Consider the following 243,793-nt stretch of genomic DNA (forward strand, 5'->3'; position numbering starts at 1 on the left):
TTGAAGAATTAATAATGCTCAATATAAATAGTAAACTAATAAAAATTATTCATTTTTAAGATATTTAACAAACTGATAAGAATTTAATACTGCTTAACACTTTCATTTCATACTTGGTCAATTTTACTAACCACATAGCCATTTTGGACTCATTTAAGGTCTTTATAGATTTGATAGTACTAACTTTTAACATAGCGTGTATTTTTTCTTATTTCTTTCAGGCTTTCCATGGTTAGGCAGCTAGGGAGTTAACTTGTAACCTGGGATTAGTGGATTCAGCGCCTCTTCCTACCAAACATGCTTGCTCCTTCAATTTAAGTGTTTTATAATCTTACTGTCAGTCCCACTATTCGTTGGTAAAAGAGTAATCCAAGAGTGGGTTGCCTTCCCTTTAGTCTATCACTGCTAAATTAGGTATGGCTAGCTCTAATATCGTTTATGTATCTTGGCGCTAAATTTTTTAGCAATTAATTGTTTCTTTGTAATTCTACACAAAGTTACAGAATGGGCTATCTTTGCTCTGCCTATCACAGGTATAGAAACTCGGTTTCTGGCGTTGTAAGTCCTCAGACATTCCGCTGTGCAACTGGGATACTATAGTTTGTATATCTTTAGAAGATTTAGCACTCTTTCAATAAACATTATAAGTCTTTCACACACAAAAAGTCATACTTATAGTGAAGTATTTTAATAAACCAAAAAGAAATTTATCCGTGAAATTTATAAAATATTTGTTTTGAATAATCCGTGTACAAATTGACTTTCATGCTAAGTTCAAAAAATACTTTTTTCACCTCAAAAATCCCAAATTTCATTTGACTAATCTCTAAATCCTCCTAAATAGATTTTAAATGTTTACTTTCAATATTTGACTACTATTATTGCCAATATAAATTGTAAATCACTTATAAAACGTGCATCTCACATTACACCAACATGTTCATGCCTTGTGAAACATATTTATTATATTATTTTGTTTTAACTAACCCAAAGAGTACTCTATTTTTATATTTTAGTTACCTTTATAAATGAGTAAGGAATAAATATGAAAAACAAAAAATAAAGTACTTACCCTTGTCTTCTTTCTTCTGTTGTTGTTGACTGTCGATAACATTTATCCCTACTTTTAATAATAATTATTGTGATGCAAAAGTAATTTATATTTGATGAATAATGCAGCAACGAACATACAATAATAATATACAAAAAGCAGATAATTTTCTTTAACTATCACAGTTATTCTGGCTTTCTAACAGTGCAGTAAGAGCCGAGATAAATTCATCCAAGCTAGTTGTTATCATTCCTGTGGGAACGAATCTTGTATTAAAATAAAAATTTAGAAATCTTTGTTCAAAATATTTGATCGATAAAAACCTGGACTTTCTATATGGTTATAAATGATATAAAAAATGAAAAATAACAGAGAACTATTAACAAGACCTGAAAGAGTGGTTTTGACAGGTGGGTGTAGCAAGAGAAGAATGATGCTGGGTGGGTGTAGCAAGAAAAGAATGATTTTCTATTTGTTGTCTCTGCAACAAAACAAAATTAAAAGCTATAAAAATTATAAAGTTATGGTTTGTATGAGCAATAAAGTTTTTATAATGAGTAATTTACTTTAAATTTTATACTTATTGGAAGGGTGTTGAATAAAATAGAAAAAGATGAGATGCTTACAGTGTATGTGTTTTTCTTATAGCAAAACCACATAGAGCTCTCTGTTGTATCCATCGAGGGGAATCGAAACCCTGATTCTAGCGTTGTTAATCCGTAGACTTACCGCTTTCCCAGCGGATGAGAGATGCTTATAGAAAATGTGTCATCTTTCTCACATTAGGGGAAATTGAAGATTTTAAAAATATTTCTTTATGAAATTAATAACTTAAAACTTTATACTCTTAAAATGTAGTTTATTTGCTATGATTTTGTACTATACTAATTGTTATAACATACACAAAAAGCAGTATAACAGTTTTGAATATAAGCCACTAAATATTTATGACATGTGCAGTAAATGATTCCTGAGCATAACTAATAAAATGATGAGGATTTAATAATTCTGTCTCCCAGTGGTATAGCGGTATGTCTGCGGACTTCTACCACTATAAACTGGTTTCAATACCCGTGGTGGGCAGAACACAAATAGTCATAGTGTAGCTTTGTGCATAATCCACAACAACAAAAAAGTAATAATGCTTAATATAAATAATAAACTGATATTAATATAATAATACTTAATATAAATAATAAACTAATATAATAATACTTAATAAAAGTAACAAACTGCTGATAATAATAATAATAATATAATTAATAAACTGACAAGTATGGTAGTATTTAGCAGTAGGGCCTGGATGGCCCAGCGCGTAAGGCGTGCGATTCGTAATCCGAGGGTCGCGGGTTTGCGCCCGCGTCGCGCCAAACATGCTCGCCCTCCCAGCAGTGGGGCGTTATAATGTGACGGTCAATCCCACTATTCGTTCGTAAAAGAGTAGCCCAAGAGTTGGCGGTGGGTGGTGATGACTAGCTGCCTTCCCTCTAGTCTTACACTGCCAAATTAGGGACGGCTGGCACAGATAGCCCTCGAGTAGCTTTGTGCGAAATTCCAAAACAAACAAACATTTAACAGTAGGTATCGTGAAGAAACGCAAGTAACTCCCGTGCCGAAAAACTACACTATCGAATTCTAAGCAAAAACTGATCTTATAAAGTATTGATATATGTGCGTAACATATATGTATAACATAAAAATATTACTAACATTTCCAGTATAACAATTTAAATGTTATACAAATAACAAAGTTATAACACTTTAAGCAAAAAACTTATTAGAACAGCAACTTTTTAATCTATCTACCTGATCATATCAGAGGGGATAGCGCCTAAGGAGTTTGAATTATCACTACAAGATTTCTCTAGCCTACTTTACTGGCCTTTGGGTATCTGCTTTTGATATTCTGAAAATAATCCATATGTCTTCATGCATAATATAATTGATAAATATACCATGCAGGTATTTAAATATCTTTTCAGTCCAATAGATGGTCAGATTAAGATCAAAGATAAGCCCTAAGATATTTGCCTCAGGGACTACGGGAAGCACAACTTCACCAACACGGAGTTCAGTAGTAGGGTAAATACTCAGTTAGCGGCAAAAGTACATGCAAACGGTTTTAGAGAGAGAAAAGTTAAAACTGCTTGCTGTGGTTTACTTCAGTAAACGATTGAGAGCAGTCTGGAGCTACCATTAAATAAACCTCACATTCGACGATTGACACGAGATGTGGAAGTCGTCGACATAGAGTCCATTTGCAACAGTAGGAGTGAGTTTTCCAGTAATGGCATTTATCTTTGTACTGAAAAGTGTGACATTCAAGACATAGCCCTGAGGCAATCCAATATTCTGTGGGAAAGAACGAGAAAGTGTCGAACTCATACTTCTTGAAATCGTCTGTTCATAAAATATTTTTAAATTTAAATGGGCAAATGGCTACGCAACCCGTATGAGTGGAGGTCTCGTAAAATGGAATACCTTCACGTAGTATCGTAAGCCTTCTCAAGGTCAAATAATACTGACACAAATGTTGTTGCTTGAGAAACATTTCTCTGATCGACGTTTTAAGTCGAATCAGGTGGTCCATAGTGAAGTGCTGTTGTAGGAACCCACATCGAATGGAAGAAAGGGGGTTGTTTGATTCGAGAAACTAAACAAGATGAACATTAACAATTCTCTCTGAGATCTTATGGAGACAGCTCATCAAAGCAGTTAGACAGTAGTTTGAAGGAATCTTGGGATCTTTCCCAGGTCTAGGGAAAGATAGGGTAATAGCATGGTGACACTCATCAGGACAAATATTCTCCTGCTAGATCTGCTTAAAAACAAGCAGAAGAATAGCAAGAGAAACAGGAGAGAGATGATGCAGCATCTCGTAGTGAATATCATCAGGTCCAACTGATGTATTGCCAGACCGATGAAGAGCCAGCTTGAGTTCCACCACTGTAAAGAGACGATAATCCTGAGAGGAATGAGGCGATTGCTCTGCTTGAGTCTTGATGGCTAAGAAGGTGGAAGATGAAGCAAAAGTGCTAGATGCCCGGGAAAAGCTTTCGCCGAGAATATCGGCGATGCTCTGTGCATCAGCAACATCCTGACCATTGGAAAGCAAGATCGAAATGGGGCAAAAGTATACTGTTCATTGACCTTCCAAATATTGTCCCATATAACTTTGGGACTGGTGGTAGAAGAGATGCTGGTTCTGAATTTAATTCAAGATTTCTTCTGGCTTTGACATCTTACCTGCCGAGCATATGCACGGGCTCGCTGTAAAGTAATGTGGTTCGAAAGTGTGGGATATCAATGAAAAGTATCCCAGGCCCGTTTCTGAACCTACCATGCCACTATGGACGAGAATACCATGGAAAACTGGTGAGGTTTCTGGTATAGATTGAGCAGCTGATTGGACAATGCAGTCAGTTACTGCTGCCACACACTCGTCTGTTGATGACTTACAGACAATGGCAGGATCAAGTTCTGAGAGAACAGTGAAAGAGGTCCAGTTGGCTTGATCCAAGTTTCACCGGAGCACGTGGGTCGGGTGGCATCGACCACGACCAGTCTTTCTTAAAATGACAGGAAAATGATCACTGCCTCGTGGGTTACTGTCAACTTTCCATGTAAAGAGGGAGAATAGTGAAGGGGAGCAAATTGAGAGATCAACAGCAGTAAAGGACACATTAGATACATGAATATAAGTATAAGAGCCAGTACTGAAAAGAGAAATGTTGTGATCCAAGAGCATACGCTCTATGAAACGACCTCTCTCATCCATATCAGCACCTCCCTAAAGGGGATTATATCCATTAAAGTCCCCCAGAATTAAGAATGGAGATAGCGATTGTTCAAGGAGAGCCTCAAGGTCTGATTGATCATAGGTTTTTCCAGGAGACAGATAGAGAGAACAAACAGTAATGGTACGATCAAAGGAAACAGATATGGCTACGCTTCCAAAGATGTGTCGAGTTGCAAAGCCAGGGCATACATATGCTGATGAACCAGCTGTGTAACCCTTCCATGCACTCCATCACACAACCCGTCATTTTTGTACAAAGAAAACTGCCGAAAGGTGATTGTATCGGCAGGTTTCAGAAATATTTCCTCGAGGAAAAACACACAGGATGGTAGAACTCAATCAGTGCTTTGGTGTCATTCAGATTAGAAAGTAAACCTCAATAGTTTCAGTGTATCAAAGTAACCATATTTACTTATGTGTAGGCGAATTGAGTGGAGAGCATTGCTGTTTTCAACTACGTCTTTTTCTTTATTCTCTTTATTAGAAGAGGTCTATAGATATAATTGGATCCTACCCTGGGTCAATTGGACAGGTCTCTGTCGTTGGAAGAAGATTCCCTTGACTGAGGGCGTGAATAAGAAGATGGACCCGAGGAAACGTCAGAACTTAGATCCAAAGGAAGTGGACCCGGGGAGCTACTGGAAAAAGTGATCAGGACAGAGAGTAGATGTTGACTCGTCGACTCTCTTAGTCATGGAGGGCAAAAGCCTCTTGAGGTGATTTTAAATTGATTCTGTTGGAGGCACAGAGAGACCCTCTGTATGCACTTCTACTGTAGCAGTATATGTACGAGATAGAGTAGGGGCATTAATTTTTGAGCTTCTAGATAAGAGATATTATTTACAGTCTTTAAACATTGTACCTTTTTCTCCTCCACTCACTTTGGGCAAGAAAGAAAGTACATTCGTAGGCATTGTGGTGTTTTAACACCACAACAACCACACATTAAAGATCCACAACAATAGGTCTTTGAATGTCTGAACCTCTTGCAATGAAAACATCGGAAAGGGTTTTGAATATATGGCTTAATTTTACAATCTAAGTATCTTGCTTTGATAGTGGCAGGTGGACGTGGCAATGTGAACATCAAAATAATTACATTTTTAGGTACCATAATTCCGTCTTTGGAGTGGAGATTTGGCACACCACAGAAACGCATTGACTGTAGGCACCAGTCAGAATTTCCGACTCTGGAATATTCTTTAAGCCCCTCTCAACTATAACTTCTCTGGAAGAATTCGAAGTAGCATGGGGAGTAACCTCAATGGGTTTATCCCCGATGCTCCTCGAATTCAGGAGGAGTTTAGTATGTTTTAGTGTAGCTGTTTCCTCAAAAATGTCTCCAGATCGTAATTTTCTTACTACCTTAGGGGAGCAAGCAAGCCCCTCTAATCCCTTTTGAATAAAAAAATGGGAGAAATTTGCCTTAAGGATTTTTTTAGATAAGAAGTGCATGATTAGAAATTGAGGTACAGAATCTGACTGAGACAGTGACTGTACAACAGGCTCGTCCATTCGTGGTCGTTTTCCGATAATCTATTTCTTTTTCATTTTTATTTTTTCAAGCATGGGGGTATCCATTATAAAGGGAATACATTTCAGTGCCTATTGACCCCACTTACCATAAAGCCCTATAAGGGGACGAGCTAAAATGTCAATCAAGGACGTTGCAGCAACGCCAGGGTCTCATGAGCACTATACCCAAACACCAGCATCAAACACAATGTCCACAACACCTGTTGAGATCATCTAACACTGGTCCTTGGTTGACTCTAGACCAAGTGAATCAGTCGACTGACCCTTGGGGGCTACCCCAAGGCCAAAGTGGTGTGTTAGGGTTGGACCCCTAAACCACCAGGATCCTCTCCTCCTCTTCACAAGTCGCCACGCATGGCAAACACGTGGGTGGATGTTTAGATCCCAGAGGAGGTAGATTGAAAGAACAGAACCTTCTCTGGGAGATCCCTTCACCACGTACAAAAATCCACACCGAGAGATAATCTATTTTATTCGTTATCATAATAATGAGTTTTTGCACAATCAATGATTAATGAGTTTCTATTGCTAACAGCATAAATTCTTCACACAGACATGAAATTTTGCTCCAGTCATCGCAAAAACTTAAAAGTGTCCATAATCCATACTGTTCACATTTTGCATTAAAATCTATCCTTCATATGATATAAAATAAATATAGTAAACCTATTTCTAAGCCTTTATAAAATGATATGGACATAAGGTAGTTCTTTATTTATTAAAAGTAGACGGGTAAACTTAGTTTTGAGGAATTCACACACGCGCACACATATATATATATTATAGTCAGAAAGCAAATGGGAATGTGTAAAGAGTACTCATGTTCACTCTAATAAAAACACAGAACATTGTAAGTATACTATCAACATAACTGAGAAAAAGCTCCTCATATTACACTGGTAAAAAGAACGATGGCTCTGATAAAATTGGTGTTTATAGCATTAGTATTTAATACATACATATAATATGTATAGAAAGCTGAGCTGCATCAAAGAGAACAGTTGGTAATTTTAACTTTTACAGATATTTTCTAAGTGAATAAAAGCTATGAAGTAGAAATATATAAATTTATTTACTATGATGTCATATCTTTGAACAACAAATACGTTGTTGAAAAGACTTAGGTAATCAGACTTGTATTTAAATAAAATCAATAAATTTTCAGCTGTACCCTTGCTTTCTGTGTGTTGGAGCTTACAAATATATTTATGCATGATTGTGCCCTTTTCTAACTTCTTTTTGGTTGGTAAATTCCAACTGCTTCATTTAGCTACAGGTGATAGTCAAACCATGTGTCTTCTATTAAAATGTTGCTAATTTGTTATATTTTTTATTAGATAACAGAAAATATGTAAAACTACATTTTTTGAACACACTGGACGAGATCTGTTAAAATATGATCTTAAATCCTAATTTTAACACCGAATTTCGTAAATACCTGAACCTTTCACGATTTTAGTTACATTTTCTCATAAAAGTTGTTGTGCACCTGCTGTAGTTTCTAAGATCTTCTTGTTCCAATTAAGCTACAAAATGATCAAACAAGTTTCTTTTCAATTGTGAAGTCTTTAAAAGATGTCCTAAAACTAAGAGAATTGATGTTATGGAATGGCCAGGTTAGTTACTTAGTATCAATCCGATTGAAAAGTTATAGGGTGAATTAAACCGATTAACGAAAGATCGCAAGCCAGACATGGAAGATGAACTTTTTTTAAAGTACTCAAAGAAGGATGGCAGTCAATCACTGAGAAATATCTGCACAAACTTAACGAAAGTATGCCACATTGATATGAAGCAGTACTGAAATACAAGGGAATGCTAAATAAATATTAATTTGTGAAACTGGTTTGTGTTATTTTGAGCTTAATTTTTACGTCAAATTATTGCACAGAAACTTCTTTGGTCATTTTGTAGACTAATTCGAATAAGAAAATCTAAGAAACTACAGCAGGTACGCAACACTTTTTATGTAACTAAAATCATGAAAAGTTCAGGTATTTCCAAAAGTCAATGTTAAAATTAGGATTTAAGATCATATTTGAACAAATATTGTCTAGTAATTTAAAACAAACGTAGTTTTACATATTGTTTTGTTATATATAGTAAAAGATACAACAAATTAACAACATTTTCAACAGGGACCACTTTTTTCATCTCCAGTATATGAATGGCAATGCCAACCAAAGTAGTTTTCATTTCTGCTTCATTGCTTTGTTTTACAGGATCCAACTTAGTTTTAAAAATAATATTTTTAATGCTCTTGTTTATTTACTTTTATGTCATACTTGTATAGATTGTATATTTTACCTTTAGAAAATGTCTCGTGTCTATCCATTGATATACAGTGTTACTCTATGGGTTGAAAATGTATTTAAATACGTGCAGCATATGTTTACCATTTGTATTACACCTGAAGACATATGAATTTTTTTCGGAATATAAAATATACAGACCAGTCACGTAACCTGAAAAATCTTGCAGCAATAGTCCAAGTCGTCTAGATACTAGCCCTACTAATGTGATCTGATAGCTAGGTTGTAGAATTGTTTGTTTGTTTGTTTTTTGGAATTTCGCGCAAAGCTACACGAGGGCTATCTGTGCTAGCCGTCCCTAATTTAGCAGTGTAAGACTAGAGGGAAGGCAGCTAGTCATCACCACCCACCGCCAACTCTTGGGCTACTCTTTTATCAACGAATAGTGGGATTGACCCTCACATTATAACGCCCCCACGGCTGAAATGGCGAGCATGTTTGGCGCAACTGGGATGCGAACCTGCGACCCTCAGATTACGAGTCGCACACCTTAACACGCTTGGCCATGCCGGGCCAGGTTGTAGAAGGAAAAGTTGCTGTTTTAAAATTTCTATTAGTCCTTGGCATACATTAAATATAAAAAAAGGAAAAACAATAGAGAATTCTGAATAGCCGCGGCTGTAATTAGATGCAAAGAAATGGAACTATGAGCTAAAAGTTTGTAATAAAAAAAAAGGAAAAGAAAACAACTCAGAGTCATTCTATGAGCCGCTATGCGGTGGGTAAAAACACTAGATGTTATGTTTTGCACTGAATATACTGTGGCCGGCTCTAAATGTTGCGCCCTAATTAACACAGCAAGATGTTTGCGGACTTATACCGCTAGAAACCGGGTTTCGATACCCGTTGTAGGCAGAGTACAGATAGCCCATTGTGTAGCTTTGTATTCAATTCCAGTCAATCAGCCAATCTAATCTAAATGTGGCACTTCGAAAAATCGTTCGTAGGTAATTATTTTTAACTTTTTTAAAATGCAGCTGGTGAATACCGATGGCGAATAATGTTTTTTTGTTTATAGATTTTAGCACTGTCGTATCTTTACTTAGTTTCTCAGTGTTGAACGAAAGTAAACAACCAACTCTACCTACATAAACGCTCATTAAAATTCTTTTCCTATAAGCTGTTTTTATGCGTTTTTAGGCAACAACATATTATTTTATTCTTTAAGATTAATTGCATTAACATTGACACCCTCAGGAAGGGACAAGAAGGGGCACTTGTCTCTTTACATTTCACGAAAAAATTGCACATATTATGAAGTTAAATCGTAGTTAAACCGAATTTTTTAGTAATTTTTATTAAGACTGTAAATCTGTGCTTACGTTTAAGTACACATAAAACATATCATTTTAGTCTGTTGACTTACACTCCAAAAGCTGATCCCCTACATACATGTTTTGTTCCCCTTGAAAACATTTCTGTGGGTGCCCATGTACATTAATTATAAAGTTTAACGTTCTTTTCAATATTATTGTACTTTGTTGTTCTCTATATTTCATATGCCAGCTTTACGACTATGAAACGTATTTTGAGTATGAATTGAGGAATTTAGATCTAGTCTAAACCTGTTATGTTGGCAGAATTTAACAAAGACGTTATTCAGAATAACAGCAAAATAATCGTTTAGTGAATGTATCCAACTGATTATTAATATATTTAAATTATTATGAACTTCTGTGTTGATTTGTGATGCTGTATACTTCTTATTAGTTTGTTCATAGAATTAGCCTCATGAATTCATCTTTTATTCTTCATTCTGTTCTATACATTAAGCCTTATTTTAATCAGAATTTGTATTAATAGGTTTGACAAAGGCTACTGCTTTGGGTGTTCGACTCGCTAATCTGTAGGTCGAGGGATCAAAATCCGTTGTCTTTCCAGGCGTAAATGTGATATGAGCATCAATAAACAACGAATATTAGTAGCGCATTTGTTAGCAGTGGGCGGTGTTAAATAGCTGCCTTCTTTCTAGTCTATCATTTTAAAACTTGAACTAGCTAGTGCAGATAGCGCTTTAGTAGCTTTTCGCAAAATTCAACGTAGAAATAAGCCTTGTTAATAAGCCTGAATGTAATTTGGTGGTGTGATAGAGGTAAAACTTGGGCATTTTAATAAAGTAATATATAACACTATAATTTCAAGCTACTCTTCTGTCCAGTCTATAGATATACAAAAAGAGTAACAAGTGTATGACTTAGAAAGTCATTTCTGAACCATTCGTTTTGACTTTTTGTATCACAACTTAATTAGTGGTAAATTAGCTTTTTGACTGCGAACTTTCAAGCTACTTGTGTTCTTTATTTCTTTAAATATAAAATTCCATGGCACCTTGTACAAAAAATAAAGTCCTTCCACACTCCTGGAGGTGGATTCTTGGTGATTTATCCTCAGCAGACACAGTACAAGTATGCGATAAAATAAAACAAACAAGTAAATCCTTATCTTTTTGACAGGTGTAGGAATATTGCAACAGCTGAAAAATTAAACAAATTGCACCAATATTTTCAAGCGTGTAATATTTTTCATATTAAAAACTGACTACCCGAGAACGTCATTTTTAAACGGTAATGTTTGTTCTCTAGCGACGACATAAAAAGCAAATGAAAGTTGTTACTTAAAAGTGCAATTCATATTGGGTCATGGAATGGGTTTCACATCTCCATATGAGTTTATATGTTTTCAGTTCAAGTTTAGAGCTGTACAGTTTCAAAAGCTTTTCTTTCACAAAGAAGGGAGTATAAAGCTTTCAATATAAGCAAGAAAAACATTAAACCAAGCTAAAAACTGACAGCTGTTTGTCCTAAAAAGGTCACACAACTTGCGCAAGTGAAAGTCGCCTACTTTGTTTACAGGCTATAGTGTTTCTCTTTTAGGTTTTAGTGAGATATTCAGTTCTTATGCAACATGGAAATTTTATTACGATCCAACAAAAAGGTTCGTTCCAGGACGATTTGAAGAAAAGGGGCAGATTTTCTAACGTTTCTTGTTCCTCACTGAATAAAATTACATGAAATAACAAATCTGGATCGTATGAGCATGAACCTCTAAACATCATCAAGTTAAATCGTTCAGCGCACTAACCAGATTGATAAAGTTTTTTGTTTTGTTTTTATGTAAGTTACAAAGACATTAGTGTAATTTAGAAAACAGTTTAGCATACAAACAGTTTTGGTTGTATAGCTGTAAGAGTAAGAAAATGCATTTTGCACTATGATGTTTAAGAAACAAAAAACGAATAAAATGTTGCTTTATTTTTGTGAGAAGGGGGGTAAGTTTCAGGAAATCGCTCTGCGTCAGCCAAAACCATAACCTAAATCTGACAAAGGGCAATTATCTGTAAATTAACCAAAACATAAAATAATATTTAATTAACTGTTTTGTTTTTAAACAGGCTTCTATCATCGACGCGATTTTTCCTTTTTATTTATACAACGAAGATAAGCATTATTGGTGTAAAAGAAACACTAAATATATGTAAATTCACTATCGTTTATCTCCACATTACTTAAACAAGCGAATCATGGGGATAAATTTAAATGATTTGTGTCTCTGGCAAGAAGCTCTTCATCTCAGACAATCTGTTAACTTAAAGCAAAATGAAAGTGCAGTTTTTTATCACTAAGTTGTTTCACACACAAAAATATGCATATAACAAACATATCACAAGTATCTTTTCATAAATCTACCACACTACTGACATTTAATAAAATTAACACAATCCTTGCTTATTCTCTTCTAATGTTTGTTGGTTTCTGACCTCTACAGACCTATATAGATTAAATTTTATGTTTCTAGTTGAAAGGAATCATGATTAATGAGAGTTAAGTCTGTAGAAAATACAAAGATGGCGACTGCGCGGGTAATTGAACAGTCACAGGCTGGTGGTTAATTGAGTTGACAAATACGGTAAAAGTTACTATTAAAAGTTTCTTTCAAGAGAATGGAATGAAAAGAAACCGTCAGAAAGTCGTGTTTACAAAATACTTCTAGGGGTATCACTGGTAATCTGATATGCCGCAACACTTAACTTTGCGTTAAAGCTGGAGAATTGGCTCTGAACTCAACTCTCCTGATGTTGAGAGGTTCTGTAAAGATATTTTTTGTGAAGGTCTTTCATATATTGTGTGTGATAAAGGGGTGTATGTGAATTCACAAGCTAGAGCCAAACTCTTTAGTTGAATTTGATTTAAAAACAAGAAAATTTACATTGTTCTTACAACTTGAAGTAAATTGTATAGTTTAAGTTGAAATATTTCTTTCTAGGTTTAACATATTTTGTTTCAAGTGATAGCTAGATTATATCTTCACAAGCTAGCATTAAGGAAACTGTAGACATATTTCGACAAAATTAGTTAATGAAACCAAAATGATCATCAAATACATCAAGCCACATACACTCAACTAGTACATTAGTTTGTATATTAAAAGATACCTTATTAATTAGCAATAGGAACCAGCCTATCAGCTCAGTTGGTAGAGCACTCGCCTAGTGTGCGAGAGGTCTCGTGTTTAGAAAGAGATGAGAGCTTATGTAGTGAAAAAAAGAAAGAAAATGCTACATGAGCGGCCAAGTTCGGAGCAGATAGCAATCTCCCACCACTGAAGGATAGAAATGTAGATCTTTCAGTCTGTTTTCCCTTCATCACTTTAGCGGAGAAACGATGAAAGTGTCAAAGAGAGCTCGACTTTTAAAAGGTAACGTGGGAGAGTTATGAAAACTCGTCTAAAAAAAAGGTCATATGTCAAAGATCAAATTCAGAAACTCACAACAATGAAAGAAGTTTCATCTTTTTTCAGAAAGATCTTAGAAACAATTAACATGATGAAACTCAAAATTGCTGACATCACATTCAACAACATCTGATAAAATATAAGCACAAGAAAATTAAGATTTTTATTAAAAAGATAAGGAATCAGCTGGTTGGAGAGGAGTTTTATAACACTTTAACACGAGTCCCCTGCGCAAAGTAGCTTCTAATAAAGTTTCCATTCCATCAGAGCATAATGTTTTATTAACAGTCTAAACGATGTGAACATTTGTTGGTTATGAAATTCGGGCAAAGTTACACGAGCGCTATCTGCGCTAGCCGTCACTAATTTAGCACAGAGAAAACTAAAGAAAGGCAGCTAGTCATCACAACCCACCGCCAACTGTCGGACTATTCTTTTACCAACAAATACTGGGATTGGCCGTCACAGTATAATGTACTCCCACGGCTGAAAAAAGCGAGTACGCTTTGTGGGATGGGGATTCGAATCCGCAACCCTCAGATTACAAGTAGAGTGCCCTAACCACCTGGTCATTCCGGGCCGTACGATGTTATCTTTGTTGTTCTCTCAGTACAGACGATTAAGGACCGAGACAAATAAAGTTCTAGATGTTTACTAATTAAACTATAAAGTGTAGTATCATGTTCATGGAATTTTCGAAAGATTTGACTAAGAACGCTTGCATAAGGCGAGTGCTCTTCTAATTGAGCTAAAGGGGCTACTTCTTCTCTCCACAGTTATCTAGTAATGCCATTTTTAACTACTCAAAATATTATATTGTTTTGAAAAAATATATGTAAAAACGGCTCGTTTGGGTTGAGATATTTTTTTTTTTGTGGATGAAGGTCTGTAAAGTATTGTTTTATTAAATTGTCATTTTTTAAAATCGGTATCTATGTTCCTAGTATACCTTTTGTTGTTTGGGATAAACTCCTATAAAGATACATTTTGTACATAAGAGTCATTATAAGAAGCTGTCTTACTGGGTGTCTAATTCCGTCTACTTCTCAGTTAGAATTACGAACAAAGTTTTGACTTCAGAAAATGATTTGTAGTACTCATAAAAATAGTGTACTTTTACTAAAGTAATTGAATATTTCCAAAGTTCTTAAATCACATGCATGTCACATCCTGTACCACATGCATTACTCATAATCAGTTCATGTTTTCACCTTGTTATTTACAATAACTTCATTTCGCATTTTTTCGCATTCAGATTTTGTGTATGTTTTAAATATATCAGTCCTTATTCCATGAATCGCATCCTCCCGTGGGCTAGTGATAAGTTTACAGACTTCAGTGCTAAAACCCGTGGTTCGAATCCGGTGGCGTATACAGCAAATAGCTCAAGTAGCTTTGTTCTAAAATAAACAACTAATGAAACGTTCAATCCACGAACCTCTAACTATAATATAGGCGCTTCTAAACCCACCTAATTGACGATATTGTTATTTTTCCTGATGATCCTCAGGATAATTACAGTAGTGTCAGAGTTCAAATATTTCCTTTCCATTGCAAAGTATTTTGCAACCTTCTATGTTAGCTTTTGAAATAGCTGTGGCTTACTACCTGTTTGAATGGTTACAAATCCAAATTTTGCTCGTTTTCTCCCCAATCGCTCAAGGTAACATTCTTCTGGTCCTCTATTCTAACTTTATATTGCATTTTCCAAACTAATACAATTATCTAAAAACATATAAATAGTACAAACATGCTTACGTGTAGACTAGTTCCCATAAAACAAAGAGAGAAATTAACAAAATTATTATGCGTCAGTAGCTGTCCGTGGTGGTATAGTCTTTTTCGTAATAACGTAGCTACAGCCGTTTCTTGCTGGTTTGAAACTTTCATGTCCGTTCCAAAGAATTCTAATCAGCTTGAACTCAGGATTACTTTGAACAATATAATATTTCACCGTTATCACTGTTGCTTTCTTGTCAATATTATAGGGTTCTGAGCTTGTTCAGCGACAGTATAGCAATTGAAAAGATTGAACATTTTAACTAAAACCATTTAACTTAACCAAGAGATATGTGCTATACTCAAATGTTTTATTCAAAACTTTTAAATTATTTATTTCAATGTATCACAATTGTTCGAAAATATACATCACCACATTATGAGCGGATACATTTTACTAGATCTTTAACTTTCTTTATTCTGCTTAATTAGTAGAGCCTCCACCTACACGCCACTACCTTTTACAAAACCATTACATCACTCAGTATTTGTTACTTCTCACGATTAGGAGTTATGTTACTCATTCGTTTTCACTCAATTGGAAGAAATGGTCTAGATTGATATATGTATCCGTGACAATGAATTTAATATATTAAAGGAACTCACCAATGCATACTGCTAATTATCTCTTCCAAAATTTTTAATATGTATAAACATGTCCAAAGTGTAGCTTGAACAAAGCAGTTATCACAGCAGTTTTCTGTTTGCAAATAATTTTCGTACTGATGTTACAATTGTTGTTGAATAGTTTTAGTGAAGTAAGCAATACTCCTATATTTAATAAAGAAACGAATATTAATGTTAAACTGTGTTTGTGAAAGCACAGTTTCTAAACATAGAGTATATATGATAGTCAGTGAATTAACTCCTCAGTTCAGCTTGCACGAAAGTGTTTTTGTTACCTCGTTGGTTGCAGTGTCAAATCTCCAGATATTTATTTAGGGGTTCGAATAACATATATAAATATTTGTATCTCAGAACGGCTGGGATGAGTAGTAACATTTATTGATAAGCAGAGAACAACGTTTCGACTATCCTAGGAAGGCCGAGACGTTGTTCTATACTTTATTTTAAATAAAGTTTTCATACCCATAATAACCGTCTCGAGAATTCATATACGAGATTCAATCCTCGACAGCTCGCATACGAAGCATGTGCCGTGTATGTTTTTTTGTTTTTGAATTTCGCACAAAGCTACTCGAGGGCTATCTGTGCTAGCCGTTCCTAATTTAGTAGTGTAAGGCTAGAAGGAAGGCAGCTGGTCATCACCACCCACCGCCAACTCTTGGGCTACTCTTTTACGAACGAATAGTGGGATTGACCGTCACATTATAACGCCCCCACGGTTGAAAGGGTGAGCATGTTTGGCGCGACGGGGATGCGAACCCACGACCCTCGGATTACGAGTCGCACGCCTTAACGCGCTTGGCCATGCCGGGCCGGGCCGTGTCATATGAGCCAAAGCTTAAATTTTTGTTTTCGCATTTGTAGAATTAAGTGAAACACTGTATGTGAGAAGGGTATGTGTTATCAGTAGACAAGTCCTTTAACCAGTACTGTTGTTGTAGTATGTACTTGGACATGAATGAAACAAAAACCTAAGAATAATGTGAAATAATATTGAAATTTAAAGCAACAAAGTGTAAAACATAGAAAGAACACAAATATATATTTGTATGTATTTTTTGTATAAACATTGTCTATATGGATAATCGTCATATTTTACAAATATATTATGATTTACTTCATTGGATTTTATATATATAAAGCAACGTTGAAAAATAGCGAATTTTTAAATGTATGACATCAGGGAGTGGAAACATTAACAATTTTCGTATTTCTCTTATTTGCACTACATTAGTTTTAGTCCTCCCCCACCGAGTGGTACAGCAATATATTTGCGAACTTACAGCACTAGAAACCTGTTTTCGATACCCATGGTGGGCAGAGTACTATTGTGTAGCTTTGTGCTTAGCCTCCAACAAATCGTATAATTGTATCAATTCGTTTTTCATTCTTTTCTAAATTACTAGCAAAGTATCAGGTCCACTGCCATCAATATATTTAAACTTAAATGTCAGTTTTTAGGTACCTTTATAGAGATGATTGAATGAAGCCTTAACACATGTGCGCCAGAACAGGTCCATCAGACCCGGCAACAGCTAGATAACATCTTTTAAGTAACTTTAGAATTTTAAGCTTTAACTTACCCTTCAAATATTATTTCTAGATTAACAGAAAGACTTACACTAGAATGTATGAAACGATACAACAAAGCATAATAAATTACAAGTGTAATATGAAAAGAAAGTGCACAAAATTCAGTTTTAGAGCACCTGTTTATAGTTAAATATATATAGAATATTAACACTGAAGAGTCATATAAAATAGAATAAAACAAATTCAAAAGAAAGTACTTTGTTAAAAGAACAACAAATTCAAAACTTTAACCAAAAACTAAACAAAACTAAATTCCCTGCACTAATCGAAAGCATTCCCCCGGTACAAGCTATGATGTGTAATTTAAGATATACCTTATGTTTTTTGGAAGTGACTGCGGAAGTTAGGCCCACATTGCTGGCCAATTTTTCATATTTTCTTTTATGAAAAATATTTTGTTTGATTCATAGAAATTCGTTAACGAATTTCTTTGTATACTTAAATTCAATCTGCGCTTCCAAATTTGAGGTTACAGTAAATTTTTATAAATTGTATTTCTTAGATTCATACATTTCATAAAATGTTTCAGTCGTTTAATTTTCAGATAAATATAAATACCTTGCATAAGTACAATGCAACTGAGCTTAAGCTTACTCATTATATATGTTAAGGGTTTTCAAAAACTTCGAATGCCTCAAATCTTCATCAATCAACATATTTATTCTCAATGCTAACCAATGGCTTTGCCAGAATTTAGCACGTGTTAAATATTAGACACGATAACAGTAAAAACGATAACCGCGTATGACAATTGTGCATGCCAAATAGTTATCTTATTTTATCTAAGATTCGAATATAGTATACATATTATATTATCTGTCGCTTTCTGTCAAGTCAGTTAGCCACTGCCCCTTTAGTACACATCATTTTATTACGACCTACGACCACGTTTTAAGAATGATAACTAGTAATGGCTATAGTATATGTGAAATTCACGTTTTTAAGAATGATAACTAGTTTTATACCAGGAATGTTTATTCTACAAATGGCTATAGTATATGTGAAATTCACGTTTTTAAGAATGATAACTAGTTTTATACCAGGAATGTTTATTCTGCAAATATATCTTTTCTATAAAAAACACATATCTTAGTTGTTCAATGTGATAAAACTAAATATTCATAATCTATATAATACGAGGATGTTTTTAAGCATTTCTGTACAGTATAAAGTACTAAGGGAATATATTTATCAGTTACTACCATGCTTTGATGATGTTTGATAAAGCTTGGAGCAAACCATCTCCTTAGACAAATTATTGATTAGGATGGTAAGATTATTCATGAAAGAAAGACGGAAGATCAGTAGTATCGAGCTATCGTCTTGATATCAACATGACTTTCCAGAAATGGAGAACCAGACGGAGCGCTTTTTAATAGCATCAATTACGGTACATATTCCATGTTTTACACCACGTCTTGTGAGGTTCTGTGTTCCGCTCTGAGAGAATTTGAAGTGTTTAAGTGCTCAGGATTCCACTGGGCAGTGTATAGTCCTTATAAAGGTATAAATGACATCGTTCCACAACTATAAACGTTGTTGTTAGAGGCGAGGTCAGAGGTTAGAGTTATTGTTTACTACCGACACGGATGTGGTCGCGGAAGTCGGTGCACGCAGGGTGGCACCAACCCTTGACCTACAACCTTTCTTGGAAAATTTTCTGAAGAACATAATGCTCAATATTCGATGAAGCCATTACACAGCTTTGTTATATAGGATTTTTTTATCCTTTATAGTTACAAGATAGTTTATTTCCTATTACTCTTGTCGCGCCTTTGAGATGTTGGAGTCCTTCATCTTGGAATATTATCTTACTAGATGAAATACCATATCAGGCAAGTAAACAAGTACAAAAACGAGCTGGTGTTTTACAGAACAATGTCATTAAGGTCTTATAAAAAAATTGAGTATGTTTAACGTGTAATGTCCCCACGCACACTCACACACACACATGAAAAACAGTTTTTCTTTGATAAAAATGATTGCAGATATTTGGTAACTCATAACCAAAGCAATAGGCTATAAAAATAATTATTGAAATAGCATTAATGAGGTTTTTTCAGATACGATAAACGCTTAACTATCATGAATAAAATATTCTTTTCTTACAGTAAACTAATGCAAGTACAACTTGTTATTTCTCTTCAAAATGCCGACAAGTATACAAACTGTTCTTTACTTAAGCTCTAAATGTACAACACTTCATCTCAAGTATACAAAAGTAAATTCTCTTATATTCACTTGGTCTGTTTCTAGGAACTAAAACTATGTACTGTTAGAACACCATAGGTTTCACCATTCATCTTCCTCTTCTACGGTGACACTATAACGCTAACATTCTAGGTGCAATCTTTGCGGTGGGGACAAAATAGGTAGTCCATAGTGCAGTTGTACGCTTAAATAACAAACAAACAAGCAAAATTTCGTCATTCTTGACCAAATTTTAATATTACAAATACGTGTTTCGTGATCTTATTTTAATTAAAAAATAAATTGTATCACTAAACATATTATTTAATAATTAATCGAATGTGATATGTATTCAGTTGAGTTTTCATAAAAGTGCTTTTAAAATATTATGTTGTTTCTGACATCAGTAGTTTTAATTTAAGCTGATAACAGTAGGCCTCAAGAGTTAAAAAATAATGTAGTTTTTGTACTGTAATCGTGGTTTTAAGTATCTGTTGAGCTTTGTTATAAATAAGGCACAGTCCGAGAAAGACTTTACATGTGTCGGCAGCGCTCTACGCCGTCATCCTGAAAAGAGTAAGATACTCACTTAAATACTTGCATAATAATAAATTTACAGAAACATACTATTACACCTACAGTACCATCTCGACCAAGAACATAGATAATGCACTGAATACTCTAGAATAGCTTGCAAAATCGATTTACTGTACTAATTAATCAATTTAACATTTTTCCAGTCTATAACGTGAGATATGTTTGATTCAGTCTCCTAAATTCGTTTTATTCACTTTAAATTTGTGTACTCCATTTTTATGTTTCGTAATTCTAAATTTCAAGTTTCTGTACGTTTGACCAATATATACTGAATAATAAAAACAAGGAATTTTATAAACTCATATTTATCAACATGACACAACCGTTTAAGTCACAACACGGAAAGTTTCCCCGCAATCTATGTATTTTTTATTGTGGTATTTATTCTTGTTGAACATATAGTAAGCGGGTTTTACGTCGTTAACTTACTTTCTTTCCTTTCTTTTTTTTTTTTTATGAATGGCCTCAGGGTGAAATCTTTGACCCTTGCTATATACTTTAGAAAATTAACTTCAATTTTAAGGCACGACTACAAGTACAGAGTTTGAGTGTTCCAGCTACAAACGTGAAAAATAGTTGTTTTGTGTGGCCATTGTTTGTGTGCTTCTGAACTTATAACAAGGCATAATTATTTTCTCTGTCAAGCTTCTGATGTCAGTAGTTTCTTATGTACTACTCATTTTCAAAAGTACTAATTTTAGCAATAATTATTTGTTGTTCGTAGTTTTCAGTACCAATAACTTTAATTATCAGCATTACTTATTTCGGTAAATAATAACTCTATCAGATTAAATTTCTTTTTTCTAATACTTAAATTGTGTTGCAGATTTTATACATGTGCTCCCTGCTAGTACAGCAGTAAATCTACGGATTTGCAACATTAAAATCAGGGGTTCAATTCCCTCGGTGGGCTCAGCAGATAACCCATTGTGGCTTTACAGTATAAAAAAAACAAACTTATACGCATTGTAAAGTACCTTTAACGCAGTTTTGCAGTCCTTTATTGTAATATCATTGTAAGAAAGCCAAAAAACATCATAATGTAATAATAGCTTTGAAAAAAAGAGGAGGAGTGAGTTCACCCTTCTCATAACGGATGGATGTTTTTTTAGACCAGTAAATATTATATTTATTACATTCAATCTCTTGGTAAAGTGTATAAAGTCAACTTCAATGTAAATATCATTATATGTATACTCTGCAGTGCTGCTCTAAGTTTCATTTTTGTGTGATGCAAATTTTTTTGTAAATGTTTGACCTTATATTTAGATAAGTTTAAATTTTGACCTGAATATTTAGGATTAAAGATCAAGAGTCTGTAGAATAACGCATTTAAAAACAGAAGAACCATTCAATTACAAATAGTAATATCTCAATAGATTTCATACAACGTCTAAAATGTCAGTGCATAAAAAAAATATATACCATTAAGAATCTTTCTCCATACATCCAACTTTTTTATGTATTTTTATTAAAAACGTTCTCCCGAAATACTGAAAAATATTTATGGTAAAACCAGAAATAGCTCTTGTAATGTTTTTGTTCTTATGATAAACTTTTCAGGTATTTAAAAAAATAAAACAGAATTTGTAATTTCATAGCATCGTTATAAAAGTTATACTATCCTAAACACTTTTTTATCTTAAAGGTTTTATTAGATTTCAACATTATTAGAAATAATTCACAGAAAATTCCGTTTTCCAAATAGCTATACCTAAACCTTGTGAACATTTTTTTTTGTTTGTTTGTTTTGAAATTTCGCACAAAGCTACTCGAAGGCTATCTGTGCTAGCCGTCCCTAATTTAGCAGTGTAAGACTAGAGGGAAGGCAGCTAGTCATCACCACCCACCGCCAACTCTTGGGCAACTCTTTTACCAACGAAAAGTGGAATTGACCGTAACATTATAACGCCCCCAAGGCTGAGAGGGCGAGCATGTTTAGCGCGACGCGGGCGCGAACCCGCGACCCTCGGATTACGAGTCGCGCGCCTTACGCGCTTGGCCATGCCAGGCCCCCTTGTGAACAAAGATATGTTATTACGAAGCACAGACCTAACGTCGCAGTAGAAGTTGGCCGGAAAATGTAAAACAAAAAATGGCGTTCGTTGACTCCTTCATTATTAAAAATGACGAAAATTTCCATAAATAAGAGTAACCAATAGTACTATATACGAGTTATAATTAATACTGTAGATGAAAATTCCATTTATACTTCTTTTCTTTTCTATTTTACGCTACTGCTGATAAGACTTTTCTATATCTTAGTATTATTACAACACACAAGATAGTGAGAACCTTGGTAAAGAACACCAAACTTAAACGGACAAGATTTAAAGATTAACTTGGTTTTAGTTATATGAAAATCAAATCTGCTATTGTAATGCACAAGAAGCATCATATATTTAAGTAAAAAAGTTAATGAAACAGTTTCACAGGCAATAGATCACTAGAGCATTTCATAGAGTATATATTGCCTCGGGAATTAAGTAATCAGAAGTAGGGATTAACTAAATACTTCTGTTACAGACTTTTGTGTTCTCACAAGAAGTAAACTAAATTTTGAATCTATGAAACAAATAGTTTATTTTTAGAAAAACATGTCTTTTTAATTGGGCAGAGTGAAAGCACATCTCTTTAAAAAGTTGTTATATATTTTGAATTTGTGTTTCTGTTGGATTTATCAAAAGGTATCAATGGAAGTGAACGTAACGTGTCGTAGCAGTCGAATGGAATTAGGGTTATTGTAAGTTAAAACCTGAAAAAATATATAATATCAACTGTTTTATCAAGAAAACGGATAAATAATTAGCATTCTAATTGTTAGTTGACTACAGCAGCACATTACTACTACGAAGACATTGAAAGCGAGTAGTTTCACACATTTGTAAACGCATATTCTTTAGTTCATAAGTACACACAACAATTATTGATGAACTAGAACTTTTATAAGGAAATACTATACAAAAAGTTTTCCGATGAAATATTATGTAGATAAGTAGATTCTTCATCTCTAATAATACTTATTTTGTGCTTGTGTTTCCATTTTGTCCATTTAGTTTTTCATTTAATACCGCATCATAAAGAAAACATTTTTACAGCATACTGGAAAGACAGCTGAATTTAACTAAAATACCTTGCCTAAAAAATGACAATCAGTTACTGTGTGTTGTTACATCAATCAATTAAATTTAATCAATGAATTGTCTACGATTTCATGTAATATTTAGATTGAAATGTTATTTTATATTCTAATTACATTTAGTATGAATACAAAATTTTTAATAAGGTTAATATTTTGGATTTTATAATATCTTATTGTTTAATAGCCGTCTACTATATGTCTTTGATTTTTTTTTCTATGATGTTTTGAGTTCTCAGCATTAAGCCAACTAAGTTACTAACTTAATTAACTATTACACTTTAAATTTCAGTACTTGTGTTTGTTTGTTTGTTTTTGAATTTCGCCCAAAGCTACTCGAGGGCTATCTGTGCTAGCCGTCTCTAATTTAGCAGTGTAAGACTAGAGGGAAGGCAGCTAGTCATCATCACCCACCGCCAACTCTTGGGCTACTCTTTTACCAACGAATAGTGGGATTCACCGTAACATCATAACGCCCCCACGGCTGAAAGGGCGAGCATGTTTAGCGCGACGGGGATGCGAACCCACGACCCTCAGATTACGAGTCGCACGCTTTAACACGATTGGCCATGCCGGGCCGTAAGTAGTACTTGTGTGAAAATGTTTAAGACATTGAGCTCATACATAATCTGCTTTCAATTGAATAATTCTTCGTAAACAAATCTATTTGTTGTTGTTTTTTGCATTTTGTACGAAAAAATGTGTCAGACTTAACACCGGCATATAAAATCTATTGATGCCCTGTATAACCTGAAGCTCCATTGTTCCATGGAAGGAGAAAGCACCCCAGATTATGATGGAACCTCCTCCACTGTGTCGTGTAAAAAATGTCTCCGGTGGGATATCCTTATCGTGCTAGTAACGTCGGAAGCCATCTGGACCATCCAGGTTAAATTTTTTTCTCATCAGAGAACAAAACTTTCTTCCACTTTTCTATGTCCCATGTTTGGTGCTTCTCAGCAAAGTTTAATCAAGCTGTTTCGTGGTGTGGAAGGAGACGTTGCCTTTGAAGACGCTTACGGTTTATGAAGCCTTTTCCTCGTAGATGCCGTCTTATTGTTCTTGAGCTGCATTCTGCGTATGTAAGGGCAATAATCTGGTTCCACGATCGGCTGATGTCTTGCTAAACAACCCGTCGAATCCTCTTGCTCAACACCGGCGAAATTTTCTTGGGCCGACCACTTGAAATTCTCGTTCCGTTTCCCTCAGAGTCTGTTAAGACATTTGCAACAGCAGTTTTACTACGCCCCATCTTTCCAGTGATGGCATGTTGAGAGAGACCTTGCTTTTGCAACTCGACAATTCTGCTACGTTCAAACTCTGTCAACTTTTTAGCCTTTGCCATGTTTTTACCCAATGTAACACAGGGGATGTCAGTGGGAGATGTTGACAACGCTAATGCTAGAACACAAATGACTAAATTTCGTTACGTGTTTACCGATTTACGCTTCGTTTCAGTATGGTCTTAAACTTTTGACCAGCTAGTATTTAGGCTAATTTCATAGTGTTTACATTTTCTCTATTAAATGCTAAAAATGTTGTTGTTTTTTTCATTTCCTCTTTTCTTATTTTCATCTTTCGAAGTTCTACTCAAATAAGTGATTGAGTCTATTAACGCAAAATGCATATTTTTTCTTTATGTTCATTGGTCTTAAGATTTTGGGTACCAGTGTATATGCACATAATTTGTAATTTAGTTCATATCGTACTTTTTCCACTTATGGGCTTCTCTGGTTATTGTTACATTCTAAGGAAAGTTTCAACACCGTCCAAAGCACTGACTCTCCTATCTCTACTGTTGAAGTTCTATTACAGTATATTTGTTATTGCCTATTACAGATAGAAAAATAAATTATCTGTACTGCCTTAAGTTTCTTCTTTTTTCTCTGCTGTTAATTTTCTACAGTTACAATCTATCTAGTGAGCCAAATTATGAATAATTAGCCAATATCTAATGGGTTTGAGTTAGTTGTCTGAGACCAGAAAAATATTAGCTAGTTTGACTTCTAGATAACCAAAGTTATTGTATGTTTCACATCTGATTACATCAATGCTGTTCATGTTTATCTACGTTTTTGTCTCTTTTTCGGAAATTATCCCATTATTATTAAACATTTTAAATGCATGTTATATTTCATGATTTGTTCAAACATATTTCTAGAATTAATCTACGGAGATTTAAAGGAGGGAAAGCTCAGATTTCGAATTGGTAAGATTAAGTAGAATAAAGAAGGTCTAATTCTACAAATAAGACCTGCTAATCTTTATCTAGAGCCACCTGAGATACAAAACCTACATAGTGAACTGGTTAGCAACCTGAAAATGTAGTTCTTCCATTTTTGTTTCTTTTTGTTACTGATATTGTTTTTTATATTATAGAAAACAAAAACTCTTTTCAGAGTAATTTGACTAAAATAAGGGTTTCAGACATATTACGTAGAAATCGTGTTTTATAGCATTAAAACTCTCGGTCATTACTTCACGAAAGAATTAGATGTTACTTTTTAGTTGATATTTTGGAAGTTTTCTCTTTTGTTACTGAATTTTCAACAGGCACGATGATTGAATAAAATATTTATAGAATATTTAAAAACGAGACGGCATTTTATAACATTACACTTAAAGTATATATATTTTTTTTCAACCATGTGTTTTCACATGCATTATGTCAAAAAACAAATTTGTTTCAAATATAAACTGATAATATAAGAACTGATAAATTATTCATTTATCCATTGGTAAATAACAGACAGGCATCTCCTTGTTTATAAAATTCCACTTATACCTATAATTACAGTGCTCTGTAATGGCAGCTTTATACTAAGCATGTTTTCAAAGGTTCATTAAGTACGACGAAGAAACCTTGTAAATAATTCAACATTCCTTGAGTCAGGATTCGTATTAACTTGATTTTTACAGGTATGAACTCTAATTCAGCCTAGAAAACTGTTCATTTGTGGGAATACATTCTATTTTCATACATACTTTCATTTGACATTTTACACCTGTATCAAATGTAGAATTTTGGTTATGAAGTTTAGTTGTTGTTTTCCTCAAAGAATCATTAACAAATCGCTAAGCTTCTGTACAATGTTATACAACTTTTCAAGACGATCCGAAGGCCAGTTAGAACATATTTTTACATACTCAGAATGATAACGTCTTGTTTTTATAAATATTGTGTGTGAACACCCATTACTTCTCTTTAAACGAGAGAGACGAGAGTCTTGGTTCATCAGACTAAATAATTAATAGCTTGCTTTTATTATGATGAATTGTAGGCATTTGTTTAGAGATACAAAAAAATCATAATAAAATTACTTATGACAAAATACTAGACAAGAACACCAAAGTAACTGTGATAAAAGTGTTCAGTTACAGGGAAAATGATCAAAATAGGTATATATAGATATAAACTAGTAAATGTTTGGCAATAAAAATGGTTAATTTTAAGACTCAATTATACACAATGCCACAAGTATTAACTAAAAATAGGGCAGTAAAATTGTATTTATACAAGAAAAAAATAATATAAGAGCACACTAACTATAAGCTAATAAATTCAAAAAACAGAAAAACGAGAAAAAAATTTTACTTTTAAAAATATTACATAAAACAAATTTATCTTACATATTCAATACTTTAAAACAACGAATTAACGAACACAGAATACCCTATTTTTAACCCCCACTCCAGTGGCACAACTGAATGTCTGCGGATTCACATCGCTAAACACCGGGTTTCGATACCCGTAGTGGGCAGAGAGCAGCTAGCCTATTGTGCAGCTTTGCGCTTATTTCTAAAAAACCATATCCTATATTTAAGGTATTCATCAGTTCACGGTACAAATGTATTACACATTTAATTTCGTAAACACAGTTTTATTCTAGTTCGTGATTATATTTGAGAAATAGCACCCACGGAGATTGTGAGAATGTGCTGAGAAAATGTATATAACTTTATCTACTCAGACAGTACGCTTTCATCTCGTGTAATGTATACATAAGCTTGTATAACATTAAAAAAGTTGACAGCTGTCAGTAGACGCACAGAAGAATATTGAGATCTCGCCAAAGGTGCCGATTTATCTTTTTTTTTAAAGTTCAGATTACGTTATTGTATTCTGATGTCAGGAATTTCGTCAGATGTATTAATTCTGGCACTTAAAAGTGTACACTTAAAAGTGTACAAATTTACCAAGAACTTCATACTCTGACTTAATTCTCTTTCCAACACCTTGAAATTCTAATGTAACTAGATTTGTCGGGTCAGCGTCCAACTTTCACGTCTAGTAACGACCTTGTGTACGACCAACTACGCGTTTCAGGTTGATTTGATATACGTATAGTAATGCCACTTGTGTGTCAGGCCAGCTGGAATATTTCACATCTCTAAGGGAATATGACACCTCCTCGCCTCCTCTAACGGACATCTAAATAACTACAGAAGGTTACAAGGACGGAAAAGGGCCGTCCAGTCTCAAACAGCACAGGATTTTATGTTTACAGGCACATTTTGTTTGTCGAAAGGCGGTCGAACACAACTGGATGTTTGATTCTTTTATTGCTGTCTTCTCGACTGACGAGGACCTCGAATGTGATTCGTCGTCAGACTGTCAAGTGGGTGGTTTAAATCAAACTACAAAATAGCAGAACAAGGGAGAAAATATCTAGGAATCACTTTTATCAAATCTATTATTTCGCGGGACATTCCATCTTTTTGAGAGTTGTGATCCAATTAGTAACTACTGTAACAACATCTCTCACTGACTTGAAGAGAACAGTCCGTTGTTGAGAGATATTTTCCCAGGAATATTTTTTGGAACACAGTATGAATATCTTCTGGTACTTAGTAGGGCTGTTGTTTGTGGCAGCTGGTCTGTCACAGGCTACAAGCTCCGGTGGATACAGACATACCAGAGACAGAGAATACGAAATGTTTTTTAACTCCGGAGCAAAGCCCAGCCTCACTTCTAATGAAGGATTGCCAAACCAGTTAAAAAAGAACAAAGTGGAAGAGTTGGGTAGTATATTAAAACATCATGTGGCTGCTTTGCGTAGAACGCCTAATAAGCAAGTAGAACTGGTGTTTTTGGTGGACAGTTCGGCTTCCGTAGGGTCAGAAAATTTTTTTAATGAACTGAAATTTGTCAAGAAGTTGCTGGCAGACTTCACTGTTTCCTATGAAGCCACACGTGTAGCGGTAATCACCTTCAGCTCACGAGAACGAGTAGTTAAACACGTGGATCATCTGAGTAATCCATCAGAAGACAATCACAAGTGTGCTCTATTACGGGACCAGTTACCAAGCATCAACTATACAGGAGGGGGAACCTACACCCTGGGAGCTATTCTAAAAGCACAAGTAAGAAAAATGATTCAAATTAAAAATATTTATTTCAGAACTTTTATAAATATCATAATATAAAATTAACAAGAAAAAGCATTAGTGAGAGAAAGAGAAAGATATAATCTGACACATGTAGTCCTAATAGAGACATCTTAGTAGATCTACAGCAGTAAAAAGATGCATAAATACGTAGCATACTTTAGAATTTCGCAAAGGAAAGCGCTACAGGTTGAATCTTATCTAATGATCATGATACATACCAAAGCTATAGGAAAGAATACTTGACTGAATACCTATAATATGCACATCCAATTGTCTATATACATTATACACAACTTCCAGAAAACGCCCAAATCACTTACAACATGTTGGATTATTATAATTTTACCGCTCATCGCCAATTACGTGAACCTGTCTAAAGAGATCTTGCGCTAAGAGAAAACTTTAAAATAGAATCATTTGGTTTTCATTTTCGTTATTCTTGTAGCTTACTTATAAACTAAAGATATTTAAACGAAACAAATAATGCAAGAATTTACAGTTCAGCTACTAGAACTTTACTCAATCATTTTTGTTTGTATCAAAACATTAGAAATTTCACCAATAATTAACGATGAACTCTTTTAGCGATAAGATTTATCACGCTTATTAAGTTGAAATTCAGTTTTAAGTATCTATTACACAAAAATTTCCTGACAGTTTTCTACTACTTTCACCATTTTCAGTCCCCAACTGAACCGAAATTTTAAGAACCTAATATTAGCAAACCAGCTGAATGGTTTTTTTTTTTGTTATCTTCCCATCTAAACTAAAATTTAAATTCGGTAACTAGAGCAAACCATTCAAATTGTAGGTATCTCTCATTTTCTCAGCTAAACGTAATTTTAAAAGACAATATGAGTAAACAAACATTTCTCACTTTTCTTGCTAAACTAGAATGTTAGATAACTAATCTCAGTAAAGAAACCCAAAGTGTTTTTATCAGTGCTTAGTACATATTGTTGTCAAATTTTTAATATATGTAAACTCGATAATTCCTCTTATACGTGAGCTTAAGTCAAAGTGTGGAGTACCATCACTGTTTCATAGAAAGCTGGACAAATATTTTTATTGTTAATATTAGATACTAAAATCATGATGATGCCCAATCCCTGAACAATTTGATTGACATAATGAGCTTTAACATAAGAATCTGATTTATGTTCGAATTTTATGCTGTGTTTCTATATATATAAAAGTATTTCCGAATAATCCGTGGATAAAATGAATTATTCTGTGAGAATTATAGTTTATTACACAGATTGTAACAAAAATGAAGAAATGATGTCTTTTATTTAGTATTATAAATAGTGTATCAAAATTTCAGTTATTAACATGTAATCATGTAATTATATTAATTAGTTATCACCATTAGATTCCATCTAGGAACATAGGGCCGCAATCGCTTGCGGATTCTTCAACAGGTATTTAAGTGAGTAGGTTGTTAGCCCGCCGCACCGAGCTGTCCCTGATTTAGTAGTGTAAGACTAGAGGGAAGGCAGCTAGTCATCACCACTCATCGCCAACTCTTGGGCTACTCTTTTACCAACGAATAGTGGGATTGAGCATCACATTATAACGCCCCCCACGGCTGGGAGGGCGAGCATGTTTGGCGCGACGCTCGGATTACGAGTCGCACGCCTTACGCGCTTGGCCATGCCAGGCCTGTATTTAGGTCCAATGAATTATTTTTTCATAGTTCTTATTTGTTTCAGCATGAAACAGATTTTTCTGCTGGGCCTAAACCTTTTTTTTTACATATATCGTCATTACAACGAGGTGATAATTAAGCAGAGGATTTCTAAGCAGGATAATAATTAAGCGAAGGATTTTTGAAAACTAAAGTTTGCTTGAAAAAATAAGAATTATCGTTTTTATCTCTGGTGAACTATTACTATAAATATATCAAATGTTTTAATTTTTTCTGTCTTTCGTAAGTAATAAACTATTTCATTTTTCTAAATTATTTCTATGTTATTGGTTGTAATATTTATAATAAATTTAGTACTTTCTTGGATTAAGCTTTTAAAACTAAAAAATTATTTTATATTATTAACTTTACATAGGTTTGAAACTAACTTTAACCTCTTTAGCTAGCTGAACCTCTTGATATATTATTGAAACCACAGCTGAAAATACTGTTAATAGCGATGATACTTGTCTGATGATTCAAGGTATTTTAATCAGTACATATTCAAATTTTCTTGCGACACTAAGTGTTTCTAGTCAGCTTGTTAAATTAAATTATCTTCATAACTTTATAAATTATATTTTAAGAGTAGTCTGGGGCTCGGCATGGCCAAGCGTGTTAAGGCGTGCGACTCGTAATCCGAGGGTCGCAGATTCGCATCCCGGTCGCACCAAACATGTTTGCCCTTTCAGCCGTGGAGGCATTATAATGTAACAGTCAATCCCACTATTCGTTATCGTTGATACAAGAGTTGGCGGTGGGTGGTGATGACTGGCTGCTTTCCTTCTAGTCTTACATTACTAAATTAGGAACGGCTAGTGCAGGTAACTCTCGAGTAGCTTTGTGCGAAATTCAGAACAAACAAAGTACTTGTAGTCTGTATATTTTATTTCTTTTATTTTTTTATGTTATTAGAAGGTATTAATAATGAACACAAACTACTAACTGTAAGTTACCTGCAATAGGGTTTTATTACAGGGACAGTAATGCTATAAATGCCATTCACAGACATAACTTAGCGCTTTTTGTTTCAAAGTGTGTGAAGGCACACCGCACTGTAGAATTACAGTTTTGTGACAAATACGTGATACCAGTCTCAGTTTTCAGTTTTTCAGACAAAATGTAAAACGTCTTTACAAACTAAAAGAAGAAGAAAAAAGGGTTATCTATCACTATTTTTCCAGAAAGTAATTAACATTATCTGTTGTAGAATATCACCATAATACTAATTAATATTATTGATAATTACATTTCCGTTAGAGATCCAGCGATAATAGTTACCTGTTATAAAGTTTCACTAGCTGATCGGCATTATCTATCATAGAATTTCACTATAAAAATTAGCATTGTTGGTAAGTATGATTTCACTACGAAAATAGTGATAAGTTGTCTGCTATAAATTTTTTATTAGGTAATCAATATTACCTATTATGTAACTTTGTTACTGGGATAATAATTACAGTTATTGGTATTACAATTTCTCTAAGAAACATATACAGTCATGTGAAAAAGTTAGGACACCCTATGAAAGCCTGTGTATTTTTGTAACATTTTTCGATATATAGATATTTAATCTCAATTTTAACAATACTGAGAGATTATAGGAATATAACTAAACAAGTAAAACTGAAGAAAAGACTTTTCAAGATCTTCTGTAAATGTAATTCTACAAAAACTGAGGAAAAGGTTAGGACACCCTACCCCCTTTGGCTGAAATAACTGCAGTGAGACGCTTCTTGTAGCCATCTACCAGTCTCTGACATCGGTCTGAAGAAAGTTTGCCCCACTCCTCAATGCAGAATTCTTTCAGCTGTGAGATGCTTGAGGGGTTTCTTGCATATACTGCCCATTTCAAGTCATCCCACAGCATCTCAATGGGATTAAGAGCTGGGCTATGACTTGGCCATTCCAGGACTCTCCATTTCTTAGTTTTCAGCCAGTCCTTGGTGGATTTACTGGTATGGTTTGGGTCATTGCCGTGTTGCAGGGTCCAGTTCCGCTTCAGCTTTAATTTTCTTACAGATGGTCTCACAGGATCCTCAAGCACCCTCTGATACACAGTAGAATTCATGGTGGATTCTATGATTGTGAGCTGTCCAGGTCCTACTGCAGCAAAGCAGCCCCAAACCATGACACTTCCACCTCCATGCTTCACAGTTGGTATGAGGTTCTTTCCTGGAATGCTGTATTTGGTTTACGCCAAACATGTCCTCTGTTCTGGTGTACAAATAATTCAATTTTGGACTCATCTGTCCAAAGAACATTATTCCAGAAGTCCTGGTCTTTGTCTACTTTCTCTCTGGCAAACTTCAGTCTGGTCTTGATGTTTCGCTTAGAGAGCAAAGGTTTTCTCCTTGCACACCTTCCATGCAAGTTAAACTTGTGCAGTCTCTTTCTGATTGTAGAGGCATGCACTTTCACATCAACAGTAGCCAGAGCCTGCTGTAGGTCTCGTGATGACACGTTAGGGAATTTGGAAACCTCTTTTAGCATCTTGCGGTCTGCTCTGGGGGTGAACTTGCTTGGACGACCAGACCTGGGCATGTTGACAGTTGTTTTGAAAGCCCTCCACTTGTTGGCTATTTTCCGGATAGTGGAATGGCTGATTTCAAAATATTTTGGAATCTTTTTAAATCCCTTACCAGACTCATAAGCTGCTCCAATTTTCTTTCTGAAGGCCTCAGACAGCTCTTTTGTTCTCATCATGGTGCTCATTCTCACTTCAACAGTCAGGAGCATACAAATTAAATGTCTGAAGTTTAAATAGGGCAAGCCTCATTCAAAATGCTAAGTAACGATCTTCTAATCATGTGCACCTGGTGTAATACACCTGTGTGTGAGTTGAGCCATTTCAAGTGGGAATAAATGTGGGGGTGTCCTAACTTTTTCCTCAGTTAGAATATGCATTTTTGTAGAAGTACATTTACAGAAGATCTTAAAGTCTTTTCTTCAGTTTTAATTGTTTAGTTATATTCCTATAATATCTCAGTATTGTTAAAATTGAGATTAAATATCTATATATCTGAAAATCTTACAAAAATACACAGGCTTTCATAGGGTGTCCTAACTTTTTTTACATGACTGTATGAGTGTTATTTGTTATGGAATTCCACTACAGAGATAATGTTGGAAGTTAGCTGTTGCAAAATATTTCTAAATAAACAGTAATGAGCTTAGCTGTTGTTCAAACATGAAGTATCAGTAAGAAAACGAAACTGTAGTACTAAATATTTGATGTAGTAACGTTATACAAAATGGTTACTTTTCACTAAAATTTACAGCCATTATATTTTTTTGAATGTATTATATACTAAGTAGGCGATATTGTTGGTATTTTGTGCATTGAATATACAATGTAACACAATAATTTATTTCATTAGATTATGATTTTGTTATCACATAACTGGTAATTATATCATATGTTGCGGCTTTCTTAAACAGAAGTAATGGCTAATATTCACTGATCCACTTGAATTTTGCTGAAGCAATATTCATTATGCAACGACTGAAGTTCATATTCTTTTTCTTCTTTACATTTTCACAATTGAAATGTAGTGGTAGTGCGCTTATATTATGAGTAAAAATGATTTCCTTAGTATAATAGTAAGAGATTCTAGCATTCCAATTAGGAATTCTTCCCGGGAACTGAGAAGACATGGGAAGAAGTGGATGTAACGACATGTTACATTCGTTTGGATAGTGTTTGGTAACACTACTATAGTAGTAGGTTTTAATTACAGGTTTTTTTTATTCGACTTCAGATTCTTCTAGTACCTTATTTAATATATATATATATGCAGTTGCATTTTGTGAAGGCCTGACACGGTCTGGTAGTTAGAGCGTTCAACTTACAATATGCGGGTCACGGGTTTAAAACCCCTTACCAAACATGCTCGCCTTTTCAGCCATGTAGGCGTTTAGCGTCATCTTACGTGTGTGAAAGAGTAGCCAAAGGGTTTGAGATGGGCGTGATTAACTAGCTTTCATGTTTTGCAACGAAATTATCTCCTTTTATGTTTTACGGTACCACCATGAAAAAGTTTGGTCAAACTACTGGACTTAAAATATTAAACTTGAGTAACTCATGAAATATGCCTATGACACTTTTTTGGTGTATAGAAACTGATTTAGTTAACGAATATCTTCAGTTTTTAAATGGTAAACATATTAATATAAAGTTCACTTTTGAAAATCAGTTAGAATATGCTTGCCACTGAAGTGTACCATAAGTTACTAGATCCGCATTTTGAAAGTTTTACTCTTTTAATCTTCAAAGAAAACTTGGTTAACACCCGACTATAAACAGTTTAAAAATATGGGAATCAAAACCTTTTATTTTTGGAGCAGGAGCTGAGGATATTAAAGAGTGCTTAGAAGAAGTTGTTTTCCGTTGTTTTATCTAAATATAATAATTAACACAAAAAATGGAAAGCTAATGACCGTCATTTCCTGTTATATTACTTAGTTTTACTTTCGTAATGCTATACTATATCCACAGGTTCAGTTAACATGTGTTTTCAAAACAAAATCTAGGTGAAAAGGTCTCGTTAATTTAAGGACACATAATATCCATTGAATACCTTGATAATGGTATATGAGTTCACGTTCCCGGGGTGCAATCAGGGTTATATTAGATAAAACACTGGAATAGAAGGCTTTGTAGTCGAATAAAAGAACACTGTAACACTAAACCTGCAACACTAGTAGTATTACCACCCACTATCTAAACTCTAAACCATGGGTAGGGGTGGCCAACCTTTTGTTTCCTATGCACCAATTATTTTTCACTTCTAATTCAGATGCGCCACACAAACTTTAACAGCCTTTCAATCCTTTAAGTATGGTAATTTGGAGATATTTGGCAGTTATACATATAATCATTTGTTATATATATATATATATATGTTAATGTGGAGTGTGGACACATGTAGAAGTTGTAAAAAGAATTCAACATGAATACAAGGTAAACTTTATTTACTTTATTGACACTTTCTTTGCATTTGCATTGATATATTTCATTAGTTATTTATGAAAGAATATCTAATAAAAATTTATCAACACAATTAGCAGTTTTAATGAAAAATAATTTTACATGGAGGAAAAATAAACATAACTAGGTTTAATGAGACTTTTGACTTTGCTTCGCTTTCACCAAATCTGTAATATTAGGAGTTAAATTAGTAACTGACAGCAACAGACAGTTTTTCAGACTTGAATCGGATAGTCGCGACCTCAGTTTGTTCTTGATCATTTTCATGGATGAAAATGCTTGCTCGCATCTGTATGTTGTTCCGAAGCGACAGGCATAACTTTGGGCAAATTTTCTCAGTTCTGGAAAATGATCACATGGTAATGATCGCCAAAAATTAAGCATTCCAGATTCACTTGGGAGTGAGGGAAGTTCATTAAATTTACTCTTCAGTACTGAATTTGCTTTTAGATCAATAAGTTCCATCTGTATATTACTAGGCATCTTCAGAATGTTTTGTTCAGTAAGTGAAAATGGATTTATAAATGCAAGCATGCAATCTTCTTCTTTAGCAAAATCACTAAAACGACTATCAAAGACCTCTTGTAGTAGTATGATTTTTTCAATGTATTTTGTAAATTTGGTATTATCTTGAACACATTCACTTTGTTCCTTTAAATGTGGAAATTGGCTCAAATCCTTGTTTTCTAGCTAAGAGATGAACAGTTTTAACTTCATTTTGAATGCACTGATATCATTTACTAAACTAGGAAACAATTTGTCCTTGCCCTGCAGTTTTGAATTTAGGCTAAATCAAACATCATTGAGATGGCTGGTAATATCAATCAAACATCCACCATTGAGATGGCTGGTAATATCAACTAAAAAAGTTGAATCAAACATCCACTTTTCATTACACAAAAGGATCCTTTCCTCAGGCAGCTCTTCTTTTTCTTCCAGAAAACCATGTACAATATTTTTCAGTTTCCAAAATCTTTTGAGAACTTGTCCTCTAGAAAGCCAATGCACTTCGCAATGAAGGATGAGATCACCATATTCCATATCTAACACTTCACAATATTCTCTGAATTCTCTCCTATTTAATCCTTTAGCTCTAATTTTATTCACACATTTTACAACTGGTATCATAACATGCTGCAAATTCAAAATTGTTACACACAGAGACTCTTGGTGTATTATGCAATGATATTTTAGAAGAGGACGACCGAAAAACTTTTCGAGCAAGGCTACAGTTCCAGCAACTCTACCAATCATTGACGGTGCTCCATCAGTACAGACACTTAAGAGTTTACTAAAGTTTAAATGTTGATTTTCTAAACATGACTTTACTTTCTCAAATATGTCTGACCCTCTAGTTTTTCCATGGAGTGATTCAAGGCCAATAAGTTCTTCAAATATGTTAAAATTATCATCAATTCCTCTTATAAAAATACTTAACTGGGCTACATCACATATGTCAGCAGATTCGTCCAAAGCTAATGAAAAGAAAGAGCACGCATGGACACGTTCCTTCAGTTGCTCAAATACATCATGAGAAAGTTCCTCAATGCGTCTTGTAATTGTCTGCTTTGAAAGAGCGATTTCGTTTACCTTTCTTTCAATACTTTTATCACCAAGACATTTTGCAAATTTTTGGAGGCAGGGTTTAACAATATATTCACCGTCAGAGAAAGGCATATGCTTTTTAGCCAACACAAAGGCGATTTCGTAGGATGCTTCGAGCATTGCCAAACTTTCACAACTTCTCTTTACAAAGAGATTTCGCCTCTTTTTCATATCCTCTTTTTTCTTGACCACATATTCTTTCCGTAACTCAGAGCCAGGCATTAACTTTTGTTTTTCTTCTACTTCAACTTGGTGTTTCTTATAGTGTCTGCTAAGATCATGTCTTCTGTTTTCTGAGAGGGTGCTTTCACAAACAATACACATTGGTTTTCATGAAGGACTCGCAATAAATAAGAACTCATTTTCCCACAGTTCATTAAACTGACGTTTGCTATCGCTTTCTGCTTTTCTTTTGCTCATGTTCTTTTTCACTGTAATGGGACTATAAAAAATCGAAAAAAATATTATTATTATTATTATTACTAGTACATCCCACAGGATCATTGATCCTGTTTAATCCATGAGAGTATTGAAATTTTTTTAGATTTCATTTAATCGTAATCAGCTTGAAAAACTGCAACAGATGATGTATAAAACTTTATCGTTTTCAAACATTTGAACTTATACAAAATGTTTGAAAAAACTAAACATATTAAATTAAAAAAACATTATTTATTACTTTTTATCTAGAAAATTTATATAAAAATGATTATAAGCAGTCTTTTTTGTGATACTATTCTCTAACAATGATTATAGGAAATCCTCATGTCCTTTCAGCCTTCTATTACACCAAGTCATAATAACTAAAAAAATTAAAAATTAAAAAAACTGAAAAAAAATTTTTTGATTTAACTTATATATTCGTAATCAGAGTGAAATTCTGCAAAACAAACTGCATCAAATGATGTATAAAACATTGAGATTTTGAGATATTTGAACTTTTACAAAATATTGTATAAAAATTTCAATATTAATACAAAAATTACTATTTAATTTTAAAAGAATTAACTCAATTCAATTTAAAAAAAGAATAAATACTTGCTTATTATGAATATGTTTTCATTTATGTATGCGTGCATATGTGTAAGGAGGAAAACTTTTACTCACGTCAATGCGAAAAATGAAATACTTCTACTGAGCTGCACTTTTTGTTACAATATTTAACATCCGGTTTGCAACGTACAGTTAATCTGACCCTTAAATTTATGTTTGTTTCAATGTATCTATATTTTCTTATGTATTCACGTATGCGTTTTAGGTTTCTGTTTCTGTATCTAAGTTTCTCTTTCTCTTCTTTCTATTATGTCTTGATATAAAGATATATACTGAATTACATAATAAATCATTGCACCAAACGTCTTCATACACAAACACAAATGACAAACACACACACATCAACTTCAAACTCCTAATAAATGGACTCACACTCATATACCCGCAAACGTACATTCTTATCTCTGGGGTATAGTGCGGCACTTGTAATCGTGCAATGCGCCACGGTTGGCGCATGCGCCATAGGTTGGCCACCCCTGCTCTAAATGAATATGACGCTGCCTCTATCTTCTGTTACTTTCGAGTCTTCTTAGTTCCCGAAAAGAATGCCAACTTAGAATCCTTGAGTCATTTACTAGTAACATAAGAAAATCATCACGCTGCCACAACACATTCAGTTACAAAAATGAAAAAAAAGGAAAAGAATAGGACACGTAGTTCAGACGTTCATTATAAGGTAGACTAAAAAATCAATAATCATTGTAGTTATCACTAACAGAATTACAATATCTTTACATTGAATAGTATTTTGTGTAATAATACATCTCAGGACGACTGGTATGGGTTTTAACACGTTTACTTTTCAGGTTAACCTGAAGACGACCTAAGAAGATCGAAATTTTGTTCTTTGCTTTGAAAACATCTGCAGTACCCTAAAATTACAGGTTTAACTATAGTATTATTTTTATTTAAGGCAGTATATTAGATATGAGTTTACTGAATTGTTTGTTTCATGGGATTTAGAACAAAGTTATACAAGGGTTATGTGCCGTATTTGGAAGTGACAGATTAGAGAAAGTCAGTCAACGGCATCCACCTTATGAAACAACTATATATAGAATAATAGGATTTGACCGCCATTCTTAAAACTACGAACACAGCTTTGGAGGGGGGGGATTTTTTGTTTGTTTGTTTTTGAATTTCGCGCAAAGCTACTCGAGGGCTATCTGCACTAGCCGTCCCTAATTTAGCAGTGTAAGACTAGAGGGAAGGCTGCTAGTCATCACCATCTACCGCCAACTCTTGGGCTACTCTTTTACGAACGAATAGTGGGATTGACTGTTACATTATAATGCCCCCACGGCTTAAAGGACGAGCATGTTTGGCGCGACGGGGATGCGAACCCGCGACCCTCAGATTACGAGTCGCACGCCTTAACCCACCTGGCCATGCCGGGCCTAGGGGGGATTATTAATGGACGCGAACAACAGAACTTTAACTAAACAAATCGGCAAGTTAATCAAATGAGTCGCACTCTTCCCAAATTGATCGGACTACCTTTATTTGTAAATAGACTTTACAACACAGATTTCATGCAATGCATTTTACAAATTTCTGCAACAGACGTATTGAAATATTGTAATTAATAAAGGTATACTGCAACGTTACTGACTAGAGTTCACACTACAAACGTTTTATTACAGTAAGTTTAATAACCGGCTAACTCTCTCATGAGACAAAGTCTAATTAACAACGTGCTAGCTAGCATTGTTAACAGCAATGTTTCAGTAAAAAGCTTTAACTACAGTCAAACTTTAACGGCATGTCAAAGTCATGCGACTAAATTACTAACTATCGTTTTTATGACTAAAGTTTTAATAAAAAGGTTCTAATTAGAGTAGCATATGACAAAATTATGCGACTGGGTTAACTACTATCGATATTATGACCAAAGGCTTTGTAAATAAGGCTCTAACTTCTATTTCAATAAGTAACATGCACTAATTATGGTAGTGATATAATAAAAATAGCAAAGAGCTTAGTAATTAGTAAATTTTACTAAAAAGTATTCAAACTATCTCTACTGTCAGTAAAGTTTTACTAAAAAGGACTTCTAGTAGTCAGCAGACTTAATGAATGGGTGGTGGTTGTGACTGTGCCATCAATTAATGTCTTTCTTCCATATTGAGGGCTAGAATGCTAACTTCAAGAGGTATGTTTTTAACTCACTTATCCCCAATGGTAGTACCTTATTTTCTTATTCTTATTTTAATTAATTTTTTCTTTACTTTGGAGAGCAGTCATCTTCCCACAACTATCTGCAGGCAGTAAAGGGTGATATATATGTGGGACATTATAGGCTTGAGCACCCACATCTCTCTCTCCTAATTTCTATTTCTATATCTATTGCTACTCTTATTTCATATGTGAGACTGGCGAATAGACATTAAGACTGAGACACGATGTATCCCCACTGCAACGTGGGTCCTACTTCGGCAATCACCTCCAAAACCTAAGGTAAACATTGTAGCGTGTACCCTGGGATATCTTCAATTAGTGCAGCGTTTTTTGTTTAATTTATTTTTGTTTCAGCTTATTTTTTTAAGTTATAACAAACTAATATAATTAGTCAGAGGTTTGAAATTGCTGTTTCTAACGCAGTCCTTTCTTGTGATTTTGTTTACTTAATTTTATCAAAATGTATTAATTTTCACTAAACTATATATATATATGCATACACAAACATACATCTTATTTGATGAACACGCTTTCAAATGTATTCTGTTGGCCAATTATATCTTTCAAGCAAAAGCGCCAGTCATTTCGCTCATTTTAAGAGTTAAGTAAGAGAGTAATGACATAATGGAAACTTTTATTATTCAGCGTACCAGGGTTTATTAAAGTGTATTTAAATGTATACAACTAAATGACTTCCCTCATAAAGAAATAAAAAATCACAAAAACATATCATGTTGATTATTAAAAATTACCAATTAAATGCCGTCTGAGACTTATTTCTTTGAGGCCTTCAACTAGATACATATAAATCCTCAGTACATTTTTTTTCTTGCCAGGAGAAATAAATGGCATTTAGTAATGGTGTTAATTCTTGGCGAGAGGTGAAGTCAGAAAAAAAAATCATATGATCCACCCATGTGATCATTACGAACGTTCAGAGAGTTTCATTATTGGCTATAATAAAATAATTCAGTAAACGCATTTTGCCTCTTTTTGAAATTAACTTTATATCAATTGATAATTGTTTAGATAAATTGCTAGGTGGACTGTTAACTTTTTTCTACAATAGCTGTCTAGAACGATTGTAAACTTATAGTTTGATCCCTTCTCTGACTCTTCTTAAACTCAAACAGTAAACTATTCGAAAAACCTTTGAATAAAAGACAATACAGAAAAGCATACAGAAAAATTAATGTCTTATTTATATCGGAAGTGCCTACAATTAGCTGTTATAGTGAATGGGTTGTTTAGAAATTGCTTCTGTGTAAGACAGTTAAACCAAAAATAAAACAGTGTTTTGTAAATTATCTGCCATAATGCTAAATTGAACGATGTCTGATAACATGTGGCCCCGAGAACATGATCTCCTTGATCGCCTCCCAAAGGGAGCGCGTGCTTCTTCATCATCCATGTCATCTTTTCTCTTTTCTTTTCTTTTTATTTTATAAATAAAACCATCAGCAGGCGTCGACAAATTAGAAGTGATAAGGCTAAAGATAAGAGGTGATGCTGGCTATTAACAACAGCAACCTACATGGTTAAATATTTGTATTAACTTTGTCATTATCTAGATCGTTTTGCATAAGAGAAATAGCGTAATTACTTTACGAATAACAAATGTGTTAGATAAACATGCTTTTTGCTAAAGTTACTGCACAGACGTAGCTATCGTTAGCTCAAATAGGCACGGCATAGCCAGGTGGTTAGCGCACTCGACTCGTAATCTGAGAGCAGGTTTGAATTCCTGTCACACCTAATATGCTTGCCATTTCGGCCTTGCCAGCATTATAATGTGACGATCAATCCCACTAATCGTTGGTAAAGGGGTAGCTCAAGAGTTGGCGGTGCGTGCCATCTCTCTAGTCTTATACTGCTACATTAGGGACGGCTAGCGCAAAACTCTTGTAGTTTTGTGCGAAGATTCAAAACAAACAAAGGTTAAGCCAAACACATTCCAGATAGAACCATATTTCAGACAACTATTATCAAGCCAAACACGCTTCAGCTAATTCCAGTTCATACATACCTACTGTAAAGCCAGTTGCACTCTAGCTACAGCCACATATCAAACATTCATATTGTAAAGCCAAGCACACTCCAGTTAGGATTTCAGTTCAGGCATAGTTATCGTAAAGATAAACATACTCCAATAAAAGTGTTGCATTATTAAAACAGTTATCGTAAAGATAAACATTCTCTGAGCTACCTTTAACAAAAACGAAATGAATAACTAAATCTACTTCTTACGAAGTAAAGGAAAATCAGTTAAATACTTTTCCACTATCAGATGCGTTTTGCTAATATTCGTCAGTCATTTTGACTCTCTAAAGAGAACAGCTTGATACTGTAGGGACTGGAATAAAGACAATATCTTATATGCTAGTTTTCAAGAGACCAATTATGCATTTTGTCGTCAGCTCATTTCACGTTCATGTAAATGACGGCTCGAATAAATTTTTATTTGAAACCCAATTCTTCAAAACCAAGTTAGATTAGTTTCAGTTTTTTTAGTGTTAATATTTTATTACTCAACACATTTAACGAAAATCAAGAGAATGAATGAGATGTTCTGTATGGCTGACAACATATCAGATACAGATTTGTATTCATAATTCATCATTGAAAAGATAACTAAATACATTATAAATTTTATAATAAGTTATCAATGAAGAGCACAACTATTTCAATAAATGTGTTGCATATTATTCATGACAGGACACAAATTTATTTCAGAAATTTAGAAATATGATTAACTACTTGAAGCATCTTTCTGTCGTCTCAACCAATATAAATACAACAACACATTTAGTTTATATCTAATTAACACACCATCAAACTCCAACACATATATTTCAGAACTTATAGCTAACTCGCTCATTATCAGGCTTACTAACGTATATTATAGAGCGTTTAGCAAACTCACACATTAGTAAACTCCCTCACATTTATTCATAGGTTAATGAAAGATAATTCACGTTCCATAAAACTTCTTAACGGATGTTTCAGAGTTTATAGCTAACTCATAAACTACCAAACTCCATCATAAATAGTTAAGGGATTGTAACTACAAACAAACAAACTCCTCTCGCATATGTTTCAGAGATAATGGGGATCTCACACACAGTCAAACTCCCTTATGTATATTTCAGGTTTATAGCAGAATCACACTCCATTTAACCTCCTCGAGTACATTTCAGAGTTTAGAGTTAACTCACGCATCATCAAAAGATTGTACGGATTATGATAAGGTTAAAACCGCTATTTTTTAAGCATACAAGTTAGTAACAGAGGTTTATTGTAAAAAATTTCGAGGTTATCGTAAACACGAAAGCCAAACTTATATGGAATTTGCTTACGAAAAAGAGGTTTATTTCGATCTATGGTGTAATTCTAAGCCTATTGGCAAGAGTTTGAGCAAATTAAAAAAATTATGTCTAATTGAGGAATTTAAACGCTGTAAAAGTGACAACCTTCAAACTTACTTAGATTAAAATAAAGTTGAAACACTACAGGAAGCAGCTGTTCTTTCTGATGATTACACTTTAACACATAAAACTACTTTTTATAAAAAGAAATTCTATCCATCTCAACAAAATCCTGTATCTGTCCAATCCACTAAGGTTGAGGATTCTTAAAAATTCAGCTCTTCTATTTCGAAATCTTCTTACAGACGGTATAAACCTTCATCAATACCACTATACCATTGATCTAAAAACCCGGTTATCACCGACTGTTGATGTTTGAAAAAGAAATAAGTAAGGAGGCAACACCCTGTTCGCGTCCACATATGACCCTGGTTTCACCAGATCAACCGAAGTTGTTGATTTGGCTTCTGATAATAACACTGCTAATCCCATTCCCATACATATTCTTCGTGATATTAGGGTGATTCAATCATTATTGTTAGAAAGTACATTGCCTTCAAATTCGATTTCTGCCACTGGTGAGTCTGTAATTGTTCAGGGTATTGAGAGCGACTTTGTTGACGTTCCTTTTCGTAAGATATATTTAACATCAGACCTAGTTTCGGGACCAGTTGTGGTTTGAGCAAGACCTACTTTGCCAAGTAAAGGAGTATCATTATTGTTGAGAAACAATTTGTCTGGGGAAAAGTTGTTGCCAAACCCATAAGGGTTTGCGAGCTGACTGCTTCATCTAAGGATGATGTTATTGGTGAGGAGAATCCGGATGTGTTTCTTTCGCGCTCTTGCGCACTATCCAATTCCCTCATTAGCATTTTAAAATTTATAGCTAACTAATCTTCCTCACATATATTTCATAATTTGTAGCTAACGCAAGCGCTATTAAATTCCTTCAAGAATATTGTAGCGTTTATAACTAGTTCGCACAGAGTAAAACACCACCTTATTTCGATATTTATAGATAACTAATCTGACTCCCTCATGTATATTTCAGAATTTACGGTAATTCATGCACTATCAATCTCCCTTCAGTATATTTCACCCTTTATATTTAACTCACGCTCAATCAAAGTTTCTCGGGAATATTTCAGAGTTGAAAGCTAAATGAAGCTCCATGAATCTCACCCACATATATTTCACTACTTGTATCTCGCTCACGCAGCTCGAAACTCCCTCTCGTTTATTTCAGACTTTGTAACTAATTCATATATTATCAAGCTTTCTAAGTTATATTTCAAAGTAATTACTCAATCACTCATCATAAATATACCTCGCGAATATTTCTGAGTTTATAGCAGCTCACACACTATCAAATTTCCTCACTTATATTTCAGTTTATAGCTATTTCACGTACTATCAAATTTCTTCACGCGGATTTCAAACCTCATACTTCGCGATACATCAAACTTCCTAACAAATATTTAGAAGCAACCCGAGATTAAGGTGTTGGCTTACCGGGCTGAAGCCCAGGGCCGCAAGCTGTGACTCTAAATGTATTGCACGTAAAGGTTCTGTTTCGAGGGGGCCAATAAAACCCTTAATCCGACCTCGTTCCGAGGATTATATCTAAACATCATAAAAACTCCCTTACGTATATTTCCGAGTTTTTGTCTAATTAATGCATTATCAATATTCCTCAAGCATATTTCAGACCTTTTAACTAGTTTAGTCAAACTTTCTAACATGTAGTTCAAACTTTATAGCTCACTCCTGAACTATCAAAATCAGTTACATACATTTTAGAGTTCATAGTGAACTAACTCATTACCAAACTCTCTCGCATAGGTTTCACTGTTTATAGGTAACTTACGCACCAGCAAACTCTCTAAATTACATTTCATAGTTTATAGCTAATTAACACTCAATAAAACTCCCACATGTATATTTCCAAGCTTGTAGCTTACTCATGATTCATCAAATTCCCTTTCAACAGTGGCGTATTTAGGTAGTGGCTAGAGTGGGCTCAGTTCCAGTACCCATGGTCTTAATGAAGTCCCATTGATAATTTTACTTTGTAAAATTAGATGAAATGTAGAGCCCACAAAAATTATTAGCCCCTGGGCCCGAACAACCTTAAATCTGCCTTTCAAGTATTTCAGAGTGTTGAGTTGTATCAAACTTTCACATGTAAATTTCAGGTTCTATAGGCAACTCAGAGACTATCAAACTCTCTCACATATCTTTCACAGTTTATAGCTAATAAAACTCCATCATTTCTATTTATTGCTAAATTACGCACTATCCAAACCTCTCACCCACCTTTTAATGTTTATAGATGGCTAACGCATTAACAAACTCCCTCACGTATTGATTATTTTACAACTGACTCACACTTTAAAATTCCATCACATATTTTTCTGTATTTATGGCTAACTCCTGTATAACCAATCTTGAAAATACACTTTTCAGTGTTTGTAGCTAATTGAAGCACAATAAAACTTCCTAAAATATATTAGGCATTCGACTCGCAATCTGAGGGTCGAGGGTTTGAATCATCGCCACACCAAACATACTCGCCCTTTCTGTCATTAGAGTGTTATAACGTGTAGGTCAATACAACTATTTGTTGATAAAACAGTAGCTCAAGAGTTGGCGATGGATGACGATTATTAGCTGTCTTGCCTCTAGTCTTACACTGCTAAATTAGGAACGGCTAGCGCAGATAGCCCTCGTGTAGCTTCATGCGAAATTAAAAAAAAAATGTCGATAAGCATTATGAAATTCACTCATATATATTTCAGATTTTATAACTATCTCACACACCATCAAACTCGTTCATATTTCATACATAACTCACTCTTACGTATACTTTAAACTTCACAGCTTCTTACATACTATGAAACTCACATGAATGGGGAAGGATTTATAGCTAACTCATGATCCATCAAAATCTTTCTCATATATTTCAGAGTGTTTGCTAACTCACAACACATACTATCACTCTCCTTTGCATACATTTTGGGGTTTATAGTCAACTCACACACCGTCAGCCTACCTCACTTTTTTTTTTCAGAATTTTTAGCTAACTAATGCACTAAGAACACATCGTTTGCTAGTTTCTGATAAATAGTGATATTTGTTTATAAATGTCTCGACTCACACTTCTGGCGTAATCAAGGACAAATTTCCAAGCACTATAGTGATAAGGATATAGTCCACTAATACATTACGCTTGAGTTTAGGGGGATTTGAAACACTTGTTAGCTCCAAAAGCTTTTTGTTTAAGTTAAATCTCAAGTAGGTAAGTCTGTCATTTTAAGCAAATAAATTAATTTGTTCGCCATGAATCTGGGCCATCCATTAAATACTCAGTTCTAGAACAGATAAAATACTTAATATACTTTGTAAATTTATAAAACTCTTGTATATAAACCATCATATGTAATAGAAATTAGTAATAACCGTTATTATAAATTATATTGTCTTTTATGTATAAATTTGATACACGTTAACATTTTATTAACTTCTAAATTAAAATTAAAATTTCCGATTATTTGAAACAGTGATACGTTAACATACAGATAAAACAAATCGGAGACTCATCTGAAATGAATGATAATATGTAATATAATAAACTGGAGGTTCGTGTCCGAAATCTGAATCAGAGAAAAAATTCGAAATAAATTAAATTTCAAATCATAACATGATTTATATTTATCGGTACCAACAAAATTTTACCATGTCTGATTATCAAGATTTTTTTTAATCACTCTCCCTTAAACAACTTGACAAATATAACAAACGTTAATTGCTTGAAATTGCCAAAATTTTAGAATCAAAGGTTAAAAAAATCAATGAGAAAAATGAGCTAAAAAAGCGTATTGTCGAAATGATAGTCGATGATGACTTGTTGTCTCATAAAGCATCAGAAGAATACTCTAGTGCATCCACTAGCCAATCAGAATTTAGTGATAAAGATAAGTTAGAAATCCAGTTAAAATTGAAACAAATTGAGCTTGAACAAGCCCGTAGCGAAGTCCAAGAAGAACAAAATAGCCAAACATATATGGAATTCGCTCATGAAAAAGAGGATTGTTTCGATTGATGGTGTAATTCTATACATATCGGTATCAGTTTCGACAAACTGAGACAGTTTTGTCTAATTGAGGAATTTAAACGCTGTATAAGTGATGACATCAAAACTTATTTGGATGAAGAGAAATTTGAAACACTACAGAAAGCAGCTTCTCTTTCTGATGACTACACTTTAACACATAAAATAACTTTCCATAAAAAGAAATTCTTGCCATATCAGCAAAAACCTGTACCTTTTCAACCCCCTAAAGTTGAGGATTCTGCTATAAAGTCCAGCTCTCTAGTATGAAATCTTCTCAGAATCAGGATAAAACTTCATCAAAACCATCAGGGTCTGTTTGTAATTTTTATGAAAAAAAACCTCATTATGTTATATCCAATTATTGGTGTTTGAAAAAGGAAACATCTAGAGCATTTGTGTCCACATATGGACGTAGATTCACCATATCACCCGATGTTTGACCACTGATAGAAAGATTGATGTAGCTAGGGATAAATTTAAACGTTTTGTGTTTATTTGTTCTGTGTCTTTGACAAATGACACTGCTAATCCCATACCCATACATATTTACGTCATACTGAGGCAGCTCAATCATTTTTGCTTTAAGGTATACTGCCTCTAAATTCGAGTTCTATCACCGGTGAGTCTGTTATTATTCGGGGTATTGAGGGAAGTTTTGTTAATGTTCCTCTTCATTACACTTATCTAACATTATATCTAGTTTCGGATTTGGTTGTGGTTGAAGTAAGATCTACTCTGCCAATTCAGGTGTATCAGTATTGTTGGGAAACGATTTGGCTGGATGGAAAGTTCTTTGATAGATTGTTCAGACAGAGTATTCATGATTAAACTTTGTAGAATGTACGGCAACTGCCGGGAGGTCTTTTAAGTGTGAACAAGACATATGACAAAATTATGAGGCGTTTGTGTTGGCCAAAAATCAAGCAAGATATTTCTCACTTTCGCAAAATTTGTAATATATGTCAATTGGCTGGAAAACATAACCACAAAATTTTCATTACTCGTAAACCCTATTCCAACTTTCAAAGAACACCTCAGTAGTGTCATTATTGATTTGGTTAAGCCAAAAAAAACAACAAAAAAACGTATATTTAAGCACTTTCATGTGGTATGTAACGTTATTGTGACAAGATCATTTGTATTAGTTGTGTTATGTATTGTCATGATTTTTGAAATTGCATAATCTTTTTACAATTTATTGTATTGTTATCAGAGTATGTATATATATATGTAATAGCTTAGTTAAAGATTGTCTAACGCCAATTTTAATTCTCTAAAGAGGAAGGTATAATAGATTTACCGTTATACGTTTATTATAATACCTACGCTATTTTAAAGTTTTATTTTTATGCTTGTGACGTATATTCTTGGTTGTATATTGCACAATTCCCGCCTGTTCTTGGATTTGTAGAAAAGTATTGGAAGTAAGAATCAACAATATTTACGTATGTAAAACGTGCTACAACATTGTAGAAAGTTCTACAAACTCGCGTGGTTCGTATAAAAGCCGAGAGACAGTAATAGAAGATAATTACTGGTCAGCTATAGTTAGTGTGCTATAGACTACGGAAGCTATAATTGTGATTAACGCCTATTAGTTGGAAAAACTACAAAACTGGACCAGAGACGTATGTAGGTTTTGAAAATTACAAACAGTTCCATTTCAGTGAATTACTTCAGACGTTATTATTTCTACGATGACACTTAATATCTCCCTTGGGAGATAGTGAACTTGTAACTGCTGTGAGGCCAACTGAACCAACTAGTTTAAGCGAGGTGTGACAGTATGAACCCAGAACTGGTTTGCTTGTATTGGACTTGGATCGTCGATTAAATATTCAATTTTAGACCAGATAGAACATTCATTACAGTTTGTAAAACTCTTGTATATAAACCATCATTTGTAATAACTATTAGTAATAACCGCTATTATAATTTGTATTGACTTTATTTTTTTATATATAAATGTTTGTTGTGTTAAAAAAAAGGAAATAGTGTGTGTAAATTTTGTTGGCAAATAACATAAATTTTATACATATTAATATTTTACTAACATTTAGATTAAAATTTAAATTTCCGGTTATTTGAAATAGTAATAGGTGAACATACCTAACATAGTATGGAGACTCATTTGAAATAAATTATAATGCGTAACAACTTATTCGCCCAAAACAAAGAAGAGTGAATTGTCTCGCCTGTTTTTGAAGTCAGCACTAGTATCCCATGTCTAATAGTGACTCGGTATGGCCATGTGGTTCCTTCGCTCGACTCGTAATCTTATGGTTGCGGAATCAAATCACCATCACATCAAACATGGTCGCCCTTTTAGACGTTTTAATGTTATGGTAAATCCTATTATTCGTTAGTGAAAGGGTAGCACAAGAGTTAGCGGTGAGTGGGGTTGACCTGTTGCATTCTCTCTAGTCCTACACTTTTAAATTAGGGAAGGGTAGCACAGATGGCCCTCGTGAAGCTTTGCGCGAAACTAAAAAAAAACAAGATACGCCTAATAGTTCTTTTAAAGCGAATAGTAATTTTTTTACAGTTTTTGGTAAGTATGTATAGTTTACTGATACCACACAATCACATTTATCTTGAACATTATGTGCATTTATTTCTACTCGTTTGTTAAATTTTGTTCAAAACTACTCGATGGCTATTTGTGCAAGTTACTCATAATTCTGAAGTGAGAGAATACACACCCAGTAAATACCATTCACCACCAAATGGCATTGACACTCAAGTTATAAAGCTCCCATAGTTGAATTGACGAGCATGTCCAGTAACGGTATTCAAATCCCGCAACCTGAAGATTATGAGTCGAGTGTTATCAACTTTAAGCCATACGAGGTCTCGCTATCTACTTCGATACCAATGTTTATCAGAATTATATACCCTGTACATCTATTACACTAATGGTATAAATACATACGTGATTAGTCTGGTTATCAAAGTATAACCAAAGTATGTACAGAGAATATATTATTAACTTTAAATAATCATATTATGCACATATTTCACAAATTTAGAGTATGCATATGTAACGCACGTTTCTGGTTTTGAAGAATTAGGATAATGCTTGTCTGACAGTCAATAAATGCTGTTTGTTTGTTATATGCCTATATATATGTATACGTCTGCCGTCAATGCATACATACCAAAACTGTTACCGTAAGTTCACCCACTTGAGTCGATCGTTGCTTTTGTTGTTAACATATTTTAGTACTATTAAGCTGAATTCGTAACGACTAGCTAACTAAAGAGTTACTTCTCAAACTAGAGTTCTTACTACAGCCAAACAGTACATTTAGCTGTTAATCTGTCTTTTGTAGGTTGAGGTTGACCAAGAAAGTCGCTGTGAATATAGGTACTTGTGCTGTTTTTAACATTTTACGTCTTTAAAACTGAACATATTATAGATATCATCGCTCGGTCGTCTTTCTTAGAGTGTAACAATTAATTGAAGTTTAAAAATAAATTAATTCAGTTCACATTTCACCGTAATTCTATAAACAAAAATATAAATGTTTCACTATTTTATTACTTATCTGAAACTTGAAACCACTAAACTTCCTTCATGGTGATACAAAATGTAAATGTTCTACGGCAATTTTCTAGATCATGACTTTGAAGATGTATTTTTCGTTTGACATTCAGAAGTGTTTCTTATAGCAAAGCCACATCAGGCTACTTGTTGTGTCCATCGAGGGAGAATCGCACCCCTGATTTTAGCGTTGTACAACCGTATACTTACTGCTGTAAGAGTGGGTACTGAAATTCATATGCAAACGTGATGCATTGTCAGTAGTTTTTTACATTCTCCTGTTTGTAGTTCTTGTTTTCTGTTTTTCTTTGAGCTGTAATCTTTACACGTTTAATATTTATTAGTTGTGTAATTTCAATCAATATTTTTAGAAACTCATTGTGTTTAAAACAGAACGCGATTCAAAATTAACTGTTTTGTTATTGTACTTCTGTAATCATCAGCTTCTTTTTTTCTCCGTTTTTATAAATGGCCTGGCATGGCCTAGCGCGTAAGGCGTGCGACTCGTAATCCGAGGGTCGCGGGTTCGCGTCCGCGTCGCGCTAAACATGCTCGCCCTCCCAGCCGTGGGGACGTTATAATGTGACGGTCAATCCCACTATTCGTTGGTAAAAGAGTAGCCTAAGAGTTTGCGGTGGGTGGTGATGACTAGCTGCCTTCCCTCTAGTCTTACACTGTTAAATTAGGGACGGCTAGCACAGATAGCCTTGAGTAGCTTTGTGCGAAATTCCAAAACAAACAAACAAATCGTTTTTATAAATCTCAATTAATTGAAGATTGAATGAGAAACTTTTCTTGTTAACCGAAAAGTAAGTATAACTATTATTCATATTGATTGATATTGACAAATGGAAACTAAGGTAGCAATGAAACTAAGAATGCTGTAACAGGATCTTTATTCTCTCAACGTTTCGACCATAAGTCATTTTTAGAAGAGTGTGATATCGTGAAAAAAACGTGACAGTAACTTAGTTTGAAGAGTTTGGTTTGTTTTGAATTTCGCCAAAGCTATACAAGGGCTATCTGCGCAGTTTGAAGAGAAAGCAAGAATTTTATTTTCCTGCTCTTCTCAACTGGGATGGTCGAGAACTATTGTTCCCCTTCAGTTCTGCACGTGAACTGCATTATATTTAGTGATTTTAATTTTACGTTTGACTTGTTGAATTAGACCAAAGATTGGTAAATAATAAGCATAGGAAAGCCGTGAGGAAAGTCGGAGGAAGTAGGATGAGTGTCTGCCTGTCCATCCATCGTTGAGTCGATGAAATGAGGCAAGGAGATCCAAACATTCATTCTATTTCTTACGTTTTTTATTTCGTAAATTGAATGCGTTTTATAATTTTATAATTGATTTAATTATAAATTTAATACTATTTGATTTAAGAAAATATTAATGTGATTTTGATTTCTAAGTAATTTGAATTCATTTTGTTTGAATGGGCTAACAGCTCTTTTCGGGGAGGGGGGCAAGGGTTGAGGATCCAATCGATGAGAGTTTGAGTTTTGTTGTGGGGAGGAGGAGGTAACGAACCGAAGTGCCCGAAGAAAAGTCACTTTCGCAGGGCAGATGCCCAGTAGTCTATCTGTCCTGCGCCCTGGCTGTAAGGTAATGCATGATATTATGGAATATAACATGATAATCAAGAAAAATTGTATGAAATATTTTCTGTTGGTGTGTTTTCTAAACACGGAGAACCTTGGTCCCTCGTCACTTCTCCAAATCAAAGTGCAAATATGCAAATAGACATATAATTGCTTGCTAATCAACAATTTTATTTTAATGTACTTTCACTGGAGAAACAGTGCGATCATGATGCATTGTAATGTTTTTTTTTATATCCGCCTGTGCAATTCTCATTTGCTTTCTTTATTTTAGTTACTATATTTAAAGTTATTGTATCTGCGATGCAGTTCATACATTTTACCACCTTCTAATATGGTTCGCTGCTGTCTATATCACTAATGTCGAAGATGCTTTTTGAAGAATATTTATTTAAAACTTTTAATATATAACTAATTAATAAAAATATAGCTAAGTTTCCACTTATAGTGCCACCACAATAATGATATTTCGTTGTGCACATTTTATTCTTTAAGTTGTTTGATTTATATTTATTTTGTTTCTTTTAGTTACAAAGAATTGATTATAAACATACTTAAAAAGTACATCCTTGTTTTAAGAGAGTATCTGTGGTATATGGCAGTGAAATGAATTAAAGTGTCAATTGATATCATTGTTATTTCTTTCGTTCTCCTAAGAAAATGATGTTTAAAAATTTACTCTATCTTATATAAGGATTACTGTATATAATCCTAGAATTAAACTAGGTGTTATAAAAATCAAACATGAAATAATTTACATCCATACTTAGGAAGTGTTAAAACATGCCCGACCTGAATCGACAAAAGCGATTTTCTTGGTCACTGATGGGTATTCCAATGGTGGTGATCCTCGTCCAGCAACAAAAGACCTCAGAGACCAAGGTGTCCAGATTTTTACGTTTGGCATCAGAAATGGCAATGTTCGAGAGCTGCACGACATGGCTTCAGAACCTTCGAAGGAACATTGCTACATCTTGGATAGTTTTGAAGAATTTGAAGCTTTAGCACGAAGAGCCCTCCATGAAGGTAAATTCCAATGTCGAATTTTGGTTTCAAGATGCCTATAAATGGTTTGTTCTATACTTATAGTCTTCTTAATATATTATTTTACGATTATCTAAACCAGCGTGGATTATGAATGTGTATGTTTTCTTATAGCAAAGCCACATCGGGCTATCTACTGAGTCAACCGAAGGGAATCGAACCCCTGATTTTAAAGTTGTAAATCTGAAGACTTACCGCTGTACCAGCGGGGTACGACCATGAAAGGAAACGTGTGTACAGGTTATTTCATCTTCTATGTTATATTACACTGCATACGAGGAATTTCACCAAGTATCAGGGGTCATGCTGTCTGAGCTACAACAAATATATTCTTAATACTTTCAAGAGTCACTGTAGGGTGCTACATGTATGTCATTGGTAATCTCTCTCAATACGGCCGTATCGAACTGATATACCACCTGACCACTTTGTAATTGTTCTAGTTTTGACTTTTAGTAAACGTTATATCTCTTTTACAAACAAAAAAAATCTGATTTCTTGATAAGTATTGATTTGTCAGTAAATAAATCGAGTGTTTGCTTTTGCTAGTCCAAGAATAAAGTGATTGTCATTAAAATTTAAATATTTTTCTTCATCTCAAGAATCTCGAACATTTCAAACGTTTAAATCAATTTGACCAACCGCGTAAACATTAAGTAAAGATCGAAATAAACCGAAATTATCCATTTTATTCTTTCTAGAATTATTTGAAATTCTGATACGAAACTTTTAACAGTATACAGCTATTTATACATTACTTTTATTCATTTATTATCCATTGAACGGAATCTAGCTATTATTCGCGTCATTACAAGTTGTAAATTAGTTGAGGAACGTGCAGCTCACGTTATGTTACTAAATAAATTACCCATAAGCCACTCGAGCTATTCGAGTACCTGCCTCATGAAAAATTTCTATATATTATTTATTTTACCTAATATAACTTTAACCAAATTAATGAGTTCCCTACTTTTGATACTATAGTTACTCTAATAATAAATAAAAAAGACTTAAAAACATAGAGAAGTATTTATTTAGGCCTTTTTCTGGCGTCGACTCTCAATGACATTTTAGTCTTTTTTTATACTAATGATAGTGGTGTACTAAATATTTTTATCTAATTCATAATACATCAAAGAGCATAGAATAACAACATGCAAAAAAACATAATGTCCCATAGTTATCACAATTTTATGGTTTTCTAGCTATGAACAATTAATTAAGATCCATTACAAATTCTTCCAAGTTTTTTGTTTTTGGAATTTCACGCAAAGCTACACGAGCATAATCTGCGTTAGCCGTCCATAATTTAATAGTGTAAAACAGGAAAGAAGGCAGCTAGTCATCACCACCCACCGCTAACTCTTGGGCTACTCTTTTATCAACGAATAGTGGGATTAATCGTTCTTCCAAGTTGGTCGATGTGTTTAATGTGGGAACAAAGCTTGTACTGAGAACAATGTAATATAATACATCACTTGATAAATGAACCCTTGACTTTCTATTTGTTCTAGATAATATGGTGTTAAACGTAAGAGATAATTATTAACAAATTGTGAATGAGAGGACATGACAGGTTGGATTTATTTTCTATTTGATGGTTCTATAACCAAACAAGATTGAAGACTGAAAATTATGTTTTGCCCGAACAATGAAATTATTACAAAGAGTAATTTACTTTACATTTCGTACTTACTGGAGGAGTGGTAAATAAATTAGGAAGGGGGATGCCTAGAGAAAGGAATTACATTTCTCACATTAGGATACATTTAGGATTTTTTTAAATATTTCTTTATGAAATTAAGAAATTAAAACTATACTAATTAATCTAATATGAACTAAAAGTAATTCAATTAAATTTTGAATGTAACTCGCTACAAATATTGAAACACACACATTAAAGGATGCCCGCCCCCCCGCTAGTACAGCACTATGTCTATGAATTTACAACGCTAAAATGAGGGGTTCGATTCCCCTTGATGGGCTCAGCAGATAGCCCGATGTGGCTTTGCTATAAGAAAAAATAAACAAACAAACAAACAAAGGATTACCGTGGAGAGAGGGCTTTTGAGGTCTACCGTGCATCACTCCAAATTTCAACAAAAACATGTTTCTTAACGAGCCGTTTTTACACATATAGAAAGCTGATTTTATTCTTCACTATAAAATATGCTTTTATATATACACACTGCTGGCCAAAATCTTAAGGTCAATGAACATAACAAAAAAATATGCATTTTGCGTTGTTAGACTCAACCACATATTTGAGTAGAGCTTCGAAAGATGAAAATAAAAAAAAGAGAAATAAAAATAATTTTTTTAGCATTTAATAGAAAAAAATGTTATCACTATGAAATTAGCTTAAATACTAGCTGGACAAAAGTTTAAGACCATACCAAAAATAAGTCCTAAATAGGGTAGGAAATGTCCAACAAGATGTCTCAGTAGTGATTTGCACAGCCATCATTGCGAATAACTGCAAACATTCACTTTGGCATGGTCGATATAAGTGTTTGCAGAAGGCTGGCTGGAATGTTACTCCAAGTGGTGAAGATGGCTTCATGAAGATCATGCACTGTTAGGAATTGATCTGATTTGTAACATACTTTCTATATAATCACCTTGCACTAAATTTTGCAGGATAATAAATCATTAGAAAAACTGCATTATTATTTATTGTAAATTTGTTGGTAAACTGTTCAAGATTATTTCACCAATTACAATTTTATCCTTACAAATTAACACAAATTCATGTTACGATTGGTTATTAATGAATAGAAACATAATTACAAAACAAATCAAATATGTCACAGTAAATGACCACGACTCTCATGTTTACATTCTAAGGATAAAATAATGCAGTAATATGAAGTATTTTCCATTTCATACCTCACAATATCATTCATAAAAAATAACAACACATATGGTGAAGTTATGATTTTACCCAGACACATATTTATAAAAATACACTTATATACATGTCACCATTGGTAATATAGTAACACCAAAAACCAAACCACTGGTCAGTATTGCTAATATGATAGTCTCTCAACATACTAAAGCTTCAAGTATAAGCAAGTTTAACTATTCTAATCTATAAACAAAAAAATTGTTCATTATGCATCACTCTGTTATTTAACAAGCTTCTTCAATATTACAGCAAGACGGACATCATGGTACTTGGTATGCTCAGTGTAAACATACTGAGATCTCTTAGGTGTTTTTAGTACACATCTTAGTTAGGAATCAGTTTTTAAGCATCCCAGAAATGCCAGTACCACCATATGGCTTGGCATGTTGCAAGATAGTCTCTTGCATTGTTTTGTCAACAGCATGTCAGTTGCCAGGAATAAACCAACAGGGTACATCCTCCCTGATCAACTCTGTTTTTCCTGAACGTGCAATCTCAATATTGGCAATAGTTCTCACTGCCAAAGCTAAAGATTAAGTCAGTCATAATATGCAGATTATATGTTTCACTGACTGTATTAACGTAAAGCACTAACCATAAATGAACCTATAGGAAATCAACAGTTCACTTGTTTTCCTAAAGACTCCTTCTCACACAGTCCAAAAGTGCAACCAGTCCTGAATATAGTTTGTCAATGATACATCTGCCAACACTGCATTAAATGAATCAGCAGAGGAAAATTGCAACAAGTCTTTCAGCATCCTTTTTGAACATTCTGGCATTGACAAGAATAATTGATTGTAACCATAACTTGAAAGAAATTCTTCCAAAATTAATCTCTCAAAATATTACAGTATCAATTATGAAATTTACCCTGTCATAGTACTTACCAAAGATGAAACTAGCCAAAGAACCTGAAGCAATTAAGCCAGCCTCCAGTAATGTGTCAGAAAAACTTGATGCATTAGGTTTTCCTGATCATTTTTTGATAACATGTCAAGTGAAATGTTCTAATCAACTTAATGTGCTTTTAAAACTTGTTCAGGTCTTTCCAAGCAAAAGGACATGCTTTCAGATATATTCCTAAATAATATTTGATGAAATGTATTTCTGTTTGACCCCACGTATTGTTTCTTCTATATATCCCAGACACTTGCATAGTTTTATAATCTGTGATTGCTTTTTCAATGACTGAATAATAGTCAAGTGTTGTAAGGTATCTTACCAGTAAGAGAATGAATCCTGCCCAATTAGATACCTATTATCATGATTCACTCCTGAGTATCTCACTCAAAATTCAAGTTAAATAGTGCACGTTTTTCATCTTTTACTGCATTTTCGCTATCACTACTTGTCAACTCTAAACTATGGGACTTTAACATCGTGTAATGTAATATTCTGGTAATAAATCCTGACTGAGTCAATTTTAGGGAATGTTGTCTACTCTTGAGAACTGGTGATATTTATGCACATGTACCACCACAATCCTCTGGACTACCATTAGTATCTTGCATCATGATTTGATGGACTATGTGCACCACAAATATTCCAGTTAAATCATTCAAAAGCTACTCAAAATTGTCAATTCCTGAATGGAAGATTGGAGGCACATGTGAAACACAAATAATCTTATTGGCTAAAACACTTGATTTTTCTTCAATGGCTGTCTCCAACTCAAAATAATATGAACAACTCTCACACTGTTCCATTCTATTCAATAAGATGATACAGGTGATAGGGTCACACAGATCAGTATGTACTTTGGGATCTTCTACTCATTATTAGTTGCTATCCTGCAAATGTTCTGTCCTATTGAATTTACTAAATGATATACTTTTTATGCTTGGATTTGGTTTTACATCTCTGATGTAACTGAGGAATTTCACTAGTTGGGAAGGTAATACACCCTCAATGTTCTCCAGATCGTCAGCTGTTAGTGACCATTTCAGTTTAACTGAGGTTTGTAAGCCATCAAGCATTTCCTGATGTAGATACATCCCTGTATCTTTAACCATGAACATGAAGCCAAATACATATACATATTTTATTGCTGTATTAATGTCAACATGAGAATTATATACAATATAAAATTGGAATTTTCCTATATTAACAAGTGTACAGAAAGATGGACTGTCCTTTGTTTTGTATCCTTTTCAAACTTACTTTTCAGCTTTTGTCCTTGACAAATTGTATTTTGTTCACACACACTAAAATGTAAAATTAAAATATACAAGATCAACAAGTTTGATTATCATGTGCTGTTTTCAGCTTGGCATGATCAGGGAACATCTTAAAGTGGGCTTCTTCTAATTATGTTAAATTTAATCTTCCTTCATCATTAGAGCTTTTTCATCTTTCTGGTTTTTGTAAGAACTTATTCCGACATGACTTTTAACATGTAGTCTCAGAGACAAAGAGACCATATCCTCTTACTGTTATGAGGAGTTCCTCGTCCCCTACTTTCTCAGCTGTTTCCAAAACAGTTCGCCACCCATTAAATTCAAAGTGAGATATCCTTTCTATCACCCATGATCCTTTGACATTCAGCTTCCTTTATTATTCTTAATTGGAAAAACAAATGCAATTTGGTTTGAAATGTATTTTTAATCAAAAAGTTGAATTTTTTTACTAGTTCTTGGCACTCATGATGATTGAGGTGGATCTGATAGTTCTACCAAGCGATATTCATGGTAAATTGCTAGTAGCTTCTCTGTGATATCTGTGATGTTCTTCAACAACATGTGTCTGCCATTCTATGAACTGAAGTTAATAATTGGGAAAGAATTTTACACCGAATGGCTTAGGCTTTGTAAAGTCTATTTTCACAATCCTTAGAATTAGACAGGATTTCTTGTGGTCAATATTGCAAGTCTGGGACATGGACTATGCATATTGTCCGTGTCAGTGAACCTTCAATGACACCAACTCATTCTCCCTTCTGGGATGGGCCTGAATCTCCACTAGGTATTGCTTACTGGCTTGACTGAGACATCATTTGTAAAAAAAAACAACTCTGAACACGATATATATCTAACACAACTTGACTATGCTATGCATCTGCAGAGAGAAAATACAAGAATTAGAAATTATATCTATTTTAAAATAAACAGGAATAAAATGAACCTGCAAAAGACAAAATAACCAGATAAACAAATAAAACTTTAAAACAAATCTTATTTTCATTGGATCCCTTTCCTGTTTGAAGTGCGATCGCTTTGTTGTTAGGTGCGATATTAATGTGATTCTCATGTCAAATGAAAGCTGTCTGTCAATTAAATACCATTTCATATACTTTTCACAGAGTATTCCATACATATTTATTCTTGAGATAACAACAATCAAAATAAGACTCATCTTCATGTCATCAATACGAAAGACTATGATATGACCTCCTTGAAGTTCTACAATTCATGCACTGATAAAAATGCAAATAATTTTAAGCATACGTGATGGTAATAATGAATGATACATTTGATATATTATTTATGCCTTTTATAGGCAACTTCTCTGATTGACAAAGTATTATGGTTATCAAATTATGCATCCCACCAAACATGTTTGCTCTTTCAGTTGCAAAAGAGTAACTCAAGAGTTGGCGGTGGGTTGTGATGACTAGCCGCCTTCCTCTAGTCTTACACTACTAAATTAGGGACAACTAGCGCAAATAGCCTTGGCATAACTTTGCACAAAATTCCAAAACAAACAAACAATCAATCAAATGGCACTTGAGATCAAGTAGCATAAGATGCACACAAGGGTATCTCTATCTGTTCATAACAGGCTGTACATCCCAGAATTTTCAATATTAACGTTCTATTTCATGCTTTGGACATCTTAAAACTTCTAAAGGGTGTAAACTTGTTGGGATGTCCAGGAAGAGATGCACTGTGGACCCCACAAACCCATAGCCTATAATGTCCTAAAATATTTCCAAATCATTTATTGCTTTTTATTCACTCTAGGCCCAATGTGTTCATTTGTGATGGTTAGCCTTTTGTGATGCTTGTTAAACATGCAAATAAAGAATGTTATCTAATGTTTAAAATACTGGAACAAACATTTATTACAGAATATTTTTGTCATATTTGTAAATGCAGTCACAGTTTCTAAGAAATATATCATAACAGTGAAACTTCCTTTGAAACTTGCACAAATCATCTTTTTCAGATCTTCAAATAGGAAATTACCTCCCTCAGAAACCTGAAGCCTGTTTTCGGTTGTGTCAGGAAGGATCCAAATCATGTTGAGACACAAAAGCACAATGCACATGTGGGACTCACACAGGACATTATGCTTGTCTCTGTCAACCAGGATATTATGGAACAGGACTTCAAGGCAACTGTAAACGTAAGATATTTAAACATTTATACGTATTACCTTCAGACAACGTTCTGAGAAAATACTAAATTTAACTCGAGAACTGTGTTACTAACATATGACTTTACTGCAATGTCAGATATTGAGGATTATTTTGCTATAATGGAATGGCCAATACTGGTTAATCTGGCTTTTTCTATTGAACATTTGAGATTCAAAGCTTACTCATCCTAGTCAGCAAAGAACAAATACTCTTACACCCAGTTAGTAAAAATAAAAAGTTATCTGGAAGTTATAACAATGTGACAATGTCATATATTTATGAAAATCAACAACTAAATGTATATTCATTGTATTTTTGAAAATTGGTTTTAATGGCAAATAAACCTCTACCATGAAAACTCTTGCTTTCAGGTTTACAGTCTTTTTCCATTTCAAATAGATCAAATGATAAGGAGTGTTATTTGAAAGAAAGTTATAAACCATTAGGTTCTGGGCAGGTCCTATAAGGTCAAGGGATGTACACAAAAGATACAAATATATAAAACATCCTCAGTTTTTCACAAAAATTTCTAAAGCAGCACTTGTAACTATTCTACCAGTGGACCAACTTTACTTTTCTGCTCAACATGTGGAATAATTATTGTAGATGGTGATTTCAGAGCTTCAGAAAGTTTCACATTCTGTAGGTCTAATATATCACCTATTCAGTGTATATTTATGTATTGGCTCTATTGCCATAAAAGTAAAATTTGCCCCTGGAGTGGTCAGCAAAATAAAATTCCATCATAATCCTGAAACCATCAATGATAACTCTTTCACAATAATTATCTTCTATTTTCTTGCAGTGTTTAAGGCTCCAAAAACACAATGTCAGAATGCTGCTCACAACTGGCTGGCTGAAAACAGAGATAGTCAGAAGTGTTGAGACTTTGATCTTAAATACAGTAAGTCAGGATTAAAAATGCATGGCCAAATGAACTTTTGACTAATCAGAACAAATTCTGTTGAGAGTGTGGGTTAAAACTATAATTTCCCAATTGTAGAAGTGCTGTGCCGTAAAACTGACTAATGGATTAAGCACTGTTTCTACAAACTTATTTGTACTCCAATGTATTCTGTCTGCAGGACATCATTACTATGACCTGTGGACAGCTTAGCGTATTGTGGCATCCTTGGGCCTTGTGCTTAATCTATACCTTACATGTACTCTCACAGGTGGGCCACAGCAGTAACAATGGTCCACAGTAATTCTAGAGCCCCTTCACATTTGTTCCACTACCAACTGTTTGTTAAACAAAGCACATCCAATTTCCACTTGGAAAAAATAATGAAGCAAGACTGTAGAGTTAAGTACCCATACTTGTGACCAAACTAAGTTGAACACTCAACCTAATTTTCTAAATATGGTATACATTAACCTCAACATATTGGATTTCTTTATATACAAATTTAGTACTGAAAAGATCAACTACAAAACTATGCCATTAAAGAGTTACTTCTCTCCTCTGGCACAACATACTGAAATAATGTTTCAAAAATATTAAGAAAGCTACGTACTTTTGAAATATTTCAATCTACATGATCATAAAAGATTCAACCATATCTAACAGAACATTGGTTACCAAAGTTTAAATGTGTTATGTCACATCCAACTGTGAATTCTACTTTCTACAGAAAGTGCTACTTACTCAAGAACACTTCACTTCAAGCAACAGAAATATTCCAGGTGAACATCTACAAAATAAATCAGAACATGTTTTTATGCAGAAATGGCCAGAGACTATTCATTACTATTATCTCTTTCCATAAACTTTATTACCTTTCAAATGTTTCGATTTTGAAACAATTTCACATTGACATTAATAAAAACAGCAAACACACTGTGATTTCAAAAAAGCACTTCACAAGTCAGTAACCACAGACAACTTCATAAGATGGGGTCAAAACACACAGATAAAATTCCTGAATTTTCATTTAAAATTTGCCTATTAGTAGTGTTCTCATTAAGTGACTTATTCTGTTTAATACAGCAATCAATACCTGAGATTTAGGTGTTGGGGAAAATGGGAGCACCCCCAGAAATCCCACTTTCATGGCCAGGGCACTGAATAACCTACCCAAACTGTGCTTGGAAGTAGCTGGAAAGAAAATCAAGGTTATTAATACATACTGGAATAGAACACATGTGGCTTAAGGCAAGGACATAGAGGTAGCTAAGTGGATGGTGACTTGGAAAATTACTTGCTATGGTTTGGTAAAGCTGAGAGGAACTTCAGATTGAAATTGCATTCCCATCTGATGCCTAGAGGTGATGGAAAAAAATATGAGTGGAGGTGAGTCAATTGGCTGTTCTTTGGCAAATTGGTTTTCAGCAGTCTGGGATGATTTGTTTCTTCTTGCAATTTTACTTTGTGACTTCTGAATGTTTATGGACTGGTTGTCTGTTTGAACTGATGTGTTGGTAGTTGTAATTTGAATGGTCTGAGTCTGGCTGGTGGTTGTATTATGTAGAGCTAGAACTGAGGTCTGGCAGGAGCTATCGCATGTTTTTTTGGGATTAGTGAGTCTTGGGATGTTGCTGGCAGTGAAAGTTGGCAGCATCAATGTTGAGTTGCATGAATCTGCTTTCGTGTTCTTCCTGGCTGGTTCTAGATTTAGTGGGTACTTCGTTGGTTGACCATTGGAAGTCATCCATTAATTGTCTCCATTGTCTGGAAGGTTTGTATGACCATGAGTTGGTGGAACGGCGACACGGGAGTTCGGCACTGAAGAGAAATATGTGATAGTAGCACCTGTTACGTAAAATGCAGTCAGCACTATACTTCGAGGTTGTCACTAACTTGATAAAATAAGTGGGCAGATTGGTTTGTTTGGAGAATATGCAATGTACGGCATGCATCTTGATCTTGATTTGACATTCAGCAGCTTAATTTCTTAAGGTTGAATGGTTGGGTCAATGCCTCTGAGGAACACAGAGAAAAGGCTGACAGGACTTTTAGTGGGGGAATAACTGATGTTAATTTCAGTATTCCATAGTTGGCATAGATATAACTGACCTGCAGGTGTAGAGGGTTGGACAAGAATTCCACCTTGGCTAAGGATTCGGGTCCTGAAAAGGTCAATGGTTGTGTCTAGCTTGGCTTGTGCAATGAAAGTGGCGACTAGTAATGGCGTAAGGTGCAGCATTAGACTGTGGACTATTACTGGCAAGACTTGCTAACTTGGCATTCAAACAAGGAATCCCCCTGGAAGACAAGAAATGAAACGAACTTGGCAGGGGTTTAATTTAGAGAAGTCTGATGAATTCTCTCCCCAACAGGGGTGGTCAAGAACATTGTAGTTCCTCTTCGTCTCTTCACATGAAAGATTATTCAATTGAAACTTTGTAATACAAGAAAAATCAAAGAATCATTTTATATTAGCACTATTAAACCTTCACTAAACAGAGATTCTGGATTACAGGTGAGTAACCTGTGGCTGCCATTGGTTGAATCTACAGGAAATCTCTTCTCCAATCAGAAACAGTGATTATCTAACCAATCATGACATGCTCTCCACAATCCACCAGGACACTATAAAAGACATAAAACACCTACACACACAATGACTTGAAGAAGAAAGGCGGAAGACTTTTGAAATATTGTCCTCTACACTTGTGTCTCTACAACAGGCAGTTGACATCCATTCTACAAAGTTTCAATTACTTCCTTTTAAAACTTCATATATGTGCACAACACTTTATATATATATATTGGATGGAATTGTAGCAGTTGACTCAGACATTCAATCAAATATTAGCACATCATCCACATACTTCAAGTATTTCTCCTTTAGCAGCCCTTTCAATATAAGCGCTCCAGCAGTAGTTGGTGTCATAGAGTCGAATGACCTGACTTCTCTTGAGTGTAAAAAAAATGAGTATTGGCTACACTACTATCAACCTTCTAGTTTGGCTTGTCATTATCCAGATCCCATCTTTAGTTTTGACAATCATCAATGAAGATTAACACACTCTCTCTGAAGGTTGTATGATTTTGTATTTTAACATCTGCTGTTCCACTCTGCTTGACATATCCTTAATGCACCAGGAAGCCTGAACAGCAATTGTTTAACTAAATGTATCTAATCTGTATTTATTTCGTGGTATGTGATTATAGTCCTATATACCCAACAAGCCGAAGCCGCAAATACATTAGCATATTTGTAATGAATTTAATATTATTTATTCATTTCAATATCCATGTTTATTTCAGTTTAATATATATTTAGAAGTGCATGTAACTTATATTGTTAGATGTTTATCGCAAAAGTCACACTTCTTCCCTAAATTTGTAGATTCTTGAGTATAAGAATCAACAATATGTTTTATATTGTTACCAACTGAACTTTTGAGAACTCCGCCTTAAGTTTATAAATCTACGTGCCAAGAGACAATTTTCAGAATATTGTTGGTTTGCTACAGTTAGTATGCTATGTACCTCAGAAGCTGTAACTATGATAAATGATTATTAATCAGTAAACTAAGAATAATTGACCAGGAAAGTTTGTAGATTTTGAACATTACAAACCATTCAACTTCAGAGAATTAACATCGGATGTAGTATTTTTATAATGATATTAAATATCTTCCTCGGTGAAACGTTAGCTTGTAAATCACGTGAGGCTAGCTAGGAACAGAACTACCATTATTAGAAATTATGTTATTGCTTGCATATTAAAATATATGCGTTAAGAAAAAAATTTTGTGTATCTTGTTGACAAATATAATAAATTTGATATATACACCAACATTCCATTATCTCCTAAATTAAAATTTCAGGCTTTGAAACTGTAATACATAAGATACTAAATCAAGAACACATCCATGATAAATTATATGTAATATATTAAACAGCCAAATGACTGAAAATTTGCTATTATGTTGAGTGTAGATTACAGGTTCTATTCACAGCTAATGATCTCAGACATACTAGCATCTATGTACTTGTTTTGTGATGCAAAGTGACAAAAGCAACACTACTTCTACTTTAGTTTCCCTCTGACAACTACTTTAATAAGAAAGTAGCCTGATGACTAACCATAACTGCAGAACAGCAATGAAACTTCATCCTTCAACAAACAGGGCACCATTCATGTTAATCTTGTTTGCTTTTCGAACAGAAAATGAAGTAATTCACACATTTGTTCAACAGCTGCACTCCATGGTGCCTATGTACTAGACTAGATAGGGCAGTAACATTATTCATTCTGCAAGATACAAGGTGCATTCCACTGTCATTGAGTTCATTATAAGTGACACTGAATGGTATTCCCACTGAAAATCAGTTCACCCCTCCAACAAGTGAAACTGGCAAAAAGTTTATGTAGTACATCCATTTTGAGGATGTACAAAAAAAAAAGGTAAGGTAAAAAAGAACTATCTTAATTCAATGCCTCAAGTGACATAGATGTAGTCAAATATATGGTTCTATACTCAGATTTAGCATACTGCATTTTGTTATAACAAAGTGGGTGTTCAGTGACTGAAGTGGTCGCATCACTCAGAGTATCAAATATATCCACCAGAATTCTGACTGCTTCTGTATTCATCAGGAACTTTATTACTCAAACGTATATCTTTACAGATACATACCAAGCACGAAATGAGCTGAACCAACCATCATATACTTCACCACGAACTGTCTACTGTACTTCCTAAGTTAGTGGCCTGATCTTATGCAGATTACATTGGTTTTCAGAAATAAAAGTGACAGCAGCTACAACTTGTTTCTAGCACTCCTGTATTTGAATATTTGGGTAATTTTCAGAAAAATTATCCTACAGCCACCAACCAAAACAGCTATTCTGATCCTCACTTTTGGAGTAAAACCATGCTGTAGGGATCATTTGCACTGGTTGCAGAATAAATATTAGTATAAAGCCTGTATAGTTCTGCCCATTTATTGGTAACCAGTTTGTTAGTACTGCAGTGTTTTGATGTGTAAACTGTGGTTTTGTTCTTGGCAAAGATAGAATTCAATAAGAGGCAATAGTTTGAGACGGGTCACCCATGTTAGAAAGTTGCTACAATAGCTGATATTAGTAACTTTCTCCTCTCTTTTAATTCATACCATGGATACTGCTTTTGTTAGAATGTGAACAGCCCCAAATCTTACTTCATGATTTTGTTTTCCAGTTGATCTACAAATTTATCTGCAGATGTCATTGTGAAGTAGACTTTATACTACAATGAATGCAAATAACCAATGAAGCTGCCAGCGTTCTGTAAAAGATCCCTACATTGAGCCTTAAACTCAGTTCTATTTTTCACTTAGTCAAAATGTCATAACAACTTTTCCATGGCTTATCCTAGTCATGAAACTTGCATCTCCACCAGATGATCTACAGTGATAAGAGTATCAGACCATCCAAACTCAGAACAAAGTGTTACATTACCTCTTCATGAATCAATCTCTTCAAAGTAATGAGTTGTTGAAAAGCCTTAAAAATAGTCTATGATCATATTTTGCTGCCCCCTGAAAATTAAAAGAGAGATCTGCTTTACTCTTACACTGCTACCTGTGATATTAACTTAAACTCTTTTCCTATGGATTAGAAATTTCTGTATTATCTGCCCTCCCGAGTGGAACAGTGACATGTCTCCAGACTTTTACTGATAGAAACTAGGTTTCAATTCCAGTGGTGGGCAGAGCACAAATGGTCTTTGTGTAGCTTTGTGAATAATAACAGGACAAAGAAAGAAACAAACTATACGATCTTCATGTCGCAGGATAGCATATCATAGAGGGTAGCTCACCCAGTAGTATGGCAACACCTTGAGTCATTTTCTGACCAGTGGATTCCTTGGTTGTCAAGGATGAGATCTCTACATATCATAATTCACATTAGTGAATGTTCACTGTCTTGCATGCAACAAATTATCTCTTGTTGGATGCCTTTCTACCACCAACTTCTTACTTGTGACTCTTACTTAGACACTATACTTCTCTTCAAGGAGAGACTCCCTACTTCTCTACTAATCATCATCCTGAGCTGCAACTGTACAGTGTCTACACTCCTACCTGCCTGTAAAACAGCTAATGTTGAGAAAGTCCACCCACCAATGGCATTTCAATTCCTTTATTGGCTGAGTGTAGTAATAACCAGAACCAGGGTTTCTTTTCTCTAACTTTAAAATGCCTTGATGTCCTACAGAGACCACTTTACTCAGTATTGGACACCCTAGGCTGTACAACACTCAACTGATTCTCAATATTCTGAGTTCTATCTGTGCTAATGTTCCATTCCCCCTAAGATGGGAAATTTGTTCAGTCTTTCTGAGTGCATCATGTGATATCCATTCTCTTTTCTCCTTTCTGTGCTTCTGGCTATAGGGTGTTGACCATTAGAAACCTTTATAGCACTGGCAAAGTTCAAATATTCATCACAGGCCCTGATCACCCTCCCTACTGGCTGAACTTTTTTGGTACTTATCTCTTCTTCTAAGTTATACATCCTCTTATTAATGAAAACACCATCTTCACTTATTCAAAGCCTTGATGTATTCACTAGAGGTATGGAAGAGACCAGCCACACATCCCTCAAAGAAAATAAACTTTCACAACAATGGTACCTTAGTGATGGAACAAAAATTTCTCCTTTCTTTCTACTAACTGATATTTTCCAGTGGACAATAGGGCCTGCTAAACAGAAGATTTGAACATTGCATTGTTACAGAATACAGCTCTGCTTCTTTAAAAACTCTAACTGGCTTTGTCACAAGCAAAAACGAATCTGTACATTAAAATGCATGGCACAAAAATTTAGCAAAAACAGATCTCAAAATGATAGTAAATGCTTGCTATGTGAGTGTGGAACTTGTAAAGATATAAAAAGAAAAGCTTTTAACACTTTTTTCTTCTGTTTAGTGTGAGCCTTTTATTAGTTGAAAGGAAAAATAAAAAAGTAACTCAAAATCCACAATGCTGAACATCAAGTCTGTGAAATCAAATATAAATCAAAATAACATATCCCGAAAAGTTTAGTATGATAAAAAATTGCCGATTCCTTCACTATACAGTCTAACCAATAAGTTTATTATATTTTATAACAATTTGCATTCTTTGTTAAATATTTCCCTTGCAATGCAGAGAATGTATGCATTAAATGCCTAATATTATATTCCAAATTACTATTATTCAGTAATGATAACAGTAATTTGTTATTGGAGAATGTGCTAGCACTCATTATGTAGGAATGGCAAGACAGTCGTGTTAAAGAAAAGCAAAAGAATACCTGGTGAGCTACTAGCATAGTCTCTCTATCCCCTTTGTATATATGTCACAAAAAAACCCAACAAAAAACTGACAAATGGCCCAAACCTGGATTTCTTATTTTTGTTAACATCATTTTTCTGCAATAGACCTCCTAGCTCTTACTGAGTTATAGCAGTAACTATAATTTTATCATAATTTGTTAGATAACAGTCTTCACAATCTTTTACCATTTGTTATATTATTATTTAAGGCAAAACTTTTTCTAAAGCATAATTCTAGCTTAAACAATGTTATTACCCCTTGATCTTAGCTTTCTTACAAAATCTGGCATTTCATTAAAAAGCTCAAGTACAAAGTGAAAGAGGAATTACCAGCAAATTACATAAGAACATTAGATAACTGCAACATGTTTTGTACACTACATGCCTGGTGTATTTAGATAGCCAATCCCCAGTGATGCAAAAGAGTAAAAATAAATCAATACACATAAGGAGTGTTACATATTATTATTTATTTCGGACAACTCTCCAATTTATTATATTACATATGTTCACTTATTACTATTTCAAATAACTGGAAATTTGAAAATTAATTAAAAATTAATAAAATGTTAATATGTATCAAAGTTATGTTATTTGCCAACAGGACTGATACATGCAACTTACTTTTTTTAAAACAATAAAAATGTATATATAAAAACAATTTATAATAATGGTTATTACTAACAGTTATTACAAATGATGGTTTATATACAAGTTTTACAAACTTACAGCTGTAATGAGTCTTCTATCTGGTCTAAATCTGAATATTTAATCGACGATCCAAGTCCAATACGAGCAAATCAGTTCTGGGTTCATACTGTCACACCTCGCTTAAACTAGTTGGTTCAGTTGGCCTCACAGCAGTTACAAGTTCACTATCTCCCAAGGGAGATATTAAGTGTCATCGTGGAAATAATAACGTCTGAAGTAATTCACTGAAATGGAACCGTTTGTAATTTTCAAAACCTACATATGTCTCTGGTCCAGTTTTGTAGTTTTTCCAACTAATAGGTGTTAATCACAATTATAGCTTCCGTAGTCTATAGCACACTAACTATAGCTGACCAGTAATTATCTTCTATTACTGTCTCTCGGCTTTTATACAAATCACACAAGTTTGTACAACTTTCTACAATGTTGTAGCACATTCTTCACAAACAAATATTGTTAATTCTTACTTTAAAAAATTTTCTACAAATTACGAGAACAGGTGGGACTTGTGCAATATACAGTCAACAATATATGTCACATGCAAAAAGGAAAACTCTAATGAAACAAGCGTAGGTATTAAAATAAATGTACAACAGTAAATCTGTTACAGAAGTTTAATGTGAAGAGCTACCTGGCATAGTTGCTCTATTTCCAATGCTTAGATAGTTTTTTAGCTATCCAGAGCAACCCAAAATCGAAATTTCTTATTTTCATTCATCTTTTTCAAGAGGCCTTGTGCCCACTTACTTTTAGCAGTAAACATAATTTTATCATAATTTAATAGAGCAACACAATCTTCACAATCATTGGTAACCTATTTTATTATTATTCTATGTAAAATTTATAAAGCTTTAAAATACACTCTGTAACCTGTTAACTCAAGTACTCCATCACACAAGTTGTCTTGACTTGACAAGGATAATAAAATTCCTACAATGTTTGCTTCCTCACTAGCAAAACAACTAGATACAGAATTTCCTATTGCAAACTAGTAACACAAGTAGTATTCTAAAGCTAACCAAAGGAGAAGTATAATGATGAAAGTTAATATTCTATTGAAACACTTGGCTCTAGACATAGAAAGTGGAGAATCCAGTAATATGAAGATTTTACTTTCTATGTAAAGTTGAAATGACTTTCCCCCCCCTGTGGCACAGTGGTAGGTCTGTGGGCATATATTGCTAGAAACCAGGTTTTGATAGTTGTGGTGGGCAGAGCACAGATAGCCTTGTGTAGCTTTGTGCTTAATAACAAACAAACAAATAATCGAAACGGCTTAGTCTATTACATAATAATCAGATGGATCAAGTATCTTCTTTGGTTCCTTTTATCAGGTTCAGTAGCCAGCCTTACACAGCTTTTTATTTAGCATTAATTTCCCCACCCCCACCCCAAAATGTGTAAAAAACATAATAATAGTACTAAGCATACTAATTAATGTTACTGAGTGTGCTGCTATAAGTTTCCATGTAATAAAAGGCATTATTAAAGCAGAAAAAGTGTGTATATATCAAAACTTTATTTACAAAGTGTACAGTTAAGGGTAAATGAATGATAGCCTTATACTGTTACAACCTTTATTAAATTTTCAACCTGAATGGAGCCAGTATGTTAAGAATAGGCCTTGTTCTAAACCAGAAAAGAGCCAAAAGCATTTGCTCAGTCTATCTTCACAAACGTTCCAAAACTGATTGTATAAAAAAAATGCCTTAATTAACATTAAGTATCCTTAACATTTTCTGAAAGGTTTAAAAAACAGGTTTCTAACAAAAAAAATAACATTAAGTGTGTTTTTTATATCAAAGCTACATTGGATTATCAATTGTTTCCAACAAAGAGAATCAAACCTCTGAATTTAGCATTATAAATCCATAAACGTATTACTATTCCACAAGGAGACACAAGAAATCAGACTGTTATGTTTTTATTACTTAGCTTATCTTACCTTAGCTATTATTTTAATGATACAATTAATTCTGAACTCTTCCTTCAAAATTCACAACTTGTTTCCAAAGAAAAGACTTGCTACCTTTTCCTTTACATTCATGGATCTTTAGAAATACACCTCCAGTAACTAAATCCACTGGTTTTGGTAAAGCTAAATGCAAGTTGAAAGTCTGCACCTAGGAACATATGGAAGTATCAAGCAAAATTGAAATTTAAGCCTTGTGTTCATCTACACAGACATGAATATATTCACCCTATACATATTAATAATTTTCCCATCACTGCATCCAGATCTTCTGAATATAAACTATGCAAAGTAACCTTTACTTCAGGACCAGATTAAAGGCAACTGATGCCCTAAGCCCAGCCCAACAATGGTGCCCCCCTTGGTCCCTCCACTGCTTAACTGACAAGACATTAAGACTCAGTAAGTGCTGAAAGTGAAATAAAAGTTTGAAAATTTATAATGCTTCTTCAGTTTTCTTCCAGGCCAGACCCCACAACTATATTAAATAAAAACTTTATTTTATTTATTTAACAGATTGGGCATGGATCAAAATCAAGCAATGACTAAGGCCTTTTATTTAGAAATGATAAGGAAAGTCACTTTTTTGATTAATGACAATTAAAAGGAATTATTTTTACTGTATATATGTTTTCACTTTGATGTTAACAAAAATGAAAAATTTATTCAAAACCCTTTTGTTAAGAAAATTCTCACTTTGATGTTAAACCCTATAAGCAAATTATTTACTTATACCTTAATATTTATATAAATTTTAAAAAGTCTTCTCATAGATTTTTTAATTGCAAAGTCTTTGGTAAAGTCCTCAAAACTAATTTGGCATAACAAATTTGCTACTATACTCATCAGAAACAAGGTATCCAGCCTGTCTTGTCGCATAGTTGTTCTGTTGGGATATTTAATATGCCTGAGTTGAGAAAATGAATGTTCAGCTGTGCAATTTGTGACCATTAATGTTAAAAATATATGCAATGCAATGTCTACGTTTAGAAAAGCAGACTCAATTTTGTTTTCTGAAATTATTTTATAAAGTTCAGCATGACTGAATCTGGTTTTTACAGTTTTTGTTGCACTGAACTTATGGTGCACAAATGAGTGAAACTGCTGAAGTTCAGCAGAAGGATTAGTGTCCAAGTCCTCTGGGTAAGCATCAATTAGCTTTTGGGAACACTGAGAGTAACTTTCAGTTTCAGCAGATGAAGTGACATCATTTGTCACATCACTTAGGAAAGAAAATCTGTTTGCTATTTCTTTGTACACCTCTCCTCTTCTTCTCATCTGGGTTTCTAGTTTATCAACAATTGTGTAGAAAGTGGTGATACAAAAGTTATCTCTGGCATTCAGATCTACTTGTCTATCTCCATCATTGAGCATCTTTCAGACACGTTTGTAAGTTTGAGCTGCATTGTAATCATCTGGTAGTATTTCCATTGCAAATGCTTCAAATGTTGTAAAGTCTTAAACTGCGTAGTCAGTCAGCTAATGACCGATCTGTACAAATCTGCACAGGTTTAAAGTTCACATCCTCATTTTGCAGAACGTGACTTGCTTTATGAAACTTTTGCAAAATCTCATCCCACATGATCAACATAAAAACAAATTATAGCTCTTGCATTTTATTTTCAGTATTGTCTGCTTCTCTTCTAGTGTCTCTCTTTTGTGACTGGTCTTTAACTAGACATTCTAACACTTCTAAAATCTTAAAGAAAAATTTCCAAATTGCTGTTGCTGCCATAAAATGTGCCTCCCATCTGGTATCAGAGAGGGATTTTAACACACTTTCATTTCCAAGACAACCTTTAAGAATTTTCCACCAGTTGATTGAGGCTGAAAAAAGTGTAAAGAGCAAATGCATTGTAAAGAAAAAATTAACTGCCACTTGACGGCAGTCAACAGCACTTCGGCCTACCAGATTTAGTGAATGGTCTGCACAGGGCACATATATGGCACTCTTATTTTCTTCTAAAATATTTTGCTGCATCCCCTTGTAACTCCCAGACATTTTAGCAGCATTGTTGTAAGAGTGGCCCCTACATTTTAAAAAATTAAGTTTGCAAACTTCATCTAATTACTGCAATACCTGATTTGCCATTTCAGTTGTAGAAAGGTTAAAAAGCATTTAATAGGCTGTCCATCTTTTAAGTGTCGAAGTACAACACTTAATTGATCTATATGTGATAGATCTGGCATCGAGTTAACTGACAAGCTAAAATAACCAGAAGAATTTACTTCATCCACAACAAACATGTGAACCTTCTGAGCCATTGATTCAATGAATTCTTCACAGAATTTCCATATTTCAAAATGTGCCCTGCTAAAAATGGATCAAACTGACTTATGAGCTCAAAGAGTCCTAAAAAATTCCCATTCTGCAGTAATCCAAATATTTCATCTGTTCCTTGAAGAGCCAGGCCATGTTCAGCTAATGTATGAATAACAGCTATTACACGCTTCAAAACATGTTCCCAGTAATTGCACTCTTCTTTAATTTGTTTTTCCAACTTTCGTCACAAGCCTGCCTAAACCTTGTCTGCGAGTTAAGAATGTTAGCATAGAGTATCGGTGAGTAGTGCTTCTTTCGTGATGATCAATTACAACAGTATTTCACCAGTCACTGAACTCTTCTCTTTCAACAAAATGCGAGGAAAATTTAGGGGCAAAAATTTTACAAGCAAAGCAGTAAACTGACCCTGTTGATGGTGAATACAATAATCACTCTCTCTTATATTGCTCACCATTGGCTTTTACCCCAAAGAAAAGTTTTTGTGAAGAGTATCTCGTAGGTTTGCCACTATTGAAAGTTCGGCAAAATTTGCCAAATAACCCATTGGAGTGTTGATAGTCAGTGGGTCCACAAGCAATCCAATAAGCCACATCATCAGTTGAGAAATTGAGCCACAACCCTGGATCTTTTGCTTTAGTCTTTTTCATCTTTTGTAGACTGAAGCATTTTACCATAGTCCAGAAGATTTTCATTTTCAGTAATTATTTCAATTTTAGACTATCCTGTACAGCAACTTGCATCAACATTAACACTAGAGATATCGGGAGAATTTACAGGCAAAGTGAGATCCGTTGTGACGCTTATTCCAGTTTTTAGACAAAGATTGTCAGAAAGTTATCCGAGGAGCAAGGTCCATCAGCACATAAACATGAATTCATAAATAACTTTATTGATTTTCTGCATTCTGATTAGTTGAAAACCATTAGAGAGTGGCTTCAATTCATTTTTGGAGAATTAGTTCTCAGTCATTGCAAAAGTGTCATTAAGGTTGTTACTATGGTAGGTGTATGCGAGAAGTATTGTCAATGGTAATATGCACATCCATTGTGGGCCAAAAACACATACTGTAGTAGCCTATATAAACAGTGATCATTCTGTACTGGTACACATACATGACATATAATCAATTGTAAACTGTACTGCACATTGAACTATCACATACTGAATTAAGCCTAGGCTAGAGTACCTTAATCCTAATCAAACTTCTGAAGAATGAGTTGTAACCTCAACTTTCAGCTCAGTTTGGACCTGAGGAATTTAAACGAGCCAACAAACCATACATCAACGAAATAGGCATATATCTGAAACGTTATCTGCATGCCTGGATGCGAAGACAAATTCAAAACAACGGCCTCAAAATGGGAATAGTCCACTTCATTATTCTACCTACAGTAACGTTTCCAGCGTACTTAAACTAGTTACAATATTTAGGCCTAACGTTATTGTCACTCGGTTCTCAGTTAACAACACTAACGTAAGGTCTAATACTAATACATTGCAACTGAGGTCACTAATGTTAAGCTTAGTACTGACCTTGCTTACGTGAACTTGTTCAATTCATGCACTTTTTCAGACAATCCTAAATTGATTTTGTTTATTTGTCGATTCTTTACAGTATTTTTTTACTACCACTGTGCCACAGTACTGTACTACTACTAATAGTAGTGTATACATAACAACATTAAGATTCACGTTGTCGTACATGTCGAAGTCTTACGCAATTTGACCTGAAAGGTAGGATTATCGCATTTAAACTGTTCCGAGTAGTCAGTTGTTTTCCCAGCGTTTCAGAAATGTAATATAACACATACTGATCTGAATTATAGTGCAAAATAGTTGAATTACACCTAAACGTTTGTAGTCGCCGTCTCTGTAGATTATTCGTTCGTCTCATAAAAAATATCACCAGAGGGCCGGGTCGGAACATTATAATATCAGAATAGGTCCAAAGAAGAAGTAAGGTGAATATAATTGTGATCTCCATTTTTGGGTCTAAAAATGACATTTGACAAAAGTTTGTTGGCTATTTAACCTTTAAGTAAATCTCAGCTTCAAATTTGTAGCTACATAATTACAAGGGAATACATACATACCCAAATACTCTTATAGGTTACATGTGATGTATAAACAGTGGCATTGCTACAGTTGCATTCCTTTCTAATTTTCTTTTTCGTATGATAAATTTCAAAACATGTATTCATACATAAAGGGTATTTTTTACCGCAAGTTGTTTGAAGCAAAAATAATTACGGCTCAGAAAAGCTTCAGTGAGACACACTTATAAAAGTATTACAAAACACACGAGTAATGCAATACTAACACAAATAAAACTAAAACAAACGAGATCATAACCCAAATATAACGAACGAAAACAGAAGCCGAAAAATATAAAACTAGCCACGTCTCTGTACACATCTGTCACCATTTCGCTTGACTTATGTTTCTGTGGTATTCTACTCTTATTTTACTGTAGATGTGACTGAATAAAACAGTAAAAGGTGAAACAAAACAGTTCCACTGCCTATTATTTCTTACGAACAGCCACAACAGATGGAATGATTGAGAAAAATATTTCATTTTCAAAGTCAGACATCATAACATACAATCATCTTTTACCTGAAGTTTTTTCAACACTTTGTACTGCTCTTTGCAGTAATCTTTCTCAAATCAATAACTTCTGACTTTAGATACACAGTTTAGTAGTTTATCGAAACTTTAATCACTCACCGAGCGAAAGAAAACGTTTTTTCTAACAATGCAGAGTAAAGTCGAACACGGAAGGTAAAGACAATTACAAAAAAATTGACTAAAGTTGAGGGTGGCAGTGAAAGAGTTAAGGGCATGATAGCTAGGGGAAAAACTTTGTGATGCCCCCCTTCCCTTGATGCCCTAAGCACGTGCTTTATTTGCTTAATGGTTAATCCAGGGCTGTCTTACTTACTCATTGCCAATCATCATCCAACTAAATAATACAGTTGGTAGTTAATAACTCTCCTTTTATGCTACTCAGTTCTTATATGTACATGTAGTACAACACATTTTGTAAATGTAAAAGGATCTAGGGATAACAGTGCCAAAAAGAATGCAAATAAGAATATAGAGATAATACAGCTATATATAGATTCTTTATAGCATTGTTATCCCTACATTATTTTATATTTAATAAATATTTTATTACTTGTTTTTTGCTTTTTTTCATAACTGAAAGTTAGTGTTTCTATGGATTTATGTAGTAAAATTAAATATTTTGAGTATTTATTTTTCATTCCTCAACTTTGTACATAATGTAGGTGCTGATTCCCTAAAAATGCCGATTTCATAATGTTCAAAGTATGGAGTGTTCTATATGTCATAGTCATCTAATAATAGTCTATTATTGACTGGTAATTCCTATTTCACCCTGTACTTAAGTTTTTTTGTTTTTGGCAAAACAGTACCTGATTTCTATAAGAAAGCTAGCTTCAAGGTACAATTATAACTTTGGTTACACTAAAATTCTGAATTAAAAAAAAACTACTGGTTATTACAACAAAGCGCTGACATCGCGCACTCCAGAAAAACAGAGTATATTTTCGTTAGTGATAAAGCAATTCTAGAGTTATATCAAACGAAAGAAGGTGAAAGACGAACAGTTTAGTGGGTTGGTTACTTTCAAGTTTTGTATCTTGGCAATGGTTACTTATCTTGTTATTAGCTTTGTTGGGTAAAAAAACAAAGGAATGTGAATGGCAATTACCTTTTAAATTAAAACTCTATGTCATTATTGATTTGTAAGCATGCATACTGAGTACCTCATCCTTCCTTAAATATAGAGTCTACCGTGTTTCTCCGATAATAAGACCTACCCATAAAATAAGACCTAGTGTGATTTTGGGGGGATAGTTTTAATATAAGCCCTACCCTTAAAATAAGCCCTAGTTAAGAGTGGCAGGAAGAGGAAAGAAATAAAAAATAATAATTTATTAATTAGTTTAATAGTTAGTTAATTAGTTTGTTTAAGTATTAATCAGTTAGTTTAATAGTTTAATGCTCATGCTCAACATGAGAGAGTAGGTGCGAAAATTCTACAAGAAATTGAGTTAAGTGAAAACTCAGCAGGAATTTTAAAAACAGATGATTTGCAAGACATTCCAGAGGATGATGATATGATTGTTTTTGAATAAATTCCTGTTAATGAGTTTCTGAATGTTTTTCGTAATTTCTATTTATTTAGAGGTCTTATAATTTTTACTTTGTAACTTCATTTTTTTAATATATCAAAATAAGACGTCCCCCCGAAAATAAGCCCTAGTGTCATATTTTGGAGTGAAAATTAATATAAGCCCTGTCTTATTTTCGGAGAAACACGGTAGTGACTACGATACATGTATAGTGTATGTTCTATTAGCTTTTGAAGTATATTTACAATTATATTTACGTGTTATACCTGATATATAGATATAATTATAGATAAATCACTGTTGGTGAAATTAACTTGTCCTTAAACTTTTAAAGACTTGTATATATATATATATGCTTCCAATTTTCTGTTTTTATAATAAGAATTACTATTAGACTTAGATAAGTTTATTTTTAATAAATTCAAATAAGTTTATTGCAGACTTTTTGTAGCTTGTCCTGAGGGTACTTATCATGTTGAGTCTGGCCCAGGAGACATTTCATCTTGTCAGCCATGTCCAGATGTCCAGCATACTTCTCCATTGGCTAGCACAAGCTCTGATCAATGTACTTGCAAACCTGGATATGTAACTAGTGGGAAGAAATGTAAAGGTTGGTATGAATCAAACTAATTATATAGTCTAGTAGAGAATATTTATGGTCTAGTATTATCATTCAATGACATTTTGGAATCTATAATAGTGCATAGGAACAACTGTAGGAGCAATTTCTCAAGCTTTGATGCATGTAACAAAAGTAATGGATAAACACATAGGACTACCTCTTTTTATTTTAAGGTTTTTAAATGTGTAGATGTTAAACACTAGGGAGGTTTGTAGTTTTCATTTGACATAATTTCCTTTGGGTTGTTTCTAATGAGAAAATGTACGGTGCATTATTGTTACAGTTTCAGCATGTATGATAAATATCTCTTATTATCACGGACTGAACTTTTGGTATGCTTGCAGAATATCTTGTAAGAATTTTCCAATATGAACATGTTGAAAATAGACCAATTAATTCTTAGTTTATGCAGCAATTAATATTTAGGCAGTGTGCCATGTAATATGACATCACAAAACAAAAATAAGCAATTTCAACAGGTTGATCTCATCTTCAAAAGCATTATTGTTATGAAAAAATAGCTACACAAAGCAGTACTAAAATAAGTAAAGCATTTTTTTTTCTATTTAGTGATTGAGTGTCCTCCACTTTCACCTCCTGACCATGGTTACTTTGTGAATGGAATCTGCAGCTCTGTAATCCATGCTGCCTGTGGAATTCGTTGTGATTCAGGTTACAAACTAGTTGGAAGCAGTGTCCGTCTTTGCACAGTTGATGGGACATGGAGTGGGACAAATGTTAGATGTGAAAGCAAGTATATTTAGTTTTTAAGAGTGGAATATATCAGGTAGTGATCATGCATGACAGGCCTGTTATAATTTATGTTGCTTCTCCTGGTTTATATACAGATGCTTTTACTTTGTAAGCATTCTAATGGGTTTTGAATGAAAGCTGTTATCTGGATCTTAATTATAGAATTATTGTCATAATAGTTATACTACATTGATTAGAAGTATTATTAAAGGTATTTGAATCAAATTATTATTATAAAAATAATAGGTTGTTTACTGTGTAACCTTCATTTGACACAATTTTAAAAAATGATATGCACATGGCATTAATAATTTTATACTGTGCATAACTATTTTATTTATAAACACATGTCCATGAGCACTTATAACTTGTTTAAATGGAAACACAGTTGAATAAATAAAATGAATAATTTTAGATGAGAGAGACTGTAAACATAAAGCTTTGTGTTTAGTTATATTAAACTACTCATGATCTCGACTAATAAGCAGTGTTTTTCTCTAAGTAATGTTTTGTAAACAAAAATAATTGTTCCTATAGATCTTCAATGTAATAACACATACTTTCGTTTCAAACATTAATACAGACCATGAAATGCTGAGAAAACTGGCTTTTATTTCAAACATGAATGATGACCTTATGATTGAGGTGAATTATACATTTAGATATTTTTGATTTGTGTATTATAAATCATAAGCTAGTTTAATTTAATCTAGAGTGTCTCTGAGTTATATAATCTAAATAATTTTTTTTCATTCCGGACAGTGAAAACATGTTCACCACTTAGTGTCCCACGTCATGGCAGTGTTGTATGCACTACAGACAGCTATGTGTTTGAGACCAAATGTCATTTTAGGTGTGACCCTGGATACAAGTTGGTGGGATCTAAAGTGCGAACATGCTTGGCCATTGCTCTCTGGGATGGTCTTCCAGCTCTCTGTAGACGTAAGTTTTATTGAAGTGGTTGCGATATGACCTTAAAAAATATTACTTAAGTTGATCTACATTAAGTAATCACAGCAATCAAGTAAGTTTTAACTAATATTCTTGGGATGCATTTTGTGTTATAAGTTTGTTTCCATTTTAAATAGGGATAGCTAGTACAGGTAGCCCTCATGTAGTTTTGTGAGCATTTCATAACAAACTAAACTAACTAAATTAATTTATATAGTCTCTGTATTTTCTGATGTGTATAAAACTTATAACCTTTCTAACACTTAAAAGATATTTTTCATGTCTGTATTAATATTTAGTAGTTATCAGTTAAGTATTTGCAATATACTCATATGTTACCTGTATTGATTGTGAGGAATAACTGCTAACTTTGAAACTATACAAGAATAATAATTAGTGTTTATTACAATTAAAAGTGAATTAGTTATACATAGAAATGCTACCATATTTTATTATATACCTGATAGACAAAGATGTAAGGTAAATTGAATTTTAACGTAAAGGGCTTATAAAGTGCCAAAACTATAAAGAAAGAATATTTACTCTTAACACTTTAACACATTTTGAGACTCCCATTATCTATATTTCCTTCTGTCAGGTTTTGTATTGGCTAGATTCTTTACAGCAGGTGTCTATGACTGGTTGGCTATAAATTTCAACAAAAACAGACAATACACAATACACTTATTTTAAAATAATATATTCAAAACAAGTTAAATATATGTATAAAAATTTGTAACACCATTGGTTATCACAGTTGTATGCAGAGCTTTAAATAATTAACTCTTTTCGTCAAAGTTCATACAATCTGATTCGATTATTTAAGAACACCATTTGAAAAGACAATTTATTCTACCTTATCTCTGTTTATAAAATGAAAGCTGTGGTGCTTTAACTTTAGAAATTACAATTATAAGCTCTTTATGGCTAACTTCACAATCATGTAGCCTAACATCACTTTTATTTTCAATTTCACTAACTTTCTTACTTGTACTAACATGGCCATCCATATGCATTTATGTATATTTCCTACTTAAAGGCTAGAACTTTATACAAACTGCAAAACTATATGATACAACAATACTTTTTTAAAACAATGAGAAAAATCCAGAAGGTTCGAGTAACAAGACGTCATTTCACAATTGAACAATGAAACAAATTTGCAGTAATTTCACTATGTAACACAAATTTTGTTTCTGGATAGTATGTGTTATTTCTTAATTGCTTATGTTGTAAAAGAACAGAATATGGCCTCTATCCCCTTCAAACTTTGCTTTTGTGATATGGATAATGAAATTTAGAAATTAACCTATTTTCTATGTAAAAACAGGCAAATTTGCACATTTTCATTTACCTAAGGTCTGAATAAAACAACACATAAATCAAGATTTAGATGTATTTATACTAAAGTTATACAAAAATGAACAAAAATGTTTAGAAGTGAGTAGTTTTTGAGATTTGCAACTGTAATGTAAATCACTTTCACGTATAAGCCCCCAAATATAGTTTCCCATCATGTTTTCGTCATATACTCTTTGGTAGCGGTGTTCAAAGTCCAGTATATCTTGGTGGAAGCACTCCCCTTGTTCCTCTGGGCATGCTCCCATGTTCTCCTTGAAGGATATGGACTTACAGGGACATCCTGCAGCACATTTTGCTGTAGTTCTTCACCAGCGCCTCAACCAGTTCCACATAATTTTTGGCGTTGTGATTGCCCAAGAAGCCCTGAACCACTGCGACAAAGCTGCCCCAAGCTTTTTTTTTCCTTCCTACTGAGCTTCTTGGGGAATTTTGTGCACTCCAGGATCTTTTTTATTTGTGGTCCAATGAAGACATCAGCTTTGATCTTTGCCTCAGGCAGCTTAGGGAAGAAGTTGAAAGGTACTTGAAGGATGCAGACTCCTTATCAAGATGTGTGACAAATTGTTTCATCAGACCCAGTTTTATTGCAGTGGTAGGAACAACACCTTCTGGAGATCCACTAGTGGATCACACTTGACATTGCACCTCCCCACAGAGAACTCAGTCCGTTGTGGCCAGTGCTTCCTGTTGTAGTGAGCTGCAGTGTTCTTGCTGTCCCAAAGGCAAAGATAACAGGGAAACTTGGTAAAGCCTTCTTAGAGACCCATCAAGAATGCCACCATTTTGAAGTCTCTGATAACCTCTCAGCCATACTCATCACACTTCAAGGCATGTAACAAGGTCTTGAAGCTGTTGTATTCCTCTTTAAGGTGCATTGAATGAGCCAGAGGAAGAGACAGATACTTTTTCCTGTTATAGAGCAACACATTTTTGAGGCTTCTGGATTGTGTCTGGAGAATGTTTGAAGCTTCTTGATGTCATCTCTGATAAAATCAGATAGTCTATGTGTTCATTTAGGCAGCTAGAGCTAAACTGAAATGGTGAGTGGTGAGCCCCTGTATATATATTACTATGGAAAGTTCTAGAAAATTGTAAAAGGTTCTTGAAACTTCTTGTAAGTTCTACAATATTTTAGAAAGTTCTTGGAAATTCTTGTAAGTTTGAGAAAGTTCTCTATCAGCTACTCAGCACTGAATTTACCTGGAATGTTCCGGAAAATGGGTAAATTTGAAAATTTCATTACCCAGGTCACAAAAGCAAAGTTTGAAGAGAAAAATAGGTCTCTCCCATTTACTTTAGGCAGAAGCAATTGGGAAATAACACTTTCTGCCCAGGAACAAGAAAAAGTAAAAATTTTGTTACACAGTGTTATTTCTCCTAAAAATACCAAATTTAACACTTGCATTTTGTAACTATCCAAATCATAACTCTCATATTAAATTTAAATTAAACAGTCTTGTGTATCTAACACCCTTTTATTGATTTTTTGTCCTCAAGATATGTTTTATTCTTTGAGTTACTGCAATTTGGAAGTTGTATAGCTTTGCTTCAGTTTTGATGAATTGCACTTTATATACAAGTGTTCCATGTTTCTAGTTTTGTACATGTCTATATACGTGCTAATAATGTTCTATATATGTCTGTAAAATATTTTCTAATCAAATTGAACAAATTCTAGTTTTCTTTGCTCTTTCAATGTTTCATATTACAGATATTTCATATTACTTTTCAATATTGATAATTATGATTATGAAAGTAAAAAAATCAAAATATGATTTGTTACATTTGGTTGTAGTTGTTTTTTTTTTTTATATTCATCTTGGCTGATAATACATGTGATATACATTTTTACTATATTAACTGTTAATTAGGAGGTTGTTCAATTTTATATTACTCAGCGGTAGATTGTCCTCCTCTGTCAACAATTGACAATGGTCATGTGTCTCCTGCCAAATGTACTGAAAGCAATGTGAAGTATGGAGATGTTTGTACATACAACTGTAAACAGGGATTTGTTGTGCGGGGTCCTGCAATCAGACGTTGAGAAGATCAAGGAGTTTGGGGAAAGGAAGAGAAGAAAACTGTTTGTGTAGGTGTGTGAAGACAGGTTTCTCATCTGTTGTACAAATCAAGTAAATTATTTCAAGTAGTGGTAAAGGATTTCAGCCTCGATGGACTTGCAGGTTTCATATTTGAGGCTTTAAAACCAATATGAGTTTATAATATCTGAACATTTTTAAAAACATTAAGCTTATATTATTTTTTTTACAACTAGGACATTTTCATATATTTTGTAAAATTTTAAAGGGACAAAAAAGGAGCTTATTAGCTCATCAATGTTGTCCCTTCCAGTTCACAGCTATAACCACCCCATGCTACTCATCTTTTCTTGAATTTGGTTAAATTTTCTACTTCCACCACCCTTGAAGGCAGCTTATTCTTAAAGCCAACTACTCTGTTTGAAAAGTAATATGGTATAAACTGCTGATTAGTCAAATGGTGTCAAAATGTGAATTTATACAAACTTGTCCTATTGTTATCACTGCTAAACATAAAGAATTGATGGATCTATATTATTAATACTTAATAATTTTAAATACTTTAATAAAATTCCTTCAGGTTACTAAGCTTATGATCAGTTTTCTTGTACAGAACATGTTCTAGATATTCTTTTCAAGGAGATGTATGAGGTGAGCTAGAATAGAAACTTTTAATAGCATTGACAGTTAGCTCGTTTTAGTTTTTAGTCAAAAGAGAAGTTTTTTGATGATGCTCAGCAAAATTATAATGAAACAGTCCAAAGTTTATTTTCAGAGAGGACCCCATTTTTGTAAGTGATTACGGTAATTATTATATGATCAAAAGTATCATAGACAAAAGTAGAAAAACTGGTGTTTGCAAAACATGTTGTGCATTATAGCAAAATAGTTCAGCCATATGTTGCTTTTATACTCTTCCACTGCTATCTTGATGATACCACTGTTTTATTTACATCATGTTGAAACATGGAATAAATCCAGAATGCTGTTGTGAGTCACTTTGTTGCTGTATAAAAATTAATTTAATATTTTTGATGATGTATTGAGCATACACTATGTTTTTGTAAATGAAACTATGTGATTTTGCATATCCTAACATTTATTTGACAGGTTTTTTGAGATATTAAACTGTCTTAGTTGTTTGCATTTTCACTATGTTTTGAAATAGATAATGTAAACTTCCATATACTTTGCTTTAAAGGGTGCTAGTGTCTATGCAAGTTTAACATTTGTTCTGTATTACTATTTAGAAAATTTATATCTTAAAAATTATTTGAAAGAGTTAATTAAGTTTCAGTACAGCTGTAGTAATGTTTGGTTTTGATGAGTTATTTATTTTGAAACACATTACATGACACTAAAACTTATTATGGTATATTTTGTTAGTTGATTAGTTCTATTCTAATATTTTAGATGTCCAACCTCCTATCCTGAAATGTCCAGAAGACATTGTAGTTGATGCTGAAGAAAATGAGAGAGATTATATGGTAACTTGGAATGTACCTCATGGTATTGACAACAGTGGTGAGATCCCTTCAGTCTCTGTTCTTCCAGCTGTTATTCCTCCACGTCGTTTTGCCATTGGCACTGCAACTATCACTTACACTGCAGAAGATAGGAGTCACAATACTGCATCATGCAGTTTCATGGTTACTGTTCGTGGTAAGTCTTTATTTTATGGTGTTTACTTAATAACTAAAGTTAACTATAATTACTTAGGGCCATGTAGGAAAGAATGACATAGAAATACAAAATTATTTTGGATTGTACTTATTACTTGAAAACAATGCTTTGTCTCGAATATGTACCTATTTTTTGTTTTTAATTAATTTAGTGCAAGATTTTATTTATTTCTTCAAGACTATTATTATAAGTGACGTTTACTTAAGATTTAATTCATTTTTTAGATGTACAACCTCCAACAATTGACAAGTGTGTATCACCTTCAAAATTCCTTTCCCGTGAAGCTCCAGTTACAGTATCTTGGGAAGAACCAATTTTTTCTGATAATTCTGGAAGTCCCGTAAATGTGAGACGTTCTCACAGTCCAGGACTTTTCCCTTTGGGAGAAACAGTGGTGATATATGAAGCATTTGATGAGGCAGGCAATAACAACACTTGTAATCTAACCATCACAGTTCAAGGTAAAGAATTTTCTGTATTACTTTATTCTATGTGTTGATTAGAGGTGCCTTTTACAATGTGAATATTTTAAGTTATCTGAAGTTAGAAAAAATGAGTTATGAACTGCTTCTCATTTCTCCACACATTATAAAGTTATTTTTATGCACTTGGAGAGCTTCATTTAGTTCAGAAATGACAAAGTTTTAATGTTTTAAACTTCAACAGTCTCTTCAACTAACATAATTTGTTAAATTTGTGGTTGTACATTGCATCAATTAAAAGTTTTCATTTAAAAGAATCATCATATTCATTTAAATACTTAGTTATGATAATGATTAGGAGTGATTATTAAGGTAACTACTAGTTAAACTTCAAGGATCAATTCTATTTAATGAAAGAAATAAGTAATGTAAATTATAAATGGTTTTAATAGCATTATTGAAACTTTTTACTTGGAACTTTTTTTTTCAAAAATTCTGTGAAATTCTTTTAATATACTTCTTAACCTAAGTTCTCTTATCAGTGGAGATGTATGGGAAGTGAATTTTATAGTATTCTCTGATAAACTGTTTTATTTTGTAATTTCAATTAGAGCATGCCTGTTCCATTCCCTCTGATCCTGTTAATGGAAAAGCAAACTGCACAGAATCAGACTCTGGTGTCTATTGTTCATTGTCTTGTAAGGAAGGGTATGCATTTGTAACTCCCCCACCATCTAATTACTTTTGTGCATATGATGGTGTGTGGCTACCAGCTGACAGGTTTCCTTTTCCTGATTGTGCAGGTATGGTATATTTTGCTGTTTTCACAGGACTAAGAAGCTTAACACTAACAAATTCTTAAAAGTTGACTGCTCAACATTGTTACTTTTTTAATAGTGTTCCACAATGGTCAGTTGTGCTTGTCCTCACAGCATGCTATTCTGAATAGCAGTTTAGCATACACTGCAATGAATTCATATTCTGTCCCATATTAAATCAGTTTATATTGGGATATTAGTTTAATACACAGAAAATAGCAATTAAAATGTACTTGGAGGATAGATATAGAATATATATATTAAAAGTATATGTACATAAAAAGGTATGGCAGTTATAACAAACAACTAAAATTGACAACCTCAGTATGATTGTTAAGGAAGACTAAAATTTGATTAACCATGTAATTTAATAATTATTTTAGGTTTCTTCTTTTTGTTAATTATTCTTTTATGTATATGAGAAAATAGGTTATAACTGTTTCTGAATGACATATTGGAACTAATTGACAAGAATTAATACTACAAGCCATGTTTTACAGATGATTTTCCTATAAGATCTTTATTTTATTCATTTCAACAGAATTAAAATGTAGATTAACTGTAATTAATAGTAACAGTGATAATAACCAAAACTAGGAATTTTAATTAAATTAAATGGTATAATTATTGATGTGAAGAAGCAAATTCAATTTTGTTTCAAATCTTATTAAAATCTGCTAAATATATGTCATTTAATCACCTGAATTTCTGTTGCTAGTTAAAATTTCAAATTACTTTTTAAGTCAGTTGTTTTTATCAGTAGTTGGTGTTTGAGGAACTGAATATTCTTTCTATATAATTTAAACATAATTTGCTTAATTGTTTCAATCTAACTTTTAATGATTATTACACAGTTTTATAGTACTTTTTCCTATCTGTGTGATGCACTAAGGAACTTTAAAGTGTTTTCAATGAACTACAATTTCTCTTTTCTACTTAAGTTACTCAGCTCTCCAATGCTATATCACAGACTGGTATTATTACTATCAATTCTGATGGTGGAGCATGTGATGATCAGTTCCTTTTAAACCAGGTGAAATCTCATATACATAGAAAAATTGAAAATAAGGTGAGAGTTCGAATATCTTGAAGTAAATTAAAAAATTGAGATTATCACTAACATGTCAGATATTATTTTGAGGGTTTCTTGTGTAGAAGATAAAGTGAAATGAAATTGAAGTTATTATTTAATATTCATTGAAGAAGTGAAAGCTGAGACCAAGTAGTATTTGAACCAAATACTTGAGCCAGCTAATCTACTACATATTTGTTTTCATTTCACTGCTCACTATGGATGGAACTTGAAAGGGTCTCAGCTTCTAAATTTTAGAATTCTAAGTATTTTAACCATATTGACCGTAAAGATGACACATTCTATTTTAAAATTGTATCAGATCATCTCTTAAAGAACATCTAATTTTAGGTTTAGAAAAATAGAAATGATTTAAAATACTTTTAATGTTATTTAATCAATAATGTATGTTCCATTATTATTAATTGCTTCCTGCCAATGATTCTCAAGCTTCTGAATGCCACTTCTGTAAAATTCTTGGGGTTTGGAGGGAAAGAATGAAGAGAGGGTAGTTTTGACATCTTCATGTGTACTGGACTCTTTTCCATAAAGATAGTTCTGCAAACTTTGGAATAGATGATAATCAGATGAGGCAAGATCTGGAGAATAAGGAGGATGTGGAAGTTTTTTTCCAGTCTAGCTCTTCAATCTTTACAAATGTGATCCATGCTGTTTGGGACTGTGCAATATCAAACAACATTCAAGTGCTCTAACTGTTGACAGTAGAAGTCTGATGTAATCATTACATTGAGTGGAAGCAACTCAAAGTGGATCACACCACCAATATCCCACCAAATGCTTAAGAAGACTCTACTAGGGTGGAGGTCCATTTTTGGCTGTGCTTTAGCCAGTTTATCTGCACTGAGCCATTGTCTGTGGCACTTAACATTTTTTGGACAGGTTAGTAATGTTCACGAGAGTGCAGAGAAGTGCAAATGTCTACTCTTGCTCTATGGTTGGCTTTTGTCAAATCATGGGGGACCCATTTTCCAAGTTTTGACACCTTTTTAAGCTGTTGCAGATGATAGTGAACTGTTAAATGGGTTGAATTAAACTTCTGTGCTAGTTCAACTGTTACAGCACAATCTTCATCAAGTGCAGCCAGCAGCAAGTCATCATTAAACTCAACAGGATGATCTAAACGTGGTGCATCACTTAACTTGTAATCACCTGATCTGAACTTCTGAAACCACCTTCGATATTCTCTTTCATTGAGAGATTCTGCATTATAAACACCTTGAATGTTTTGTGTAGTTTCTGCTGCACTAATTCCTTTTTTAAACACATAAAGCATTATAAGCCTAATGAGCTCCTCAGAACATCCATCTTTATAAGGGTTTATTTGATTAATGATCTGGAAAAGTGGAGTTTGGGTAGTTTATTTTATTTGTCTGAACATTTTTATACACATCCTATTACATATTTTAGTCATTAAAGCCTTCTACAAAGACAGGAATGATGATGCACTTTCTGTATTAAATTTTCGGACATTACTTATAGGATGGCCTGATATTTCCTGAAGAAAAAGTTATACCTAAGATTAAGAAGGATTTGAACCATTGACTATTCAATGGGAAGATACTTCAGACATTTAAGGTACCATGTCTTGAATACTGCAGAATCAAAATTTTGCAGATTTCTTAAGTTAAAATATAATATTTTCCAGTATGATACTACATTCTGAATATATAAATTTATAAACAATGCTGTATGAATTTGAAATGTTGGAATTTAAAATATTAAATGTTTATTGATAATTACAAAAGATATAGTTCTGGTGAAGTACTGTACTCCTGTATGTATAGCAAGCTAACACATGTACTCTTAAGGTTTTGTCATTCTATGTCACTAGTATGCCATTATTATCTTTCCAATGATGAGAGTAGTTTGAGTGATTTCTCTTTTAAGAAATTTCTGTTTTCAAGATGGTAAGTCATCTCCACACACAGAAATACTATTTTCCTTGCACATCTATATGTGTGGTTTGCATGCCTTTAACCTCGAACTAAGTTTCATCTAAATTTGTGTTTTTGATGTGAACTACCACAGTAAGTAATGACATCATCATGCCACAATAAGAGGGAATTACAGCCTCCCACTATCCATGTTTAGAACTGATGACTTTATTTTTTCCTTAGCATTATCTTGAATTTATATGTTCAGGATTTCTTGCCTGAGGTTAGGTTCATGAGTTTTGCATTTGTTAACAAGGTTTTGGTTTTCACTTTCTTTTACTTTTATTTCAAAAGCTTTATTTCATATATGTATTCTAAATTAATGATGGGTAATACTTGACCTATGTGGCTTTCCTCATGGCTTCTAGAGGCTTGTTAACTGTTGGAGATATTACACCCTTTGTTGAACATGTTGTGGATTACCTCATGTTTACTAGGCCTCTTACTTCCATCCCTTCAACCAACATTATTTCTCCTCAGTTGTGAGTAGCTAGCTGGATGATAATTTTAAGTTGATTTGTTTTGGGTAGTGCCTTACCAATCAAGGAATGTCTTCAACCTTCCAAATTCTTTCTGGATATGCTTTCACAAGTCTGTTATATTTATTATCTTTCACCCATGTCCTTTAATATTTTCCATTCTTTACATCCTGAACCTATTTTTTGGATTTGTTTTGTTGTTGATCCTTTGCATGATATTAAGGTTTATACTGCTTTCTTTCTCAAAAAGTACCATGTTCACACTATCACACTTTAACTCCTTCATGTTTGTGACTTGTTTTTCTTGACATAAAACTGTTTTTTCTTTTGTTTTCTAGATTTTCTGCCTCTGAAAAGTCTTGCCTGCTTGAAGAGCAGATATTTCCTTTCTATTTCACTTTCTAGTTCCACAGTTTAGCATCTTAGTAATATTTCTCACCACTCTCCTATATTACCTCTATTACCTCCTTATGTTTTCAAAGGCACTGCCACCCAATGGCACAGTAGTATGCCTGGGAACTTATACTGTTAGAAACAGCTTCAATACCCATGGTGGTCAGAGCAAAGATAGCCCTTCATGTAGCTTTGTGCATAATAACAAAAAGAAATCAAAGGCACTTCATCATGCTCCAACAGGGTTTACTGGAGAGGTTTATTCCCTTCTGTTTCTCTCCTTCTTATTTAGTTCCTCTACTACTGAGATGGATTTATTAGGTCTAGATGCATTTCTTATCAGTTTACATCTTCCTTCTCCTTGTGCATATGTCTTGGTCTGGCTCTCTTTCTTCACCTAGAAGTTTTTTATTTTACTAGAGACCTGAGCTGGAATTACATAACTTTATTCCTTATTTTTGTTTTGTTTTTGAATTTCATATAAAGCTACACAAGGTCTATCTGCACTAGCTGTTCCTAATTTAACAGTGTAAGGCTAAAGGGAAGGCAGCTAGTCATCACCACCCACTGCCAACTCTTGAGCTACTCTTTTACCAACAAATGGTTGGATTGATCATAACATTATAATACTCCCATGGCTGAAAGGGTGAGCATGTTTGGTGCTACAGGGATTCGAACCTGCGACCCTCAGATTACGAGTTGAATGCCTTAACCCACCTGACCATGCTGGGCCCATTCCTTGTTATCTTCCCACATTTTATTGTCTTTCTCAATCTTGCCCCTTGACTTCTGTTTCTTGTCCAGTTCAGTCTATCCCTACTCTACTCATTCAAGCTTCCAGACATTCATTTTTCGAAATCATCCTGCTACCTAATAACTGGTTCATCTCTTTTATTACCAGTGAACACCTTGTCAAGTTGGGTCCAGTGAGTATCCATCTCCCTTTATTTTCCAGCTACTAATTTCAGTTTTTCTCTCAATCAAGAGGTTTCTTCATATTTTCTTACATGGTATCTTTCCTCTTCCCATTTCTATTTCCACCCCCTCTGGCAACACCTATCTTTAGTGTTTCAAGAATATGGTGTTTGATCATTTGCTGAACTAGTTATTGAGATGGTATATACTTATTCTTTGAGTTTTTCATTTTGTTTCTTTGTGGTCCCAAGAACACTGGAGACTAGCATTTATTGATTGACCTGTTGTCTCATAACTGTTTTTTAGTTGTTTCACCATTCTCATTGAAGACTTTCTTTCCTCTCTTGTGATCTTTCTTTTCTGGTCTGCAGATGACCAAAGTAGATGTGTTGGATACCTTCTAATACATCCTGGTTACCCTGTTTTCTTGATGTTTTCTAAATTTTATCCTTTGGAATTATGTCTTTTAATTCTGTTCTCCCTTCAACATTGTACTAGATCCTTCCACTTGACTACATGATATTTGATATATTTTGGCATTTTCTTCCATTCTTGTCTTAGCCACAGTCTTAATCAGCCATAAAATGTCTGGTCACCAGGATTTTCACATCTTATTCTCATACTTCACAAGTGGTTCTTTTGCTTTTTGGGACTCTGGGTTCCCTGAAACCCCTCATTCCTTTTAGGATGTGCATGAATGTTTTTCCTCCAATGGTTCTTGCGTGATCAATTGATTCTTACTCAGGATCAATTATTCTGGATTGTGAACCTCCCCTCTTCTATATCTGAAAACTTATTATGACAGCTACAGCATGCCAATTCTATATCCAATAATTCCTTACTACAACCTAGAGTGAGTCTTATCTTTATGGGTGCATCTGTATTGTGTTGGGGCATAACTCTGAAAAGCAACACTACTTCTGGTATTTGGACCAAGTTCAGAAGTTCACTACACATCAACATGCTCAAACTTCTTGCTGTTCCTTGAGCATGTTCCCATTTCCTGTCTCTTCTTATAGATCACTCATTTATGATCCACTCTAAAAATTCCATGTTTGTTTCTAACATCAACCATCTGGGAGTCACCCATTCTAAGACTCTTTACTTTTGGGTGTTTGGCCTTCTCTCTGTTTGTGTACAGGTCCTTGGTTGACCGTAATCTAATTCAGGCCATCCTGTGACACTTCAGGCTCTTTTTGCCTTTTCCCTCTTTCATTTAAGGCAGAGAGTATACCTTGACTAAGATAAGATGTAGTCTCCCTGTGAAATTTCTGGCATCAGGTGTGACATTACATGTACTTTTTACTTGGACATTTCCTGAAGGGAGCCCATCAAGGTAAAATTTTGTCCCAGCCCCTTTTCCACTTCAATGTAAGATTCAAGCATTTTTGTGTTTAAAAGTGAGTTATCATATAAAAAGTTAACATTTTTCTTACTGGAGAATGTGTTTCTGATAGATACTCACTTTCATTGTACTGTTCTAAAGTTAATGAGCTCAACTTTGGATCTACTTAAGTTTTTTTTACTTTCTATGGGTGCACACTGACAAAGTCTGTTTCATATCGTGGCTGACCTTTCCAAATAGTGTGATGGGGCCTAAGCTCCAGAGATATGTTCAATGTTAGAAATGACTAGTCTCTTCCTCTGAAAACATTCAGTTACAGGCACAGGGCAATGCTTTGTATTCTGACCCTGCTTTACTGTTATGTCACCACCTTTGACCACACCTTAAAACGTGCTTGACTGTACAGGTTCTTTTATTACTTCCTGGCTCCATAATTGGTGTTACTAGTGAGGAGGTACCTTGTTGAGAATACTGCTTTTCTGAGTGTTGTCACTTGTTCCAGTCTAATCTTCTTCACTTTAGTCCTTGATCAAGCTTTGTTTAGCCATTTCATTTATTTGCTGTAGTCTGAGTTTTTACCTTCCTGTCTGACAGCCTTATTTTGAGTAAACAAGAGTTCATTATGATACTTTATGGTGGAAAATATCATCATGCCTGCAAACAAAGAAATCTTGTTTATAGTAAGAATAAAAGGTTTAGCTTTCATTTTTGTGATGCATAAGCAATAGATCATCTGGGTGGTGGAAAGATAGAGAATTGTAGGAAAATTGCTTTATAATTTGTATTGTGTCAAGGACATTCAGAATATGAAGTTATATGATTTTTCTTGACAGCATGAAATGAATCCAATAAGAAAATGCTGTTTGAAATTTGTTTGAATCGTAGAATGTAAAAATTTTCAAAAATGAGAATTTAAAAATAAAATGTCACATAATGACATACAAGAAGTAACGGAAAGGATTAAGAACAGGAAGGGTTTGAATTATTAGTTTCTGCCATAGCAAAGTGGATATGAATTCCAGAGAAAATTCACATTTTCGATGTATGTAATTGGTGTAATATTATACTTTTCTTCAAAAGAGTTCCATCTCTGTTTTTAAAACTTAACTACCATAACATTATTTTTTATGAGGGTGCATTTAATACAATGTCAAAAATTGTTTTATGGTACTTAATTAAGAATTTGGGAATTAAAAAGCCCTAAGTTTATTAATATTTACGTGTGCTCAGATTTCAAGCTTTTATATTAACAGAAACTTGTGCAGTTGTATTATTTAAAAGAAAGAATTGTATATACTTATAGAAATTACAAAAAAATTATATTGTATATTTAAATGTAATTATGACTTTTCATAATAGATAGTAATATAGACCTTTTTATTTATTTTAGGTGGCTAGTCTGTGTAAAGAAAATATGCTCTGTAATGTCAACAACTTTGTAACAATGTGTGATAAGACATTTGAAGGTAGTTGCTTTTATCATATACTTTCTTTTGTTCTAATTACTATGTTCATTAATATATGGAGCTATATATCTCATTATTAGAAGTTTTTTTTAATTAAGTAGCTTAGAGTATGCAATATGAAATCTTGGTGCATGCTCATAAATTCAGTAAATTACTGGTGATTTTCATTGCTAATGAGATTTTCATTGTTTTTTTACTTTGTTGCTACTTTTCATTTTATGTTGAAAAATAACAAAATCATTTTTTATCACAATTTGTCCATATGGACATGAATTCTCATTTGAAAAAATATTTTTTCATTATGATTTACATGAATTCTCCCTTAGTTATATAATGCAAGATAATTAAAATTTTGTAAATTGAAACTTAAAATTTAAAATAATACTGTATTGAGAAATTATCTTTACATTTATGAACATGTTATGGTTAATTAATAATTAAAATTTTAAACATTTAGATTTTACAAAATTAAAAATGAAATATATGTTTGTTATAGTATTAGCACAAGTTGTAACTAAATAAATACCTAAATTATATTTCAATTATAAAATGTACATAGATTTGTTTAGCATAACAGATTTGACCATAGATCTAAAAATATTTTGCAACTTCATCTTTTCTATTCAATGATACTTAAAATTGAAATATTTTCCATGTTTCCCAGGATTGTACTTATATAATGAATATAATGCCCAATTTGTGTTATTCATTAATAATTGGGTTTACAACTGTAGAGGTTATTTAGAAGAGTATTGTTTCTCTGTAAGAAATATATTTAAGAGAAATGAAATAAATAAAATTGTATTATTTGAAAAATATTATCCATGTACAAAATTACAAATGCATGGTGAAAAACTAATTTGCCACAATTCTGAAACTTGTTAATATTCACTGATTGTATTTATATACCCTTAGCACCACTTTTCTTTCATATATTTTATTTTTTTGACAAAATTCAAATTAGACTTAATTGATAACATTTTAGACCTGCTCTTTGAAGGAACTGCATTTGTATGTGTTTCTCATATCTTTAGTCATTTAATTATTTTTTATATTTTGAAGGTAAATACTTTTGATTCAAAAAGTCTTATTATTTGTATTTCTTCAGAAAACGAGGAAGAAACCAATACCATTATATCACGAAAGAGAAGAAATGTAGTGTTTATTACTAAGACAAACGATGCTTATCCAGTATTTCATAGATATCAAAGAGAAATCTCTCGGAGCCCAAGAGAAGGACACAATTCACTGTTGACCAAGAACAACTTTAGTTCTAATATGCAAACTGCTAAACTAATCCATCGATATTCACAAAATAGCCAGAATGATCTCAGAGAACATCATCCACTACAAAACTTGGAGGATGAAGACCAGTATCCTCAGTATCAATTAGATCCATTAGGCCAAGATAAAGAATTATGGAATCATATGTTTACAGAAGGTCCAAAATATTCTGTGTCTTCTGATCACCAAGAAAAAGAGATGAACCTTCCTGTTGGAAACATTAGAGGGCTAAGAATTGATACAGAAAAACAGAAATTAACAGACAAGTATTCTAATAGGGAGCATTCACCAGAAGTTCAAAGCCTCAAAAAGAAACTTGATTTACAGTTTAAAATATTAGGTAAAATGAAGAATATTGTCTCAGGATAAGCACAATAGATACTGATTAAAAATCTTAATTTGTTACACATGTGTATTTATATGATAAGCTTTAGTATAGGTAATAACGTTTTTTATTATTTCATTTTGTAGGAAAATTGCCTACAGAGTTATTTTTGGATACCCAAGAAGAGTTACTTAAAAGCATGGAAGAAATAATGAAAGAGCTGCAACAAGCAGCTCGAGAAGGAGAATTTGACATCACATTAGGAAATAAAAAAATGGAAATAGAACGCTTAATTTTTTCGGAGAAAGATCCATTTTTTACTTGCGATCTTGGTAGCATTCCTCAAGGAGAGAAATGTCGTAAGTGCTACAAATATTTGTGTTAAATGGATGTATTAGTTTAATATTTTTTGGTTTTAAAAACTAAATAACTGTATTTTAGGTATATCTGATACTAGACTTATAATCACTATGGATGGTCGTGCATGAACATGTATAGTAAATACAACTACAATATTATAATAAGAATATTTGTAAGCTTTAATAGGAATTTTTTTTTATGCAATATAAAATTAATTGTAATGTTTATTTTTTTCAGTTCAATGTCCTGTTGGAACATATTTCAATGTGGTATCTGAAAACTGTGAAGCTTGTATGCAAGGAACTTACCAATTTAAAGAGGGCCAACTGTCATGTGTTGTGTGCCCTGAAAGAACTTCCACAGAAACAGATCAATCTAAAAGTCTAGGAGAGTGTAAAGGTGAAACACATGACTGTTGCAGTTGTTTTAAGACATAATATGTATAAAATATAGTGATTATTCATAGTTGATGCACACACATGTAATGCTTGTATCCTCTTCTATTCTGATGAAATTATTGAAGATTTGTTATCATGCACCTGTAAGCTGCATAATGGTTTCTTATTATAACATATGGTATGCATTTTGATTTATCAGTTTTAATTTAAAATTTTTATTGCATTCAGCATCAACATCATGAATAAGTAGTTAAAAGTTAAACAAAAGCATAACCTTTCAAAGTAAGCTGTTTGTGCAAACACATAAGAGCAAATATAAAAATAGAAATTGGAATATGAAAATAGAAGGAAAGACCATATATTCTTAAATAAAAACTGACCATTAGGCAGACAGTTACATGTGACTTAGAATTTAAAATAAGGAAAGTATAACATTTGGTAACTAATAAAACTAAAAGGAACAGTTCTGTGTTTGAGAATGTTAGATATACAAAATTGTTTGGTTTAAGAGTTATTATTTGGTTTGTTTAGTGGTTTAGTATTTGGTTAATATTTACTTTTCATAATAAGAGAGTTAAAAATATTTATATGAAAGACAATAATAGTTAAGAAAAGTTTGGCTGCATAACTCGGTAAGAGTTGTATGGGGTGTGTGTGTGTGTTTGCATGGTTCAATTGGTTTAGTATTGTTGATGCCAAGTTACTTGAATCTTTGGTATTTTTGTTGTTACCTTAAGTGAATATTGTTACATTATGGAGTCGCTCATATGCTTAACAGCCTCATTGAACAAAAGATATATATAAGTGACTAAATGAGCACAAGTGAGTGAAGTAGAGAAAAGTAAGTGAAGTCCAGTCTTAAAAAAAGTGGTTAGTAGAAGAAAATTTGAAGTTAGCTATCATGTGAGTGACTAGCAATAGTGGATGATATTTTAAAGTGTATGTCACAGTTTAATAGAGATAAGGAGGATAATTTGTTTTGCCAAAGAATGTTCTGAAGTAATTGAACCTACAGTTACGACAGAAAGTGTTCATACCCCTGCGTCCCAAGTGGTTTTTTGCTCATAACTTAAAAAATATCACGAGTAGGCTAATATAAGTATGGTATATTATAAATATTATACTAACACACATCTACATAAATTTTTATGTAAATTGAACGACAAATAAACTGTTTATAAATAAATAACCAAACATAGAAGGGGCAGAAAGTGTTCGTGTGTCTACTTTAATGGTCAGTTGTGTAGTCTTTCAGGTGAATTACTCGGCGCAATCTCTCCTCATAGCCCTCCATGATTGTTTGACAGTGCTCGACTGGTAGTTTCTTCCATTCTTCTTTACAGAAGGCCTCCAACTTTTGCAAGTTTTTTGGATGATGCTGATGAACCATGGTCTTCGATTCATGCCAAACGTTTTCAATTGGGTTGAGATCTGGTGACTGTGATGGCCACTCCAGAATGCTTATATGCTTCTTCTGCAACTAGGATTGCACATATTTTGATGTGTGCTAAGGGTCCAATGATGCCCAAGCTGCAAGTTCCAAGCATCATTCTTGATATAAGCGCCCAATATTCATGATTCCGTTGATGCAGTGAAAGCTGCCTACACCAGAAAAGCTGAAGGAACACCATAGCATGATCGAGCCACCTCCATGTATAACTGTAGGGACGGTGTTCTTTGGAAGATTTCATTCCCCCTTCTTACTGAAGATATTGCAAACATCATTGTGGCCGAAAAGCTCGATTTTAGTCTCGTCTGACCAAAGAATACTCTTCCAATAGGTAAAGGGTTTATCTACATGCTTTCTTTCATACCTCAATCGTGCTTCTAAATGAACAGGCTTTAAATATGGAGTTCTACGAGGAAGGAATGCTTTGAACCCAGAAGAGCGTAACATGTTTGTAACTGTAGAGGTGCTTACTTCAACCCTAGTTTCCCTTACCAGTTTCTGTACATCATTACGTGTTGTACGAGGGTTCTTACTAACTTCTCTGAGAACCTTCCTCATGGTTCTCTCTGGAATTTTAGTGGGGCATCCAGAATGAGGGAGGTTAGCAGTTGATCCTGTAAGCTTAAACTTGGCAATTATGCTTTGAACAGTAGATTTTGGCACATTGAGTTGTGTAGCAATACCGGAAAGAGACACACGAGACTTGTATTTTACAATAATTTGGTTTTTTAAATTACTGGACAGTTGTTTTTTGTTCGCCATGATGACCAAGCAGATAATGACGGAGACGGCGCTAAATAGCCGGAAGTATATTTTTTGCTGGCTAAATTCCAATAATTACAAACCAAGTGTCTAGTTCTGGAATGGTATAATGTAGTTTATTCTCCAAACTAAACAAAATTTCTACAGGAATATCAGTTTTTTCACACGTTCTGAACTGTACGAACACTTTCTGCTCCTCCTATTTTTGGTTATTTGTTTATAAACAGTTTATTTGTCGTTTAATTTACATAAAAATTTGTGTAGATGTTTGTTAGTATAATATATATAATATACTCTACATCTATTAGCCTAAATGTGATATGAAGACTTTCTGTCGTAATTGTATCTGTGTGAACATTGATGAAAAGAACACAATTATTTGAAGTTCAATATACAACTGTTGTAACCCACAGGGTAACGTAGGTGAATTATTCACTGATAATATTGTAATAACAGTAGAGTAAAATAATTTGTCTTGTTTATCGGATTCTAAAGTAACAGAATAAGCCTGTGTGGACTTTTGACGTTAAAGAAGAACTATTTGGAATTTTAGATAAAATTGTTCTATCTTATGGTGTAAAACTCTGATCTACACACATTTGACTCTTTGTATAGTATTTTAAAACAAGTAGATTGTATGCTGTCCCTTTATTGTTTGAATTTATTACCAACAAGTCACAGATACCTACAGTAGAATAATCTCAGTCCACACTCACATATATAAAGCCCTAACAGAAAGAAACAATAATATTAAAATTATAGCAATCTAAACATGTACCTCCAAATGATCATTGGCTTCTTAAGAAAGCTAACAATTTCTGTAGGAAGTTAACCAGATTTCTAAGGATTTTTCTAATCCAGAGTAAATATTGATGAGTTATAATCTGTATATAATTCTTTACAAATCCTTTATTCTTTGATGTACATGTATTTCCGTAGGTATTTTTGTTGTGCATGTATACATTTTTGTTTAGAAAAATATGTTAAACAAATCAAATAGGTGTTTGTAGTGTTGTATTAAGTTTTTAAGTGTTAGCTGTCCAAGTATAGAATTTGCTAAGTTATTACTTATTAAGACTTGGTAAAACAGTCATCCATTTATTAGTATTAAATATAATTCCTCTAAAGTTTTTACAAAAAAAAAAGCATTAGAACATTAATGTAATGGAAGTTTAAATATACCCGTTATATTCAGTAATCAAAACTGTGTGCAAAAATGTTTCAGACAAACAAAGACAATAGTTGCTATCGTGTTTGCACAAAAAGAAAAATAACTCCTTTATTTGCTACAGCTCAATGCTTACCTGGTAGTTTCTCATCGACGGGACTAGAAGTGTGCGAGACCTGTCCTTTAGGTTTCTACCAATCCAAATATGCCCAGATACACTGCATTCATTGTCCTAATGACACAACTACATGGCGTAGAGGAGCAAGAAAACTAGAAGAATGTAAAGGTCAGATATGTAACATTTATTGTACTAGATAGAAGAGAACAACTTGTGTGTGAACCATTTTATTGCCTCATCAGGAGTAAGAATAACATTTAGTAGACAAGATTCGTTTTATATCATTCATTATCTATTTAAAAAAAATTACTCCTTATAAACAAAAACATTGATTGTTTTAAAAACATTTCATACTAATGTCATTCATATATGAACACCACTTTGTACTAATAAGAAATGTACATTAAAAATAATATCCTACTTTTAGGTTCCCTACAATATTGCTTCCCCAAGTTTCACCTGTTTCTTAGTTTCGCAAATGACTACATTTACTATTTTTAGTATTTTCATATTTTAATTTTCAGTGGTTCTTATCTAGCAAAGTGCTATTATTGCTCTTTAAAGAAGTAAACTATTTTAGATACTTAAATAAAAGTACTATTTTAATCATCTTGTTTAAAGGTTGTTTGTTTTCTAACTTAAATATTTAAAATCACTAAACATACGAACATCAAAATTCAGTGGAATCCATTTATACCTTTGTAATCATATTAAACTGCAAATGTACAGTCTAAATTTTATAGGATTTGGTATGTTTATAAAACAATCAGGAAAAGGAAAATGTTTTGTGCCTGTGTGCCCTAAGAGAAACAGTGTAGATTATGATAGCTTGCCTTCTAATTAAGTGTATCCAGAGTAGAGGTCATGACTGAAGAGGAAGAACATTGAAAAGTTAAGCTGTGACAGATTTCTGAAAGGTTTTTAATACTTGTAATTTTGAGTAAGTTGGGTTAAATAAGAGAACAATAACTCATTATAGTAATTTTGGAAAATAAAATGGTAAAAGGTTTAACTTAGAGTTTAGTGGTGTAAATTTGACTACTACTTTAAGATAGGCTTAGTAGGTGTAATGGTACTTTAGGGTTAGGTATATTTCGACTTATTGGTATGTCATAAAACAGGATAGATACATTGTTTTATTAAATAAATACAAACTAAAAACTAGTTTATTATCTCCTGATGTTTTAAATTCAGCTCATACTATTATAACTTACAGATAAGTTATAAATCAGGCTAAATACAGTTTGTAATTAATGTTACATATATTGTTAATACTAATTTTAATAAATTATTAAATTATGTTTCTAAATCCAATTTCTAGATAATTAAAGATAAACTTTAGTGTGAAAACAAAGTAGTGATAAATGTATTGTTATTGGTTCTTTAAGGTTAGTCTAACAGTAACAGTGTTAAAAAGAAGACTACTGGTATTTGATATTAAGTTTTTCTTTTCAGATGATAAGTATAAATACAGTGGGTAAGGCTAGAGTAGGTCTTAAACATTCCCAGTTTGCTAGGTGTAATGAGTGTATTTTATTTGGGAACTTGGGACTAGCATGTACTTTTAAGGAAGTTAGTAATGAAGATATGCAATTTTTATGCAGAGTTTGTAGGTTTGAGGCTATCATATCCAAGTAGTGGCAAGAGATAAACAGAAGCATAGACTATGGAAAATGGCAGCAGAATTTCATAAGGAGCTTAAGCATTTACATAAAAAGGATACATCTGCTGACAGTGACAGTCACAAAGTTAGAAATGGTATTATTACAGCAAAAGAACTGAATTTAGTTATTATGAGCCTATTCTATTGAGCAACAAATTTCAGCCCTTGGCTTCTTTAGATGATGAACTATTGATGAGAATGGAAAAAAAAGGTTAGAAAAAGATGTAGATGATAAGGAGGTTATAGGTTATTCCTTGGTAAGGTATGTGGATAGAATAGTTCATGAGGTAATTAGGGAGCAAAGAATGAGGTTATGCTATACAAGGGCACAAGTGTAGGGTATGTTTTGGTGATGCATGTAGGGGCTAATGAGTTGGGAAAAGGTAGGTCAAAGGAGCTAATGAATGAGTACAAAGGTTTAATAAAGGCATTTAAAGAAAAAGGCCATAACTTAATTTTTTCAGGGATAATGCCCAGAATTAACTGTGGGGACGAAATTATAACTTAAAGTTGGTCACTAGGGCTAAATGCTAGGCTTAAGTTAGTATGTAAGGATGAGCAGATAGCCTAGTTGGATATGTGGGATCAGTTCAGTGGAAGAAAGGAGTTTTTTTTAAAAAACAAATGGTTTACATTTAAATAGGGTTGAGGCTGGCTTGTTTACTAAGGATACTTACTCAGCTGTAAGTGAAGGTTTAAACTAGGATTAGACACTGGTAAGGGTCAGAACAAACTAAATTAAAAAAGAACGAGAGGTAGAGAAAAATGTAGCACAGGAAATGAGTATATACAAGGGCACAAGTGTAGGGTATGTTTTGGTGATGCATGTAGGGGCTAATGAGTTGGGAAAAGGTAGGTCAAAGGAGCTAATGAATGAGTACAAAGGTTTAATAAAGGCATTTAAAGAAAAGGGCCATAACTTAATTTTTTCAGGGATAATGCCCAGAATTAACTGTGGGGACGAAATTATAACTTAAAGTTGGTCACTAGGGCTAAATGCTAGGCTTAAGTTAGTATGTAAGGATGAGCAGATAGCCTAGTTGGATATGTGGGATCAGTTCAGTGGAAGAAAGGAGTTTTTTTTAAAAAACAAATGGTTTACATTTAAATAGGGTTGAGGCTGGCTTGTTTACTAAGGATACTTACTCAGCTGTAAGTGAAGGTTTAAACTAGGATTAGACACTGGTAAGGGTCAGAACAAACTAAATTAAAAAAGAACGAGAGGTAGAGAAAAATGTAGCACAGGAAATGAGTATAGAAGTGGTTGTAAGGGTTGGTTTAATTGCTAATATTGTAATACTAGACGAATAAGAAATAAAATAGATGACATTAGAGCATTATTAGGATGGAGGATTTTGACGTTGTGGGAGTAACTGAAACATTGATGATTTTAATGACAGAAGTTTATTTGAAATACAGGTTTATAGGCCATTTAATAGGGATAGAGTATTAAAGAAGAGGGGAGAAGTGTCTTTATATGTAAAATGTGAGTTACATCATGTTAAAGTTGAGGATATTAAAGATAATAAATTGATTACAAAGGAAAAAGGCATTTAGATGGAATTTCTTACAGACCACCAAATGATATTAATGAAATCTGTGAGAAACTTTATTGGAGTTTAGCTGTTAATTAAGTGATAATTATGGGTGATTTTAATTTCAAACATATAGATTGGGAAATGTTAGAGTCAAACCACGAGGGAGAAAGATTTTTGAAAACTGTTCAGGATAGCTTTAATCATCAATTAGTCAAGGAACCTACTAGAAACAATGGTATTTTAGATTTACTGTTAACTTCAAATACAGAAATGATTGAGGTGAAAATTGTGGAACAACTGGGTTCAAGTGATCATTGCTTCATTATGTTTGATGTTTTGCTGCGTATGGAGATAAGGAATAATTAATTATATTTTGGTTCCACATTTCAAAAAAGCAAAATTTGAAGGGATGCAACATGAATTGTTTGTTGTAAATTGGAAAGCTGAGTTATTTGGAGACACTGATGACATGCGAAGATTTTTTAAGTATTCAAGGTAATCATGTTCCTTATAAAAAGAAAAGCATAGCAGGAAGTAAAAAAACCCAGGTTGGTTCACAAAGAGTATAATATATAAAATTAAAGAAGAGCATAATAAATTTAAGAAATTTAACAGTGATGATTTCTTTAAATACATTAAGTGTAAACAAAATGTTAGAATAGAGGACCAGGATTATAAAGGAAGGCTAATATCTGATGATTATGAGATTGCTGGGTTATTAACTTTTGCTTTTCCTTCAGTTTTTACTAATGAAAATTTAAGCAGTTTTCCACATCTTCAACAGTTGAGAAATGAAAATGAGATCAAGTGAGATGACTGCATTAATTCTGAGCTGGTTAAGAAAAAATTTGAAAGTTTTTAAAAAATGATAAGGCTTTGGACCAGTAAATATTTTCTTAAAGGTTTTGAAGAAGGATAAAGATTGGATAAGTAAGCCACTTACTACTATTTTTTTTGTCAGTTCTTGAAAAGTAAGCAGGTGTTGGTGCATTGGAAGTTAACTAATATAATTCCACTCTTCAAGGTAGATGATAAAAGTTGCCCCAGTAATTATAGACCCTTTAGTTTTTACATCAGTTGAAAGAGAAGTTTTGGAAAGACAATTTTATAGATCATTTAACAAAGTTCAGAATTTTGTTGGATTATCAACATGTTTTCATAAGGAAAAATCTTATCTTACAAATCTTTTGATTTTCTTTGAAAAAATAGCTGCTTATGTTGATAAAGGTATAGATTTATTATTTTTGAACTTTCAGAAAGCATTTGACAAGGCACCATAAAAAAGGTTCTAAAAAAAAAAAAGCATCTCTATAGATGTGGAGGATGTTATCAAATTAAAGAGGAGAGTAGTAGCTGGATAGAAAAGGGTTGTTAAAAATGGAGTTCAGTCAAACTGGATTAATGTCACAAGTGGGGGGTACCTTATGGCTCAGTTGTACCTTATGACTCTTTGTTGTTGTTGTTTTTTTATTTATATCAATGACATAAATGAAGGAGTAGTAGTGATGTTTCTGCTTAGCAAAAGGACTTAGATAATTTATTGAGTTGGGCAAATAAATGGCAGATGGGTTTTAATTGTAAGAAATACAAACTAATGCTTGTGGGTTATCATAATTTGAGATGTAAGTATAATGTGGATAGGAATAACCTTAACAGTGTCATGAAAGAAAGGGATCCTGGTGTAATAGTTGATCAGTTTCTAAGACCATGCAAGAAGGGTAATGTTGTTAGTGGTAGGGCAATTAGGATTTTATGTTGTATCTACAGAAAAATTGAATTAAAGTATAAAATACTGGTCACTGGTTAAGATACATTTGAAATATTTATTGTGTTCAATTTTGGGCTTTTTACTTTAGGAGAGACATTGAATTGTTGGAAAGGGTTCAGAGAAGGGTTTCTAGAATGATGCCTAGGATGGAGAGGCTGAAATTTCTCAACTTGTTTTGACTTGAAAAAAAAAAAGTTAAGGGATCTGATTGAGGTGTTTAAAGATCCTAAAGGGAATTGATAGTGTTGATGTATCATCTTTTTTCATATTTAGCAATATGTTCCATGTTGTCCAAAAATGTTATCTAAGAATATAATTCTTCCTATCATAGTTATTGTTTAAAATGTGTTTCTTTGTATAACAGAAATCTGAAGTTGTTAACTTTAAAACAGTTTACTGAGAACGAAAAACTAAGGCATTTTATATAGAAATTTGTTATTTGTTTGACAATAATTTATTCCCTGAAAAGTATTTGTCAGCAATAACTTTTAATTAATTGTTATCTAGAACAATGTGCACCAGGAGAGGTGTCTGATACAGGCTTGAAGCCTTGTTTTCCTTGTCCAAATGGCTACTATCAGTCCAAAAAAGGACAAGCAGCTTGTTTTCAGTGCCCGGAAGATGGGAAAACAAGAAGAAGAGGAGCAATTTCTGCTGAAGAATGTGAAAGTAAGTGCATTAGATTTGGTGAAAGTCAGACTTACAATTATATCATTTAAAAAGAAGTACACATACACACACATAAATATATAGATAGATATATTGGAAATTTATGCCTGGTTTAAAAATGTAATTCATTACCATAATACTTTTTTCAATAGCAATCTAAACTTACCATTATAATAAGAAAACAAACTTAAAGACTGCATCAAAATTAGTTGCTATGTCTTACAAATTCAGTAGTAAAATACAAATGAAGAACAGTATCGATTACACTAATACAAACAACTACTTCACCTTAAAAAGTAAAGTAAGTACAATACAATAAAAAAGGAGCATATCATTTGCATGAATTAAACATGCAAGGTCAGTTATCATAAAATGCTTTTAATTCATTCAATTTGATGATATCTTTGTAATTGTTTTTAAAGTATTGAATTATTGAATGGAGTATGATTTGTACAATATCAGTGAATAAATAAATTTTTGTTTAGTATACAACAACTTTGCAATTAGCAAATATTTTCTCAACTACTAAAAGTAGCAAAAGAAATATTTTAATTTTATTTGAAGTGGTTGTCAACATATTGTGATTTCTATCTTTTACAGGTAAAAGTAATGAAGTGGAAGACACTAATCAGTCTGAACCAAAGCTGTTACCAGTGAATGATTGCTTTTCAGTACCTTGTCTGAATGGAGGCTCCTGCCAGTCACTGAATTTCAGTTATTTGTGTCAATGTAAACCTGGCTATAAAGGTATAGTTAAACTACATAAGTTAAGATAATTTCTTGTATTAATGATAATTGCTTTATCTGAAGGAGTACTAGTGTAATCCATTTTCTTCAGACATTTAATAATTAAAGAATATACCTGATTGCACAACACGCATGTGTTAAAACTATTTTATTGAGTTAGTTTAATGTGTTAATGGTAATCATTGCTTGTGATGTACTTTTCTGTATGTTTTACTGTTTTTCAGCTTTTTGTTTATTATATAATATAGTTGAAATGTGTTTGTAAACATGTTTTAATTTGTTTAAATAAGTTATAATAAAAAGGAGTTTGAATGTGTTTTTCGTTTTTGCAGTGTGCATTCTTACGGAAGGTAATCTCACAATGATTTATTTGTGGCATTTATGTGTGTATAAAATAGGTCATTGAAATCATTTAGATTTTTCTCTGCAGTAATCCACAAAAATATTTTTTTTTAATGATTTTATAAGTGGATAAACAGAACTGACTGAGAATGTAACACATTTTACAAACCTTTGTTGATTTTATAATATATAAAAAAAACATTAGTATTTTAGGGTGGGAGAAATTGATGTAATGAATAAATAAGAATTACAGTTTTAAGCAACATCACCTTTCATTAGTTCAAATAATAAGAAAAATTGTCATGCAGTACACATTCATATGCCTTTTAGCTTGGAAATTAGTTGGTGTCATGTTTGTTTATGAATACAATTTTGATACTTTTCCATTACAAAAGAATTTGATGGTTTTGTGTTTATCAGCTAGATCTAGCACTATGATTTCCTTTACCTTGCAGTAAATTAAGTGAGCTAATATGAAGACATATTTAGCTCACCTTCAGTTAAAAAAATTGATTTGTCTATAACGGCAGATTTCACCTGTGTCAGCTTATTTAACTACTGCTAAGTCAGTGTTGTAAAATGTAGAATACATGTTTAGATTTACAATCATATAGCCAAATTTGTGCTTAAAAATTATCGATATTTATTTAAGATACATGTATATTATGTACATTTTCCTATGGTGCATGTGGATATTAATATCAAACTGAATTACAGTATGATGTAAGCAAATCCATCCATACATGTTAATTCTTGGGTGCTCTTTTAACATGTATTTCCCAAATGTTTCTGCTTTGCTTTACCCAAAACAAAATATTAAGAGAGTATTAGGTTTAACAAGCCAAGAAGTTCTTATTTATGTTACACGCATTTTCACATGAAATAACATCACATTTCATTTTCTATTTTTTATAAAATTATTTGAGCATAGCTTTAAAAGTTTTTAGTTGCCATTTTTTTCTAATGAATAATGCCAAACCAGTCATGTGTGGTTTAAATATGTATTTGACTTGAAATGCCAATATGATACTTTATTTTTTCTCATGTAATAGCTTTTCTCAGTTAGTGCTGTTCCTTACTGGCTCAATTTTTTTCCTCACCACTAGCCATGATACTCCTACCTATTTCTACATGTTTACTGCACAGTTGTACTTTGGCATGCAAAAGCATGCAACAAACCTCCACCATTAAGAATGTAACACATTCTCCTGCTACAGCTGTCTTCCATTGATTGCAGAGTTTAACCTCACTTGTTAGTTTGGCACTCCAATGTTCAAATGTTTTTCTCACTGGAATTTTAACCTTAAAATATTACTAATTTTTACACTTAATTTTTGAACTTGGGTTTTGAACTAAGCATTTAAATTCAATAGTTTAACAGCAGTTCAGTATGTGTTGAATTGTATTTGTGAAAACATTTTCCTCTCTCTTTTTCAACAACTCTTTTTATGTCAAAATCTTTTACCTTAGTGCTTTTATCCACTCAAAATTTGGTGATGAATTCACTGTCTATTATCATAACAATTTCAACTGCTGCTACTACTACAATGGTTTAGACACCTGTTAATATGACTATGAGTGTTACATTATGGGCAGAGTAGATTTCAGCTCTTGTGTACTGGGAAATGGAACCCTTCATGCAGGCTGGGGCCTTCCTGATCCTCAACCACTTATCTCCTACCCTAGAGATGTAAAACAGGGTGACGAAGACTTGGACATTATTTTCCCTCCTCCTTTTGTTGTGCAGTCTCTGCCAGCTGTGCTTTAGCCTACCATCAAGCTTTGAATCTTTTTTTTTTTTTGATTCTCAGCAATTGAATTCTTTAATCCCAGTTTGGGTTTTAGACCCTGATACTTCAATTTTTTTCTCCCAGGCACAGTTCTGTTACCTTTGGTCAATATTAAACTCCCTCCATCACTACTTTCCTTCCATTCACCTTTTGTCTGAGGCTCTCCATCTTTTCCCTCAGGGTTTTTTGAGGGTGGCCAGTTCATATTGTTGTCCATATTAGTATATTTATCTTCCTCAGCTCTGTCCCTTCACACTTGGTTCCTGTGTAGTTGAAATCTTTTGGGTATAGATTCCCTTCTGATGTGGGTGCCTTTGCCTCATACATCATTAAGAGATTTATGCATGACACCCTTGTTGTGCTAGTTTATTTACAGAGGTGTTTTTGACCCATTGGAGTCTGTGGAGTCAGCCTGTCTCCACTCTTTCCTATCCTTCCATGCCACTTGCATGTCTCATTCTTCCCCTGCTCCTATATTTGTATTCTGTCACTTCCCTTCCACTGTTTTAACTCTTCCTCTGCACTGATCCACTTGCCACTAATGGTGTCAGTGAATATCTGTAGGAACCAAGCTGTACAAATTTGACCACACTGGGAGAACCATTACTACAAATCCTTGGTTTATTCATGTGTCATTAGACAGATTCTCACTTGTTTTCCATACATTTTCTCCCATATCTCTTTCCTCCCTCCTTGGTATCCTATATCAGCTAGCAACTTTAGAAAGTAGTTTTTGACTTTCTTTCCAAAGATATTATAGAACCTGTAGCTCAGTAACTTTGAGGGTTCTTTTCCTTGTGTAATTTGTTGTCTACAAAAAGACAGAACTGGCAACTGGGCATTAACATTTCTGTTTGAACTACAACTTACACCTTCCATATCCTCTGCATCCTGTTTGTTCCTACAGTTTATCTATGAGGAATGGCTCTCCCTATTTAAGCCCTTCTATGTAGGTAAGCTTCTGCCTTTTATGTTTTTTTGCTGGTCTGTCAAAGCATTCGTCAAATGGCTTCACTCTCTAGGGCTTCGTTTCAATATTTGCATGGATGACTGACTTCTAGCTCCCTCATTAACAGTTTTTTCTTGCTACACTCAGTTTCTGCATGAGTAGGTTGGTGGATCAAGTAAGGGGTGTCTGTCCTGACCTCAACACAATATCTTAGTCTTCTTGGAGTTCTTTTCAACTTCTACCTCAGTTAAGTTCAACCTTCTTTGGTTCTAGTATAGTCTGTGGAGCTGGCAGTTCAAAAAGCACAATCCACTCCCCCTTTACTTAAACATGAGTGCACTCTAGTGGGCATTGCACAATTAATGGGACCTTGCCAGGTATCCCCTGGACTTCTCTATCAACCTTCCTTCCTCCCTTCTCAATGACTACCTCTTCCACATTCCAGACTGGATTTATACTTTTTTTACAGATGGCTCTTTGTTTGGTTGGGAAGTGTATTTAGATTCTTGAGAAGTCTTAGGTCCTTGGTCACCAGTTGAGTCCAAGTTTCAAATAAATCTTCTGAATCTTTTGGTTCTTTGTTGAGCTCTGAATCAGTGCCTTCCCCTTCTGAAAGGTAAGTGATTCAGGATCCATTCAAATAACTCAACTTATATCACCTGGCAAGGGGATACCCATTCTTGATCATGTCACTTCAAACATTAAATCTTTTATTTTGGGCTCACGTCCAGCATATTTAGCTGCAGGCTTGGTATATCCCAGGTGTTCTCAGTCTTGTAGCAGATTGGCTGTCTCATCCTGACAGAAGTCTTCCCATATTGTGGTCCCTTGATCCACAGATCTTTCAGTGGCTATGCTTTTGGTTTGGTATGCCCCATTTCATTGTATTTGCAATCAATCAGAACACCAAACTTGCTCTTTTATGATCATCAATTCCATATCCTTTAATGTTGGCAGTAGGTGTTTAAAGTCAGGATTGGAAAGACCATTACATTTATGCCTATCCTCCAGTCTGTCTCATCCTCTATTGCAGTACCTGTATCGTTATTTACACTGATAGGACCTTCCTTCCCAATGCCTTTATTTAGCATTCACTCCTATTTCCCTACCTTGAGGGCTTGAGTTTTCAGAACTTCTTTCAGATGTTTCTTTCTAGTTCCTGAGTCTGAGATGAATAGTAAAGGATTTCCTTTCCACCATGGGCCAGGTCATCCTTTCCAAGCTATGCTGGCTTTGGATGTAGTTGACCTCCTGATTATGTTCAGCATGCTTTAGTTATTTTACATCATGAACATGTCTGGTTTCAGTTGTTTAAGGACCTCCTCCTTATTGGAACTGATGAACTATTATTCTTTTTCTTGTTTTTAACTGGAGTTGACCTTCTGTTTACAGTTTGAATACAGATGATTGAAGACCTTCCTTTTACCTGGGATGAGATGTTCCTTTCTCAGTTTGGATAGTTTGAGGCTGAAGTTGATCTCCTACCTTAGGTTGAATGTGACCTGTCCATTCTGTAGCTGAAGCACATATGGACAATTTTATTTGCCACCCATTTAACAACATTTCTTTTACTTCACAGGCAAAGAATATACCTTGTTCATATGTGGTGCAGTCTTCCACTAGTATTTTTAAGTCTTGACAGAGACATCACACTATACGAGTTCTTTGTAAATGCATACTGAAGTGGGGTCATATAGGTCCTCTTACTTTGATTCCTTTGTCAGGTAGGTGTAGGATTCTAGCTATTATGTGAATAGAGATAAGATATTGTATTGGAAATGATCATTTTCTCCTACACATTAAATGTATTTCTGATAGATACTTACCTCCTCTCACCCTTCCTCCCCACTTCTAGTGTTTCGTTCTTGGTTCCTAATCTCGAAGTGAGGTTAAACTCTGTAATCCATGGGGAGACAGCTATACCAGGGAAGTGTGTCATGTACCTATTGGTGGAGAGTTGTTACATGCTTTTGCATGCCACAGTACAGCTATACCACATTAAACACATGGAATTACTTGAAAGTATCAAGGCTAACGGCAAGCAAAAAAACTGAGCATATAGAGAGTAGCATTAATCAAGGAAAGCTATTATGTGAGGTACGTAAGCATCTAATGGGAAAACGTTTTGTGTGTATGAAAATTGTAACATATCCTAATATTACGTTTTTTGTCTAGTGGTCATGTAATATTAATTTTTGAAAAGTATGTATCTTAAATTTTGTATTAGTTTCATATATATCTTATTTTATGTTAGTTTGATATTTATCCTAGGTTTTACTTCTTGTAGGTTCCTAGGTGTCTTAATTGATGGAACTGGTATGAATGATCAAACTGATAACTGTACCATAGTATGATTGCTTTCTTTCTTTTTTTTTTAGATTGTTAGGATTAATAAGATAATGGTATCAAAATTTTGAGAGTTTATTACTGAATATCACTAATTGATATAATTATTATACTTTTCAAGTACCCCCTCGTATTAGGTGCATTTGATTTCACAATTGATGGGGAACATTCAGTCACTCATGCTATAAGATTCTTAATCTACCCTAGAATTACTATTTTGTATTCTTGCCTGACTGGAAAATGATCGTGGACATTTTATTATTTGTAAAAGTGTTCAGAAACCACATTGCATTTGGTATTTTTCTTTCAATCACTTCATAATTAATATTTAAACAAAACCTTGAATAAAATATAACTTCATAAATTTTGATCTGTGGTTTTGGTGCATTGGTGCTGTAGGGCATTCGAAAAACATTGTTTATCGTAAGTATAGATCTAGTATAAGGGCAGTGTAAGGTAATTCAAAAATATTATTTGTCATACATATAATTTCAGGTTTTTATGGGGCTGGCTGTGACTTCTTGGAAGTAAATTTCAACAATAAATGTACAGCACACAATTCACTTGTTTTAAAGTAATATGTTCAAAACAAGTTAAACATATGTTCAAAAACTTTGTTACACTGTTGGTTATCATAGGCAGGTTAGATTACTTTAGAGTAAATTATTCCCCTTTTATCTCTGTAATTACAATACAAGCTATGAAGCTCTCTTTACAAATTTCCACTATATGCTCTTCATGGTTAAAGTCACAATTGCATAGTCTAAATTCACTTTCACTAACTTATTTACTTACTTGCACAAACCATAGGTACTATAATGAAAGAATACTCACTTAAAGCAATGATAAAAGTTCAGAAGGTTCAAGTAGCATGACATCAATTCAGAACAGTTGAACTATGCAACAAATGAATCATAAACAGGGAGTATGCCATAACTATTGCTTCTAAAAATTTTCTTTAATGCTTGCATCATATAAACTGAATAGTACCCTCTTATTAAACATAAATGGTCATGTATATGTAACATATGAATCTAGCATAAGGGCCTTATTCAATGGATTCTAAAATCACATTATTATTCTTATTGAATTCCCTCATATTTTTTTTTTTGTATTGCTTTTATAAATGTATCTATGCAGGTAAATTATGACAGACCATTATCTGACATATGAATCTGAAAATTAAATATTGTATAACCACCAAAATACTAGATATAATGCAAAGTATTAAGAAAAGCATTTGCAAAGTTTGTATTTTAAAAGTGATTGACATTGTGGACTTTGAAAATAGTTTTAATTTATTACAAATATGTTGGAAAGTTTTGGCATCAAGTGTATCATATCTTGATTTTCAGAAAGCTTTTGATGAAATGCTTCATGAGATGCTCATTAAAGTACATTAGATGCTTATGTTTGAAAAATTGAGTTAGTAGAAAATTGACTTAATGGTAAAATCAAAATGCTGATAAAAGGACATTGTTCTCATTTTGAAGAACGTAACTATCAGGTGTGTGGCTAAGTGTTTATTTTCAAGAGCTTGTTGCTCATTGCTCACATCAATAACATAGATTGCTTTTTCAGGTAATAATATTTCCAAACTTTCTGATATTAAGAAATTTTTAAGAAGAGCAGATTTTCTTTAAGCTGTTTTTCTTATTCAAATGATTGAGTTTTGAATGAACCAAATATTGAAAATTAATTTCAGTACTGAGAATTTTCAAGTTATACACTTGTGGCATGATTATTTGGAATGGATATTATTTTGCCAGGAAAGTATTGATACTGTAAAAAGCAATGTGACTATTAATGAAAAATGAAGACTTCTGCTAATGTTTAACTACAGTGAAGTAAGGACTATAATTTTGTTTGAAAGATTTAAATATGAGAACAAGGTAGCTATAGTAATCATCTACAAGACTAAAGAGGTCTCCTTTGGAGTACCATAAGCAGTTTTCATCCCTTTACTTTAGGAAGGATAGAACTATGTTGGAAAAGAGTGCAAGCACTGGATATACTTAAATGATACCTAACTTAAGAAATATAAGAAATGAGATGTTCTAAATTTTGGACTTTTTATCCTGTAGCATTGGTGAGTTGGAGGCAAACTGATTTGGGTATTACAATTGTGTTTAGTTTGAACAGTGTTTTTGTGTATCATTTAGTTGAGTGATAAAAATGGTTGGAATCACAGGCTTAAATTATAAGGGTACAAAATCAAAGTATGGATGTGTATTAATTCTTTTGAAAAATATTTGTTGGTTAAAGTTATAAGCTTATAGAATGATGTGATGTTATTTGTCAGCTGCAAATTTAATTATTTCTTTAAATATTTATTGGATACTTGCATAGATAGAAATGGCTATATTGAAGTTGCTTTTCATGTTTTCACTTGGAAGTTATGGTGGGTTTTAAAGGATGACCTATTTAGCTTAAATAGTAGGAAGTATAACATTGCTAAGTTTGCTCTGTATGTGACATTGAGAACATATTGTATCTAACAAATGTATGATTGCAAAATATCTGCAAACAATCTAAATGGTGCAAAGACAAATTAGAACTTTTTTTTAATAGGAATCCATTGTGAGGAAGAGATTGATGAATGTAAAAGTAATCCCTGTCAGAATAATGGAACATGCAAAGATTTTTTGAATGGATTTAAATGTGACTGTCCTGATGGCTTCATTGGGAATACCTGTGAAGAAGACATTGATGAATGTGAGAACAGTCCTTGTTATAACAAAGCCAAATGTGTTAATGAAATCAATAGTTTTACCTGCTTATGTGCAAATGGCTTTGCAGGTAAGAATATACATTTGTTTTGGAATATAACATTTAAAATAAATTAATTTCTTGTGTATAATTTTCACTTTTAAGTAATGCTGTTACAGTTTTTTTTTTTTTTTTTTTTTTTTTTTGTATATGGTGGTACTGGAGAAATTTTAAAAGTATCATCCAATGATAAAAGCTCTCCATTTTATAAAACATAGACTAAGTTTGCAGAAATGAAAAAATATATTTATATGGTTTTATTATTTTATGTGACTATTTTAATTATGTATTTGAGTTCAAATATTAAAAATTTCAATAAATACTGAAAAATCTAAGTATAAATTTACCACAAATAAATAAATCAATGTATAAAGTATATCAGCTTCAAAGAAAATTGAGATTTCATCATACTATTTTAAATTTCATTTGCTATAATTTTACACTATAAATGAAAGAAAGAAACAGAAGTATATTCATGTAGTGAAGAAAGGTATTCTTGTTGTTAAAACTATAATGTTTTTATAACTCATTTCCATTCTCAAAAATACATACATAGTTAATCGAAAATATTGACAAGAACACAAATGTTAAAGCTCAAATATAAAATACATGTGTTAATATTTAACCTGTGGAAAGCCTAATCTGTTAAATAATAAAATGATTGAAAACTGTGTTTGTAAGTAAGAGCATTAGGTCTGAATGCTAGGCTTAGGTTAATATGTAAGGATGAGCAAACTGGTTTGACTTGAGGGTTCAATTTGGCACTCTTTGATGAGGTATTTGCTTATGTAGATAAGTGTAATTGTGTGGATTTGGTGTGTCTGGGTTTTTAAAAAGCATTTCACAAAATACTATTTAAAAGGCTTGTTAAAAAATAATCTCTCAGTTATGGGAGATAATTTGTCTTGTTTGACAGAGAAGTGGAAAGATAAAAGAAAGTATAAGGCTGTTATAAGTGGTACTTAGTCAAACTGGATTCATGTCACAGATGGGATACCACAGAGCTTAGTGTTAGGATTTTTACTCCTTTTTGACTAAACTTGATAACATTGATGAAAGAATGGTCAATAAATTGTTTATATTTATTGATGATATTAAGGTCTTGGATATTTGTTGGCTCTGAGGAGGATACTGTTGCATTACAAAAAGATTTAGATCATTTCCTGATTTGAGCAAATAAATGATAGATGGCTTTTAATTGTAATAGATGCAAAATAATTCTTGAGTTATTATAATTTGAATAAGAAAATCCTTGCCAGCATCACTTATGTTTTGCATTGTTTTTTGTGGTTTGGTTGATCATTTTCTTAAAGCATCTAACTAGTATACTGTTGCTAATGTTAACACAAATATTACAAGTAATAAAAACATTCTCTAAATGCCAAAAATAATACAACCAAGAATATAGGAGCGATACACCTGTACGCAGATCATCTCTACATGATCTTCAATATTAAAATATAATGTTACATTGTAAAATGCTTAAGTACAAAATGGTTAGAACATCGATCGCTTCAACTGATCTGGTAGCAAGAATCTGTCTGCAATTGTCAAAACATGTTTTAATTCAACTTGGTTATCCTTGTATGTAACTCCTAGGCTGTTAGTTACTGTGCATTGATGCCTGCTCTGACATGATTATAATATTATGATAAACAAACTGCATACTAACAGTAAAGAATATGTAACTTCTAACTACAGTAATATTAAAGTCAAGTATGAATTTTCCAGCCTAATATTAAATTTTAATATTGAAATTCATGTAGGGATGATTTATCTATATCTCATTCATATATTTTTGTTTGCATTCTTTAAGACACTGCAATCCCAACATCATTTTACTGTTGCAAAGTTTTGTATTGCTTGTTTTGTGGCATTTTCTCCCCCGTAACTGACAGTTAGTGTATCCTATGAACGTGTGTAACAAAATTTAATATTATGTGTATTTTTTTCATCCTCCTCTTCACATATAACATAGAGGTTGGGTCCCTGAAAACAGTGATTGTATAGTGTACAAAGCATTGAGTATTCTGTATATTATAGTCATCTGATATTTGTCTATTATTGGCTGGTAATTCTTGTTTCATCCTGTACTCGAGCATTTTCAAGGAGCAACAGATATTTGTAAGAAAGCTAGCTTAAAAGCGTAACTATAACATTGTTTACTCTATAATTATGATTTAAAACAAAATTACTACTAGTTTTGATTAAGCACTAATATTTTGCTCTTCTCTGAAGCACATAGAGTGGACTTAGGTTTAAATGGACATTAGTGATAAAGTAGTTGTAGAGTTATCTAGAGTGAAACAAGAAAAAGAAAGATGAACAATTGGGTGGGTTGGTCACTTTCAGGTTTTGTATCCTAATGATGGTTTTTTATCTTGTTATTGGGCTTTTTGGTTAAAGGAACAAATGAAGGTGAATGACAGTCATCTTTTAAAGTAAAACTGTCTACTTCATTGATTTTGAACATGCATATTTGTATTATGCCTATTAATTATGTCACACATTCTGAAATATAGAGTTTACAAACTCTACAATTTTAGGACATAGTTTTGCAGGTATATTGGCTCCTCTTTCTCTTTCTCCTGTCTTGTATGATTCTTCTCCTTCACTTTTTTAATTTCTCCTCTGCCTCTAATTTTCATGTTTTGTCTTTTTTATGGAGATATTCAAGAACATATTGAACTATTTTTATATCAGAGTTGCTTTGGAGCAGGCATGCCTCATACTTCTTGCCTGGTTGCCACATATGCATTGATTTAATATCATGCTGTATTACTTTTCTTGAAATTCTTATTCTTTTCTCTAGTCTTTAGATCAGATCCTCTTATCTCTGCTTGACTTTCTCAACTCAAAATTTCACACCTGTGTCTTTCTCTCACTACCTCTTTCTGTTGTTTTCCTCCTTTCTCCTTCATTTTGGCAGATCCTTTTTCCCTTATTTTTCTGTATTTTACTGAAATGGCCTTGTTAGAGGCAAGGAGCTAGGGAAAGATCTCCGAGATAAGAAAGAGGCAAACATACCTGAGCCAAAAAAAAAGACAAAAAAAAAAGACATCCCTTTCCAAAAAATCCCAACAACAAGGCCATTTCAGTAAAATACCTTATTCTCTGAAGTTATGGGTTGCAATTACATATCTTTTTTTTGTCTCCTGCCTCTCTTTAATTTATTTTGCTATTAAACTCTCTCATACTTCATCTACTCTTCTGTCAGTCCCTTCCATTTCTTTACTACCAGTTGCCCTTCCTCTGTGTATAGTTCTCAATTCTGATGGTGACTATCCTACAGACTCAGGGATGTTAGAGACCCATTTGACTTATTATTCTGGTCTAGGGATTCTATTTGTGGCTCACTACTGCATGCGAGTACTTTCTGATGGTTTTACTTTTTTGGTTTGTCTCTACTCCTCCATTGTTTCATTTTTTCATTTTTGTTCCTCTTTCATGAAATCCAGTGTCTTGTTGGCACCTTTTAGAAGCAATTTCAGAAATGTTGGCCAAGGATGCTGTCAAATAGGTTTCTCATCCTTCTCCATAATATCAATTTATCACACTAGGGCTCCTACAAACATAATTTTCTTTTTCTATGGAAGACAACTCATTTGGGTCAGGCTGGAGAGGTATTATCTCACCTCCACTATATATCTGGTTCAATTGGATGTATTAGTCATTCCTCATCTCTGTAGAGTACAGCCATCTCCACTTTGTTGGTAGGCCATGGTTTCCACAGTTCTATCCTCCCAATCTCTTCCAGTGCAAGAGGTTATCTCTATTTTGGAGGATTTGGGCTTCCATACCACCTCCTATTTATTCTGTTAGGACATGCTCACATGCTTCTTTTGCTGTAGAATCTGCATAATACATGTAACATCTCATGATCTTTTGTCCTTCCTTATCCATCATCCTCTTTCTGTACATAACATTTTCACTTGGGGGCTCAACAGAACCATTACTCCAGAGGATGCTCTTCTTTCTCCCTCTCTCCTGGAACTTCATCTTCTTGCAGATGCTTTGCTGATAGGGTAGGGTACTTGTCTCAACTCTTTTGGGAGCCTAGAGGAATTGTCCTACTTATCAACCTTCTAGAGCTCTAGACTTGGTACATTTCCTTCTTGTGGTATGTGGCATTTGGTAATAATTGATACAGACAATTCCTCTGTAATATCCTATATGGATTACCAGAGGATTTCTTGCTCTCTCTGTTTCAAAACTTTTGATCCCATTCAGGGCCCATTCTTTGCATTTCTGCCTTTTAGCTTCTTATGTTGTGGGTGCTCTGAATGTTTTCACAGATTACCTCTTGTGGACAGTTAGAAATTTTTCATCACTATTGGAATTTAATCCAGCCATCATCTTTTTGCTGTCTATTGGTGTCTGTATGGGAGCAATGACTAACTTTATAGTCCAGGCAGCTGCTCATTTTATTCCTGTGACACATTTTCCATGCTATCCTCATCCTTAGTGAAGTCTGGCCAGCCAAGAGAAACAGAAGGCTTAAAAACAAGCCTGGGAAACCTTCTGACGATACCTCTCTCTTTCTTACTGCATCATTTATCTCTAGTTCCTCCAGCTCCAAAGTTATGTTGGACAAGATTCAGAAGTTTGGTGAGTTATACATCTCCCAAACCTTTTTGATCTTGCTTTCTGATGGTCAGGAAGTTGAAAATGTCCTTGACATTGTTAAAGCCCTTGGTGAGAGTTTTTTTGTCTTTTACCTTTACAGCACTTCTGGCTTCTCCCTTGCTTTCTTGACTATCAAGACTTGGGCTAGGTGTTCACCACTTTCCTTTCAAGAGGTGGGTCTCTTTAACTATAGTTGTCCGTTCACTTTAGTGAAACAGCATATTGCTCTTCATCAGTCTGACAGTATTCAGTATGTTTTGCACCATATACCTCCTGCCTCTCTTTCTATCCTTCTGGTTGTTTTCAACCGGATTTGGCAGGAGGATGTCTTTCCTGATGCTTGAAAGTACACTATTATACTACATTTTTCTAAGCTTGGGAAGGATCTTAATATTCCAAAAAACTATAGACCTACTTCTTTGAGATTTTTGTGTAAAGACTTGGAGAGAATGTTCAATGCTCATCTCATTAAGTTCTTAAAAATCAAACAGTGTCCTTTTGCCAACTTAGTGTGGGTTCTGATGACAGTGCTATATCATGAGCCATCTGATTTGACTCAAACTTTGATCATGGAAGCCTTTCTCAGCAATCAAGTTTCTTTCTTCTTTGATCTTGGAAGGGTTATGATATGACATGGAGGTAAGAAATTTTATGTGACTTTCACTCCTACAGGTTGTGGGGCCAGTTGCTCATTTCTATTCAAACAGCTGATTGTCCATGACAATTCTAAACAGGGCTGTGTCTTGAGTATCACACTTTTCAGTATTAAGATTGATACCATCACTAATCAGCTTCCTTTAACTGTTGCAAATGGACTATACTTTGAAGACTTCCACATTTTATCAGATGCTGAACATGAAGTTTATTGAGTAGCAGCTTCAGGCTGCTCGCAATCATCTTTTGCATTAGACAATTCCAGATGCTCTTTCTTTTTTTCTTCAAAAACCATGTGCATGCATTCTTGCCACCAACAGGGATTACATCTTTATCCAAAGCTTCAGCTCAGTGATTATGCTCTTCCCATGGTATCAGTAATGAAGTTTTTGGGGTTTGTTTTTTATCACAAGTTGACTTTTATTCCACATAATCAAGCTGCTTTGTGTTAGGTGTACTAGAGCACTGAAAATCTTCCACATCCTCTATTCCACCTCTTGAGGAGCTGATTGAAGTTCTGTGCTACAGATCTGTTGTGCTCTCACATAATCTTTAGTCTATGGTTCATCCAGGCCTTCAGCACTAAGAGTGCTGGATCCCTTTCACCATCAGGGTCTATGGCTCTGATCAGGGGTGTTCTACACTTCACTGATCCAGAGTTTGTGCACTGAATTCCATGAACCACCTCTGCATCTTAAACATTTACAACTCTCCCTACTGTATGCTGCTAAACTATATTCCTTGCCACAGCACCCCACCTGGGATTGTGTTTTCCCTCCTTGGTGGGCTGTTCTATTCAGTTAAAGATGGTCCACTATTTTATCTTTTGGCCTTTGTATCCAGGTTCACATGACCAGACTTGTATCTGGCATTGTATGAAGTTTCCCAGTCTGGTGTTTGGCCCATTCCTCCATGGCATGTTACCATTCCCACATATGATCTTTCTCTGAGTTACCTAAAGAAGGTGGTTACTTTAGACTGCAAGTACCACTTTCTCTTTACTGAATATATCTTGAACTATTCATCTGTAGCTATATATACAGATTTGGTTCAAAGTCAGGTACTTCTATTGGCTCTGCCATGGTATGTCAAGGCTCGATGGTTGTGCACAGACTTTACAGTTTCTGTGTTCACTGTTGAGTCTTATGCCATTGCTCTTGCTCTTGATCATGGAACAGCTAACCAGTACTTTGACTGTATTGTTTACACGGACTCTGTTAGCTCTCTACAGACTCTGGAATTGCTTCACATGATTTCTCACCCTGTTATTCTTGACATTTTGAGCTCCCTGACCCAGTTTGCATTGTCATCTGTTCATATCCAGTTTTATGGATACTGGGCAATGTCAGCTTTTGGGAGTGAGCTCTTGATACAACAGCTAAGTCTGTTTGCTCTACTGCCATTGTGGCTGGGTCTGTTCTGTACCTGGAGTGTGATCCTATAATAAAGGCTTGACTACATGCTACTTGGCAGTCACTCAGGTATGAAGAACATTCCATCAAGCTTTTTTGGCTTTCAGGTTTTCATAGGGATTGTAATGAGGAAATTGTCTTGACAAGGCTCTGCATGGGTCACAGTTTTTTTAAACCATCAGTTTTTTTTATCCAGCATTGATGCACCATTCTGTGGCCTTTGTGACACTCACATCACAATATCCTAGATTTTTCTGTTGTGCTGTCATTATGACTATGAGTGGCAGTAGCACTTTAGACATGTTTACACCCAGAATTTATGATTGACTTTGAATGGTGCCATTGATGATTATGAGTCTTTCTGTCTTGACTGTATTTATAGCTTTTAATTAGCCATTGGCCTTTTAAACTCCGTTTTGGTTTTACCTTTTCTGGAACTTCAATAACAATATAAAAATACAAACAAACAGAAATCACAAATTTTAGCATGAAACGATTCCTACTTTTTTTACAAAGGTTGGTTTGCTCTTTTCTCATCTGTTTAATGCATATCACCCTATTACTCTGTACCATTAAACTCCAACCAACTTCTCATCCTACTGTTCCCAATCTGCCTGTTTATACCACTGGAATCTTCAGCTATAGTTTATTAGCTTTAGTTATTGCTGATTATCTGATGGCTCTTTTTACAGTTTCCCAATATGTTTTTCCTTTCTTTCCCTTACAATGCTCTTTCATTCCTTTCATCTCCATCACCATTCTGTGTCCTATTGTTATTCACCAAATCCTTACCCTACCTCCATGGGATCCTTTGGCTTCCTGTTCCTTATGTCATATATTCCTTAAAGCCTATTTCCTCATCCTTTCACTTGTTGTCATTGATGTTCTGACATACATGCCATCAGTTCTTTGTGTATTTTCTTTCATCACATCTATACCATTTTCCATCCTGATAGTACTTTTATCCCTCAGATGTCTGCAGCTTGTGAGGGAGACTACATGTCCACATGTGTCTTTCTGCCTTTTATTTCTGTTTACTTTCTTGGTTGTTTCCTGATACCCTTCACTGTCTGGTCTCTTAATTCATTGAATTACTTTTTCAACTTATGTTTTTTCTCTTATTTTCCTCTCTGATTGGCTTTATCAGCTTATTTGTTTACCATATTATTCACTGGGGAAGAGGATTCATGTTAGTGATTCCAGATGTCATCCCAACAAGTCTGTCACCTTATGCATTCTTTTGGCTGCTTATCTCCATTGCTTTTGTTTTAAAAGATTGTTCAGGCTGGCATGTGGATAATCCTTCACACTCTCTGTCATTTGGCCATTTCTTTTTCATTGTAAGCTTGATGCAAGTTCTGAACTTCTCTTGTATTTTCTGCCTGTTTTAGTGATACTTCCAGACAAAAAGTGTAGCCTGGAACAGACAAAGTGTGGTCTTACACATGTGAGCCCCTATATTGTTTCACTCAAGATACTGTTGCACTTTATGGCATTCCTTTGGAACATTCCCAAAGAGAGCTCTCCTAGGTAAATATTGCACTGGTCCCTTCAGCACTTTAGCATGGGTTTCTAGCTGCATTTGAATGGAGTTTCCTTGTTATATTGGAAGTTGACATCTTCCAATACTGAAAATTTATTTCAATTGATATCTCCCCTTACACTTCCCATTCTGTCTAGGTTGATTTTAACATAACTATAATGACACCAAGTGTTTATTCAAATAGGGTGCTTGAGATCTAGGTATGAGATCTCTTGTTGGTGATTGTTGGAAAATGTCAACTTTGGGAGGGTAGAAGTCAATTTCAACTGTTTTAATTTTCTAACACCTTTGTTTTTCATTGGATTAGATGTAGTAAATTTATGGGCATTTGAAGGAAGGCTTGATAAAGTATTTGAGTGATAAGAGCTGTCTTTGACTTTTATTGTTTCAAGTTTAGTTTTCAAAATTTCTAAAGTTTCAAACCATATATTATGCCACAACTCTGAATGTTAAAGTCAAAGTTTATGTTAATGTGAAATGTACACTTTAAGAGGTAGTACGTGTTAAGACTGAGGGCTTATAATGCTTAAATGTGGGTTTATTTGTTCCTGGTGGGTAGAGTTATAACTTTGTGCTTAACAGCAAACAAACAAATGTTTTAAATTATCAAATATGAAAGAAATTAGTAATATTTTCACATACTAAATATACAATATTAATTATTTTCTTTCAGGACCATTGTGTCAGTACAACATTGATGAATGTATGAGTAGTCCCTGTCAGAATGGAGCTGTTTGTCATGACATGATAGCTAACTACAGTTGTGAGTGTCATCATGGATACAGTGGCCAAAACTGTGAAATAAATATTGATGATTGTGCTCTGTTACCTTGTAAAAATAATGCCACTTGTATAGATGGGATTGGAAACTTTAGGTAAAATTTAGGATAAACTGATTAGTTACTTAAATTATTCTAAATTGGTGTCATTGTCTTAGAGTTACCTCTTTAAAATTAAATATATTAAATAAAATTGGAAAAAGAATAAAACGTAAATGGTATCTGAGACTAAGGTGTTTTCTATCATTATGATCTTTCAAAAAGCACTAGCTTGAAATGCCAGTCAGTGGTATAAACATAACCATTGAAACCACATTATGACTGGTGTAAACATAACCATTACAACAAAACAAGAAATGTATAATAACTTTTGTGATTACTTAAAATTATGAAACGGTGTTACTAATTGCTTAGTGGCTGTACATAGTTTTGTTAATTCCCTATATTTTGCTTATTTCAGTTGTACCTTACTGTACTTTCTTTTTCAGCTGTCTTACTCTCTTAGAAAGTAAATGAAAGCCTACTGTGGTTACTGATTTTCCCAAACTAATGCAAAGGAAGTTGAGAGACTGCTAACTGGGTTATGATGAATGTGATTATATGGCTTCTCTTTCAAACTTGTCAGTTTCCTCACTTAGCTTTATCCTTACATGGTCTGGTACATATATCCAATTGATGTTCTTACCATACTTTTGCTTTGCTTTCTATCATCTGTCTGGATATCAACTGCTCTGAATTTTATTCATAATTAACAGCCTGAGAGTTATATTGATGGTACTGTCTATTTGTATTTTTGCTGCTTTCAGCAATCTAGAGGGGCTCTTCCTTTATAGTTTCCAGTTACATTTTTGTGCTGCCCATGAAAAGCTTGAATGCTTTATTAGTTTTCTACAGAATATTGCTGCTGCATGAGATGATGAGAGCATAACGAGCTCTTCCGTTATCTGTGATATATGAACTATCTGTTGTTATGGTGGCAAGTGATATAAATTACATATTCTTCAAATAGCTACTAAGAGGCATATTCTGATTTATTCTGTATCCAGTCTCTACACTTTCTGTCTAGGTTGATTTTAACATAACTGTAATGATACCAAGTGTTTATTCAAATAGGGTGTTTGAGATCTAGGTATGAGATCTCTCATTGGTGATTGTGTAACACCTGACCACTAATGACTATCTTCTGAAATTCTTTCTAGTTAACCACTTGCTTGTCTGTGGGGTTGTTGTGAACTTCGAATATCCCATTTAAAATAGGTAATGGCTTGATGCTGAAATGTATGAGCTTTGCACTGCAAGGCCCTAATGAAAAATTAGGAAGTGTCATCAGTTGAAATAATGCTTTATCGAATAACAATACTATAGAAGGAAGAAAGTTTATGGAGCTCTTTGTAGAGTACTTAAACTTCAGAAAGCAGGTTTTAAAAAGATTATTAAAACTATACTTAATCCACTTTATTTGTATATAGGTTATGTTTTCAAAGGTGTTAGATTACACTATGTAACAAAATTTTTACTTTTTCTTGTTCCTGGGCAGAAAGTGTTATTTCCCAATTGCTTCTGCCTAAAGTAAATGGAAAACACCTATTTTTCTCTTCAAACTTTGCTTTTGTGACCTGGATAATGAAATTTTCAAATTTACCCATTTTTCAGAACATTCCAGGTAGATTCAGTGCTGAGTAGCTGATAGGGAATTTTCTTGAACTTACAAGAATTTTCAAGAACTTTCTAGAATGTTGTAGAACTTATGAGATTTTTCTAGAACTTTCCATAGTAATATATATGTAGGGGCTCACCTAGTTCTAGTTTAGTTCTAGCTGCCTAAGTGAACACATAGACCTATCTGATTTTATCAAAGATGGCATCAAGAAGCTGCAAGCATTTTTCAGACACATCCAGAAGCCTCAAAGCTGTGCCACTCTATCATGGGAATAAGTATCTGTCTCTTCCCCTGGCTCATTCAGTGCACCTCAAAGAGGAATACAACAGCATCAAGACCTTGCTAGAAGCCTTGAAGTATGATGAGTATGACTGGGAGGTTATCAGAAACTTCAAAATGGTGGCATTCTTGATGGGTCTCTAAGAAGGCTTTACCAAGTTTCCCTGTTATCTTTGCCTTTAGGACAGCAGGGACACTGCAGTGCACAACAACAGGAAGCTCTGGCCACAATGGACCAAGCTCTCTGTGGTGAGGCACAATATCAAGTGTGAGCCACTAGTGGATCTCCAGAAGGTGTTGTTTCCACCATTGCAATAAAATTGGGTCTCTTGAAACAATTTGTCACACATCTTGATAAGGAGTCTGCAGCCTTCAAGTACCTTTGAACTTCTTCCCTAAGCTGTCTGAGGCAAAGATCAAAGCTGATGTCTTCATTGGACCACTAATAAAAAAGATCCTGGAGTGCACAGAATTCCCCAAGAAGCTCAGTAAGAAGGAAAAAAAAGCTTGGGGCAGCTTTGTCGCAGTGGTTCGGGGCTTCTTGGGCAATAACAAGGTCGAAAATTATGTGTAACTAGTTGAGGCTCTGGTGAAGAACTATGGCAAAATGGACTGCAGGATGACCCTGAAAGTTCATATCTTGATAAATTTGAGAACATGGGAGCATACTGAGAGGAACAAGATGAGTGCTTCAACCAAGATATACTGGACTTTGAATGCCACTACCAAGGAGCGTATAATGAAAACATGATGGGAGACCATATTTGGGGACTGATACGTGAAAGTGATTTACATTACAGTTGTAAATCTCAAAAAACTACTCACTTTTATACATTTTTGTATAACTTTGGTATAAATACATGTAAATCTTGATTCATACGTTGTTTTATTCAGACCTTATGTAAATGAAAATGTGCAAATTTGCCCGTTTTTTGCATAGAAAAATAGGTTAATTTCTAAATTTCATTATCCAGGTCACAAAAGCAAAGTTTGAAGGGAATAATGGCCATTTTCTATACTTTTAGAACATAACTAATTAAGAAATAGCACATACTATCCAGGAACAAAATTTGTGTTACATAGTGCTATGATTATTAATTTTGGTCAAATTACATAAGAAAGAATAAAATGAAGTGACCATTTTACTGGCTGAATCATTCAAACTAAGTATTGGCACACAAATTTTATCTATAGTGTTTTAATTTTTTTTATTTCACTCATTGAACCTATGATTTGAAAAATATGTAACATTTACTCTTCTGATTTATCCTTCTGAATTATTTAGCAGATAAACAAGAAACCTGATTTTATATTTTCATTTACCTTTGTCTAGGATTTCTGATTAGGGAAGGAATTCTCTGAAAGTGGGGTAATTCAGTAAAAGTTGTGAGTTGAAGTATAGATTTGGCTTCATATGAATTTTTGATATATTTGATAAAGGATCCCAAATTGGAACATTGCTAAGTCTATGAATTTATAACACTAAAATCAGGAGTTTGATTCCCCTCAGTGGACACAGCAGATAGCCTGATGTGGCTTTGCTATAAGATAATACACACAAACATTTGAAAATGGTATAAAAATTATCATAAATACTCATAACTTGCAGCTAGTTAGTGACAAAAAAAAGAATGATACAGAAATTAATAAATGTTATTTCTTCCTGTAAAGGCATTTATATTTTTCATAATATATTTTATGATCATTCAATAATTTTTCACAATAAAATTTGCTCTGCTGCCATTAGGCAATGGCATAAACAGTAAAAGCCCCCAGTGGTATACAAGTATGTCTAAGAATTTATGATGCCAGAAACCAGGTTTTTGACATCTGTGGTGGGCAGATCAGAGATAGCCCATTGTGTAGTTTTGTGCTAAACTACAAACAAACAAAAAAAACAGTAAACATTTTTTTAGAAATATGCATAATTTTATTAATTCAGTAAGTCTGTAAGTGTCACATTATGTCTCAATGTGTCACGTGAAAGGAGTATTCTAATACTCTTATGTTTCCCTAAAAATTCTGGAAATATAAATCTTTGAAAAATTGAGATTTATGATATATGTGTGTTTGTTTATTAAAACTGAAGTTTTCCACACAACAAATGCTGTTCATTTAGCTTTGGATAGATATGCAGTGATGTTAATAACCTTAACTCATAGCGGTAGTCCCTCGATTTGGATGACTACATGGTGAGGGGACCTTTTAAGGATGGTTCTGTATTTTCAGTTTATCTTTCTTGGGAGAGGAGGAAATAATCCTGGGGGTTGAGGGGTCCAACCCTAAAACACTACTTTTGTCTTGAATTTTGATAGACAGGTTGCTTTGGTATGGTCCCTTCAGTGTCAGTCAGCTGGTCTAGTTAGGCTAGGGTCAATCGAATACTATTGTTAGGCATTCTAAATGGGCGTTGTGGAATTATGTCTGATGCTGGTGTTTGGATATAGTGTTTGCAAAACCCTGACATTGCTGCAGAGTCCTTGTTTGGTACTGTAGTACATACCTTTACTCGACTCCATGGTGGATGATGTCAGTAGGCATTCAGAAGAGATTAGAGAGGCTTATTAGCTCTCCTAAGTCTGTTAAAAGCTATGTTCTGGGGATGTCTTAGTGGAAACATCTACTCTAAAACACAATGAACTCCTCCTGAATTCTAAGGCCATTGAGAATATATATACCCATGCTACTTTGAATTACTTTCAAAGCATGAGAGGGATTTGAAGAACATCCCCGAGTTAGAGATCCTCACTGGTTTCTCCAGCCAAGGCAGTTATGCTGTGTGCTGTATCTCCACTTACTAGGATGGAATTGTACTGCCAACCAGAGTCTTAATTTTAATGTTTACAATGCCACATCAACCTGCCTTTGTCAAGACAGGTTATTTGAACTGTAATATATAGCCATACATGTTTAACACTGTCTGATGTTTCCAGTGCTAGCAATTGAAACATTCAAAGGCATCATGTCATGCTGTTTGAAGTATGCTTGTCTGCTGGCAAAGGCCATGATGCCTACAAGTGCAAACTTGAATCATACTGTGTTAACCATAGTAGTTCCTACCTCTCTTACTTTCATTCTTGCCCTAGGTGAGTGGAGGAGAAAGAGATACAGCTTTTGAAAATAGTTAACATTTATTACCTGAGGCTCAGAAGTTATTGTCCACAAATCCATCTTGGATATATGCTGCTGCACTATTTTTCACTGCTACAGCTGGAGTGCATACACATCTTTCCATACCTTCAACAAAGTCATTCTCAACCCATGTAAAGAGTCTTTTGCCCTCTATGGATAAATGACTTTACAAGTCAACATCTAGTCTTGTCTCTGTTCCCACCATTCCTTCCAGTGACTATTCAGGTCCACTTCCTTCAATCCTGGGTTCTGGGGTTTGTTCTGGTCCACCTTTTTGACCATGAGATGTAGAATGATTATTTGTTCATGCTTTCAGTCACTGGAATCTACATCTACTGAGAGAGATCTGTCCCCTTGACCCAGGACAGAATCCACCCAGTTCTTCTCCATCTAAATAAAAATGACTATTTTGATACAGAGGAATTATTAAAGCTTCCTTTCTAATCTGAATAACATTAAGGCTTTGATTGATTCATATCGTTTTGTGTGCCTTTCTTACAGGTAACATTTCTGAAACCTGCCAATACAGTTACCTTTTGACAGATTTCTTTATACCAGAATATCAGGTTGTGTGATGGATGAGTACATGGATAGATAGGACTGTTAGTTGGCCAGCAGTGCCCATTCTATCTTTACAGTTCAATACACCCTTGAAGGTCATAACAATCAATGTTTTCTTGGATCATATCATTATTGTTTTTCTCTAATACCTGTCTCCTGTTGAGACTTATGATCAAACAGACCTTACTGCTCTCACTGAACAGTTCCCATCTCTCTTTTTCAATTCTGGAAGAATTTAAAATACACAGCTCCCTCGGGGGTAGTACTAATATTGATGAGAGTGATGGTTCTGTAGAACATATGCTTTCAGATCACAACCTTTCTCTCTCTTTAATGCTGGTTCTTATAATTATTTTCATGCATTTAGTCAGTCTTTTACTTCCATTCATCTCTATCTGCTCCCCTTCATTTTTCTCTTACTTTTCTTGGAGGGTTGACAATGACTCACATGACACTGATTATTTTCCGATCATTTTGAGGGAGATGAGCTGTGAATCGATGCAAATTTACCTGTATGTCTTGGTGAAATTTGGACCATGCCAACTAGCCTTCTTTCACAACTTTCTCAAAACTTGATCCTGTAATTTCTGTTGGTCATCTATATATGACTGCATGGTGGCAGTGACTGATTGTATCATCCAAGCAGCTGCTCAGTCTGTTTCTTAAACCTCAATGTGTTTTACATGGTATCCTTATCCATGGTTGACATTTGACTGACAGCAGCAATGGAAAGTGCAAAAATGGGCCTGGGTACCTTTCACAGGTGTCCAACTATTTGAATCACATTGCCCTCCTGTGGACCTCGTGTCCATCCATGGCAGGTTAGACATCAAAGCCAAAAGTCATCTTTGATTAAGTTCATAACTAGCATCTCTTCTACCACCACTTCCAAAATCATAGGTTGGTGAGATGTTTACTTCTCATCCACTTTTCATCTTACTCTCTAATAGCCAGGATGTTGTTGATGCCCAGAGTACGCAATTTTCTCTTTCTTCCCTGCTTTCTTGGCCATCAAATCTGAAGCAGAGTGATCAGCTCTTTGCGAAAGCTTATTGTCTCTATGACTATAATCACCCCTTTATAATGGTAGAATTAAATCTTCTTTTTCATGAATTGAACTTGATGATGCTCACTATGAGTTGCTGCACCATCTTTCTTCTGCCTCTTGTTATTCTGGTAGTTTTAAACTAGATCTGATAGGATAATGTTTTCTTCTGTTGCTTGCACTGGGCTATTATGCTCCCTTTCTCTAAGCCTGGGAAGGATCCCAAGATTCCTTCTAAAAATTGTCCAGTTGTTTTGACTAGCTTCTTTTTCAGGTGATAGAGAGAATGGTTAATGCTCTTCTAATGTCCTCTAACCCATCTAGTGTATATTTCATTGATAATGAATCACTTGATTAGGCTTGCAACATTGATCAGAGAAGCCTTCCTCAAGGGTGACCATCTTGTATTAGTGTTTTTTGACCTCGAGAATGCTTATGACACCACATGGAGGTACAATATTTTGCGGGACTTCTGCTTCTTTGGCTTATGTGGCAATTAACCTATTTTACTTCTGAACCTTTTACTGGACAGGCGATTCCTAACTTGTGTGTGTTTTGACACTATTCCTTTCAACAGAACCTTGGGGTCCCTCAGTATCAAGATTAATCCTATCATACACAGCTTGCTTCTCCGGTTGCAAACGGACTCTTTGTTGGCGACCTCCACATCTTGTGTCAGTTATCAATTATGAAGTTTATTGAGCAGTAGCTTCAATCTGTTCTCAATCACTTGTTGAAGTGAACCACAGCAAATGGTTTTACCTTTTATTTTTTCTAAAACCAGTTGAATGCACTTTTGCTGCCAATGGGGTATAAATCCTGATTCTGAGCTGAGTCTTGGTAATGTTGTTTTTCCTGTGGTCCCTGAGGCAAAGTTCTTGGGGCTTATGTTTTATCATAAGCTGACTTTCATTTTTCACATCAAGCAACTACTTAAGTATACGAGAGCACTGAATATCCACTGTGTCTTCTCTTCCACCTCTTGAGGAGTGGATTAATGTTTTGTGCTCAAGATCTATCATGCCCTAAATTGCTTCAAATTGAACTATTGGTCTCTAGTCTGTGGTTCTGCCAGGAGGTTTATGGGACTCAGTGTATAAATTCTGGACTGCAGAAGTGTGGAAAGCTCCAATGCAGAATTGAAGCCCCAGATGGTGAATGGGGTCCAGCATCACTGAGGCCAAGGTCCTGGTTTTATATGCCTGGATATAAAGTCCAAAGGGAAGAATGGCAGACTGTTTATAGGGAAAAAGCACAGAAGGAAGGCACAGCTGGCTGAATTGGGTGTGTCATTGGATGATGTTGCTGCCTCTGATGATCAGTTCATCCCATCGTGGCTTATTACCATCCTCACCTGTGACCTTTCTCTGAGCCATTTGAAAAAAGCAAATACTCCTTACTAGAAGTACAGTCTTCTCTTTGCCAAACATCTTTCACACCAATTTTCTATCCCTATTTATACAGATAGCTCAAAATCAGGTTGCAGTGTGTGGTTTTTCATGGTTTGTTGTGTCTTAAGGATCCCCTTTACATTTTCTGTGTTCACTACTGAGTTGTATGCCATTTCTGTTGCCCTAGATCATTTGGAAGCTATGCAGTACACAGATTGTACTGTTTACACTGACTCACTTAACTCTCTTCTGACCCTGGAACCACTTTTCATTAGTTATCATCCTGTTCTCATCAATATTCAAAAAGGAGTTGCCTATTTTTCTTTATCTTCTATCTATGTCCAGTTTCTTGGGATGCCTCATCACTTCAGGTATTCACAGGAATGAGCTCACTGACACTGTGCCTAATTCCATTTGCTTTGATGCCATTACAGCCATGCTTATCTATCAGATTGACTACAGTCAAGTATTTAAGGCTAGATTACTTGCCAGTTGGCAGTTGATTTGGAGTGAGCAACATTGTAACAAGCTTTTTCAGATCAAATCTTCTGTTGTTCTTTGGCTGTCTTGTCTCTGTTAGGATCAGAAGGAAAATGTTCTAAATAGGCCATGCATTGGTCATAGTTTGTAATTCATTGTTTGCTTTTATCTAATACTGATCCATCAAGTCACAGTAGCCCACATTTATACTGTCATATTGTTACAACCTTGAACAATTGCATCATTTTTGACATGTCTTTTCTCTGGACTTACCTCTTACATTGGATAGTGTTATTGGCATGGTGACACTCTCCAACCTCCTTATATTTTTAACTTTTTACAGGCCATTGTGTTTTTTTAATACTGTTTATATCTCTTGACCAAATTTTGGACATTGTTTTGCTTTAAACTGCTTTATTTGCACAGTTTATGCTAATTTTACTTTTATACTTTTTATCAGATACCCTAGTTGCATTGTACTGATAAATGTCAACCAAACTACCAACCAACCAGAGTGGTAATAGTAGTAGGATATGCTTGTAAACTTTATTTTGTTGTGTGGTTTACTGAAACGTTTTTGAAATTTTATACAGTTATGTTACCTACTATAGTAAGTATATAAAATATTTTAATATACTATAAGGGGCTTTATCAAATCAAGTTTTGTGAAATAACCAATCAAACCAATTGTACTATGCTTTCCACAATATCTGTTTTGAGTTATTGCAAATAAAGAAACATTATTGTTTTGACTAGGTATGACATTAAATTTGTTGAAGTTAACATTATTGTATTTTAGTGAAATGATGTATATAAAAAGTTGTCATAATTTGTCAAACATAACAGATGTACAAAATGGTTCAAAAGTGTTAGAACTCTGATATATTATCATAAATGCTATTTTGTCTTCTTTAATTACTTCAGATAGGTGACAAGAAAAATTGTTATTAATAAATAAAAAAGATTTAGCTGCTACTTTATTTTTTATGTTTCTATTTATTGTGTATTACTGGATAGAAAATGCCATCAGGAAATACATTTATTTATTACATATTGATATAAAATTCTATTACTTTTTGTCACCCTGTATGTTAAAATTATGATATGGTACTTCCCTCTTCCAAAAGATTAGCTATTCTTGTCCAGTGCTTCCTCTATATGCAGATTTATTATTTACAGATGCCACAAGCCTTCTGTTCACCATATTGGAATTCAGTGATTACATGTCTCTTATGTACATCATCATGCATGTCATCAGTGGAATATGTTACAATTCTATTGGGGAAGAAGTGATGCAAGGTGATTTGCGTGAAAGACTTGCTGGAATCATTTAATTCCAATAGGAAGAAGCAGAAGGCTCATGACATGCATTAAAAAAAATGCATATAGAGGGCAGCATTGAATGAGAATAGCTACTCTTGTGAGAGGAAGAAAGTACCTGTTGGAAATACATTTACAGTATAGGAAAATTTTAACTTATTTTACTTATGGTTTTGTTAATTCAATCCACATGTTGTATTTTAAAATAAAGTTTGAATATTCATTATTTTATAATTTGTATTGTTTCATCATGATATGTACATGACGTTAAGTGTACCATCATCTGGGTTCATTTGTATTATAAATTTGAAAGGTGGATAGTTTTTAGTATCTTATGCCTAATTGAGAGAGTTTATAGTTGACATTTAGTTTTAGTAAGTTTTCTAAAAGTGATACAAATTAGGACTAGAAATAAAATATATTTAAAATAAATTTAATATAATTATATATATTTCTTAGGCTTTGTTAGTATGTTAAAAGTTTGAAAGTGGTTTTGTAAATTAGTTAAATGTTTTTGTTTTGCTGTACTGTAATTTTTCTCAAGGTTATATATGTCTTTTATGACATCAATTTTATAGTTGTGAGTGTCTGCCAGGCTTTCATGGAACTTTCTGTGAAAAAGACACCAATGAGTGTTTATCTCAGCCATGTATGAATGGAGCTACTTGTTTAGACCAAATTGCAGGATTTACATGTCTGTGTGCACCTTCCTTCTCTGGCCAGCTGTGTGAAACAGGTGGGTAATGCAATTTTTGTTGTTTTTAAAAACTACTAAAAGAGAAACAGCTGCAAAGTTGAAAAAATATGATACAATATAACACATATTTTAGTTAAAGTCAAAGTGACACATCATTAAAGAAGTTCTCAGGTGAACTTGAAAAATAACTGTTAAAATAATAAATGGTATCATGCTGTAAAATACAGTATAGTCATGTTAATTACTTACTCAGTTATAACTTATTTTAATCTACTAGGTAGCAGCTGTAATAACATAAAAACTTTGTATTCCACTTTACATTTTACTGTTAGTGACATATTTAATTTCACACAAACATATCCTATAATCTTACTGGGTAGCAAATCATGAATCTGATGCAGAAAATTTGCCTGAAACATCTTAAACCCTGGTGCAAAATGTGTGTATGCTCTCAAAGTAAAGACCTGTGCAGTTTTCATACCAGGAGATCATAAGTTGTTTGCAGTATAGTTATGATGAACAGCAATTCTCAATATGATTTTTCTAGAGTTAACTTAATATGTCAGATAAAACCCACCTATTCCAATATTAATGATCAATACATAAAATGTTTAAAGTCTTGATATAACATGAGAGGGCAATGTGAGAAAAAACATTTTAATGTTTATTCTATTTAAAATAAAATTTGTAAATATAAGTTGCAGAATGTTTTCACAGTATTCACTATTTTATAAATAATTTACATATTACGCAATATAAAATTTGTAGTTCCACCACTGCTTGTGCTTGTATAAATTTTCAGTATAATGTAGTTCAGGTAGGTTTATTGCTTTTTAGTAACTTTGTAAATAATGGATAGTCAAAAGTTAATCTTGTAGATCAAAAACGTTTACTAGTAATAGATAAGTATGAATTACATTAATGTATGATATATGAGTCTGAGGCATTGTAATTGTAATTGAAGGCAGTGTAATAATAAACTATGGATTTATTCTTGATAATGTCAGAGATGAGAAGTTGTTTGTTGTGACAATTCTAGTGATGTGTTTTATTATTATATTGTTTTACCTGGAGGGCATGCTCCTAGACCATCCTAGATTGATCTGGCCTTTTTTGCATTTCCTTATACTTACAGTCTCTCATTGTAAAATCTGCATATCTAGCCAAGCACTTTGCAACTCCTTTCTTCACCACTGTGAATGACCACTATGTCAATAAACATTATTGGATGTTACTTACACTACCAAACTTTAACTAAAAGTAACCGTATCATTGGCCTGTAGTATTTATGTCTCAATTAGCCTTCTGCATTTGAAAAGATAGTTTTGTTATTATTTTGATCTGATCTTTTCTGGAATATAAGTTTGTAGTAAATTGTTTAAAAGAAAGAAAATTCATAACAGTATGTTTAGTCACAAGAAAACAAAGTATTTTTAACTGTTTGTAACTGTTATTTAATGCTTTGAACATGCACAAGCCCAATTAAAAGAAAGTATAAGATGTACAGTTTTTATTAGCCCATTAATCACTAAAAATGAATCAACGAGGTTGATTCTCAAGGTATTTGCCATGATATTTTGAATGAATTATTTTTTCATGTCTTTTTACCTATGCTTTTATCTAAAGATATATTGAGTTAGTTCAGTTGACTGACCTCATACTGGATGTAGATTGTTGACTATATACCTGAACTTACTAATATCTACAAAAAATTTGACAGACTTCCAGTAAAATTTACAAGTCTGTTCTATAAAAAATCAGATGTATTAGAACAATATTTTTACTTCAGAAATGCCTGTGAATTGATGATATCAGTCTTACTCAAACTTTGACAAGTTTAAGTGTATAATGTTCTTCATGTGAAGAATAAAAATACTTTTATCCATCACAGAGTTTTCATATTGCCCTTGCAGATCTTTAAGAAGCTTTGAAATTTAAAACTGCAGTTTCTTTTTAGTGTACTATATAGTGTATGTGGCTATGGCTCGCCTCCAACATGAGCTATCACTACATCAGCAATGTAGGATAACATGTATAGTTGATTGCTCTGATATCAAGTACATAATACCATGTTTAATGACACTGTTAAAGTTGTGGCATGCACACTTAGACCTCCACCTATGCACATGGTGTTTATAAGGTTTAAATCATCTATCACTAGAGCAATTTATAGAAATATTCAGAAAGTAATTTTTGATAAGCATTGCCTGCTGTTTTCAGTAACTCTGTAGTTATGTTTGTCATTTAATTCATTCTCAGTGATCAGACTAAGCTCATCATTTATTTTGTGATGTTTTGAGTGAAATTTTATTTGAAGTTTGCAGTGTACAATAATTTATGGATTATTATTTATATATTTCAGTCACATATTTTAAGATAACATTTACCTTTTGTCTGTTAATATATTTTTATTTCTTAGATTATTTTATAGACATATTTTCTGTGTTTATTTCTACATATGTTGTACTCAGTTATTTACCAAATCAGCATAACTGAAATAATTCCTTGCTCTTTTCCGAAACATATTGTGTGCTTGTAGATATGAGCACGAGCACAATGTTTTAGTTTAAAGAGAGTTTTAATGTTGTAAGATGCATATAAAAAAGCATGATGTAGAAATTAAATTCTTCAAATCATACTTTTGATATTTTTTACTAGTTTCAGAAGTGAAATTCTAACTTTAATAATAAGTATTCCTAATTTTCCTACATTTAATTCAGTGAAACATGAGACCTTTTATAACACATACCTCTTCTGATTTTACAGTACCTGCTGTATGTTTTTCTTAATACATCAATTGTAACCATAAGACAAATATTTCTTATTTGTGTGATCTCAAAGCACATGATAAAACTATGAAAAACATCTATGGGTGCTAAATAAGGTGAACTTTTTCCAGGAAAATAGGATTTATAATCCATAGCATAAACTGTTGAATGTTTAACCCTCATACTACTGAACCTGAAAACCTAATACAGTAAAACCTGTCTAAGCTGGAAACTGCATAGGGCAGAAACCTGTACAAGCCAGAAATATCAAAATTTTGCAGCATTATCTTAAGATTTCTCTTATAATAGGCCCCTATATGGCGGAACCTGCATAACGGGGATGGAAAACTATCTTTCACCTACTTCATCTATCAACAAGTAGGATTAGAACCTGAATAAGGCAGAAAAAATGTTTTTGATTAAATATTAATTTCTAATTTCTTTAAATATTAATAAATTCTTGTTTAATTAATAATTTCTTTAAATATTAATAAATTCTTGTGTAATTAATAATTTGTTTAAATATTAATAAATTCTTGGACATTTTATTGCAGTAAGTATTGGTTAAATATATTCTGTTCTTTTTTCTGCTGTCATTGTTCCAGAGGTCACTATTCAAAAGAATGATTGACTGTACTTTTTGTTGCATTTGCTTATGGAAAACTAAAGACACCATGGGTAATAGGTAAAAGTAAAAGTAAAAACCTGTAGTTTCAAAAATTTAAGGAAGAATCAACTTTCTGTAGAATGAAAAGCAAATAATAAAGCGTGGATGATGAGTGCTATATTTGAGAAATTTTTGAACAAATTAACCAAAAGAATGGAACAAGAAAATAGGAATATTCTACTTTTTCTAGATAATGCAGCTTGTCACCCAAAAGTCCAACTTTCAAATGTTTGTTTAGTCTTTCTACCTCCATGTACAACATCAGTTCTAGATCCACTAGATAATGGAATTATACAGTGTATAAAATTGAAATACAGAAAATTGATTCTTCAGCATATTATTGCAAACATGTACAACTGTAAGAGAACATCTGAAATGACCATGAAAATTGACTTTTCAGATGCAATTGCATTTTTAAGTCATTCAATCAAATGTATAAAAGATGAATGCATAATAAAGTTCTTTCGAAACTGTGGATTTATTCTTGATAATGGCAGAGATTGTGGAGAAGTTGTTTGTTGTGACAATTTTTGTGAAATCTCAACTCTGATTGAAAAGATTGATGCAGATGATTTTGTGAATGGGTAAAGTTTTGTGAATGTTGACAAGAATGTTTTAACAGAAACTGATGACACTGATTTAAAATCTATAATAGAATCGCCAGATAGTAACAGTGTGAGAGATTCAGAAGATGAACAAAATGGAAAAGATAGTGAGGAAATAGAAATTCCTACTTCATTGCAAGTGTTAAGTTATTAACACTATCAAATTGTAAGTAAAAATGAAGGGGTAAAATGAACTTCATGAATTGGTATTCTCTTTTAACCGCATAAGAAAGCCCATTAAAAAAAATAAAAGTTGAAATTGGACACTTTCTTCAAATAAATTTGATTAAATTTTGTGTAGTCAAGCAAGTATAACATTCCACTCAAAAATTATATATAATTAAGGAAATGCATGTTCACTGTCTAAGTTGGAAAACCTGCTTACATTGGAAATTTTACTTGGTTACGTGCAATTCTGCCTTAGACAGGTTTTACTGTTTATTTATTAGTGAGGACATATTACCTTCACACTACTGATAGTAAAATTGTTTATAGAACACATTTTGTAAAATAATGTTTGATTATTTTTATTTATATTGCCTCAAGTATTACTAAATCTACATTCCCAAGTGATAACTAGTGGCTATTGGAAAACATCATATAATATTTTACTTCATGTATTTACATCAAGCAACTAAATGTATATATTATCAATAATTTCTTAATATAATGCAACATTTTTTTTCCTTCATTTAAGGTACTGATTCTGTTGAACACTTTTATAGAGCTTTCAGGAGATTTCTTTCTTCATTTCCCACTTGCTGGCACACTGGACTTTGTACAGTTAGAAGATCTACGCCAGACATTAGACCATGTGGCCATGTGCATGTGGATGAAAACTGATGACACTCGGAACTATGGTACTCCTTTGTCATATGCTAATGATACAGCAGACAATCTACTGACATTAACAGATTACAGTGGGTTTGTACATTTCTTATTCAATTATATGATACAGTTTTAAGTATTTGTATACAAAATAAGGGGGCATAAGTAAATCTAAAAGTTTCTTTAGATTTTGAAATAATTTTTATTAAAATAATTTTTCTTGTAGATTACTGTAAACTCTTTGGCTATGATTTTTTATTATTATAATGTAATATTCATATTGAACACTTAGAAACAGAATGCATCAGTCTAAACATAACATGCATTGTGATATACTGGTGTTCCAATTGAAAGTTAGTTTTAAATATTTTATAGCAGAATCTGTATAATTCTTAACTTGTGTTACTCATTTGCATTGTTAGTGTGCTTTAAATAACAAATTTGTATTAAAAGTTTCTATCCAATACATGATGAAAAATATGCAATTTACCCTCCTTTGTGATTGCTCATTGTAAGTCAGTTATATTCTAATAGTGATCTAAAATTATTTTGAAAAAAAAAGAACATTTATGCAATGGAGGATTCTTTTACACTAAAGAAATGAGCAATCTTAACTGATTGTCAGTGAAAATAATTTCCTAAAAATAGAGTTTCTAGTATTATATTATCCCCCTCACCCAAAAATATTTTCTTTCTGCTTTCTAAACATTACTAAAAAAATGTTTGTGCTCAAAACACCATCAATATTTTACTATTTTTGAATATGTACATATACTCTCCACCAATAGCATTGTGCCACCTATACTGGTGCTCCCAAGTGGCACAACAGCATGTCTGTAGACTTACACTGCAAGAAACTGGGTTTCGATACTCGGGGTTGGCAGAGCAAAGATAGCCCTTTGTGTAGCTTTGTGCTTAATTCCAAAACCAAGAAATTTATATTGATGTAGCTAGCTCCCTCTACTCTTCCCATTTAATTTTCATTTTCTCAATTGCTATAGCTTTGTTTAGATAGGTGTTTCTTGCATATAGCTGCCATTTATGATTATGCTTATTTGCCATTTCAAATTTTCCAACAGTTTACTTTTACTGTGTTTGAATTCAACTGTTTCAACAATATTTTTTTTTAAATTTGTTTCTTGTATGATAACTTTTTATAACTTTGCAATTCAGTGTACTGACTGTTGTAATTCCCATTACAGTTGATAATGATGCCAGTACAACTTCCAAAGAATCAGATTTGAGTTTATCTGCTGAGGACGTACAAGCATTAATTTGCAGGAAGTTAGACTCATATGTTTGACCAGCAATTTCTTTTCCTTTTCAAACTTATTTTGGTCTGTCACACTCTATGCCTCATAAGGAGATTTCACCTTATTTACCTTTCTTTACAGGTGAATACTCAGGTCAACAGTCAGTGCATATTCACACACACACACACACAATTACGGCAGGTGTTTAGGTATAAGATTAATGTTTCTTGCAAAGCATTAATCTCCTGGGGTGCTCGAGGACTAAACAGTCCTCCTTCAACCCCGGACATTGTAGAAATTAGAAAAATAATTAAGTGAATGAATAACAAGGGTAGACAAATTGATGGGTGTGATTTTATTCTTGTAAATGCTTGTCTGGTAAGTGTGGCAGGCAACAAAGCGAAGGCAAAGCAAACCCCCTCCAAAAAGAGATGAGGAGATACGACGAGAAGCAGGCTGGATAGAACATGAACAATAGACAAATGGGCCAATTCATGGCTGGGCATGGATCAGTGGATCAAAGTGCCCAAGCGGAGATCTATAGATTTAATGCTTAAGAATTAGGTGTGGGGGAAACGAGAGTACCCCGAGAAAACCCACTTTCACGACCTTGGCACCGAATAATCTACTCAGATCATGCCTAAGAATAGCTGTGAGGAAAGAAAGTCTGGGTTAATAATCATGTAAAACAAAAACGATGAGAGGCAAAGCTTGGTTTAAGGTGGCACTGTCGGATTAGCTAGTTCTGTGTGAAACATGCGCCTCACTGATGTTCGAAACATTTTTTATATGTTGAGATGCAGATAAAATCTCAGATGAAGTTTCAGGTGATGCTCCTTGGCTTGGCTGTTCTACAGTGGTCTGGATGGACTTATGTTTTCCCTTAATCTGAGTTTTTGACAACTTGGTGTTTCTAGACTTGGATTCTGTTTGAACTGAAGCATCTTTAGTTGCAGGTCATGTGGTTTGTATCTGGATAGAGGTAGTGGAACTTGGAATGAGAGGTGTAGTCTGGCAAGATTTGTTATTTGTCTTCTCAGGCTCAGTATGGTTTAACTGAGAACGGTCGACAGGCGTATTAGTTGATACCATAGGTTGCGAAACATACTCTGGTTGTTTGGGTGTTCTCGGATTAGTTAGGCAATGTCGGGGGCGTTCAGCACTAAAATGAAAAATATGGTAATAACAACCATTATGTAGAATAGCATCGACAACATGTTTGGTGGTGGTTACTATCTTCATGAAGCTAGTGGGTTGTCTGGTAGATTTTGAGAAGATGCGATACATGGAGTATATCTCGGACTTTGTCTGGCTTTCGATGGCATTTTTGATCTCACTTGGGATCAAAGGGTCGACAGGCGTATTAGTTGGTGCCATTGGTTGTGAAACATACTCTGGTTGTTTGGGTGTTCTTGGATTAGTTAGGCAATGTCGGGGGCGTTCACACTAAAATGAAAAATATGGTAATAACAACCATTATGTAGAATAGCATCGACAACATGTTTGGTGGTGGTTACTATCTTCATGAAGCTAGTAGGTTGTCTGGTAGATTTTGAGAAGATGCGATACATGGAGTATATCTCAGACTTTGTCTGGCTTTCGATGGCGTTTTTGATCTCACTTGGGTGTATGGAAGGGTATATTCCTCTCAAGAAAACATAGAAAAGGCTTGTTAGGCTTTTTGTCGGAGAGCATTTGATGTTAATTTGAGTGTTCCACAGTTCACAAAAGTATGAAAGGTCAGCAGGAGTTGACGGCTGGAGGAGAATACCTCCTCAGGGAAGGATTCGTGCTCTAGAGGGGTCTATGGAAGCGCCAGGCTTAGCTTGGGTGATAAACACAGCTATTTGTAGAGGTGAAAGGTGGGGTCGTAGACTGTTGACGATTACTGGCGGGACAGGAGGCGTGATTGGCATGGCAGGTCCGGGTAACAAGAATGTCATGCTGGCAAAGCAGAGGGAGAGAAAACACACATCTTACTTACTCGGTGTCAGTGCATATTCATTTTTTTCCTGAATATTTGAGAGGAAAGTGATTTTGCTAGCTTTTGTTTTCCTGTTGCAGTTCCACCACTTCATTCACTTTGAAGATGTGTTCTTCTTTTTATTTCTTCCTATTTTTTCCAAATCTCCCAGTGGCTTAGTAGTAAAATTTCTACACTTTGTACCTCATTTGAGATATCTGTGGTAGACATGGCTTATATGCCCTTTCTGTGGCTTTGTCCTTCTTTACACATGGGAGAATTAAGTATTTTATGACATCAGTATTCAAATTTTGATGAGTTAGATATTTATATATATTTCATTAATTTCAATTTATTGTAAGTTAGATGTGGTTTATTTCTTTGTTTTCTAGGTAATTTTAATTGATTTACACTTTATTATTACTATATACTTTCTAGACTTTGTTCAGTTGTTGGCTAAGTTAATTTAAATTTATTATAAGTTAGATAAGGATTATTACTATAGACTAGTATGGGATGGCCAAGTGATTAGGGCACTCCACTTGTAATCTGAGGGTCATGAGTTCAAACCCCTGTCACACAAACATGCTTGCTCTTTCAGCCACGGTACATTATGTAGTGATGGTCAACCCCACTATTCATTGGTATTTCAAGAGTTGGTGGTGGATGGTAATGATGACCAGCTGCCTTCCCTCTGGTTTTACACTGCTAAGTTTTGGATGGCTGGTGCAGATAGCTCTCGTGTAGTTTTGTGCAAAATTCAAAACAAACCAAACCAAACTAACTGTGTAGTTTAGGTAAATTTTAATGTTTTGTCAGTTTGATATTAAAGAGGTCAGTTCAATATAATTACATAATTTGTACAATACAAATCATTACTGCTAGTAACATCATATTTATTGTTCTATCTGAATAATTTTTGTTTTCCATCATTGTTAAAATGTGTTTTATAATCCTAATTTTCTCTAGTGTAGGATCTAACTCGTTTTCATCGCTGCATCATCTACGTGTTCATTTCTTTCCTGTTCACAAGGCTGAGGTTTGCTTTCATTATATTTCCTCCATTCTAGTTACTAGAATCCAATTTTTCTCCTTGTACTTTACAATTCTGAGTTAGTCCTAACAGAACCTACATTGTTGACACTTATTTATAGTTAGAAGTTGAGTGTTACAATTTAAGATCTTACCACTTGCACTAACCTCAGCTTCTTATGTGTTTTGTTGGGTGGGAAAACATTTGCTTGACATGTATCGCAGAACAGCTGGTATGGTTATTAACACTTTTGTTAATAAGCAGAGAACAATGTTTCAACCTTCCTAGGTTATCTTCTTGTTACATGTTACCATGCATGTTCTTACATTTAAGTTGAGGAAACACCATGACCTCGTATTACTGGGTTGAGTTTGTTGTGCTTCTTGCTCCTACAGTGGTTTTAGGAATTTGTTCAGTTTTGACTTAAAGCTAACTTCCTCTTTGTAATTCCAGTTGAATGATATATAACATACTGTTTACTTACAGTTGAAGTTGTTGTATAAATGTAACATGCTGTAACCACTGTGTTTATGTTAATATATATTTGTTTTTATATATTTGGTCCTCAATACCAAGGATGAGTTATGGAACCTCATCTGTCTGGTTAAGATTATGTATGTACATAGCTCATGTGATTTACATTTTACTATGGGTTGCATCTCTCAGAACAAATTACGCTTCTGCACATCCGATTTTCTGCCCCATCAGATTCATCTTTGACTTCAAGTGTGAAGAGCACATCTTTTCCAGAAGTAGTGTGTTACCCCATGAGTGTATTTTGTTTTTCATCTTTGGTGGGCACACCTGCTTATTCTGGAAGGTTGCTTTACACTTGGTTTCAATGTTGTGAACTAAACTGGCTCCCCTTTTCAATGTTGGATTCTAGCTTCATGTTATAGAAGGTAAGACTGTATTGAAAGTTAACATTTTTTCTTACACTGAAAATGTATTTCCAATAGATACTTATCTCTTTTCACACGTTTCTAATTTTTTTCCGTTTTGCTGCTGATGTTTTTATTTTAGAGCCTGCAAATTCTCAAAAGTTAGGATTGAACAGGAATAACAGTAGGAGCTAGCTGCATTATTATAAGTGGCACAAATGCTATTGGTAAATAGTCATGTACTATGTATGTGTTCAGAAATGGTGTGAAATTGAATGAGGTATATAGCCTGGTGCACTAAGCACAAAAATATTTAGCAATGCTTATAAAGCATAAAGAAGATTGAGACAGTTTTTATATGAGAGTATGTAGATAACTATTGGAAATATATTTTCAGTGTAAGTAAAATGTTAACATTTTAGCCAAAAATTTAACATAAACCTAATAAATCAATGTAAAACACTGATATCCTGTTATGTCTTTATTCTTTTATATACATATCTTAAAACCAACAGGTTCTTTGTTTTTGTCTTCTTTGTGAAAAAGGCTGTAGTGGCTCAATTACCAAAGAAAACAATGATATTGCAGCAGAAAGTTTCTATTCTATCAAAATTTGAGTTGTAATTTTCCACTACAAGTTTATATTTTTATTTGACATTAAAGTACCTATATACCATAAGAATCAAAAAGTATTTTCATTAGATATTTGTTACCAGTTTGCATTGTGTTTATTTCTGTAGTTAATTTTCAGAAGTAAAATCTCCTTCATCAATTTCAACATACACAATTTTAGCATATATATTTACTTGAAGTATTCTCTTAAACGTTCCTGAGTTTTTGTCGTTTTTTTTCAGTTCAAATGACTGTTTATTTTTATTAATTTTTGCAGATTTGTTTTTTATGTTAACATGGATAAAGTAGTTACTGATGTCACAGCTAATGATGGCCTGTGGCATCACATATGCACAACCTGGTCATCTCCAAATGGAGCTTGGGCTATCTACAAAGATGGAGAACTTGCTGACAGTGGCATTGACTTGGCAACTGGAACATATCTTCCTGGTGATGAAATTGTTTATAATATGTCACTCATTTTATCATTTTGGAAGCAAATATATATTTTAAATTTTATGCTAATGAACAAAAATAGTGATGTTTTCCTATTATTGTTATTAATAGTTTTTAATAAAGTCCACATATTTGTAGCCACGTTGAATGGAATTTAAAACAGTGTGTTTTCCATCAGATAATGTGAGTCAGGAAATGCTTTTCATATTTAACAATATAACAATTATTTGTTTATGGAACTTATTATTACATTTATTCTTGTAATACACTACATCCAGAAATACAATGCACTAAAAAAAGATGTTTGTTTGAAAGTAGAAATTAGACTTGGATTTTAATTACTTTAATGTGTACATATCTGTTGGTATACTAATATAATAGAGGCTAATTTGTGAATTTTTTCCTTAACCTTATTAGCTGATGGAGTAATAATTTTGGGGCAAGAACAGGACAGACGAGGAGCAGGATTTAGCACTCCTGAGTCTTTTATTGGTACAATAACACAGTTAAATATCTGGAACTATACTTTAACTGTGTCAGAATTGTCCACAATTATGTCACGTTGTGACAATTATAAAGGGAATGTGCGAGCTTGGCCAGACTTTTTGGGTGGTCTGAAAGGGACGGTTAAACTTCAGGATTCCAACTTTTGTCAAGGTAAGTAGTGATTTCATTATTAGTGTTTATTTTTATGTTTCAAAATATACATACCATCTGCTGACACGATAGCTATTTCTCAATGTCCAGGGTTTCCACTCTTTTCTCATCTAAGCATTGAGAACACATTCTCCCAGTCTTTTTTACTTGAATCAAATGCTTTAGGCAAATTCTAGTTTGAAAATTTCTCCACCAACTTCAATGTCTTCTATCTAGGTACTGTATGAAAGTACTTTATCCCAATAATGTAACCTTTTTTTCTCAACAAAGCATTCAGCATGGGTTTCTATCTACAGGAATATTGTGCTTGTTTCTTGATGATGAGAAACCCAATTGAAATAAAAATGTATTTCAGAATGGCTGTTATGGGTATTAACACTTTTATTGATAAGCAGAGAACAATGTTTCAACCTTCCTAGGTTATCTTCAGGTTAACAAGGGTTTTATGATTTAGTTGATTGAAAATAGATTTAAAAGATTCTTAACTTTAAATCCATTCTGTCAACTAAATCATAAAGCCTTAATAGCCAGTTTTGATGTAATCTCCCACTTCACAGAAGTTCCAACTGCTGAACCCTACAAGATAGCTTTAGAACTTTGTATCCAAGATCCCAACCTATTGATATACATCCCAAGCAACCAATTAGCAATGCTTATAGAATTCACTACCACCAAAACTAACTTTATGTTTAATAACTAAAACTACCTACAAATAAATGGTCTAAGTATGGGGAATCCTGTCTCACCAGCTCTAGTCAACATTTTTATGACACAGATTGAATTTCAAGCGATCAGTTCAGCCTTACACCCACCACTATACTGGTACAGATGTGTTGATGATATAATTACTGGATTCACGTTTACAGAATGCACACTTAGTTTTTACAATCACGTTAACTCGATACACCCCAACATTAAGTTCACATATGAACATAAAAATTAACCAAATAGCATTTCTTAACCTCAAGGTCACTGGAAATGATACTCAATTCAAAACAGAAATCCACAGAAAAAACACTCATACTGGATTATACATTTCCTGGGACTCAGCACGTGAAACAAAACAAAAACTCAACATATTAAGAAACCAACTAAACACAACCACAAAACTATACTCACCTGATAAAATTAATGATGAAATCAACAAAATAAAACAACACTTCATCAATATCAACAAATTTCCTCAAAACACTGTGGAAAAAATTATACGCACACAACTAGACCAACATGAAGCAAACAACAATAAATCCCAAGATACAACAAACTACAAAAAGTTATACTGCTGCATACATATGTTCCCAACATAACACTGGAAAACACTTATAACAAAACATTCCAGTAAACACCAAATTTATTCAAAAACGAAGTACAAAATTAAAGTCCATACTTTGTATAAACTGCACTGACAAACATAACACCAGCATAATTTATAAAATACAATGCAACAACTGCCATGATATTTATATTGGAGAAACAAGCAGAAAAAGGAAACTAGATTCACAGAACGTAAAAAAACACCTTCACTGGTTTTTGAACACTGCAACTCAAATAAACACAAATAACCATAGAAAACTCTCAGATATTAAGTAGGGAAACAATTATAAACAAAAGCAGAATCAAAGAAGCCCTACTTATACAACAACTAAAAACCAAAATTAAAACAGTATAAAGGAACACCTTTATACCTATACTAATTAATAGCCTGACATCCAACTGCAACGCCCCCTACAATCCCATACTCGTTTATATTCTCATCCTTAAGATGTGTCCGGCAATGGTCATTGCAAACTTTTTGTTAACCTGAAGGTGACCTAGGAAGGTGGAAATGTTGTTCTCTGCTTAAAAAAGTGTTAATACCCATACCATCCGTTTTGAGATACATTATGCTTACTTAGATTGCGAATATTAATGTGGTCAGCATTTCTACAGTTATCTTTTGTTTATAATAATACATTTAAAAAAACTTACTGATGAGTATAAAGTCCCAAATTAATGTATCTACCACAGAGGCAATGAGACCTCTTCTCTTCCATCTCTTTTATTTGGTGTTTGTCAACAGCCAGGAGAGGGGTCACTCTCAGTTGAGGCTGTCTATGATATTATCTGTAGTGAGATGGAGACAAAGCTGGGACCAAAGGTGTCTTTCTGAGGGATTGTGAGGCAACCTTTGCAAATGACCCAGGAATGACTGGTGAGAATTTAGAATCACTTTATTTGGCTTCTTCTTTTAATAGGTCAGCCTCAAAAGAGGATCATTTTGAGCAGCCACTTCCAGCCTCTTTCCTTCACTTGATTACTAGAGGTTTTGGGGTCTCCTATTGCATTTGACTCTACTTGTTTGTTAGTTGAAAGGATGGTAAGTGACTATTTGGTTTCTTCATTCTCCAGATATTGCTGGAAGAATTACCACTCAGTTAAGTGATGGGATATCTGTGTCTCGTCCTCCACATTTACTGGATTGACACACTTTGACTTACTATCACCAAGAGGAGGCCTATTTAGATTGTTAATGGATGGACTCTTGTTTAGACCTGTAGAGATCAAGATTTGAACTTGTAATCACTTTAAACAGATTACAGTTTTATCATATTCTTCCTTCTCTCACTGTATGGTCTATTGTTTGGATTTATTGGGCAAAGCCACTTTGTTAGAAAAGGTTTGTTTACCTTCTTCTGTCCTTGGGGAGTTACAGAAATCTCCTATACTCCATCCCAAATTATTTCTGGAGTTTCAGATATGTTAGAATCCTGCATTTATACTGCATGCTTACATTATTCTTTATTTTCCTTGGCTTCTTATCTTATTGGTTTAATTTAGAAATTTTAGCCTGCAGTTTTCCCAATCTCCTCCTTAGATTCTCTGGTGTTTATGTTTCCATAATAGGATTTTTGCCTCAGACAGACAGATGATAATAACAAAGGTGACTATAGTGGTAGCAGGGGAGCCTGATTATATTACTTCCTAGACGTTTAAAGCTCTTTCACTAAGGATTCATGGGTATACCAAGTTCTGGCTTTAGGGTTGGTCATTCAGTTTACCTCTACCAGTTTATGCTCAATCTGTTTCCTTTTCATCTTCAACATGCCCATGGCAAATAGATCCCTGTTCCTAGGCCATAATAGAGTTGTTACTGTAAAAAATAGTAGAGAGGGTTTATCCCATTCTTCTGGAGTTTTATTCCTATTTATTTATGATACCAAAGAAGACAGGACACTAACGTTTTGTTATCATTTTATCTTGACTCAACCAATTTTTAGATCCTTCTCACTTCATAAAGGAATTTTTTCTCACCTTATGGTGATACTTGCACTAAGGCTTTAAATGACCAAGTTCAATGTTGCTGACATTTATCTCCATATTCCAGTAGCAGAATCTTTTCTGAAGTTTCACAGGTTTGTGCACAAGGGTTAGGTGCAGTAGTTTTGGTCTCTTCCTTCCAGTCTCGTATAGCCACCTTGTCTTCTGCATAGTTGTTCAAGATTTTTCTCATTACCTGCATTCCTTGGGCCTGTGCACACAATCATTATATGGACAACTGGTTCCTTCTGGCACCATAATGTAAATTATCAAAACAACTCTCAATTTCTCCTTTCAGAAGCTACAAAACAGGCTTTTTTATCAGATTGGAGATATCTATTTTGTCACTGATGCAATATCTTATCCATTTGGGTATATTTTCAATTGTCACTTAAGTTGTGCTAAAAAACCCCTCTCGCATTTAAAGTTATTGGAAAATGCCATTAGGCTTTTGCTTCTGTCTCCTTCTCCTACTGTGCAAATGGTTCTTTCTTTTGGGGATGTGAGCATTCCTTGAACCTCTCATTCCTTTGGGAAGAGCACATATGATGAGATCATTTTATTAGTCACTGCAAGACCAATGGATCATGTGTTTTGATATTTTGGATCATCCTGTCTCAATACACAGCAACATAATTGATTGTGAACGGTGGTTGGATTGAAGCAACATTACTATTGGAATATCCATTCTTCCACCTCATCCTGTGATCCATCTGTTCACAGACACATCTCTTAAGAGATGGGGAGTTTATCTTCAAGGTCAGGGGTTCCAGGGTACTTGGACAGAAAACAAGTCTACCCTCCATATCAACATACTCAAATTTTTTACAATACATTAGGGCAATGGTTCCAGGTCTGTATCTTTTGAAGAGGAAAATTGTTGTGGCACATTCCAACAATTTGTGGTTGTTTCTTGTTTTTCATCAAGCAGGCACACATTCTTGAGACCCTTGTTTTTGTACCTTGGATATCTTCTACTGGGTTCATTCCAATCATATCAGTTGCTTGGCATGTCATGTTCCAGGAGTGATGAATTCAATAGTAAATTACTTGTCTTGACCCATCTAGGCTCTTTTGACAGAATTGCTCTCAGTTTGGGTGCAACTTTGCAACTCACTGTTATTCTCAACTGCAGTCATTTTAGTCTCTAATACTTCATCCTCAAGCATTGGAAGTAAATGTATTTAGTCAGGATTGGACAGGTTTTCTTCTGTATGCCTTTCTTCCATTTCAGCTGTTGCCTTAGGTTCCAACTGTGGTTCATTTTACTTCCTTTCAAGTTCTCTTGGTTGTATCTTATTGGCCTGCTTAAACATGGTTCTGCTTCTTCAGTATTGGCAGGAATGTCCACCTTTACCTCTTCCACATTGGAAGTTTCTGTTGAGACAACTGCGATCAGACATTCTCTCCCCAGATGTTTGGAAACTCAATCTCCATGCTTAGAAGTTATACAGGCTTTTACCCAACCTAAGGTTTACTTTTCAAGGTTTCTCTGTACTTAACTAAATTTCTCCATAGGCCAACTATGATCATTTTTCAATGGAAATGGAATATTGGTCATCATTGATGTGTTCAAAGGAAGTTAAAACTTTCTTCATCCAAAAGTTGCAATCATATTCCATTTTCTAACTTGGGTATTTGAGAAGGGTCTTGTTTCATCTATGGTGGCTTTATATAAAACATTCTTTCCACTATTTTTTGGTTTTTTAAATATCGAAAGGATTTGAAACCCCCAGTTATATTAGGTCTACTAAAATCCTTTTGTATTCTATGCCTCAAACAATCTTTTAAATCACCAAATTGGGATTCTACAGTTGTTTTAAAAGTTTTGGTTCATCCATTTTTTGAGCCATTAGCTTCACGTTCTTGTTTCACCTTTCTCTTAAATTGTACGTTTTGTTCTTGTTGGCTTGTGTACATAGTTGATTGCAATTGTTTGTAATTCATAAGCGTAGGATTCTTTATCATTTCACATTTATCTTGCTTTACCCTGATAGGTCTTTTCTTTGCAAGGCTCTGGCAGCCAGGGGAAAGATCCTTCTCACCAATCCAGTTGTAAGCCAATTCTCACCTTTATGACCACTCTGATGTCAGTTGTTTGTTATCTTCTGTCAGGGATCTCAAGTGTTATGTGACTCGTAATAACCCATTTTGAGGTACTAGAAACTGACTGCCCATTCATTGGGATCCTCTATTTTCCATTATTTCATAAATTGATTCACATGGCCTATAATGAATTATCTTTCCAGGAGAGGAATCTTTTGCATTCACATTTCACCAGATTCATCATATATGTATGTTATTAACTGCCCAGTTGAATTGCCCTCAGGAAGACATTGTGTGGGCTGGTATGTGGACTACTTTTAATACTTTTCTATTTCATTATTCACATAATGTCACACAATCTTCTTCTGAGAGTTTTTGACAGATGGGTATTTTCCTCAATCATATACTCTTTTATTTTCAGGTTCCCTTTATTTTTGACTCAGTTTCATTCTCTGGTGAGTGTTACCCTGGCAGGTATGCTTTTTTTTCTCATTTTCACACTAGCAACAACTTTCGCTATAATTATTACACGCAACAGGCTCTGTTAAAATGGGATGTTTCATAAGATCATATAGGTGCCTACTGGATAGTATTATCTTATTATATACTGCCATTCACTCATGGGATCAGTTTGCTTTTATAATTGTAGGATACTTTGTTTACCTATTGCACAGTTTCAAAAGCACTGTTCCTCAGTACTTTCCTCGATGCATCCCCCCCTGACTGTACTAATGGAGCTTGGAAGTCCTTATCACACCTAGCTTCCAGTTACTGAGGTGGCTGGTAGAGTTTTTTCCTTCATAGTGTTATAGTGTGTTCATCCACTCTTGTAAAAGAGGGTGAAGTTGGGGAGATCTTCTAATAGAGTTCCTGGTTAGAGAGTTTCTAACCCTTCTCTTTGATCAATGATGATTTACTATATTACTCATGGAAGGAGACCCATTATTTCTTAATTCTGTACACATAGTGGCCACATTCTAGGTCCTTGGTTGAGCACAGGCTCCACATCTTCTCCATAATTCTAGGGGCAAGCAAGATACTCCTTGTCCACTTTGTTGGGGAATGAGGATGAATGTTCATAAGTCCAGACTGAATGAGTTCTGTTCTTTTTGTTGAGCATGGCATATATGAACCTGTCATTCTGAGGCTATCTGGTTGGGGCTGGCCTATACTGACAATTACTCATATTCTTTTTCATCTTCGATATAGGAACTAAATACCAGGTGAAGAGCACACCTGTTATAGATGTAGTACAATTCCCCCACTATTGTAGTATTTTTTACTTTGTACACTCCTGTTCTATGCAGACACTTTCTGTATGGATCATACTGCACTGTGTCCTTCATCTTCTTAATGTAGGATTCTAGCTATAGTGTCAGTGGATAGTAAGTATGTTTTGTAACATAACATTTTCCAAAACTGGAAATGTATTTTCGATAATATTTACTTCCACTGACACTCCTCCTGCCTTGCCTCATTAAAAGCTGGTTTATGTCTCAAAAAATTGATTATATTATTGGGATAAAGTGCTTGTATATAGTACTCAGATAGAGGATACATTGAAGCTAGTGGAGCAATTTGCAAATTAGAATTTGTCTGAGGCATTTGAGTGGAGTATAAAAGACTGGGAGTAAGCACTCTCAATGATTAGATGGGCAAAGAGTGGAAACCTTGGAGATCAAGACATAGCTACAATGTCAGCAGGGCTAAGCAGTATTGAAAGTACATTTTCAGTTTAGGAAAATGCTAACTTCTATAAAATCAATAGTGACAGTTCAAGACCTCAAATTCAAATTTTTATAGAGCAGTAAACTGTACATCTCTAGCTCATGTCTAAAAGGCTAATTTTACTCCTTGGATGAGTAGTACTAAAATATAACAACATGAACTATTAAAAGCTAAAAATTACAGGATAATAGGATAAAAACTTTTGTTTAAACAAAGCCAAACATAATTGCTTTAATATCCATAAAATTTAATTGAAATGGATATTAAATATAATATTTTTTATACTGTTGGCTTGTCATTTTTTTTCAGTGTTGTGTTCATCAGTTATAATTAGCATGAGTGATATGATATTACATTATTTTGTGCCAGCATGTCCATGAATTTCATGCTCTTCAAGTTAAGATATACCAAAGTATACTAGCCAACGTTGTGCATACTAAAGTGTTAATTATTCTTAGTTAGTGTTCTTTTGTATAATGTTTCTAAATTAACTTGTTCTCTTCCTGATTTTGTATTTAAAAATTTCTTCATTAAACATTTTGTTGAAAAGAAAATAGATATTTGCATCAATTAAACACTGTATTTAAAAATTCATATTTTTAAAAGATACATAAACAGATATTACTTGAAAAACACACATTCAATCCACATAAAAACTTAAGTATAAAAAAGGGTTCAACACTAATGTAATTGGTGTCTTTTTGGTTTAAGTATTTTAAAATTGTCAGTAACTAAATTAGCATACTTTTGTTCTGAAAATGTTTTACACTTTTTTAGTGGTTCTGCTGCTTTGCAGAAATTGATTATTTTTAGTTCTACCAGTTGAAATATTATAAGTGAAAATTTAGCTTGAAATTTTAGTTTGTTAAGGACTACAACTTTTAATAGAATATAAATGTTCTAAGAATTGATTAACTTTCTTGTGAAAGTTCCTTGGTGTGGATTCCTGTATGTGACAAGGGGATGTCCCAGAGAAGGCTTTGTTCTATCAATTTACCTCCTCTGGAAATGTGTGGAAACCTGTGAAGGGGTGGTTTAGGGTTGAACCCTAACACACCACTTTGACCTTGAATTCCTGTAGATGGGAAGCCTTGAGATTACCTCCCCAGGGTCAGTCAGCTAGTCCACTTGAGCTAGGGTCAACGAAGTACCAGTGTTGAATGTTCTCAGCGAGTGTTGTGGACATTGTGTCTGATGCTGATGTTTGGGCATAGTGCTCACGAAACCCTGCTACAATGCCCTTGTTGGGCATTGTAGTGCATCCTCTCGTAGGGCTCCATGGTGGGTGGTGTCCAGTGGGCCCCGAAACATTCTTTCTTTATTATGGATCACCCAAATAAAAATCAAAATAAAATAGTTAAAAACAGATAATAGGCAAATGACCATGTCTTGAAGAATTTGAATAGCAATCTTCAACCTATTCAAAACCTGTACCTCATTTTCTGATACAACATTCTTTTTCACGACAAATCTTTTAGGACAAATGTCTCCCTTTTTTATTCAGGAGGGACTAGAGGGGCATGCTGGCTCTTCTAAGTTTGTCAAAAAACTTCATTCCAGTGACATATTGGTGAAAACATCTGCTTCTAACACAGTGAACTCTTGATTCGAAGGCCATTGGGGATGTACCCGTTGAGGTTACTCCACATGCTACTCTTAATTTGTCACAAGGAATTATTATTGAGAGAGATTTGAAGAACATCCATCCCATCCCCAAGTCAGAGATCCTCACTGGTTTTTACACCCAAGGAGTTTCTGTGGTGAGGCGTATCTACACTCACAAAAATGGAATTATGATGCCAACCAATATCCTAATTTTAACATTTACATCACCATATCCATCTGTCACCATCAAGGCAGGTTATTTAAATTGAAAGGTATGGCCGTATATTCCAAACACTTTCAGATGTTTCCAGTGTCAGTAGTTCAGTCACTCAAAGACATCATGTCATGGTTCCTTGATGTGTGCTCATTGTGGTGGCAAGGACCATGATGCTTATGAGTGTGACATTCAGTCTTGGGTGTATGCTGCTGTACTTCATTCCACTGTTACAGTGGGAGTGCAGAAGGATCTCTCCATGTCTCTGAAAGAATTGTTCTCAAACCATGTGAAAAGTCTTTTGCTGTCCAAGGTTAAGAAAGTTGAGGAATCAGCAACAACACCCATTTCTGTCCCTACCATTCCTTCCAGTAGATCTCTGGCCTACTTCCTTTGTTTCCGAATTTGGGTGTTTTCTCAGGTCCATCTTCTTTTCTGGCTCTGAAATGTAAAATGATCATTCGTTCACACCCTCAGTCACTGGTATCTTCTTCCAATTACATTTTCTTTATTCAAAGGACGTCTGTCAATCTCCATGGACATAAAAAAAAAGGCTTTCCACTGAATTCACCTATGCATAAGTAAAAATGGCCACTTTGATACAGTGGAACTGTCGAGGATTACATTCTAACCTGGATGACATCAAAGCACTAATTGATTCTTACCATCCTGTGTGTCTTTCCTTACAGGAAACATTTCTGAAACCTGCTGATACAGTCACCTTTCGGTAATTTTCTTTGTACAGAAATGACAGGTTGTGTGATGGAAGAGCCATTTGACACACCCTTGGAGGCCTTAGCCATCCATGTTTCTATGGGTCATACCATTACTGTTTATTCTCCCTACCTGTCTCTTGCAGAGACCTATGATCAATCAGACCTTAATGCTCTCATTGGAAAGTTCTCTTGTCTCCCTTTTTAATCCTGGGGACTTTAATGGGCATAATCTTCTCTGGGGAAGTGCTGATGTTGATGGGAGGGGTCACTCTGAAGAGTGTATGCTCTCAAATAACAACCTTTTTCTCTTTAATACTGGTTCTTATACTTATTTTCATGCACCTAGTCAGTTTTTTACTGCTATTGATCTCTTGGTTTGCTCCACTTCACTATTCCCCCACTTTTCATGGAGAGTTGACACTAACCCAGGGGGCAGAGATCATTTCCCTATCATTGTGAGAGAGACTGGTTGTGGTCAGTGCCACCCATTTTGTGTGCTCTGGTGGAAGCTGGACCAAACCAACTGACCCTCTTTCACTGTTTTCCTGGAACTCGATCCTGGTGTTGTCTGTAAGCCGTTGATAGATGAATGCATGGCAGCAGTGACTGACTATATTATCCATGTAGCTGCTCAGTGTATTCCTAAAACCTCAACACGTTTTCTACTGTATCTTCATACATGGTGGAATTCTGTCTGTCACATGGCACAGAAAGCTCACAAACGGGCCTGGGATACCTTTCATAGATATGCCACACTTTTGAACTTCATTGCTTTTCAGTAAGTCTGTGTACATGCTCAGCAGGTAAGATGTCAAAGTCAGAAGGAATCTTGGATTAAATTTACAACCAGCATCTCTTCTACCACCAATTTCAAAGTCATATGGAACAAGATTCAGAAGGTCAGTGAATAGTATAATTCTGTCCATACCTTCAGTGAAAGCTTTTTCCAATTATCTAGCACCTCTGCTTCATTCTCCATCTTTTTCATCAAGACTTTGGCCCATTTGTCATTAATATCTACTTCTATTCAGTTCTTCTGGATACCAGGGCATGTTGATATTCACAGGAATGAGCTTGCTGACACTGCAGCTAAGTCTGTTTACTCTGGCGCTATCATTGCTGTGCCTTTTCCATACTTAGAATGTGGTTCTGTATTCAAGGCTTGGCGCTTCACCAGTCAGCAGTCGACTTCGAGTGAGCAATTGACTTGGAAATCTTGTATCCGTAAAGTTCGGAAAGAATAAGTTGCCCTAACTAGATTACACATTGGTCACAGTTTAACTCATCGTTATCTGTTATCTGGGACTGATACACCAATGTGTGGTCTGTGTTTTATGCTCAGATCACAATAGTCTACATTTTACTGTTTTGCTCTCATTATGATTCTCAACAACAGCACCATTTTAGATATGTTTTGTCCCAAGGTTTACCCCTGATGCTGGACAGTGTCATTGGCAATGGTGACACTATCCACCTTACAAATGTTTTTAGTTTTTAATTCAAAAATTGGACTTTGTTTTGTTTTAATTTTTTTTTACAAATTTTAATGATTTTATTTCTATTTTAATTTTTTTACTGGTTATTTGGTGCAGATAGCCTAGTTGTTTTGTGCCATAAAATGCCAACCAACCAACCAACTCTTGAAAGCAAAAATACTTTAGCTGCCATGTGCAGACTCATTTAATTTTCTAGTGTAATGCTTTTATATACTCAATTTTTTTTTTCCAAGTAATATCAGTATTGAACTTGTTTATCTGTTAAGTGTTTAACCATCAGCTCCTATAAACTTTGAAAATCCTACACTCTCTCTTCACAAGTAAGTAATAATAAAATATTAGAATGAAAATAAAATGTTCCAAAAATGCAATGCAGAAGAAAATAATAATAAAAAAATATTTTGATGTTACTGTGAAAGCATATGATGTAATATCTTTGCGATAGTGACATAGGATACTGACATAATTGAATTAATTAATCCTAATGGTTATTGTTGAATAAATTTACAGTTGTACTGAGCTGGGTTTTAATAACTCAGATGAAAGTGTATCTAAATCAAATATTATAGTGAAAATACTGTGTGTATTTAGGCACTTTCATTTTATTTTTGTTGTTTTGTGTTAGAAACAGTACTACTGATCTTAAGTCAATCAGTCAATTTAAATTTGTTTTGTGTTTTTTTATAGTTCTTTTTGTGCATGAAAATATGATTAACAGTAGGATTATCCAACTGATGAACAGACATTTTGTTCATTAATATGTAATATCATTCAAACAATACATTGAATAAACTGTGCTCATTACTAGGCATACATCTTTAGTTCTGAACTTTATCACCCCTAGTTTGCTTTGATCAGAAGCTAATATTCGTTTATTCCAAGTATCATATATTTACATGTTTCAAGTGCTGTTTTAATGACGTCATTTAGGTTATTCATCAGTCTCTGTTTTGTGATGCTAAACACTTGTGTATTTTAAGGTTGTAAACATCCTGATCCCATGGATCATGGAGAGATTTCTGTTAGTGGTGTGAAGACTACTGCAGTTGCAAGCTACATGTGTTTACCAGGATTTGATCTAATAGGACCAAAAACTAGAAAATGCATGGTGTATGGAGACTGGTCAAATGAAGAACCTGCATGTTACAGTATGTGTATTTCCAACCTTTACTTAAACCTTATATATGTTTCTGTGTGAAGTTTAAATACAATCTAGCAAGTAAAAACAAAATGACAAGGGATGCTCATTCTTTATAAACAATGTCAATGTGTCTCTATAAGTAGTTTATAAAATGTGAATCCTATTTTGATTGAACTAAGTATTTTGATTTTTAAATTTATATAGATAATGATGAAACCACTTGTTTGTAACGTAATTAGTGATTTTTTGAGTGAGTATGAATGGAAATATACACTGAATATAACTTAGCATTCTGCTTGCTCATCATTGATTTTACAGCATCATAGCTAGATCATCTTATTAAAGTTTTTCTGTGCTCTTTTTGTTAGGAAAGTGACATGTCTGTGGAGCATGTGTCCATGAAGTGTTTATTTATTAGTGGATTTGCCAGTCCTTCTAAACTATGTACACACTTGGTCATGTCAGTTTACCTTCTAAAGTATCACCATAAGCATGCCATAAACTGAACTACAATTTCTTCAGTGTCAGATTTAATTTCTCTGAAATTCCATCAAAACACTTCCTTGGTAGGCTCATAACTTTTCATAAAGTCCACTTTTAACTCATCAGAAGTGTGAGAAGTGGGCTGCAATAACTGCACTGTTTTCCTTGTCCTAGTTCTCACTTTGGTTGAATCTTTCATATCTCCCCAAAAAAGTATCTATTTTATCTTTCTGTTTATCAAATTTGGGTAGCTTGGGTTAGCTGATCCTGACCCCATTATCTTTTGTATGTCTGTCTGTTAGATGAGCTTGTAATCTCAGTTTGTACTCTTATTCTCTTTATTTCCTGTCTTTTCTTTTCTTTTTCAATTTGTGCCATTAATTGCTCTCTCTCTCTATTTCCAGTCTCTTTTTTCTTGCTTTTTCAATTCTTGTTCTTATTTTATTTTCTTCTCTTTCTCTAGGTTTTCTCTCTTTATCCACTTATCAAAGTAAATCGACATGGTTATACAGAGTGGTTGTGATCTCCACAATACTTCACCACTACTACAGTTGTATTTATATATGCTTAGTTCCATTGTCATTCACTTCTACAAGTTTTTGCCACTGTATAAATCTGCCTTTGTGTATTAATTTAATTTTATGCATTTAGTGTTCTTAATCATGATTTTGGAAACAAATATCCATGTACAGTACTTAATCTGTAAATGTATTGTCTAAAACTGATTTCACACTGGCTTTCATAAGTCTGATGTTATGGAGAATAAGGTCATGCTTGATTGTGGAAATAGCAGATTTAAGAGCAGTGTGGAACTTTCAGCATTGCTTTTAGAAAGTGCCTCTAATCTTCTTAACAATTTTTCAATTTTTAAATGAACCAAGTTTATCATGTAGCATTGTTTTAAAAAAAAGTTAACACGCTTTCACATTATTTTCATTATTATGTTGGTGTTTCATCTAAAGTTTAAAGAACTGATTTTCCATGTCACTGTAAAGTAGCAACTCTGTTGTAAAATTAAGTAAAAATGTTTTTAGGTTATTTGTTATTTCTTTGCTTTAGAGGAAACCTATTGGGTTATTTGCTGTATTCATCACAAGGAATCAAACCCTGAATTTTTGTGTCATAAGATCATTGACTTACCACTATCCCACTGGAGTATATTTTCAGTTTAAGAGTACTTTAAAACGTATGTTATCGAGCCACCATTGCTTGCAGAATTAATTGATTCCTGAGAAATGGGCTTTTGTGTTAGTGAAGGTACACTGGCTGCCCATTATATTAGAACTGCAGCTAATATTTCATTTGCAAACCTTTTCCATTATTATACTCTTTTTATAGCAGAACAATCAAAAAGATGTATTACAGAGTATGAAAGTAGCTGTGCTCCACGTTCTTGTTAGAGTGGTAATGTACAAAATGTTCTCTTTGCAGTGGCATACCCTTTATTCCCTTTAGAAAAGATTATAATATTCAGAGAGTACTTGAAGATTGTCGCTTATCACCTCAACCTCACAATGCTTCTTTTCTAATCTGATAAGAAAAGGCTTCTCATTACAGTAATATAGGAATTAATCTTGTTTAAATTATCTGATAGTTTGTGTTTATTTACACTAAAGTTATTGGTACATTTCTAATCTTATGGGAAAAGGTTCTTTGTGATAATAATAATATAATTTTCATTCTTGAATTTCTTTTTATTCATCTTCTTTGACCAGCTTTATCATTGTATTTCGATCTAGTCATGCCTTTTTGGGATGAATTGGAATTTTATGTTGAGCATCATAATTGACTGTCAACACCAGTGAATCAAGTGCTGTTATAGAATTTACACCATCATATTTTAATGAAAGGCAGTTTAAAGTAGTAAAGTCAGCATGAATGTCAAACTTAACCTGTGTAATAGTAAGATTTAAATGTTATGTTTAAACTAAAAATACCAATTAGGCAAAATGTATATATAAATTAATATAAAAAATGTTTTAATCAATATCTAGGACTGTAGGACTATAGTATTAATCTTAATGTGTTAACATTTACTTACTCTGATTGCTTTTTTACTGTACAATATGCCTCAAAACGTTATTACTAGTTTTGGATGTTTAAGTAGAGGTTTATTAGTTAAGCCTATAAAATGTAGTTTTTGATGGATTTAACTACCAAACAAAATAACATTTTAGATTAAATTTTACACCTTGTAATATACATGAAGGATAATGATATGATCACAAGGTAAAATAATAGGCTGAGGTAATACAAGGATAAATCTGGTATGCAGTTTCTAATCTCTGTAACTTTGGATTTGCTGACACAGATATGTGTGCAAAAATGAGTGCAGTGAGCTGTTTTAGGTAGAATTAAAGATATAAAACTTGGTGTGAGGATGAAGCATAAAGTAAACACTTTATTTTTGGGAGAGAAGAATTATCAGGTAGAGGCTATTGCATTGTACATTATACAATGAAACCTGAGATAAACTCCATTACTAGATTCTGCTACAGGGCTTATTTTAGCATTTGATCTTGATCATATGTATCTGTATATTATAAATATTAAGTTGTTTTGAATTTCATAGATATAATTTATATACTAAGGAAAAGTGAGATGTGTAGTCTTTGCATGCTGCAGTTTTTTATCTTAATGTGTTTGTGATATTGAGAAGAGCAAAAACAACTTATTAAGAATTGAATTACATGATTTTCAAAAATAATCAAATAGAAAAAGTCACATTTTGTTTGAATCTATTTATTAACACTCCTACGAAAATTGGGGCCTAATAGGCCCCAGAGCAACTTGAAAGGTTATTAATATTAGGCTAATATTTTTGTATTTAAATGAAATTGCCATTTAAATCCATTAATGAATGGATTAACGAGATTCCCACTGTCCCTATCTACTATCTAACGAAACCACAGCCAGGGGAACGGGCTTGGAGAAATCAGGACTAGAAACGTCTTATCGTAGGAGTGTTAAGAAAAATCTAGTTACAAGATGACTAGAAGATATTATTATAAATGATAAATGTAAAAGAATATATTTTTTATTATTGATATCATTCAGTTAAGATCTTATTCTTTGTTCTATTTTAGTAAATTTTGTGCTAGATAAAGAAAGTTTATTGCTTGTATCTCAGAATGAAAGCCTGAAACGTTGTTCTCTGCTTTAATAGTGAAATTGTTAATACCCATACCAGCCATTTTGAGATACATTTTTGTTTCAAGTGGGTTTCTTGTTTCTTAACAATGTTAATTGCTTGCTCTCATCACCTAATTTCTTTCAATTTTCAGGAGTGAAGTGTGGGTTTCCTGGTTATTTGAGTAATGGGTATGTAAGTGGTCGACATTATCTCTATCAGGATACTGTTCAGTATAACTGTAATCCAGGTTATCGGCTGGTTGGAGAACGAACACAGACGTGTCAGGCAGATGGATTGTGGAGTGACAAGAAACCATTTTGTGAACGTGAGGGTTTAACACTTTTATTTTGAATCAGTCTGTGCTTCTTGATATTTGTAAAAGCCTGCATAGAAATGTCAAAACATTAGATATGGACTTTTTTCTGTGTAACTGTTACAATTTTGCTTAAAATTAAGGCTGATTCCATTTTTAGACTGTTGTAGATACAATTGAATAATTAGTTATTTCGGGTGTATTTTGCTAATATCTTTACTATTTAATTATTGAAAGTATTTTCTCTGTGAATTTATAAAGTATGTGTGTCTTGAGTTTTAAACAAATTTTTTAACATTTAAGATATTTTATAGTAAACTTAACAATTGTTCTGTGTGTGAATTCTATTACTGATTTCATTGAGAACACTATATCTGTAAAGTTAATTCTGACTATTTGCATAAATAATGATTAAAATATTATTATTCTCTATCTAAATTTGTATAATTTGTCATCTTATAGTAATCTTCATTATTCATTCCTGTGACTACTTTTGTAGTATTTCATGAGTAGATCTTAGCATAAAATAGAGAATTCATTTTGTATTGTCACTTTGTACCAAACTTTTAAACTTTTCATTCCCTCAAATTTTTTTTTTCACACAAAAGTGTGTGATTAATACCATGAACACTGAAGATTCTATTTACTTTCAGAGATTAATTATTGCTTACCAACAAAATTTATCTTGTGTTTTCGTACAATAGTAGAGTGTTTGTTGAATGGTACTAACATCATCCTCTTTTGTGTATTTCAACACTACAGTCTGATAATTCTGAATTTCTATAAAACTGACACATAACATAATGTTTTGGTACAATATGGGACCTGTTGATCTCTCCTAGCTACTTCACTCTTTAAACTAAATTAATGTAGTTATTTTTTAAATCTTAATGCTAGCTCTTCTCATTCATATAATTATCAATTTTTTTCTTAAACTCAAATTTACTGCCTCTACAATATCTGAAGGTAACCCATTCCAAAGGCCAACCACCCTGTTAGACAAATTAAGCTGTCTCAGCTGAAGATTTCTTTTAACCTGCCAAAATTTATATTTATATTCAGTAGTCCTATTATTCTCACTTTTAAATATTAAAAAAAAAATTCACACTATTAATTACCTTTACAATTTTAAATACCTCAGTCATTTTCCCCCCTACTCTTCATTTTTCAAGAGAAAACAGTTTGAGAAATTTTAACCTATCCTCATATAACAATCCCCTCATCCCAGACACCATTCTAGTAACCCTTCTCTAAATTTTTTATTAAAGAATTCAATGTCCTTCCTAAGTTAAGAAGCCCAAGATTAAACACAATAATCTAAATTTGGCCTAACCAGTTACCTGTACAATGAAATTATAATCTCTTTATACTTCTATTCAATTCTTTTGCAGGTACAATCTCATTAACATGGTCCATTTAACATTCTTCTTTAGAAGTTTATCAATAAAAATGGTTTATTTATCATCAGTTGTCTCTCAGACGTGGTACTTAACCTTTCTTATCTCGCTGTGCCACGTGTCTCTCAATTTCTGACATGGCTATTTGACAAAGATTTAACACCTGTGTTTTGTTTCCCTATATAAGGCTACTTTATTAGCTATCTTTCACTCTTCTAAGAGAAGAAAATTTGAGTCTTGTGTTTTGTTATGTCTTTTGAAATCTTTTTTAGTTATCCAGGTTCCTAATCAGGATATCACAGTGCTTCTCTATGCTTTTTCTCATCTGCTATTTGAACCTTTGGAGTCATGTTTACTGTATTATCTTTCACCTAAGATTTAATTTCTTCTGTTATTAGCTAGCAAGCATCAACATTTGCACTTCAGGTTCACACGAATCTCTATTATCACACACATATTTTGCTGTATTCAAACATGTTTTCTGCCCAAAACTTCAGTGGAGAGAGAATGAGATGAGGCTGTCTCTCCTATTCATCTTCTCTATATTTCATATTTATGACTTCTCTTATCATTTTTTCTCCCTGGTTCAGTCTCTGATGTTATGTGACATGCATTGAAGCATTTTGGGGCTCACCTCATCAGTTGTTTGCCCATTGGGAACCTAATTTGTCATGTGAATTGTTCCCTGTCATTTTTACAAGTTGAATTTGTCAGTTGGTTTATATGGATTACTGAGGACTTTTACTGGAAAAGCAGACTTTTTCACATCTCATTCATTAATTTTGACATATTGCAATGTACCTGGCAGCTTAGTTGCACTGTCCACTGGAGGAAATTGTAGAAGCTGCTGTGTTGATCACACCCAACATTTTTATATTGTATTATTTACATGATTTATGGTCTCCTCCTTAGATGGGTTTGAACTATCCCCTGTGGCTATTTTACATACCCCAACTCAACTGCGATAGAGATTATAATGACTTCATTTCTTCTGTGGTTCCACTCAATGGCAAGAGTTGTCTCATCAGGAACACTTTCTCTAAATCAACACTAGCCACCAATACAAAGTAAATAAAATTCCTGGTAGTGAAAAACTGTTAAGATGGGGTGTTCCATAAGACCATCTTGACACATTTTGGGTGATACACAATTCTTCTGCACCATATGTAATATAAAATACTGGACCACTATTCATGGACAATCCTAAGTAAAGCATAAAGGAATTTTGCCCATCCCTGCTGTCCCATGGATTGAATAAATTGGACTTAGTTTGCTTTTCAAAATAGGGAACATGGCTCACCTGTTGTACCATTTCAGGAGCATTGTTGTTTTGGGCTCTCCATTGCAAATTCTCCCCCCATTTCTTCATAGTGAAGCATGGAAGTCCTTACCACTCCCAGTTTCCAGTCACTTGTGGTGGTGAATAGAGGTCTGTTTCTCTTGAGTGATGTTTGAACACTTTATTCCATTTAAGGAGAAGAGGGCAAAGTTGGATACCTACCAGGACCAGACAGTGCAGGAACCTCCTTGTAATTCTGGTTTGGAGATTACATTTTACTATATGGTTGTTTTGGGCAAGGCCTTTATTTTTCAATCATTAGATTACTTTCAGTGATCATGAGAGAGATCCCTCAACTCCTTGTAATTCTGAACACAGAACATCAAATCCTTGAGCCATTGGTTGAACTTTGTTCCACACCCTCCTCATAATTCTTGAGACAGAAGTGTTGCCTTGTCTTTCACATTGGGAGTTAGGATTTAGGTTTGTAATTCCAGGCCAGATGACCTCTATTTTCTTCAAGTTGAGTAAGGAATGAATGGCCTTGTAATTTTGAGTTTTGTGCTTCCTCAGGTTGAGGTGAGGTGAAAGTTTTGCCACTTGCTTGCCTCCTCTTCATAATTCTTGGGATTGACATGCAACATTCTGTAATATTAATGTTGGGTTCTTTTAAAATCATATTCTTATAATGCTATTATATCACATTGCAGTCTCCATGCCCTAGCGACTACACCTTGGATCTAGTTTTGGGCCCACAGCTCTATAATTCCAATAATGAGGTATGGGTCTTCATCTGCATGGTTGGGACCTGAATGATTCTCATGAACACATACAGTATTTTTAGGCCAGATGCATCAAGTACTGTAGGAGGAACCAGTTTTGGAATAGATGTCGTTTATTGTAGGTTTCTTCTCAAAGTGGTACAGGTTTGACACTGTGGCCAGTTGACCTTTACTGTCCACATTCTACACTTCACATTATCTGGATGAAAAGTACACCTTAGAAGTAATGTGAACCCAACCTGTGTGCTATACTATATCTCAGTTTCAACACATGCTTTCTATATAGATCTTATTTTGATTGGTCCCTCCATCTTGTCAGTGTGTTTAGGAAGTTTACAGTTTTCCATACTGGAAATGTATTTCCAATAATACCTCCATTGGCTAGTGTTTCTGATAATTTTGCCAGTCTCAAAAAAGTGAATAAGAAATAATAACATTGAGCTTATATAGAGATTTGATGTAGAGAGTGCACTGATCTAGGTAGAAAGAGTCACAAGGTTAAATTTACTGTCAGTGATATAATGGGGTATAAAGATTGGAGGATATGAGGTGTAATTCGTACCAATGCCTAGTTGGGCAGAAAAGAGAAACTGTCATCAAGATAAGGCTAAAATGTGAGTAGAGATAAGTATCAATGGAAGTATGTTTTTGGTATAGGAAGGTGTAAATTTTTAGTTAAAGGACTAAAATTTATGGTATATTTTAAGTTTACAGAAGTTCTTACTCATAATACTAAATTTACATTATACTGTAACTTTCATTATCATCAAATTTCTTTTGCATTATCAATATTCGTAATAAAGATCATCAGCCTGAATTCTGACAGTAAGGTATTTCCTTCTACAAATTTTTAAATTTATGTAGTATCTTCATTGTATAAATATATATAGTGAAATTATTACATCAGTATGTGGATATTTTATCATATTTGTTTACAACATTTTTTTAAAATTATATTCTCAGTTATATTACACTAGCATTTTACATTAGCCCTCACTGTATATTATGTATTTGCACTTCACAGGAATTAGTATTGTTTTACTGGCATTGTTACAGTGCTGCAGTTTGTTCACTGTTTTACATTTTATATCATGTGCAGAAGATGAATCACATTACTTAAAAACATTTGCTAATACAGTGGTGTGTCTATATGCTTGTGAATTGTAGCACTACAGGTAGTATACTCAACCTTTTTATTTCTTGTTAATAAAGAATGCTTGACCATTTGACAGTGCAATTCTGTAATAGCCAGTTTTATGTATGGTGACTTAAAATTCTTGTAAAACAAAAATATTCATTATTCATATAGCTGAAATCTTAAAAAATATAGAACCAAAGTATACACAACACTTTGAAGAAGGGAGCCTTCATAATTCTTCTTGGAAGCAGAAAAACTTGTACACAATAGCATTGAGGACAGCATTAGATTCAAAAGTAACATTCCAAGCCATACCATAATAACAGCTTCATCTTCAAAGTGAAGTCTATAACTATAGAAGAGAACTTTCTAATCCAAACACCTGACATTCGTGTATAGTGGAGAGGGTTCATGAAGAGTATTTAAAGATGTATAACGTTGACCTTGCCACCCTTTCCAGAAACCTTTTAATGTGTGAATTGCAGCATTAGAGAGTAATGCATAATCAAGGCTATTGAATAATGATGCAAAGAACTAGAAATATAGGTAAAATAAAATACAGTTAATCCTCATAATTGCCACATTTCATTAATTTATGTTGCATATTCTCAAGGTTATCATATTCTGTTACTTTAGAATAGTTATTATTACACATTCTCAAGCTTCTGTTATTTTGCACTATCATTTTTAATAGTTCTTATTACATACTCCCAAGATTATGTTGTATTATCATTTTATAGTTTATACAATATATTGCTAAGGTTATCTTGTATTATGACTTTCAAGTTGTTCCTATGGCATATTTCCATGGCTATTGTATACCATCACTAGTAAAGGTACCCAGGAAGGCAAGGTTAAAGTTTTAGTGCTATAAATGCATCTTTAGCCACCCCATTCCATTATTTTGAGAAATAGACAAAAATCAGTTTTTCAAAGCAGAGGTACCCATGTTATGTTTGGCATAATTTCACCTTCGTTTGGCATCAGCTTCATGTAACTATCTAGCTTTATTCTTGATTAATTATGCCCTATTTTCTGATACTAGAGTGGTAAAGTTGAAATAGCTGCCACACTTAGACTATTTATTCAATTACTTTTTGTTCATACTTGACATTTGGAGGTATGAATTCCTATACCAAATTTCATTACAGTTAGTAGAGCAAATTTTTAACAAGAGCTTGTGAATTTATATATTTTAAAGTCGTTCTTATTTGGTATTTTCAAAATTATCTTGTATTGCTATTTTACTGCAATTATAATACCAAATCCAAATGTCATTTTGTATTCTCAGTACACTACAGCTTTTTCTTCATGTGTTCACAGTTATCTTATATTGTAACTTTACAGTAATTACTTTATTTTTGCCTTTGTTTTATACAGGTATTTTGCAGTATTTCATATTAGGTGATTTTTAATATGGTGTTTGTGAATAAGTTTTAAGCTATCTCTTAATTTCATCTTACAATAGTTTGTACTGAATGTGAAGTTTATTTTGTTATCACTTTATTTACCCTTATTTTCATTTACTTCTGTATAGAAATTCTGTGCAAGAATCCTGATCAGTTGGAGAATGGAATAGTGGTTATTCATAAAGACAAATATATCCCAGGAGATTACATTCAATTCCAGTGTGATGAAGGCTTTCGTTTGCAAGGTGTCAGTACATTAAAATGTCAGGAAAATGGAAAATGGAATGGTGCTATTCCTGTTTGTCAACCCAAGTCTTGTGAGTCTCCCCCTCATGTGTCCAATGGGTATGTTGTTGGTCCTCAGCATAATTTTGATATTGGTAGTACTGTAAGATATCAGTGTAAACCCGGTTATCAGTTAGTTAATACTGATCATATGCGCTGTGCCCTTCGAAATCAGTGGGAAGGTGAACTGCCTATTTGTCAGCGAATTGATTGTGGGACACCTCCAGAAATAGAACATGCAACATTTGAAGGCAGTGATTTTAAATTTGAAGCCATTGTTACCTATCATTGTAATAGTGGGTACAAGATGAGGAATGGAGATAAACTGCACTGTCTGGCTAATGGAATCTGGGGAGGCAGTGAACGGCCAGTATGTAATCCAATCAGCTGTGGATACCTTCCTCGTCCTGCACATGGAGACGTTGATGTTGTTGACTATTTTTATGGAAGTGTAGCTAAATACTTCTGTAATGTTGGCTATGAGCTACAGGTATGTGTATGAAAAGTTTGAGTATTAAACTTACAGTTATGGGATCTATATTTTCACACTGTGAAAACAAACCAATCATTGTGCTGTAAGTAAATAAATATAGTTTTATCGAGAACTTTCATTCCTTGAGCATAGAAATAGTATAACATTTGTGTTACATTCCAATAGATTTCAGACATAGTGAAAAAAAAAGTAACTAAAATTACACAGATAATATTTATTGATTAAATTATGTGCAATTTTGAGAATATTGAGGTCAGTTTGAAAGGACACAAGTTCAGGAAAGTCCACAAGTCCAATATTACAGTTTATATGTGGATCTGCTGTACTATTAAGAACATTAATATGCCACAGTCACCAAAGTAAAAATCTCTATTTAATTTTTTTAACTTCCAGGACCATATGCTTAGCCATACTAGTAAAATAAACTATGATGTTACTCCCACATCCTTGTTGTTTTGTGAAATTTATGGCCAACATAAATGTAGAATAATATTGTTCATTGTCTGTTTGTTATTGCTAGGAGTAGGACGTGTAGTGTTAAAGACACATGATTAGAGCTTTTTAACTTTTGTTACTGACTAGATATAAACATTTCATTTAGCTAGTTCTTACAGTCAGAGAGCAAAGGTTTACTACACAGTTTTGTGGGTAAAAAAGAATACACAGAAATTATCTGGCTTTACATTATTTTTCTAAAACTTGACAACTTTCTAGCTATGCTGCAGTAATCATCATCTGCCTGATGATGGTTAGTACATTGTAGCTAAAAAATTTAAGTGAGGAGAATTCCTGGATGAACTATCTTATCAGTTTGTTAACTCATATTTTGAGCTTTAAAAACATGCTCATCTTCTGAGAGAGTAAAGGCAAACAATTTTCTGAAACAAGTAATTTTTTTATGTTATACTGTAACATTAAGGTTGATAATATCTAAGAAAATAGTAAATCTATAATTATTATTATTGAATTTTTATCTCATAATGACATATATCTTTGAAATATTCATGATGCTTTATAGAAAATATTTAATAAGTGATTACATTGTTCAACTGCTTGAGTGATATTGTGGTTATGCACCATAATTAATTCATTAATCATTATGTTGTAAAATATATTTTGTAGACTACTTATGACTTGCACAGTTATGCAGTCTAATAACAATAATTCTAACTTGAATTTTGATATCTGATGTAATATAAGTAAAATCAACTTTAATTGAAATTTTGTTTATTAATATTACAGTTATTATAAAAATGTAATTTGAGGTATTATCAGAGTAGTAAACTAATAATTAATTTTACAAAAAATGAAGGAATGTATGTTATAATCTGTCTTTTTAACACATGATTCTAGTTTTTGCTTTTATAGATGAAAACTACTGTCCTTTTTCATATAAACTGCATAATAATATGTATTCATAAAACAACCTATGTTTAGAAATGTTTTCTGAAAGAAGCTTTGTGACAGCTTGTGTTAATTATTCATCCACCAGAAGAAGCAACATTCTTGATTCAAAACCCCATCTTCTGACATCAGGCATTCTGAATGAAAAATCCACTCACTTATTTTATAGAAAACTTGTTTTCATTTATCTTACTACTTCCTATTTCTTTCTTCTTACAATAACCCCATTTTGCTTTTACAATGATGCATACTGTCAAAATGGGCACTTTTCAGTGACCAGGATTTTTTAAAGGGGCATGCATTTGCATATGTGTAGTTCCTCTTAAAATATAACTTTCCAGGGGTCCCTAAGTGTGACAACCCCATTCTAAAATATTACTGAAATATGTTAAAAAATTAATATATAATTTTATGATATGTCTGATGAAACATTGATAACTAAAAAGATTGTTAAAAATACAAACATTTAGGGAGTGCGTTCACGAAAATGCAGAGCAACAGGTGTTTGGAGTGGTGAACAACCAAGATGTGTCCCTGTTAGTTGCAGCCAGCCAGAGTCTGTAGCCAATGGCAGGTCTGTTCTTTGGTAATCAAATAAGCAGATGTAATTTCTTTTTTACACATTACATTATATGTTTATTACTAAGTGGTTTATTGTATTATTCAACATGCCACATCATGTACTTTTAGCAGCAAAAAAGATACTTATATTTATACTTTATATTTACTTTTTGTAGATTTAGATTTGAAATTGACTACTTAGAAGAAAATTAGAAATCTTGTTGACAGTCTTGCACTTTTAAAGATTATTTAGTTTCTGTCTTCATGGGCAAATAACATCAAGTGTTGAATGAAAATGTCTTTAGCTTCTATAGGCATAAATTGATTAAGAATAGAAGGATTTATTTAGAAATTTTCCTAAGCATAAATAGAATTAACAACAAGTAGTTCTGTTTTAAAACACAATGAAAGTTAATGATATGAATGGTTACATGATACACTAGGGATTCTTACCTTGTTTATTGTGGGTTATCAGTCCTAGTAGCAGTCTTTTATGTGCTAATTTTAAATGTTAATAAAACTATAAGCAACAATATAAACAATATTTACCATAAAATTAATTTCATTTGCTGCTAATGTTTTTATTATTTCATGCAACTTTATTTTATTCCATAACATTTCATATATGAAATGTGTTAGTTAAATGAGAGAAAAAAATGTTCATAATAAAACTTTGATCAAACTGAACAGATACTCTGGAAGTGATTGGACAGTAGGCAATGTGGTGAAATACAGTTGTAACTTAGGCTACATTTTGGTTGGGGAAGCAGATCGTGTATGTCTGGAGACAGGAAGGTGGCTGCACGAGGTACCAATGTGTGAACCGATAGAATGTAAGCTTCCAGAACCAGTGGATCATGCCATAATGAAGGGAAGTGACTTTCATGTTGGTCATCGAGTGGAATATACATGTAATATGGGTTATCATCTTATTGGTCAAAACACCAGGGTTTGTATGGAAGAAGGCCAGTGGGGACCAGAGCCTCCAGTCTGCAAGCCTGTGTCATGTGGAGAACCGCCTTTGGTAAGTTTTGTTTGATACATGTTTTATGTAAGTGTATTATCAATTTTAGAAATTCAGTTAATTGCTAGAGTATACTTATAATAATTAAAGTCAGTCCTTTACTCAAGATATTCTTCTGTATTAATTAATGTAGCTTAAGAAAGTAAATGGTGAATCATCAAATTTCTGTTATTAATGCATGAATTAAAAACTGTTAGGTTCTCCCTTTGATTGAGTTAAGTTATATTAGGATTATTTTGAATATTTAAACTAGTGAGTCACATCACATCCACAGGTGATATAAAGTTGTAGAGGAATGGCACCTGTTGGAAATACATTTTGAAATATTAATTAAATATTAATTGTTTTTAGAAAGGATTTATGACGGCTATTGACAGTGTAAAATATTCATACAATTTGACCTCTAAGATGTTTTCAGGTCACTGGTTTAAAATTTCCTAGATGGAGATATTCTTAAACTTACATGAAGACTTACTGCAGCTCTGGTAAACATAGTGCAGGGTCTTGTGAGAGGTGAGTATACATGAACACAAAGGTCCACTGTAAAAGCCATCAATGTATTTTGGACATCGTTAAGATAAAAAAAAAAAAGATTTATATTTGGCAAAGTGACACAAATTGTTTCCACAGTATGTCCTTTCAGCTGTTAAATGCCTAAACAGCTGCAGAATAAAATGGATATTCATGTTATTCTACAAAACATAAATGTTAGGCAAGTCACTAAATACAGCTTTTGTGGATTTATTTTCAATTGGATTATTGAAATTGACTCTGGAAAATCATTTCCTGTATATAAAATGTAGATTGTGGAAAGCCCATTGGGAGTGAGTGTGTAATTTTAACGTGATACCTTTATGAGGTAACTTTTTACCATGGAAATTAAATTTCAACATTATTGTTAAGATGCATGATTATTACATAGGGCATGACGAATGTGGTGATATGGACTGTAATGATGTGACAAAGTTTCAGAACCATTTTGGTATAACATACTTGACATATTTACAACTAGGAAAGAATATATTTTTATTCAAGTAAAGTTTTAATACAGGCAGACATTCTACAGTTAGTTTATAATATACACTTGAATATGATGTGAACATAACATATTAAAGTCCTAAACCTGCATTAATACTTGCCTTATGATAAAGTTACATACCACAGTGGCCATTCAAGAGAGTTTTTATTAGTACTCACTTGACCATACATTTCTGTCTATGTATCCTGGAGTATGTGTCGTCTGTAAGTGGAAGGACCATTTATATGTTAATAAAAGTTAATATAAACTGGGATTTTATCTCTCCTTGGAAACTTAAGCAATCTGGAAATAATTATACTGAAATATATCTTTGATCTTACTTAATAGTGGTATAGACAGAGTACTTCAGCCTCTTGTACAGTCAAGATACAATTATTTTCTGTTTTATTTAATGCAGACATGCCTCTCCCAATCCAACTCTAACTTCCAGACATTGCAAGCCATACTGTATCAAAGAGTACTATTTTAGTGATTCTTATTATAGATACAGTTATTGGCCTAGTTTCATTCGTGAAAATTAATGTAGTTAATTATATATAAAGGAAAATCATGACTAAGGGTGGTGTGGCATTTCCAACTAGTTCAGCACTAATTTTATTTAAAAAAAAAAAAAGATAATTAGCTCTGATTGAAAGACAAAAATAACTATTTGCAATGTACATTCCTAATTGTCCAATTTTTTATTTACTTAAAAGATGAACAAAGCTAAATAGAAGCTGTAAAGGTCTAAAAAACAAACTGCTATCATCAGTGTTAAATAAAAAACATTTATAAAGACAACTACAAAATTCCAAGCTAAAACTTTCAAATAACTGGAATATAAATTTTCTAACTTACCAAAAATAGAATTAATAATATCTGCATAATTAAGACTTCATACTAACTGTACATCACTGCTGAGGAAAGCTGGTGCCAGTTCCACAAAGCATACATATTTATTTAAATTCAACTTGATTAGCTAAAAGGCTAATTAGAGCTTTAATGTAACCAAAAATTTGTAGCTAAACTAAATGAAAGAAGAAAAATTAAATGAAAGGCATATAAGAATTATAACTTAATAAAAATAGAATTTACTATCTCACAAAATAAGTAGTCAATAATTAACCATCATTGTGTGATGAATTACACAAATCATATTTGCTTTCAGATTTTGATATTTTTTCATTACATTTTTTTGATTTCATGTACTTCTGTTTTGAAACTGACATAACAAAAAATATTATGAAAAGATTAATTAATTTTTTCTGCAAATGTGATTCCAGAAATAAATGAAATATCATTGTACAGAAAAAGAGAATTTTTGATGTTATGTGAAATAGAGAAGTTTACCTGCATGAATCTTTATTTTATCTGGCATCTAGGTTGAAAATGGAAAGATAGAAGGGAAGTTATACACATACGGTGATTTTGTTCGTTACATCTGTTTTAAAGGATTTCGCCTACAAGGAAAAAATGTTCGGATGTGCCAAGCCAATGGTTATTGGGAAGGAAAAGAACCTCAGTGTGAAATAATTCTGTGTCCTGAACCAAGTATTGTTCCTTTTGCAAATATGCTTTTCACAAATACCAGGTTTGCATAGCTTTCATCTTTAAATTTTTAATGCAAAAATCTGATATGACATTAAAACCTGATCAGTCTTCAAGAAATTAAATTATAAATGTGGCTTAGATGTTTTAATGAAGTAAATAAAAATGTGATATAAATGTGTGTTTAAAACTTACACAGAAGATAAAGAAGTTAAACATAATTATTTTATGCTCCAGCTGGATGTTAACTAAAGTTTTCCAGAAATGCTATTTTTTTGTCATTATGACTTGCATTATAACATTGTCAGAATATGTATTTATGGCACAGTGTAATATTTGTATGTTTTACATTAATTAAGTAATAATAAATTTATTCTTGTTGTCAGTAAATGTCTATCTGTTGCTTTCAGTGGATCCAGATTATTGAAAATGTTTGCCTCAGTGATTCAAGGAAAGACAAGTATGGGAGTTTAAAGAATGTTGTAAACTCCCCCAATACCAAGAAAGCCAGTATAGTACTTTACACAAAGTGCAAAATGGCTGCTAAAAATACTTATAGGAAACAAACTTGTTTTTTTTCTGAAATTAGTCATTTGAATGTTTTTACTCTCTTTTAGAATTGCAGACCTATACCAATGTATGTAAGGTTTGTAATAACTGAAATCATTCAGATTCTTAGATAAAAGTCAGTAGCTTTATTAATGACACATTTAATCAGAATAGAAAAGTTTAAAAACACACAATTTATGTTTTATCAGATATGGCTCTGTTGTGGAGTATTATTGTGAAGAAGGATATCAGCTGCATGGTCCTGTCCAGCGTATTTGCCAGGAAGATGGCAAATGGTCTGAAATAGAACCAATTTGTAAGCAGATCAGTTGTTCAGAATTGCTCTCAGTGGACCATGGAGAAATAACAGCACCAGATACTACATATAGCAGCACTGCTATATATTCTTGTATGGTTGGATATGAATTAAATGGATCAAAACAACGAATTTGTCAACAAGATGGTTTATGGAGTGGATCAGAACCAAGTTGTGAGCCAATAAGTTGTTCCATGGAGGACTTACAGATTCCTAATGGAAGAATTATAGGAGAAAACCATCTGATGGGGTCATCTATACAATATGTTTGTGATACTGGTTTTGAGCTAGTAGGAGTTTCTTCGCGTACCTGTCAGGAAGACAAAACTTGGGATGGAGAAAAACCAACTTGCATAAGGATTACCTGTCCCCAGCCAGTTGACCCAACTAATGGCCAAGTGTATGGTGACCACCACAGGTGTCTATTTTGGTTTGATTTATACTGAGTTAATGAAATGCTTCTTATTGTAAATGTAAGATGAAATGTTAGTGATTCTTGTTGTTTTTTTTTGTAACTTTTTTATTGTACTATATTAATCTTAAGTTTATTCAAAAACAGTTCTTAATTTTCCATCTAATGTTTGGATTAAAGTATTGATTTTATAAACTCCAGTTTTGCAGAAATATGGACAAATTCAAAATATGTATATCTAATTGTCTTGCTTGTAGCTAAAACTTCTGACCCATTTGTTGCTGTTCTGTTGAAATGTGTTAATTTGCAAGTGCAAACAATGCTTAAAATTGATTCCTTGTGAGTGGGATAATTTAAGGGATTTTTAATTGCAAATTCCCCTTTTCTCTGATACAAAAACATGAAGGACTCTAACTAAGAAAGGGATCTATGGATTATATCAGTAAAGGTATAGTCCAGAAAGGTAAAAATAAGATACTCCAAGACTACTAACCACATACATATCAGATAGTGAAGAAATTTGAACTGCTTATTACTGAAAGTTACCCAAGAGCATAGTTGTCCATAGTAGGGATCACCATTTAAGTTAAAAATGATATAATTTACCTGGATTAAGGTCAATAAAAGTAATACATCTCATATCACAAAATTTTCTCAAAGCACATTGTTAAATATATATGCATCTGTTTTCTTTTAACTATAGTATGAGTGTTAAATCTAGTTTTTAGAAGGCATTATTTATTTCAAGTTCATTTACATAACTGTTTATGAATCATACATTGTGTACTTCAATTTTTATAAATTGCTAATAGCTGTATAATTACATCATGTTACTAGAACCTTCTAAGTTCTTTTCCTTCTTTTAATTGAGTATTACTGCATCATATTATCTCATAGTGTGTGACTTATAGGTAGATAGAAATAGATTATGGGATTGTTAGTTTAGCCATAAAGATCGTATAGTGGCATCTTCTAAAGTGAAAGTATCACAAATTATATTGTAGACTTTGTGTGAAGTTTTGACAAAAAAGAGAATTATTTAAATCTCTGGATACAATTTTGATAACCAACAGTTTAACAATATTTATATTTCCCATATGATAAATTACCTCTTCTCACATAAATAGCTATTCTCTTCAGTGCTGCCCTGTATATGTAAACACATTTTGCATACCACAAGCCTTGGTTCTCATCTGTCATGAGAAATGATCATTATATGAGTCAACATGCTTCTCCTGATGTTGCCCATATTCCTTCTGAACATGCTGAACTGATTCAGATAGATCAGGAATTTGACAGCCTTTATCCTCCACATGATTTTGCCATGTCTTCCTATGCCTCTATTGCAAAATCAACTAGGCTTAATACAACTTTTTTAAAACATGATTTCTCAGGTATGTTCTGTTTTATCTATTCCCCCAATTTCTTATAATTCCTTTGTGGTTGAACCTTGGATCTCATTTTTTGGGCCCACATGCTTATTATTTATCTCCTTGGGTTCATTTGTTCTGGCCATAAATGGTCTTTCCTATCCTGACAACATTTATTCAATCAAGCAGTCTTTCAGTTCTCTCATTTTCTATTGACTATGCCTTCTGTGGGGTACATCTCACCTGGATGCATTTGTCACATCCCTCAATATTACGTTACTCTTTTTTAGTCTTTCTGTTGATGCATTCAGTCAGAATTGGACCAACAAATGTGTATTTTATCATTTGTCTTCTTCTCAGGATGATTTCAATCATTTCCATGCCTGATTTCCAATCTGATTGCTCCTTTCTGGCCAGCACAACCATAAATTCTGCAGCTGCTCCACTGGCCCTTCATATCCTCCATCATCATGTCTGCTTTTTGTCTGGTGGTTGATGAGGAGATCTGGATTATTTCAGTGATTCACTTTGTTTTATGCTTGTTCCATTTGCTCTTCATCTATGGATGTTTATCATCACATGTGAAATGTTTTTCACTGTTGGTCTTCCAATCATGAGTTTGCTTCTACTTGAGCCACTGTTCCTCTCATGATTTTTCTCACTTGGCTATTTGATCAGAGATCTTTGGTCTCTTTGATGGTGGGCGATTGGACTACTTGATCCCAAACATTTCATTTTTTTAGGTATATAAAGTTTTTAACTCTTCTACTTTCACCCTATTGTTGTATTCCTTCCATATTCATCATCATCCTAGGTGTGCATTTCATTTGGATTTGGATGTCAATGTGGTTCTTCACTGCTTTCTTTGCCTACATCTGAACCTCTATCCTTGTTTTTTGATTTTTCATTTATTCCTTAAGACTTATTTTCTTCTCCTATTGCCCTGTGGACATCATTTTTAAGATTTATTTGCCATTGACGTTTCACACACTATATCACTCCACATATATTCTTCTTTATGTGGATTGATCTTTCCTTCTCATAATTTCAGCAGCTCATGAGCATAACTCCCTCTTCTTACTGATTTTCCTTTTCTCCATTTCCTTCCTGTATCCCTGATCTGATTCATAAATGCTCTTAATTGTTACATTACCCACACAGGCTACTTTCATGTCTCTTCATTCTGTGGCAGATGTTCTATTCATAACCTCTCTCCTTTTACCCCTTACCATTGGGTTCAGCTTTTAATTTCATTGGCGTGTATGTTTTTTTCTTCCTCTTCTCATAATTTCTTCATAATTCCTCTAATTCTCATAATCAAGCTGGATACTTAAGTTGTAAGGTTAGGGATATATTCCAAATGCTCTCCAGTGTTTTCCATCTCAGAGATTTGGGCATTCAAAGACCTCCTGTCATTGGTCTTTAATCTGTGCTTGTTGTGATAGCAAAGACCACAATGCTTATGAATGTGAACTTGAACCACATTGTATCAACTGCAGTCGTTTACACCCTTCATACTTTTTCTTGCCCTATGTAGGTGGAAGAGAAAGAGGTACAACATTTGAAGACTGTAAATAATATTTTTAGTTCACATGCTTGGAAATTATTGTCCCACAGTCCATCTCAGACATATGTTGCTGCACTCTGTTTCACTGCTACAGTTGGAGTGCAGAGAGATCTTTCTGTGCCACCAATGGAGTCATTTTCAAATCACTTCAAGAGATTTTTGCCCTCCCTGGTTAAGAAAGTAAGTGAGTCAATATTAACTCCAATCTCTGTCCTCATCACTTTTTCCAGTAGCTCCCTAGATCCACTTCCTTTGGCTCTCGGTTCAGGCATTTCCTTAGGTCTGTTTTCTTCTCAGGCCCCGAGGCGCAGAATAATTATTTGTTCATGCCCTCAGTTGCTGGAATCATCTTCTAATAATAGAGACCTGTCCAATTGACTCAGGGCAGGATTCATGGAGGTTTACAGACCTCCTTCCAATAAAGAAAAGAGATGTGGTTGAAAACAGAAGGGCTTTCCACCCAATCCTCCTCCTTGTGAATAAAAATGGTCACATTGATACAGTGGAACTGTTGAGGCTTCCATTCTTATTTATATGATATCAAGGTACTGATTGATTCCTATCATCCTGTGTGCCCTTCCTTACAGGAAACATTTCTGAAACCTATTGATACAATCAGCTTTTGGCAGTTTTCTTTTTACAGAAATGATATGTTGTGTTATAGACAACTGCATGGAGGGGTGGCACTGCTGGTTGATCAGCATGTGCCCATTCTGTCTTTGCCACTCGACGCACTCTTGGAGGCCATAACCATCTGTGTTTTAATTGGTTGTAGCATCACTGTTTGCTCTCTCTACCTGTCTCCAGGAGAGTCCTATGATCAATCAGACCTTGAGGCTCTCCTTGAACAGTTGCCATCTCCCTTTTTAATCCTGGGGGACTTTAATGGACATAATCCCCTCTGCAGAGATTCTGATATTGATGGGAGGAGTTGCTCCATAGATCATATGCTCTTGGATACAACCTATCTCTCTTCGATACTGGTATTTATATTTATTTTCATGAACCTAGTTAGTCATTTACTGCTATTGATCTCTCAGTCTTCACTTTTCTCCCACTTTTTATGAAGGCTTGACTGTAGCCCATGGGGCAGTGATAATTTTTCTATCATTTAGAGAAAAACTGGTCATGGTCAGTGGCATCCCCTGACCTATGTGCCCTGGTGGAAGCTGGATCAAGCAAACTGGCTCTCTTTCACTGCTCTCCTGGAATTTGATCCTGCTGTTGTCTGCAAGCCACCAATAGACGACTGCATGGCAGCAGTAACTGAGTGTATCATCCAGGCAGCTGCTCAATATATTCCTAAAACTTTGACATTTTCCACAATATCCTTTTCTGTGGTGGAATCCTGCCTGCCACATGGCATGGAAGGCTCAAAAACAGGCCTGGGATACCTTTTATAGGTTTCCCACACTTTTGAACCACATTGCTTTTCAGCAAGCCCATGCACATACTTGGCAGGTAAAAAATCAAAGCCAGAAGGAATCTTGGATTGAATTCACAACTAGCATCTCTTCTACCACCAGTTCCAAAGTTGTATGGGGCAAGATTTGGAAAGTCAATGGAGAGTATGATTCTGTTCCCCTTTCAATCTTGCCCTCTAACGGCCAGGAAGTTACTGATGCCCAGAGCATCACTGATACACTTGGCAAAAGCTTTTGCTGGGTATCTAGCGCTTCTGCTTCATCTTCCACCTTCTTAGACATCAAGACTCGAGCAGAGGGATTGCCTTTCAGGCTGATCATCTCTGTGACAATAATTGACTCTTTACACTGGTGGATCTCAAGCTGGCTCTTCATTGGTTGGTTCTGATGCTATACAGTGTGAGATGCTGCACCATTTCACTTCTGCTTCTCATCCTATTCTTTTTGGTTGTTTTTAACTGAATCTGGCAGGATAATCTTTTTACTGATGCATGATGCCAGGATATTGTCCCACCTTTCTCTAAGCATAGGAAGGATCCCAAGATTCCTTCAAACTACCATCCAATTGCCTTTACAAGCTGTCTCTGTAAGACAGAGACTTGTTTGCTCATCTTGTTTGGTTCCTTGAATTAAACAACCTCCTCTCACCCACCTGGTGTGGGTTCCAATGACAGCATTCCACTGTGGACCACCTGATTTTACTTGCAACGTTGATCAAAGAATCTTTTCTTAAGCAACAACATATCATATCAGTATTCTTTGACCTTGAGAAGGTTTATGATATAACGTGAAGGTATGGCATTTTGCAAGACCTTCACTTGTATGGGTTGCATAGCCATTTGCCAATTTTTATTAAACATTTTTTAATGGGCAAGCAATTCCAAGTTCATGTGGACTTGACTCTTTCCAATATTTTTCCTACAGGAACTTGTAGACCCTCAGGGCTGAGCCTTGAGTGTCACACTTTTCAGTATAAAGATTAATGCCATCACTAACCAACTCCATCTTACTGTGTCACAGGGACTCTATGTCAGCAACTTCCACATCTCATGTCAGTCATTGAACATGAGGTTTATTGGGCAGCAGCTACATACTTGCTTTTTCAGAACAATCTGCCAGTGTTCCTTTTGGCTTTCTTATCCAGGCAAAGTTGGACAAGTTGGGCTTGTCCTTGGATGAAATTGCTATGGCCATTGGTCAGCCCATCCCCAAGTGTGATCTTTGTTTGAGTCATTTGAGAAAGTCGGATACTCTCAATTGGAAGTACCATCTTCTATTTACTGAACATCCTCCAAACCATCCTTTCATTCCCATTTATACAAATGGCTCAAAATCATGTTTTGTTGTAGTTTGGTAGTTGCACACAGAATACCCTCTACAGTTTCTGTGTTCACTGCCAAATTGTACACCATTTCTCTTGCCCTGGATCACAACGAAGCTAAGCAGTATGCAAATTGTGCTATTTATACTGATTTGCTTAGCTCTCTACTGGCCCTGGAACTGCTTCACATTAGTTCTCACTCTGTTCTCACTGATATTCAACACTGACTGGCCCATTTCTCTTTAATTAACATCTACTTCTATCCAGTTTTTCTGGATACCAGACTATGTTGGTGTTTGTGGGAACAAGTTTGCTAATACTGCAGCTAAGTCTGTCTGCTCTGGTACTATCACTGCTGTTCCTGTTCTGTACGAGGACTATAGTTCTATATTTTAGGCTTGGCTCCACACCACTTGACAGTTGACTTGGAGTGAGCAATGTGATAACAAGCTTTTCCAGATAAAACCCTCTATTGGGCTTTGCTTGTTTTGTTTCCATAAGGATTAGAATGAGGAAATTTTTAACCCATTGCTTTCTTTTATCTTGGAGTAATGCACCAGTGTGTTGTCTGTGTGACACTTGAGTCACAATAGCCCACATGTTACTGTTGTGTTTTTGTTACAACTGTGAATGACAGCACCATTTTAGACATGTTTTATCCACAGGTTTACCCTAGACTCTGGGCAGTGTAATTGTTGATGGTGTCATTGTCCACCTAACAAGTGTTTTTAATTTTTTGAGGGCCAATTGCCTTTTTAATGCTATTTAGGTTTTTAAATAAAAAATTGGACTTTTGTATTGTTTCAACATGATTCATTTTTATGAATTTTAGCAATTATACTTTATTTTTAATCTTTGGCCAGTTGTTTGGCACAGGCAGCCTAGTTGCTTTGCACCATAAAACACCAAACAACCAACCATCTTAGACAGACCTACTTGCATTATTGTAAGTTTAGCCAGAAAGAGCATATTCTATAGAGAAATTATCATGTATTATATTGCAATAACAGAGTGGAGAAGAAACAATTTGTGTTGTCAGTTGTGATCTAAATTAACTAAACCAGCTTATGTTAACTTTGACAAAAAAAAATGATTATTTAAAGCTCTGGATACAGCTGTGGTATCCAGCAATTATAGTGGTGCTTTCAAAATGAAATTCTCATACTGTATTGTAACAATATAAGAGGGAGAATAATTTGTCTTGTGAAACTGTGTTCTAAAATTATTGACCTCACCTCTATGAGACATAAAAGAGACAGTTATTTAACCCTCCTATGAAAAGTGGGGCCTAATAGGCCCCAGAGCAACTTGAAAGGTTATTAATATTAGGCTAATAATTTTGTATTTAAATGAAATTGCCATTTAAATCCATTAATGAATGGATTAACGAGATTCCCACTGTCCCTATCTACTATCTAGCGAAACCACAGCCAGGGGAACGGGCTTGGAGAAATCAGGACTAGAAACGTCTTTTCATAGGAGTGTTAAAGACTAGGATACAATTGTGATGAACAACAGTGTTACAAACATTTGTACGAATGTTTGACTTGCTTTAAATAATTCAGTCTATATATACTAAAATATGACACACATAACTACACTGAAACACGCCTGTCAATAGTTAAACAGAAATGTGTCATCACATTGTTTAAGTGTCTGCAAGAGGTTAGACAGTTTGCCTTCCTACTTGTCATATGACACTTCAGATAATGTACAAAGCATGTCACAGAAGATTTTCCAAGGAATTTGTAGTAGTTTAAGATAATAGCTGTAGAAGTACTTTAAGATTCAGGATGAACAAGGGACTCAGTCACGTGATATTAATAACGACAAAAGGGTGGCAGATCTACTATTTCAGAGGACAGTTATGATTTATTTAGTTGGAATGAAAGATAATGCTCATTGTAAAGATGAATAAATACATGTACTTTTATCTACAAAGCAGAAGAATGTCTTGGATAAAGGCTGGTCATTTAAAATGGCAAGATACTGCAGTGAGGCAACTAGATGGGAATAAAAATCATGGAAAGAAACAAAAATGATTTTAAAACTATAATAAAGATTAAAAATAAGGTATGATGAATTTCAAACAATATTAAAGTTTAAAATAAAAAAAGAAAAAACTGTGCATATGATCAACAAAACATACACTAATTTTACTGAGAAAGAACTCTGACAAAAGTTTACCAAGAGTGCTAACTCATTCAGAATAGACAGATTTTTTTTTCGTGAAAGTACTACATCTGTTTTCATAAGGCACATTTTTTATGATGCTGACAATTCACAGAATTGGATCACAAGTACCTGGGGACATCTCTATTCCATGATATCACAAGCATAGAAATATACTATCAGACATAAGTTCTGATACCATATAGAGAATAAGAATAGAGAATGCCAACAATAAGATATGGTTCCAGCAAGACAAAACATCAAACCACTTTTGTTTACATTGGTTGGAAAAATTGACTTGTACTTATTTTGTTAGATCTTTATATTTTATTTAATTATATCTTTAATTTAATTTTTGTGTTACCTCTGTTTAAGTTTTTGCCTTCAAACCATGTCAAGCCACATGTCATTTCTCTTCACAAGGTAAAAGTGTGAATGGGAATACAAACTATACTGCTTAGAGACATCTTCTGGTTTCTCAAAGGTCCTTTTAGAAGTTAAATCATCCATACATGATCAATGGAGTTAGGAAACCATGTAAGAGGGATAATATTAATGTCAGTGCTAATTAGTAGAATAGGTGTCCACTTGGTAAAAACTTTGGAAGGTTTCATCTTTTATTTTCTTTATTCCTGAAATAAATATAAAATGAACATTACATATGCAATTTAAAAAGATATTATTCAATACAGTTATATTCAATACCATTCCTGACAGTTATACTGAAATAAATCATAAATAATCAAAATGTAAATTAACATTGCAATAAAAAAAGAAAATGGAAGTAATTTGAAAGCAAGTAAATAGTAAAATCACTGTGAATAAAATAAATTTCACTATTTGCTTTTGAGGTTCATAAATTTATGGAATTACTCACTTATCCATAACATCTGAATAATATTTAAGTAACAATAAAATAAGTAACTTATTAAGAAAACTTTAGTTTAAAATCATATCATTAACTATGATATACTTATTCATTTGCTTCTTTACATTTGAAAGAAGTACATGATCACACTGCCAATTTTGTGATGGCCTTTCACAGGAGCTGCTGGAATTTCTGTATAATGCAATAGTTAGTAAGAGTGCCATGCACATGAGTTATATTTTGGTGGGGATATACTCCTACCAAAATAAATGTTGAAGGTGTAAATACTCCTTTTCTGTCATTGAATTTATGATTATTTATGTTTCACCTCAAACTGCTTGAAGTAGTTCACCATGTTTGTTTGGGCCAAGGCTGCTACAAATAGTGTATCATGTCCATTTAGATGAAGACTGCTGGAAGTATTGTACTATGTCTTTAAATTAATACTTCTAGAACTATTGTATCATGTCTGTCTTTGGATCAAGACTTTAAGAAGTATTATATCATTTCTATTTTGATCAAAACTGTTGAAAGCATTGTATGATTTCTCTTTGGATGAAGAATTCAAAAAGTATTTTAGCACTGTCCTCTGGTTCAAGACGATTAGAAGTATTGTATTTTGCATTGTTTGGTAAAACTGTTAGAACTTTTCTATCATATCCACTTGGACCAAGACTAATATAAATTTCTAGTATATATATATAAAATCAGTATTTCATGTCCAAATTAAAAAGTTCATCTCCATCACAATTATAAATAGCATCTTTCTTTAGTTATTTTGACATAACATAAAAACTAAAGTAACTTAACCATAGATTAATATAAAAATAGAAAAGGAATACCAGATAAACCGCATGTCAGAAGAAGAATGAAATGCACTGAATAAAAACAACCTTTACCCTTTGCTTTTGAGTGAAACAGGTTATCAACAAAAGTAAAATGACAAACTTAGTTAGGAAATATGATGTACTTTTCACACTCGTCTCTTTGAGAGTAATTTTTTGTTTTTTTAAATAATTGCATGATTACACTACAAATTCAGTGGCATCCATTTGCAGAAGTTAAAGAGATTGTATTAATACAATAATTAGTAGTGAACCATGCAGTCCAAGCATCTAGGATTTACTTCAGTGGGTCAATGCTTCCCAAACTTAAATATTGAAGGAGCACATGTTCCTCTGCCCTCCATAAATTAAGCAGTGGAAACTGCACTGCAGAGTAATAGTCAACAGACAGAACCATCACATAAACTCGCATTATTGTGCCTGTTTTTGTGCATGTTTTTGGTTTTTGTTGCTGATCCGTAATTTTTTAATTCTGGGACTTGCTCAACATTATCACCCAAGAGGTAGTTTTTAGAAATTGATTTATTTAAATTTGACTGTATCTCAAATTTTTTGTATCTCTCTTTCCATCTGCTTCATTATTTGGAGAAATTGTTTTTGAAAGTGGCTCAGAATGTTTAATATCCTTTTGAATGGTACTTGTATAAATTTATTTTGTACAGAAAAATAATTATTTATATCAAGTTATGTGTTGAAATGATGTATTCACATTTAACTACCATTTTTGTAGTTATCTCCAATTGTCTAAGGTTAATGTCCCTTTGGCACTTTATCATAATATCGTCTCTATATATGGTCATGTTTGTGAGACTGTCCATGTATGTTATTTTCTGTCTCTTATTATATTTTTGTTAGTACTTTATTATCATGCTTCATTCTCTTGGCACATTCTATGTTAATACATACCTGCTTATATTCTAAGTAATTTTTTTCAATCAGATTATATATCAGGCTTTAGATTCTAAATTTAAAAATTGTAAAAACATGCTCTAACAGGGTTATGTTTGATATTTCAACTAATTACGGTATCAATACTAAAAGCATGATATCTCGGCAATAACTCAACAAAAGTCCCTGAAATATTCAATGATTGTATCCAATACTATATATGTTAAATTCAATACATGAGAATAACAGGAATAAAGGAAGGTTGCCTGCTGCGTTGAGCCTTAAAGTCGACTGTGGTAGCCAACTGCGCCAAAAGGGTTAAAAAAAATCTTTCGATGTTCTGGAAAATAATCACTTTCAGTTAACTCGGTGATAGCTCCATTTGTTGGACCTGAAACCAAAGTAATGTAGCTGCATAATTATTTGCTGGATCAGTTAACCAACAGCCACATTAATATTTTACTACATATCCAACCATAGTAAATACAAGCAAAAAAATAAAAAAGTTAGTGCTAGTTTCATTTTTTTAGTCAGCAATTTGAAATTAGTGACAGTAGCAGATGGGATAAACAGTTTTGATTACTCAAATGTTTTAAATATGGTAATAATCAGAAACCGTAATTTAACTTGTTTGTTATATTTGTAACAATTACAATAAATGGAATTTCAATTAATTGATTATTGGAATAATCAGAAACAATAATTTTGATTAATTGGTTGTTTTTATGACACTAATTGTTGTAATTACAACTTTACAAATTAAAATAATGCTATAGATATAAATAATGATTTATTTCTTACATAGACCAAAGAAACCAGTCAATATTAGTATTTAAAGTTTTTTGTAAAATATTTTTTTATATGTAAAACTTCCTGGTATACCTTTGAATTAGCAATGTGTAATTCTGCACATGCTTTAAATTTGCACTTTCTAAACCATCTTTAATTATTTGATGCTATTAGAAGTATATGAAATAAAATGAATTGCCTGCAAGTGATGATCAGAACAGTGAATTTTTATATAATAGGAATAATTTAAACCTGCTTAAATGTAAACATTTATCAGGAAAGGAATTTCTTTGAAATATATGGTTATAAATTGTGTAATAGGGATAGAGTACTGAAAAGAGAGGGGAAGGAGTGAACTTTATATAGAAAATTTGAATTACAGCTTTTACAAGTTGAGGGTATCAAGGTTAACAACAATTAACCTATTTGGTTTTCTTTTAATAGTTATAAGGGGGATAAGACTCCTGGTTGAAATTTGTTATAGACCACCAGATGAAACTGAAGAATTTTTTTTAAAAAACTCTACAGGAAAATAAAGAATTCTGCTGTTAATGAGGTTATAATTATAAGATAATTTAATTTCAGGCATGTAGATTGGGAAAAGGTTACAACGAAATTACGAGAATGACCGTTTTTTTTTAACAACTGCTTAGAGAAACTATTAGGAAGAATGCCATTATAGATGTATTGTTAATTTCTAATAAAGAAATGGTTTATAGGAAGAGATTGAAAACTTTCTGGGTGCAAATGACCATTCCTTATTAAGATTTGGTATTCTGATGCATGTACAGAAAAGAAATAGTGAGATTTTAATTGTAAATTTTCAAAAAGTTTTGGAATTGGTTGAAACTATTAATGAACTATGGAAATGTGTTTTTTTAATAACTTCTTATTTATTGAAGATAGAAATATTCCTCATGGGAAAAAAAGGTTTGGCTGTAAGTGAATAAATAAAAAACCAACAGGTTGAACCATAAATGATACAAAAGTTAAAATGAATGAAAAGTGTTATAGGTGTAAGAAATATAAATTGGATGTAAAGGTGGGAGATTTAGAAGATTATAGAAAATCAAGAATGTCAGTAAAATAAGAAATTAGAAAACAAAATAATTATATTTTGATTGAGGAGTTGGCTGAAAATGTAGAAATTAATAGTAAATATTTCTTGGAAAACTTGTGGACAAATATCTGATGATTATTGGATGTCTGGATTAAATTTTACTTTTTGTTCCATTTTTACAAATGAATATTTAAGAAGTATCCCTTTCTAAAATTTGCTAAGTGAAAGCAAGATTGAAAAAGATTATCACATTAATTTTGAGCTTGTTAAGAAAAAATATGAAGTTTAAAGAATGGAAAACTTCTGGGCCAGATAATATTTTCTCAAGCATTTCAGAGGAAGTGAAGAATTGGATATATGAGCTACTTGTGACTTTGTTTTGTACGTCCTTGAATAATTAGGCTGGTGCAAGATATGTATATGACCAAGATTAACATTACAAATGCCTGCTTGCATATCCTGATATCTCATCATTTGTGACCCTATCTTTGGTTCATTCAACATGGAATGATTTATCAGTTTCATGCTCATCCCTTTAGGTTTGCTTTGGTGTAGCATGTTTTTTGTTGGGTAGTCACAGTGTTTGCTCATCACTTACATGCTCTAATCCTCAAGCTCTAGCTGTAGATACTTTAAGTCAGGATTGGCAGAAATAGCTATATGTCAATCCTCTTTTTTTGACTTCATCACAGGGTGATTTTATTCATCTTTGACACTCTATGTCAGGTCCTTCTGATTGCTCCTTAGTGGCTGGCTCAGTTGTAGTTCCTGTGGCTATTCCATCACCAAAATGCTTTTTCATTACCTTTTCCTTTTACTTATCCCTTCTTCATAATCCTCAGGCACTGGCATTTGATCCAACCCTTTGTGTCTTTTGTCTTCCTACCTGCGTTTTATCCAGTCCTTGGTGAAAAGATCCAGTATGGCCCAATGAGTAGCTTCTTTTCTGGCTGGTTCCATTTACCCTTCCTACAGGGAGGTTTATCAACATAAATGGAAAGTCTTCTACAATTGGTCTTTGGGTCAAGGGTTTCTACCTGGCTGAACCTTATATTTGTGAATTACATAACTTGGCTGTTTGATTGAGGTGTCTTCTGTCTCCTTGATATCAGGTTCTTGAACAGCCTTGTTCTACACATTTAATTTGTTTGTTTTTTTATAATTTGGAGTGTTTACCTCTCCTACTCTTTCCATTTTGATGTATTTATTCTGGATTCATTGTCCATCTTGGTGAGCTGTTGATCCAAACTGACAGGTTAATGTGGTTCTTCATTGCCTCACTTTGTCTCCATTTTAAAGTTTCTCTACATGCTCCTTATTTCACCTTTCCCTTAAAGCTTATTTTCTTCTCCTCTTAGTCTATGGATGTTGGAGGTCAGATTCATTTGCCCTCAATGTTTTACATATTCTTCATTATGTCCCATATCTTCTCCTTTATATGAATCATTTTTCATCCCCAAAATATCAGTGGCTTGAGAGGTTAATTCCTCCTTTTCGACAATTTCCGTTACTTTTCCACTTTCATCCTCAGTCTGATTTGATGCATTATCCATGAGCTACTACAGCTAGTACAAGCAGGTTTTGTGCTATTTTGTGAAACATTTTTCATATATTATTGTTTGTTTTACTTAATCTAATCTTAACTAACCTATAAAGATCCCTACTTTTACATTTTAGTTGCTTTTATAATTATATATAAAGAATAAACATGAAAATAAAGGAATAAAATACTCATCCAATCTTCTTTTTTCTTGCTGTTGTTTGCACTTAATAATTTTTATTTAATTGAATAATGCATCAAACAATATAGACTAATAACATGCAAAAAGTAGACAAATTCCCTTACTTCTCAAAATTTTTGTGGCCTTATAACTCTATGACAAAAGTTATTACACATTCATCTAAGCTGGTCATTGACTTTCTCACAAGAATAATGTTTGTACTCTTTGTAAAACTGACATATAACCCTTTAAAACACAATGTTATACAATATGTCATTTGACAGATGAAAAACTGTTGGCTATAGGTAATATATAATTAAATGTAAGAGAGAACTAATAACAAATTATGAAAGAGAGATGTGATAGATGGATGTTGCAGGAGGGTTCTTGTTTACTATTTGATAGTTCTGTAACCAAAAAAAATTTAGGACTACAATAAATGTGGTCTGTATGAGCAATGATGATTTTATAGAGTAACTTAAGATTAGTTAGTTAGTTAGTTATAACCATTAGATTCCATCTATGAACATAGTGCCACAATCACTTGCAGATTTTTCAACAAGTATTTAAATGAGTAGGTTGTTAACCCACTGCACCAAGCCGTCCCTAATTTAGCAGTGCAAGACTAGAGAGAAGGCAGTTAGTCATCACCACTCACTGCCAACTCTTGGACTACTCTTTTACCAACGAATAGTGGGATTGACCATAACTTTATAACGCCCCCATGGCTGGGAGGGCGAGGATGTTTGGCGCAATGCGGGCGCGAACCTGCGACCCTCGGATTATGAGTCGCATGCCTTACGCACTAGGCCATGTCAGGCCTAACTTAGGATTAATATCATACATTTTTGAAGGATGTTGGATAAAAGAGGATGATGACATGCAAAGAGAAAAATTGTCACATGTGTTACACTTGGGGAAATTTTTTTGAATATTGTCTTGTACTATTAAAATATGGATTATTAGATAAGATTTTATGCTATTCTATTTGGTATAACATAAACAAAAAGTAGTTTAATAAAGTTTTGAATGTAAGACACTGAAACCTTGTGCCATGTGCATTGAAGGATACCTATTGTGATGGGGTTAAATTTTGCCTGTCCAGGTTCCAAACCCATCCTGATGAGTCTCTTATCATAGTTCTCTCCTACATTCATCTGTTTTTCCATTCACATATGTGACATCTTTTCACATCTTTCTACTGGGTAAAGCAGAAGGGAATAGCTGCTTATCTGTGCTATGCCTTTTATTGGATAAATCATTTTGTTCTGCTGTTAAAAATAGGATTTTATTGTCACCCATTACACTCCCAGAGATGTTGCTATTCCTTCATACTGTCCAGAGTTTTCTTTCCTATTTTATTCTAATGTAATGAAGTTTAACAATCCTTACTGTTTTCTAGTTTCAAGCTTCTGGGATTGTGCATTATGGAAGCATTCTCCTAAATGTGATTATCAAATACAAATAGTCTATATAATTATTATAAAATTGAGGTTAGGGTGACAGTGTTCTGTTGGTGTAGATAATAATATCTCTTCTACCATGCAACATGGGAATGAGTTGTCAAAATTGCAGTTCACCCCTTCAATTGGGATACTTCATCTACTCCCACAGTGGGTGGGGTTTGGGTTTTTTTAGTTGAACCAATCAGTATAAGTACTCACACCTGTATTACAGATGCCTATATTTCCTCAATCATTTTTACTATTGTTACTCCATTTGTGTAGTGAGACAGGGTGGAATTAATTGCAGATTACTATGGTCCTTCCCATCCTGTTATTCTGAGTATGTTTCAAAACTTAAGGTGATTCCTGTTATTATATAATTAAGTTAGGTGGTGTACATTACACAAACATTAATTTGATGCCAGATGCTGGGTTTTTGACATATTGCATTGTTGTAAAACAACAAAATGTGCCCATCCATGGATGAGGGGTGAGAGTTAAATTACCAATGTTATGATCCTCATCCTACCCCAACTTGGATGTTGGTTCCTTGTGGCATGGGTTTTGGATGTAGTTGACCTGCTGTGTACCATCTGTCATATCCTAGCCACTCTCTGCATGGAGCACATCATTTAATCTTACCTATTGTTATGTTTTCTGGAATTGAGTTTCAGTACTTTAATAAAGTATGTAGAATTTGGGTGACTTTTACCATAGTTCTCTCCCATTTAAATATGTTTCTCTGTTTTTCTATTCATATATGTGACGTCTTTCCACAATAGACAAAGAATTTACCTAAAGAGCATCCTTCAGATTTTTCTTTCTTTCCCTCTCACTGGTCCCTCCACCTATTCAGTCTGGGATTCTAGCTGTTTATTTGAGAAGAGGTAATGTACTATATCAGAAATCAGAATTTTCTTTTTAATACAAATATATTTATGATAGGTACTACTTCCTTTTACACTTCCCATGTTTCTTCTCCACTAAAAACTGATGCTTCCATTCTCTGCTAACACTTGAAGGGATAGTTTGGTAGAATTGAAAAGAGGGAGTCACGTGTGTCAAGAACATGTTTTTTGATCTTATTTATGGATGGGTGTTGCATGATAATTTGCATGTGAGAAGCATTGAAACTGGTCATTACCAAATGGTTGGGAGTTTCAAGGCTTGTGGTATGAGGAAAGAGTTTTGTTTCATACAGAGGCAGAAATGAATGAGAATAGCTATTGGCAATGAGAGGAGGTATCAGAAATACATTTTCAATGTACAAAATTTATAACACCTGAAAAATTTGCTGGTTGGATGGAGATTAGCTAACTTTGGAAATCCTACAAGTTTGATATTAAGCAGTGAGTTATGTGAGCATCAGTGTAAGATGTAGTTTGCCATATTGTTTCCAGTAAATCAAGTGGTAAGCCATACTTTTCTCCTTTCTCAAGTTTGATCGAGCTCATGCAGCTGTTACACTGTTTTTCTAACTAACAGTGATCTGTAACACCCTCATCATTCTCTTATAATGGGTTTGGTGCCTTTATATTTGACACAGCAGTATTCATCTTTATCAGCCCTGTCTAAGCAACAGACTCTTGATGATCCATCCCACCTTTATCTGCATGCTTAGAAGAAAGCCACAAGCTTGCATGTGGACTATGCATAATTGGATTTGAAAAGTTACAAGTAAACAGATGATGTGCTATTCATGTTTATTCATTGAAGACATTACTGCTATGGTGCTGATAGCTCACCTTTTAGCTGTATCGTTAGAGCCTTCCATAATGAATAGAAAATTATGTCATGGAATACCATCTCAATATCAAGATCTTCTTCTTTTGCAGTAGATGCACTGTAATACTTCCACCAGGATTGTTACCTCTTTCTTTTTCTTTGCATTATCAGGAATTCTTGGTATTGAATCTGATGATGCTTGGGGATCATATGGTTTTTCTCTGAGGTTCTCTTCATCTGCACTTGCTGAGCTATCATCATCATCCATATCTTGCAGTAATTTTCACTTTACTTTATTTCTTAACATTCATTCTCAGTTAGTAGTATGTCTAATTCTTCTCCTTTTCTGCATCTGAGTTGTTTTCAATAGGAACTGGTCCAGATTTGGAAATGCTCTTGCTCTAAGTTTCATATCAGTTACAAGACCATAACCTATTCAAACACTTTTAAGCAAAAGTCAAAGCAAAAGGAGAATATTTTTTTTTACATTGGAGAGTGCATGAGCCTTATTAACTGGCATACTATAAATGACAAAGCTATCATAAGCTCTCTTGAAAGACTTCTTGAGTTACCCTGCCAAACATTATATATGTTCCAGCACCTTTTGTAACTACTTATTGTCATGATCTACCAGTTTCACAATGGTGTTAGAAAGACAGTTATGTGATTTAAGCTCAAAACTCCCTTTTTAGTGTGGCAGAATTATTACATTTCTGTAACCACATTTTTAGAAACTTCAAAATGAATAAAAATCATTCAATCTGAATTCCAAAGCAGGTTGCATTATTTGCCTGGAGAAGAATCTGCTTTATACATAGCAGGTTCTTCCTAATTTCTAACAACATTGTCTCTCTCACTGAAAATCACAGAATCTCAATCACGGGTGCCATTTTTCTGTAAAAAATTGCCAAAGTATGCATTACAACAATGCCAACATATCAATTCATATTGTTTGTAAAATAATGATCAACCATCTTTCTTATAAGTATATAGGCTTGAATTTCATCTTGAAGTCCATAATGACCTATCTATCTCTCAAAGTAGTTAAAATCTTCACTATTCCAAGATCTTGATTCACCACTTTCATACAGTAGCTCATAAACAGCCTAGTTCTCTGGCAACATGCATGCAGTACAGCTATAGTAGATATTACAGCTTTAGAATTCAGTAAAATTTCTCTTACTTTTTAAAGAATTGAAATACATACTTGTATGTGCCTTAAAACAGTGTGATTATAAGCACAGATTAATCACTTGCAATTGAAGCTATCTTTGATGCTGTATTATGTAGTGGACATTAACTGGTTTCATTTCTAGTATGCTGATCAGTATTGTGCTTAAGGTAGTTCCAGATAATATTCATTTCCTTTACTGTTTCGATTTGTAGGTCTACTAACATAATCACTGATTTAGTTATCCATTTGATGAGTTATAAGCTATCATTCACAAGGAAAATTGGGTTTTTCTGTGAAGCAGAGAAGTTACCAGCTGAAAGAAGAATGTTCTCAAAATGTGTTCAGTCATGCTAAAGGGACAAAGGCTTAACTAATGTGAATGTGAATTTTTAACTTTCTTTTGGCTGCATGAAAAAATTGAGTGACTACATAGAGCACTATTTTTTTTTCTCATCCTTCATTACAAAGTAAGCAGATACTTTCATGAGAAAAAAGAAACAAAATGATAAAGTTCATGCTTTTTGTGTTGAGCCCATGAATAGTTTGTGATGTCTTGTTAAGATTTCATATATTTTAGTTGTTCAAAATCTCTCTGACCAGTAGCAAAGCACTTGGACATCATTATGACACTGAGAAAGGTCTTCTTTATGGCTTGAAGTTCATGGAATCAGTACTATAGATATAGCAGCACATGAATAGCTCTCTTCTCAGTTGAAACTTTTTAAATCTCAACAGAGCACTACATCATTACACCATATTGCTCACAGTGTTTCTTTATGTTTGCTACTGAAACATATCTGGATCTTTGTGACAGAGATGTTTTTTGAGAACTTTCAGTAAATTTTCCATATTCCATCCATCTACAAATGAAGAAACTTCTGACAAGATATCTTCAAACACATTTACCATAGTTTTGAAGCAGTTATTTGGAAAGTCTATACATGTTTGAGGATTCAAGTTACTCTGACAAAAGGAGAACACCTTCCCAATTTTGATGCCAGTTTTGAAACCCAGGAAGACTTAAGCAGAAGATAGTCTACTGTATTAGGATTGTCTAATACCAGAATTAAGTTCAAGACTGACTTAACAAAGCCACTATATTTAGTGCAGAGATTCAGTATTAAAATATGTATATTATTAATTCATTACAAAAGTAAAAAAATAATGTACACCTTCTTGGAATAATATTTTTTAAATCCGACAGAAAATGTACTAAAGCTCCATTGATTTCATACACTGAAAACAAGCAAAGTGGTGAAAAAATTGGTAGTATTATCCAACCTCCAATTTTATCACTTTTATTTGAGGCCCTATTGCATGTAGGTACAAATATGTTTCATAATTAATGTAATACTGCCCAATTATTTTATCATCAGTTTTATAGGTTATCTGGGTAGTGCATCAGCCATGTTTGGCTAAAATAGAGGTACTTTACTAAGAGTATGTTTAGAAGCCTACTTGCTTATACATGTATGTGATGCTACCATGGGCAAAGGTTGCAGTTTAACTCCATGGAAAAGCCAGTCGTTATTTCTTTGAGGAAGAGGGTCAATCAACAATATAGGTTCCTAAAGGAAGTATCTTTATTTAGTGTACTGCAAGATATATGTGAGAAAAGATGTATAAAAGACTAGTTATATAGAGTGCTGGAAGAGGAGTTTGAAGAAAGCATATGTATCATTTCAGTTATGTTCCGAAACACATTAGCCCACAGAATCATTAAATGTTATCAACAGATCAAAGGAGCATGCCAGTCAACAGTCACTGTCACTACTGCCAGATCTCACCTGTGTTCAGCTGGTTTCCAAGAAAGGAACCCTTCCTCACCAATAAAATAAGGCTCAACATGGCCAAAGAGCATACTGACTTGATTGAAGCAATGTTGATTGAAATTATCTTTTCAGGTGAGTCAAAGTTCAAACTGAATAGGTTTTATGTGAAGCAACAAGGTGAGGCTTGACTGGAGCAAAGATCATTCTGACTGAATTGAAGCATTGTTGAGTAAAATGATACTTTCATGTGAATCAAAGCTCATCGTGCGTGAGTCTGGTGTGAAGCACTTTCTGTGATGCTGATGCAGAGAAGAATTTCATCTAGCATGTTTTAATGTTATTGTAAAGTGTCAAGTGATATTGAGATGCATCTGTTGCCAAACTGTTGGATGTCTGGATTTTGTGAAAGTCATTGTCAGTGGGTCCAGTACACTGAGTATTTGTTTAAAGCATAAAGCAAACAGTTTGAACCACTTTGATAGAACTGATCAATGCAGATTTCAAAATGACTGCTCCATGCCACAGGGTTAAACATATTTGTAATTTTTATGCAGCATATGAAGTAGACATGGAATTTAGAGGAAAATTCACTCTATTTGAAGGTATCAGTTTTTTATTGCTTAAAATGAAGGACTATCTTCAAAGAAGGGCAAAAGTATTTTTATGCTTCATGATCATCAACTTGCATATCAACATTTTATAATCTGAGCCAGACTAATGTAATTAATTTACAGATGGGCCTGGTATAGTTAGGTGGTTAGGACACTGAACTCGTAATCTAAAGGTTGTGTGTTCAAATCCCTGTCCCACCTAACATGTTCTTCCTTTCAGCTGTAGAGGCTTTATAATGTGATTATCTATCCCTCCCAGCTGCCCTCCCTCTAGTCTTTCACTACTAAATTAGGGACAATTAGTGCAAATAGCCCTCATGCAGCTTAGTGTGAAAATCAAAACAAAGAATTTACAGATATATCTTGAGCATTAATAATTTCATAACTCATCTGATTTTTGTGTACAACAGACTTGTCCATTTTACTAAAAGCTTGTTGCAGTTCTTATAGTTATACATAATAAATCCAGAATTATAATCTAGTTTCCTTTCTCAACATGAGGTTGGTCCTTTTGATTACCTGTGCACATTTGGGTTATAACTTCTTTGTGTACCTTTTCTTTGTCAACTATGTAGTACAAAACTTGTTATTTTGATCATTTTTATTTATGTTTCCTGATAAGTAGACTGAACCAGTATTAGATATCTAAACAGGCATGTTTCATATAGTTAGTTACCTAGTTTGTAAAGTATAGCACTTAAGCAGTACTGAAAATATATCTATTTTCCGGGAATAATTATTGTAGTACTAGATGTAATAGGGTTATCATCCATAAATAATATACTTTAGCTGTGAAAATGTTTGAGTTTTCTTAGAATAACTTGAATAATGAATAAAAGCATATGACAGTATAATAACTTTTATGTGAAAACCTAAATTATTACTTGTAAAATGTATGAGAATGTATTATGTAGATTTTGTTTTTCTATTTTGATAAAGTCAAGAAAACAAAGTAAAATGTTATTGTTTATAAATTCATTTATGCTGCAATGCAACCATAATATCTATTTCTTATAAATTTGAATATAGTAAGTAATTGTTTGTCACTAATCAGCTTAAAAATGGTTTGTCATTTTAGGTATGGTGATACAGTGCAATATGCATGTGACAAAGGATTCAGACTTGAGGGAATGATTGAAAGAACTTGCTTACCAGATGGGATTTGGAGTGGAGACAAACCTCAGTGTCTTCCTGTCTCATGTTCAGAAATCAGAGGCCCCATTAATGGTCATGTACGCTTCACTGGGTTAAATTACAGGGATCAGGCTCATTACCAGTGTCAGGAAGGATACCACCTAGTAGGACAAAATGTAAGGATATGTTCAGAAGACCAGTCTTGGACAGGTGAAAATCCTAAGTGTGAAGAAATTAAATGTATACAACCACCAGATATTCCACATGCTCATTATAAAACAGTAGACTTCCCTGCTGGCTTTCTTCTTCACTATGTTTGTAACAAAGGTTTCAAGCTAGTAGCTTCTCATTCTAGTCCATTAATGTGTAACACAGAAGGAAACTGGGAGGGTCATCTTCCTGTTTGTGAGCCAGTAGTTTGCCCAACCCCTCCTTCTATATTGTTTGGTAAGATTATAGGAGAAGATCACAAATTCGGAAGCAGAGTGCAATTTTTGTGTGATTCTGGCTGGGAACTCATTGGAGATTCTGTTTTAGAATGTAATGAGAATGGAGAATGGAGTGGACTCTTTCCCAAATGTATTGGCACTACTTGTCCACGACCAGAGAATGTACCCCATGGTCAAATCATTGCTACAGACTACTATTATAGAACAACTATTACATATGTTTGTGACAGAGGCTATGTTCTGGTTGGGGAGTCTAATCGTACTTGCCAGATTGACAACACTTGGAGCAGTGAAACTCCAAGATGTAAACCTATTCTTTGCCCCAAACCACAGACTATACAGTTTGGTGAATGGTATGGGAGAGACTTTCATTATCAGGCTAATGTGACATACACTTGTGACAGGGGATACCAACTGCATGGATCTAATATTTTACAATGTAAGGAGGATGGGTTTTGGTCTTCCAAACCTCCAGTCTGTGAGGAAGTTTCTTGTCCTATTCCAAGTTCACTTCAGTATGGTGACATCGTGGTCTTGGCAAAACCTACATTTTTGAATACTCAGCCTTTGGAGAGAGCAGAATCATTAGTCAGCAGACCTCGTGGGGATATCACTGTGGATAGCCATATGATCCTAGAAGAATCAAGAACCAATGTTTTTCACTATGGTGATAGAGTTCTTTACAGGTGTAAACCTGGATATGTGTTGGATGGTGATAGGGTTCTAACTTGTAAAGAAGATGGGACATGGACAGGTGGACCACCTACTTGCAGACCAGTTTCATGTGCTCAGCCTACATTATTGCTGCATGGTGAGATGCAGTTTACCAGTACAATATTTCAAAGTCAGGTGAAATATGCTTGTGCCACAGGATTTCGTTTAATAGGTCCACCTCTGAGAGAATGTTTAGCTAATGGCTCCTGGTCTTTTAGTCAGCCCATCTGCCAGCCAATTTTGTGTCCTAAACCTCAAATAATTTCACATGGAGAAGTAACATGGACCTCTCTAGGGTTTGGAGCAACATCTACATACAAATGCAACTCTGCCTACCGTATAATAGGTAACATCAGTCGTACATGCACTCAGCAAGGCTCCTGGAGTGGTAGGGAACCAATTTGCATAGCAGTTAAATGTAAGCCCCTTAATAATCCAGAACATGGTCATGTTATCTTAAGTGAACTAATTGTTGGATCATCTGCAACTTATCAGTGTGATGTAGGTTATCAGCTAGTTGGACCGTCTTTTCGCACTTGTCTTATGGACCAACAATGGAACCATCATGAACCTAGATGTGAGGCTATTTTATGCCCAAAGCCATCAGAATTAGAAAATGGACATGCCATAGTATATGATCTGAGGTTTAACTCTGTAGTAGAATATGTTTGCAATAAAGGGTATGAATTACATGGTTTGGCAAAAAGAATCTGTCAGAAAAATAAAACCTGGAGCCAGAATAAGCCACACTGTATTCCAATTGAATGTCCTCATCCATCTAACCCAGAAAATGGCCATACAATTGTAAGAAACCTTATATTTGGATCTGTAATTGAATATGTTTGTAATCAAGGATATGAAATACATGGTTCAGCAAAAAGGACTTGTTTAGAAGATAAAACTTGGAACAAAGATAAACCGCTCTGTATTCCAGTTAAGTGTCCACATCCATCAGATCCAAGAAATGGAAATGTAGTTATTAACAGTCTTAGATTTGGCTCTATAATTGAGTACTTTTGTGATAAAGGATATGATTTACATGGTCCATCAAAAAGAACATGTCAGGCAGATAAAACCTGGGACAAAGATAATCCACAGTGTATTCCTGTTGAATGTTTGCATCCACTTGATCCACAAAATGGTCGAGCTGTTGTACATGATTCTAGTTTTGGGTCAGTAGTTGAGTATTTTTGTGACAAAGGATATAACCTGAGTGGTCCCAAAAATAGAACCTGTCAGGCTGATAAAACTTGGAGTGAAGATAGTCCACAGTGTCTTCCAGTTGAATGTCCTCAGCCATTTAATATAACAAATGGATATGTACTCATGAAATATCTAACGTTTGGATCTATAATTGAGTATTTTTGTCATCAAGGGTATAAACTCTATGGTTCACAAAAAAGAACTTGTCTGGCGAGTAAGCAATGGAGTGAGAACATTCCATATTGTGTACCTATTGAATGTCCTCACCCATCTGATCCAGAAAATGGTCACATAGTTGTTAAAGATCTCAAATTTGATTCTGAAATTGTGTATGTATGCAACCCAGGATATGAGCTTCTTGGTCCTCTTAAACGCACATGCTTAGCAAATAAAACTTGGAGTAGAGACAACTCACAGTGCATTCCAGTTGAATGTCCTCATCCATCTGATCCTGAAAATGGTCATTTATTTGTAAGAAGTCTTAGTTTTGGGTCTGTGATTGAATATGAGTGTAACCAAGGATATATACTACATGGTCAGACAAAAAGAACATGCCAAGCTGATAAATCATGGAGCAAAGACATTCCGCAGTGTGTTCCAATTCAATGTCCTTATCCATCTGATCCAATAAATGGTCGTGTTTTTATCAGAGAACTTATATATGGGTCTGTAATTGAATATATTTGTAATCAAGGATATGAAATACTTGGCCCAAGAGAAAGAACCTGTCAAGCAGATAAAACTTGGGGCGATGTTAATCCACAGTGTGTCCCAGTTGAATGTCCTCGTCCACTTGATCCAGAAAATGGTCATACAATAATAAGAAATATTCTCTTTCAGTCTTTTGTAGACTATATTTGTAAGGAAGGATATGAACTACATGGTCCAAAGAAAAGAAGTTGTCTAGCAAATAAAACATGGAGTGATAAAGAGCCAATCTGTCAACCTGTTGAATGCCCTTATCCATCTGATCCAGAAAATGGCCACACTATTTTAAAAGAGCGTAGATATAAATCTGAAATTGAGTATGTTTGTAACAAAGGATATGAACTACATGGACCATTTAGAAGAACCTGTCAAGCTGATAAAACTTGGAGCCAAGAAAATCCAGTTTGTTCTCTAGTGGAATGTCCACATCCACCTGATCCAGAAAATGGTCATGTAATTGTACAAGATCTTAGATTTGGCTCTGTAATTGAGTATGGATGTAACCAAGGGTATGAACTGCTTGGTCTAGCAAAAAGAACATGTCTAGCTGATAAAACTTGGAGCCAAGAAAATCCAATTTGTTCTCTAGTGGAATGCCCACATCCACCTGATCCAGCAAATGGCCATGCAATTGTACGAAATCTTAGATTTGGATCTGTAATTGAGTATGTATGTAATCAAGGGTATGAATTGCTTGGTCCAGCAAACAGAACATGTCTAGGGGATAAAACATGGAGCAAGGACAGTCCACAGTGTGTTTTAGTTGAATGTCCTTATCCATCTGACTTGGAAAATGGACATCTCATTTTTAATGATCTTAAATTTGGATCCATAGTAAGGTTTGTTTGTAAGAAGGGATATGAACTCAAAGGGGTCAAAGAAAGAATTTGTCTAGCAAACAAAACATGGAGCGAAAACAACCCTCTCTGTATACTGATACAATGTTCTCATCTGCCTGTTATTGAAAATGGTAATATAACTGTCAGAGACGTCAAAGTCAACTCAACAGTCAAGTATGTTTGTAATAAAGGCTATGAACTTGATGGTCCAAAAGAGAGAACTTGTTTAGAAGATAGAACTTGGAGCGAAGATGAACCAAGATGTCTCCCAGTTAAATGTCCACACCTTCCTGACCTGGATAATGGAAATACAATTGTTAAGGATCTTACATTTGGTTCTGAAGTAAAATTTGTCTGTAGTCAAGGGTATGAACTTCATGGCCCAGTAAAGGTATCTTGTCAGGCTGATAAAACTTGGAGTAAGAAAATGCCACATTGCTCTCCTACTGAATGTTCCTATCCTCTTGATCCAGAAAATGGTCATGCTATTGTAAAAGATCTCATTTATGGTTCAGTAGTGAAATATGTTTGTGATCAAGGATATGAGATTCAAGGATTGACCAGCAGAAAGTGTCAAGCAGATAAAACCTGGAAAGGAAAAACACCTCATTGTGCTCCTATTCAGTGTCCACATCCTTCTAATCCAGAAAATGGTCATGTAGTTGTGAAAGACTTAAAGTTTGGCTCAGTAGTGCAATATATTTGCAATGAGGGATATGAACTTAAAGGACCAGAAAATAGAACATGCCTTATTAATAAGATCTGGAGTGAAGAAAACCCCTTCTGTACTCCAGTTAAATGCCCTCACCCTCCACCACCAGAACATGGAATGGCATTTCTCAGTGCTAGCATCTTTGGTAGCAAGGTTCAGTATGCTTGTTGGGAAGGATATGAACTTAAAGGATTTGGGGAAAGAATATGTCAGGCAAATGGCACATGGAGTCACGAAGCTCCCAGCTGTAATATCATATCATGCTCACCAATTGTGTCTTTAAGCAATGGACAAGTTCATGGATCTGACTTTAGGTTAAATGCAGTCATTAGATTTTATTGTAATCCAGGTTATAAGCTTGAAGGAGCAGATAAAATTATCTGTAGATCAAATAAAACATGGTCAGATTCAATATCAACTTGTCATCGCTATCTCTGTGATGAGCTAGATCCTGTAGAACATGCATTAGTAGAAAAGGGGCCTTACCAACTTGGTAGTGTTGTAAAATACAAGTGTGAGACCGGATATGAACTGGTAGGTAAAGCAAGAAGAAAATGTAAAAAAAATGGGAAGTGGGATGGAGATCCTCCTTTATGTATCTTGGTTGATTGTGGACCACCTCCTTTCCCTTCCCACTCTCGATTATACTTTCTTGACTCTAAGCGACCTCAACACAAGTATGGAAGTTCTGTATTATATGGGTGTGAAGACAGATATGAATTGCAAGGTGGAAATGTGTTGGTATGCGAGTCCAATGGGAAGTGGATAGGTAGCCGTCCAAAATGTGTTGGTGTCCCATGTGGTCCACCACCTACTCTTCATCATGCAACAATTCATGTTGAACATAAAGATGGTTTTACAGAAGTGACATATGAGTGTAATGATGGGTACTCAGTTCATGGACAAAAAACCCATCAGTGCATGAGTGGGAATGAATGGAAAGTTGAAAAGTAAGCAAGCAAATACAAATTTTTTTATTAGCATTATAAGACTGTCACAACTACAATATCATGTACATTTAGGCATTAAAATATAAGAAAATAAGAAAGCAATGTTTCCTTGAAAAAACAAAAACAGTTATTAAGATATTGATATGCAGCAGTATATATTGTTTTAATGCAATAATAAAAACAGTTACAGGAAAATACTAGGTAGCATTAAGAGTATACTGGTAAAATTTGAGAAACTAAATATAAAACATTAAATTCTTTCTTTCTCTGAAACATATCAGGAATAATTAGTGTCATATAACTCAAGCACAGCATACTGATATTTTAAAGGCACTGCTTGATGCAACAAGATTATTACAATTTTCTTAAAAGATTCTACAAAAAAACTTCATTTTTAGTCCTATAAGATGCACTTCAAATATATTGTTTCCACGTATAGTTTACATTAACACAACAATTATCACTAATTAATAAAAAGTTACCCTTAACAGTTGAAAAAAAAAAGTTACTGACAAAAATGGTTTTTCATATGATTGAAAAATAGATTGTAATGTAATATACAGAGTAGTTATGATTCAAATAATAATAATATTTCTTTGTAGTCTTTTGTAATGTATCATTAAGGTTTATTAATTTAGTATGGAAATAGTTATTTACTAAAATGGGATTAAAATCACTTTTAAAACATCAAATGTAAAGTATGTTTAACATTCTGTATGCTTTTTATATCTGTAGTTTCTGAAATATCTACTTGCCTTTTAAGCATATTGAATTTAAAACTTTGCATTGATTTACTCTGAATCATACAGAATTGATAGACAGGAATTAAGTTTGATTAAACTTGCATTTTGTTAGTGGTATCTTTAAAACACACAACTTTCAATTGCTGTTCAGCAAAGTTATATTCTTATTCCATGCAAGCGTCTTCAATGGTACTATTATATTTTTTTCTTTGCAGTATTTCCTGTGTAAAAGTTTCCTGTGGTAGCCCTCCTACTGTGGAATATGGTGAGGTTGAGGCTCCTGACTTTGAATATGGTAGTTTTGCTGTATATAGCTGCCAGAGAGGTTTCATTAAACAAGGAAATGCTAGTGTAGTATGTAACAAGCATGGAAAATGGCAAGGTGAACTCCCTAAGTGTGTACCAGTCTCCTGCCCAAAGCCATTTGCCCCAGATAACGGATTTGTTGAGGGAGAATATTTTACCTATCAAAATGTTGTGCTATATAGTTGTTTAGATGGTTACCAACTTTTTGGTCAAAACACAAGCTTTTGCCAAGAGGATGGCATCTGGAGTGGAGAGACACCCATCTGTTTGCGTGAGTCACTCATTTTCTCATTACTTTAAAAATTAAAAGTACTTCTACACAACTGTATGTGATGTTTTTCACTTTAGATATTAGGTAGATAGATAGACAGCAATGTATGTTAAAAGATTTTATTATAACTGTCATAATTGCCTCCCAGTGACAGAGCTGTATGTCTGTGGACTTAAAACACTAGAATGAGGATTTCAATACCTGTGGTAAAAAGATCACAGATAGCCCAATGTGTAGCTTTGTGTGTAACTTCACACAAACAAAAAATTGTCATAGTGAAATATGTAAAATTATAGTGACATAAAATTAAAATTTAATTTAGACAATTAATATAAATTTTAGAATTTTGTTTGAACTGTATTTTAATCATCCAGTTACAGTTTTCTTTTTCAAATCATTCACTATCAGTTAGGTCTACATGTTGTATCATATTAAACAATTTCTTGTTTCTGTTGGCTATTACATTTATTGTAAAGAAACTGGCAAAACAATTTAATAGAATTATTAATTTTCTGTGTAAAATACATAGAAAATTGTGGCAGTATTCCAAAATAATACCATATCTCTTCACACAATTAAACTATTTTCTGTTTGCATCTAGCTTAGATATTTGCATGCCACTAGCCTTTAGTGAACCTCCACCTAACCTCTCAAGGTTTCTTGCAAATTGTGCTACTGCATAATGATGCCATTATGCAGCAAATGCTCTCTACTATTAGAAAGGCAATGCACTTTCTTGTACACTAATTCCCTCTATGCAGTTCTTTGTTTTCCTGGGAACTGAAAACGTTAGATGTGTTTTGTCTTTTCCATTTAATGAGACAGAAGAATTTCTTCACACAGATATGTATTAACTATGGCCTCTGAATTTGCATTGAGTGAGGATAGTGTGACAGCCATTATATGTAGTATAGTGGATTCCCTTATGCTGTCAGTACTTTTAGCTCTCATCCCTTCTTCAGGTGTTCCTTTTCCTTGTTTTCAGTGGGAGAATGAAGAAAATGAAGTTGATAACTTGTTTCCTCCTCCTGGTTTAGTTTTTTGAACTTCTCTTCTGGTTGAGGAAAACCCTGAACCTTCCTCGTATTATCAGAACTTAATATCACTCATATGTACTAGTTTTTCTTTTTTCCTTGTGTCATATGACTCTTCTCATTTACTTTTTCATAATCCAAACCATAATGTCATTTTCCTTTTCCTCCTTCTCCTGACATTAGAGTTTATACTGGTTCTATTCTTGACCAATGACATTTCTGTAATCACATGTCTTGTCTTACAAATCCATCTGATTTTTATATCCTAGCATACAGTCATTCTGAATTTCACTCTCTTGTGCCCCACAATTTGAAATATTTCTTTAGTGTCATTTTAAATTTCCAATACCCAGTACTCCTATCTTCACTTGATCCTTCTTACTTCATTATCTCTCCTCTCTCTCCAAATCATATTCAAGGAATTACACCATGCTCCACTAGGAATTTTTATTCTTTTTTCTTCTCTATTATGGCCAGTTTCACTTCATCTGACCTATTACTGCTCGTTTGACTCCTTTTTTTGTTGGGTAAAGATACTCTTTTTATCCTGTTTCAATTTCCTTCTTTCTTTCCACAGAATCATTGCCTAGCACACTTTCTTTGCTCTGAAGGTTTTGGAAGTATTCCTCTTTCCATTAAATCACAAGCAAAAGCTTCTTATCATTTATCATCAATTTTATACTTAGTTTTCAGACTGTCCCAACTCCCTCCACCTTTGTTCATTGCCCAAGCACTGTTTTGATTTCCATTTTTTGACTCCAACTACTCAACCTTCCTCTTCAACCTGATGATAGACCTATTGAGTTTGTTAGTGACTACCACATTGGATCTGGTCCTGTGGGCCTCTATATCATGGTTTGCACACGTGTTGTTACACTTTTCCAGCAGCATATGAATTACTCTACTTCTTACCTATGAACTTTTTCTCCATTTCTCTTCTCCATCTCTTAATCCTCATTCTGTTTCCTTTCCTTTCTATCAGTCTATCTGTCTTAAATATCTTGAGCAAGCTTTATTGGAATTGCTAAACAAGCACACCATAGAAAGGATGTAGACCCCTTTACCAGGGTTTTACTCTCGCTTCTCTTTAGGCCCTCAAAAGACTAAGGACTAGTATCCAGTTATCGACCTTTCCTCCCCAGTTGCTTCCTGGTTGTTCCAAACTATTACTTGAAGTATGTGTGATCAATGTCAACATTTCAGATGTGTTCCTGCATATCCCCGTTGCAGTGTCTTCATGATATTTCCTTTACTTCATCCATTAGGATCATATCTTCCAGTTTTGAGCTCTTCTGTACAGCATTGAGCCAGCTCTATATGCTTTCAACTGCCTTTTTAGAGCATTTGCTCACCATTTGAAAAGATTAAGACTGTAATTTCTACATGGACAGTTGGCTTCTTTTTTCCAACTCCCGAGTAGAATCTTTCTTTCATACCTCCTTTCTTCTGTGGGAAGCCACCTATTTCAGGTGGCTCATCAAAATTTCCAGATCTTTCTTCATTCTCACCTAATACCTTCTACACCTGGGAGTTTTTCAACTCCTTTTTAACCTGTCTTAACCTTTTTTGACCTGCATGAGAGCTCTGTAACATTTCGACCTGTTGTTCTCAGCTTTGTTAGTAAAAGTGTTAATACCCATACCATCCATTCTGAAATTCTTTTTTTTTAGTCACATACATATGTACCTCCTCTTATGGTCCCATTAGTAGTACAAGAACTATTAGAGGAGGTGCATATGTATGTATATGGAGAAAGCATTCATTCTGTACAAAATTTTAAATTATCATTTGGAGATGTTCTTTAACCAGAGAGGGGCGCATTAGTCAAGAGTGCAGATACGGTTTGGGTGGAGGTCATGGAGCACCAATGATGGTATTGGATTGGTTCAGTCCTTGTGATATATATCAGTGACTGAACCAATCGAATACCATCATTGGTGCTCCATTACCTCCACCCAAAATATATCTGCACACTTGACTGACACAGCCCTCTTTGGTTGGAAAACATCTCTGAATGATAATCTAACATTTGGTGTAGAATGAATGTTTTCTCCATATAATCATGCTTAAACTTCCTGTAGTCCATCTGGTAAGATACTATTTCAGTATCAACTACCAAGAGAGTATTTGATCCAGAACAATTTGCTATAAAACCCTCTTTCTTTTCTATTGGGCCTGTTTTCGATGGGTTCACCTCATTACTTGCTGTGTTCCAGGTGCTACCAACCTGGTTGCAAACCACCTCTCTTGGTAAAACTGTGTTTTTTTTTCATAAAATAATCACCTCACCTTTAAATATTTCATTTGGTGTGCTCCTTATTGAGGACTATGCTTATTGATGCCTTTACTACCCCTCTCAATTCTAAGCTTCTCCTCTTCTAGTATACTTTCCTAATCTCTAATCTTGGCTGTTAATACTTTCAATCAAAATTGATCTAATATTTTACTTTATGTATGCCCTGTATTTTATTGTAGGTTTTGGCCTTGATTCACAACATTTCTTGTTGTGTCCTCCTGACAATCTTTATTTTGACTTGCTCAATCATGATTCTCAAACAACCTGACATGTCTTCCTCTCTCTGCAATACCATTTCAAAATTCAAACTCACAAACCTTTGTTTTTCTCATTCCTGTTGCTCTTCTACTGTGTCATTATACCATGCACAGTGTCATTTTTTGTTGTTGATCCATTTGTTATCCCTTCCTCCTGACTGTTATATTGTCAGCCCTCTTTCCACTTTGCATGGCTGTTTGAATATAGATTAGCAGTCTCCACTACTGCTGGTTATTAGAGACTTTGTCCACAACCTTTCACCCTTCTCAATACCACAAGTTGCTTTACTTCCCAGTTCTCTTCACCCTGTTCCATTCCTCTCTTCCCCATAAACCTCCTTGCTTTGTGCCCATCCATCACCCTCTTCCAAAGACATCCTTCTTTCTAATCGTAGAAATTGGATTTGTAGGCTTCAACTTTTGGTCTACTTCTCATTGGCAGTTGATGCTCACAGACTGTTCCATGTATTTTCCCATCAGGTTCATCACTTCATTCATTCCTAATCGCCACTGAATGATGTTCTTCAGGTTGGCATTTAGGCTAACCCAAAACACCTTTGTTACCCACTGTCTTTACTATTTGGCTGTCTTATCTGTTAAAGGTTACTGCCTGCATCCACTTTCCACCATTAATAGGCAAGTGAGTACTTTTCAATTTTTATACAACCTTCATTTATAGGTACTCTATGGGTATACTTATTTTCCAAAACCTGTATCAAACTGGATAATGGAAAGCACTTGTACTATCTTCTCTGGTTCCATATATGTGAAATGGGGTATTCTGCAAGACCACTTGTAGTATCTTCATGATAGATTCGATATATGACCTTTGTCTGAGACAGATTGTACCTATTCCATAGACAATCATGGATAAAACCTGTGCCAAAGGGTATTTGCTCACTTTCCTGGCTTTTGGTTGTTGGCTTTTCCAATAAAAGACCTTTCCTAACTAAAATAAATGAGGATCTGGGTCTCCACACCATGAATTCTTCCTACTCTTTTTTTTTTTATTAAGTGAAACACAGAGGACCCTTAACACTTACCCAATCCTAGTTATGGAAGTGGTTGACCATGGATAATCCTCACTGAGTGGTATCTAACAACAAGCAGTGCCAATAGAATGGGAAGTGTAACAGTGGTGACAGTATCAATGTAGTGCAGATCATTTGTTGTATAGCTATGCCACATACCATTTGTGCCCTTCTCTATTGGCGTGAATGTTCATTTCAGTTGAGATGAGTAAATAGTACAGTACTGTTCCCTCCTTCTGCAGCATGCAACTTCAGTGTAGTTGAGGTGAGCACACATTATACATATGGACTTCCCTTATGCAGGTGTCATCTATTAACTTGAGTTGAGGAGAGTATGCTTTACCAAGTCATGCCTTTCTCCTGCAGCAGATGTTTATTCTTTTGAGTCTAGATGTAGAAACACACTATGCCACTATCTGTGCATGACTATTGTGCCTTCCTCCTACAGCTGGTGTTAGTTCTATAAAGTCTGATGATAGGTGGGGAGGTTGCATACATAATACAATCTGAACATGTCCTAACAATATTACTCATTGGCTCTGCAACATCTTGTGTTCAAGTATTTGGAAGGCCATGTTCTTATTCTACTCAAACCTGTGACACATGGGATTTGTTTGCCTCTTTCTCTCTTCTTCCCAGACAAAGGGTATACCTTGGAAGAGATGAGGTGCATTGTTTTCTGTATGTGAATCTTTGGAGCCCTTGCAGTCAGGTGTCACTCTCCATAAGCTTCATTCAAATGCTTTCAAAGTGGGATTCTAGATTAACTGTGTGAAGAGGGGTGGTAGTGTCTTTGAATTTAACATTTTGCTCACTTGAAAATGTATTTCAAATAGATACTTACTTCCTTACATAAATTCCAACCTATCCTCCACAATTCCATTGCACATTTTCTTACTTATTAGTGTAGAGCTTTTACTGCATAATGATGTCATCTCAGTTCAAGAGAAATATTGTGGTATGAGGTTGGGGTTTGCTCAAGGCTTATAACCTGCAAACCTCTAAGCCAGATGCATGAGAAATATAACTTAATTGTGTGAAGATATGTATGTATCTATCAGAAATATTTTCATATAAAGCAAATGTTGACAGTAGTAGCATTAATTAAATTTTGATGATACATTTGTTTACAGAATTTAGTGAGATACTTTTTAAATGAGTCAGATATGGTCAAGTGGTTAACAGTCTATGTTTTAATTATACTGTTCAGTAATGTGACATTAATGTAAATTTAAAACTAATCATTCAGGTGTTTTCTGTGAGCCGCTAAAACCACCTGAGAATGGTTTTGTTCTCCATGATAAATCTGGCAATCATTTTGGAGCTCAAGTCAAGTTTTTATGCAAAGAGGGTTACATACTTTATGGTCAAGAGACTTCACAGTGTCTTGCTGATGGGACATGGAGCAAAGAATTACCAGTGTGTAAAGGTAGAATGTTTGTTTAATAGTATACATTGTTGAATTGGTTCCCCTTTCTGTGTGTAACACACATACAAACACACTAATAACTTAAATTGACTGTTTCAAAATTAAGTTTGGTTATTTTTGCTAAACTATAAAAAAATATATAAATATGGATTTTAGTGTCACATAGAACCAAACTTAAAAAACCTTGATGCATGTTACATTATTACTATTTTGTGTACACTAGTAAAAAAGAGAAAAAGAAGTAGTTTAAAGTATTATTAAAATTAAGTTGTGAACCTTGAGCTGACTGACTCATATTCAACATATCACAGAAGACTTATAGGTTACTTGCATAAACTTTGAAGTCCAAAACTTTAAGGCAAACAAATAACACTTTGTGTTACTTGTTGGATATGATATTGTGTAGAAAAGTACAATGTGTATAATATCATATGTTTCAGTGGTTACCTGTCCACTGCCACACTTTCCACAGCACACCATTCCTATGGAATATCAGGAAGATTTCACTTACAAGGATAAAGTAACTTTCCATTGTGAACCTGGTTATAGGGCAACAAAAGAACTGACTATTTACTGTCAGGCTGATGGATCTTGGACTGATCACTTTGGTGGCTGCAAACGTGAGTCATAACACAAAGATATTTATTCTCATAATTGAATATTCTGTAGTACACATAAAATATACAAATTTTTAACCAATTCATGTGAAATTTTGGTAAACAGCTATCTTGGAGTATAATATCATATGTTTTTTATGATACTTTTAAACCTGCACACGGAATAGCTTGATCCAATTCACTGTGCATCAGTTTATGAGATTTGCATGCCACTAGCCTTGAGTTAGTTTATACTTAAAAAGGATGTGTTTAACATGAATTGCACTAGTACCTTTCACCAGTAGAAGGGAAATATAACATCCTTGTGCAGTAGCTCTCCTAAGCACTTACACTTGAAATAATCTTATTCTTTTCATTGGCACTGTGTTGAAGAGATGTTTGCAAAATTGTTAATAAATTCTGTGAGAATTGTGATACCTTATGAAATTTAACTTTAGTTCAAGTTTAATTCATTTCTTTCATTTTGCTAAAATAATCTTTTCTGCTAACTTTACACTATGAATTTTCATGTACTGGAAGCACTGGTGACTTGCTGGGAGAAGCTGATGTTACTCACATGGAACCTGTATCTACTGTAGCTAGTGAACTCCAATTATCTGAAGCGAATGTAAGAGCCATTATTCATATAGTAGTGGGTTCTCACATGCATGCTGGATCTCCTCCTGTCCACTTAACTGATATTCATCTCCTTTGTTTCAACATGATTAGGATGTTGATGATTTTGACCAAAGTTTGCTTAAGGTACTGCATTACCTGTGGAATAAAATATTAATCTTTCTAATTTCTTTCTTAACATTGTTTTGTGGATGTGTTTTTTCTTTTCCCTGTGATTTTCAGTTTCTCTCATTCTTTACTACACAGAATCCTTACTCAAGTTAAGTTCATCTCCTCTGTCTGACAGTGTCAGTGTAGACTTGTTTCTTAAACAACTTCACAAACATGGTCAAAAGTCTTGTCCTCTCCATCTACTGGACTCTTTTTACTCTGGCTTACAGCTGTCCTTCATTTCTGTATCTTGATTCCCAATCTTTGAAACCTTCTACCTGCTTGGGGATAGGCCCCTTAACTGTTATTTCACTTTCTACTGCCCACTTTTCATGTCTTTATCTTTTTTCTTAGATTATTTCTTGTCCCTTCACCAAATGTACTAAAAGAGGTTTTCTATAAAGGTTCATTCTTTTCTTTTCACCTCTTTAGCCAAAACTCTAGTTCTTTTTTATCCTTCTTACTTGGTTATACTATTCTGGAGATTTGTTGAGTCATGATTCTCTTCTAAATAATATTTGTTTACCTCATTCTTATTTTATTTGGCTCTTTATCCAGATTCACTAAATCCAAAGTTGAGGCAGCCTGATACCAGTCTTCATTGTCTACTTTGGTATCTTGTCATTCTTAGTTTTGCCATTCCATTCTTGTTCTTAAACTTACTCAATTCACATTTGTCTTTCCTATTCCATCTTTTAAATCCTCTTCGCATAGTTTACAACGTTAGTCTTTGTCTCATCAGTGACTGTCCTGTTGGGTATGGTCAAGGAGGTACCCATCTCTCCTGCTTCTTCAGCTTTTGACAGGAATAAAGTTTCTTCATTTTTCTCATTCATGGTCTGTTTCTCCACTTGTCTTCTTTTAATCACATCCACCTATCTTTTTACCCATCCTCTTCATTTCTGGTTCATTTTTATCTTGCCTCATCTAAGAATAAAGTTATTTTAAGTCCAAGTGTGTGGGAGGAACTAATGTGCAAGGAGGGTGTTATCACCCTCTTATTGGTGGAGGGATGTCATCATACATTAGCACAGTTCATGTTAAATACTTGTTTTAGGTGACAATTTATTCAAGGTTATGGCAGGTGCATAAGAAGTCAAATTATTTTGTGTTAAGAGGTAAGTATCTATTAGAAGTACATTTTCAGGTAAGAATGATGTTAATGTTTCATATCTCTCTGATCAACTGGCTTTTATTTATATTACATTAATTTTATCATTTTAATGATTTTTTTGCATCATTCTCTTTGTAAATACATTTTTCTTATAGCTATCACACTTATTCTTTTTGTTATATAAAAAAACTGCTCATGGAATTGCCTATTTATTATGAAGTATTAAATCCACATTACTTTCACTTTTCAAGACTCAAATGCTCCACTAAGTTTTTTATGTATCTGTTTCAATGGTAACTAGATGCACATTTTCTGTTCATCATATTAGCACTATTCTGCAACAGGTCCTTTCTGTCTGATTTGTCTCCAATTCTGATCCCTCATCATTCTGTTTCTTTGTTTTCTGCAGACCCTGTCTCACTTGTAGATGAATTGGCCTGTTTTTGTCCATTTCCGGTTTTCCTTGTTTTTTTTTCTTCCTGATGTGGAACAGTTACTGTTTGCTGTATTCATTACACAGCTATGTGACTTTCTCTCTCTCTTTCATTAGTAAATCCTGATGATTCTTGAGTTCCTTTACTTCATGGACCTCCATCTGCTTTCTTCCCCCCTTCTGCATTCATGCTCTTGCTGATTCCTTTTTGTTGTGACTTCTAATTAATCAATGTTTTCCTTGGTCTCCTCATCTCCCTAATTCCTTTTTATGGCTTATATTCATGACCCTTCTACTTGAACCTCATCAATCCACTTGGGATGTTCTTCTTTCTCCTTCTTTTCTCATTTATATTGTAGCAAGGTACTCATCTATGTCTTACCATTACTCAACAGCTTCACTTTATACCTCCACCTTTTACTTTCTCATTAAAAGCACTTCGTTGTGGCCCAGAAAGTTTTGTAGAGGACACAAATTCTTATTTGTTTGTCACCTTAGCAGGTGTTTTCTATAATGCCACAATTTTAGCTTTTTTTCTATTTTGGAGGTGTCTGCTATTCTTCCTCTTATATCTGTGATTTTCATAGTACCTATTGATAAATGTTATTGTCCATTTTCTTACAGACCAGGCCTTTGTGAATATTCCTGACTTCTTGAAATCACAGGATGAGGCTGCTTGCCAGCAATTTTCCATATTTTCCTGGTTTCCTGACTCGCTGTACCACAAACACTTCAGCATTCTGCCCTTCCTTGTGAGTCACATTAGCTTAATCCATCTCCTTTTTCTTGTGCAGTTGCTTCTTTTTGCTATTCCCCTCTCACTGGGCAATACATTATTTTCTTGGTAGTAACTTCTTTAAAGATGGTCTTAGATTTTGTGCCCATAATTGCTCCTTTGTCGACTTTCTAATCTAGTGATTTTTTTCATCTTCTGTCCCTACACTTTCATACTTCATCTTTTTTTTTTCCTAATCACCTTCCCTCACATTCTGTGCATCTTCATAGTATTCAGGACCCAGTGACTTCTTTATTGGTGTTGGAAGTTATAAAATTTGTTTACTACCCTATTCAGGGTTTTTATTCCTGTCTCTTTATTATTACAAAGATGATGAAAGATTGGCACTCTGCTGACTTTGAATCACTTTCCAATTGTTTTTGGATTCCAAATGGATGGCTTTCTCATCCTGCATTAAGACCTTTCTCCTACATTGTGAGTGATCAAGGATATCTTCCTTTATGTTCTAATTTGTCTTACATCCCTTTATTTCCTGTAATTTGCCCACTAAGGTAGTTCCTGGTAGGTATAACCTCTAATATTAATGACTTCCTTTTAGATAACAACCTTTTTTTGTATGCGTAATGATTTTACAATGATCTAACATCCCATGAATGACTTCAAAATAGATGCAACATATAACTGTAAGTTTGGATAATGATCTCTTTATAGTTCTTTTCTTCATTTCAGTGAAAAGTTGTAATTAATTTACTAATATATATTTATTTTAATTTTGGTGTTTGTTTTAGAAGTGCATATAACGTATAGTGTTAGTATATATTGCAAAATTTCTGCCTATTCTCTAAATTTGTAGAAGATTCTCAAGCATAAGAATCAACAATGTACTGTATGTGTATGTAAAACACTAAAGATTGCCAGTATTGTTACCAACTGAACTTTCAAGAGCGTTGCCTTAAAGTTTATAAATAATTGCAATATGTGGAGAAACAGTTCAATATTGTTGTTGGTTTGCTAAAATTTGTTTATTATAAACCTCAGAAGTCCCAACTGTCATTAAAGCCTATTAATCAGAAAACTACAAATAAATCAACAAGGGACATTTATAGATTTTGAACATTATAAACCACTCAACTTCAGAAAATTAACTTTAGGCATTAGTATTTCTATGAGAACATTAGATATCTTCATTGGAGAAAAGCCAGCTTGTAAACAGTGTGTAGCCAGCCAAGAATAGACAACTAGCTACTTTATTAACTCAGAATTAATTCACTTATCATAAGCCATTGATATTTGTAAGTTTGTAAAATGTTTGTACATAAATCATTATTTGTAATAACCATTATTATAAATTGTATTTTTATTGGTATATTAAAATATATTTGTGTTGAGAAAGAAAATTGTGTATATCAATCTTGTTGGCAAATATAAATTTGATACATACATTCAGTTAACCTCTAAATTAAAGTTTCTGGCAATTTGAAATTGTATTACATAAAATTATAAATCCAGAGACTCATCTGAGATAAATTATAGTTCCCAACATAATAAATTGCAGGTTCTTGTCCAAGATCTGAATGAGAGACAAAATTTGGTCTAAATTTAAATTAAAATCTTAATTTATGTTTATCAGTGCTGACAAGATTTGGTCATGTCTGGTTATCAAGATTTTTTTGAATCACCCTCTCTGAAGCAACTGAAAAGGTATAACAGAAATGAATTGCTTGAAATTGCCAAAATTTTAGAATTAGAAGTGAAGAAATCATTGAGAAAAACTGAATTTGAAAAATTATATTAGTGAAGTACTAGTCAATGACTACTTTTTGCCTCAGGAAGCATTAGGGGGAATGCTCTAGTGTCTCCACTAGCCATTCAGAGTTGAATGATGAAGATAAGTTAGAAATCCAGCTAAAACTCAAACAAATTGAGCTGAACCAAGCCTGTATAAAAATTGAAAAAGAGCAAGCCTTTATTGAATTTGAAAGAGAAAATAAATGTTTCAATGCCAAACAAGTCCATATCAAAGGAAAAAAGAGAAAGAACAAGCTTGTATCTGAATGAGAGACAAAATTTGGTCTAAATTCAAATTAAAATCTTAATTTATGTTTGTCAGTGCTGACAAGATTTGGTCATGTCTGGTTATCAAGATTTTTTTGAATCACTCTCTCTGAAGCAACTGAAAGGGTATAACAGAAATGAATTGCTTGAAATTGCCAAAATTTTAGAATTAGAAATGAAGAAATCATTGAGAAAAACTGAATTTGAAAAATTATATTAGTGAAGTACTAGTCAATGACTACTTTTTGCCTCAGAAAGCATTAGGGGGAATGCTCTAGTGTCTCCACTAGCCATTCAGAGTTGAATGATGAAGATAAGTTAGAAATCCAGCTAAAACTCAAACAAATTGAGCTGAACCAAACCTGTATAAAAATTGAAAAAGAGCAAGCCCTTATTGAATTTGAAAGAGAAAATAAATGTTTCAATGCCAAACAAGTCCATATCAAAGGAAAAAAGAGAAAGAACAAGTTTGTATCTGAATGAGAGACAGAATTTGGTCTAAATTCAAATTAAAATCTTAATTTATGTTTATCAGTGCTGACAATATTTGGTCATGTCTGGTTATCAAGATTTTTTTGAATCACCCTCTCTGAAGTATTAGGGGGAATACTCTAGTGTCTCCACTAGCCATTCAGAGTTGAATGATGAAGATAAGTTAGAAATCCAGCTAAAACTCAAACAAATTGAGCTGAACCAAGCCTGTATAAAAATTGAAAAAGAGCAAGCCCTTATTGAATTTGAAAGAGAAAATAAATGTTTCAATGCCAAACAATTCCATATCAAAGGAAAAAAGAGAAAGAACAAGCTTGTATCAAATGAGAGACAAAATTTGGTCTAAATTCAAATTAAAATCTTAATTTATGTTTATCAGTGCTGACAAGATTTGGTCATGTCTGGTTATCAAGATTTTTTTGAATCACCCTCTCTGAAGCAACTGAAAAGGTATAACAGAAATGAATTGCTTGAAATTGCCAAAATTTTAGAATTAGAAGTGAAGAAATCATTGAGAAAAACTGAATTTGAAAAATTATATTAGTGAAGTACTAGTCAATGACTACTTTTTGCCTCAGGAAGCATTAGGGGAAATACTCTAGTGTCTCCACTAGCCATTCAGAGTTGAATGATGAAGAGAAGTTAGAAATCCAGCTAAAACTCAAACAAATTGAGCTGAACCAAGCCTGTATAAAAATTGAAAAAGAGCAAGCCCTTATTGAATTTGAAAGAGAAAATAAATGTTTCAATGCCAAACAAGTCCATATCAAAGGAAAAAAGAGAAAGAACAAGCTTGTATCAAAGCCAAGAAAGAAATTAGGATGAAAGTAATGGAAATTAAGTTCAACTCCAATTGACCATGGCAAAATGACAACTTTGAACTCAATTGAAATAACACTGTTAAATGACAATTGAAGTTAATAAATGCTTCCAACATTTTGAGAAAATTACCCAAAACATCATATGATCCAATGAAAAATGATCACTATTATTATAAAGTGTGTTTAACTGGTAAAGTACTGGTGAAACAAATGATAAACAAGTATTTAGAGGATGGATGATATTATAGATATATAGATATGTATAGAGATGGATATTATCCTACTACTGAAAATTCATTGGTGAGTGACAGTGATGAACGTGAGGGATCTGGTGAAGTTCTGTTTGTAAGAAGGAAGCTGATTACCAAGCAAGAAAAGGATCCACAGAACTCTTCACTGTTTTAATATGCATTCACAAAAGATGAACTCAAGAAAGGTCCAAATTGTTACTTTTTCAAGAATGGTGTGCTTATGTTAAAATGGCGACCACCAGATGTGTGAGTTTCAGAGGACTAGCTGTACTTTATTAAATCATTAGTTCAAAAGCATTTCATTCAAATACAATGAAAGTGGCCCACAAACTCTCCATAGGAGGTCATTTAGGTGTGAACAAGATGTGACAAAATTATAAGACATTTTCTTTGGCCAAAAATTATGCAAGATGTTTCTCAGATGTGATTATTGATTGTGTTGGGCCTTTACCAAAAACTCAATCAGGTACATGCTATTTGTTAACTGTCATGCATGCATCCACTCAACTCCATGAAGTTATCTCCTTAAGAAGCATTTTAGCAAAAACATTTCTAAGGCTTTGATTAATTTCTTTACTTTATGTCTGGTTTATTTCAACAGGTTATTTACCAGTTTGGTGCTAAACAAATCAAATCTAGTGCATACCATCCTGAATCAAAATGTGTTTTTGAGAAATTATTTTCTATGTTGAAAAATATGATGCGGACTTACTGTCTTAATAATCAAAAAGAATTGGGATGAAGAAGCTAATCTATTATTATTTGCTATTCATAAGTCAGTTCAGGAGACATAAGAATTTAACCTATTTTAGTTGGTGTTTGGCTATTCAGTGCATGGTCTTTTGAAGTTGCTGAAGAAATAATTGTTTGAAGATGTCCCAAAAAGAATATCATTCCTGGATTACATCTCCAAGTTTCAGTCTAGACTGTAAGGTGCTTGCAAATTGGCTCAAGGAAATTTGAAGTTATCCCAAGCTAGATTGAAAAACGTTTATGACCACAAGGCTAAAGAGAGTGAGTTCTTTCCTGGTGACAAGGTATTAGTGTTGTTACCAACTATGGGGCATCCACTCAAAGCTAGGTTCCATGGTCCCTGTGAGGTTGTTCAGAAAGTCAATGAGATAGAATATGTTGTTAAAATCCTTGTTAGTCAAACAGCTTCCCAAATGTGTAATATCAGAATGCCAAAGTCCTATCACATCCGAGATCCATCTGGAAACATTTTAGCTCTTAATGTTCTCTTGATACTGATGACAGTCTCAATTGATTCAGATACTTGTAAATTTGAAAATATTGGAAATAAATGCAACATCAAACTGAGTAATTTGACATTCTGGTTTAAAACTCCATCATTTACTTTTTGAAGACAAAAATCAACTTGTTAGTTTGTTGTTTGAATATGAATGTATATTTCCAGACAATACCAATCAAACCAACATTTCTGTTCATGATGTAGATATAGGTAATACTTCTTCTGTCAAACTTCTATCACATGAATCCAATCAAGGCTGATAAAATGTCTAAAGAACTATCTTATATGCTGGAAAATGGTGTTATAGAACTAACTAAAAGAGATTGGTTTTCACCTTGTGTACTGGTTCTTAAATCTGATGTTTTAGATATATTCTGTACAGACTTTTGCATTGTAAATGCTTTGACAAAGACAGTTTCCCATTACCCTTTCTGATTACGCATATATTTGTAGTTTGCCACAATCAGTTTGATGCAGTTTACTGTTGAAGGATGCTTCTTTAACTGACAGAGCAAAAGAAATTTCTGCTTTTATTACACCTGGTGGATTATACCAGAAAAACATAATGCTATTTGGGATGAAAAAGTCTCAAGCAACTCTTCAGTTGATGAATCAGTGTCTCAACAATCTATCAGATATTGGAATTTATGTTGATGATATTGTAATTTACATCTGGGAAGAAAATGTGTGTATTACATTGTGTTTTTGAGAGGCTTAAGAAAGCTAATCTCACTGTAAATTAGCAAAATGTGACTATTGTAAAGCCAAAATTGTTTATTTAGGTCATGTAGTAGGCAACAGCACGTTTCTCCAATTCAAGCCAAAATTTATTACATTGTGAATTATCCAACTCATACAAACGAGAAAAGTTTGATGAAATTTTTGGGAATAGTAGTTATTACAGGAAGTTTTGTCAACATTGCTGTTACAATAACAAACCTATTGAAGAAATATTAAAAGTTCAAGTGGTCAGAAATTTGCCAATCTGCTTTTGGAAAAGTCAAATCTTTCTTGTACATTTACTCTGTGTTAATGGTACCTGACTTTTGATAAGCCTTTTGCTTTAGCTGTTGATGCCAGCAATTGTGGGGCTGGTGCCATGCTATTACAATCAGACCAAAGAGGTATTGAACACCCCATTTCTTATTTTTCTAACAAGTTTAATTGTAACCAGAAGAACTGTTCAACTGTGGAAAAAGAAACATTTGCTTTAGTTTTAACTTCAGAACATTTCAGTGTTTATGTATCTACATCGCAACAACCTATTTTCATTTACACTAAACACAACCCATTGATGTTTTTAAACCAAATGAAGGGCAAAAACAGAAGGCTGCTAAACTGGAGTTTAACATTACAAGGGTATTGATTTGAAGATGATTCATATCAAAGGGGGTTGTTAACATCTGTAGTGGTGTACTTTCATGTGCTTTGTAATTTTATGATAATTAGATTATTTACTTTGATTGTGTTATATAATGTCTTGATTTTTGAAGATGGACAATTATTTGACAGTGTATTTAATGTATTGTTATCTCAGTTAAAATTTTTAATTCTCAAAGGAGGGAAGTATAACAGATTTACTAATATATATTTAATATCAATGTATATTTTAGACATTTTATATATATTTTATATATATTTAGAAATGCACGTACCTTGTAGTGTTAAATATGTTTTGCAAAATTTCCACTAATTCGTTAAATTTGTAGAAGACTCTCAAGCATTTAGAGTCAACAATGTACTATGTGTGTTTGTAAAATACTACAGATTGCCAGTATTATTGCTAAGTGAACTTTCAAGAATCTTGCCTTAAAGTTTATAAATCACAACATGTGGAGAGACAACTTGATATTGTTGTTTGTTTGATACAGTTAGTATACTGTAAACCTCTGAAGCTATAACTGTGATTAACACCCATTAATTTGAAAACTACAGATAATTAAGCAGGAATGTTTATAGATTTTGAACATTATAAACTATTTAAGTTTAGAGAACAAATTTCAGACATTAGTATTTCTACAAGACATTAGATATCTTTGTCAGAGAAAAGCCAGCCAAGAATAGAGAGCTAGCTAGTTTATGAATTCAGAATTAATTCACTTATCATGAACCATAGATAAAATATTCAGTTCCAGACCAGATAGAAGACTAAATAATGTTTCTAAGATTTTAAAATATTTGTATATAAATCATTATTTGTGGTAACTTATTATAAATTGTATTTTTGTTGGTATGTTAAAATATATTTGTGTTAATAAAGAACATTGTGCATAGTAATCTTTCTGACATATATCATAAATTTGACACATATTGAAATTCAATTAACCTCTAAATTAAAATCAAACTTTCTGCTTATTTAAAATCATAATTCATAACATAATAAATCAGAGACATGCCTGAGATAAATTATAACACATACCAATGTATAAACAAGTTCACTGTGTGTTCATTTATTTTAATTTACACATACATTTATTTGCTATAATCTGAATCATTGATGATTCAATTGTAACTTGCTGATGTCTACAACATAGTGAGTGTTTAGATGCTATATCACACAATGAAAATGAATATGAAGGCTGGGAAATTTTCATATTTTCTGTAATATTCTTCAAAACATGAATATCTCTATTTCGATTATTCAATGTGAATATAAAAAAAAATTAGTAATTTCAAAATAATTATTGCTTGATTACACCAGTTGACACTTGAGTGTTTTGTTGAGTAGTGCACAATTGGCCATGAAAATAAGACCATGACACAAGCTGGAAAAACTCTCACCAGCCAATCAGCAGTCATAATGAGTGTTTTCTTGGCATGTCAGATGATCCATGATATAGTTTAGTAATTCTTACAATAAATAGTTAATCTGCTTATTGCTATATAAGTATGACACATATTAGAGAATAAACCAAATTTTTTTTACAAGGATTGATTCTGTTTCACGATGCCTCAAAAAAAGCAAAAACATAAAAACTCAAAAGCATTAAAAGGGCTCCAAGTGTGTTCATATTACTACTGAAATACAGGTTGGAAAAATGCAAATTCAAATAATTGTTGCTGATAAAATTAAAATTAATTTATAGAGTTACAAAAAAAGAGGTTCTAATTCAAACATGAAAGTCACCAAAGTGTGAAACACTCCAAATCATGAGTTAAATAAACTAGTGTTTGATTAGTTCTGTGATGCTAGAGCTAATAATATTCCTGTTTATGGAAACTTGATCCAAGACAAAGTCTTAGTGTTGTCAGTTGAATTCAGGCTAGATTACTTTATCACCTCAAATGGGTTGTTGGAATGGTGCCAAAAAGGATACTACATGTCATCTGTCACATTATTTGGAAAAGCTGCTAGTATTAGCCAGAAGACAGTTTCATGATTGGTGCAGCAGGTTTGTATCTATATGTGAGGGCTATAACATTAGAAAAAATTTTAAATGCTGATGAATTTAGCTTATTATTCCATGCCTTGGCAACTTGGTCTTAAGTTATCAAAGGCAACGTTTGTGAAAGTGACAAGTGATCAAAGGAGAGAATTAAAGTGTTGTATGACTGTAATTCAGTTGATGGAAACTATTTGTCATTAAACAGTCTGCAAATTGACTGGGTTTTAGGGGATTTCATTCATCACTAGTTATGGAGAAGTGTCAGAATTGATCAGTTTTTTCAGCCATCCTCAGCTATTGGTTGACGAAGATCAGCAACAAAATGAGGCTGAAAAAACTGATCAATTCTGATGTTTCTCCATAACTATCTATCACACCCACCTATGAAGCTTTTAAGTGTCAAACCTATGTTCTTGCCACCAAAGACAGTGTTGTGCTTACAACCTTATCATTGTGGCATCAAAAAGACAAATCAACTTATCACAGGAAATATTTCTGTCAAGTGCTTTGGAAGATGTCCAAGGCACAGAATGCCAGTAATCTTGCCAATCAAATCAGCATATGTGATGTAGTTTACTGATTGAAACATGCCTGGGATTCAGTCCGATTAGAGACGTGTCAGAAATACATAGTGGGTTCTTAAACCACGCATTGCCAGATACACCAGAAGACATTGCCATAAACAACAGTGAACCATTACTACAAGGAAATGAGGGGAAGAGTTTGTCTTGTGTGATGAAAATGCTGGAACTCTTGCAATTTTGGATGAAGATTGGGCAGACACATTACAGGAAACTAAAAGCTCCAATTCAATAACTGAAGGTGATGAACTGGAACCCAAACCAGTGATCTCTGCAACAATGACAGTTGGATATTTAGAAAAAATACAAGACTGTGCACTGAGAACAAACAACAAAATGCTTCTTAATATCATGTTTGTTGAATTCAGACAATTTCATAGTGGCTATTAAATGTGTAAAACAAACAAAAAAATGGTTAGTTTTTTTAGGAAATAAATTTAGTGCCAATTTGTCATATTTGATATTTTATACATATATGTTTTATGAAATATAGATGTGATATTTTATGAAATAAATTTTATTGATTAATAAATTATTTTACGTAAGACACAAAACAGTTTTACGTTATCTTTATTGAACTGTCACCCATCATAACTATTTTTATACCAATTTACTATGTCATCAAATTACCTATATAGTAAATGAACCATTATGCTAAAGCACTAGCAATAGTGATTGATACTGTCTGGTTGTTGATCCTTTGAATAATGACTTCTTGTTAGATACAACTTTTTATTGTGGCAGATAGGTTAGTTGTATCTAAGAGAGACTATTGTATGTACAAGTATTTCAATTTTGTGCCCTTCCCTTCAGCCTAGCCACAACCCCTTATATTTTATATGAGATTATGCAATCCTTCAATCCTTCAGTCATTACATTCATCTACTTTCATTTCCATTATTTTATGGATGACTGGCTTCTCTTGGCTCCATCTCTACAAGATTAGGCAATTACTACCTCCATATATATTTAGGAGATGTAGGTTCTGTCTAGTCAAGCTTTGCAAGTCTGTTTTGAATTCCACTCAGTATCTTCTCTACCTGAGAGTTCTCAGAACTCATCAGCTGCCATTTGGTCTCGATTTTGGCCAGTAGTTAGGTTTTTCAAGTTGTCATACACTGTCTATTTCTTTACTTTTCTTAACTACTTGTACCTATGTTTTTCACTCTCAAATTCCTTTATTAGGTGTACAAACATCACATCTTGTATCATGTCTTGTCCTGTGGATTTTGAATCTAAAGATGGATTGTTTGTCTCATCTTGACTGAACTCCCATGGAGTGGCCCTTTTGTATTTCAGTAGAGTTGTTTCCATTGCAAGACCCAACTGATTGTTGGCCATCTACTCTCTCCCTCTATTATTGTAAATTGGTTGCTTAAGGCCACTAATATTTCTGCCACTTTCTTCTATCAAATTATCATACTCTTCCCCATCTTTTTTCCTTTACCTGGTTTTTTAATAAGAGCCTGTCTGTTTCAACAATCATTGAAAGTTGCCATGCAGCCAGGGTCAGATCTAGTTATAGGCAAGTTAAGCAATTGTATATTGCCCTGTACTTAAAGGGTCTTGAAGTTTACTTGGTGGTGGAAAAAGTAAAATTGTTCTATGAAAAATCAATTTTAGTAGTCCTATTTTAATGACTATGAACATTGAAATATATAATGATTTAATTTTTCTAGTTAATGCTTCATATATTATGCATTTTACATTATACAATGTTGAGCCAGCAAGTAATTATTCATGAAATGTTCTTAATTAATTATAACATGTTTTGTAAGAATGTGTGCATATAACAATGTGTTATGGAGCCCCACAGCTAGCTGTAGGTAGTTACTCATTACTTGTTAGTTTTGTATCAACTGCTGCAGAGTTTTCTTACCTGTTGTTATGGTAACCACTTGTATTTTGTGTGATCAGTGGTTTGGCTCTTCTGGGCAAAATGAGAGAATTAGTGAACTTTCCAGAAGAAAATATTTTAATAAGTTCTAGAGAATAAAATACTAGATTGTGAATAATATACTCATCCCTTTATATCTGGAATAGATACATTCTCAAAAAGTTGCCCACATAGCAGAACCTGGTTTATCATGACTCCAGGTATATAATTGGAAATGCATTGCTTTGGAAAAAAATTTGGCCTCATGATATAATAAAAGCACTTTTATTGATATAGAAAATCTACTCGAAACACATATTTAAAATAAATGATTTAATCAGCTAGAACCTTTACTGAATGTACCAAGAAGTTGTTTTTATATTAAAATGTATACATTTCATAACTCCAGTCATGGCCAACTATACACCAATTAGTAGGTGTGGCTGCTTATGTTATTGGTGGGATTTACAGTCTATGTACACATTTTTTATACATACTTTCCAGATAGACACACTTATGTTGATTAAGATACACTTTTATAATCATAATTGTTAAAGAGTTCCAAGTCATATATTTGCTATAATGATAACTAGGCACAATAAAAATACAAAGTAAAAAGAATGTTATAATTGTTCAAAGAAAGGAAGCAAAAAAATGTATCAATAATATTATTGAATGTTTAGAAACAGTAACCACAGAGACAAGGTAATAAGATAAAAAACTAATTGTGTGAAGCAAGAACAGCAACAAAATTATATAGCGAAAAACATCTTACACGTGCATCTCACATATTCACCAGTGAGTAAAATTTATAAATTAGAGATTCAAAATTCTGTGCTGTGCATAGAGTAAAGTTAGGATTGATTTTTTAAAAAATGTCTGTCTTCCCTTGTATATAACAATGATTAGCTGAGATCATGATAGAGATAGAAAATGTGAATTTAGATCTTTTAAAAGAAAGAAGCATGGTGTTTGAAAAATTCACTAACACATTTGAAAAGATCTATGAGCAAATATGTAAAAAGATAGTATTAAGAGAACTGATACTAGTAATAATGACAATGAAAAGTGTGTGAATAATCTAATAGAGTGCAATAAATATTGCAAAAACAAAAAATGTTCCTGATAACTCATTCTGAAAATTTAGATTTGATTGTGAGTGCTAATTCAATTTCTACAAAAGAAATAGTTGATAATATTGAAGGCAAGTCTGTTTCCTTTACCAATTTAGATGAACCTGCTGAGTGAGTTTTGCCACTAAATATTAATCAGGTATGTAATATTATTTAAAAAGACTTGATTCACATCATCAGAGTAAACTATGACTTTCCTACAGATGATAAAAAGAATTTTTAGTTAATCTCATTGTAAATGTATTTTGAAGTTATGGTGAAAAGCATGATCAATGTTGGTTGTTGTCTTCTTGAAGAATATTTACTTTACTTTGCTTGTTTTCAAAATTACAAACAAAGGTTGTCCTTGCTTATCAAGGTTTTTCAGAGTTGAAAACAAAATTTGATTTTAAGATCATAAACAACATTAAGAACATGCCATCAAATAACTAGACTTTGAAAATTGCATGAATAGTGGAAATGTGATTGACAAACATGCACAAACTCAAGTGGAACTAAAGGAACACCAGTGGAGAAATATTTTAGATAGACAATTTTCTATAGTGCAGATTTTGACATTTCTTAACTTAGCTTGTCTTACTGCTGTTTGTTTGAAATTAAACACAAAGCAACAAAATGGACTATTTGTGCTCTGCTCACCACAATGCTCGAAATCGAGCATTGTAAGTCTACAAACATATCACTGAGCCACTGGGAAGAGGGAAATTGCAGTTTTAGAAATTGTGGCAATTTCTTTGGATTGGCTAAGTTTAATCCAGTCATGGAAGAACATTTATTTTTTGTCGTGAGGAATGAAATACACACTCACTACCTCAGTAACAACATCCAAAATAAGTTACTTGATTTAATGGCTCAAAATGTGAAAGTTAAGACATTAGAGAAAGTAAGAGAGTGAAATGTACATTTATTTTGGACTGTACAAGAGACATGAGCCATATTGAACAAATGACAATAATATTGTGCTGTGTTGAATGCAATAATGAGGAAATTGGAGAAATTGTTTTGGTTTTCTAATAGTGCTAGAAACAAAACCCAAGATATTCATGGAGATATCTATAACAATAGTGCAATTATGCATGGTGAAAATAATGTTGTAAACGGAAGAATACTTCAAGTTAGTCTTCTGTTTTCTTCTGATGTGTAGTTGTCAGAGTTGAAATTTTACAGCAGGAAATGTTGCTTCATCCTGTGCAAAGACTGAAATATTCTTTATGGTTTACTTCAAAGGCTTTATATTTTATTTTCATTGTCATCAAACATAAGAGATATATACTCTTCAAAAAAAGAAATGCAAAAGGCAAAATTTGAGACATATTGTTAACAAGTTTATTCCAGGTAGTTCTGTATGACATGTGTGAAACATTGCACATTCACTGCTGAACATCCAAAGTCTGCAAAGGCGAAGTCCACGCTCACTAGTTGAAGTTTAACACCACTCAACGTCAATAACGAGTATGCCCCCTGTGAGCATCAATAACTGCTTGGCATCTCCTGCCCATGGAAGCGATGAGATGACGAATCACATCCTGTGGAATGGCTGTCCACTCAGCCTGCAAAGCTGCTGCAAGCTGAGGTAGAGCCTGTGGTTGAGGTTGTCGCAGACGTCGGTCCAACTCGTCCCAAAGATGTTTGATGGGGTTTAAATCTGGTGATCTGGATGGCCAGGGAAGAACGTTGATGTTGTGGTATCTCAAGAAGACAGTGGTGAGTCGGGCTGTGTGAGGACGGGCGTTGTCATGTTCAAAAACGTCGTTGACTTTCACCATGATGGGTTGCACATGGGGCCTAAGAATCTCTTCGACGGTTGAGTACGGTCTGATCAGAAATTTTACGCAGCCCTGGTATGGTTCAGGCAGTAGATATCGCAGTGGTAGTGGTAGTGGTGACGTAACCGGATGTAGCGATCTTGTGCGGGCGTGGTCTCAAGAGGTCTGCCAGATCGTGGACGGTCACAAGTTGATCCATGTTGTTGGTGACGATTCCATAGCCTTGTGATGGTGCTTGGGTGGACATTCACAGCTCTGGCAACATCTGATCAAGATTCACCTGCTTCCAAGCGACCAATGGCGTTGTTGCGTTGTGCTTCAGTCAGTCTTGGCGTAACTGTATTGCGTGTCGGTGGCTTAACACTGAGCTATGGAAACCAAACACCCGTCACTTTTATAGGGATTTTGCACATGTTGCACTTGCAGAACATGCAGATCTCTCAAACAAATTTATTGGACATGAATGTGTTTTGGCAAAAAATTCGATGTTTTCCTCCGTTTTCAAAGTGCACAACTTTTATTGTCATTTTGGTCTGACAATCAGTGCTTTAACACGTGTAACATCACATACTCTGAGCTTGTAATGTTATTACATATATTTCTCTTTAAAATAACAAAAATATCCCTTTTGCATTTCTTTTTTTGAAGAGTATATTAAAATAAATGGTAAATATTACCCAAAGTTACTTTCAGAAATTAAATGGGAGTGCTGCATAGATAGTATAAAAGCTTTTAGATCTGTGATGCTTTATTGGAACTATCAATAAATTGGAAGAGTGGTACCAAACTTCATAGTGCAAGTGCATCTCACATTGATGAGATTTGGTCATCCAATATTTTAGCATCTCTTATTATATGATATGATATTTTAATAAATATAAATACAATCAGGAAATTATGTCTGAGTAATAATATTTATTTGAATAGCACTTTAAGCCGTGTCAAAGTTTTTAAAATTGATTGGTGAATATACATCAACAATTTTCAACTACTAACAATTTAGCAAAATTTGAGGTAATGAAAATAATTTTAAAAGGAATGATAGCAAATAAATAAATAAATAAATAAATTTTTATTATGAAAGTTAGAACAGATCTACTGATGATTCTAAAAAAGTATTTAAGATTCATTATCTTAGTGTTGTTATTAATACAATTTGTGTAAGTACTCAAACCTGAATTGAGGCTCTTAAAATATGCTGAAAGTTTAGGTTTTGTATGGTATATTGAAATTTGTAATATTACAAAAGAAGAGTGTTTGCAGTATTGCAAAAACCTTATGATTAAACTTTGCTTTGAGGACTTGTGTGACATTAGTGAATTAGAGATGTACAAAGAACTTAGTGCTTTGCAAACTTATACCAATATAAACTGTGCTTTGAAATTTACCATAGAAAATGACTTTTCTGAGATCTACCTAAATGCATATGTAGCACTCTCTGTACTCATGGCTCTTCCAGTTACTATTGCTTCACCATAAAAGTTTTTTGTCATAAGCCTATCAGTTTACCTCCATTATACTATGTTTCAAGAGATATTAAAGAACATCACATGTCAAACTTTCTGAGTATTTCCGATATGACTGAGGATTTTAGTGTACAGAAAAGTAAAAAAAGCATTGTTGTAAATAATGTGAGTAATGTAAATACATTTTTTGTGAGTTGGCTTAAAAATTTGTATCCATTTTATTTAATGACATCATAATACATTTTTAATTCCATAGTTTTTTATTTCTATCAAGTGCCAGTATATAAGTTGCATAAACTATTTTTGAAAATAAATATGCTTAGTAATGGAGGTTTAGAAATAAATTTTTAGGAATTAGATTAGTTACCAATATTTCTTCAAATGCTAGTCATGAATAATTGTTTTCAGTATTGCAAAATGTAATGCTTAGCAACTTCCATGGCCATAATTGCCTGTATATTATAATGAAACAAGAGTTCACTGCACGTCACATTAACGTAGATAAAACTCTAGATCTAGTCCTGCATGTAGTATTTCCCATAACCTTCCAACCCTTGGCAGGAACTAGTCTCTTCCTTTTACTTGTTCTAACTTGCCTCTTCTGACTCTGACCTTGGTATTGTTCTCTGGACCGTTGCATGCCCCCTCTTGAGCCTTTGGTCTTCTGTTACTCATATCATTTATCTTTTAAAACACATTTTTTCTTGGAGTTGTTATCATTCAGGCATTTATGCCTTAGACATCTTCCATATTATCTATCATACATCGTGAACTAGTTGATGCTGTTTCCTAACCATTTCTTTCTTCTGAAGAATTGGCCAGTTTGGGAGTGTAATTTGACATTTTCTCTGTTTTATTTCCTTGTTATACAGTCATTCAATTCCCAGTCTTTTTTGTGCCCTGTATGGGTTTTACATTGCTATAATAAATAATTAATTATTTCATTGTCTGTGCAGTTCCAGATTCAAGTTTTTAATGAAAAAAGTCTCATTGATTCATAAAACCTAATTATTTTTGGCAGTTACAATAATTTTGAACTACTTAATGGTTACGAGAATATCACAACACTTTAACATGTGCTTGAAAATGTTCAACACTTCCATGCATCTTGGTAAACTGTGATGCATTATTATATCTGCCAGCCCTTTTGAACTAGATCATGTATATACTTTAGAACACTCAGAGCAACTATACATGTAGATAATGTTCAACCAGTTTGGTTTACCTATACTGTTCTTAAACACAAAATAGTTTCTTACACTGATGATGAGTTTAACGATGACTTTAAATTTTGCTTGCAGATAAACATTGCACAATAATGTCTCAAATTATTTCTTTACTACCAGATGGTAGTATAACATGAAAAGTCCTTTTTAGTATATTATACATGCCTTTAGCATCCACCCCTAAAGATACTAGTTATTAGTTGATATCTTGCAGATTAGTATGTACACTACACTTGGCACATTAATCTCCCATTATTGAGCAGTTTGTGTGTCACTGGTTTTTGATTCCCTTGTCATTCTTTAGTCTTTCCAGGGGCTCAAGTATGGGGACGTTTGCTTGTTGAATTTCATCTCCAACTTCATCAGTGTTTTAGTTTCACCTCTATGTTCCTCAGACATTTAGTGGCACTGCCATGTGTGTACCATTCTTTTTTTATAACAATAAAATAAAGGAAGTGTAAAACCTACCAGAATGTGCATAGCTTGATGAACTGAACAATACACGTTTTCTTTTGGGTCATGGGATACCTCAGAGTGGCAGGCATTGCCTCACAAGAAATACTTAGCTGAAATCTGCATAAAGCAGGGTGAGTACAGAAAGTGTTAAACCCTTACTCAGTGCCCATTGTTGATATGGAGTTTTCTGTAACATTGCTTTGGTGATATATCTGTATAAATAATATAGTAATTTCCACACCCTTTACAAAAAAAACAAATAACACACACATCACCAAGTTTATTAATATTCTTACACTTAGCTTACTCCTGCTGTCTTTAGTTTAGTAACACATTGCACTGTTTTTTAGTGGGAACTCAGTTCCAGATGATCATGCCTGATGATAGTAGTCTATGCACACTCCCCAATATTCCTTCTTACGTGTGCTCTTCTCTCTTATTCTTTTAGTGAATAATTGGAGAACCTTCACTTTCTTAGTACCACTGTGGATGCTGATATAAATAATTTCCTTTTTAATTAATATCTTTTCCTTTTCTGTTGTTACTTCAGAAGCTGAAATTTTTAAATTGTCAGGACTTGCCACTCCACCATCTTTAGTATGGGATTTTAGCTCTCAGTGGTGCAGAAAAGAAAATAATATTATTGAAGTTAATATTTTCCTTATCTAAAAAGGTATTTCAGATAGATACTTATCTGTTTGTACCATCTCCCACCCTTCTTTCCTACTTCTGGTGAATTTTGTTTGCCTTTTCAAGAATGAGCCTATAATTATATACTAGTGCTCACAGGGATTACTGTGAATGGAGGTTATGTTGCCCTGTTATTGGTGGAGAGCTACAGTATTATGATGATTATGTCATAGGCTAGTTCAATATACTTACAGATTTTTATTGGTGAAAGTTTGTTCAAGGCTTGTGGCATGTGCAGGAAATTCCACAGCAATTGGGGATGAGGTACTAGCTTTTAATGGGACAGTCAGGTAAGTATCTCTCTGAACTACATCTTCTAGTAGTGAAAATGTGAATTTTATTATCACCAGAGAAATAAACTACCATTCTTCAGTAAGTCAAAACAGAAAAAATTATCAACTTGTAATTTAAATTGTGTTTTTGAAGTATCTTTATTACCAGTAAAGTGAATACCACCTTTCAGTACCCCATTATTAGGTCAAAACAAAAATGTTGATGTAATTCATTTCTTCATTCATTGATCAACTTTGTCATTTAAATGATCTGTTTAATGTATTCTCATTTTCGTAAGACATTCAGAAATAGTTTTTTTCAGTTAGTTCCTCACTATTCATAACAAGATAATACTATGATGTGTTGTTTTGTGTGTGTGTGCATGGAAATATTTAGTCCAAGAATGTTGCCAATCTGATGGTGTAAGATATGTTAGCATGTTCTGAGTATAAAAGCTGTAGTTATGATCACAATTTCTATTTCAAAAATAACTGCTTACTTTAGTCTTTATCTAAATACTCCTTTGTATTAAATTCTACTGGTGTAAAAAGTTAATGATACAAATACAGAAAATACAAGATGAAAACAGCTTATGCAATTAACTTTTTCCTACACTTGCTACAATATCTATATCTTTTTTGGTAAAGCTATTGTATATTTTTGGTAAGTATGTTTATTGTACTTTCAGGTGTTGCTTGTGGCTACCCTCAAGTCACCGATGGAGCTGTTGTGCTTGGTGCTTCATACTTCTACCGAGATCGGGTTGTAATTAACTGTCCTCCAGGAAGTCGAATGAATGGCTCAACTATCCTGACATGTCTTGGTGATGGTACTTGGAGTGGAAATCCTAATTGTGTTGGTCAGTATTTGTAATATTATATCAAATTGAAAGAGTAAAGTTTAATAAATTTTGTAACTGTTAATAACAGTACTTTTAACTTTGCATTAAAACTGATATTGCTAATGAGAATGCATACTGTCTGTGGCAAAAAGGTATATTCCAGTGTGGTACATAATGTCTTCTCACATATAGCTTTTCCATAAAAAAAACAAACAAACATGACAGTAATTTAGTGTAAAAGAAGAGAAAACAAACATTCTATTTGCCTGCTATTCCTGGTTGGGGTGGTTGAGAACTGTTGTTTCCCTTCTGCTTTTACAATTCAGTGCTTCCATCTATATAAAAAACCATTGGTTATGGGGATTTCACCTAATTTCATGTGTTTCCATGCAATATTGCTGCATGTATATGAGCTTGCAAAACCCTTCACCGGTAGGAGTGCAATACTACCTCCTAGCACAGATAACTCCCTCTGTATTTATTCTTCAGTTATCACTTTTTGATTCGGCATTCATGTTCAGAAATGAAATTTTTAACATCAGTGTTTTGTTGAGATATATACAAAACCAGTAATTATATAATTTTTTTTAAATCTTAAACAGTTCTACCTTTACAGATTTTGTGGCTTTTATTTTCTACAGTGAATTACACAGAGACAGTCTGAGGTTGAGGTTCAGGACCTTGTCCACAAGACTTCTTATTAAAATGGCATTGGGTCTTTTTTTCTCTCAGGAGACATGGTGGCAATTATGCAGCAGATGGTGAAGTCTTGCATATAGCTTGGGCCTTTTGTCAGGCCTTGATACAAACTTCTCTCTTCCAATAATTCTAGTCCATGAAGTGTGAAGTTTTGTCAGTTTTTTTTGCCACATAAATTTGCAAACAATACTTCCAATGCAGATGTGATTCTACTTCACCATTCTCCATTCTTTCATGACTTTTTCTCTTAGATATTTTATATTCCTATATTTTCTTATATTTCTGGTTATTCTTCTCTTTCTCTTTTTCATTTGGCCCCTTCTTCAGGATATTATGTTTTATCTCCTTTTTTTGAGCATGCTGAAAAAAATGTTTTGGTTTACACATGAGATGAAATCCTTTTCTTGGACTCCCAAACTTAGGAGTCTATACTTCAGTTTCGGGATTCTGATCCATCATCTCCTGTTAGTCTTTCTCAAGCTCTTTTTCTCACTTTTGCCTCATCCTTTTTTCTCTGTTTCTGCCAAGTTTCCTCTGTTCAGGTTTCCTGCTCTACATTCATCACTAGTGGTGATGGATGGGTTCAGTTAGGAATGGTCTGATTTCTTTCTCTGTGCTTATCCCTCCATTACACCTTATTTGTTTCCTCTTTTGAGTTCTTTCCCTCATCCAAGACATTTCTTGTTGAGTCCCTCTGGTAGCACCCTATTGACTGTTCAATTTATGGTTTCTTCTGCTGAGCCTTCTGACTTTCTCCTCTTCTGCTTCTTTCTGAATTGTAGTTGACCAACAATATACAGTCTGATGTGACCTAGTCATAATACACATATAGCACTTTCTGATGCTAGTTAAGAACTGCACTTGTATATTATACCCATTCTTGTTACTCTTCCCTTCCTTTCCATTCTAGACAAATAGTGTATCCTGGTACAGACAAAGTGTGTCCTCTCATAGCCTAAACCTAAAAAGTTTTTTATTTTTATTTTCCCTTTTCTTATTTTCATCTTTAAAAGCTCTACTCAAATAAGTGGTTGAGTCTAACAACACAAAATGCATATATTTTCTTTATGTTCATTGGCCTTAAGATTTTGGTCAACAGTGTATATATAAAATTTGAAATTACATATTGTATTGGAAATTAACATTTTCCAATGATGAAAATGCATCTTGGATAGATACCATCACTCACACTTGCCAGCTTTCCTCACTACCTCCAGTGGATCTTATTTTCTTTCCTAATCTTGAAGTGATGATTGAACAATTAGAATAGAGCAGATCGGTTACATTCCTATTGGTGGAAGCTTATTATATGCTCATTTGCATGCAACAGTACAGCAGTATCATGTGAGAGCCTCCAGGCTAGTTGTGAATGAAAAGTTTACATTTAGAGGTTTGTACTGAATCTGGAAAGTTATATATGAGTTGAGGTTAGTATCTATCTTTCAAAAAAAACATTTTCATTGTTTGAAAGTATTAACTTTCTGTGTGAAATTCTATATAACTTTAATTTTAATCATTAAAAATATGAAAGCAAAAATACTTAGAAGGAGATGTTGTGGAAGCAGTGTTTTAAAGAAAATTTGGGTAATTTTTTTTTTCAAGTGTTAAAAGATGTCTCAAATCTGAACTTCATCACTGTTCAGTTATCTTGTCCATATACATACATATTTGTAATTAAAGCTTATTCCCATAACTTCTCCTTTTAGCTGTTTTATTTCTATTTCTATGTACATTCTGGCTCATTTATACACATCTTCAAAATGCTTGAAACAAAAGATTATAAAACTTTATTATATTACCTCAGCATTTTCTTGGCATTCACCTGTAAAATGAACAGAGAAACACCAGACAATAAAATATTTGGTTGTAAAAAAAATTGAAGTATTTTATTCACATGTTAATGTCATTTGCATATTCAGGTTTTGAATGCTTTATAAAAGTATCTTGTAATTGCAATAGGCCATTGACAGCCAAGTTTGTGCTGTGAATTAAGTCTTATGCAGTCATACATTTTAAAAATCTACTTGGTTTTTTGTGTAGTCAGTCATTTTGCTGAATGCATTATGTGTATAAATGAATGAAAACACTACTATAGTGTGTATGTAATTTAAATTTAGCACTGTCTTTATTTTTGTACCTAGCACTATGCTCCCAACCTTGCCAGAATGGTGGCCGATGTTTACCTCCAGGTTTTTGTAGCTGTCCACCAGGATTTGTTGGTGAATTCTGTCAACAGGGTAAGTTTCTCTGAAAAAAATTAGGAATTCAGCTTCTTCATTTGTTTTCTGTATGACTTTCATAAATAATACTTCAAAGGAAAATGAACTGTAATTTTTAAATTTAATTTAACAAAGGATGGTGCAAGACCAGTGTTATACAGTTAGTAGTGAAGTAGTACAATGGCTGATGGGGTTACAACCTTCAATCTATAAAGGCCTTGGGAGGCCCACTGTCCTGGAAAATATTTTAAAAAAAACTACAATTCCATTTGTATGTCCCAAAATGTATTAATCTGTGAGCCCTCAGTAGGCTTAATCCAGCCCTGTATATATTAATGTTTGTAACTATGTTGTTCAGAATATACATATAACTAATATTTTCAATACAAATAAGTTTTGTGGTGGATCAGCAGTAATTTTATGGACTTTTAATGCAAAAATTCAGGGTCTGATTCCTTGTGATGGACACAGCAAATAAATTAATGTGGTCTTATTCTAAAAACAAATACTCCCCAAAAATTACAGTATAAATAATATCTTCAAAATGATCACTCGTCTTTGCTTAGAAATGACATCAAGCTGTTACTAATTATATCTTCTTTTTTATTTCTTTTTTTTTACATGGTTCCATGTATAATTTTGCACATCTTACACCTAACATAAAGCTATTAAATTGACTGCAAATACTGAACAGTAAAACTGGATATTAATTTAGTCACTATATATTTGTTTTTTCCATATATATTTATGTATGTACATGAAGAATGATATATATTTATACACACACATGCATATTTGTGATATATATGTTAATGATAATAATGATATATATTGGTGTAAATATGTGGGTGCAAAGCACTGTTACGTGTAATCCTAAAGTACAATTCAATGTTCTTATTAGTGCTATTAGAAGAAAAGGTGTTTTATCAGCAGCATGCTATTCTATTTTTTTTCAAATTCAGTTTTTTTTTATTTTTAAAGTAGTAGGTGCTAGTAAACCTAATGTTCTTAACTCTCATCTTCAAAACTGAGGTATTCTTCACATAATGTTTATTGTGCTTGCAATAGTAAAATTTATGATTATGCATAGCATCATATTGGACAAAGGTTACTATAATAATCCAAACCCTTATTTTGCAATTATGTATTAAGCAGCAACTTTTTTAAAACATTATGAAATGAAAAAACTGCTCTATTTGAATAAGTCTTATAAATATCTTTAATACTTTAATTAGAAACATTTTGAAAACTGTGCTTTCTACAGTATATCTATAGTTTTTCAAATTATGTGCTAATAAAGCTTAAGCTAAATGGAAATACAGTATAAAATTTCTTCCTTTCCAGCTGTATGTATACTGCCTTGTTTGAATGGAGGAACATGCATAGGGCCGTACAAATGCCAGTGCAGGCAAGGTTTTACTGGCAGTCGTTGTGAAAGAGGTTGGTGCTGTTACATGTCATTTAAACAAAAGATAATTTTTATAAAAGTGTAGCATTTTTTCATGTTCAAACAAATGTAGTAATTTAAAGAGAAAAAAATAAATTGTTAAAAAAGGGATAATTTATAAATATCTAACAATAGTAAAGTTGTAAATTTAGTGATATTTAGTATTATTTATTTAATAAGTAATGTACTAGAACAATTCAACTACCAAAATTTGTGATTTTGTATCAGATTATTAAAGGTAAAATGATTATGAAAAAGCTATAGTATTTGCTTATAACGAAGGCTATTTTTAAATCTACATTTTGTTACTTAAACAAGTACCTTATAACCTGTTAGCTAGAGTCTGTCACTCTGCTAATGTAATTAATGTATAATGTAAAACATTATCTTTGTCTTGGATGATATAGGCTTTCCATGATTAACTTTCATGATAAAAAATATTCAGTGATTGAATAATGGAAATCTATTTACTTAACATTCATAATTGATGAGTGTAATATAATAGAAGTTTATATGATAGGAAATAAAGAACACTGTTAGAGTTGTTCTTAATTTTTCATTAATTCTATTAGTTTAATGAGTTTAATAAAAAATGACTTCTATAGTTACTGCAATTACTCTTAGCAGAATTGATTGTTCTAAACTGTTATGGTAAAACTTCTTTCATATTTTATTTTATGTTCTTAAGAAATTTTACTAAAAATAGATTACAGTAGAACATTTTATTACATAATTTAGTCTTGTAAATGTATAAAATAACATTTTTGTATGGGCCAAACTAAATGTTATGTGTGAGTTTTATGAAAAATGTGAAAAATTATATCACTTTGGATATACTGTATGCATCACTGAATCATTAATTGCAGAACATGATTACATGTGGTTTAAATTTTATTTGCAATAATTTGCACAATTACAAGTGAAAATACAAAAAGTAAAAAGTATTACTTAGAGATTTTATTATTTTAAAATTGTCTTAATATCCATGTTTTCAGCCACTGTAAATATTTTTAAACTGTAACAAAATAAAACCAATATATATGATTTCCAATATGATACCTTTCCTCTCTCACGTAAAGCTTTTTCAGTTATTACTGCCCTCTTTGATCTTCTGTTTTTCATCTACAGATGGAAGCAGTGGTTGCTCTCAGTCAGTACTGGACAGGTTGTTACCTCTATGCTTGTTTGTTTATTTGTTTTGAATTTTGTGCAAAGCTACATGAGGGTTATCTTCACTAGCCATCCCTAATTTAATGGTATAAGACTGATGAAAAGACAGCTAGGCATCATCACCCACTGACAACTCTTTGGTTACTTTTTTACCAATGAATAGTGGGATTGACCATCACATTATAATGCCCTCATGGCTGAAATGGTGAGCATGTTTGATATGATGGGAAGTTAAACCCACAATCCTCAGATTAGGAGTTAAGTGCCCTAACCATTTGGCCATGCCAGCTCATTACCTCTATGCATATCTTCCAATTCATTTTCTTCCTCATGTACAATCAGTAGTTCTGATAACTCCACATCCCGTTATGCTGATGGCATCATATTGGCTGGCTGGCTCAGATATGGTTTCCATTTGTGCAAAGGTTTTTAGTATTGCTTCTTTTCCCTCTGTCTCCCATACTTCTTTGCCAACTTCACTGGTTTGTGTCATCCATCCATATCCTACTCCATCTTATCCTTTGTTTGAATCTTTATCATCATGTTTGATATATCACCTTTCATTTAAATCCTTGTTTTTCTTGTTGTTGCCACATGATTGTTTTTCTTCTGATGTGTTTGTGATCGATTTTCATTATATTTTGTTCCATAATTCCTATATTCTTCTTTTTCTAGAGTGTTGCTTTCTGTCCAAGACTTCAGCTCGTCAGAAATATAATACCACTTTAACTCCAATATCCCACTGTTATAACAAATTTGATCCTGACCACTTCCTTTGCTCAGTCGGGGCCCTCAGATTGTATATGACATGCACTGTTCCCTTTCATGGTTTTTATGTTCATTTGTGTATTCATTTCAATCCTACTACTTCTCATGCACTTTATGCCATTACCCTAATGGATTGGATTCGCCTGGTGTATTCTCCTCTTTCACCTGATGATTATGCCTTTTCATGTTTCTATCAGATCTGTCACCTGGCCATGTCTATGGCTGCCCATTTCTGTTTTCCTTTGTAGGACATCATCAGCACAGATTTGTGGACTACTGCATATACCTGTACATCTCCTTAACTACATCATGTGGCTATTTCTTACTCTCTGGGTTTCTGCTTGTCTCCTGTTACCAAACTGCATGCCTCTGTTTCTTTTTGATTGGTAAGTATTCAGAAATTTCATTTTTCTTTACAGAAGCCTTTTGCTCATACGTTTTGGATCCTGCACTGTTCATTCTGTGACCATGCCAGATGACTATAATGTTGAGGCTCCTTCTATCATAGATCTGATGTACAATTCCAGTTGTCATAATGTGTTAGTTGCTCAGCTCCATCCAGTTATCATCTATGCATTGATATCAACAAACAATACATGGAACATTTTAAAATATCATTGGCTCATGTTAAGGAGATGGGATGGCTATTGGTCTTTTGCTTCATAAATATATTTGTCCCAGACCACACACTCGTGATCTTACATGAATAAAACAAAAATGGATTACTGCCCATCTCTGATGTTCTAAGGCATTGAGGTTTTCCACCACAGACTTGATGTATAATTTAAGAAGCTGCCAAGTGCTCCTTGCCTGACTCCACTGACATAACAGTTCTGTTTTTAAAAATTGGGTATCATAGTCACCCATTGCACTGTGCTGCAGTCCTCTGGACTCTCCAGTGTACTTTCCACATAAGTTTTTCTTCTGCAGTGGACTGGACAATAAATTCCAAATACCAGCAGGTTTTGGACTGGAGATGTAAACCCAGTATTCTAGCTTCTCTTCCCACTTTCTGCTAAAAGTCAGTTCACAGTAACTTTAATGTTCCTTGCAGATGGATGAGATGTGTGATTTTCCACTTGTGTAAAGATGGATATCTTCCTCCTGCCATGCTCTAGATGAAACATTCCCAATGCTGCCAGGTTTTGGACTGAAAATAAACACCCATCTAGGCTATCCTCTTTTCTACCATCTGCTGGATGCCAGTTCTGGTGGATTATGTGTTGATTGTGTTGAAGGTTCAGCACACATGTGGAGACAGGTATTTGGTACAAAAGCTCATCTTTTCTACTAGACCCCCTTTTTGAGGTGAAAGGTAGTGGACCCTGTTTCTACCCAGACCTGAAGTGTAATACTATATGCTGTTAGGTGTTGGTTGAGGTCAAACTTTCCTTTACTGCCTTTTGTGCGCTAGTCACTCAACTTGTGAGATCTGATTATTTTTCTATTTTTGTTTGGGACCCCTCCATGTTCCTAGCATTTATGTTTTGGCAACAAATTCCTGAAGGGTGAAGAGAATAACTGGCTCAGAAGTCATATAGTCTTCCACTGGTATGCTGTTTTTAATTGCTTACCACATCTCATAGTCTTTTGTTAGGTGCTTCCTAAATTGAAACCATATTATCACTGGCCCTCCACCAGTGATATGTGACATTTTTGATCTGGGAGAAGGGTTAAGGTATTTTATTAAAAGTTAACATTCTCCTAAACTGAAAATGTATTGCCAATAAATACTTACCTCTTACATTTTCCATCCATGCTTCTCATTTCTGGTGTGATTTAGTTGACCTATTTATTACCAGTCTTGAAATGATTAACATGTGTGTGATTAAGGAGGTATAGTTACAATAGGTGTAGTGTTGCACTCCTACTGGTAGAGATTACTGCCTGTTAATTTGGATGTTGAAATGCAGGAAGAAATGGGAGTTAAAAGGCAAACATTTGTGCCAACAGAGAGCAGTACAAGTTGAGAGTTTTTTGTGATTGGAGGTAATACCTATCTGTAATGCATTTTCAGTTTAGTAAAATGTTGACATTTTGCATTTTACTGGATATAATGAAAAACAATTTTCTTCAGTTTTATTAAAGCTTAACTGTATTATAGTAGGTAAAACAATTACTTACAGTTTCATGCTAAACATAATTGTAGATTTACAGTGAAAGAATTTCTTCAGTTATTATTTGATTAAACTGTTTTAAGTGTTGTATTTTCAGCCATTTGTGAGCCACCCTGCCAGAATGGAGGGAAGTGTGTTGAACCAGGAAGTTGTCGATGTCCACGTATATTCTCTGGGGATAGATGTGAATACAGGTAAAGTTTCTTTGCAGTAAGCATTGATTTTAAGATTAAGCAAGAATATGTAACAGTTTAACCAGTGAAATTGAATATCATTTCCTCCAAGGTGATTCATAAGTTTAAAAAAATAGAGGATCTCAGCTCTGATAATTTTGAATTATTAAGTGTGAGATTTTAAACTGTTTATTTTTATACTAATCACTCAAAGTATGAAACTACCAAACTGAACATGGTCCCTTACACTTTTAACTGTTGTTCATAAGTAGCTACCAAGTGAAATATAAAAGAAGCATTGAGCTATAGCAAAGACTGAAAACAAAAAAGAACTATAAAATTTTGATTTTCTATTCACACTAGTTTTGTTAAAATGCCTTTTTTTCTAGTTTAATTTCTTTTTAACCAAGTATTTTACTTATTATAAGTACTTTGATGTTAATACCACATTTTGCTATACATGGTTTTTGAATAACCTCACCAAGAGTTATTTTTACTTTGTATACAACTTTGTGAACATTTTTATGTAATCCATGATATTAAATATGTGACAGTGTGTGAAGCACACTGCTAGTGTTTATGTTTTCTGTAAGTTGGGTATGCTATATTATTTTGTAATGTTACTTTTATTAATAGTATTGAATAGAACATTTGGTGCATTTATTTGTATTATTTTAATTTTTTATAATGATATTTTTATTGTAAAGATTATTATGCTTTGTTATCTTAGTATACATATTTAAGACTAACTTAAATCTTCTAAGCTGGTTAAACCTCATATATTATTGTTGGAATTAAATCTACAAATACTGCTAACAGTAAAGGTACTCAACTAGATAAACAGTGTATTTAATTACTCATTACTGGATTGTGGTTTAATTCTGTTTTATGTATTTAGCTTCCTACAATAAAAAGGTAATACTAACACTCATGCTTCATGTATAGACTGTGTTTAAATGCTCATGTTTTCAACTTCTGTAAAGCTTTTGTAACTACAACATAATGAACATGTAAGTCTATCAAGAAACAAACAGTTTTTTGTGTTTTCAAAATAATCATTTCACAGAAAACAAATTCTCAGTGCTATTTTTTTTAAATCTGATAGGTCAGGAGAATATTGGGAGCCAGATGATTTTGATAACATTGCCTTGGTTAGAGATTGAACATCAGATGCTGAATGTTTATTCTAATCATCCTGAAACCTGTGATGTTTAAATTTTCTGTCACCTCTTAGCTTTTTTTTTGTATTCCTTCTACACACACACATAATTTTAAAATTAAACTTGAGATTTTACCTTTGTTTTCACTACATTCTTCCAGTCATTGAAAGTTAGTTTACCCAGGTGAGCTCTATACTGTATAATTTGAGTGTAAATAAAATATTCTGTCTTCATATAGATGTAGGAAATAAGAATGTAATTACCTACAATGTAACAGTTTTTTATTCCAAATGGATTAATAAATGCATTAAGTACAATAATTAGTGACTTTAATTATTGAAACAAAGTGAATATATATGGTATGATTTAGTGAAATTAAATACATTTTAATAAAGTTAAATAGGAAAATAAGTAAATTCAGAAGGAAAGCCTGAATTAAAAACAGCAAATCCAAACCTCTTACTAATTATATTAGTTTGTTATAACTCAAAAACAAGCCAAAACAAGAACAAACAAAAATGCTGCATTTACTTAAGATATCCCAGGGTACAAGCTAGAATGTTGGATTACAAAATATACCCTAGGTTTTGG

General features: G+C 33.7%; 4 protein-coding genes across 12 annotated transcripts; 3 read left to right on the forward strand and 1 right to left on the reverse strand.

Moving 5' to 3' along the window:
• Positions 1-27,817: 27,817 nt before the first annotated feature.
• LOC143244794 (sushi, von Willebrand factor type A, EGF and pentraxin domain-containing protein 1-like) lies at positions 27,818-61,556 on the forward strand. Of its 2 annotated transcripts, none has more exons than XM_076490130.1 (3): positions 27,818-28,718; positions 53,654-53,909; positions 54,042-54,500. In XM_076490130.1, the coding sequence occupies exons 1-3, from the start codon at positions 28,185-28,187 to the stop codon at positions 54,065-54,067; spliced, it is 816 nt and encodes a 271-aa protein (XP_076346245.1). In that variant the 5' UTR covers positions 27,818-28,184; the 3' UTR covers positions 54,068-54,500. The 2 variants fall into 2 exon arrangements, with proteins under 2 accessions (XP_076346245.1, XP_076346244.1); XM_076490129.1 differs by lacking the exon at positions 54,042-54,500 and adding an exon at positions 61,006-61,556 and having other exon boundaries at positions 27,820-28,718.
• Positions 35,399-76,476, reverse strand: LOC143244793 (general transcription factor II-I repeat domain-containing protein 2A-like). Of its 6 annotated transcripts, none has more exons than XM_076490127.1 (4): positions 76,124-76,476; positions 70,184-70,389; positions 56,324-56,502; positions 35,399-37,469 (listed from the first exon to the last, which is right to left on the reverse strand). In XM_076490127.1, exon 4 carries the CDS (start codon positions 37,349-37,351, stop codon positions 36,215-36,217), a length of 1,137 nt encoding a protein of 378 aa, XP_076346242.1. In that variant the 5' UTR covers positions 37,352-37,469; positions 56,324-56,502; positions 70,184-70,389; positions 76,124-76,476; the 3' UTR covers positions 35,399-36,214. The 6 variants fall into 6 exon arrangements, with proteins under 6 accessions (XP_076346242.1, XP_076346241.1, XP_076346243.1 ...); XM_076490126.1 differs by lacking the exon at positions 70,184-70,389 and adding an exon at positions 72,111-72,288 and having other exon boundaries at positions 75,955-76,464; XM_076490128.1 differs by lacking the exon at positions 70,184-70,389 and adding an exon at positions 72,111-72,288 and having other exon boundaries at positions 75,955-76,428.
• Positions 76,477-77,176: 700 nt separating this feature from the next.
• Positions 77,177-84,313, forward strand: LOC143245578 (sushi, von Willebrand factor type A, EGF and pentraxin domain-containing protein 1-like). The gene is made up of 5 exons (XM_076491936.1): positions 77,177-77,202; positions 79,022-79,191; positions 79,774-79,953; positions 80,719-80,898; positions 84,168-84,313. The coding sequence occupies exons 1-5, from the start codon at positions 77,177-77,179 to the stop codon at positions 84,311-84,313; spliced, it is 702 nt and encodes a 233-aa protein (XP_076348051.1).
• Positions 78,752-243,522, forward strand: LOC143244792 (sushi, von Willebrand factor type A, EGF and pentraxin domain-containing protein 1-like). 3 transcript variants are annotated; one of them, XM_076490120.1, is made up of 39 exons: positions 78,752-78,794; positions 79,033-79,191; positions 79,774-79,953; positions 80,540-80,601; positions 80,719-80,898; positions 84,168-84,362; positions 85,722-85,970; positions 86,216-86,452; positions 87,025-87,216; positions 88,173-88,300; positions 94,781-94,856; positions 95,965-96,480; positions 96,612-96,824; positions 97,063-97,224; positions 100,728-100,889; positions 106,198-106,359; positions 106,960-107,106; positions 115,105-115,332; positions 124,211-124,412; positions 134,763-134,920; positions 139,647-139,845; positions 145,769-145,941; positions 146,365-146,604; positions 158,687-158,854; positions 162,615-162,788; positions 168,910-169,556; positions 171,434-171,537; positions 172,215-172,548; positions 174,949-175,157; positions 175,873-176,397; positions 198,222-203,852; positions 204,811-205,172; positions 211,040-211,219; positions 211,660-211,839; positions 233,297-233,467; positions 236,290-236,385; positions 237,712-237,807; positions 241,967-242,063; positions 243,148-243,522. In XM_076490120.1, the coding sequence occupies exons 7-39, from the start codon at positions 85,793-85,795 to the stop codon at positions 243,203-243,205; spliced, it is 12,405 nt and encodes a 4,134-aa protein (XP_076346235.1). In that variant the 5' UTR covers positions 78,752-78,794; positions 79,033-79,191; positions 79,774-79,953; positions 80,540-80,601; positions 80,719-80,898; positions 84,168-84,362; positions 85,722-85,792; the 3' UTR covers positions 243,206-243,522. The 3 variants fall into 3 exon arrangements, with proteins under 3 accessions (XP_076346235.1, XP_076346234.1, XP_076346236.1); XM_076490119.1 differs by lacking the exon at positions 80,540-80,601; XM_076490121.1 differs by lacking the exons at positions 78,752-78,794; positions 79,033-79,191; positions 79,774-79,953; ... (6 more) ...; positions 88,173-88,300; positions 94,781-94,856 and adding an exon at positions 112,043-112,284 and having other exon boundaries at positions 96,125-96,480.
• The last annotated feature ends 271 nt before the right edge of the window (positions 243,523-243,793 follow it).

Source organism: Tachypleus tridentatus, chromosome 2 (assembly GCF_004210375.1).
Source record: "Tachypleus tridentatus isolate NWPU-2018 chromosome 2, ASM421037v1, whole genome shotgun sequence".
NCBI classification, from domain to species: domain Eukaryota; kingdom Metazoa; phylum Arthropoda; class Merostomata; order Xiphosura; family Limulidae; genus Tachypleus; species Tachypleus tridentatus.

Coding starts and splice junctions, on each gene's coding strand:
- LOC143244794 (XM_076490129.1), top strand. CDS start 28,185: ATGAATATCTTCTGGTACTTAGTAGGGCTGTTGTTTGTGGCAGCTGGT. Junction 28,719..53,653: donor GAGCTATTCTAAAAGCACAA/GTAAGAAAAATG, acceptor ATCCATACTTAG/GAAGTGTTAAAACATGCCCG. Junction 53,910..61,005: donor ACGAAGAGCCCTCCATGAAG/GTAAATTCCAAT, acceptor CATCTTTTTCAG/ATCTTCAAATAGGAAATTAC.
- LOC143244793 (XM_076490127.1), bottom strand. CDS start 37,351: ATGTGTATTGTTTGTGAAAGCACCCTCTCAGAAAACAGAAGACATGAT.
- LOC143245578 (XM_076491936.1), top strand. CDS start 77,177: ATGCAGAGTAAAGTCGAACACGGAAG. Junction 77,203..79,021: donor AGTAAAGTCGAACACGGAAG/GTAAAGACAATT, acceptor AGTTTATTGCAG/ACTTTTTGTAGCTTGTCCTG. Junction 79,954..80,718: donor GACAAATGTTAGATGTGAAA/GCAAGTATATTT, acceptor CATTCCGGACAG/TGAAAACATGTTCACCACTT.
- LOC143244792 (XM_076490120.1), top strand. CDS start 85,793: ATGGTAACTTGGAATGTACCTCATGGTATTGACAACAGTGGTGAGATC. Junction 97,225..100,727: donor AAGTCTAGGAGAGTGTAAAG/GTGAAACACATG, acceptor TATTTGCTACAG/CTCAATGCTTACCTGGTAGT. Junction 124,413..134,762: donor GATGGGATTGGAAACTTTAG/GTAAAATTTAGG, acceptor TCAATTTTATAG/TTGTGAGTGTCTGCCAGGCT.